General features: G+C 39.5%; 8 protein-coding genes and 1 pseudogene across 9 annotated transcripts; 3 read left to right on the forward strand and 6 right to left on the reverse strand.

Moving 5' to 3' along the window:
* Positions 1 to 9042: 9042 nt before the first annotated feature.
* mcf2l2 (MCF.2 cell line derived transforming sequence-like 2) lies at positions 9043 to 132949 on the reverse strand. Its single transcript, XM_069679499.1, has 35 exons — positions 132655 to 132949; positions 98186 to 98269; positions 94999 to 95113; positions 93500 to 93590; positions 92470 to 92583; positions 90498 to 90614; positions 90226 to 90375; positions 89723 to 89847; positions 89505 to 89619; positions 88835 to 88954; positions 87761 to 87952; positions 87055 to 87246; positions 86772 to 86958; positions 86444 to 86547; positions 83705 to 83793; positions 66270 to 66336; positions 63537 to 63652; positions 60935 to 61004; positions 59643 to 59735; positions 59253 to 59345; positions 56139 to 56261; positions 53600 to 53680; positions 52259 to 52399; positions 49965 to 50057; positions 49397 to 49475; positions 40826 to 40862; positions 40589 to 40686; positions 35190 to 35285; positions 30169 to 30267; positions 26416 to 26487; positions 25870 to 25980; positions 24976 to 25085; positions 22808 to 22923; positions 14707 to 14780; positions 9043 to 12735 (listed from the first exon to the last, which is right to left on the reverse strand). Exons 1-35 carry the CDS (start codon positions 132731 to 132733, stop codon positions 12644 to 12646), a joined length of 3735 nt encoding a protein of 1244 aa, XP_069535600.1. The 5' UTR covers positions 132734 to 132949; the 3' UTR covers positions 9043 to 12643.
* b3gnt5a (UDP-GlcNAc:betaGal beta-1,3-N-acetylglucosaminyltransferase 5a) lies at positions 69827 to 81125 on the forward strand. The gene is made up of 2 exons (XM_069679498.1): positions 69827 to 70104; positions 79244 to 81125. The coding sequence occupies exon 2, from the start codon at positions 79851 to 79853 to the stop codon at positions 81045 to 81047; it is 1197 nt and encodes a 398-aa protein (XP_069535599.1). The 5' UTR covers positions 69827 to 70104; positions 79244 to 79850; the 3' UTR covers positions 81048 to 81125.
* Positions 132950 to 134798: 1849 nt separating the features above from the next.
* rfc4 (replication factor C (activator 1) 4) lies at positions 134799 to 146139 on the forward strand. The gene is made up of 11 exons (XM_069680306.1): positions 134799 to 134885; positions 135806 to 135957; positions 136439 to 136517; positions 139246 to 139325; positions 139487 to 139606; positions 139774 to 139917; positions 139997 to 140117; positions 142646 to 142771; positions 142906 to 142986; positions 143250 to 143363; positions 145668 to 146139. Exons 2-11 carry the CDS (start codon positions 135842 to 135844, stop codon positions 145761 to 145763), a joined length of 1077 nt encoding a protein of 358 aa, XP_069536407.1. The 5' UTR covers positions 134799 to 134885; positions 135806 to 135841; the 3' UTR covers positions 145764 to 146139.
* A 1432-nt stretch (positions 146140 to 147571) lies between these two features.
* b4galt6 (UDP-Gal:betaGlcNAc beta 1,4- galactosyltransferase, polypeptide 6) lies at positions 147572 to 164247 on the forward strand. The gene is made up of 9 exons (XM_069679599.1): positions 147572 to 148340; positions 152415 to 152531; positions 153795 to 153908; positions 155032 to 155156; positions 155270 to 155386; positions 155628 to 155815; positions 156033 to 156155; positions 157084 to 157185; positions 158907 to 164247. Exons 1-9 carry the CDS (start codon positions 148226 to 148228, stop codon positions 159052 to 159054), a joined length of 1149 nt encoding a protein of 382 aa, XP_069535700.1. The 5' UTR covers positions 147572 to 148225; the 3' UTR covers positions 159055 to 164247.
* Positions 164248 to 167142: 2895 nt separating this feature from the next.
* ttr (transthyretin (prealbumin, amyloidosis type I)) lies at positions 167143 to 171796 on the reverse strand. Its single transcript, XM_069680492.1, has 4 exons — positions 171704 to 171796; positions 170128 to 170267; positions 169798 to 169933; positions 167143 to 167250 (listed from the first exon to the last, which is right to left on the reverse strand). Exons 1-4 carry the CDS (start codon positions 171773 to 171775, stop codon positions 167143 to 167145), a joined length of 456 nt encoding a protein of 151 aa, XP_069536593.1. The 5' UTR covers positions 171776 to 171796.
* Positions 171797 to 182113: 10317 nt separating this feature from the next.
* LOC138607235 (uncharacterized) lies at positions 182114 to 200404 on the reverse strand. Its single transcript, XM_069679810.1, has 13 exons — positions 200261 to 200404; positions 198444 to 198599; positions 195063 to 195201; positions 193636 to 193805; positions 193081 to 193215; positions 191751 to 191936; positions 190887 to 191605; positions 190235 to 190377; positions 189513 to 189734; positions 188259 to 188498; positions 187698 to 187831; positions 186763 to 187080; positions 182114 to 186649 (listed from the first exon to the last, which is right to left on the reverse strand). Exons 1-13 carry the CDS (start codon positions 200402 to 200404, stop codon positions 182114 to 182116), a joined length of 7242 nt encoding a protein of 2413 aa, XP_069535911.1.
* Positions 200405 to 215241: 14837 nt separating this feature from the next.
* On the reverse strand, positions 215242 to 235304 carry LOC138607236 (desmoglein-2.1-like; annotated as a pseudogene).
* A 6115-nt stretch (positions 235305 to 241419) lies between these two features.
* Positions 241420 to 257786, reverse strand: LOC138607188 (desmoglein-2.1-like). The gene is made up of 14 exons (XM_069679753.1): positions 257676 to 257786; positions 252178 to 252273; positions 251412 to 251570; positions 251054 to 251195; positions 249812 to 249972; positions 248983 to 249117; positions 248619 to 248804; positions 247365 to 247828; positions 247111 to 247253; positions 246382 to 246603; positions 245954 to 246199; positions 245057 to 245187; positions 244546 to 244854; positions 241420 to 244104 (listed from the first exon to the last, which is right to left on the reverse strand). Exons 1-14 carry the CDS (start codon positions 257718 to 257720, stop codon positions 242920 to 242922), a joined length of 3624 nt encoding a protein of 1207 aa, XP_069535854.1. The 5' UTR covers positions 257721 to 257786; the 3' UTR covers positions 241420 to 242919.
* A 10113-nt stretch (positions 257787 to 267899) lies between these two features.
* Positions 267900 to 284956, reverse strand: LOC138607066 (desmoglein-2.1-like). 2 transcript variants are annotated; one of them, XM_069679612.1, is made up of 14 exons: positions 284870 to 284956; positions 281772 to 281900; positions 279927 to 280082; positions 279585 to 279726; positions 278285 to 278445; positions 277455 to 277589; positions 277110 to 277295; positions 275670 to 276094; positions 275418 to 275560; positions 273429 to 273650; positions 272228 to 272470; positions 271414 to 271541; positions 270945 to 271244; positions 267900 to 270505 (listed from the first exon to the last, which is right to left on the reverse strand). In XM_069679612.1, the coding sequence occupies exons 1-14, from the start codon at positions 284918 to 284920 to the stop codon at positions 269435 to 269437; spliced, it is 3492 nt and encodes a 1163-aa protein (XP_069535713.1). In that variant the 5' UTR covers positions 284921 to 284956; the 3' UTR covers positions 267900 to 269434. The 2 variants fall into 2 exon arrangements, with proteins under 2 accessions (XP_069535713.1, XP_069535714.1); XM_069679613.1 differs by lacking the exons at positions 278285 to 278445; positions 279927 to 280082; positions 281772 to 281900; positions 284870 to 284956 and having other exon boundaries at positions 279585 to 279661.
* Between the last annotated feature and the right edge of the window lie 3402 nt (positions 284957 to 288358).

A 288358-nucleotide genomic window follows, 5' to 3' on the forward strand; every position in this document is an offset into this window, starting at 1 on the left:
TACACACACAAACCCTCCATCCTGTTTCTACACTGGAATTAAACTGTTCTCTTTGGATTTATTTATTATTTGTAGTTTGCAAGGCCTGTCCCTTTAATTATGATTGTGACACTGATATTTGAACTTAGGGTGTCTGCTCACAAAGTGATAGTTATTTAAACAATTTAAAATGAAATAACATAAGGTCACAGATTGTTGTGCTAATAACAGAGTAAGCAGCCCACCATGACTGAATGAATGAAAGTGATTTAAAAATTAAATTAAAATAACATATTACTGTGGTTGTAAGTCAGAATTGCTGCTCAATTTATATCTCTTATGTACTAACAATATACTGAGTTGCTGTCATATTAGGCTTGTTATCTTTTTTTTTTAAAATGTCATTCCATACATGCCTTGTTGTGCATAGAACTGTTGAATGAAACAGATTAGTCAAATAGTCAAATCGTATTTTTATTGTCCAACATATGATACGATAAGCTACGAGAATCCTTTTCATTGGTACAACAGCAAAGGTGAAAACAGCAACAAAAAAACAAGATTATTACATAAGTTAAGAAACTAAAAAAAGAAAACATATTATTGCAAATAAAAAAATGGATGTTGCACATGAGTAAATTGTAAATTCTAGTCTGTGTGCTTATTGTAAAGACTGACAGCAGGAAGAAAGGACCTGAGTATATCTCCCTCACACACTGTGGGTAAAGCAGCCTTTCACTTAAAGAGCTGCCAAGTGCTATGTATGGAACATGATCTCCATAGGGTTTAGCTTGACGATCAGTCTTATTTCTCCAACAGCTTCCACTGGGTTAAGGGAGCATCCTAGGACAGAGCTTTATTACCTGTTGGTTGAGTCTGTTCATGCAGTTCAGTCTGCTTCCCCAGCAGACCAGTGCAAAGAAGATATCTGAGGCCACAGCAGAGTAATAAAGCATCATCAGAAGGCCTCATGTATGTCAGCAAATAAGTCTACACTATAGTCTTTATTTTAAGTGTATTTGTGTTTCAAGTTTGGTTCAGTTTATCTTTCAGTTGAATACCCAGGTATTTGTTAGATTTGACCATCTCAAGTTCCATTCCTTAGATGTTGACTGGTAAAAAGTTGATGTTCTCTGGTGCCCTGCATGAGCCATTAGACACGTTTCCTGGTGGCTGTTGAGTTGTGCGTAAACTGTTGTGTAGTGTAGAGGGTGAAGAGGAGGGGAGCCAGGACAGTTCCCAGTGGAGCCCTGGCGGTTGGTAAGGTAGCAAAATTCATTAAGTGAGGTGGCACCTCACGGCTTTGCTCTCAAACTTGCCCTTCAGTAACATGGGCTGTATGGTTAGAAATCACAAAACGTGATCCTCTTCCCAGCCTATGCAGGTGAGATAGGGATCTATTTAGGGGAAAGATGACTGAGTCATCTACCCGATATCAAGTTGAAAGGCTAACTGAGTCTGGATCTCAACCAGGTAGAAATGAAGAGGTCATCTAGCGCCACCTCTTCCAGCTATTAAGAAGATATAGACGAGCTTACCTCAGCAAAGCAGAAATGAGTCAAGCCTGTGCAGCAGCATTGCTTCAGGCTCTGATTACCTTTTTAAAGTAAAAGTAGCATTAACATAGTTAGCAAGGTCAAAAAGTCCCTTATAGATGCCTTCGTGTGCTACATTATTCTTGTTTTCCCTCATGAAACGCAATACATAGGTTCCTTAGCATACTGAGATCCCATGTTATTGATTCCAGGTGTAATGTGGTCATCATTCCAAAGCAGGAACATGCTGGGCAGCAAACCCTTTTTTAGGACGACATGGCAATGCCACTGAAGCTAGTTCCATGTCTGATGGCTTCTATCAAAGTTTATACAGTCTTTTAAACATTCCATCGCAATCTTGTAATCTGCAGGTTGTTTCAACCACAAACATTAATTTAATTAAGCAATCAAGATGACACAACAACATGCAGGAGTTTGGAGAACGTGCCTCACCTTCCTGTCCTTGTGAAGGCATTGGCTTCAACAATAGAACGACTACAACCTGTCACATTACACACTAAAACACACACAAAAGTACACACACACACTTACACAATGATGCAATCAGACAGACACAAAGTTAAAAGGACAAACACACACACAGTGGCCCTTAGCAGCGTGCGGTCTGGAGGACAGTAAAGACGTTCACTTCCAGCTATTCCTTTGTTTTTCTTCTATGACTTTTTTTGAAATCCTTAGTATGCTTGTCGCATTCCTGGGGCTGTCGGACCGCTCCTCCAGTCATCTTACTGACATGCACACACAATCTTTGTCTGTCTTTCTGTATTCAGCCCTCAGGAGGTTCACTGTGTGGAACAAAGCTTTGTCAAGACCTTATCTTCCTTCTACCCGCCTTTGTCCTCTCTACACTCCCCGAAAGCTTTATATTTCTAGCTCAGTCCTTTGCTCTTTGACGCTCAGTCACCAAAGACACATAAATAGAAATACACACACAGGTAGAGGATGTCTCCACACTTATGAATTATAAGCAGGCCACCATACATATGCAGTATATTATCTTTTAACTGCCAACTGCTTTTTTGTTTTATGTTTTTTTTGCCAAAATATAAAACTTTTTCGTGGAAGTACTTATGTTGTAAATTTTAAGGACAAATATGTTTCATCCCCCACCATCTGATTCAGCGTTGGCAATTAAAATGTAAAAGTGTGGTGAATAATTTGCCCCTGTGTCATTAAATCTAATTGGAGATTCTTCAGATATTAAAGGTTATTGACAAAGAATCAAATGGATGACCTTTCAATGACCCGCCACAGCTGTACAGTGTTTGACTGTGTGTCTTTTTTGGGGGGGGTTAACTCCATTGAGTTATATTTTCAGGCTTAATTCAGGAGTAATCTTACCCCTTGTGGCAAAATCGTTCAGTCTTCACTACGGTGGCCCATAAGAGCATTTTCAATAAATAGGGCTTTCATTAGAGGAAAACCAAATACAAATACAGGAAGGATGCAAAAACTAAAATACATACAAAAGACAGAACAGAAACATGCTGCATATGCATTAACAGCAAACATGCCGTACAGAAACAATGCAAAGACAACTCCAACTTTGGAGTTCTCTCCCATCCTGACCATTTCTAAATCATTCCAGGTGTCAGAGTCCAGTTATGACTTACTGTAAATGTTCTTGCCACTGTAACATTCATCTTATTCCCTTTTGTCAAACTCTGCCATCTTTCTCCACTGACTGCCCCCCTATCCTGGGCCTGACTACGTCAATCTCCCGGCAGTCCTACGCTCCTGTGCTAGTCATAGGAATAAACACCAACACACCCCTGGTCCTCACCGCTAGCTGCATGGCTAACTGAGATTCGTAGCTAACAGAAGCTACTATTTTGTGGTCTGAAATCAATTAATCCACTGCCTTGTCTCTCTCTATCTCCTGTCAATGATAAAGCTGTTCCACTGAGCGCCCTCTACAGGCCTGGAGCACTTTCATTGTTAAAACTGGATTTGCAGCATTTTTCTTTTGCAGCTGTTTATCCAATGGAAATGCTTCGGGCCACAGGCAAGCAGCTGAACAATGCTGGTCACGTCACAACTAATTGTCCCTGCATTCACATAAAACTCTGTTCACTTTAAGTCTAACATGCTCCACTAAAAATACATTCTCTCATACATACATCCAGATGAATTGCTTGTTTTTTTCTCCTTTTTCTCAAACTATGCAGGCATTGCTAAGATATCCTCATATATTTTATGTATGAATTCCTTGCACCAAAGCAGCAGTTTTCTCACAACCCTCTCAAGCATTTATTCATCCATGAAATCTGGACCTTCAAAAGTTATTTCCCAAGGGGCATTTTGTTCACATTTTGTTGACTCATGGGACTCACCAATTTACAATATGCAAAACTCTGCGGAGCTGAGTCTTTTAAAAAATGTCAGCTTCCATGCATGTTTGTGCTTGAAATTCTGGTACATTGTTTCCATATGCAACCTCACATAATAATGAGAGACTTCCTATCAGCAGCACACCTCATATAACTCACTATAAGGCAAGTCCTTTGTGATAATGTGAACTACTTTGGCAGGACTTATGTTTATGCATTCAAACAAATATATAATAATAAAATAATATATATAAATTTGAATTTCATCTAATATTGCAAAATACAGCATTTTTTTCTTGTATTGTTGCTAAATGTACTGAACATTTTGATGTAAAAATATTGGATAGACAGCGTGTTCATCAGTCTGCAGAGGCGGCAACAGACAGTGTTTTGACCTCTGAATATAAAGAGGACAATCAGTGGATCGGTCCATGTTAGCCATTAACTGCAAAATGTAGAAGGTACTTGACCCAGGCACCACATGTCCACACGTCTTAGCTGATGGTTTAATGATTCTGCTACCACTTAAATGGATAAAAAGTTTTGATTTTTGGATCTTTCACTGAAAGTTTCTTCAGTCATTAGGTCATTAAGGTCATTGGCTTTAACACCTGTGTTACAAAAGCTTATATAATCATAATTGTTTCATAATTGTTCCATAATTGTTTCATAATTGTTCCATGGAAGCCAGTTATGAGTGGCCACTTAGTCTCTAAGTCTCTTTTTTACCTGGCTTAAAGCCTGATAAAAAAAATAACTTTCATCATTTCATTTAAATCATAACTTTTATGGAGCAGTTTGTTCTAGTTAAATAAATGAGGATTATCTTATCCACAATTTCATTAATAATATTAAAGAAATCATTAGGGCGACCCCTAGAAGGTCAGCACAAGAATCCACAGATCTCTTTGAACTCTATTTGAAATGTCCCTCAAAATATTTGCCTCAAACAGAGAACCCTCATCCTGGTTTAAATGTTTGTTATAGCCTCTGAAACGCTTTAACTTCTGAGGTCAGGGCTGATTGGTATGGCAGGCACACGTTTTCACACACTTACACAAATACTCAAAGTGTCTTATCAACTTCCGAGTGTTATTGCAGCATTGACTGAATATTCATTATTTTACCCACTCAGACTCTCTTCTTGGCTCCTGGGCAAGACTGGCTCAACAATCTGGCTGCTTAGTATTATTAATAAACTGGTCAAATGTGTGTAAGGTAAAAAAATAAGCTGGCTACCAACTTTCCAACCAACAAACCTCTCCATGAGCCAAGCTGCTAGTATGGCTAAAAAACCTCAATCACGCTAGTTTCCAGGAATGACAGGACCCGAGGTTTCCCAGTAGAACATCGCCCAAAGCATCACACTGCCTCCGCCAGCTTGCCTTCTTCCCATAGTGCATCCTGGTACCGCCTCTTCCCCAGGTAAGCGACGTACACACAGTGGGCTGTCCACATGATATAAAAGAAAACGTGAATCATCAGACCAGACGATCTTCTTCCATTGCTCTGTGGTCCAGTTCTGATGATCATGGCCCACTTTAAGCGCTGTTGGTGGTGGACAGGGGTCAGCATGGGCACCCTGATGGGCCTGCAGCTACGCAGCCCCATACACAACAAACTGCAGTATACTGCGTGTTCTGACACCTTTCTATCAGAACCAGCATTAACTTTTTCAGCAATTTGAGCGACAGCGCTTCTGTTAGATCGGTCCACACAGGACAGCCTTCGCTCACCACGCACATCAATGAGCCTTGGCCGCGCATGACCCTGTTGCGAGTTCACAGTTTTTCCTTCCTTGGACCACTTTTGGTAGGTACTGACCCCTGCAGACTGGGAACAACCCACAAGAGCTGCACTTTTGGAGATGCTCTGACTCAGTTGTCTAGCCATCACAATTGTAACCGTGTCAAAGTCACTCACATCATTATGCTTGCCCATTTTTCCTGCTTCCAACGAATCAACTTTGAGGACAAAATGTTCACTTGCTGCCTAACATATCCCACTCACTGACAGGGGCCATTGTAATGAGATAATCAATGTTATTGACTCGACCTGTCAGAGGTCATAATGTTATGGCTGGTTGGTGTACATGGAAAACTGTTGAAATATGTTGGCAGGAAGTAAACAGTACTTTAAACAGTAAGAAGCAAGTAGAAATTACATATTTACATAGATGTTGAGAGAAATCATGAAACAAAACAGTGAAATGATCCTGATGGCAGTCTAAACTCAGCTCCATGTCAGCGTCTGAAGCCAGACAGACAATCTGAAGCATTTAAGACTTTATAACACATCGTCTCCTCTCTTTAAATTATAGTTTCATCTGGGGGCAGTGGGAGGCAGATGAAAGAGTTAGCACCAGTCACAGACAGAGAGAATACATTATGCTTTAAGTCTAACATTAATAGCTTGCTCTCTTCCCCATGATGAGGGAGCAGAGGCCCCGCTGGAATGGTAATGAAGCAGAGGCGCCACTCCACCATACCTGAGAAGTCATTGATCTCTGACAAAAGAGCAGAAATACACCAGGGCTTTTCGTGATGCCTATATTTCATCACATACAGTATTTCAACATCGGAAAAAGCCTTTTAAACTCTTCACCTTGATATCTATGTCGGCAGCGAGGGCAGTAAAGATCCAGCCTGTCACTTTACCTTTCCCCCTCCTATTTCTTTTCCCAGCTTACATAATTACATTTCATTTTAGTACAGTCTTAAATTATTGTTGAACAAGCTACAATGAAGCTGAAAAGAAGATTCTTTTCAGACAGCGAACAAATTCACCGCCTGCTGGCACAGACTTTAATAACATCTCGTTTGAGCTCCCTTCTGTTCGTGACACAAGTCTGGTTTGGGAAACAGAGAACACGGCAAGGTGTTGGAAAATGATCACATCCTTTCCATTTTTTCACCTCTTTTTTTTCCTCTCTCAGTCTCAGGGCTTGAGGTTTGTGAGAATAGCAGTCTGTGAGGTTCCGTCTTCTGTTCAGCAGATAGCAAAGTGACAATGTTTTCTTCCGCTCTTGCAGGCACGCCATATTCACAGTAACAATACAAGTGAAATGCTTGTGTTTTCATTGTGTTCATGGGTTTACAATGACAACAGATGCACAGAGAAAGTCAAGGAACATGCAACGGAATTGCTGTATATGATTGTACCCTTGAAGACTTGTAACGATTTCCTCTTGAATGTGAAAAAAAAGATGACTTTGACACCTGAATGCCAATGATTGTAGCAGCTTTTTCTCAGCCTTTGGGCTTTTGTGAAGCAATAACAGGATGTGTGTGGGATTGAACAGAGATATTTTCACCACTATAATTTTCAAGCAAGGACACTTGGGCAACGCACAATGCAAATCGTTGTACTCATTGAAGTACCTGCGAGAAACCTGGAAAGCGTCTACAGTGCTGACAATTCTTCCAAAGGAGCTAGAAACCTAACCAGTCAGTTGATGTGGCAAATTATACTAGCTTTGCCAGGTTAGCTGCAATAAGATATGACACTTAATTCAAAAGTAAGCAAAATGAAAGGTAACATTGCACAGGAGAGGAGTTTGACAACAAGCTGGTCAAAGCTGAAGCAGAAGAGTTTGGGTAAAAGTTTGTTTACTGAATGGAATTTATTTTATTTGATAGGCACGATGCAATTTAACATAGTTCCAGTACAGAGCACTAAACCAATGTGTTTATAGCTTTCGTTAGTTTTCAATTTGTCCATAGTTTGGCCTTTACATTTACAATTTAATAAAAAATAAAGCAATCAGTAACATAAAACCACATAGAACTACAGATTTGAAAGTACAGTTAAAAATATATGCCATAATATCACGGCAGGGAGGCTGTGGCTCAGTGGAGTCGGGCGTCTTTCAATTGGAAGGTCGGAGGTTTGATCCCCAGCTCCCTCAGTCTACGTCGAAGTGTCCACTGAACCCCAAATTGCTATGACTGTGATAACTGATTGACAGTTGATGACCTCTGCCATCAGTGTTTGATGTGTGTAAATGGGTGAATGTGACATGTAGTGTAAAAGCAGCTTTGAGTGGTCGTGAAGACTAGAAAAGAGTTATATAAGTGTAGTCCATTTACCATAACAACACACAAATACTATACAATCATACGAAGCAATTTAAAATACAATAAGCTTAAGCTCTTGTTTACTTTGAACCAGCTTGTTTAGATATTTGTTACAACTTGCCTTATTGTATTACTGCTCAAGTTTCTTGTGTCCTAGGATTACATTTCAGCTATTAAATCATTAAAAATGTTTGCTTATTACTTTCATTGTGTCCGTGTTCCCTCAACACTCATACAGATGCAACATTACTGGAGCGATCCATTATCAGTTCAGTGCACAGCTAAAAACAAATGCACAACCTGATTAAGGCAAGCAGGATATGTTCTTTGTCTTCCAAATTGAAGTTAGTGCTATTGTGAAAAAATCCTTTGTAAAAATGAACAAAATTCTTAACACTAACTTTTTATGGTCTAGTACCTAGCTGAATAATGTCTGTATGGGTTAGCAAGCTACCTTGCTAACTAGGTAGGCTAAGCTTACAACTAAGTGTGCCAATAAACTAGAATATTGTTTGCTAACACTGAAGGTTAAAGGTGGTACTAGAGACCTAATTTTGCTTTGATCAGCATAGTACATCCATCCATCTATACCTGTTATCCTGTTCAGGGTCACAGGAGGGCTGGAGCCAATCTCAGCTATCATTGGGCGAGAGGCGGGGTACACCCTGGACTGGTCAATCGCAGGGTACATAGAGACAGACAACCATTCACACTCACATTTACACCTACAGGCAATTTTAGAGTTACCAATTAACCTAACGAGCTTGTCTTTGGACTGTGGGAGGAAGCCGAGGTACCCAGAGGGAATCAGCATGCACAGAGAAAGGCCCACTCTGTCCAAACCAGGATTCCAACAAGGAATCTTCAAGCTGTGAGGGGACAGCGCTAACCACTGCACCACCGCTTACCCCTGGTTTGTATAGTTTATCATTAAATGAACCAGTCCATTGTATTTTTTTCTGGAAAAAATGATGTACCTTATTTTTTCTCTTTTCATATAGGCCATGCAATATATACAGTATGTATGAATAATAAAAAACACACCAGGCGTATTGTTAATACTTTAAAATTCATATTGTAAATGCATATCATCACAATAAACCAATATGTACATTACAATGACAGATTGTATAATATACAGACATGATACATTCTAGAATGTAGTTAAATGGCAATTAAATTGCAGCAGGATGAAGTACAATATAAATATTTCCTTTACAAAGATACAATAATTTTCATTTAACATAGGATAAACAAAATATACAGCATGTTCAGGAGGAGTGAGTTTCTTTACAATAAGACTTCATGTATTTGACCTAAATAGAGTTCAGCCCTCTGATACAGATGGTAACCCAGTTACAGTGTCAAAATATCTCTCTGTCAGTCGATATACGTATGTTTCTGTCCAACTATCTATCAATCTACCACCTATATAATATCCAGCTATGAACCATCCATCCATCAACCCATCAGTCTACTTAGCCATCCAAACATCCATCCATCAACCAACACATACAGTATATCCATGAATCCATCCATTGATCCATTAATTCATCACCCATCTAGTCACCCTTCCATTCATCCATCCATCTTCAATCTATCACCCATCCATCCATCCATTTATCCAACATCCATCATCCATCCAACCACAACCAATCCATTTACCCAGCCATTCAACATCATCCAACATCCATCCAAAACCCACTCATTGACCTAGCTGTCCATCCATCCACGCATCCATCCATCCATCCATCTTAATTGCTTATCAAGGTCAGGGAGCTTAAACTCTGACGTGATCCTGGTTTCTTCTTGCAGCCTTCTGTCTCACTAGTTCTTACGTTCTGTCATGTATTCAGAAAACCTTTCTTCTTTCCAGGGTAAATGTAAATCAAATGAGCTGTCATCTAAACTGTCACGGCAGGAGATGTTTGGGCTTTGTTGGTGCTGTTTCAGATTTCCAGGTTAATACTCCCAATATTTCAATCTATCAGTAGAAATGCAACACAATGCCGACAAAAACTGAGGGAGAATGGTGTACAAGAATACAGCAGTCATACAGAAAATGAATGTTTACAGCGAAAAAAATGCAATATTAGACTAACACTGATGTGTATTTACATTTACCAAGATGTCCTCCTGGCCCTCTCCATGAATACAATCCCCCCACCCCAAAAAAAGGTGAAACCTATACAGCTGATGTGTCAAACAATACAGCTGTTGCTTGCTAAAATTGCATTTCCCTGACAAATCACTTGCGGCAAAATAGCAACATACAGATACTGTATTTGTTAGAAATGTTAGAAACTGTTTCCACATACTTGACCCTACACTGGTGATGTTGAAAAATTGCTAAGAAATATTCATATCTCAGTAACAAAAAAACACTGGTACTAACTTGAGAATAGTAGACTTGAAAAGGCTCCCATGAATCTGATAATGCTGCAGCAAAGCGAAATATGGCTTGGTTTCAGCAAGAATATCTTTCAAGGTTACAATACAATCAATCTGGTCTCTGATCGAGTGTGTGTGGGAACACTGTTAGCCGTGAACTGATGCTATATGGATGTGGAGATAGATCTATTAAGAATGAGCTTACATGCAATAGTGTAAAGTCTGCATATTCTTAAAACCCCATCCTTGCAAACTCATATTTGGGTTTTTATATTCCCAGATAACCTCTAGCTGAATTATTGTATAAGAAGTGTTTACATGCATTCAAATCAGAAAACCATATGCTTGAATTTGTTCTGTCTGTAGATGAGCCCAAGTAGCATAAACACAGAGATAAATCTGTTTCTTGAAACCCGACTGACATGATCACTCCATTCGTCTTAAGAATCATTTGCTTTCTTCTGTCTCCTTTTCATTGTGCATGTATGAGTGGAAAACACATTGTGACTGATTTGTTTCTCAGGTGCTTTTTCTGTTGGAAAGTAATTTAACTGTCATTAGCTGATGAAGAAAATTCTGTTACAGTTAGATTTTCTTAAGTGTTGCATCCCTTGAGTAGCACACTATTTTGCTGCATAAATCTAAACATTTTTGTTATGAACAATGAGTTAAATGACAGCATGGAATGTGAAAAGGGTTCATAGTAACAAAATTCACAGAATCGCAGTTCCAGTTAACTCTCTGGATCAGTTTGGCCTCTTTTAGCTCATTGTGAGCTTAATTTGGTCCTAAGTGTCTCATCTGCCTTGTTTCTGGGCACAACAGGAATCCTCTTTAGGCAAACAAGCTACCTTGCTTTGCACCAGAGGGCACACGAACACAGCTAGCGACTAGCTGGCCTACACAGAAAATATACACTGTTATGTTTCTCAAAACTTCTTATAGACAAAAACACAGAAGAGTTCATATTTGACCAACATTAATCAGGTCGCCAAAACCTCGACTCCAAATGAATTCCAGTGTAAATCTATGTCTGATGATGTGTAAATAAGCTAATGTTTGCTGATATGTTACCCATGTCAGCTCTATTAGTCATTTTCTGCCCTGCAGTGACAAAAACAACAAAAAACACATAAAAAAACAAACAAACTGAGATATCATAAAGCAACCATGCTGTTGTTATGTTTGCTATACTTTGAAAAGTGGATCATTGTAGCAACCATAATTGAAAGAATTGAGACCATGACCCCCCCAAAGCCACTCTGGTTGACCATATAAAGTTTACCTCCCCCAGCATGAAGTTCTTGCGCCACCTATGCCAAAAAAGATATCATCCGCCAAATGTAAGTGTTCATTATAGCGCACGAGAGGATCTCTAAAAAAATGTTTCTGTCCAAAACAGTTGAAACAGGTAAGTCTTTTTTTTTTCTGACAGAGTCAACCATATGTGAGAGAAGTATTTTTTTCTCCTCCAGTGACAGAGAAAAACCTACTGGGTCATAAATTCAAATATGAAAAGGAGATGTCCCTCAACCTCTTAGGGCAATTTATACAGATAATTTGCAAATCTACAGGGAGTGAGAACGGGCACGTTGAGATAATATATCTGATGTAATTACATTATGCGGGTGCTCTAGCAGGAGGAGGAAAGGCAAGCAAGACAACTTCTAGGTTCTTCCGGAGGCTGTATTTTGAACCTGAAAAGTCAGAGCAGCTGAAGCATTGCAGCTGAGGCAGAATCTGGTCTGAGAGAGTTTTGCTTGAGTTCAGCGTAGCAGCAAAACAGGGCACCCTGCCAAGGCTGCCTCACAACCAGCACGTGGAATTTCTCACTTTTCCCTAAAGTTATCCGAGTCAGAAATGATGTGAATTTTCGGGTATCCAGCCCATCCACTTGGGAATTGCATTTTCTACAGTATGTCATCGGAATTCATCCAACTCCCAATATAAAGTTCAGTGTCCACATCCATGCAGATTCAGTTTTCCACAGATAGCTGGTATTTCCTTGGATTAAAAGTCTTATATGGCTTTCCCACTGTGGCTTTCAGGCATGATGAGGTTCCAGATCTTTCCAGAAGCTTCTCTCAGAAGCTTTAGCGAGTCACACACAAAAGTACAGTTGTAACATAATAGCAGGCCATGTTTGTAGTCCAACATTAAGAACCACAAGTAGAAAACTAATAGACGCTGATATTAAAAGTAAATTTTTCGGAAATTACAGTTGAAAAACTACTGTTAGAGTCATCGGCCATGTTTGTGATCCAACAGAAGTGTGTAGTCCGTCAAAACGAACTACAAAAGTCAGCCATCTTTATCTGCTGTCCTGAGACACATCTCCCCATGTGCTGGCTTCATTGTCGTCCGAGTCGGAGAGCGCCGCAGTACACAGATCACTGAAGATATCTGGAAAAACAAGAGAGATTTAATTTAGATTCAACCTTAAATAGAACATAAAAAACTTATTCTATAAATGCAAAACAAGCACGTGGAAATGTGCACTAACTGTGGCATTCCAACACAGTGTTTAAGAAGAGGGATGCACAGCCCAGACTGCAGTGCCAATGAAACATAACAGGCCAAACTATGCAGATTTAAGAGGACTATAAAACAAGGAGACATAATAGTGAGGCGTTCAATTTCTGCAACAATATCAGCCAGTAGAGTGCATAAAGAATTATAGGGAAGGCAGACATGGGCAATCAACACAGACAGGTGAAGAGGGCTTTTTGCAAATGGGCTCCACTTAACCAAAATACTGAAGGTCAACTACTAGAGCGTGGAGTTCTGTCCTCCTCAAGTCAGAAAAATATAAAAAACAGACGGAGATAAGAAGGCAAAAGGAAGGGCAAGTGAGGAGAAGGAAGGGATAGTTGTTTTGAAGAGGGGCGGACAGAGCTCCGTAGCAAAACAAGCAAGGCCACGACAAACACTTCAGGGACCAGCCTTCAAGCCGGCATGAAAGGAAGGAGATGGAGGAGAGATGGATGGAGGACAGAGGGGACATTGAAGTGAGAGAACAGAGAGAGAGAAAGAGCAAAGAGCCCAGGAGCGCCTGTCCTGTGAGAGAAACTATTTTGTGGCACCAAACTATGAACTTATCAACATTGGATATACAATATGTGCTCCTGTTTAATGTGAGCTTCACACTGATATAAAAGGTGTTTGTATATCCAGATCTCAAGAGTTTTACATTGAAAAGAGCAGATGTTTCAATAAGTATTTCCACACTTTGAATTTTAATATTTGAAATTTGCCTTTTAAAATAACACTGTCACTGTTCCTCAACGTAGAACGACACAAGTCTTGTGGGAAATTTAAAGAAAAACTAATCTCTCCATCCTATTCTTTTAGTCGATGGAAAGTAAACTTATTATACCATTTGGTTCTAGTCTTAAGTGGCTAAAATGCATGATGTAAAAGCCAGATGGAAGGTTAAAGGACAATGAAGATGTGTCTTGAAAGAGGTTCAACCAAGGTGGAAGTGTGGTAATGCTGCATTCATGTCATATGGGATTAATGAAATATTCCCATTGTCTTGCAGTTTCATCATTGCACTGTTGGTGATGTGATTACTTGGACATTAACATTACTGACATATAAGAAACAGTTAGTTATAATGATATGATATCTGATATCTCATGAATGTGCCATAAACAGCCAGTGAGGCAGTGAGGTTGGGACAATGAGGGAAGGGGGGTTTGCTCGGTTTTGAATGCCTGTCTTGTGCCTTTTATTTTTTTGATCATTTGTTTCATATGTTATGTCTTTAATCCAGGTGCTAGTTAGTCTAAAATTGTGATTTGTCTTTTATTTCTGATGCTCTGGGTGCCACAAAGAACTGGTCCCACTTTGCTACACCATAAGATACCTAACGTAGACCCTGACACGGCTAAACATACTTCTTAGGACACTTTCTTCATTAAGAAATAAGACACGTACAGTCTTATACACTAAGATAACAAATGACGGCCTCACAATATTGTGTTTTTACTATGTCCATTCCAATCATCTATAATAGTGAGGGAGAGAGAGAAAGAAAAAGAGAGAGAGATCATGATGTGAATGTTGTAGTTTGTACTGCAATCAGTGACTTCATGCTCTGATTGTTCAACTCAAAAAGCAAAAAGCTCTTCCCTCCCCACTCGCTCCATCTTTCCAGCGGACCTGAACGCTGTCCAACAGTCCCTCCCTCACCCAGAGCAGCATCCCGCTCAATCCCACCCAATCCCTGCAGGCCTAACTGCCATGTGAGAGAGTGACGGAGCAGTTGATGAAGGAGGAGGAGGAGGGAGGAGTGGCTTGGTGAGTGAGAGTGTTATAGCGGTGCTGCCAGTGGTTAGTGGGAAATAGCAGAGATGTTACTTAATGAGTGACCTCCTTCAGATGTTGTTTGCAGTATACTGGATGGGACCAGCCCTGTCTCCTCTGTTAAAAGGTTCTTGACTAGCCTAGAGAATGAAACACAATTCAGGGGAGGGTCTTCACTTGCTCACAGGAAGCAGGTAAATACAGGTGTGTGAAGGTTCTCAGTCATCAAAGTCATGGTAATTCAAAGCCTAATCCAAAAGGCAACACGCTTCAAAAGGTAAACACAGAAACACCTTTTGTTTCATGTCCAAAACTTAACTGATATTTAAAAGGAAATTACTTTGTTACAGAAACTGATTAACCTTTTTTGTAACAACACAAATAGAAGTCAAAATGTACCCTTACTTAACTACATAACATCAATAAATGAACAAAAATAATAACTCAAATCAATAATAGAGAATTCTCAGAAATAGCTTATTTGCAAACGTTTCTAACTTGTATGTATTGTATGTATTTATGTACTTATCTATTTTATAAGCTATACATATTTTAGTGCAACAACTATGAGAAAACAGTCAAAAAAAGAGGCTTATATGAGAGTCAAGAACACAACAGTGTATGCTAATGATACAAATTTCACATCAGTACCATATAGTGCTTGCCACCCCATGCAAATGTGTGAAACTTGTGGTAAAAATGTTGCCATTGTGAATAATATTAGATGAAAAATAGCCACAACAATTGCGACAACTAATGCACAGGCTGTGAATAAAAAAAGTTACAATAAGTACCTCAATGTCAACTGCAAAGAAGGTCAATGAACCTCAACTTAAAGCTTCTGTGAGGGACTTTTGTTTTGTGTCGATTTTGGCGCCCCCTCTTTTCTGTTTGCCGATTTTGACCTGTACATACTTAAGTGGTGGTTTTTAACAAAAAATCTCATCCTGCTTTCTTTAACAGTCCTATGTATCACTCACCCACCAGCAGTTTGAGGCATTAAAAAATAACTATATAGAAATAATCAGTCTTGTAGTTGATTGTCTGGTTTGCTTTCGTAGGTCATAGTCTGTTTCATAAGCAGCAAAAAACTCCTCACAGGAGCTTTGTTAGTTTAAAACCAGGCCATTCTTTACTGTTTTATTTTTTGTGGATGGAAGTGATTTTTAATGAATAAGTAACTTAATTATACTGTAAACGTACATTGATGTCAAGGTAATGGACAGCTAACCAGATTCTCTTACTTCTATGTGCTGCAGTGTTCATCACAAGTTCGTTATGTCATACTAAAACATTGTTCACTGTCGACCTGAAGACCTTTCCTTCAGTTTAGCTGAAGACTGGGGGCAGATACGAGGTGAGTCATGGAACATTTGGTTTCCATGGCAAGCAGCCTACTGAATGTCAATATCAATTACATGTTTGAGACTATTTTGGGTTTTCAGTTTTCTAGACGTGTGACTGTGTTTGTTTTTCAGTCTGGCATAATTGCAAGTAACTAAGATGCGCTATCTCAGAATACTTTCACATACACATACATCCACATACATCCATCAATAAAATTTTTTAACTCATGACAGTCAAAGTAATATTGGACAGGTGCACTATTTAAAGAGTAACACCACCTGGTAACACCTGAATTCTGCAAAAAGAACAGAAAAGTTTCTGTTATGGTGGATGGAGAGACGGGGGCAAACTTTGCAGTGGGTGAGCTTTGTCAGGGTGCATTCAGACTTGACAGCCTTGGTCCAGTTCGTTTGGACAGGTGAGAACACGCATTGAAACTCTGGTACAGACCAAACCATCAGACCATGGTTCGGCAAAAATGTAGGGACTCGGTCTGTTTCCAAACGAACCAGGTTCCCGTTCGATTCAGGTGAGAACATAATCTGATTTGAAGAAGGACCTAATATAGGAAGCAAACCAAAACACTGTGCATTGTGGGTTGTTAATGGTTGTTAATCATTAATCTAACTGTGAAACAGTGGCAGTTAAAAGTTAAAAACTCAGATTACAAAACATTTAAGTCTGCGATTGTGCTCTCTCTTTGTTTACTTCAGGGAGTTTTCCCACGTTGAAATTCTGACCAATCAGAAAGCAGTTTCCTCGCACATCCAAACTTTTGGACTCTGGTAAAAGCTGCTAAGTGAACACAAACCAAACACGAGGCAAAATGCAGCACTTTAAGAATTTGCTCTATGATTTCGGATCAAACAAACGGACTTTAAGTGTGAAAGCACCCTTAAGAGTCCGATCAGACAGAATGGGGGCGGCTTTTTTGTCATTGTTTTCAATGAGAGGGACACCTTTTGCGCGCCTCGCGTTTGTCTGCTCTGTGCGCCTCACGTTTTTGAGGAAGCACTCTGAGTGCCTTGAGTTGAAAAAACTTCAACTCAAAGCAGAAAAGCGCCCGACGTTATTGCCGTTTTTTCTGATTGTCCGATTGGATGAATGGCCTTCTGTCAGGTTACAATATAACAGTTGGGTTAATGACAGCTATGATTCGGTGGTTGCCTTAACAACAGTAGAAAAAACGGCACAGCGAGCTGCTCTTTTTTAACCTTAGCCATCAACAAAAAAGGCAGTGCGGTGCGCCTCGTGCTTTACAGCCTCCAAAACGCACTCCGTCTGATTGGGCCCTAATTCTGTAGTGAACTTCAGTTGGGCTTTGGTTCTGCACTATAACGTAAGATATATTGTATTATCCTGCTATCACATTCAAATAGCACAACTTAGATTAAGTTCAACAACAGTGTGTTGGAATGTACAGTTCAATGGCAATTTAATGCTTTTTTTTCTACTGTTCTGTGCAAGTTATAGTGAGGATAAGATAAGGAGGAGACCATGCTTAAACTATATATAATATGGCAACTGATTAATCATCTAATATGCTCCTAATTCTCAGGCTTGTATGATTTTATTTTTCTACTTTGTCCACAGCAACAGCAACTGGCCCAGACTGGAATGGGCTGTGTCCAAATCTGGCTCAACAACTCTATAATTTGCCTCTCCTTCCAGCTGAGCCACCAGCACGCTTCCTCCCTCTGAAAAGTTGACTTTGAGGATGTAGGAAGTTGCTAGAAGACTCATTTATACATCAGAGTAAAGTAATTCCCTCTTTATTCAGCTCATACTGTGTTGACAGGATGTGGTCGGATGTGCTAATGTGTTCTCAGCCGTTATACAAATATACCTCACAGTGCCAACAGCAAGCCCACAGGAGCCGGGACAGGAACAGTGTGTGTGTGTTGTGGGTGTGAAATGAAAGCCTAAATGTGGAAAGGTGCGACAAACTTTTGGGACGGGTGCGTTAGCAGGCATATCACAGCTTGTGATGGAAAAGGAACTGTCTGCGTACACACAAACTTTTCCCAGAAGTCGATTTACACGCACAAGAGGGACAACTAAATCAATGCACACATACACACAAATGCATGAACACACAACCGGCACATGCTAGAGCCTATGTAAGGGTGCAGCAGACAGTAGTTGCACATTAACTTTGATCCAACATAAAAGCTACAAAATAAGGGAGAACTTATGAATTCTTTATGTTCCTCAAGTGGGGAGTAGAGACAAGTGTGAGTGAGACCTTTTAGTAGCAAAAACCCATAGATGAAGACGACAGGAGAGTTTTTTTTTTGCGCTGAAATATGTATGAGCTGATGAAAAATGAGCATGTTCAAAGCAAGTCGAGCTTTTATCTAAGCGAGTATTAGTCACTTCCAAATGCAGAGAGCTTGCATGAGACCAAAACAGTGCTGCAACGGTGGATTCCAGAGGCTGTTTTTCCATGAAGGCGGGCGGCTCTTTTTCTAAAGACAGCCAAAAGAATAGATGGTGGTGGTGGTGGTGCGGTGAATGAAACCGATATTTATTATTCATCTGAAGCCATTGTGTTTTCAGCCCCTTCCCTCGATTTGGCAATAGGCCATTAGTCACACGTTTTGTTGTTGGATCTCCCACCGCTTCATGAGGGTAATGCTACAGTGGATGAAATTTTAATTCCAAACGAGCCACACTGAGCCTTTAATCCTTACAGAGAGCAGGGTAGCATTAGCCTCCATTTCCTTTCTCTGGCTCGGTTGATTGATGTGGACCAAGCTCAAGAACTAGGGAAGTCCAGGATAATGATTACAGATAGCAAATGAAGTGGAAAAAACTCTTTCCCAAAGCACAACAGCACAATATCATCAACACTGACACAATCTAACACAATCACACACACAACAGCTCTGCATCACATTCAGCCTTTCTGAAGCTCTCTGAACCATTTTTTTTGTCACTCTGTCACCGACGATGGATTCAGCTCAATATCTGCGACTGACATTTATGGTGTTGTTGTATTGCACTGCATTATATTGTGAGATCAATTCATCCATTTTCTATATCAGTTTACGCTCTTCAGGGCCGTAGGAGGCGGGAGCTGGCATCTGTCAGGCTGGAGGCATGGTGCACAATAGACAGGTTGGCAGTCTTTTTCAAATACAAGCAGCAGAACTTTTGCCAATTTGCTTTTAACATTGTATTAAAATTATTTTGGTGCTTGACATTTTCAGTTGTTACCATAAATGTCTAGCTGGTTGTTAAAAAGGTTTTGAGGTGTAATACCCAGTCTGACTCAAATGCGAACACATACACCATTAAAAGAAAAAAGATCAGATCAGATCACACCTACATACGGGTGTGTGCTCAGAACTACTTATTTAAAACCTTGATGTTTAGTTAATCTCAATGGAAGATTTTGATTCCCCATAAAGGCATATAAATTTAACGTAACTGCAATAACAAATAAATACCAGCACCTCGTCAACAAGCTTATTAGGGAGTTAGGGACTCAAAATATCTCTCTATCTATCTCTAAATGTAACGCTAAAAGATTCCAAACATAGGCAGTAATGAGATGAATAGAAACCTCTGCACGATGTGCTGTTAACATTATCAACAGTCATGTAATAAATCTTAACACTGATGACACTGTGTCAGAGAGATGTTGGCTTTAGTCTTACACAATTAACCAGTTTGATCTGTGATTTTACCATTCTATTCATGTGTCATTGCAGGTAATTTGTTATTTGAACATGTTGGATGATGCTGTGTGAATTCAAATTTGGGGGTTTCTTATTATTAACTTCCTTTCGCTGCCTTAACATCTGTCGTCAGTGACACTTGCTGTGGCTGTGTGTTCTAAAGTGGATCCTGCAAAAACTGCTTCCTCGTCTTTCTCTGCCTAAAGCTTCACCTGCTCGTTTAACCCACATTTAAATTTGAATCCTTTTGACTGCCGACAAACAGTCAGTTTATAGCATGGTATCATAAACAGTTTATTATCATATGTTCTGTAATTCAGGAAATCAGGTAAAGTCCCCATGGACACACTTTCTAAAGTGCAGTTGCATTAAGGGTCCAATCGAACTTTAGATAGCAGTTATCTTACCGTGGCAAACTGTTTTTAATTAGAAACATAGACCTGGTTGGAGATAAGGTAACAACACTTTGGGGCTGCTTATCTAAGGAAAACCAGAAATCAGAACAGAACATAAAGTTTTATCTAAAAACAATGCAAGCTTTTTAAAAAGTACAACTTTGGTCTGTCATATTCAGACGAGTGATAGGAATTGAGAAAGATTGTGGGATTGTGTGTGTGTGTGTGTTTGATCTTATATGCGTTGAAAATCTAGCCTTTTGCAGAATACTTTCTGCAGAGGATGAACAGTACAGGTTATTTCAGTTCAGGCTGCTTAAAAATCCCAGAGTTTAAGCAGTGGAATAAGCAAACAAAAGTAACACTCTGTGAGTGACACCCTGAGGACAATGACATGTTTGCCCTGAGTTAAGCCTCACATACAAACACCCTCCTCGACTGTAAACATCACCTAATGAAACTGACCATTCAATCGCATTAGATTATAGATTTAGTTCAGCCACGGTTGGGTTTATGTCTTCCCATCCAGAGCAAAGACTAGATTTAGCAGCAAAATCTGTAAGGGTAAAGACATTTCCCCTTGATTTAGCCTTTCTATTTAATTTAACAATAAAGCACTGCTTGTAAAATACTTTCACTTTGTTTTTTACCTAAAGTAGCTGAAAACATCCGTAACAGCACAAGACAGCAGTTAAAAAAGAACCAACTTCCTTCATCAGTAAAACCATAAAAACACAATTACCTCTAAATCACCAGTGCAGGAATAGAGTGAAGAAAAGGGCCATGAAGCTCAACTTTGCTTTGTTCTAGAAATGTTTGTTCATGGTTCAAATACGGGTGCTTCGTCTGTCATCATGTTATCCTAAACACTGGCTGTCGACAGGCATTAGGGAGACTTCTCTGTCAACCTCTGCTTCTATGGATGTGACAAAGATGGGAATAAAAATTCACAAATTCCTCCCACAAACAATCATAATGTGTTAATGTTCACTCAGGTAAAGCACTTTGTCAGAGAGTATCATCATGAAGCCTCTGTGCAGAAAGTCTGACATTGAAAACTTCCGCGTGAATTAGGCATACAACTGTGGATGTAATAATGATGTGTCATTTCTCCACAAAGTAAGGGCAGACATTCAAAGGATTATAAAATCATGTCTCTGTCGGTGACAAAAAGTCTGAATTTCACAATTTCAAGTAAAGCTCCATAGAAAGGTGTTGGCATCAACTCACCGGCAATTGACTGAAGCAATTTAGTAAAATGCAAAATGACGCATGAATAAAAGGACAAATTAATGACACTTTTCAATGCGTGGGTGGAAGGATGATGAATGTATTCTAAATAGCAGAGTGGTAGGAGCACACAGGGCTATTAAGGTCACTATGGCAAGTTTCCATTGAAACACTGACAGCAATACAGCCCTTTGAGCGTTTACACAGCAGAAAATTACTATCACACATCTACATGTGGTTAATAAATGCAAATTAGTCAGTAATTTCTTTGCCAGAGGTCCTGCCTTCTGAGTGTATTTTCGTTTTTTTTGGGGTGTTTGGGGTGTTTTGGACATTTTGGGCTCCAACTTCAAGGCAGTGGATGTGTAGCCCCTAGCATGCTAACTTCATGTAGCATCAAGTACCCCGTCTTTGGGTCCGCCATTTGGAAGTGGACCCAAGGAGGAAGTGTCAATTTTTATGACTTGATAGTTTTGTGCTGATTATGCTTGTAACGCAGAGGTACTGTGTGTAGTTGCGGATTGTTGTAGAGCCCTTACTGCTTTGTATTTGTTGATGTAATTATACTGATCGCTTTTTGAATATTAATTTCCATGCTAAAATCTCAAAGAGGAACTTTCAAGGGGCCTATCCTCATATTTTGAAATAGATAAAATAAAATAATCCACAAAAACTAAAACATTAGTAGAGGTTTATGTAGAGCATTTAGTGCTCTTTTGTTAAAGTAATAATCTTGAAGATTTTCATCTGAATAAATGTCTCTTAAGTCACTATCTATCGCCGAATGAGGTAACACAATGGTGATTGAGCCTATGGCCCACTGATGGAAGCCTTTGCATTTTCAGTATATAGGATGGACTGGGTGTCTGTGGCGACATTTGCGTAAACCATAAGCGGCGTCCGATTAGTGACGCGTTTTCCATCAGCCAGCAGTTGTTTTCTCCGCCAGAGAGGGTAGGCGGAGAAAAGTTGTTGCTATTACTCTAGTTTTTAACATTGAAAAACTGACTATACAGAGACTACAGGCCAGATATAATAATATGAAGTGCTCCTTTTTTGTTGTGAAAATGTGCTTCAACAGTAGAAATGTTCTACAAAGAAGCTGGGAATATAAACTCCTTAGGAGAACTGAAAAAACACACATTTCCAAATGAGGGTGCAAACAGAGGATGTGCACGGCAATTATAGTTTATTGAGGGCAAATTGAGGGGAATCAGATGCTCAACACGAGCGCCCTAAATAAAGTATTATGCAATGTCACATCGTTTTTTGCTTTACTTGTGAGATGCCTGCTCTTTTTGTACGGGGAACAAACTGGTTAGTTATGTTCTCACACCTTTTTTTTTGGGAACAAGATGTGTTTGATTTAGCAGATGGAGACCCACTGAGCCAGAGGCTTCAAATATAGTGCTAAGTCAGGAGGAGCTGAGACCAAAGCAGGGAAACAATGATTGGGCAAGAACAAGCAGACCGACTTCCCACTGTTCTACTGGGGAGCCAGCTGGAACTCACCAGTGTCCATTCTCTGCCTCCTCCACAAACTGGACCAGGTCGCCCGTCTCCAGAGAGAGGTTATGCGCTTCCCTTGACTCATAGGTCAGCTGCACCCGGAATCGGCCGCTGTCACCCTGCAGGAGAAATGAGTCAAACTGCATTCAGCTTCTTATATTTTGGGCCAGATTGGAAGAAATGCTTGAGATTCAATAAACGCTAAGAGTCAGTTCCTCAGTTTGAGCTGACTTTGGGGAGTACAATGACAAATATCCTTTTTATACAGTATGAGATGATGTGAATTAATGAATGAGCAAGCGAGCAAACATCAGATAGTTTTAACTTTTTCTCTCAGTGCTCTGTGTTTAACACAACAGGCAGACCGACATGTCACCTCTTTGATAAAAACCTTGCCCTGTTGTATTTCAGCAAGATTTCGTGCACTACAATTTCATATACAGACAGGGGAATCACAAGCAATATTAAAAACTAACCCATCAACTGCAGCATTGCTCATAGAATATCTAGAAAGTTTTTACACACTCCCTCCACTAAAGTTCACTCGCTTGCTGAATCTTAGAAAGAGGTGTTACCCTGGGACTATTCCTATTTACAGATCTACATAGAAATGGAGAATCTGTAGGCAGGGACGTGGATTTTAGGGATCGCAAGTGTTCTGGTTTCCGTTTGTACAACGCTTGTAGTTGGAGTAATATTATACACATTTTGGCATATGCAGGAAAAACAGCAAAAGCAGGTGGAACGTAATGCACCGTAATGACGTCCCGGCTCCCATAAGCCGTCATCTGACAATGCTTTAACCTTCCTATTAATCTCTGTAAACAGAAATCTGCGTGCTTCAGCTGACAATTTGTTATAGATCAAAAATTCAACTAGATAAATTCACTTGACGTCACGAGAGCTGTTCAGCGTTTATATTTCCCGACTTCCTCGAATGCATCAGATATGATCGATCCGACCTCCGTTCAAAAAAAGAACATTTTAGTTATCTTCTCCTCTTGAGGACAGACCTGACAAAGTCTGCATTTTTACTTTTTACTAATCTGATGTTGAAATTTCGGCAAAGGTAAGACCCGTTAATTAAAGTAAATCACAAGAAGTTTCTTTTTCTGTAAACAATGCAGCACGCGGAAAAGGAAGTCTTGACTGGAAGTCGTTTATCGCATCGTATTTGAGGGGCAGGTCCTCTGAAGGAGCGCTCAATGGAAGAGTGTATTTTTTTGACTGTTGAGTTAAAATAGCAACAAACTGTCTCACAAATCCTATTTTAAGAGATTCCAAAAGATTTGTACCCAACAAGCTGAACTGCTTTTGTAGTTTTGACAAGCATAATGATTTTGGGATGTTTTTTTACAGTTTAGATGAGGTTTTTATTACATCCATAAACAACAGAAAGTTTGGTGTTTGCTAATTTACTTTTTAATTGTCTGCAAGTTGCATCCACAGACAGGATTTACATTTCATTTTCATCACAAATAATTAAATCTGGCATCTATAGAATTATGCAAAAATGATAATTCCTTGAAAGAGTGTGTGTGTGTGCATGTGTGCGCAACCTTCATTCTCAGTGTGTTGCTTGTGTGATAGTGTGTCTCTCTGCTGTACATCACACAGATTATAATGGACGTGGAAAGGCTCCCATACCCAGCAGACCTGTGCAGCTATAATCCTCCCTGTCTTTTGTCTCTCCTCTCTCGTTTCTTAAATGTCAAGTCTTCAGCGCCTGCTGCTAATGAGACACATGTCCAAGGGAAATAATTAAGCAGTGGAGGGGTCCTCTAACGGGGGGATCAGAAGGGGATTTAGTAGAAAAGAGGTGAAAGTGAAGCTTGAGTGGAGAGGAAACGATGGATGAGTGGAGAGCTGTCGAGGGACGGTGAGTGATTGTAGAATGTGATGATTTATGGAGAAGGCTAACGTCTCCCAGCAGGACATGAACAGGTCTGGGCGAGCTACATTTTTCATTTGGGGCAAAGTTTGACAATTTTGAGCGGTAATGAACTCATGTCTTGTTTTAATTCAGAATAAAATGATTTGTACCTTTGGGTTAAGCACAGTTGTATTTTTAAATACATTTTTGAAGGCCTGGTAACACTCCAAGTGATATGTAGGTTAAATGTTCTTACATTTTCTCTCTGAAGTGAGCTGCAATCTTGAGTGTTACCTACATTTTTATTGTTTCCTTCCTCTTCCGAGGAGTTGGAGGACTCCTCTGCACTGGAGGGGATTGTCTCAAAGTCGTCTGTGTCCATGGAAGGGAGACGCCGCTGGGCCCAGCCTGAGGGGAACCAATACACATTATTAAGCACAGAAATGCATTTGTAAACAAGAGGGAGATTAATATTCCTCTTGGCAGATGACAGCAACATTCACTGAAAGCGAAGCAAAGTTACTGTGAAGTTAAGTGTTTTGTCTAACATTATCATGAAAGCATTATGAGACATTTTGCAATAATTAAGCATCTTCAAGTTTCTTACACACTGAAAACATGTTTAAAAATGTCATATACTGCTTACTTAGCCTTTTTTTAAAGCAATGTTTGGTGATTATCCAAATCTACATAGGCGGACATTCCCTCTTTCTTAATCTTGTTTATAGTCTTTTTTTCCAATAGGTGCTGATCCAGCCCATAATCCACACATCATCACAAGTTTCCTTCATATCACACCTCTTCTGATACATGTCAATGATTGTAACACAGTGTATGGAAGACTCTTAGACCAATACAACAATAGGATTCAAGAGCTATTGGCTGGGTTGCTGCTCCTTTTAGAGATAAAGATTAAAGGTCACTGCGTTACATCATATGAATCACTTTGCAACTAACGAAAGACAGAACAATTTCTTTGAGACCAGTCTGAAGGTAGAAAGCATTTCTGCTGCAGGAAGATGAAGTTACACAACAGAGAATCAAGAAAAAAAGTAACAATATAAAATAAAAGACGGACCAGACCCAAAAGAAATGTATCAACACATGAACTGAAATCATATCCACCAACAAAGGAAGGCTGTAAACGTTTACAAAGGGCTGTAGGAGAAGATGAGTCCTCCTCTGCAGTTACCTGGTTGGGAGGTGGATCTAGGGACAGCTGAGGTGACGGCAGCAGCAGTAGCATTGCTGTTAGTTATGCTCTGACGTTTCCTGACTGCAGCCATAGCACCACGCAAAGTATCTGCAGGGAAGCCAAACGCTTTGTACTATCCTTTCTATAACCATCACCACTCAACATCATTGAACACGACCACAATTTTGAAAATAAGTCAACAAAATGATATCTAGTCGAGATAAGTGCAACTCTACTCATGCAGAAATGAACCAGGTGGTCGACGAGCCAAGAAACCCACAAACCCCTCACCGACACAAAACTACAAATCTAGAAACATGTCGTCTTTTCTGTTGGTTCTCATGCATTTTGAATTGTCAAATCACATCACAAATCACAACACAAGTCAACACAGCAGGCAAAAAGTACAGAAGGTGAGCAAGCACATAAAACCAATACACACATACCAAACATCATCCACAAAAAAATAACTAAAGGACATAACAGGCTTAAAGGCCCTGCATGCTCGGAGCCTGCACGTCACATCTTTGCATGTTCATGTACCTTCATAACCAAACGGAGTGGGATCACTCTTTATCTCGTGTCTCTTGCTCTTTATGCTAGCAGAGAGCGGACCTGGCCAGGGGAAATCACATGTAACCACAGGTTTAGTTAGATACCAACATTACACACAACAGTAACCCAAAACCACAACATTTTACAGCCACATTGATACATGAAATCAATCTCTCCTCCTGAGCTTCTATCTGCTGAAATAAAGGCTGTCAGCTTGGAGAATGTTTCTTGTGACTTTATTCAGACCGTTATATGAAAAGAGCCCACATTTTCATCATGTTACTTAGTACACACAGGAAGTGGTGGCTCTGCTGGAGAACAATAATGAAGTGAAAAATGATATCAAGAAAAACAGCATTCTTGATGCTCTTAAAGGCTGCATGAGTGATTTTACAACCTTTGTTTTGCACTTGTATATTTACCCCAGTTGCTTAATGAATCATAAGTGTTGGAGGACTGGGGCTCATCATCAATTCTCAAATCTCAAAGCAGCCAGACTCTCCTTAAGTTTATTATATAATAGAACATGGAAGTCATGCTGCCTGCTTTATATAGTCTGGCAGTGCGAGAACAAAGTGAAAAGTGTCAAGGCGTTGATAATTTCTCACTTGATGTTAATATAGCATTTGCTGGATATTTTTACTGTAAGAAGGTGGCATAAAAGAAAGAATATGTATTTTAGTGAGGAGAACATTTTTTAGGCTTACAAGGTGTGAAAAGACTGTTTTAACTCTTACAAGTATCTTTTAGTTTCAACAGATTTGATTTCCTTGAGTTCAATTGCACAAAAGTTTTGAATTAATTGCTGTCAGAAAAATTGCATAAGAAAAATTTTCATTTTTCTTATGTATATATGATACATAAACTAAAACAAGCAGTGCGGGACGTGTAACGGTTAAGTGACTGGAGGATGTATTCAAATGTTAGGCCATAATGCACAAATGCATGAAGGCTGTTTTTACTTGTTCCCTTTATTTTTTGCAACATTTTTTTATTCCCAGATTTCAGAAGTAGATCTCTAGGACTTGTAATAGTAGTACATCTCATTCTGGCAACAATAATGCCATCAGGCACAATGCAAGAACCCTGAAACGAGAGTAATGGAATTCATCATTAGTATTTTCTTCTGTAGGTCTCCTGTGACATGCCAAAATGACTTCTATGTAAAAGGCCAATTAACCTTGTGGATATAATGTTTTGTAAATGTAAGATGAAGGTCATATGTAGATTAAGAGGACAAATTAAATAACAGGTAATTTTTTTAAAAGCTCAGTTGTGAGTGAGATTACCAAGTTTGAGATTAAGAATCCCCATGCTGCTGCAGCAACTTTCTCTTTTACTCATGGAGTTTAAGATCTGTTCCTGCTATCAGCACACAGGGTGGATACGAATTAAAATCAGAGGCCAAAAAGCTACATCCACTTTCCCAACTCCAGCGAACACTTTACAGCCAATGTGACCTGCAGCACTCTCAGCGCTCGAAAGTTATTGAAACATTCTCGCCTGCATGCAGGACAAAGGAAATACAATAACAACCGAGAACAGACCGAGTGGAAATAGTTGAAGGGAAAACTTCAATAGCGCTCTTCTGGTGTTTTTAATTCCTCCGCTGCCCCTGCCTGGTTTGAAAATGAACTTCTCACCTGTATTCCTGCAGTAAATTGCACTTCTGGTGCCACTTTGAATGTCACCCTACGTTCCAAATGTCAGCTTATCAAAATTCTAATTTCCATACTGTGTCTTAAAAAGAATATGTATGTCTACTCATTTGCAGCCATTTTTTCTCCTTTAACATTGTTTTCATTCTTGGGAAAGGCTTGACTTTCTCTATGCATCTCATACATTTCAAAGAGCAGTAAATGGGGAGAAGGTAATAAGAAAATGCTTATGGGTTTTTTTGCTTCCACTTTTCACACACAAACATGATTTTCTCACTGCAGAATCCATTTGAGTGTATGTTTCGGTCATGACTGACCTGAGAATGTATGCAGCTACAAGTATTTATTGCTTTTAATCTTTTAATGAGAAGTTTGGCTTTAACCCTCCTCATATTAAATATTACATGTATGTTGTATACATCTGTTCCAAGCACACAACCCTCCAAAATATTCTCTTTATACCTTGCTGTACATTTATGGAAATGGTGTCTGACTAATGGCGTCTTTAGTAAGACTTCAAAGACCATATATGCTGTTCAAAGACTTCTTGCATAACCAACTTTTGTGTGAGAGTAATCAACGTTTAATTATTTAAAGAGAAAAGAAGAAAAAAGGTAATTAAAGATTTAAGAATCCTTTAACTTCTAACCCCAGAGTGGGTTGGCCAAACTTTGATTGACAGCTCGACACAAAGTTGTTTCTAGCTTTTACAATTCAAGGGCACACATCAGTTCATCAAAGCGGGTGTCAAAAATAAGGACTAGGCTGAGGTACAGTTTGCTTATAGCAGCACTTTTTTTTAAAAGGGAGGCACGCTCAAAATAACAAATGTGTGTTTTTAAACACCAAACACACCAAGGCTTGTTTGGGGTGTACTGCATTTTGCTGTCTGATTTTGAATGAGTGTCACTGATAGCCAAAGGAGATGACACAGCAGCAGAGATATCATAATTTTAAGTTGAAATCTCAATTGGTGGCACCAATGGCAAGAAACGTTAATTACGGGAGCACACTTCCCAGATATCCAAACAGTGTCACATGTGACGTCCACGGTCGCTTTCCTTTTTTAGACTGTTTCCTTCATCTGAGTGTTGAATTTGTTTCTTTTTCTTTGGATTTTCACTTATTTTTGAAGTTGTATCTGTAGTCATCGATCTTTTCTTTGTTTGTTCAGCCCTAAAGGTTACCGTTTACTCACAATGCTTGCAGATACCGGAAAAACAGCTTTACGCTGCGTTAGCTCCGCCTACCCTCTCTGCTGGGTGATGAAAAACGTGTCACTAACTGAGCACCACTTGAGATTTTTCTCTGAGAAAGTCGCACCAGACACCTAGTCTATAATAATATATAGTGCTAATGCAAAGGCTTTCATCAGTTGGCCATAGGCTCAATCACCATTGTGTTACCTCATTTGGCGATAGATAGTGACTTATCAGACATTTATTGAAATGAAACTCACTTTAAATTAAATAAAATTAGTATTGCCAGATATACAATAAACATTGTATTTGCACATTCATTCAGTGAATTACAAAATTTGATTTCACTCTAAAAATTTAGTCACATCTCTGCTGAGTTTCATGAAACAGGCGCTGTAATCTCTCAGCTTCTCCAAGTGACCCTATTTTTAAACACTAGCTTCAAGTTTCAAATTATTTTGATTAATTGATTTACTTCCTGTAGCTTCACTTAATTGTTGTTTCATACCCTGCACAATAAACACCGGCATGTGGAGCCCAGTGCATTCACCTTGTACCTGTGTAAGTATCGGGAACTATGGGATATGTATTAGCAAACATGATTGTGGGTCTTTTTTAATAGAAGTGTCAAATGTAGCAGGCTTCTCTTTGCATTATAACATCTGGCTAAATGTCTTTATATACCCATCTTTTTTTCAATCCTTTGCCACTGAATAAAACTATATATCAACTAAGGTTTTCCTCCTGTTTATCAGCACAAATCCTTGTACAGTATATGCACATTTATCAGTTTCCTGTAAGAGCTGTGGATTTGGACAGAATGGAGAAAATATAGAAATAGCAAGAGATGGAGGCAGAAGGACTTAGGATGTTATATCAGATACCTTTTGTGCGTCTCGTTGCGAAGGAGGAGGAAGAAGATGAGGCAAGAGAGGAGGTAAGAGAGAAGCGGCGGGGGGGATCTGCCTCCTTAGCAGCAGGCTCTATAGTCGGAGAGAGGCGTCAGGAAGAAGGAAGGGACATGAAGAGAGACCAGGGAGGAAGGAAGAGGCAGAAACAGCAGAACGGAATAAAGGGAGGGAAAGGGAGAAAAAAATTGAGAAGCAGAGCAGGATGGACAAATCTGCAAACTGTTTTAAAAAGAGACGAGTGAAATCCATGAAAAAAGACAACAGCTCAAGCGAATGGAACGAGGAAGCAAGAAATGGGCTGAAACAGTGTAAGATAAACAAAGCAAAAAGACATCTTTGACATGAAAACAAATCAAGCTTTAACTTACAGTACAACTTTAATCTGAGTTTTCAGGGGATGAAGTTTGCCGAAGTCATGAGATGACGACTTATCAATCTCAACTGACAACTCATTATTACTCACTTATTATTTTTTGGTTCAACTGTTTCCAAGTCAAGACTGAACTTCATGCTATTACAAGGAAATGCACTGCTGTACGGTCTGCTATTCAAAGAGTTTATACAGGACTGTGAACTGCTAGATTGTTTCTGCACAAATGTGATATTTGCTGATCTACCACAATGTCTTTCGAGCATTGTAAGCTGGACATTAAAGACTAGAATTACCAGACATGTAAAAGCGCAACAAAAAATTAACGTTAAAAAGAAATTCTATCTTTGTCTGTATTTGGTTAGCAGCATTAACCTTAGTCCAGAGATATGGGGCAGCTGTGGCTCAGGGGTAGAGTTGGTCATCTTTCATTTGGAATGTCAGAGGTTCGATCCCCAGCAGTTGTAAACAACAGACATGGTGACACTTGAGGATACCGACCGTACCTTCCCTCTATCGTTATGGGAAACGTAAGAGCACTTGTGAATAAGATTGAAGAGCTAACATCACTCACAAGGAGCGAGAGTGTGTTTCATGAGGGATCTGCTCTGAGCTTCACGAAAACATGGCTGCATGAAAACATACCGGACTCTATTGTGAGTTTAGCCGGCTTTCAGTTGGTGCATGGGGAGTTGCAGTGAGAGCGTCAACAAGAGGGGAGAAGGAGTCGCTCTCTACGTGAACAACAAGTGCCGCAACCCTGGACACATTACTGTTGAAGAACGTGTGAGCAGCCCGGACATTGTAAGTCTCCGTCCATTTTATTTGCCCAAATAGTTTTCCCAGGCTATCGTCTCTGTTGTGTACATTCTCCCACAGCTGATGCACTGCAGGCTGCGGACATCATCAACTCGGCGGGACGGTGAGCTTACAGACCCTGCACCCTAATGCCATCAGAGCGATCTCCGGGGACTTTAACCACATAACATTGACATCCACCCTGCATACTTTCAAGCAGTTTGTGGACTGTAAGACCAGAGACAGTAAAACACGGGACCTGCTATATGCTAATGTCAAAGAAGCAAACAGCTCCACTGCTCTCCCTCCCCTGGGCAGATCGGATTAAAACCTAGTACACCTTTAGCCCCTTAACAAACCTGCTGTCAGGCGTCATTATAATTTCCTTAGGGATTAATAAAGTTCTATCTTATCTTATCTTATCAGCAAATACCACACTCATCAAGACTTCAGTACAGGACTAACACGGCTGCCTATCATTATATGCTTGAAGTATATAAACTTAAAACAACCTTTTAATAATATAAATGTTAACAGATTAAAACTAGAAAGAATAAAGACGATGACTCCATGCTGAAGAAAATATGTCCTGAAAAATTCTTGCTAAGATTTTACTTTGTGTGTGAAGCTCATTGACGTCAAAAGGATGAGTCACATTCGAGTTTCAAAGTCAGGACAAAGTATTAGGCATCACATAAATAGCTGTCAGACATCACTAATTAAATAAATGTGACTTTTCAGCATCTGACGCAACACGCTGCAACACAACAGCGGAGCAGCTTTCACTTCTCTTAAAGGACCTCTTCCTTTAATTGACATTCACACCCGGTGACTTCCATGTAAATGACTGGGGTTAAACATCTTGTGAACCTGCAGGTTGAGCTCTAGCTCCGTGTCACTGCTGAGTCAGAACGCTGTGTCACTGTGCCCTGGTGTGAAAGTCAGAGTGCTTGCGGGTCACAGACTGAGTGGCCTGCGGTTTCATTCTCTCTTCAGTGATGTAACATGTGGGGCTTATTGAGCTGACAGTGAAGCACAGGAAGCTGCAGAGAGCTCTATTGTTAATGGTGAGTCGACTCTGCAGAAGACCACCTGCCATCGACTCGGCATTGATTTCCATCTCATACAGCAGACAGCACATTCAACACTCTGGACAGTGGTAACAGAGTGTGCATATACGGCATGACTGCAATTGTATGTGGCTATTGTACTGTATGAGCAGCTAACATAAATACATTGATTTTTACAACTGATGAGTTCCTTATTAAAGCTTTGGTTCAGGGTTGGTATTAGGATTCAATTAAACTACCTTAATAAGAAATGTACCGTTCTTTATGGTCTATTATTGACATAGAACAACTTTACCAATAGATGACAGTGTTATGAGTTCAGTCTGCAAAAAAAGGAAACAGCTTTTTAGATGATGAAGACTTTTTTGGCCAATATAAAAGATCAGGCAGGTTTTATGAATCAGCCTAGAAGACCAAATTTCCCATGGTCCAGACTGCTTCTTGCAGAAACTGGAAGCTATTATGAAGTATTTATCGCCTCATTTCCTCTCCATGATACGGCTGAGAGCAGCTTGTCTTGCTTGCAAACGTAGCAGACAGTACTTCGTACTTGTTTTGGTATTACATAGCCAAGGTTATAGTGGGCTAATACCTAAACATGTTTTTTTTTATTACATTATATCTTATATTTTACAACATTATGATTTATTATAGATTTCAACATTTTTGATGCCATTATAAAAACCCACCCCCTCGACTGTAAGTCTATTCATCAATAACTTTGTTTGTATACAGAGCACCTGAAAATCTAACGACACTACATACTCTTTGTTGTTAAGTTTGGTTGAGGGGAAGGGCGCAATGCATGCTGGGTGTTGTAGGAATGTAGAGTGGGCGAAACCACAAGCTGTTTGTACAACTTTCCTCAGAGCTGTGCTGCCAATTTCAAATATTAATGCTTCTACCGATTACAAAGAACACCAGCTTTGACTGACAGTGGCTTTTTCCAGGGGCGAATTGCTCCTTTAAGGTAAGTAATGTTGTCGTATTAAAAGACTCAAACACAGTGGAAACGTGGCTGTTTCACTCAGTCGCAATTACGCTCAGTGAGTTAGTACCATTTGCTGTGAACAACAAAACAAGAAATGTACTAGTATGACTTCCAAGAAAGTAAAGTTGAGTAGAGCTTGTAAAAAAAAAAGGAGAGGATGCAATCATTTCACAAGCACAGACATTAATCTGCTGCTATAAGAGCCTCTACTCTTCTGGGTCAGACTTTCTTACCCGATTTTGGAACCTGGCTGCAGGGATTTACTCCCATTCAGCCTCAAGAGCATTAGCGAGGTTCAACACTTATTTTGGGTGATAAGGCCGGGCTCACAGTCGGTGCTCCAGTTAATCCAAGAGGTGAGGGTGGGAAAAGGTCGGGGCTATAAGCAGGCAAGTTAAGTTCTTGGTACAAAACTTGTAAAAAGTAAGAATATAAACCTTTTATTGGCCATGTTTTTCTGTCTGCCTGCACATTTACACTAAATACATCAGTATATGAGTATCAACCTCCATTTCGTATCTGCAGAAGTTTGGTATTTAAAACCTACAATAAGGGGTAATGCCACTTCACTTGGTCGACGGCTTTTAATGTGAAACAAGAGCAGATCATTGAAACCATTATTCTGCATTTTGCCTTCATCTTTAGACGTAGGGGGAAACAGAGTTAGAATTATAACGCAGATGTTAAAGTTATGCAATATGTGTCTTTTCCCAGAGCACTATAGAGACCATGAAAACATCTCAGATAAACACAGTGTTTAAAAGGGAAGAATTTGATATGTTGTAGTGGTAAAATGAGTTGGAATCTTAAATATAATATATAATATTCACAATACTGAACATCAGTGTAAATGTCTATAAACTTCCTCCCGAAATAGTTGTTGTCTGCAGCAGGTAAACAGAGGCTAACATTTGAAAACGTACCATTATTCCACTCGGATTTTCTTCTGCAGTTTGTTAACTGTAGCTTGATCGGAACATCTTTGCCAGTGTAGTGAACTGACTCCATTACCTGTAACCCCGCCCCTCCCCCACCTCACTTATCAGTCTCATTAGTAGTATGAGTGTCTTGAAAACTCGCTGAAATGCTACAACATGGAAAGCAGAACCTGAAATCAAGGCCTGTCCTCCTCCAAAAATGTTAATGCTCTTCCAAATGTCAAGAGGGCCTGAACATTAGATGGTGACATTTAGCGCAGTGCTGCAACGCAGATTTTTGCCGTGTTGTCGCCACTGACGGTACTTTGGCTTATTTTCCGTCTTTCTGTAGAACTGTCTATCTCTTCCAGTCTCCCTGTATTCAGACGGTGTCTCTTCAACAGTACCCTGTCCTTTTCTTTCCTAAATCACAGTTCCCTTGCTTTAGTGCGGCCAGATGCAGACGATACTGGCATGAAGAGATAAAAGCCGAGAAAGGGGAGTAAAGGGAGATGTGGCCTTTTATTATGCTGAGACATCGCAGGCGCTGGGATGCACAGAGAGATCTGCCCGACAACAACGAGATACACACTGACAAAAAATTATATAACTTTCAAGGAGGGGTAAAAAGGAGAGGGCAGCAGCTGTTTTGTGACTGGAGAGTGAAGATGAAACGAGAGAGGACAGAGACAGGGAAGATGCTGCTGCTGCTCAGGGTGATGGTGATTATGATGACAATTATGATGATGATGGCAGGAATGGATGAAGTGAATACAAAGATGCCAGTGATGATGGTCATGATAAAGGTGGCATAAACGAGCACTTCATTGGTCACATGGTGCCATTACCTGCTGGAAGAGACCTCCTGTTGGAAAGCCCCTGCAACGTGAAGCGTTTCCTAGCGTTAGCAGCCGAGTGGCCTGTTTGGCTGGCTGAAGCATCGACTGAGTGGGAAAGCAAGAGGGAGCAGGAGTTAGTGCAGCAGGCAAAGAAGAAGAAGATGAAGAAGAGTAGGCCTTGAGTGTTGTTTGAAAATGTTCTATATGGGTGCCAAAATTGGTGCAAAAGTTTCAGGACCAATGTCAAAACAATTCTTTTTCAGAAAGTAGCAGTTGATGGCAGGATTGTTTCTCAGAGTGACACGCTGCCTGTCTCCCAGATGGAAGGTTTTAATGCTGGTTTTGGGGATTATGCATTTGCAGTCAGCGTGTTGTGGTTAGTTTGTGGTATTCCACATCATTGTAAGCACATACAAATGTGTGCAAAGTTCATTTTATGTAGCCAACCTCGTAGCCAAAACATACCCAATTTCCCACCATAGTTTGTTACATTGTTTATTCACAAGGTAACAACAGCTCTTTATGTTTGAGGCACAGACTGGATAAAAAGATGGATGGCATGACAGCTCCCTAAAAGTGAAGCCAAAACATTTCGAGCGCCCCCTGCTGACTGGCTGCAGTATAGGTCATAAAGCCCGCCTCCTCCATGTTAACAGATGGGACATGAGTCAAACTATAAAATCAAAATACATGCCAAATACATTTTTCTCAAACATGGTTTCTGTCATTATAATTAGTTATTATCATGAAGATTTACATCCAAGTGTTCATTTCTCTAACAAGTTTATTTTTAATTAGTTATTTGATGCTGTAAAAAGGATGATTGACAGCTCTGATGGCAAGATGGCAGCGCCTATCACAGGAGCTATTTTGGCTTCAATTTCGTACAATGAGAGCAGATAGAGACCCGTCATCCATCTATATATACAGTCATCGGTTTGCGGTTGTAGTAACTTTTGAGCTGTCACTGTCTGGCCAATACTGAAAGTCATCCATTGCAACCTCCTGCTCATCCATGTGAACGTTACTTCATATAAGGTGACTGTGAAATACTCTCTCAGCCTTTCAGTATTTTAAATTGAACATCAGAGTGACCCATCTATTCCTGCTCTTACTATCCATCTAGGTGTCTTTCTGTCTGGGCTGAAGGGCAAAGTGACATCGCAGTGGGGGAACATTCTGCCTAGTTAACAGTTCAAGCAGGTTTGCATGATCAGATAAAGTTTATCTGCCTCATCCTTCTCTCTCTCTCTCTCTCTCTCTCTCTCTCTCTGCCACAAGCATAGACAAGCATTCATGTGTTTAAATTTGTTCAATTAACTTTCATTTTAAAGGGAAGTAAACACAAGCCATGTGGAAAAACATAAGCATATTCTGACACATTCAGACACAATGCTCACAGACAGAACTAGCTTAGTTTGGTCTTGGGCTTGTCTTGATCAACTTATACATTTGAGACTTGCTCTGACAGACTCAATACTTGACTTAAACTTGTCTTCAACTGACTTCAGACTTGCTTTAAAGACTAAAGACATGACTTTGACATGTCTCAGCTTTGACAAGCTTCAGACAGTCTGAATAACTAAAGACTCCACTTTGTCTTTCCAAAATAACTCGAGACTTGAAGTTCTTCAAGGATTCAAATGTCACGTCCACCTTACTCCAGACTCCAAACCCTGACAATCGTGCAACACCAGCTGCATACAAACACCACTGCAACAGCAATGAAAATATCTGGACTATTTTGCTAATGTTAACTTACTTAAACACAGGGATATAAATCATTCTTAGAGCTCGGGAAGTCGCAGCAACATGACGATGCTGTAATGTTTGGCAGCATTTGGCTCCAACATAACACAATAACTCATTTAACACACAAAACCAGACTTGTTTGTTTATCTAGATGTATATCAATGTCTTCCCGGATTCTATTTATGCGTGCAATAGAAGTCTAAAATTACACATGCAACTGGTAATGAAATGTGAAGGGAGGCAAAGGTTCGTTGATTTGACAGCCGCTGCTTCAGTGGCTGTGACACACAGCTCAAGGGGGCAAATGAGGTACTTTATAACCTTTAGCACCTGAGACAGGATCTAATTGCACTGTTTGCTGTAATATATCCAGATGCAGATCACAGTTTAACCTCAGATGTAAATGACTGATGAGTCTAAAATCCTGCTTTTTCACCAGACTGAGGAATTAACGCCTTTTAGACAAACACACAGCGTCACATGCCGGGTGCAACACCCCCTGAATAATCTGACAAATACCGACACATCAAGGATGCACGTGTGTGTGTGAATCATCAGTGGGAAGCAGCTGATCGGCGCTGAGATCTCAGTGAAAAGTGTTTCTGTCTGCTCAGTGTGGTGTGTTTGTGGGGGGGAGTGAGAAAATTCACAGCATACAGCTAAACTCAAACAGCGCTATAATTTTTAACCAATAACACATCATCTTCAGAAGCAAACAGTGTGAGGAGAGAGATAAGATGAAGGCGAAAAGAGTGAGGAGGCAGAATGGAGCACGCTGAGGGGAGAGAAGATGGTTTGATAAGAAGAATAAAGGAGCGGAGAGGAGAAAGAGAGAACACAAGGCAGTCGATGATGTAGAGAGAGAGGACGGAGAGGAAAAAGTGTAAGAAAGGCTGACAGAAAGAGAGAGGAAGAGGCGGAGGAGGAAAAGAGAGACAAAAAAAGAAAAGAAAGTGTGAGTGGATGAGAGGAGACAGGTATGGGTTTGGACAGTTGGTTTCATAATAGCAGCCAGACACCCATTAGAGGGGTGAGACCAAAAACAACAGCCGCTGTCAGCTACCCCTAACCTTTACCTTTGTACTAGCAGTGGGGATTGTGTGTGTGTGTGTGTGTGTGTGTGTGTGTGTGTGTGCGTAGTGTGCAAATCCAATTCTGAGAAAAAGGAGGTGTGGAATGTCAGAAAAATGCACAAAGAAATAAGAGACACAAAGTATGCACAAGGATACTAAGAGCTTCTTTTGAACAAAACTGCCCAAAGAAATGTACACCTTCACTGTTTTTAAAGGGCTTCTGAAATGTTTTAAAGGTTTTCATAATCGGTGGGTCTTACAGAACATATCTGGATCAATTTTGAGAAAGAATGAAGGTACATTAACTCAGAGAAAACCTCCACTCTACGTCGGTTAGATTTGTAGACAAGCTTGAAAGGCTTGCTTGGATGGAAGAGTTTTTTAAGATATAGGACTAAATGTAGATGTGTGCCTGAAAGATTGGCATGTGGCTGCTCAATGACATGACATTACACAGCAACAACGTAGCCCCCAACATGCTTTGCTTTGGTTTAGAACATGTTCCGCTAAACCAGAACTATTAAAGGAACAAAGCAGTTGGCTTAGTTAGATCTCATAACTGTGAGGACTTGGAAATACAACGGGAGCAATGAACAATGTATGGTTTATTTATTAGAGATGGGTCATAAATTTCTAATATTCGAATAGTCTTTAATTAAATCTATATGGAGCCTGGTTGTAATGCGGTACTACCACCAGATGGTGGCTGTAGCTCATCTGATAGCTGTTTTCTAACCACCATTAAAAAACAAAAGAAGAAGAAAGCATTTGTGGCAGGTGCCAGTGAAGTGGGTGTGGCGCTGTAAGATTCAGAATCGGGGGAATATGCAGCCGTCAAAGAGTTCTGTGTGGAAAAAATAAACGAAAATGATCAAGTGCAAACATTGGAAGGTAAAACTAGCATATCATAAGTGTACAACAAGTACTTACAGTATGAAAGGCTGATTCTCACTGTAAGTGAAATGATACATGGCTGTGTATTATATAGGGGAGAATAGTCGAATATCGAATTGTATTTTTGCTTGAAATGCCCCTCCCTATCATTTTAGACTTTGACAATCAATCTTTGAGTCCATACCTTTCAATATATACAACCTTCTACTACATAATAATGTAAAAAAAAAAATCCCCTACAATAATAAAAAACATCAGCTTACATTGAAATTGCGGTAGGATTAAAGTAAAATCTAAATCAGAAATCAAAATCTAAAATCAGTCAGCAGAAGTGACACCTTTAAAACACTAATGGTAATGTTGCCTTTATAAATTCATACATGAAACATATGTGAGACATTAGATTTATTAAAATGTTCTAAAACGACCCGTCGGCACCTATTGATCTGCACCTAAACTGGACCCCATTACATCAGGTGTGCAACAGGTTTGAGTTAGTTGCCACTCGCCATCCAATAAGGCATGAAATCAAAGCTAACCTTATGACTGAGCACAAGCCCCCTGCTGTCTGTAGTGTGCTGTACTCATTAACTTTATCTATAATGGTTGATTAAACTCCTGTTTCATCATGAGCTTTCTTGTTTCTTTGTCAGAATCTAAAGATTATGAGTGTGGAATCAATGAAAACAACACCCATTTACTTCCTGTCTACTTCTTGTAGATAGGAAATACAAGGGTGACTGCCATGTACACTTGGGCTGGTCATGGCTGCTGACTTTTAAGCACCCTAGAATAGCCATGCAGCTTTTGGAGTTAATTTAATTTAATTTCTAGTCTTTGTGACAACATTTTGTATGTGTTTAACTGTGGTTTGTATTCTCCTTGTGTATTGATTTAATGGAAGGAACTTAAAAGGTTGTAAAGAAGGAAGCGAGAGATAGACAGAAAGGGAGTAAGGGAGGAGTGGAAGATGGAAAGAAAGATAGGAGAAAGGAAAAAGGAAGTTACGAGACAAGGTGGTTCCCTTAGAATGAGTGTGGATGATGCCTCCTGTCGCCATGACTTAGTCTTAGATTCACTACATTCACACGCACGCACACACACACACACACACACACGCACACAAACACTTCTGCTTCGGTCAACAAAACCATCCCTGATAGACTGTTGATATTTTCAGTCACTGGAAAATAACACTGAAGACTTCCTCACAAGCGTGAAATCGTAACTGTTATCCTATCCCCAACTGTGGTTGACAAGGACTGTGTGTGTAGGTGTGTGTGTGTGTGTGTGTGCGTGCGCACACGTGTGTGTAGAGGCTGTCCTGCATTCGTGCATGCTGTTGACCTGACTGTGTGTGCAAGAGTTGATAAGTGCCTTTGAGATTGTGTGAGTTTGTGTGTGTCCATGTTTGTGCATAGTACAGCATACAGGCTTGGACGAGATAGTGTGTGTGTGTGTGTGTGTGTGTGTGTGTGTGTGTGAGTGTGAGTGTGAATGTGAGTGTGTATGTGTGTCTGTACACAACAATAGTTGCCTTCATCAACCTATTCACAGATAATTGCACTACTACAAATTATGTCACGTTCTCCATTAGGCAATGGGAAATGTTCTCGATTGCTGGCCAAATTAAGATTTAATGCAGAGTGTTTTTTGTAGTCTGTTCTAAGGTAACAAGTGACCTCTCACCTCTCTTCTGCCTCATATTTGGGCTGGGGTTGGACCTCCTGAAGCCGGACTCTGGACTCGATGAATCAGACTGCCGCAGGGCCATCTTACGCACGTGCCTATTGGAGTAGAGGGGCAGATATAATGAGTGTAAGCCATGTTTCGGCAACAAAGTGCAAGGTTTCAGATCCTCTGCAAGATTTGAATTATGGGATTTGTTCATTTTTAACACTAAAGTGTGTGACATGAGTTTCTCACCTCATGGGGCCTCCGTAGATGTTGATCTGGCTGGCTTCTGTGAACACAAGAGGGAGGTTACATTTTACTGTCCATCCAACGACAACATCCTTTCTTCATAGCCTTTCACAATGATCTATTTGCTTGTTTAACATGATTTACACGAGCATCTACTAATCTGTTGCTTCAATGATTTAGGTCTGGTGAATTTTAAGCCTCTAGAACTACTTGGATACAGTAGTGAACAGCGGTCTCAGGTATCTCAATTGTTTTATTGTAAACTAAAATATACTTAGGGGCTAACACACAGAACAAGATCCTTCCTTTACATTAATGTTCTAATATCTCTCCTACTGCCTTGTGCAGTCATTTTGTTCTTCAGCACCTCGCTCAAGGGCACTTATATTGTGTACTGTCACATGCGGTGTATTCAGTGTAACATGAGGATGTTGAGGTTACTACTGCCTCCTGTTTTTAATCCTCTGAGTAGTTATATAAATGGCTGGTGTTCCTGAATTTTACCGTGCAGGCTATGAAGCATGCAGGACAGGATAGTAGCTAGTTGCTACAACTGTACACGGTGAGTCCTAATTGCATAGGTCAAGACATTAGATCATCGGGGAGAAAAGTCTTTTTGAGTAAGTTAATGTTGAGTAAGAATTTAAAAATGGGGACAGAGGTACCGGGTTTTACAGAGTGATAACTGCAGAGAGCAAACATGCACTGTATTTAGCATCTGAAAAGGGCTGTTAGCTCGGTTAATGTTTCTTAGAGCAATCTTTCTGTTTTTGAATTCACATTTGTGTTAAAATAAACCAATACACAATATGACTATAATATCAGGAGATGACTAAGTATTTTTAATTCGTGTTGGTAAAGCTTCAGAGCAGAACGTTGGGTTTAAAGTTTTTCCAACTTGACTTAACATGTCAATGTTTGGTAGATTTGATTTATCAAAGACTTTAACGTGTTTAACTTTTGATGTTACAAGTGAAAAGAAAAACAGAAATAAACAAGTTTGCAGATTTTACAAAGATTTTACAAACTGCCTGCTGTTGTTAACCCAACTTCACTGTGAGTTAGTGAAAATTTTCAGTGTGTTTCAGGCTGTGTTTGCAGCATCTGACCTCCAGAACAGCCTTAAATGATGACGTCTTTGATTCCAAAAAGCTTGTTGAGTTACTTCCATGCTTAAAATCTTCAAAAATGCTGCATCATTTCTGTAAGCTGGGTTTACTGGGCTGATAAAAATCACCTTCTGGTGCTTTACAACCACAAAGAAACATCACAACCATAAAGTCAGTGGTAATACAGCTTTGGATATCAACCCATATCTGAACAAGAGGCTTCATAAATGCAACGTTAACAAATCTGGCCTGCATCAGAGCCTGCTGTGTGACAAAGAATCTGGAGAAGACCCTAGTAAAATAAGTGCAGACAGTAAGGCGCAGCCTTGGCCAGACGCATTGCTCACATAAGTGAAATACCAAGCTCTGTGAATGATCTGGCTTGTCACCTCCTGTTCCAAGCAACCAATGAACCTGTCGCAGAAGTGCCGACTCAGCATGAAGCCATTCCACATGCTCCGAATATTGTACTCAGCAAAAGGGATATATTTTTTCATCATAGATCCAGTGATGTTTTATTCATACAGGCTGGTCACACTGAGGTGTGCGTAGGCAACAACAGTCTGAGAGGAGAACCTGAGCAGAGAGCAGCAGTGAGGAGCTGAGATGAGTAACAATGCAGTTACAGACACAAGCTGCCATCAAACTAAGTCCATTCTTCTCAACAAGAGTGCATCCTGGCTGGCACCGTGTCAGCTTGTTAATGTGGATATGACAAACGTGCTCGTCATCCAGTTAATTTACATGCAGGGAACCACTTTTTCAGTTTTACACTCCTTTCATACTCTAACTTTCTGCATATATGTATAACATGTTATACTTATACTATATATTTAACACTTAGGGGTCATTATACCTCCAAAGGGGTCGCCAGAGAAATCTCTGGGATCCTGAGATGTTTAACAGGATATATTAGAGAAAACAAGACTAGTACAAAACCTAGTATGTGGCTGACCGCATCAGGTCAATGTGCGCTTTTGTGGGCAGTGTGTTACAAGGACTGTCCTTATGAGGCCAACAGCAACGTGTTTGAAAGCAGGTGCACGCTGCGGACGTAGGTGAGGACAGCGGACGAGCAGCCCCGCGTACTCCCCGAAAACAAAGTATCCAGAGCCATGCAGACAGAGAGTCGCGTTAGTGGAGGTCCAATATGCTCCATGATCCACCATTGCAATGTTGCAACTTTCTCTCTCTCTACGGCTCTGAAAGTAATGTCACTCACTCACTCAGTTAGTCAGTCAGTCAGTCAGTCACATACAGACCCAGTGTAGGGCTGACCCTCGCGGTGAGCCCAAAAAGTATATTTTTGTTGGATTTTTTTTCAGTGAGTATTACTGAATATTTGCCACGTTTGACATTAAATTAAAATAAATCTGAGAAGGAAACAAAAACCTTTTGCTTCCTGTTTACAACTCGTTAACATATCTGTGTAAAGGGACGGCATATTAGACATCATTCAGTTTTTTTTCCCCAAGCCAAAGAAGTTGGGAACTCCTACTAAAAACAACTGTAAGAAGTATTTAATTAGTAGGAGTTGCCAGGGCATTCGTTTGCTTCTACAGCAGAGAAAAGTAGGCCTTTGAAATGACAAATTAGCTGGTCCCTCAACTGAGTAAGGCATGTCCTTCTCTTCTGATCTGCTCCCATTAAAATTTGCTGTTAACGCACATTCAATACTTCCTTCTGGTTTTAACTTGACTTCAAATTATCCCGATAAGTTCAGGATAATGTGCATTTGCGCAGCACTTATTCCATCAGTGTACAAAAAACACCACTCTCATGTTCCTGTCTCTGTCTTTTCATTCACTTATTTTTGCCAGTTGCTTCCATTAAGCGTTTTCCCGAAAACTGTTAAGCTGTTGATGAAACACTTCAACCCAAAGTTTCACAATAAAAGCCTTAAGTGGCTTAAAGGGTGTAATCCTTTTTGTTCCTGATAGGTTTTTAAATTGTGCATTTGTGGAAAATGTTGAATTTTATTAATAGTAACGTAACAGTGATGAAAGCAATCAGAATATTGAGAAATAAAGTGGTGACTGTAGAGAGCAGCAAAGTGGTGTGCAATAATTCTTTACTGTATTTATTTATTGAATCTGGCTGTTAAAATTTAAACTTATCTGAATTTAACCATGTGATCTAATAGAGCAAAGATGTGTTTGTGCCGGCTATGCTCCCAGCTATGATTGAAGAAATTAGAGTGAATCCATACATGTAAGTAATCCCTAGGTCTCCCTTATGCAGCAGACTTAGCACACCGAAAGGTTGACTGAATAAGTAATGCCTCATATTTATTATATGTGTCTTTTTGTTATAATTAATTTAAATAATTCAAATTAAAACTTTATTACAGACTCAAGGTCCAGATAACAGACAAGGCAATATGATAAAGTAGGATGACAATACGAGTTCATGGTTTTAAATTCAAAGTATATAAGTCTTTGTTAGCTTGCTTTCTTGTAGTTTGTCCAGGTGTGCAGTTTATAGAGTGAAGACAACTTCACATTTAATTTCCCTTCTCCCTTTTCTTGCCGTGTCATTCCAATTATTTAGCTTCAAAGACCCACTTTCCTCCAGGAGATCAATAAAAAAATATCTCATCTTGTCTTATTTTCCTGTAGCAATGCAAAAAAGGTGCTTCAGCTCATAAGCAGGTGACACATGCTTCAAAAAAAAAGTATTCCAGGTTAGGCAATCTGATGTTTTTGTATAAAGCCCCAAGTTCTCTGAAAAGAGCTGTGCAGACAGTCAGACACTTTGAATGTGAAGTGTTAGAGGGATCCTGCCATTGTACAAGCTTTTCCGTCTCTATTAGAATACACAACAAAATGCAGACAGATTTTGGATTAAATTCTGTGTTTTCACCAAAAGTTTACTCAAGATGGAGGGTAACTTCTGTATCTACATTATTGGTAACTAGACTGTTCACACATTTCATGGGCAGTAAGACGATATTGCCATATATTGTAACATGATAAAAGACATGTTAAAGGGGTATTTTGGATTCTGTTTTACAAGCGCCACAAAGCAACACAACCTACTTGTTAAACCACCTGAAAAAACACCACAAAGTGCAGTATGACAATTGAATGAAGGCCAAGAGGAATAACATCACTACTCGCCAGCCTTGTGCAGCATCAAGTCAGATATCTATCACAGTGACGCTGTACAGTGTGACACACTCTCCATCCAAACCCCACAATTTAATTTACATTACAGTAATTTCAAGAGTACACTTCCTTCATAACCAGGCGTCCACGGTTGGCTCCCTTCGTAGCGGTTGTAACTCTTGATTTTCCTCGCTGATGGTTGCCTTCATCTGAGCGTTGAATTTGTTTCTTTTTCTTTTGATTTTAACTTATTTTTGAAGTTGTATCTGTAGTCATCGATATTTTCTTTGTTTGTTCAGCCATAGTAGATTACTGTTTACTCGCAACACTTACCGCTTAGCAGCTGCTTAGCTCCGCCTACCCTCACTGGCAGACCAACCACTGCTGGGTGATGGAAAATGTGGAAAACATGGCTATTTCTTATACTCTACAATAATAGATTTTTATACTTTACTGTAATAGATTTTATTTTTATTTTCTTAATTTCTTATACTCTAATAGATTTTATTTAGGTTTACATGTATTTTGTGTAATATTTACAGTATTTCAGTTTTCAGCCACAGTTTGAAAAAAACAATCAATGGAATCAATAAAATTTGCATCAAAGCATTTCTGATTCTGGATCCAATTCTTTGCAAGAAGGCAAATTTGACAACAAATGGCACTGGCATGGCAGCTACGTACAGTAATAGGCTACAATGACAAGCAATGGTGCACTGATTCGCACTGAGTGCTGTATTTTGTATTTTGTTGTCCACTGTGTAATGGTTGATTGGAAGAGCTCATACACTTGTTTGCAAGTTGTGTTGTTTGAAGGCAAAATTTGCTTTTGTTGCATATTTTAAATGTTTTGGCACGGTTAGAGCCTTTCGCAAACAAAATGTGTCATTTCGACCATGAGTGGCACTGTTTTGGCCTGTGTGTTAACTGTTTTGAAAATGTGGAGTTTGAGTTGACTGCTGCATCAAAGCAATCAAGAAAAACTGTCAAATCTTTGCGATTATTGCTTTAAATGTGAAAGTACAATAACATTTTCCCCCCTAAAATTAATAAACAATCGTGATGTCAATATTGAATCACAAAAACTGTGATCTGTGTTCTATTTTTGACCTTGGAAAATGATCGACTAACATGTCATAGTCAAAGAGTTTGCTCTGTGGTCAAGTTCAGTAGAGGACCTTACATTTTTATTCATGATCACACAGCACTTGAACTAAAAAAATAAGATAATGAAGATGATGGGATGTGTTTAAAGGTTCCAGAAAAAGTGACCTTCAGTGGAATTACTTGGCAGAATACCCAACTTGGAATTTTGGTGGAACTTTCTTTCAAGCTGTTTGTTTCTTATGGAGGTTCAACCAAACACATCCTTCTCCTCTCTTCCTCACCACGTTTACTATCACTTAGTCTGTCCTGCACACAGAGCTGAAATGACTGCAGTTCCTATCACTTCTTTTTCTTCACCCTCTTTTCTCCTTATACCCGCCCCTCCCTCCTTCCATGTTCATCCCTTCAGTCTCCCATCATTCCCTCCGTGCTGCCTCTCAGCCTCCATCTCCAGCCTGAAAATCTCTCTCCGTCTGTCTCTTTGTCTCTCTCTACCCGTCATTCCACCACCCACTTCTCCTCTCTCCACATCACTTCCAATCTCCTCCTTCTCCTTTTCCCCAACCAATTTCGTTCTTTCTCCCTCTGTCTTTCCTCTGTGCTCCTCACATTGAGTCAGAGGTGTAAATCACACACACACACACACACACACACACACACACACACACATACACACGTATACACACATATGATTCCTGCACTGGACCTCAGAGCCAACTACAGCCTCTGCTCTCCAGGCCTCATGACAGGGCTGCTGTGTTATTAGTCAGTCTGAGCACACAAACACACACGTGTACACAGGCCAGGTGCACACCCACTCCTACACACACAGGTTGTCAAATGGGCCGAGTGTGTGTCTCACAGGCGGTGGTTTTCCTGTCAGTCAGGACCACAGAGTGGAACTGTGGACAACTGCTTACTGGTAGAGAGATGGGCGAGGGAGGTAGAAACAGACAGGGAGAGAGAGGGGATGGAAGCCAGCGGACACAGAGGGACACAAAGAGAGGTGTGTATGATAGTGAGTACACATGTACCCCTGTGTGTTCATGAACTTTCTTTACACTTATCGGTCGTACCTTTTATTAACAAGTATTTTTATATTCTTTTCAATCATTTATTAATTAGTCAAACTCTAAAATGTGTGAAAACTGTTAAAAACTGTCAGTGACAATTTCCTTGAGCCTTAAAGGCCTTGATGGCGCTAAGGTTGTCTCATAAAGACAACACATTTTAATAGAAAGCCAATGTTACGCACTTGCAGTAAGAAGTTTGATAGAAGTACCGGTAAGCATTTACATAGGAAGCAGGAAGGGACATTAACAACTTATACGTATAAACGTATAAAATATAGGTTGCTGCTTCTTTTGGGTAGACAGTAGCTCAGTCTGTAGGGACTTAGCTTAGGAACCGGAGGGTAGCCTGTTCAAGTCCCAGTATGGACCAAGCTTGGAATTGGGGCTGGTAGCTGTCCTTGAGCAAGGCACAGAATCCTCCACTGCTCGGGGCACATGTCAATGTGCAGCTCCCTCACTTTCCATTAGTGCATGTTCATGGAGTCCTGTGCGTGCATGTGTGTTTTTGGGGCCTATGTGTGTGTAGCATGTTTGTACTAACAGCGTGAGTCTTCTTTTTTTGATACTACCACAATATTTCCAGATTGGTTTAAGTTTGACCATTCATTTGACCCACACTTTAGAAACAGTACTATATTACTTAAGTGCAGTTTTCAATCAATCAACTTAAACCTTAAAAAACTAACCATTTTAGAACCGCAGGGCACCACTTTCAATGGACTTACTTCCAATTTGGCAGAATCTCAACTTGCTGCAGTTAATAAGAAGAGGCACGTAGTATTTTAATCACGTTCTTGGGGAGCTGTTATGTCTGAAGTACCTTTAGAGCTAAATTTATGATCAGGCTTGTTGGAAGATTCATTTTAGGTAGATAAAATCATCCACTGTTTGTTGGAAACCTTTGTAAGAACTGCAATGCTGTGTTGCCTAAATACAGTAGGCTCTGCTATATAAAGAAAACAGCTGGATGCAGCCTGGACGACGTCTGTTTCATTAACATTGTGAGAAAAAACATGTTTAGAAAGTTTAAGACTTTTTGCTTCATTCACTAGAAAAATGATGCCTGTGAATGTAATCTAGACAGCGATTACCTCACCAAAATGTAACTGGGAATACAAATGACCACTTTGAAATTTAACAGGGTTGACTACTACATATGCTTCATATAAACTGACAGTATGCAGTGTGTGTCAGTAGTACTATGTGGTATAATTAGATATCCTTCACTTTTGTTCTGCCATGTGCTCCCTGAGGGTCACTGCTCATACAAGTTACAACCAAACCAGAAATGCTAACTTCCCATGCATGCAGTGCAACAGTGATTTGGAATCCAATGCTTAGAAAGACATTGGACATTGAAAAAGTGAATAAAGTTCTGAAACTCCTTTACTGTGCACTGACATTTACGGTCATTGAATTATTGGAATGACTTTAAGAAACGTATACGTCTTGACTCTTTAAATAAAGTAGTTCTGAAAAGTCTAAAACATTGTGATGATTTCACTTGTTTCTTACAACTACAAATTATGTTTTTGTGTTGCAATTTACATTTTTCTTTCTGTCTGCAGTTCACTGACAGTAGCTATTAGGATAAGGACATTTCCCTGACTTGGCAGTTGGGTGCATGAGAATGACAAGCCTATCTCCAGATTGCAGCAATGGATGACTCCAAGATGTGCTGATAGATAGTGGTGTTGACAAGAAATTCTTCATGATAACAGAAAGAAATTGAGTTGTTGCAGCAGAAGGTTCCAGAATGGGACAACTGAGCAGAAAATCAGAGTGTTTAAATAGGAATTTAAAAAAGTTTGATAAACATGTATGTGCTTTATAATTCCATTGCATTCAGTAGCAAGTTTGCATGAGATGTACTGTAATGGAAAATGGCTGGAGTCAGAATTATGAACATTTCATAAAATATCAGCAGCTAGTTAAATGTCTTATTACCAATACAATGGTGGCCTGTAGGCTACATACCATATCTGTTAATAAGCACGAACATCATGTACACTGCCTAACAGAAGCTAACAGATGAATGGATCCATATAGACACGAGCCCATCCTCTAGATGCAAGTTTTCATGAAAGGCACAAAAATAGGCGGAGGAAGAAGACATTCTCAAGTGCATAGGTGTGTCTGTATAAGTTTGTGTGTGTGTATGCGTACTTGTGTGTGTACCTCTGCACGCCTCCAGCTGGCCTGTAAGAACTTTACGAATCTCTGACACCCACAGATTTTTCACATCCATGGAAGAAGCCTGAGGAAGAAAACACACACATACATACACACTATGAACATCAAGCAACATATATACAACAAAGCCTCTTAACACTAATGCTGTTTTTCTGAGGGAAACTGTTTATTGGGGGAGCTGTGTAGTGCAACACTGCCCCCAAGAGGACCACTGTGGAAAAGATCATTCAAAGCCTACCATGAGGTTTACAAAATAATAATAATAATAATAACAATAATAATAATAATAATATAGAACTAATTATTTTAAACAAATGTATTTTCCCCGACATGATTATAGTATTACATTAGGAATGTATTTACACAAAGTTACAGTAGAAACACGCAATGTTCTTTTTAATGCAAAAGCCTAACCTAAGATAAGATAATTAAGATAAGATAAGATAAAAATGACTACATCTGAGAAAGAGCAAAAAGTTAATTTTCCCTCTGATATACTTTAAGGCAAAGGTATAAAGGAGAATAAAATGGATCTACCTAAGAAAAGACATACCTGGATGATGTAAACCTCCTCTCTGCCGTTGTACCAAACTTCAAACTTCTTGCAGTCGCCTTTGACGTTCTCTGTGATCCCCACAGCACTCATCTGCTCAGATACAGTTTGGAGGAGACACAGTGAGATGCGGCAAAACTGTATTGTGATTTTTTTTCATTTAAAACATCACAAAATTACCCTAAAACTGAGTAACGATCCATCTTTTTCTTATTTTCAAAAATATATGTGCATCCGAAAGATAATACATTTTTGCCTTGCCATAGTGTTCCTATATCCATCCATCCATTCATCCATTATCTATACCGCTTATCCTGTCTAGGGTCGCGGGTGGGCTGGATCTGTCTGCCGCCGTCATTGGGTGAGAGGCGGGGTCCACCCTGGACTGATCGCCAGCCAACCACAGTGCTGACACACAGAGACAGACAACCTTTCACGCTCACATTCACACCTACGGGTTATTTTGAGTCACCAATGAACCTAACGAGCATGTCTTTAGACTGTGGGAGAAAGCTTGAGTACCTGGAGGGAACCCACGCATGCATGGGGAGAACATGCAAACTCCAGACAGAAAGGCCCACATCGTTCGAACTGGCATTCTAACAAACCTTCTAGCTGTGAGGTGTCAGCGCTAACCACTGCACCACCATGCAGCCCCAGTGTTCCGATATGCTCTTCAAAAAAGATTAAAAACACTATCAAATGTTTCTTCATCACCACGAACCCACCACTGTTGTTGTTTTACTCGATCCGATATAAGTTGAACATATGTGGGGTGTTTTCCTGATCTTTGAGATCTCTGAGTGTTTTTTTTCATGTTGAGAGCATAAATTTTTGATTTTGCATTCAGATTTTGTATTACTATAAAAACTTATGCACTCGAATAGCCCCTGTTTGCAGATTTTCTCTTCTTCTGCTCAAAATGTATGCTTGTACTCAGATATATTGTTGCTTAAAATTTCCTGTGCCCAAGCTGCAACCCTTCTCTCACCCAGGCCACTTCTGTGGGTGGAACATTCAGTCAGTGCAATCCTGTGACTTGAGTCCTGGTCTAACAGTGCCCTAACCTCCTCCACTCTCAAACAAAATATATTTCATTTTACTGAGCTGTTCTGGTTCTTCTCGTGGTCATAGGGTTGGAGCTTCATTGCCTGTGAATGACTGGAACACTCCTTCAATCTGGATCATTTGTCACATGCAGGAGTAACATTTAGGGGCAAACAGAATCAGCTAATTATAATGGCAGGTAAGTTTGTGAGAGGGGCTCGGACAGTGATTTAGCAGTTTAATTTCTGCATCATTGTATTACTGTTCCTAATCTACTTTGGGTACTCGGATGTGAATTTCAGCATGAATTAGTTCTTCAGCCTGCTAAATGCAACCCTGGTGCTGTTCAACACATCATAGACAGAAATACAAGTGTGATACAGTGATCTGTTTCGCCGAAGAAAAATGAGATATGACTGACTTCCTTTTATACTTCACTTCCTTTGTAACTCGCTTTCTGTAGACTTGTTTGGAAACGGAACTTGAGAAGCTGTGCAGCATATTTATCAATGACAGCTTCAGTTCCCCGGGGGTTTATGTGCAGGAATGTCTAAAATCCACTGGTGGTGAAGAACAGCATCCATTTACACACCACAAAAAACAGCTTGCAGTTTTAGATCAACTTAAAATGCCTTCTTGTGTTTTAATGCTCTGAAAGTTTACCTTTATAATACTTCAGAATGTGGCATTTCCAATTTTTTTAGGCTGTGGCCACTTAGAGGGAATGAAAAGGCTGAAACACATAATTACTAACAACATTATCACATTTTAAAGTTGGTTGGTCTTACATTTGAGTTGACGTTTGCCTATTTGCACGTCCAGGAGACACAGAGCACCATTAGCATTCCTTTGGAGACCCTTTTAGTCCTTGTCTTTAAAAGCTAGGTATTTGACTTTCTTCCACAGTTAGTCATTAACTTTGTCCGTCTGCTGTTTGGTGCTCGGCAGGTATTTTAAAGTTTGTTCATGAGGGCCTTTTCTCTGAATAGAGCTGCTTGCTGCTACAGCAGGAAACAAAGTGAATAAGAGCCAATAAAAAACAAAACAAGGAGCTCAAGCTCTGAGTGACCCTATGAATTAATTACTACGAGTGAACCTTCACATCCCATATAATCACTTAACATAATTCTACCCATACATTAAATGAGGTGTTTATTACTTTGCCACACACCACAGAGTAACAAACACAAATTAAAAGGACAACTGGAAAACTAACCCACACTTTGCTCACACCATGTGTGTCTGACCTTGAGCGAGTGCTTGAAGCTGTAGGAAGGTGTCTTCTCATGTCCGTCTGTGGTCTCCTCTCGTTTCTTACAAAACAGCAGCATCTTGTCGTACAGGAACAGGTGCCTCTGCATGGGCTTGAACCGGGCCAGGTCCTTTACCTGAAATCAGGTAATTAGACAATTTATCTGTTTGCCTGTCCATCTTTCATTTCACAGATCAACTATGACAATCATAGTGATAAGTGTAATTCTGTCCAATTTAATGTGAAAACTTGTTGTTATAACTGCAAACATCTGAGGCTGTGAGAGATGATCTGTTACATGATTTTCACATTGTTAGCAACTGTGTTTCTCACAAACCCTCTGGCTTCCTGCACTTTGTTTCCCCATCTCGTATCTTTTTCATTTTGGAAGAGGAGAAATGTTTTTCAACAAACTTTCTGCCCTTTCACCATCAGGAACTTCACCAGTTTGTGCAATCTGCAGTCACACCCGAGAACACCTGTCCTTAGCTCTCATCAGCGTTTGTTCAGGTTATTTCTTTAAAAACTTTGTAAAGACTTTGCCAATTCTTTTGTTTGCGTTTTTTCCTCCTTTTACAGCAAACACAGTTACTGTTACAAAATCACACTGGCACTCTTTCTATTGTCAGAAAATATGAAGCTCTATTAGCCCCTCTCTAAACTTACCTGACTTGGATCCATCACAGTAAATACATAGCCTGCACCTTGTTGTTACTATACACAACAAAATGTTGTATTGGAAAAAACATTACTATTTTGTCATACTACTATATGTTTTAATGAACAAATTAACAAAAAATTACCTTGAGTATATGTTTAAGGGATGTCATCACACATGTCACTGTTAAACAGCCAAAAAAGCTATGTTTTGAGTATATCCCCATAAGTATTTATGGACAATATCAAAACATAACTGTACCTGATCAAAGACTGAGATGGTCAAAGACCAAATGAAATCTTTGACGTGCGACAATGTGTCACAATTTTACCATAAAAATTTTAGAATTTAATCTCGTCTTGTCTTGGTTTTCTTAAGTCTTGTATTGTGTAAATTTGTCCTCCTAGAGCGAGAGATACTAATTTGTGTGCGTATAATACGATTTTTTTCCCCAAGGTATCTGATGGGCTCTTTTGAATTAATGGCTATACCTGGAATGGTAGGAAAAACATCAAAATGTTTAAATATGTGCACTTAAAATATATATTATATAAGGTACGCCTAGGGGTTTCCTATTTTAATGATCTTTAAATGCCAAGCATGGCATCCTGGTGTTTGAGAGCGCCTTTCCAGACCTGTGATAATGTAGAGAATATCTCCTGGAGTGTGTTGTCCTACCTTGCTGTGGCCTTTCTTGTGGTCCGTCCACACGTTAAAGGATCCCTGCATCAACAGCTTCCCAAGTTCACTCAGGTTTCCCTGTGAACAGCAACACACAGACAGTCAGATGTTAAGAGCATCAGTCATTACAGTCATAGCAGTTTGTATTTGCAACCTATTTATGTGCATGATCAGGTTATGTTGCTTAAGCACATCAAGTGCAGTTAAGGGGAAATACAAGGAATTATCTAATCCATGTTAGGTAGGGACGGGGGTTGTTATGTTTAGAGGAAGTGGGTGGGCCTAACATTTAAATCCCAAAATGATTTCCAGACAAATCCTTTGTGATTTTATTGATAATGATGAAATGAAATATTGCTGACAACAGCAGGTGGAGGCGAGAGAAGGCTCAGTGCTTCCAATCACAACTGTGCCTCACACAAACAGTTGACATCATGTAAAACTATTTAGTAATGACTTCGAGAGTTGTTGTAACTTATCTCTATGGCGATGAGGCAGTACTAGAGGCAGGGGTGGGGGTGGAATCGGCCAACACATTCAATCCGTGGATATAACATCAATCCGTGCAATAAACATATTTCATACAGTGGCCTGCATGTGTTCTCGAGCACAGGTGCACAGTGGACGGAGAGAATTTACATGAGGCAACCCATGCTTGATCTATTTAAGAATAATGGCTGAAATCCACCATGTAAATAGCAACACACAAGCACACCTTGATTTCAAAAGGGTTGGGAGATGACACTCCATAACACATCTATGAATAATAGATACACAATACAACCCGCTTGAGCCTTATTTACCTCCCAGAATTTGCACCGTTTAACTAGCAAAGGGTAGTCTAACACGCCTTTAATGATAGTGCACTATAATATAAATATATTATATATATTTTGTTATAATCCATCCATCCATTCGTCCATTATCTATACCGCTTGTCCTGTTCAAGGTCGCAGGGAGGCTGGAGCATAACCCAGCTGTCACTGGGTAAGGGGGGCATATATTACAATATAATATAAATTGAAACCGCTTGTTAACCCTAAAACACGAGGAAGAGAAAATCCCAGAAATTTTAATTCACTACAGAAAAAAGACGACATCTTAAGAATGGAAAACTACTTCCTCTACTGCCCCTAACTTCTTGATGATTTACTAACCATGCAGCCTTTAATGGTTTCAACTCGCTAACCTATCAAAGCTAAGAGTGTTTAGTTAATATTTATCTGGAGTTTAAACTGGGTGGACTCTGGAGTCTTTATAAGCAGCTCCATATCTGTCCTGTGATATAGGATCCCTGGTCAGATATCATAGATACGTAAAAAATAAAATAAAAAGAGAACTTTAAAGATATGAGATGTAAAAACAGTCAACCGAAACCTTACATATCAAACTCACATATCTTAAACACACACCAAAATTATTGAAGGTTAAATTGACTGAAACTGAACACACCATCACCAGTCTGTTACACACTTTGATCACAAGTGTGTGGTCAGTGAAACAACTAAAATGGGTCTCCCAGAGATAATGGGTAAGTCATCTGGTTTTGTTTTACTTAAAAGAAAAGATTAAAAAGATTAAATAAGAAATAAATTCCTCGTGTCCAGTGACTCTTCGATCCTCCCTGAAAACACACAAAGGCAGGGCGGAGACAACTACTAATACGTCACCCTACTGTTTGGCTGAGCTGATCGCATGTTTAAAAACACTTACATAGCATGAATCGAGCTATTATATACATATATATAGTCTTGAGAGGCAAGTGAGAAAAAAACACTGTCTGATCTTTTCTTTTAGTATTTATTTTTTCATCTTTGAAAACTGATTGTAAAAAATAGGCATGTTTTTAACATGTTTTAAGTAAAATTTTTCTCACCTAAAGGAAAATATGAATACTTTCAGTCCAAAAATTACCCTTACATTTTCCACCTGCCAAAACTTTTTTTTAAAAATATTATCTTTTTCCGGTTTGCAACTTAAAAAACGAATGAACATTTATTTTACTTGCCTCTCACGGCTCCCTTTCTTAACTCACTCAATCAAGTTTTCTTCAAAATGTTGTCATCTTAATAGCATAATTTCAGCTTGCATTTTATGTGGGTTAACATTTTTTTAAAAAGCCTTCCTTTTACTATTTGACGAGAGTTACCATGGTGGTTTTCTGTGTACTTTACACACGTGTATCATCCTTATTAAAATCCAAACCATGATGAATATAAGTGTGTTTTAACCGTTAGCCCAGCCACTTCCTACACCCTTGTTCTAACACAGCCCCAGAATTAAAACCCAAGTTATCTTAAGAAAGAAATCAAGACAGAAATGTTTAATTTTGGTAAATTCAACATAAAGGTATAAATTGACAGTGTAACAGAAACAACTTACATATAACTTTTAAATAGCATTGAAACAAATTAAGTAAGTTTAGGAAGTCTTAGCAGCTAAAGTCCTTATTTCTCAATTTCTCTGCATTCTTCACTTTATTTTTACAGAGCACACAAAGATGATGAAGCTCATCAACTAAATTTTACACACTGACCTCAAAGCCAGTGATGGCTATCTGGTGCATGGAGTCGTTGACAGACTTGATGATGTCCAGCACCGTGGCTAAAGCCTCCTCCAGCTCTGCTGTCCCCTCGCCCTTACTGCATTTCAGCATCTCCTGAAAGACAAGAAGAAGGCAAGCCGTTATGAAGATTGAAAAGGAAAGACTTATTGGAAGTAAAAGATACAGAACAGAAGGAAAAAAGAGAGAACAAGACTTTTTTGAAGAAGATTTTGAAATAGGACCATAGCTGGCATTAAAGACAGTGAGATCATATCCTCTGTAATATTTTAAGGAATTAATCTTCTTTGAACAAGAGAAGAGAACCCAAGAGAGGAGAGACGGGAGTGTCAGGCAGAGTAAATTATTCACACTGATAGGCTGATTTCAGGTTGAGGATGTCAACCTGATATGACATCCTATTGTCCAGGCAACAGCTCCTTTTGTATTTATTTAGCATTCTTCATGACAAATTAGTGGCTGTAGCGGACGAGCTTTCATACATGGGGAGAGGACCCAGACTTCAAGAATAGGATTTAATGAACACAAAAAGGAAAACCAAAAGGCAGAACAAAAGTCAATACTCCAACAAAAAAAAGTCACAAATAATCAAAATTAAAAGTAAAACAGCAAGTCAAAAAAAACAGGGAGCCACAAGGAAACTTATAGCAGGGTTGAGAAAAGTTACACAAAAGGTTTCACAGGAATAGACGAAAGTTTCACTAAGACAGACAGATGACGAACTGACACTGAGACAGGGGAACACAAAGACTAAATAAACTTGGGAGGTGAGGCTCATCAGACACAGGTGAGACAACCAAGGGGCAGGTGAAAACAGTAAGGGCAAGGCACATGATCAAAGAAGCGGGAAACACACAAAGGCAGGAAGTGGATCAACACAAGAGACAAGGTGACAAAGTAAAACAGGAAATTATATTTGATAATACGGATCAAAAACATAACTCAACTAGAACTAAATCATGACAGAAACACAGAATAAATAAATACAAAACTAAACATGATGACACTTTGTCCTCAGCTTTGTGTCATTGAAGCAGCACATAATGGACCTTATGACCCCAACTCCTACTTCCTTTCATGAAAATGTTATTTCTAATTTTGTTTTAGACTGGGACTATGTAGATGAAGTGGAGTGACATGTCAGAACACCTGGTGAGAAATACAACAACAACAACTGGAAACAGTGACATGGTACATGGTAAACAGTGGGGACATGGTATGACTGATACGTGCCATATGTTCAGGCAAACTCTCTAGGTGTCAGATTGGTTACATGTCGGGTCTTTATCCTCTACACTCCAACATGAGGAGAGTAGCAGTAGTTGTTTATAATTCGTGGCCCCAAAGTGAAATACTGAAACCTCATGAGGCTCAAGCTTTAGGAGCTCCTGTGGGGGATTATGTGGAGCCGGCTGAACTAATGGGCCTGATAATTGCACAAAGTAATACCCTGTTATTAATGTATTGACATATTAGCCAAACATATTTTGGATAATGTTTTAATTAGATCTTAAAACCAAATCAAAAAGCTACTCAACTACAAAAGCAAGCATGTTTAGAGTTCTTACCGCACTTTAACCTACTTATTGCCTGTTTTATGCTCTTTCACTATCACTTACATACCTCCTGTGTACTCACATAGGTAACCAACCTTTTTGTAAATTATCTTGTCTTCTCCAGCTTCTACTCCTGCCCCCCTCTTAAACTCTAAAACCTTCGCTCCCTGGTACCTATTCTCCTCATCTATCCTATCAGCTCTTTCCTCACCTGACTCTCTCTCACTCCTGCCACTTGACTCTGCCACTGAAACTCTCATCTCCACCCTGTCCTCCTCTGGACTCTCTCTCTCTCATCTCACCACTTGGCAAAATCACCCATTTCGACTCTGTGGCTGTCTGACTCGGTGTGTGCTGTGAGAACCACCCTACAGACGGCTTAAAAAAATGGTTGAAACTCAACGATTGGGAACCTTTTTGCTTATCAATATCTTCTCTCCTCTTTCTCCAGCCCCTTATCTGCAGCTAAGCGCTTGTTCTGATACAAAATCCACTATTCCTTCTCCAACCGTAAAAACTCTTTTCTACCCTTTCTATCTCTACACCTCCAGGACATGGTCAACGCAAACATCCACTACCCTCTCCGACTGCCAATCTGCTTCTCCCTCACTGTGAGGAGTGCCCAGCTTCAGTTCTTCCAATACTGAGTGTTTGCTGTACTGGCCAAAGAATGGTGAACTAAGTTCCCCAGTGACATGAAAGCAGCAGGAACTCAACACATATTTTATCACTGACTGTAAAGTTAACTGTTTGGACTGCATTTTGGCCGAATAAAATATAGCACTTCAAAGCAGTCCAGTATATTTGGTGAACATGATGTACTTGCATAATCCTTCCAATATTTTGGGGGTTTTTTTCATCTAAAAAGTAGGCTGCGTCCTATATACCAGTGTAACCAATATACCAGTATAAAATGCAAATAGAGACAGGCATGTTATAGTATTACGGTATTTTACTCAGGCGATGGCACTATCCCGTTGTTAAGTGGTGACGTCACATCTTCACATTAAACTGTTTCCGGGTCCAAGCCACTACAACGTCTCCTATTTACAACATGCTGCAGTGCAGTTTTCCTCACTGTTTTAAGCCAGGGAATCTAACTAAACTAACTAACTTGATTAAATTATTATTAATTATCATAATTCTCATTATCATAATATGCAATATTATATTGTACATTATATTATATTATATTGTACTGTGGTAATATATCATTATATTGTACTGTGCTATATCATGTTATGTTATATTATCAGTTTGTTGCTCATGTTATTAAATTTATTGAATTTCCCCTCTGGAGATCAATAAAGTACTATGTTATGATCGCCATTGCAGCCACCACCGTCACAACAATCAACGCAATGGTAGGCTGCCAGCTCCCGTCAGCTACAGCACCGGTAGCTAGCAGGATTGCAAAATCAAGCCTAAATAAAAGAGGCACCTATGTGTAAGTATTTAAAAATGACTTAAAGGTAACATAACTAACCCAAGGAGAAGTGTGTGTGTGTGTGTGTGTGTGTCAGCTAGTTACCTTGAGCATGAGTTGGTATTTGGTGATCCTCTGGACAGGCTTCAACAGATAGGCGTCCAGAGAAAGTTTGTGGTCAAGTTTCTTCTGGCATTCCTGTTGTCACAAACACAAACACTCTCCATCAGGAAGAGACAAATGTCTGCCCTTCTAATGTCAAAACAAACTTGTCCTTCTAGGTTAAGTAGATGTTGTAGTTATAGATATTAACATCAAACTAGCATTTGACATTGTTTTTCTGAGTTACAGACTAAAGATTATAGTCAAATATTGTGAACTCCATTCCAACAATAGGAAAGGGTAGGTAGGTAATGCAGCTAGAAGTCGTTGTCTCTTGAATGTGTGTGTTTGTGTGTGTGTGTGTGTGTGCGCACCCGTGCGCATGCGTGTTACCTGAAAGAACAGGCTGTCTCCACACTGTCTCCAGAGGACTTCAGAGCGCGGCTTATTCTGACAGTACTTCTCATACACCTGCAGCTCTTCTTTCTGTCAACACAAGGCACGTCTGAGTCAAGAGAGAGCCTTAAGTCATCTCTCAGCTTTTTCTGGTCAATTTCAGCTGTTGCTGGAATATGAGATATTTATCAGCACATCACGGGCTGGCAGATCTCATCTACTCATTCTGTGCCTGGTATTAAAGGAGCCATCTGTCCTGAGACAAATAATACTGACCAGGTTTACTTTAAAATATGTTTTTAAATGACTAATTTCTTGTGCAAATGTGTTGGAGGAAACATAACGTAACAGCTGCCTGGACTGTGTTCACCAACTGTTTTTTCATCAAATACATTGTCCAAGACATTTGTGTTTGGTTATAAAAGCATAACCAAAAAAAGTTACTGTGACTTTGTTTTTGGGTTGCTTGAGCATAACCTCGAAAATATTTAACAGAGTATTAAAAATTCGCTAAAAATGTGAAAATATGTTTTAAACCCACAGTAAACCCACTTTTAGTTCTTAAAGTTGGAATCTCGAAGATCTCAATTTTGTTCTCTTTGGCGGCACCAATGTCAATAAACGATAATTGCGGGAGCACACTTCCCAGCTATCCAAACATATGTGTCGCATGTGTGACGTCCACGGTTGGCTCCGGTTGTAACCAGCTGACGGTCGCTTTCCTTTTTAGACTGTTTGCCTTCATTTGGGCTTCGAATTTGTTTCTTTTTCTTTGGATCTCACTTATTTTTGAAGTTGTATCAGTCATCGATATCATCTATCTTTTCTTTGTTTGTTCAGCCATAGTAGATTACTGTTTACTCGCAAAACTTGCAGAGACAAGAAAAGCAGCCGCTTAGCTCCGCCTACCCTCTCTGGCAGACCAACCACTGCTGGGTGATGGAAAACGTGTCACTAACTGGGCACCGCTTTTGATTTTTTCCGCGAAAGTCGCCATCGATACCCAGTCCATAATACTGCAAATGCAAAGGCTTTCACATCAGTGGACCATAGGCTCAATCACCATAGTGTTACCTCATTCAGCGACAGTGACTTCACAGACATTTATTTGAATGAAAATCTTCGAAAATTATCACTTTAAAATCATAAAAGAAAATTAATAAAATGTAGTTAAAAAAGTGTGAACAAAAGAATCTAAAAACTCATCCGAAATGAAAGGACTTGAAAAAGGTGCATTACTTCATTAAATGTCATTAGTGACTCTTCACCCCTGATTCTAAGTCACTTACCCTTTTCAGAAAACAGGTTCCCACCAGCTCTGGTTTCTCTGCGCAGTTCTCCAGCTCCCTCAGAAACGTCCTGCAAGCAATTTATGAACAAACAGAATAAGAACAGTACACACAGTACATGAAGTACATTTCCTTTGAAGTGCTGAAAGTCCTTGCCTAATGTTTTAAGTGATTTCGATATGAAACCAATGTGTGTAAGCAGTTTTTAGCTTCAATATAATTTATCTCAGTGAAGTTGCTGTAACCATTCATTTGGATTTTATTTGGTCAGTTGGCCTCAAACTCTTCTTCTGTCATAATCAAACAAACTATTAAAAAAGGCTGACAGATAAAGATGCATCTGATGGATAGTGTGGGATCCTGTGTTTTGGAGCCTGACCCAGGGCAGTGAACAAAAGAGAGGCTTTTGTTCCAATCTATCTCATTTAAGTCTCCCAACTATATAAACGGCAATACTAAATGGCTGAAGTATTCCTTTAAAGCCACAACAGTTTCTTGACCCTTTAGTTTATGAAACACATAACCAAAGTGAAAGAAGTGGAAATAATCCCAGACAGTGTAATGATGGCTTCACCTCAGACTTTGTCACTGTACAGAGAGATGAAAGAAAGTGCTAACAAATTGACAGGGAGAGAATACAAAAAAAAAAACTTAGAGGGGTTGAAAGAGAGGCAAGACAAAACAGGAAGCCAAAGAGAGTCAGAAGGAAGTGTAAGAAGAAAGAGAGAGGATGGCGATAAAGGATGCAAGGAAAAGGAGGGAGAAGTCTTTGGTTCAGGCCTTCAGGGAGTCTAATCTGCCTGGAACGCCTGTGAAGTCTGTGAATTGTTATGACGGCTGACACTTGCTTCCAATATCTATCTTTTTGGCACAGACACTTTGGTTTGTATGTGAAGAACATGCACACATACGCAGCCCTGTCTCCAACAAATTATGTTAATGTATAACTAAACAGCATGTTTTTGATGAAATGTTGGTAGTTAATGTGCCTGGAAAATTGTAAAAATGCTGATGCTGACACTTTTCTCTCAAAGTAAAATCAGCAATATTCTTATTTTATGGATTTTTTTAAATAGACAGCTGACTTAATACATTGATGTATTGAAATGTAACCAAAGTCACAATTGTTCCTAACCCTAACCATTGGGATTACAGGTTATGCTAGAAAAATTCTCCTTCAGGATTAGATCATAAACTCTGTGGATCAAAGCTTGGGCTATTATTATTGTTGTGCTATTTTGTTAAAGGAAGTTAGTGAATGCTGTCAGTTTGGCCTATATTTTGTTGGAAGTCTGGGAACTTTCTACTGACGCAAACATCACAGTCTGTCAACCTGGAGGAAAGAGAGGATACTAGCATCCGTGAGATAGACACAGTAAACCAATTGTCTCAGCACCTATCAAGGCCACAGAGCTGAGAGGCCTCACAAAGAGGGCATACAACCTGCACCAACATCTGTAAAGAAGTTTGGGTTAACTAGGGACAACACATCCACCATGAACTTTCGTTCAACTTGGGACAATTTAATTGAGAAAAAGAAAATCTCTCTTCTCTTAATTTTTCTGAGTGGTGGATAAACTCTCCCTGATGAGTATATGATCCTTCCAGCATTCCCCCATGACTACTTAGGTTGTTTATAAGTGACAATAAGGCTGCACAAAGAAAGGAGCACGACCTGATTAAAAGCACTCTGGTTAAAATAACTTATACTGCAGGACCAGGAAGGGTAGTGCCCCCAGTGACTTCTGACATATTTAAAGCCTTATTTAACGTTAAACATAACTTTAGGACATAAACTCTTAAAATCTAACTAAGTGCTTTTTTACGAACGTTATACAGTGTTTATTCATTTTAAACAACCAAAAGTCAGCTGGAATCATTAAAATGTCAGCCTGAATGTAGTTTGTGGCTTAATCATAGAGTTAATGATAATGAGCTCGCTAGCTACATGTGACAAAATATGCTAACAACTTCATTTTCACTGCCAAAATCACCAGTTTCTGGCTAGAAAAGAGACAACCAGTTTCCTTATTTCAACCAACAGAATTTATCCCTGCCTCTGCTCTGGTCAATGTGACTGTTAATTTTTCGCTGCTCCCATCAACCTAATTACCAGCTGCAGCAGACAGTCCTTTTAGTAAAAAATGGTCAACCAAATTTCTTCCTAGCGCCAAACAGCAGGAACACAAAGTTAGCAACTAGCTTGAGAACATAGTAAAAACATATAGCAGCTTAATAGCAAGGTATCATTCTCAGAGGTTTGTGATAACCAAAAACCTAGCTAAAAGAGAATATTGGACTTACATCTATCAAGTTTACAAAAAATCTAATCTACAATGCTAATGTTGCTCTATCAGATGGATGGGTTAACAGTCAGCGGTCGCTTTGCTAACCACAGCAGCTTCAAAAGATATGTCAATGTTTTGTTTAGTTTGTTCTGCTGCCCCCAAGTGGACACAAATAAACTAAAACCAAGTAAGCAGACAGAATTTATGTGTGGTCTTGTTTTTTTCTTTAGTTTAGCATGATAAAGAAAATTGTTGACTCGGCAAACTTGGCAAGACAACAAATAAACAAATAATTGATCTTTCATTTCACTTACCTGTTGTGAAATTCATAAATCTCTGGCAGGTTCCCAAACAGCACATCCCTTTTGTTCTCCAGTGAGGGAGGAATGAGGTGGCTGAGCTCTGAGTTATCCAGCTCTGCAAAATAACCCTGGGGAGGAGGAGGAGGAGGAGGGGAAATGAAAAAAAAGAGAGCAGAGAGCGAAATTAGCCATAAATGAACTGTCAGGACAGAGAAACATCCCAGCTAGTCATTTCAACCTGAGACAATAGGAGATACAAAGATTAACCTCTGCCCACCTGCAGCGTTGAATTCAATCCACAGATCGACAACTTAGAGTGATGTGAAAGAATAATAGACTAAGATACACTTTGTGTGTTAGTGTATATTACTGTGTTTTATGTAATCAATATACTATACAGTCAGAATCAATGTGTTCCTGCGGGAGTATAACGCCTCTTGCTTGTGTAATCCAACAGAAAATTGATTGGACTTATTTAACCCAGTAAATCATACGGAGTTCACACACTGCCCAGCGTCTGAAGGTTGAATTCATGAAAATAAATGAAGTGCTCTTTTTATTGCATGGCAATCAACTCAGATATTGAACACAAGGATGCATCAGTAATCTTAGTGCTATTGAAGACTGGATAAGAAACTATTTGCATTAAGAATTGCTAACAAAATCTAATACCAAGAGTTATATCAGAGTCAGAAATGAAGAAGTAGATTGATTTTTCGTATATGGTCTATTAAAAAAAAAAAGGTGCAATTTATGGAGAAAAATTCAGAGCGTATAAAATAAGTCAAACTAACTATGTATGTCAAATGATCGCTAATAAACATTACAGACTAAACAGGCCCCTCTGGTCAAGGATACTTAGAGATTAGTTGGGTACATATGGCAGTGTTAAACAATATTTGTTGTAATGTATGTAAGTTCACTGTAACAGGGATTTTTTAAAGGAGGATTTTACATCTGGAAGTCGATTTAACAGTCATGGGGAGTACTTCTCTGTAGTACAGATGTATTAGGGTTAGGCTTAGCAGTCAGTCTACGGTACTCATCAGCAGGTCTACTGGCACTACCAGCCATTGACCTCAGCACAATGGGTGCCAGGGCCTTCTTCCATGTAACAGTTTTTTACAGACTTTGTAACAGACTTCAAAACTTTTCTTTTTAAACTAGCTTACTCACTTTAATTCCATCAACTGTATCTTATCAAATTTTAATTAATACTGAGCTATGCTCCGTAGCATATTGCGGTGTTGGGACCAACTCATCTTTGCTCAAGTCCAACAAGTCATTTGGTCCAAGTCTCAAGCATGTCTCGAGTCATTTTTTCTTGAGTAAGTCAAATCAAGTCAAGTCACTTTTTTTCCACCCAAGACACAGCACTCTTACCTGTAGTTACCGGTCTTTATAAAGAAAAAAGACAAGGTATTAGAAGCTCGTCTAATAATGATATTATTGGCCAATTTATATAACCTGTTTAATAAGTATGACAATGAATTGTATCTTTATTCCCTCGGCACAGACACAGCCATGATGATGGTCTGGTCTGAGAGCATACTGAGTAGTAATGAGTACGACTGATGAGGCTTCTCTTTGGGGAAAAAACATCAGGTAGCATTGATGTTGCGTGTTGCCATAGTGAGGAGTTTGACCGACAGTCATTCCTCCAATCATGACAGTCACATACCGGGAGCTTTATGAGTCATCCAATCATGATTCCCAGTTTGCGCTGCATACATACTTGATAGTTCGACAGACACTTGACAACACTGAATTATATCATTTTATATTTAACAGCTAACATTCAAACTTATGAACACACTCCCAAGTCACCCGAGTCATCATGCCTCAAGTCAAGTCAAGTCTCAAGTCATTAACTTGCAAGTCCAAGTTGGGTCTCAAGTCATTTCTTTTTTGTCAAGTCAAGCCACAAGTCATCAAAACAGTGACTCGAGTCAACTCCAAGTCTCAAGTCCACATCTCTGGCTTATTGCATGTATGATTGAACAGATGTTTTATTACTGGTGCTTTGCTGTTTATCATGTTGTTTGTCATATGTTATTGTATGATGTAAGGGGACCGTGGGTCCCATGAAAGATGCCTTTAAATAAAATGTATTAGGCTATATCTTTGTGTTGCTACATAATGCTGCTTCATGGGTTGTGAATCCGATGTTATCTTAGGTAAAACACAAGACAAAACCATGAAACACACAAAACGCTGCATAATGCATGATGTCATAAAGCTTGAGCAGAGGGTTTCCTCTTTTTTAATAATTATTTTACATTTTGAAGACTAATCTCCTTAATTCTTCTTGTAACCCCCAAATACAAGAGGTTTGTCACCGCATTAATGAAACTACAATTCCCATTTTGGATATGTTAAATATATCTATGAGACTGGTAAGTAACTATGTCAGTGTAAATTTAAGGACATAAATAAATAAAGACAGTTGGTTAGAACTTTAGTCTTATTTTTGCTAACATGTTGAGGTCCATCAGGGTAATATGCATAACAAGTTGTTTAGCCAGATAGTCTAAAATATTTTATATGCAGGTAAAAACAAAAGAGGGCAAAATTAAATGTCAGATGGCCAAAATTATGAAAATAATAGTAACTTTGCTTTCACAAGCTGCCCAGCAAAGACAAACTAGGCCCAAACTGTAGGATTGCAGGTCTTTGAGTGTAACCCATGATGCAATATACAGTCAAATGGGCAGGGACATTCTGGAGCCAGTGGATATACTGTACCTCCATGATGCTTTGCAGTTCCTCCACATAGAGCCTCTCTGTTTCAATCAGTTCAGTCATGATGTGTCTGTGGAGAAAGAGGAAACAATGTGGTGATTTCTAGCACAGTACTTATAAGAACTTCTTCCAAAAGGCATTCATTTATTCATCCATCCTCTCACGGGGACTCTTTGCAAAATGACAAACAAACTAATGGATCAGTAACTGGCAATAAATATGTCTGTGAAGTGCTCTTTGGTCACATGAGACCAGCACAACTTAATGACAACAACATGAAAACACAAATAATGGCTTTTCAATCTTTGCACAGCAGTAATGACCCCTCAATGAGAAGAGATTGTTTTGTGGGCGTTTGGATGTGCTGTGAGATCAGACGGCACGACAAAAGAACAACCGGCTCTTTACTGTGGAAAAGAGAAATTATTTTTTTCCTGTCAAATCCATTATAAGCCTTTATGCAACTTGTTCAAATAACTTTTCAAAATATGCAGTGTTAAAAAAATCTGAACTAATCTATGATGTATCAAACTGGCAGAGACAACTAGGAGGGTTTATCAAACAGCTCTCAGACCTTTGGGGTCCATGAAGCTCCATGTTCACTGTTTGGCAATACAATGTATTTGTATCACCAAAGCAAATCTGAAATGATAATGGCCTTGAGAGATACTTCACAATTTTTTCTCTTCCTCGACATTTGGAGACTCAAGAACACAAACTGGATATCTGCAGAGACAGAGAAAACATTATACAACTGTCCTAACTCAGAATCAACTTTTTAGCTTATCCAGACCATTCAACCACATAGTATTGAAGGGATATTTGACCACAACCTTGAATATTTCACAATTAACTGGTTAACTGTTTCCATGTTTTACAGGGGAACTGATGAACCACTTAATATCTCTTATCTGAGGTTGTTGTCCAAAGTCTGTAGGACTCACAGGGACCTGTGGTGATTAACAAAAGATCTCACTGACTCTGAAATCATCAAGTTTGACGATTAATTAAAGCATACACTTTTCTTACAAACTATTTTAAGGCCTTTACTATACCCATAAATCAAAGTCAACTTGGACACAGCAAAGATGCCTAACGGTCTTGATGACGTGGGCACACAAGTTTTGACTTTGTGCATTTTATATGCAATCACAAGCTTGCAGGGAAGTGCTAAAAGGCTGTTTGATGCACACTACAGTTTTATCGGTCAATAAAGCTCAATGCAAATGCATCTTTTCCCCCTATCAAACGTATACAGGAAATGGAAGTAATGTTTGCTGTGTGTATGTTGAACCACTACAGACCACTGCCACGCTATATCGACTGTATCTGCTTCTATCTAACCTTATTACAACTAAGAATGTGCACAAGTACAGGGGTAGTCTTGTGTGCTCATTGCCCATCTGTGTACAAACACAGCATATGTGCTGGTGCTGGTTTGTACAATTTCACACACATGCTCATGCACACAGACACAGACTTATCCTCCACGTAAGCGCTAAATGAGTTTATTGCACATGATGTGTGCATCATCTGATGCAACTCAGAAACACATGCATTCTATATATTGCTGAGCATGAGTCAATGTCAAATGGATGTTCTTTAGCAACAAAAATAGCTCCAAACAAATACTTAGTTAAACAGAATACAAACATTTGACTGCATGAGGTTTTCGTATGACTATAAGTACTGACTCAAAATACAGAGCTTTGCTTCTGAACTTCAGTACTTAAATACCAGGAGCTGCATCAGGACTAAACTACCAACTGCCATGATCTGACATTCACTGTCTGCTGAGATTTATAATCTCCTTCAGATAGTTTACAGCACAACTAGAGAGACTCATGACTCATTTTATAGTATGTATATATATGTTCGCATGAGTCCAAGACTAATATTTCTCAATGTAACATGTGGTACTGATTCAGCATTAAGATGGAGACCTTTTTATGGCTTTGTTTTGTTGACCTTTTGTGATGAACTGTGTCAAGCTCGCTTACTCAGATCAGATCTGAGTCAAATGCTGTGTTCGAAATTGGATACTATATACTACATATACTACATACTGCATTCGGCCAGTTTCCCGTCTGCTGGAATGCTGCTGCTGTCAGCTATTTTAACTGTTGTTGTGATGTTCCAGCGCTTTGCATTGTGGGATACAGTAGGCGAGGTAGACTGGTCCGATAAGATTTTCTCCGAATCAGTACGACGTATTTTTGGCATACTCCACATTTTGCTTTTGTTTTGTTTTAGTACTGCATACTACACACTACGTTTTGGCCAAATCAGTATGTACTGCTAGTAAAGTATGGCATTTCAAACACAGCAATAGACTGTATAAAAAGATGGACGACATGACAGCTCCCTAAAAGTGAAGCCAAAACATTTCGAGCGCCCCCTGCTGACTGGCTGCAGTATTGGTCATAAAGCCTGCCTCCTCCATGTTAACAGATGAGAACATCTATCCATTATCTATACCGCCCCCCCAGCTATCCCAGCTGTCATTGGGCGAAAGGAAAGTACACCCTGGACTGGTCACCAGTCAATCACAGGGCTGACACATAGAGACAGACAACCTTTCGCACTCACACCCACACCTACAGGAAATTTAGTGTCACCAATTAACCTAACAAGCATGTCTTTGGACTGTGGGAGCAAGCCGGGGAACCCACGCATGCACGGGGAGAACTGTGCTCTGCACAGAAAGGCCAACTTTGCCCAAACCGTTGAACCATTGAAGTTTCCATATCTGTGAACACAAAGAAGCTGTTCTGCTGTTAAACACGCCGGTGTGTGTGATCTTTGCCGTTTTTTTGCGTTTAGTGCATGTTTTGGTTAGAGGAAGTGGCTATGGCGGTTGCATCGATCTCTACTACACAACTCTGGCTCCAAATGGCTATTTTGGTTTCAATTCTGTACAATGAGAGCAGATGGAGATGCGTCGTCCATCTATATATTTACAGTCATTGATCTGATGAGCAGAGTCACCCCGGCAAAACAAAATTTATATTGCTGGAAGAAATAGTTTAAACCTTCACATAAGTTTCCTGTCTGAAATGTAAATGTTGAAAGAATAAATCAAAACTTATTTGTCTTACAAATGAAAAGATGAACTTTTGCTTTGTTTGTATTTTCGTAAAAATCTGTCACTCTCATGAGTTAGGGCTCAAGACACAACCGTCTCAAAGATGCCTCAATAAACTTCATATTTTCTCGTTTTGATAATTATTAAAGTTAAATAATAGATTAAGCAGAGTTCCGTTTGGGTGTAGATGATCATAAATTATTTGAGTAGAGTTTACGAGGAAAAAGGGTTTTTGCGTTCACTGAGGTTTCAGTCCCAGTTGCAGACAATGAGCATTTAGCACTAATGTCCTTCCATTATCCTTGTAATGAGTATTGTGGTTTTCTGTTCATTCAGTTCAAACTATTCTTCCTATAAATACTGACACGGCACAAGTTCCTCCCACTTTAAAAGACGCACCCACCCACCCAGACACCCACCCACCTCGCGCACACGGTGTCCCTATGCTCACATATGCTCACACTGACATGCAGAACGTTGAAAGCAGACATTTGAGGCTAAGCTGTTCCTACTGTAGCATAGAAGACAACTGGATATTGCAGGGGAAAAGGAGAGGAAAAAGAGAAAGAAGAGAAGGGGAAAATCTTAGTGGCAGAAAGTGGATATGAAGAAAGAAAAGTAGAAGTCTTTGGAAAGAGTGGGATATAGAAAGTGAGTGAGACTGAAAGCAGGAGTGAGTGAGTTTACAGGAGCAGAGCAGAAGAGAAGGATGTATCTGTACTTTACCTCACACATGGACTCAAAAACAGCCCGGTAAGTCACAGTAACACAGTGTGTGTGTATGTGTGAGTGTTTGTGTGCTGAAGGGTGTCGCTCTAAATTGAGTTTATATTACCTTCCAGTGTTCAAGGCTAAAGGTGTCAGCTTGCAGTAGCAGACTGACAGAGTTAGAGACGTTAGAGTGGGGGGAAAAAAACAAGCTGGATGTGTCAAGGTGATGAAGTCAGACAAGTAAATAGTCCCAGAACTCAAAGCACTTTTTCAGCGGGGAGGCTGCAGAGCCAGATCCAAAGTTTACAGGAGAGTTCCAGGGAAGCAGAGGCAATGAATCAGGCTCAGGCTGAGCAGGATAGGTTAGCAAAGGAACTGAAAGCAAACAGGATGTAAAAACTAACAAACCTTTATGTTTACCTTTGGTGAGCGTATTAGCTCTATTTCGGTTTCTGTGGGACTATTTAGAGAGCAGCTATTAAAATGTGTCCAATTCCTTTAAATGTACACATTGTTCAGTTAGACTTACTCAGACGGACTATGTAATCATGTTTGTTTTCAGGGGCACTCTTGATAGCAATCATTTTAGTATGGAAGAAAAAAAAAAAAAGGTATTAGTTAAATAATGTATATGCCATGTGCAGAGGAAAATTCACAAGTTTGCATATCAGATCAACTTTATCCAGGAAAATAAGAAAAATGGCTTAATATCAGAGATGTATTGACAGGAAACTTTTATGAACTCATCCCGAGCAAAAACTGTCTACCAAACTGCACATAAGCAGATTTCCACACTGCATTAATGTAGGTCAGAGCCAATAGTTAGGTCACACTGATAAAAGGAAAAAGGAAATTTGTGTAAGATAAGGTTTAAAGGAAAAACCAGCTGATGCAGGAATCTAGACATACATACAGTGCATATTTTATAGAAGCATGTACCATTTAACACCCTCTTAAATGGCTGTTTATCTAAAGCCAGAGTTGTGATAGGTTGTGGTGGACAGTGTTAGCACTGTTGCTACAGTAGCTAATGATTGTGTATGGATTGGAACAGGTTTTTTGGGTGTGTCATTAATCTGTAATCTGCAACCAGTTTGGCCTGGGACCACTAAGCCTAAAATAGCTTGTCACCATATATCTGTTGCCTTTTTCCTACCTCAATATAACACATAGACCTATATTATTAGCTATAAATGCATAAAGAAAGCTTAGTTTCCTATTTAATTTAAATTAGTTTGTAAGGCTATAGAACCAGCGAATGTATGTTTGTGTGTGTGGATTTAGTTTTCAGTGAAATCATACAAACCAAGTCAGTGTTTTCATCAAGCCAGTTTGCTCATCATGTCCTGCTTCTGTCACACTTGTCTGTCTCTATTTCTTTGTTTACCTTTTCTTTCAATGTTTGTTTACTTGAGTAGTGCACACACTGGCTGACATTCAGTAAATAACTTTACTGTTAAATAAATACCCAATAGGACACTTCATAACTAATGCACATCACATGTATTCAACTTAACTGTGTCATAAAGTACAGCTGGGTGCTGATGGCATCACTGTGGTAACTTTCAGTCAAGACAGTTAAGGAGCAGCTGTATGGTAGCATCTGGTATTGCTATGGCATTTGATACCAACTGACATGCTTAGGCTACTGCCAACAATGACATGTAACTTCAGGGTGGTACCCGTCATCTGACATCACAGTACTGACTTCATTGATCCTAACAGAAGTTGGTCTCAGAAGAAGTCCCGGTTGGTTCAATGTAATCAGTCTGAGCCTTGATACAACACTTTAAATGTATTGATTACTACAACTTGGGCCTTATTTTTGTAGATTTGGCCCTCGGTTCACCTTTGATTACATTTTACCCACCAGTGTTAATTGCTAAATTTGGAATAATTTATTCAACAAAGTCAGAAGGGTAAAAAAATAAGGTTTAAATGTAAATTATCATTAAAACATCCACCATGGGGTGCTGGTTTAGCTCAGTTGGTAGAGCAGGTGCCATATGTAGGCCGGTGGTGGGCGGCTATGGCTCAGTGGTAGAGTCGGTCGTCTCTCAATCGGAAGTTTGGGGGTTTCGATCCCTGACTGCTACAGTCACAGGTTTCCATTGAATCTGGTTCATTCAGAAAAAGGTGGGACCGTAAAAATCCTTAATGTGAGTATCACAGAGAAGTTACTGGAGTTATTTCAGCCAAAAGACAGTATGTATAAGCTCATATTGAATGAACATGTGCTACCACAACTTAAATAACACAAATACTCCACATTCTTGCAATACTACACCCCAGTGACCTTTAACACTCTAATGTGAAAAACTAAACTATGTCAAACCAAGTATGCTCCAGCTGCATTAAGGGTTAGTAAAGACATGCTTAAATTCAGCTAGGTACACAGCATGTAATCTGTTCTGTCTGCTCCAAGCCACAGTAAAAGGTTGCCTCCATTACACATTTGTTTATAATTAAATCTGCTCTTTTGCGAGTAAAGCAGGGCTAGTAAACAAAGATTACACATGAGACATGTATTAGATTCCCCTACTGCTATGACACTGCTATGAATCCATCCAGTTCTTTTCATATAGTAATCTGAACTGATCTGCATTGTCTGCTGTATTGTAAGAAAAATACAGGTTGGTTGGGTAATTTGGCCTTTTAAAGCTTTAAGAGCAGCTTGGTGTCAGATATCAACGCCTGAGCATCGATGTCTGTCAATATCTGCGCCTCAGATTATCTTCTCACTCTTTAGAATTGCACCTCAGTTCCTGTGAAAGAAGCTCAAATTCTTGGCTGTCCCACTTTTATTATCTTTGGCCCCATGAGTTTATATACTATTGCTATCTTTTACAGCCATCTGGAAGTAAAAGACAGAAACAAGCCACTGGGGAACACAGATGGAATGAACATTGGTTCCCTTCAAGTGAAGACAAGAAAACCAGCTAGTAGTTTGATCATATTCTTCATGAACTGTGAATCTCACTACTAAGCGGCTTCTCTGGTATTCCTGGCAGAGTCATGGGAGGCTGTGACCTTTGCCTACCTGTGGTTGAGCCTGTGTGGACCGTTGTAAGATAACATTACAATCTACTCTGCAGGCAGGCCTGTCCAGACTTCTACAGCCAACTAATAACTACAGCAGAAGTTATTCTATAGCATCAGCGTTCTCAAAATGTAAAGTCATTTAGAAGTTGGTTAAAAAAATGTCTTCAATTAATCAAAATTAATTAAAAACACATAATATTATTAGAGAAACTTAGCTTTGTCCACGAGCAGATAAATTATAATGGATGCAGAAGGAAGTATTAAATAAGTACACACAGGTGAATGTATTTTGAATGGCACCCATGCATGCTTGTTACATGCTTAAAGTGCCATCAGTTTATAAGTTGGGCTACGTCTGTGCTAGCTTCCTACTGAAGGACCTTGATATAGAGGAAAATCACTATAACTTTTTTAAAGGATTCGTACATGTGACTCATAGTTATTTGTTTTAGTGGATGAAAGCCTTTCTAAAAGTTAGTGTTTCTTGTTTATTTCGACTATAAAGCTACAGAAAACTCAAACAGTAGTGTCTTTTTCTCCTTCTCACAATTAATAATATTTTTTGTTGTTTCTTTGGGTAGAAAGATCTTCACCGTACAGTAGGCTGCATTCTTATAGTTATTCTCTGTAAAATTTGATCATATGCACTTTAAGTATCTCCAAATATTTTACCTCATTTTAGGCTATAGGCTATGTGTGTCACTTAAATAGTGATCATCGCCCTCAAAAGCTACAGAGAGGCAAAGCTTACACTTAGAAGTGTGTTATGGTAAATGGTACATGGACTGGATTTATATAGCGCTTTTCTATATAATGCCACCGGGAGCAATTTGGGGTTCAGTGGACACTGAAGGACACTTCAACATGTAGCCTTACGGAGCTAGTGATCGAACCTCCAACCTTCCGATTGAAAGACGACCAACCAAAAGACGACCACTAGGCCACAGCCGCCCGTTGATGGCCTAGAATGTGGTTTAACGTCACACTCGGAAGAAGTTGTTTCAACAATGTTGGAGAGAAACATAGATCTGATTAACACTTGAATCAGTTCTCAAAACAACAACAAAAAAACATGACTAGGTCTTAATAACCCTATCCTTATTCTCAAGTAACAGTAAACAAAAAAGGCCTCCTGTGCCGTAGAAGGTTTTTCCCTTTAAAGACCTTCTAAACTACAAGCCTTTTTTTCTGACATGGCTTCATGTTGCATAGTTCCTTTTGAGTATGTAGAGTAGTCAACTGGTAATATATGAAAATGTTAGGATCACATCTCGGCATGTAAAAAGACAGTGGATACTCTCATGGCATGTTTAGTCACAAGACCTATGGGTGTCAAGGCTCGGCTACATGTTGTCAGAGCTCTCCATTGTTGGCTGACCCCAGTGTTCAGTCAAAATATGCTGCTGTGGAAATATGTGTTCAGCCTATTGTGCGTTAGCATTGCACAGACGTCAGCAGCTTCTCTGCTCAGGGGCTCTGTTCGGGCTTAAGCCCCTCTATTATAGCTCTTTGTGCTGGGTCGGCACTTATATTCACAACGTCCTGCGCAGAGTTCAAGACAGTTAGCCGAAATGGTGGGCACGCTCAATAAACAATAGGGATTTTTGCTGTGAAGGGGCCAGTGTTCCTAGGAACCCCCTTGCGGGTTTTGGTTGCAAAACTGGCAAAACATTTTTTAAATACCTAATTTACACGTAAATACATTTATAGTCACAAATAATGTTGTTTCTACATAAAAAAGGGCATACAAAAGTATGCTAATGCTAGTAGAGGTCCTCCCAGGGTCCCTAGCTTTCTTTAAAAAATGTACAGTAAAATCTTAACAAAATTTACCATCCAGTGACATACTCAATATTAGCCTACTCAATCATGACACTTAAAATGACTGCAATATTATAGAACTAACAAACTAAACTGAAATAATTCATTTTTTCAATTAACCTCTTATGCTGACTTATCTGCAAGTTAGCTGCTACAGCTAGCATTAGCTTCATAGCCAACCATAACAGACGACTCTACAGCCCTGAAATCTGACGGTCATTAATCAAAGCTGTAAAAGGAAAAAGCTGAAAACAGAACAATTTCATGATGGACTTAAAAGTTAAAAGGTGGAGTAAACCATGTCGCGAGACTGCAGCCTAATTTGCAGCATGTCTTCATTCTCTCCTAGAATTTTCCTGTCACTCTTTGTCCTGTTATATCTTATTAATAGAAAAAACTGTTTTTGTTTTTTAAGTCACAACCTCAAACATGATATTTCAACTTCTTTTCTCCAACAAATAAAAGCTAACGGCTAGCTGCCTGTCTAAAACTGAAACAGGCTCACATAAATTGTTGATGCAGTGTAGGACACCACTTTGTTGTGTTCGAGAAGACAGTCTATTCTCCATTGTTTCAAATTTTCATATGTTAAAAAAATGTATTACAACAATCTTGAATTAACAAGAAACCATTGGAGTTTAATTTTTGTGGTATGGCTAATTCAGGGCATTAATTAGTTATAGCTAATAATTTTGCAAGTGAAAGTTGTGGACTAACCTTTGAATGCCCTGACACTGATGTAAGTTATGATGAAACTGTTCATTAAAGCTCCTGTGAGGATCTTTTGGTTTGTGTTGATTTTGGCGCCCCCTGTGGACAAAGTGGAACCTCTTACTGCTTTGCTGATTCTGTCCTGTACATGCTTTAGTGGTTTTTTTTAACAAAAAATCTCATCCTGCTTTCTTTAACAGTCATATGTATCACTCACTTTAATTTTTGCCCTAGAAAATGTAAACAAAGGCAGTGTGCAGATAATCGCTTCGTCCGACACCTACCCCTGCCAGCGGTTTCAGTCATTAAAAATAACTACAGAGAAATAATCAGTCTTGTCGCTGATGGTTTGGTTTGCTTTTGTAGCTCATATAAAGTAATCAGAATTCATTTTAGTCCGTTTCATAACCAGCGAGAAAGTCCTCACAGGAGCTGTAAGTCATCTGAAAATAAGCCCTCGCTATTTCATAGTGGTTATGATACGATAACCGTTAACTTTTCAGCCATATTGAGCCATTAGTTGTTTTGAGATCACAGAAGCAACTTCAGACAAACTAGCATTAGCTTAATAAAATTAATGTTAAAAACACTTTTTCCAACGTGCACTCCTGGATATCTTAAAATGTTAACTCTTCAGTGCTTAAATGTACAAAGAAGATGTTCAGTGTTCACCCAAACAATGGCAGGAAAGGTTAGATGAAAAGGGAAAACATTCTGGATGACATGTCCCACATCAACACAGCACATGCCTAAGCCAAGAGAGCAAACAGGACGCCCTGTACCGTCACTTTGTGAACAGTCACATGCAAGTGACACAGCTGATAAAGCAATTTGCATTGTTCAGCACTGTTCCTGATAAAACAATGATCTGCACTGAGCTTGACCCCTGAACAATGTAGTGCAGGGTTAATTTAGATGAATTTAGCACTTGTTGTTATGACTGAGTTTAACTGAGTTACAGTACAAAGTAAATATTCATATCCATTTTCTTTCCAACTAAATATGAGAAGTGTCTCACTCAGATTCACCCAACCCCAACTTCGGAAGTTATATTTCTAACTGTTGAACTCAGTGTACAGTGGGGAGGTGGACTAGTTGAATTAGTCAAACCACTGAACAAAGAGCACTTTGTTATTCAGTGTGGGTGCCCCTGTTGAAGTTTGGGTGACCAAGTGCATGTTATCAGCAGTAGGGAGGATGAATGAAGTCGGGCAGTTAACGGTTTCCTGATATATGTTTTCTAAAAGCAGATTTGCAGGAAAAGCAACAACAAATCATTAATTATCTTCTGAGCAAACTGGGTCAATCTTCTCTACTTAAAGAGCCTAAATTGACTCATAAAATACGTATCTTGACTGCAGTAGAATTAGACGATATGAACTGTGATCTTATAAGTACTCTTAAAATGAGATAACTTTAAACTGACACTTTTGTGCCAAAGCTATTTTTTATGAGTAATTAGTTATATCATATATGATGATCGTTGGTAGTGACCATGGGATACTGATTTGAGAGATACTGGCATGAGACGCACTACAAGTCCAGATTTACTTCCTAGCTTAAGCTTAAACTAAAACTTATGTACTAAAATCACTTGTTTTTCTATTATTTAAACCGCAACTGCTGTGTATTCATCTGAGAGCTGAAGACTGAACACAGTCTCTGCTAGGCAGGAAATCTAAATCCAAATGCTATTCCTGTGTGCTTCCTCAGACGTGGAATGTGTTACAAATTCGATTTGGTCAGCAGAATCTCTCCACGTCTTCAAAAGTCACTATGTGACCAACTTGTTCTGAGAACTCTGTCACCTCTACTCATTCCTCTCTCTCTCTCTCTCTCCCTCTCTCTCTCTCTCTGTAGTAATTTGCTATGCACTAATGTATTGCTTCAACACTGTGGGCCAAATCCTCCTGAGCTATGTTTCCTGCATTATATGTTGAGTAAAAAAGTTTTGATATCGACACATACTGGAGAAACATATATGCCAATACCCATATCAGTGACAGGCCAACATTAGCCAATAATGTTGGCCTACCAACACATCACTACTCTGCAAGGTAGCTCTCTGCCAGTTTCTACTAATTATTGGGAGACAGGAAGAATACTTTACACTGCCCTTAAAGAATACTATAGATATGTTCAGAGGATACTTGTGATATCATAGTATATCAATATATTGATACACTACTCCACACTTTAACCCCCATAGAAATGTAGAAGGGAATATCAATGGGAAATCTTGGGTTCACCAGATAGCTAAAAAGCCTATCTGTGATATTTGACTTGCAAATGGAGATACAAAACAAGAAAGAGCACAAATAAAGCTTCAAGTGACATTTAACTCAAGCCAAAAAGCCTAAATACACAGCTTCCACATGCCACAGGGAAAAGGGAAGGACAAGAAAATGGTTACCTGTGCGCAAATGTGACGTGGTGACGCAAGCACCATCCTCAGCTAATACAAACGACCCGCAGTTACGGTTAGTTAAACGGCGACTACTTCCAGTTATCATGTCCAGCTCGCCAACGGTTACACTTTTAAAGTCTTCTGCTCCATAAATCAGGTTTCTACATACCTTCGGTGAGTTGAACATTACGTGAAGTTTCTGTTTTTTCAAGCAGGGTGCGTTGTCTCCATGCGCTGATCCTGCTGTGAGTTGCCATCAACTAACTGATTGATGTAGCCGCCGGGTAGACTAAAGTAGCTGGTTTAAACAGGCGGTGGGCTGCTTTTTGTTATCTTTCGTTAAGTTAAAACAAAAAGTTTTTAGCAGTGTGCTGTGCGCTTAGCCAACATGCGGAGTGACCTGTTTGCAGATTTATTTTGCTTTTTCTGACTCACTGTTACACGGTGTCACAGAGGAGGGGGAGGATCAATGCAACCTAACTCACCTGTTTATCCTCACATATACTTTCTGCCATGCATTAATGTAGTACGTAATTTTATATTTATAGCCTTGTGATGGTCATACTTTACGCAGTAACACTGTGAGCATTCGTGTTAAATACGCCAACAAAGATCATGCACGAACCCCCACCACTATTTTCTTCTGCATCTGATAAGATTCAAGCATCTCTTTTGTGGTGGTGTTTATATTGTGAGGATTTGCATAACAACAGTCATTCGCAACAAAAGAAAAACCTGTAATGAATAACGACCCCCACTGCTAATTACTGATTTAAATTGTCCAAACAACAGTCAAAAAATGTATAATTAATAAAAAGAGTAAAAGACAAACACTAAATCTTGGAATTTTAGATGGAATTGTAACAAGCAAATATATGTCATTTATTCTTAATAAATGACAAACAATTTAAACTAATCAAGCTAAAATGCAGACCTATTCATTTGCTGTGTGTTTGCACTTATATGTATGTATGTATGTATGTATATATATATATATATATATATATACACATAAGTGTGTGTGTGTGTGTGTGTGTGTGTATGTATGTATATTTATACACATACACATATACATACACATAAATAGACAGGAAACCAAAAAAAAAACTTTGGGCTAATTAATTACTGTTTCAATGTGTTGCCCGGTATAATGCAGAATCTTGTCTATATAACTCTAATCTTGTGTCTCCTTTTTCTCAGGTGCCATGTGTTCCTGTGACATGCTGACCTCACAATAACCAAGAGAAGGAGAAATACAGGAAGTGAAGGAAAGGAGCAAAACTAACCAGGAGTTCTCAGGATAGAAGACCAAAGCGCATGTTGAATATTTTGATCTGAAGGAAGGACACTGAGCTTTTTGGCAGTCTGATCGCTATGAAGGAGTGGAGCTTTTGCTTTACACAGCGGAGGAAGATCAGTAACGGTGCACCCAGACTGCTGAAGAGCCTGACAAAAGCCTACTGGACTTGACAACATCAAAAAGAAAAACCAGTTTGGAGGACAGGAGGGGGAGAGGAAAGAGGATACGTGTGAGACGAGGCGGACAACAGCAGGTAAAGCAGAGGAGATATTAAGGAAGATGATTGGATGGATGAAAGGAGCGCTACAGGCAGACATGAGAGTCAAACGAGGTGTCAAACTTGAGAGTAAAAGGAGGCAGAGATAAAATTAAAAAACTTTACAATCAGAAAATAGGAGACTGATAAGACAGACTAGACACAGATCCAGGAAAGTAGAATTCTATGCAGATCCGGGGGGATACATGCCATCAGTATTGAGAGAGAATCAGAAATAAGCATTAGTCGCAATGTTCATGAACTTCCGCCGTATCCACAAGTGCCAGTGTGTGCAGCTGCTGACCACAGGCCTGGTCCTGTGTGTGGTGATGGTGTGCTGGGAGGAGCTGGACCACCACGTAGTCAGCCACATGAAGTCCTACACCTACCGCTACCTGGTCAACAGCTACGACTTTCTCAATTCCTCCTTTGCCATCACTACCAACGATCAACAAAGAAAGAATGGTCCTAACAGCCTTAATGGGTTAGTGAACTACCCATACGTCATCAACCACCCGGATAAATGTGGCGGTGTTGGTGGAGACGGGAGAAGCTTGCATGATGTGCTCCTGCTTCTGTTTGTGAAATCCTCACCAGAGAACTTTGAGCGGCGCCAGGCCATCAGGGACACATGGGGGAATGAGAGCTTTGTCTGGTCAGAACTGGGGGAAAGCGTGAGGATGGTGTTCGCCTTGGGTGTGCACCCGGATGTTGGGCGGAGATCCAGGGTGCAGAGTGCGCTGCTTGAGGAGGACAAGACCTATGGAGACCTGATCCAGCAGAACTTTTTGGACACCTTCCACAATCTGACTACTAAACTGATTATGCAGTTCCACTGGGGCCACAACTACTGCTCTCGGGCACACTTCTTCATGTCTGCAGACGACGACATTTTTGTCCACATGCCTAATTTGGTGAAGTACCTGCGGGAAGTCCTGAGTAGCCAATCAGGGGCTAAGGACTTGTGGGTGGGGCATGTACACAGAGGAGCCCCTCCCATTCGCCGTAAAGAAAGCAAGTACCACGTTCCATATGATCTGTACCCCTGGCCATCCTACCCAGACTACACAGCAGGAGCCGGGTACGTGGTTTCAGGGGATGTAGCCACTAAAATCTACCATGCAACTCTGGCGCTGAACTCCTCCATGTACATCGACGACGTCTTCATGGGGATTTGTGCTAAAGCCATGGGGGTCTCTCCTCAGGAGCACGTGTACTTTTCAGGGGAGGGCAAGGCTCCGTATCACCCTTGCATCTATGATCACATGATCACATCGCACGGACACGCCACAGATGTGCGCTCACTTTGGCAGGCAGCGACAGACCCTGCAGTTCACAGCCACTCCAGAGGATTTATAGGTAAATTGTATTGCACAGCTGTGAAGGTGATGCTGCTGTGTCGGCCTTATTACCAGAACACGTACTCCTGTATGGCTGCTTTTACATAAGTGGTTTCATGACACAGGGAGGAATTAGAAGTTAATGTACCACACAAAAACTGTATTTGCTATTTTGTAATAAAGATCAGAGCTCTTCTGGTAAGCAAACAGACCCACTGTTCTTGAGTCATGGCGTGGACGCTTTCTGGGATGGAATTTGCAAGAATCCTCGCTGTATTCCAATTAAAAGCAGAAAACATAATTCTATTCATCGAAATCATTTTTAGATCACAATATCAGTGAGAAAACTCATTTTGTAAAACCTTTTGTAAAGCTCTGCTCTGACTGACTCACATTTAGCTGACAAAGTGCCACAGACGTTTCCTATTGAAACACCAGTCATGCAGTTGGTGAAAACTACATCCTGTCAGACTTTGAGTTAAATGATGCCAGATGAATGAATTTCCCCACCAAGGTACAGACAGAACCAAACATAGAAAACGTTTGGAAAAAGTAGCAGTGTATTTTCAGTCTCTACCAACTCCTGACCTAAAATATATGCCTCTCAATCATCATCTAATCATCAGAATTGAAGAATGTGAGATTTTCTTCTCTCCTTCCATTCTGTTTCTGCTCCTCTGCCACACTCTGCCCCCTTTTTTCCTGACTCTCATCTTTTCTTTCTCACCACTGCAGTTCTGCTGTATCCTGTTACTCCGTGGTTTTTATAAAAAAAGCTCTGAGACGGGCTGAATCACCAGTAGCATGCAGGGCTTTTGGCATCATGGCCTTATATGGAACCTTTTTTTACAGCTCAGAGAGCTCTTTATTGGAGCCGCACATGGGAAACATACTTTACTGAAACTAGGAATCGGCTATGTTTTCAACAAGTGATCATAAGTGTGTATGTGAGTGGTAGTGCTGTCAATTGACTATTTTCCACAGCTTTTCACATGTGAACAGGTCAATCAGTTCTCATACCCAAAAACTATATAGGACATTTGTTTTCCAAAACAATTCATATGACTAATCCATAAAATGCTCAGTCAGCAGTTTCTCTGATTAGCACTACTACAGCTGAATAACAACTGATGCCAAAATGTGCAGAGGAAAGCATTATAGTTGAAAACAAAGCATTTTCTGTTAGATTTAAAGCTACCAGACATTTATTCACCTCACAAATAGAAGTCTGTGTTAGAAAATATTACTTAAAGAATCTGTTGTCAGTATGAATGAGTGTAAACATCTATGTTAGTATGTCTGTGAAGGTTCTCAGTCATCCAGGGCATTTGGTTGAAGTTCTTGAAGATGTTTCACCTCTCATCCTAAAGGCTTCTTCAGTTCTTCTTCATGAACTGAAGAAGCCTTTCGGATGAGAGGTGAAGCGTCTTTAAGAACTTTAACCAAGTCCAGTTGCCTTTTGGATAAAGCTTAGAATCTATGTTAGTAAAACCTTTGAAACCCCTTTCACTGGACTATCGCTGCAATCAGATGGATATAACACAATAGGCCAACCTAAATGTCAGGTGTAATGCATATTCGAGTAGGAGGCCACTGAGGAAGGTTAAGTCTTGTGAAAAGTATCAGGCTGCTGTTTTTTGTCTTGTGTTGTGGTGCTGAATGAAGAGCAGTAGCTATAACATGTTTTAAAGGATGTCACCTAATGATAATTTTCTGCTCAAACCTTGTAGTGCAATGAAAAGAGAATGTGTAAAAATATCATGGCATATATTAAGCGTGTGAGTTCACTGCCCAGTGAAGTGTCCCCTGAAGAGAAAAAATATTGCGGAAGACAAAAACAACTGATAAAGCTAAAACACTGATGAGACTGTACTGTAATGTGACTCAAGACATAAAACAAGCATAAATAAATGCTTGTTTGCATCAAGTTTTCTGCACTGAAATCCACAATTTAAGTTTGACCTGTAGTCTTTTTAATTGCGTCTTCTTGTTGTGCCCTCTTATTTTGCAGTGTTTTGACTGCACTAAAGTCTCAGTGTAACCCAAACAGAGATGCAGTTCATGTATTATTTTGTCACCACACATCACAAGCGCAAAGTGGAAAGATACACTGAATTTTACTTCATAGTGTCATGGACATCTTGTGTCCAGTAGTTGAAATTAAATCAACTTCTATAGATTCTAGATTTTGCAAAAAGGGAGAAGGATGAGATCAAATTGTAGGATTATTTTATGAGGTAGTAGAGGTAGCTTTTTTAATTTGAAAAACATTAAATATCATGGCACATATCCAAGCACATTAATAAATAAATACATGTCTGGAGTCATGTTGTTTAAAAACAAGGTAGCTGTTTCTATCTAGGAATGTTCTAAAGCACTGACTGCCCACACACAATGCAGTATAACGCGTATAAATTCCACACAGGAGTTCTAAATCACAGCGTGCACTGTCACCTGGATGTTAACAGTTACACCATCTGTGTCTGAAATGTGCTCTTGACATGTGCATGTCCACACTGTGCATGTGGTGTCTGCTATGTATCACTGTACTGCACCACACTCCCTTCAAACCATGCACAAAAAGATGGTCTATGTACGGTACACAACGGGTACCAATGTACCAATGTTTTTGCTCTCTGGAACTGAGTGAATTTAGCATGCTGTGCAATATGACCTTACATGTTTTCTGACATTGAAAATGGCATAACTGAGGACTCTTTCAGTTTGGTAATGTTACAGTGGAGCTGGGCGTGAACATTCCTTACCTGCGTCTGTTGGACAGACTCTCCTCTGTCTCATTGGTAACAACAACATGGGTGGAGCCTCCTTGGCTTTCCTCGTGCATGACCTCAATCTGTAACAAACAAACACACACACACATATACATATAACTTCAATTTTTATGGCAGGGGATTTTTATATTACGCCTAAAATCTATTCATCAATACTACTCTAATATCAGCAAACTAAATATCAATTTCTCAAGTTTTGTCTAAATTGAGCTGTTTGATGGTGCATTCAGGAAATCAAAATCAACATGTGTTTACCAGGTGGTCAACCATATCGTCGATAGTTAAGTGGAAGAACATTAAAGCAGCTGCAGAGTGAATACATTACAAGCTGCTTTTTATTCTTATGTACACATCACAGCATTTCAAATGCCTCGTTTGCATGATTTTTGGTCCACTTTGACACTTTGCACAAGATAAGATTAACTATTTTCTCGCCCAATGCTTGTTCAAGTTCCTATTTGCCGACATCGTTCAGGTTGAGCCATCACCATACAAACATGGATGATTCGCATGAGTGGACAGGTGGAGTTGCTCAGAGAGAACAGGGAGATAAAGGGCTTATTTCAGTATCATTATCACATGTGCCATCGTAAAGAGGGCAGTTCTACACATCGCTATACATTTCTAAGAGTGTGTTCTACATCTTAGATAGACAGGTGCATTTAACATTTTCTTAAATCTGGCTAGTTAGGGACTCAAACAACCTCTGCAAACAGATTGTAGTTTGTCTGTAATGCTTATTGGATTTTTTGTCCAATAGAAGTCCTGCCTCAACTTCAAATATACTCGGGTTATTTTTTCGACCTTTATTTAACGCATTACTGACAGCCTGATTCGTTTTTGGTCAATGTATTGTGACACAAACTCCAGGTACTCGAAGCCTTTCATGTGTATCTTAACAGCAGTCCTTGAGGAGGGGACTGTCAGGGCGGGGAAAAAATGTCATTACTCAAAAAATAAGCCTATTTACTTTTTTTTTCACATGTTCAAGGGGACAGATACAACTGACAAGGAGGAAACTTTTGATTTTGGCACCGACTTCACTCAGCTCTGTCCTCATCAATTATGGAGGAAGGTTTATGGTCTAACACACCAACACTATCGCTACACCGACAGACTGTGTTTGTCAGCAGCACAAAATAACCCCGGGGCGTGCATCCAAATTATGCACACTGTAAACCAATTAATGAGATCAGAGCAAAATCGCAGTGTAGCAGCAAACAGCAGCAGGGTGGCATACTGATTAGCAAGACCCCGCTTCAGCTGGAGGGACTTTGTTTAAATCACAATCTACCCTGCTGACAAAACAGCGAACCCCCACCTGCCTCTGAGCTGCTGTTGTGGTGACCTTTGACCTTCTTGAGAGAAGGCTGGGATCTGAAGATAGATAGTGTTGTTCTGAGGGAGACTGCAGAAATGTATGATAAAATCACTTGTCACTTTGCTCATTAACTTCACTGTGAGCTGCAGAGTGATGCTAAGATGGACAATGATATGACCAGCAGATTGTTGCGGCTTTGGCAAAAACTGTGTTGTCTTGGTCTGTCAAGGCAAAGAATGAGCCCAGGCTTGTATGATAAAGCACACTGGGAAATTCAGCACTAGTGTTTACAGCTCACTCAGCCAATATTAAGACACCAGCAGGAATCCTCATTCTTTTCAGTGAAATCAAACTATTCACAATTTCGTGTTTTATTCTAAAAGTATTTCAAGCTTTATTTCAAAGGACAGCTGGGACTCAGTGGTAGAGTTGGCCATCTTTCAATCAAAAGGTTGGCGGTCCCCGGCTGCTGCAGTCAATATGTCAAAGTGGCCTTGGGCACGACACTGAACCCCAAATAGCTCCCGTAGGCATAGCATTGGTGTATGTCAGCATGTGAATAGTTCGAATCTGATTGGAGATTGGCACTGTATGAACGTGTGAGTGAAAGGGTGAATGTGACATGCTGCATAAAAGTGCTTTGAGTTGACTAGAAAAGCACTATATAAGTGCAGTCCATTTACCATATTTGGAAATACACTCATTTGCTTTTCTGCCATGACAATGATGAGAAAATCAAAACTGATATCACATCTTTATAGTTAAAATGATAAGTAGTAATAGCTAGCTTAGCTAAGCATATAACTGGAAACAGGGAGAACCAGCCTGGCTCATTATACTGGTAACTTAATGACCATACCAACACTTCTGAAGTTCACTTATTAAAACATTATATCTTAGTTGTTTACTATGTACACAAACTCTCTGGCTATATTTTGAATATCCACAGACTACTCGCTGCCCTGTGTGTAACAACCCACTGCAGATTCTAATGGTCTCTACTTATCTTAATACATTTGTTTTCTCTTTATACTGGTTCCCTTGCTTGTAGAGGGCCTCTCAAGTGTCATTAGGGGGGTAATGTCACACACAAAAATCTGTGTGTGCATAACAGAGATTACCTTCATAAAGATTAACTTCATAAAATGTTCAAACAATCATTTTTTCATATAGGGCTGGGTCTAGGTTTTATATACTCTTATAATACAAAGCAGATGCTTTGGTACGATATAATGAGTATTAAAAAAGGAGAATCATTAAGTACCATTAGCCTATATTTGCCCTATTTGAACCCAGCTGGCATGATGTCAAGTTGCACATTTTGAGCTAATTTAATTATAAAACGGTCTCTATGTTGCAGTGAGATTTCAAAGTGGAAGTGGAGCGGGTACCTTGATGCCTCCCTTTGCTTTGCGTATGTTCTTCTTCTTGTTGGGATCAGCTTCCACTGGCTGCTTGCCACTGTTGGAGTTATCAGAGGCTCTGCGGGCCAGAGCTGTAATGAATTGAGCAGATGCATGATAAATAACTTTTATAATTATTTTCTTCAGAGGTTCTGATCCATTACATGCATGCATTATCCAGTCACATTCACATCATGGCAATGTTATGCCATGATAGTGAGAGTTCAAACAATTTGAACTTGTTATGCAAGGGTCATTATTTTGCTACACAACTGAGTCATTTATAATATACAATATATAACCACATGTAACTCACGCTGCTGGCTCCCTGTATTCCTGGGCGGGTTCTTCAGTGAGGGCCGTTTAGGAGACGACTCAGGCCGCGGGGCGACGGGCTGGACAGGCCTTGTCTGTTTAGCTGACAGCCTCTTCAGACTGACGTGCCGCTTCTCAAACATCTCCTGCACATCCTCCAGGCGCTTCAGGGCTTTCAGGACGCTGGCCTGAAAGCAGAGAGATGTCTCTGTAAACACTCGTGCTCATCATTTATGATGCAGTGCATCCAGTCCACCTGCGAAAGATATGTTTCTGTGCCGTACCTTGATATCCTCGGACAGGATGACCTCATACTGGTTGTGGAGGTTCCTCAGTTCAGTCAGCTGGTTCTTCTCTGCAGACTCCAGAAAGCTTTCGATGTCAGTCAGGGCTGACTCCGCCCCTTCCTGTGACTGACACTTATCCACAGCCTGGGAGGCCAGCAGATAGATACCAGACTCACACCACTGGTTCACCTGTTGAAAAATGAATTTAAATAGATTAAGCTGGGCAGGATATCTATGCAGCTATAAACTGTCCCTTAATATGTGGTGTTGTGCTGTGAAGGTCAAGTGTTTAGATTCCACTTGGGAAAAATATGTCCTTCAGTGACACTCTGTAGCATATCCACATAATGTGAATAACAAATTGTCTATTGTGCAAAAAAAAAAATAATAATTTTGTAGAAATTACCTCATAGACACGACAAACAGGATTTCTGGATAATTAAGTCATCTGAAGTCATTCAGTTATGTCTAACTGTCATTTGATTTATGGAGTCATGTTTCTCACAACATAGCAAATATACTAAGTCCAATATTCACTTTCCTTTAGCTCTGGTTTGGTTTACACATGCACATAGTAGATACCAATGATGCTTAAAAGTCATAATGTTCCCAAAAAAAGCCCAAAATTCAATGCCTGTTGCCTTTCAGGAATAAAAATGTTGATTTGACACAATTTTTCAAACCGGTCATATAATATCCACACCTTATCAATGCCCGTGTGTATCTGCAGGGATTTAGACAACACATCCGTCTTCTTCTTGGCCTCGTTGCTGAAGTCGTCACAGACCCGCCGGAGCTCCACACATTTGGGTCGAATAGAGTCCACAGCGTAGTGGTTGCTCTGGATCAGCTGGTCACCATGCAACGCGTGAAGCTGGGCCTTTTCTAGTGACGGCTGAAGGAAAAGCACAATTCACACTCAGAATATATCAACATATCTGAAGCATTTCACATACAGCAACATGTGTTTATGTGTTGTTGTGAAGACACATAGGGATATTTCACTTCATCTGATTGTGTAGCATTAAGGCAACTTTAAGAGCTTCACTGCTCAGTGTTTAAATCTGTTTTATTCACCGCATGAAAGATCTCACATGTTAACCATACCAGGAGAATGGTATTAGGAAACGAGCGCAGTCTTGATTGCTTTTGAACAACAAAAGGATAAAGAACTCATTGGAAAGCATACAGATAGATTTGGTTAAGAATTGTTCGCTACTATCTGGAACGAGAAAATTGAAAATTTGAAAAATGTTGTCAACTGGCCTAACTAAGCTAAGGACAAAGAGGAAGCTCACTACCAAAGGCACCTGTACGCTTGCTTATAGCACTTATTTAGAGATGAAAAATCTGTTCTAACATAGAAAAAATATTAATTAATTTGGGATTACAGTTTGTTATTAATCCCTTTAGACAGAGTTGCAACTACTGTTTTTAAATCTAGTAATTAAGTTGCAAATATATATATATATATATTTTTAGATAAATACATTTTGGTCCACTGGGAGTTTTTCCTGGGACAAAAAAATGCAAAAAGAAATAGGGCAACCTAACTGTAGTCTTTTAAATTATCTAAAAGGCATTAATGAAATATGTATTAATCATTAAATAGAAGTAATTAGTTCAGCTTCTAAAGCCTTTAAATAATGTGCATTCGAAAGCGGTGCTGGCATAATAACTTCAAAAGCAGATGATGTGACGTTTTGTGTGTGTCTGTGTGTCTGTGTGTGTGTGTGTGTGTGTGTGTGTGCGTGTGTTTATTTGTGTGTTGACTGACCTTAGCCTTCTCCTCCAGCGTTTTCAGTTCCTTTAGCTGGAGTTCAACTCTGGTCACACAATCCCCAGTGTCTGATAGGCTGGTGAGGCTGTCGATCAAACTGTCCAGAGACACTTTGACCTGCAGAATCAGAGAGGTAACAGAGACTGAGAAAAGATAAAGTAGATCATTGTTACCCACTTATCCACACTTTAATCTTACTCATTTTCTCATATCAGACTCAACTTCACTTCTGAATATTTTAGGTCTGAAGTCAAACAATGTCACCAATGATTATTTCAAATTATGTAATTGGGGCAAAACTGTTATTTAAGTTTGGGTCAGTGTGACCTCTTTACACAAACACTGGTTTAATCAGAGAAAAGTAATGTTAAAACAGTTTCACTCTTATTTTTATGCTAATTCTGAGAGGAGAAATTATATAGGTTTTGGGTCATAAATGTTAAAGACACAGACTCCTTAAGATATAATTATTTTTAGAACAAGAAGTATATGGCAGAAGGTGAAGCTGTCTGTTGTATTTAAAACATCCAAACTGTTTATTAGGTATGTTTCTCAAAGTGTGATTTCACAGCTGAAGTCCTCTTGAGAGTTGTCTGAAGAGGGGACACAGGCCAGGTCCAAAGGTTTCAGCCAGCAGACAGACAGACAGACAGATCTACAGACATACCTCTCTGAAGTCCTGTTCAAAGTGGCGTAGCTGCAGGCACTGCTCCAGTTTCAGATGGTGTTTACACCAGAACTGTTCAAAGGCATTCTCTGTCTCATCCAGCTGGGCCAGGAGCCTGAAACACACAACAGGAACTCAGTTACACACACGAGACCTCCTATGGGACTAAACAGACATAATATAGATACATTATATAATATATAAGAGAGCTTTGTTACCTTTCCACTGTGGTTTGGTTTTCCATCTCGTCTGGGTTGAGTTTGTGATTCTCCGACTTGGCCGCCTGCTCCTTGATACAACCTAACAAGGTGGTGCCCTGCTTCAGAGCTAGCCTCAGTTCATCCTTGTTTAGAAACAAAGAAGCACAGGAATTATGTTAATATCAGCAGTAAAGCACCTGACCATAGTGTTTTTGTTAGTGTGTGTACAGTCACATTAACACCCATTGTTGGAGAATGCATACATGTGTAACTCTCAATATTTCTCCAGCACTCTGATTTTTTTTTGTATTTGGACAAATAACAAGGAAACACTTGTTGACACTTTATTCATAAACTGGGTAACATTGCACCTGCTAACCAGTGCAACTTTAAAAAAGTTTAGCTGCTGGACCTCCACAGTTCCAAATCTGTTTCAAACCAACCTGTATGAAAACCTTTGTTGTCATGCATGCATGTACTGTCCATACAAGCGTGTGGGCATGTTAAATGTGCTAAATCACCTTGAGGTTGTTGTGTTTGTCGGTATGCGCTGTGAGCAGGTCTTTGGTGCACTGAACATCATTGGGCAGCTCCGTCTCTGCCAGGTCTGTCCCAAACTTCTGTAACATCTGGGCTGTGGTTTTCACCGTCATAGCAAAGTTCTCTATGGCCTATGGAAAAAGATCCACAAGGGTCAATTGTATGTCCATGACAAGATTCTTATTTTTCAGTAACATTTTGGAAATTGCTTGATGCTAGTATTGAGTTAAAGTTGTGCAGTCTGTTAACTCACAGTGCGGTGGTGTATCCACTGACTGTGACAATACTCCAGGTTTCCTCCGAGCTCCCGGGTCAGCTGACCTTTCTCCACGTAGCCGTGCAGGTCCGACAAAGAGTTCAGCATCACAATCTGCAAATAGATACAAAACATTTGAACATAACACACATTAAATAACAGTGAGACAATGAATTCAGAGTAAATCAAACTTAAATTTAGAGAAACATCTTATCAGTGTCTCTTTTAAGATGATGTCAAGGTATTTCAGCTTGGACAACAAATATATAAAAGAAAGTATCTTATACAAATATTTGTATAGCCCAGGGAAGGTCTAACACAGGGCACTAATTAGTTGCACTGTGGGAAATGTAGGATCCAGTGTTTTTGGAGTCTCACCGTGAACTAGGGACTAAATGTTGGGATACTTAGGCCCATTAATTTTACATTCTTGTTTGTTGTGAGCCCCCTAACTTTAAAGAAGTGAAATCCTATGTACAAGAGAGACAACACAACACAACACAACAAACATAACGTTTTATATCCTACATTAAGAAAATTCTGTAGCAGTTCTATATCCTGAATTAGAAATAAAATTCCACAAAGACAGCCCTCTTTAAACATGGTTCTTTTACTTTCTTTATGTTTCTTGTTACTGCATACATCTGCGGTGTGAAGACTTGTGCAGGAAGAGATGGTATTGTGGGCTGAAAAGGATCTTGCTATTATTAAAGAAACATAATTTATCATCTTTGAAGTCCTTTATTCCTTTCTTAAAGTACTGATTGTATGCTGTGTGTTCATGTGCACTTGTGCAGACATTGGTATCCGTGACTGAGGTCATCTTGTGCATGCAGTACTGAGCAGAAACCACATATAGATTCTCAGCTTGGTGGTAACTGCTGAAGAAAGGTTTACAGGATGTGAAATAACTATGTGAACAGAATGCAATGTTTATTTTTGTAGCATTAGCCACTGAAACAAAATAACTATCTGCACTTAGCTGTCACCACAATGTAGCACCATATAGTATATAGTGAAATAAGTGTTTAGTAGAGTTCAGAATTGCTGTTTACTCTTTTGCATGTCAAATTATGGTTATTCTTGCATTTTATTCAGTTAGATTTGACTATTTTACATGCAAAAATAATTGCTCAGAATCTGGGATACCAAATTATGTTGCTAATGACATGTCTAACTGTAAAGTAAAGATGAAGAGCTCCTGGTGATGCTTGGAACAGGCTTGTTGATGAGAACATAAGTCACCAGCAGTTGCCTCCTGTCTTATGTTGGTGCAGGACTGGCAGAGACGGACTGTCTTGAGGGTGTTCTTAACTTACGTGTTTTCTTAACTTACGAAGCTGGAATTCATCCAATTTTAACATTTTTTTAATTCATCATAAAAATCATTATTATCACTAGGTTGCTTGAATAACAAAGTTTTTGAAACTTTGTGGGAACATTTTAGCCAAGATTGCATAATGTGTCATGTCAGACGGATTTGCTTCTGCATACTGAGGATTAAGCTTCCAGGTACTGAAGTATTGCTTTTCATTGTATTGATTGAAACGTAACTGATACAGTAGAGTTTGGAGTTGTAAACATTGTAAATAATCTGATATGTACGTGCTGGTATAACTGATGGTACAGAGAATCGCCCGTGCGAACAGGTTGACCATTAAGGTCATATGCTGAGTAAATTGTGCTAAGTTAGTCATAGAAAACAAACAAAAAAAGACCTGCAGCAGCCACATTTATTAATGACATCAAAACATTAATTTGCATCTTTACTGTACTGAACATAAGTTTTCAGCCATGTGACGGTTGTGTGTTATTATCTCAATGCTTCATGGGGAGGGTCACCACTTTGATTAGTCGATGTATTTTTCATGCATCATTTATTTATCATGCATTCAGTTAATATTCCCACTTTGTATCTACTTCAGCACTGTTTGCTCTATGGTTTGTATTGAAGCATGCTTACCGGTACCTTCATTTTAAAGTCATCCTTGTGCAGTTTGATCCCAATGTCTGCGATGGCCCTCTGAAAGAACCTGGACGGCCTCAGCACCAACACCAGCTGCAGGTTTCCTGGAAACGCCCCCTAGATAACACAACAACGTGTGAACTATCAATACATCTCAAAGCCACCCCATTCATTCACCCATTCTTTCATTTAATGCATTTAACTAGGCTACACCAGACAAGTGGCAATGTGACATATTGATTGTATATGTAAATACACTAAGTATGTACTCTCTGGTTGCTAGTTTATTTCCTTTTATTGGTTGCTGTTTTTGTTCCCTTCGAATGTTTTCTTGTTGCTACTGAAATAACATCAAGTTAATCCTCTTCAGATCTCACAGAGTTACTTACATTTGATTATCTGAAACTTCAACTGAATCCTTCACAACTAACAGATAATGTAAACCTGTTATAAGTGGTCATAAGTAGTTTTGTAGTAAAGCTAAGTGACCAAAATGTTTGGATAACACTGATTTAGAGCATTCTTTTTTCATAGACTGCCCTCTAGGGGACAAAGTTGCATGTTACAACTCTGAGCTTTGGAACAGAGTTCTTCAAAGGGTAAAGCCTTGTTAGCATTTTTAGCTCCTAGCATTAGTTTTAAATAGGCTTTTGATTTAAGCTCATAGAAAAGTACATTTCAAAACATTACATTATTATGCTGCAGGTTGTCTTAATACTGCAAATCTTCATTCATAAGCCAGATAGGATCCATTGTGTAGCAGTATGTGTGATGTTCAAATACTGTACAAATGTTACCCACTTGCACAATACTCAACATTTATGGTGCAAAGGCAGGATTACTGTGGTTGCAGTAAAGACAGAATAATCGCTTTTCAGTCACAAAGAACAAAGAACAAAAATAATACAGGAACATGGCACTACTGTCCTGAGAAGAAAATAATGCCTTTACTTTAAATTAACATATGTACAGTACATATGTTTGTATCAGTATTTGTATGTGATGGGAATATTTGGTGTCAGTGAGAACTCACAGCGATCCTGGACAGAGAGGCCTTCACTGAGCTCCATTTGTCCTTCCGCCTGTCGATGATGATGATGAAGCCGATACTGGCAGCATCCAGGCTGGAGACAGGAGGAAGAGAACACATGTAAACTGCTGCTTTGAACATCTGTTTGAGTCTGTGTAGCCGAGCCAATCCTAATTCCTTAAACTGGAGATTTACTGCTCCTCAACACGAAGACAGCTGAAGAGCATAACAATTTTTTTTTACATTTTAAAGAAAACAGCGATAGGTATAAACCACTACTGGTTGGTAAATTCCAGAAACACCAAACCATAAGGCCTACTGTGTATCTGGTGACACTGAAGCAGTGATGCATTAGATAAGTTGAGCCCTACACCTAAAACACAGACTTACTTATAGAAGAGAACTGCATGTTTTATTGTCCTGTTTGCTAAATGTTAAAAATGACACTGTAACAGAGCCACATGAAAATTGATGCATAAAGTTAAATGTATGCTGCAATGTAAAATATGCTGACTCCATGTTGCTTGCATTATTTGACTGATAGTAAACTATATGCTTTATAAAGCAACGTATCTGAAAATAAAGGGAGGTTAGGGATTTATCTTTGCTAACAGTAGGTATAATAATGCATTTCATCATTTTTAGTATTGAATCTTTTCATCTTTTGGAGAGCAAGATCATATACTTAAAAACAAATTGCTAATATATAAAGTTGCTACGGGTACAATTTACCATATAAGAGGATACATAATTAATTGTGTCTTTATTCTCATCACTTTAGGTTAGCCGATCTGCTCAAGGCTAACAGTGAGGCAACCGGTTTGTATTAAATGAACAATTTGTCTGGGAATAAGTGAAACTGAAACACAAAATCCTTTCAGAGAATTCCTTCCTAGAATTCCTGGGGTCATCCATCCATCCGTTATCTAAACCGCTTATCCTGTTTAGGGTCACGTGGGGGTTGAAGCCAATTCCAGCAGTCATTAGGTGAAAGGCTGACACATAGACAACTTTTCAACTATGGGCAATTTGATTAGAGTCACCAATGAACCTAACAAGCATGTCTTTGGACTGTGGGAGGAAGCCATAGTAGCCACGAATGCACAGGGAGAACATACAAACTCCGCACATAAAGGCCCACTTCATCCAAACCGTGATTCAAACTAGGAATCTTCTAGCTGTGGGGCAACAGTGCTAACCACTGGCGTTTTGAAATATTTTAATATAGAAAAACTCACTTTTCACAGAGAGTAAAAAAATAGGCCCTTCTTAGGGTTTCAGTTATTCTTTTTTGCCCAGGGCAATTTAGCAGGTTAATCTGGCCCCATCAGCATGAGAAATGCCATGTTCATCAGTCTGAGCAAATCACATGAAAACCTGTTTAATGTGTTTCTGTTATGTTAGCATGTCTGAGGGGTTAAATTGAGCTCATGCACAAATTCTGAACCGCGAGCAGAGTGAGGCCTTCTGTTGGCCAATGTGTGTGTGTGTGGGGGGGGTACCTGGGGATGCTGGTCAGGTAGGTAACAACATTGAGGAAGTCTTCCTCTGGCACTTCGCTGAAGCCTGAATACTCTGGGAAGGTGATGATGGGGGCGCCATCTTTGCCTCGCCCTCCTGCAACACAGAGCACAACACATTCACCATTAAAATATATCCTCATAGCATAAACCCGCCCTCAAGTCTAACATTTACTGTCTGGTTGAATCACACAGACACGTAGTCCATACAAATCTTGGAGAATTCTTTCCCATTACACACTTCTGCTACTACTAAAAAAGGTCACAAGATGGCGACCTTGAGCTGAAAATTCCTCTGGCACCTCAGCCAAAACATTATGACATAATGTGTAATTCTAGAAATTATCAACTGATGTGAAGTGCAGAAGTGTCGAGAACTTATCCTTTTTTCCTCTGATTCAAACACAAACGTTTCACGCGTTTAATTCTCTCCTCTGCCACCTACAGTCTCAACAGCCATCTTCCTTTTACACTCATCTAATTAACTTGCTGAAGATGGAGAGTATATATGTGGTGCGCTGCAGAAGGAATGGAACATGAGTGTGTGTCAGTTGGTCTTACATACATGTCATGAGTTGGAAAGGCTTGGTAGGACTGTTATTAGTTGCATATTTGTTGTCTGTCCTTTTGACCTATTCTGGGCAAGGTGACTAAAATATATCACAGAATCTATGACACCATGTACCACCACGTAGTATATGAGAACATACTTTTATTTTGATCAGGTTAATATGAAGAGTCTTGTATTCTGATTCATAATTTTGCAGAAAAAAACCCATACAACAAAATACCCAACAAAATGAGTATACAAACAGACATCAGAGTACCTACAGCTGCAACAATCAATCCTTTTATTAGAATATTGCATGAACAGACTGTGTGTAGGGAGAAACGAGTCAAGCCAAAGAAGGGGTAATATTCAAATATTCATGAGGTGGCCAAGTCACACACCTCTAAATTAAAGCCAATGTTGTCTGTATCTGTCAATATCCATTTGTTTGCCAACACAGAAACCTTATCAAATTGCAGGGATGAGCAAACACATGCAAATCTTGTGCTTTCACTTTATTGCACTGCCCCCATGTGGCCAAAATCCATTTACGTAGGTTTAAGAAATATCTGCCACTTCAGACTTGTGTCTAATTTCTGACGAAGGCATCCCCTATTCCTCTAACTGTGTTTCATAAATATTTTTAATATGCTTAAAGTACTATCAGTAGTGACATTAAACTGACTGTCCATTTTTTTTGGGCAGCCTGCACTTATGAAGGTGATAAAAACCAATATAAAATCTTGTATCATTGGATGTGAAGCTCGAGAGGTTTTTCAGGAGCTTAAGCCGTCTGCAGATGTTTAAAGTTCAAAAACAACAAAAAGTCTAAGAACAGAGACATGACATTACTCAGCACTCAGAAGGAAAATTCACTTTACCCCTGTAATTGAAAAATGGTTTCAGTTCACATGTGGCTAAGTTGTTAAGAAAAACACCAAACTATTCCTTACTCACAAAAGACACACACGTGTGTTAAAGCCATCACCCAGCCAGTGTTAAACTTATGTAACTCTGGAGGCCAGTAATGCTGACAGAGGGGTTTTTGGAAACAGTTGTTATTTTGGCTGTTGTGAGAGTGCTGAGAGGAGGAATAAGAAGTATCCCTGGAGACCCACACAGGCTGCTGTGCCACCGCTAACACATCTGGAAAGTCTAAAGGGCACGAAGTTTGACTGCTGGGTTGGTAGAACGTGTCTGATCATTTTAGAATAAAATGATGTGACTTTTCAGCAGGATTGCAGCAAATAGCAAAAGTTCCCAAAGCACAAAATACATCAATGATCAAATAGGAGTTGAACTTATCAAAAACTTTACATTGGGGCTTAACATCAGATCAAAAAAACATGGCAGTGAGAGCAGCTGTGGTCCTTGTGGTGGACAGATACTTTACAAAGTACTCCATAGCCCAGTCATGCTGACATAAATTATCCATTTATGTGCTTTCAATGCAATTCCAACAGTTTTAGGGTTTTATCCTTTCATTCTTTCAACTTAAACTATAAATGCAAGGGAGATAGAATAGGACATTCAAAAATGATTGGTGAAATGTAGAATTGTGTTGATGATACAGCACAACTGAAACAAACCACTGGCTTAGTCACTGCTGTATAGACTGTATCAGGGGGATTCAATGTGCAACTTTCACTTCCATGAAGCAGTAAGGGAGAAGTTGAAATGGAAGTTGAAATGAAAGTGGAAGCATCACTACTTAAAAAAAAGACATTACATCTATAAATACTATTTGATATGATACCATGTTCTGTGAAAATCATGTTATAAAATAAAAAAACAACTAATTAACAAATCCCATGAGGTTTTACATGCTACAGCAAGCTCCAAAATGTTACACTTGAAATTGTGGAGGTTGACATGACTTAATTTAGCCAATTTGGATGTTTCTCAATAAAATACAAAAATAAAAGTGTGAATATTCATAAATAATCAAAGGGTTATGTGAAATCTGAGCCTGACTGCTCACTGTTAACCTTGTGAATCTGCAGCAGCAACACAATTGTTAACTGAAGGTCAACTTTGTAGCTATTTCCATTCCTTTTATGCTCAAAAGTTGGAGTTAATTTAAAAGCTCCTGGAAAACTATTACAAGAGCCTTTAATTTAAATTCTTTTTTGGACGAACAAACCACATCTGTTTTAGGCCCATTTGAACACAGTCGATGTACAGTAGGAAAGAATGGGAACAGAAACATCACAGATGTCCAGGATTTAGTCATTTTACGCTATCTGAACCAATTAGAGGATTTTTAATGATCCTCAAAGATAGATCTTTTATTGTAAAATAGGTTGTTTTATTCTGTATTAACTTTTTTTTAGGATATATGTATAGCCATAATTTAAAATATGCTTTAATAAAGCTTGATTTTCATTTGAACCTGGACACTCGAAATGGTGAAGACTGTGAAAGGTTATTGAATATACAATTTTTTAACCTTTTCTGCAAATCTGCATTGGGACAAAAATCATGGTGCCATGGCTGCTACCATTTCCCACACACACTGTACAAACAACCTGGTTTTTGCTGGTTGTAGTAAGGTTTGAATTATTGAAAATCGGCTGAAAACCCTGATGTGAAAGGTAGGACAGGGGTGTTGTTACATACCTGAGAGCAAGGCAAACTGGCGATGAAGCTGCTCGATGATGTCCACAGCCAGCAGGGGCCTGATCTCCTGCTGCATTATCTCATCTGTAAGGAGAGACACACACTGATCAGATAAAGACAGATACACTGTGTAACATTCATGAAATCAGGACAGTCAATAAAGGCACAGTCACAGAGTGAGAGTTACTCTTCCCCTGCTGAAACTTCAGATCTAAAATAAAACAATAGGATTGGATAGCCTGTATGTTGAACACATACTTTTAACTCAAACATCAAACAAACAACTGAAATCATAAGATTAGTTATTTAACCCTTCTGATAAGTCAGAGACAAAATTATGCAAGAAATACACATGGGAACAAAAATCTGTCTTACTTCATCTCTCAAAAACTCTACACCACCAGATCCAGCTCTTGTTCATTACATCTCATTATTTCAGATCCTTTAAAACTAAAACGTCTGTACTGTGAAATAGCCACTCTTAGAGCCTCCAGGAAGTGGCCCTAAATAGTTTATATTCGTCCTGTTGACTGCGTGAAAGGGTCAGAGGGTCACGAAGGGAGGTAGGTGTGAATTAATTTTACTCTGATTCCAGACCTCCTAAACACTGTCAGCATCTCAGATTTGTCATTAATCATTGAATGATTCTTCATGACAATGACTGATGCAATCAGAGTTTTTATAGGGAATAAAATGACGTCATCGGCCTGTGTTCAAGCCAGAAAAACACCAACAAAAATGCTCACAAACGCAAAACATATTGATGTAAGTCGTCTCAAAACAGAGACGACTGTCGTGCAGAAAAATGCTACTTCACCTTCCATGTGAAGCAAAAATATATGCCGGTCATTTACCCCACCCTTCTGTACACAGTGTTTTGTATTAGTTGATTTCACCCCTGTGTGCAAAATTCACATTTTATTGAAATAGGTGTTATTAAAATGTCTTTAGCACATGAACTTTGACCTTGATGAGTCATTTTCCTTTCAGTTATTTGGGTTTATATGGGCTTTAAAAGCTTTCAAATCATTATGTGATAACAGTGGTTAGCTCACAGCAAGAACATTCCTGGCTTGAATCCTGTTTTAGACATAGGGGGCCTTTCTGTGTCGAGCTAGCATGTTCTCCCCGTGTCTGTGTGGGTTCTGTCTGGGTGCTCCGGCGTTTCCAAAGACATGTTAATTGGTAACTCTTTAATTGCCTGTAGGTGTGAGTGTGAGTGTGAGCGTGAACGGTTGTCTGTCTCTGTGCGTCAGCCCTGTGATTGACTGGTGACCTGTCCATGGTGTACCCCGCCTCTTGCCCAATGACAGCTGGGATACGCTTCTTTGAATTTTGACACTTCACTTTCGGAGCTTATTTGTATAAGCAAAATAAAACAAAATTTTTTAATTCAGTCTCCTAACAGCCGAGGTGATGGTCTAAATTTGAGCTCTATTTATGACGGGTAACCGTGGGTAACTCCCAAGTAAACAATTTATTCTTGTACATTTGGAAATGTATGAGCTTTAGAGTCACATGATTTCACAGCTGTTTCCTTCCCTATTAAAAGAATATGCTTTGGTCATATTTTCTCATCACATGTAGTGCTATGGATTAAGTTCTCCTGCAGCCTGAAGCTTTAAACACACTGCACAGTGAACAAACCTCTCTCTGTGCCTGAGAATAAAGACATGCATTAACACTGACTGTACTTTATGAATCTAGAACATGCTTGGCTGGGTTGTGTGCTGGTGGGGGGAGGGGACAGACAGGAGGAGAAGGAGAGCACAATGGCTGGTAGTGAGTCTGGCCTTTAATGAAGGAAATATCAATGTATCTCTGTTCTTGGTATCTGAGTCTGCTGACATACCAGGGATGTTAAAAATACAGCTTTATTACAGTACGTAACTTTGCTGATTCTTTTACTGCATATCACACACACTAATACGTAATCCACCCAAAACTTGAAACTTGAGCCTGACTGCTCATGGTTAACCTTATGAAACTGTTTGATTCCTCAGTCGAAGGATTTAATTTGAACGGGACAAAAGGACCTTCACTTTTTTATTTTTTCTGGAACAAACTTAATAAAATCAATGACGACCAGGAAAGCAGGGGAACACAGCTCAAAAATATCCTGGATTTAGCGATTTAAGTGTCTTTTTTACTGTAGCAGCCAGGGGGGCCAATAAGTGTTATGTTAATCATCTCCCAAGACATATCTGTTTTTGTAAAAAAGCATACTTCATTCTGTGTTACCTGTTTTTTCTTCTTTTATTTGGCATATATGTAAAGCCTTGGTTAAAGGTATAATCTCGAAGATTTTCATGTAAATAAATGTCTGTCGTCAGATGAGGTAACACAATGGTGATTGAGCGTATGGCCCACTGATGAAAGCCTTTGCATCTGCAGTATGTAGTATTATTATGGACTGGCTGTCTGTGGCGACATTCGCGGAAAAAATCACAAGCAGGGCCCAGTTAGTGACGCATTTTCCATCACCCAGCAGTGGTTGGTCTGCCAGAGAGGGTAGGCCGAGCTAAGCGACTGCTTTTCCAGTCTCTGCAAGTGTTGGGAGTAAACAGTAATCTACTGTGGCTGAACAAACAAAGAAAAGATAGACGACTACAGATACAAGTAAAATCCAAAGAAAAAGAAACAAATTCGATGCTCAGATGAAGGCAAACAGTCTAAAAAGGAAAGCGACCATCAGCGAGGAAAATCAAGAGTTACAACCGGAGCAAAGGGATCCAGCTGTAGACAGTTAAATTGGGAAGTGTCCTTCTGTAATTATCGTTTAACTCCAAAGGAGCCACCAAAGAGAACGCAATAGAAATCTTCGAGATTAGACCTTTAAGCTTTACAGCAAAATACATTATAATACAGCATGTTTTTCATTTGAACTGACACTCTATATGGTGAAGACTAGTGAAAGGTTATTGAGTACACCAAGATAAAAATTATGCATTTCCCATACAGAGTGTACATACAATTATTAATTATATTATCAGATCCATCTGCCAGTGTAAATAGTTGTTTTTGCAGATTGCAGTAAGGTGTTGGATATCTGACTGCTTCTTTTTGACTTAGTCATCTGTCAGAGGAAGAGGCCTTGTGGCAAATGTGTAAATGGGTTCAGAGGGGTTTTAAAAAAGACACAAAGAAATATTTATCCCAAAAATCTGGTCTGATTTTGTTAATATCTCTTAAAGGTGCATTTTCTGTTACTACCCAAATATTATATTCATAATGTACACATTGTTTACATGCTTAGCCTCAATATTCCTTTTTCCAATATTGGGCCATTCATGATATGGCTCCAATAATGAAAGCAAGACTAAAACTGCAGAATATAATAAACCAGCGGTAGACTACAAATTCATATTAGTTGAAGCAAACTGAAGGAAAACACACAATATGTACAAAATAGGAATGGAGCTGAGGATCTGTTTAATGTTATGTAGCTGTCCAAGAGACAGCAGCATTATGCAACAGAAGCCCGGCACTTAAGCAGAGAGGATGTTCTGTATTGTTGGAACATCAAAGAAAAAGGTGTGGTGCAGACAGACGTGATGTTCGACCACTTCAATGCCTACCAGAAATAATCTGTTTTTAGAAACTGAGGGAGGATTGCAGAGACAGAGGGTCAGAACGGGAAGCACTCATATAAGCAGATGTCAGGTTGTGTTACATAAACAAAATGTGGAACCAGCGGGATATTTATTTTAGAGTCCATAAATAGGGAAGTAATAAGTCATGGTTTCGGTAGATGTTTTTGACAACTACAATTAGCTACATGCTAATTAGCTGTCATTTGTTGGGCAGCTACCCACATTCACTCTAACCATTGTCATGGTCCCCAGGGTAAAGCTGCAGACACTGAATATCCTGGCCTCTTAAAGGCCGGGACATTCCTCAGTCTGACAAAGGGAGTTCCCACCTAGCTGACAGTATGAGAACGCTCAAAGATTAATGACTGCTAAATATATTGATGGCATACACCAGAAAAACGTCTCCATTTCCATATGTGCCTGTATAACCAGGTTATACCCTTTACAATTATGATCCCTAATGGTTTAATTATGAAGGATAATCACGCATAGACCAGCAACACTCTCTCTACTACTCTGAGGGGAAGCAGTTTTGATAATTGACAGTTTGAATTGCGCCTGCTAACTGTACAAAGTAACATAGGCTGCAATCATACCACAGGCTGTCATACTCGATTCCGATTTGGGGCTCATATTCAATTTTTTTGGGGTCACTATTCAGATCTATTTTAGAATGTGACCCAGGTAAGATATCAATGTGAACAGAAAAAGATTTTGAAAAGACACGCATGCGCAAGTAAGCGACATCTCCATCAGAGACGGGCAAAATGGATAAGAGCACATTTTGGTCGGGCCTTCACTTCTAGATGCAGTATGAATGCAGCCATAAACGCATCGCAAAAGACAAAACAAACATGATGTCAACATTTCAACATTAAGTCCCAACAAGTCCTGCCAAGGGAATCAGGTCTCATGTTATTGGTTTGTTACTGACATTACTAGTTTAAATGCACAGCCTGTCAATGAGATTCCATGCAAAACAGGCTACAACATCATCCAATCTAATACACAGTTTTTTTAAGACTTATTTATATGGTGTAGCTCAGGGATTCCCAAAGTGGGGTGCGTGCCCAAGCTACCTTACGTAGGGGGTGGGGTGCACGTGAGGAAAAATGTAATGGTGGTGTAATGGTGTATTTATTTCACCAAGTGGGATTTCTCACTTGAAAATCCTCAGATGGATCCACTTTTTGTCCATGTGATCTGATTCTGAGCCGATGCATGTGTCGATCTTTACTTGGTGGATCGTGTGTAACTTTATTGCAGTTTGATTCAAATGAGGCTACTGATGTTCTAATTTCCGTAACCGCTATGTTATGTTTGGTAATTGTAATTTAAACTTGATTCAATTTTTCCTTAATGCAGCTGAAAATATGACAGCATTTTCCCCTCTTCTCTCATGATAGGCCCAGATCTTCCTGTGTGTTTCTCCTCGCCCTCACTCATCTTCACTCTTTAAAAGTAAGGACTTGTGCGTACGTTTTTTACAGTGTAGTTTCAGTTTCTAATGTAAAAGCACAATGTGTGATCTGTTGAATATTTTGAATATCTTGATCATTTGTGCAGAATTAAACTTCAACCCTTTAATGCACCTATAAATAGGCTATGTTGCATTTTTTTTTTTTAAGTGTTGGGGGTTGAGGGTTCATCAACCTGGTCGGGATGTAGAAGGGGCGCGTTGCATAAAAAGTTTGGCAACCGTTGGCTCAAGCATTCCTCCCCATCATCCTAGCTTTGATTCTGAGGCCTAAATGAATAAGCAGCTGACCCACTGAAACACCAGTTACCCAGCAGGTGGATCTTGGAAAGCAGCTCAAAGAATCTGGTGACAACCGAATGAGCTGCAACAGACGCAGCTTATACTTTGCCATGTTGTCAGGCGTCTAAACTCAATGTTCCTATGGCAGCACACAGATGGTGCCAGCAGTACCTCCTCCCCAGTCTGCACACACACACATACAGCATACACACCTAAGTCGTCACCTTCACCCATCTGCTCTAAATATAAAAGGATTTAACAGCATGCTCTCACACGCTGTCACTGCTGCTGGTGTTCACCAACAGACTGAGCTCAATATTCAAGAATAAACCTAATCAGAAACGCAGCGTGATTTATGGTGAAGACTAAAATGATCCTCGGAATAGATATGATATCATTTATTATGAAAATATTTTATTATAGTAATTTAGCCTTATAATAAAGTGTGGTTATTATATTATTTACATAACGCATCAATAAAAGCACATGTATAAGCTTTTACTTTTATAGCATTTCAGTATCACTTCAAATGAAGCTATATGTTTTATAATTAATCCCAAAAATATTGTCTATTTTATATTCTCGTGTTCTCTAATGGGCAGAATCACAGCCAACCAATGCATACTAATTTAACACTATAGCTGCATTTTCATTCTGGCTTCATCTTATACATGCCAATGACTGCTTTAACTATCCCAGAGGCATAGTGTTTATAGGTTTGAACTTATTTTCAGCTAGACTTAATATTTCAGTTGGCAACTATTTTCAACCACTCTTTAATGTAGTTGGTTGAGACCAAAATAGAGCAAAAAAGAGGAGTGACTGTTACATTCATTGGGGGACAAGAAACACTATTCCAAATTTGTAAGATAATAACACATCCATGTGTTTTCAGGAGAATGTCATCTGTATAGTTTGTTTGGGCAAGCAGCTTATAATGCCAATATTTACATTTATTTTAAGGTGTTCAACTCTTATGTCTGTAGTAATTATGACAGGACCGTTTTATATGGCCTTATATGGAGGAGGTAGTGCTGTATGGAAGTCGGAACCAAAATTCAACACTGATTTATTAAAAGTTACAAGTGTAACTTACTTATGCTATTTCAACACAGTCAACAATGGAAGTCTTCATGTTTTGACTTTCAGAAAACAGAAATGAGAAATTATTCTCCCTTTATTCGTGAATGTTTGTGCCTTCACTCACGGGGAACTCCATTTCTTTCTTTCTCTTCCCTCTAGTCTCTCTGCTTTTGACTCTTGACTTTTATGTGCACAGAGACATAAAGCATAGAGAAAATGAGCCCTGGAGCCTGTCATTTGCAGTACCGCTGTGTTTGCTGTAACGCTAGCATGGGGCCTCGGCTTCTACACTGTTGTCTTGGCGACTGCACAGCGAGTTTATTACCAGAATTGCAGAACTAACCATGTTTAATGAAAAGCAGTGAAGAGCACAAAAGTAGTGAACAACCCTTTCACTACGTACTTATACTCCCCCAAACACACACATTCCAGACACAGATCCCGGAGGCTGACCACCAGAAATGCTACTTTAGTTTATATAACAAAAAAACAATAAATAAAAAAAAAAGAACTCCAAGTTCCAGCTCCATCACTTTTAACCCTTTTTGTGCTGGACAAAGACCTTTAAAACATGCTTTAAATTGGAAGGAACACATACAGTTAAGTGTCCAGTAGTTACCTTGGACATAGCCTCAACATAATGGGAAGACTCACCAACCATTTCAAAGTCAACGGAAATACTTTCTAACTAAATCATCTCACCGTGAGACAGCAGTGGAAAAGACTGGTGAAATGGAAAAAAAAAGATGACACCAGGCAGACAGAAAAGCAACAGATGTGTGTGTGTGTGTGTGTTCCTACCCAACAGTCTGTTGTGGTTTACAAACACAGGGCAAGAGTGTGTGTTTATATAAAATACTGCACATGGCCACTTGACAACCAGCTAAACACAACTTTGTAACTGGTTTCATGGAGATTGATGTGTGTCAATGCAAGTTTTCCAGTGTGTGTGTGTGTGTGTGTGTGCATGTTTGTGTGTGTAAACATTACCTATAACATGTCTGACACTCTTCATCTTAATACCTTCCTGGCTCGAACCTATTCACAGGCGTAAATATGAATCCCTCCAGCAGAAACAGTAATCCCAGTAAATGTCAGTAATCTCATGATATCCAAAAGCAGTGAAGACAACCCAACTCAGCAACGCAGCAACCCCGCTCTGTCAACAACAGCTGCTTCTTTATCACCATCATAATCCTCATCATCAACTCAGGCTGTTTCAGCCGTCTAGACCAACACGTCCCAAAGCTTTCGCTCTCTTTTCTCCTGTTTCACACTCACAACCAAGCACCCACGCAGCATGAGCAGAGGCCTGAACCGTGTGAATGCGTCTGTGGTCAGTTTTTCCAGCTCCAGCTGTAGTGAAACAGCCCTGCTCTCAGGAGAAAACAGCCAATCAGGAGTCAGAGAGGGAGGGCAGACAGACGCATGAAAGAAAGACTATAAGGAAAAAGGGAGGAGAGAGAGATAAATATACAGGATGGGGCTGGGTTGCAGTGTGTGTATGTGTGAGTGAGTGAGTGAGTAAGTGTTATTGCATATCCATGGATCCAGTCCACGATGTTATGCTCTGTTTGCTGTTGTTTCTATGGGTCTGAAGTGTTTTTATGAAGTCCATGTCAGACTGCTAAATGTGAACAGCCTGTGGAAGAAGCCTTTATAGGCCAGATGATGGACTGAAGAACATCTCCATCAGGTTTTCTTTAAGAGTAACTTAGAATATAGACTATATCTACTTCTGTAAGATAACATTAAAGTAACAATCTCACATATTGCAGTTCTCTTTGACACTACCTAATGGTGATAAACAGTAATTGTAGGAGTACACTTCCTACATAACCAGACATCCACGGTTGGCTTCCTTCGTAATGGTTGTAACTCCTCACTGACTGTTGGCTTCATCTGAGCATCGAATTTGTTTCTTTTTCTTTGGATTTTCACTTATTTTTGAAGTTGTATCTGTAGTCATCGATCTTTTCTTTGTTTGTTCAACCATAGAAGATTGCTTTTTAGTCACAACACTTGCAAAAACTGGAAAAGCAGCCGCTTAGCTCCGCCTACCCTCTCTGGCAGATAAACCACTGCTGGGTGATGGCAAACGCATCACTAACTGGGGGCCGCTTGTGATTTTTTCCGCAAATTTCGCCGCAGACACCCAGTCCATAATAATACTATGTACTGAAAATGCAAAGGCTTTCATCATTGAGCCATGAGCTCAATCACCATTGTGTTACCTCATTTGAGTGACTTAGCAGACATTTATTTTCATGAAAATCTTTAAGATTTTTACTTTAAAATTGCAGTTTGAATAGTTCTGAACCACCCATTGTGTGCCAGTGTGGGCGGAGAGTCTGTTTAAAAAGCCCAATACAATACAAATGCTCCATGCAAACACCAAATTAACAGGCCAAAACAACTGAAACTTTAATCAGTTGCAGAGGATATAATACTTTAAACCTAGTCATCAAACCATAGAAAAAGAAACAAATCTTAATTTGTATTTAACTGCAACTACTGTCACTGCTTTCAATTTTCCCCAATAAGGAAGATGCTTCACGTTGTGCTAGTGATCATGGGCCATTCCTCGATAGTATAGATGAGACAGAACAAGAAATTCTGTCACTATGACTTCCAGAAAGAGGTCAATGTCAAGCTTCTGGATTTAAATGTCTGAAAATTGCTGATCAATATATTTCAAGACAGAGACAGAGGAACACTTGGGGTAGGTCTCAGTGCTTCAGACTGAGATGATAATACTGTCTATGTTGGTTAAGAGCATAAGAAGTGCGCCCTCTTGTCTTAATTTTTTTCAAATATTGGACAGCACTGCCCCCTCTGTTGCTACACATCTACAACATTAGTCTTTAAAATGTGGATCACTGCCTTGCAGGTTCCTCCCTTCAGATCTGACATTGATTGAAGTAAAGAGTGTTTCAGAACCAGGTCATACAAGTGAGAAACAAACTGCTGATTGACAAAGCAGCTGTTCTTCTCACTCTCCTTTATGGAGTACAGACTTGGATCACAAACACTCAACACATCTGAGCTCTGGGGTTCTACCAGCAGATATATCCCCATAAAACAGTATTTGTTGAAAAAAACTTAATGCACAAACATCAGTGTGCATAAGGACATACATCAACTGCCTTGTCCCCACAAGCATAAAATACCAGCTCATTAGGAAAGGCCATGTTGTAAGAGTGCCAGACCCACGCCTTCACAAACAGACCTACAATTACAGGCATACCAATGAGCACCAAGAGGTCTTTGCAGGAGCTTCACATCAAGAGGAGCATTTCTGACTGGCTTAAAAAAAAAGAGATTCTCTGAAATGAAAGGAAACCATCACAGAAAGATCCATTTAAATGCACTAGTTGTACTAGCAAACTTGAGCATAGATTCCAAGTTATAGTGTCAAGACTTTTTTCCATCAGCTGCCACTTAAAAGTAAAAGGAAATACTTTGCGAACTAAATCACCTAACCAGCTCTCTGTAATGGAAAAGACTGGTGGAATGGAAAAGAAAGAAGAGATTGTGCAGCAAGAAGGCCAGTCCAAGTCAACAGCCAGCAGCACCCTGCATCCATGCCCACACTTCAATAAAGTTTACAATTTTAGGATTGACCTCCTCAACCATGCCAAGACCCAGAAACAGGACTGGGAGTGGAGTATCGTCATCCTAGGGTGGAGGAACATCATATTCCACCCCAAGTGATCACTTTTAACTTAGATTATCGCGGAAACGCAACATTTGTATGCATCTACTCTCATGCAAAACATCTATAACCAATACAATTCCCAGTTGGGGTTGGTTCCCTGTTAAACTATAATCCCAATATCCATCATGTGTGGGTATGTGTGTGAGTGTACATAAGCTTATTGTTCCCAAAAATGATGAAGGAAACACATGTGACTTCCGACTCCCTGCTCTGTTCCTTCCAACGTTCCACTGTTCTTATAGCAATTGAATGAACAGTTCACATTGATGGAATTATATGTAAACACAAATGGACACGTGCACACACCCACGAACACAAACATAAAGAGCTGCGGGACACAAACCATAACATGGAAATACATGGACTGTAGATATTGACACACATACAGGCACAGACATATTGTTTTCTGTACAATGGCTATCAAGCTGTCAGATTTGTTTTTGGAATGACTTCCCATAAGAGCATAAACAATACTGTATTCCCAGGGAGGTAAATATGTACATGTTCATTTTTTCTTTCTGCTATATGCAAGTTTTCAAAAACAAGAAATGTGACAAAGAGAGTAAAAAGCATGACTTATGGTCACAAAGTCAGATAACATTCTTGCCGTTCCAGTTGCTGGTCTAAGATGATCTTTCAAGCTAGACAACAAACAGGATGTGGATAAACTGTATTGTGTGATGAACCTTCAAATATTTGATAGAAAACGTCTTATTTTTTATTTCAACTAGTGAATAATCGAAGCAAAAACAAATGTGATTAAGTATATTTTTGGTCACGACAGAATCAGTAGTTTCAGAAAGGGCCCTTAAAATTACACATGTATCTTTACGTTCATGTGACAAAGCCCTGTAGTGGCTGACATAATCATAAAGGGAGCAGAAGAGGAGATCATGTGACATTGTTATAGTCTGGGCAAGGTCTACATATAGAGGAGGTCAGGTTGGAGGGATGGGTCAATAAGACATCAGCATCAGAGACCACTGTTCCCCCTTACCAACTGAGTCAGTGTTGTTTTAGTAATAGGAAAACAACCATAACCAATGACCACGATCATTCCCTTAACCATACAGTAATTATCATAAATGTCAATGTAACAATGTAACATACCATACCATAACCAACCTTAACCCAAACATTGTCACTTGTTAAAACATATATTTGAGATGTACAGTGTTTCAGAGAACAGTCCCCTCTAAAACATGTGCATGACACATCAGAGTATTGGGCAGGTAGGAAAGGGTGTAGATATGCCTCGAAGGTGGGTCCAGTTTTTAAAGTTTTTAAAGTGTTTTAAAGGATATCACTGTGTCAGTTGGCTACAGACTGTGGTGTCTGTCTACCTTGCTGGTTCTAGCAGTAGACCTCCCACACACTGACAATAGAGTCTGTGTTAAAGAGCTTACATAACAGAGGAGATTACACCGGGCACTGAGACACTGAGTCTCTATCTGATAAATGAACCAGTAGTAAACCACCAGGCTGATCATCAGTCTGGGGTATATGTAACATTGGCATTGTGAACCAAGTAGACATCTGTGCTGCTACAACTGTGGTTATATCTACACTTTAAATAGACTACCTTAATGTAAGCAGCAGTGTTTTATTCCATCACAATAAACTGCATGGATTTGCCTCCAGGCAACAGATAGACAAACTATCTTCTCTGACCTCAAACTGCCCCTCTAGAGACACGTATATTATATCATCAGACTTGTCTGAGTTCAATAAAATGAGGGGCTGAAGTAGGTCCGGGCTTCTGTTTAGGGCTGGAGCACTTCTGTATTGGACACGGTGTGACCAATCAGTAAGATATATATAGATACATTTATGAAGAGAATATGTATGGTTGGTTGTTTTGAGACTTACCTGTGCCCATATATACTGTGGAACTGTCTTTTTGTTTGTTGCCTCAGGACATTATTGACCACTTCTGGTCAGGCAATATCCTGTTAACGGATTGAGATGTGCCTCTTGGATGTATACAAAAACATAAACTTACTATATAAAGATATTTACAGGAAATGAACACAAGAAAATTTCATGGGCAGAAGGAATATGATTGAGCAGTAAGGGTCATTCCCTCTGACAGCAAGGACAGTGAGATGACTCGGGAAGCATGGATCCCCGAATTAGGTTAGAGACATTTGAGAGTTCATGGGTGGGTCAGCAGAGTAATGCGTGTGCGTGTTTGTTTTTTTGCATGTGTGTTGGTGGATGAAGAAGGGTACATGACACAATTCTGAGATTTCAAACAGAATAGGAAATGAGAGAGTGCTTTGTGAAAAATGGAAAAAAAAACTTGTTCACTCAACAGCCCACACAACAAACAATTAGAGACATTGTAACACGCATTTGCATATATACAGAATGTACCCGCCACACACACACAAACACAACCAAACACATGAGCGCACACACACATACATTCAGTTGGATGTTAGTTTATGAAATGTGAGAAACTTTTATACATGAGGTGTAATTAGTGTTGATTGGTTAAATGCTTGTATAGCTTGTATTCTTCATTGTGTTTATCATAAGATACAATAGGAAACCTTGATTTTCAGTAACCCTCATTGTCCACATTGTATCCCTGAAGCAGCCCTCTGTCTGCTGTTCACATGTGACCAGTGCAACCTGAGCTTGCAGAACCTGAACATCTCATGACCGGCCACAGCAGGGAACAACGGGAACCAGGCCGCAGTGACTGCACACGCTCAAGATGCCAAAGACAAAAGCATGCCAGAGCTTTCTTCAACTACTAAAACCGTTTTGAAACTCTTTCTCACAGATGGGATTTGATGATTCCCAAGGATTTGTTTATTTGGTCCTCTTTGTAAAACGAGAAATTAATACAAGTTAAAATATGTTGAAATATAAAATATATGAACCCATTCGTCTTACATAAATGTGCCACTGTTGCGTCAAATCCTCAAACAAACCTTTTTTGCACTGCTGTCCAAAGGAGGACAAATGCGTGACCTACTTTACATTAAAGTATGAACCTGTGCTGCTCTCTTTGATGGACTCAGGCCAGGAATCACCATAGAGCTTTCTCTCTCTATCTCTCTTCCTCTTTATTTCTCATCCCTCTCTCTAGCTGAGCCGCAGCCTTTGTCCAGTGGCAGTACATTTCAAATACTCTGTGTCTGACTGAGGTTTGAGGCTGATATTTATAAAGTCTTTATGTCCGTGTGATTGAATTGTGCTCTGGGTAAGTCAAAGTGACCAAACAGAAGCTTTTTGGGACTTTTATAAGACACGATTAAGGAAAATGTAACTTATTTCTTACTGTCCTTTTTGACCTGAATGTCAGAGTTTTAAATATGTAAATAAAAAGTAAATGCCCTTCACTCACAAACCCACACACACACACACACACGCACAGGCACATACATTGTGTGGAGCTTGTATTGTTTTCAGGTTGTTGCTCCTCAAGGTTCAGAGGAAGGGGGTTTCCTATTGGTTCTCAGGAAGAAGGCGTCAGCGCAAGAAGACAATCAGAGGATGTCTAATGACAGGATCTGCTGATAACAGGCCTCTTTCACACACACATGCGTGCGCACACACACACACACACACACACACAAACACACACACACACATGCACACTATTCCGATGAATATCATTATCAACTGATGAAACATACACTGACGATGTCTTACCGCCAAACACAAGGGTTGACTCAATGCACACGCACATATAATACACACTATACTCGTCGTTATACTTGCGTGTTGTAAGAATGAGTGCACTTTTGTGTGGTAATATGCATGTAGCTGTCTTTGTTGCTGTCAACATAAATCTGAGCATGCTTGGTCTTGACGTGGATGGTCACAGGAGCTGACAGAAAAACACACAGCAGGGTGTCGGGGGATTTTCCTGTTTGTCAGTACACATGTTGAGTGATGAGAACACAGACACCTAAAACATACCTGTAAATCACTGGGCCCAGCAACCTGGGCTGAAGCTTTAGCACCTAAAACAGATGTCTGGAATTGTTCTATGTATGTCACTGTCGCATTACATACTTCAAGGACACAGAGCGACAAAACATCTCAGCGTCTCAGATCAGCCAAAAAAACATCATGTTACAAAAGTTAACCTTGTTGTCATGCTGGTATTCTACAACCACTGACTCTTCATTAATGCCGCTTTTCACAGCTAGCTATTTTTTTTTATATTAGTATCACTCTAAATTATCCATTTGAGATGTCTGATACATAGGCCACAGGAATCTTCTTCACCTCCGATTTTTGGATGAAACAGAATGCAGTAGACCAGACAAACTACCAAGATACGTAAGGTAAGATATCAAAGCAGTTTACTGTACTCCACTCAGAGCAATACAGTGAAACATGAAACTGCATCTCAGAAGTCTCTGGACATGAATATGCATTCAGCAGACCCAAGTATTAGCCTATTGATTCTTGTATGAACGGGAAATAAGTGACTTTTAGTTTTAATTTTAACTTTCCCAACTATCATGAGTTGTTTTATAACCAAAAACATTCAGACAGGAGATAAAACCTTTAAACTATCTCTATCAGTATACACTAAAACATCACAAACTGTGCACTGCTTGAGATTTTGCATGGGAGAGTTGACTTGACAGCCAGAGTCATTTACATGGTCTTACAGCAAAGACATTCATCATTGGGCCGCAGGCTAAATCACTGCTGTGTTAAGTCACTTGGAGATGTGAATTAAGTAACATCTTCAACACTAAAAATCTTTGAGCTTATCACCTTCAGGAAAGTCATCCAGTGCAACACTGTAGTTAAATGATGTGTTTTTATTTGTTTTTGGACATGAGTGAATCTCTAAGACGCAGCTGAATGAGATTAATCAGGCTTTGTACAGACAGACAACACTTGTTTGTATGTGTTTTTGCAAAATGTCTTGACAATTAAAAAACGTTGAACATAATCAGAATGAACTTTTTTCTGATCTATCTTGCAAAAAGATATTTCACTGACGAGTACTGATTAGGCCTGACTTACTAAATATCATCAGATTGTGATGATTATTGCTTATGTTACTGTTTTTCTAAGACCATGTGTCATATCTGCTCATTATCTTGTTAGAAAAATGACTTTGGCTTTGATCTGATTGTTAGACAGAATATTGAATAACCAGCTGGAAAATGATTAGAAACAGACCTGATGTCCAGCCTTTCCTGAGCGGAAAGTTTTGATTGTTAACAGGAGACCTGGGAGGTGTTCCCCATTCTGTCTGACATGAAAGACTTTTGTTCCATGTAGATCAGGGTTATCTTGATGTTTCTCTTGATGTCCTCTCTCTGCCCACTGACACTATTGTGAGTCAATATTCTTCAAGTACTGCTTGCAACTGAGGTGTCAGCTTCACCTTAATAAACTCAGCTTCACCTTAATAAAATCAACAGGGAGTTAAAAAAAGAAAAACCTCCTGTAATCCTTTGAGGCTTGGACCTTTTATCCATGCTGGCAGACTGGATCTTTCTTCTTTGGCTGATTCTGTGACCTGCGGGTCAAGAACTAGATCACAGTCTGGAAACACTGGGACATTATAATATCAGGCACAATACCCTGGCATGAACTGAACAAAAACAAAACAAAAGCAAAAAAACAAAAAACAAATACAAATCCATGACTTCAGCAACACAGTACCTCGCGTGGCAATTTAGAAACAAACTGGGCATAGCTAGATCAGATCATCCAACTGGTGTTAAGGGCCACCCTGAGAACTTGAACCCGGGGCCAGCAGAAACAAGTTGTAAACACAACACTGACATACAGTATATCTACAGAGTTGATATTTCAATTATAAATCAATGTTGCAAACTTGTCAGCAAAAGTTGCTAACTTACACATACAACTGTTCTGGAACAACATTATCGTTCATTTGAAGTTGTATTTCTGGCTACCCGGCAGCAATGAGTCCAACATTCATTCTTGTTAAGCTCTATTGTTGGTCACTACCAACTACTAAGGGAGGTTGGTAGAGAGGTTCACTGAAAACAACTCCCTGCTAAAGACGAAAATTAATGCTACCAGTGAGAAATAATCAAAAAAGCTAAATTCCAAACTGGACTGAACCATCTCTGAACACAAAGAGGAAGTTGCTCACAGCAATTGAGCAAATCCATCTGCTGAATAAAGTATGAAATGTGGTTTAAAGGTTCCAATAAAAAGTGGGCCTTGAATTATGATTATTTTTGTCGAATCGTGAAGGTTGTGTTGTTTGTTGTTCTCTATCTCCTGCAGTTCTTGTACTCTGCACTTCTATTCTGTTCTGATGTGGGTCCCTTGTGTGCCCTGGTAAAAAATGGGCCAACATTTTACCATTTTTAAAAGACAATCATACATTATTTATGTGTGTTTACTACACCTCTAGGCACACAAAGGAATCGTAGAACATTCACTGTTGTGCAAATGGAATTAAATTATACAGAAAATATTGCTGATGCACTGCAGGCTTTAAATACATCATTAGAAAGTATTGTGTTTATGCTGAATTTACAGATTTCATACATTTGTAACAATGGAGCCAGCCTGAACAGCTGTTTGTCATTGTATTGCATATCTAATTAAAAGTAATCAAATCAATCAATCAATCAATCAATCAATCAAATTTTATTTGTATAGTGCCAAATCATAACCAGAGTTATCTCGAGGCACTTTACAAAAAGAGCAAGTCTAGACCGACTCTTTGTTATGTTATTTAAAGAGAGGCCCAACATGAATCATCATGAGTAGCACTTATTCGCAATATTCGGCACAAGCAATGAGTGCTTGTTGAGTTTACAACTTTGACGAGCCAATCAGAATCTCCTGTAATGACAACAGACTAATCAGAGCAAAAAAAACTGCTCAGGGCCAAAAACAATGATGACTTCTGGATGCTCGTGTGGCTGCAGGATTTTGTTTATGCTTTGCTGCCATTGTTACTGGTTACTGAATTCATTGAACAGAGCATCACTTCCAGACAAAGGAACTGCATATTGAAGTTTTTTCCAACTTTATTTCAGTTGTTATGGTTGAAATTTTTCTCCTAATTTTAACTGACGAAAAGTAATCTAATACTGAAGTCACATATCCCCTATCTAATCAGACACAGGGGCCCAATTACAATACACTACCACAACCTGTGAATCATGTCAGAGCTTTCTTTTGACCAATAACACAAATGTGACCCTTTTTTTCAAGGCAGGTCTGATAAGTTTCCGGGCAAAATTTGTAGTTTCTAGTTGTGCAATGACATCTGAATTGTAACAGCACCTTTTTGGATCTTAAACAAAACCACAATGAGTACATCTTGGATATATATTTGTCTGCCGACCAATCAAGATGCCATTTCCATCACTTCAGTTTCTAACAGAATGGCTGTATAACTGTGGCAGTGACATGGCCTATATTTGTGTATTGAACATATTTAAAAGAATATACTATCCTGTGAACAAAACACTCGCATTTAAGACTTACATGATCGGTGAGATTCACCACTAAACAATGGCAGAGGATGTTGATCACTCAGATGTAATAAAACTCCCACCAGCTGTTGCCGAGATAGAGATATCATGATTACAAAAATGGAAAGGAGCGTGGAGTCACAGGGACCTTGACCTTTGACCTTTTGCAACCAAAATCTGATTAGTTCATCCTTGAGTCTAAGTGGATGCTTTTGTCCAATTTGAAGATTTTCCTTGGTGGTGATTCTGAGATCTCACAATCGCAGACTACAATGGGACAGCTAGACGAACAACCAGAAAACATTACGTTACATCAACATCTACATCCATCCATATCTATACCGCTTATTCTTTCATTGGGCAAGAGGCAGGGTACACCATGCACTGATCGCCAGTCAATCACAGGGCTGACACATAGAGACAGACCTTTCATACTCACATTCACACCAATAGAGTCACTTAATGAGCATGTGTTTGAACTGTGGGAGGAAGCCAGAGTACCCATGCACGGGGAGAACATGCAAACTCCACACAGTCTGAACCGGGATTCAAACTAGGAACCTTCTCGCTGTGAGGCGACAGCGCTAACCACTGCACCACTGTGCAGCCTATAGGAACTACAACACAACACAAATGGGCATGTTAAAGGGAAGATGGAATGAAGGATGGGGTGATGGGAAGACATACTTCTTAGTGTGGCTGACTCAGTCTCCTGACACACCCCCATGAAGTGGTAGTAAGACTCCATCTCAGCCGTGGAGATCCGTACGGTGGAATAGGCTTGTCCATATTTACCACAGTGTGGACAGCGAGACAGGGGCGTCTGGCGTCGCTGTCTGCAGAGAGTCTCCATCTCATTACTCCACCTAAGCTCACCTGCCACTAGCGTGTGTGTGCTCCTATCTACTGTATCTCCCCATTAGCCTGCACACTGGCTCTGCAGCAGAGACAATGGAAAAATCCATGATTCCTCGATGCTGCTGCTGTCTGCTACACACACACACACACCCTCTCACAAGCACAGTTTCTTTCTCCTACAGCAATGCAGCTCTTTTTGCATGCGTCCCTGACCAGCAAGATGCCTCTAACATCTCTGCATCTCTCCGTCTGTCTCCCCGTCATAATCACGGTGTTAGAAAGTAAAGCCTATTACAGGTTATTTGCATAAGCCCGCCTCCTCAGCTGTGAGGGAGTGACTCCACACTCAGGTGGTTCATTTCACCTCTGTATGCTCTATTCCATTGCAGAGGTGTTATTTTAGGCAGCACTGCATCAACGTTACAGTAATGCAGTCGTGACTGACACACACACTCGAGCCTTTGCAGCTTTTTCTGAATGCTCACAGCAAGCAACAGACATGACAGCAAGTTAGTAAGACTCATGGAACATGAAACCACATTCCATTTTCATTTTGATATTAAAATGTGGTATTATACATGTTTATTCAAAGTCTGCAGGTTCAGACAGGAATAGGTTTTCTCTGAGGAAAACTCTAGAGGATTCCTGAGCTGTCAGTGTGTCATGACGGAGAAAGCCCTGTGTTAAAGGGGATTAGATTAATGTATGCGATTGGCCGTGGTTGTCACACTCCAACATCTACCATGATAATGAATTCTTTCTAATCCAACCTTGTATCTAAGTAAATGGATTGTACTTATATATAACTTTTCTAGTCTTCCGACCACTCAAAGCTGCTTTTACACTACCTGTCACATTCACCCATTCACACACTCATTCACACACTGATGGTAATGACCTAAATGCCAATCTCCAATCAGGATCTATGCCCATGCCACCGGGAGCAATTTGGGGTTCATTGTCTTGCCCAAGGACAATTCGACATGTTACTGTAGCAGTCAGAGATCAAACCCCCAACCTTCCAACTGAGAGACGACCGGCTCTACCACTGAGCCACAGCCGCACTTCTAACCTAAGCGGTGTGTCAATCACATCTACACTGATCTGTGCTGTATCACTAAATCAGAACACTAGTTAGCCACTGTCCTAAGATATGAACAAGAGAAGGTTTAATCTCATATGTATTCCATGGCTGACTGGGATCATATTGGTAACATGTAGCCTGTATCTTAGTTCTCTGTGGTGCAGAATAAGAATAAGTTACCTTTACTCATTACGGTAAAAATAATGACTAACATTCACAATTTAAAGCTCCTGTGAGGAGTTTTTTGCTGGTTATAAAACAGACGGAAATTAATTCTGATAACTCTATATGAGCTACAAAAGCAAACCAGACCATCAGCGACAAGATTGATTATTTCTATGTAGTTATTTTTAATGTCTTAAAACTGCTGGTGGAGGGTAGGTGTTAGACGAAGCTATTGATTGCACGCTGCCTTTGTTTACATTTTCCAGGTCAAAAAGTTAAAGTGAGTGATACATATGACTGTTAAAGAAAGCAGGATGATATTTTTTGTTAAAAAACACCACTTAAGCATGTACAGGACAAAATCAGCCAAGAGATAAGACGTACGGCTTTGTCCACAGGGGCCACTAAAATCGACACAAAGCAAAAGTTCCTCACAGGAGCTTTAATAATAATTATTTGTTGGATGGTAAACATTAATTAATTTCAGCAATGCTGATACGTTGGATAAATTGGGTATTGGTTTGTTGTATGATGTTGCATTACTCCTGCGTCTTTCTTATTGTTACATTGGACCATGTAGTCCTACATGATTCTGTTTCTTTCTCCTTATGTTTAATAATCTAAACTACAGTAAAAACAATAGGTTCCTGTTGGTTCTGAAATATAATTTTCTTGAAGTAAGACTTTACATAAGAGCAGACACTGCAATGTCAGCCACAGACCAAAACAAGCATTTAATTTAAATTGCATAAAAGAGTGACCGAATAACTCCAATTGTGATTGTGATGAAAAATTTTTTTTTTTGTTTCCAATGAAATATTTTTAGTTGTAAAGGTTATAATTTATATGTATTACTATCCCAGCAAGAATTTTTTTGTTCTAAGAACGTTCTGAGAATGTTACGTGCGATGTTCTGGTTTTGGTTCTGATGTTTTGAGTGGGACTTTTTTTATTTGGTTTCCAGAATGTTCCTTTTAATAGTAGGAGAACGTTCTCTGAAAACATTTTCAGAAAGTTGCAGTGAGAATGTTCAAATCACATTTCAGGAACGTTTTATAAATCACTTTCTGATCAGTTCAGGCCATACTAACGTCCTGAGAAGAAACATCCAATCAAAATGTTGTAGTAAGCATGTTCTACCTTTGTTTTTATGTAACTGTAATTGAGCAAATGTTTTATAAAAGGCGTTCTGACATCCCAGGCCTCAATATCATCCTGAAAATATCTTCAGAATGTTGCAGTTAAAATGTTTTGTCTTAGTTTAAGTTTTAACGCTAAGCACTAAGAACTTTATGTGAAATGATTAACAGCCTTAAAACATTTTTTGAATATTAGATTAAAACGTTTTCTTTCAAACGTAGTTAGAACTTTTAGGTAATGTTAGCCAATGTCATGTGAACGTTTCCTGCCAGCTGAGATATAACTATATTTCTGATGCTTCTCTTTACAAATCAGGTTTTTGAAAAACCATGTGGTGTTCAGAGCACCCAAAACAGACTGGTTAATACAAAAGTTCTGTTGTCAGCTTAAAAAGCTTATGAGAAATTAAAGCTAGTTTTTTGTAAATATTTCCTTTGCACATCACAAAGAGTACAGCTCAAGTTTTGCCAAACTGACGACCAAATGCATTTGTACTTTGTACTGTAGGGCATTAAGTCAAGAATGGTTACAAATATAGGTGGACCAAAAAATACAAAACCAAATGACAGAGCTGTTACACTTGTACACAAAGCGCAGCAAAGAGGTAAAAACAGTAACAACTTTCATGTCCAGTGAAGTCATGTTTATGTATCACATATTGCTACAAACACTCAGCAGCTCAGACTAAGTCCCAAATATAACCTCTGCACCATCACCTTATCTATCAACCTTTCAACACTGCTGTAGTGAATATTCAGTGCATTCTTCCTACATCGTACACTCATCACTACGGGAAGAAACGAGCACCAGACACGCGAGGGGCCCCTCAGTTTAACAGAACTTAAAACTGAAACTTGTCAACAAGTACTCCACATAAAATAGTCCCAACTTTGGACTGCAGGTCCATTTTACTCTGGCTACAAACAACACACTCTCACATGTAGCTGTTTGTTAGGTTAGTTTAGGCTTCCAATACCCCTCGCTAACAGTGTCAGAGTGGTACCAAAGCAACAGACAGGAGTTCAGATTTGTTCCAGGTGTAGACTCTGGATATTATGTTACCACACACACACACACACACACACACACACACCTGTTAAGATGCAAAAACAGTCATATTTGGCTTACACATTACTGATCCCATGCCGCTGCTGATTTGTTACAATCCACACAGACAGGAGGGTCCGAGCGGCTTGGCTATACCAGCGTCCAGTCCGATGTCCACCACAACATAACACACACATATACACCGATCCAGTGAGACTACAGTCCAGTTCTCAAGACTGTCTGGTCTCCCTTTACCCTGCAGGACGAGCCCTCCTCTTTTTTGTTGAAGAGAGCGAGAGAGAGAGAGAGAGAGAGAGAGAGAGAGAGAGAGGCCGAGTGCGAGACAAGGGAATGTGACTGTGTGTGTGTGTGTGTGTGTGTGTGTGGGTGGGTGGGTGGGTGGGTGGGTGTGTTTTTTTCTTCAGAACAGGGGTCTGAGCCTCTCCTGGCAGCCTTGTGACCGGCTGAGCTGCAGAGTTTTTTTTACCACACGTTACACAAATATCCTCAACAATACAAACCATCATGCAGCTGGGACTTCCCTTCCCCTCTGCATCCTCCACTGTTTGCTCCCACCTTTCCTTCCCCCTCTTGCTCCTCCTGTGTTCCCCTATTTTTAAGGCTGTTCTGTGTTGTTACATTCTCTTATGAGACAGAGAAATAAAGAAAAGTGTGCGACGGTTGCTGTGATTTTTCCTTAGAACATCAACTCCACTGTTTCCTTCCTTTATCGAGTCACCCATGTGCCCTTTCCCCTTATTATCATTTCTTACTCTTTCCCTTTCAGTTTCTTTTTTTTTCGTTCGTCTTTTTATACTTTGTCAGCACTGCACATGTAATGGAAGCAGCACAACAGTAGCAGCTCCTGTCAGTGTCTACACCGGATGTGTTCAGCCACAGTACTGCTTTGCGCTAGAAGTGTTTTGGCAATTCTCAGAGCCAGACACACATTCACTGTGGCTACATGCAAAAGTTAGAAAATAGACCTGGAGTGACAAAAAAAAATGCTTTGGCTTGCAGTCAGAAAAAAAAAGTTTCCACTTGGTTGATTTGGTTAGCACTGTCGCCTCACAGCTAGAAGGTTCCTGGGGGCTTTTCTATACTCCGGCTTCCTCCAACAGCCCATAGACATGCTCGTTGGGTTAATTGGTGACTCTAAATTGCCCAAGATGTGAGTGTAAGCGTGAAAGGTTGTCTGTCTCTTTGTGTTGGCCCTGTGATTGATTGGCGATCAGTCCAGGTTGTACCCAGCCTTTCACCCAATGACAGCTGGGATAGGCTCCAGCCCCCCATGACCCTGAACAGGATAAGCAGTATAGATAATGGATGGATGGATGGATGGACGAGGTTAAAGTTTACAATGAAAACGATGTCAAACAAATGCAATGGAAAGAGACTGAATTATGATTTATGTGAAGCGTTGGATTACATTAAAAGCTTAGCGTTCTCTCTCAGAGACATCTGTGTAAAATGATGGAATGATCCAATCATAAAACAAAAATATACGCCATTTTTCAATCATGTTTTCCACATGGTTTAAGCATGGATACATGGAAAGATGTCTCCCCATTTACCCGGTGTTCTTCGCCTGGTTTTGTGCACATCATTCATGCCAATTAAAGTTGTTCGGACATACACTTTGCTGTTATGTGGGTGCGACCCACAGGTGACTACAGGTGGTTTGAATGATCAGATCTTCAATAAATCCTGTCCTGGGAGCTCTTTCATCCACATGTCACAATAATTAGGTCAACACTGGCCAAACACATCTGGAGCTCAATCATAAAGCTCAGCTCTGGGTAACCACACAGCTGGATTCTGGCAGACGTTCTACATCATTTCTTCCTCTTACATCCTTCCTAGTTATTTTCCGTCATGTTTATGAGGAGGTGTTTACAATAAGTTCCAGTTGGGCCTTTTTTATAATGAGGTTTTTCATTGTGGTCTCAGTCCCAGCTTTTTTCCCTAGTCCTCTCATCCACCACTATTGTCACCCTCTCAGCTATTCTACGACCTGCAAAAGTTTTCCCTCTCTTCCTCAGATGTCCCTGCCTCCTCCTTCCACCTCTCTCCTCAAGCAAACATGCGTCACAGGCCTGCTTGAAAATAGAACTTTTTCCTCAATAAATCAGCTGTCCAGGGCTTTGTTGTTTAAGTGTCATGTGTATATTTGTGTGAAGCCAAACTGTAAAGGAAGCAGCAGAACAAAGATTCACACACACGTTGGTAATCAGGTGTCCCCCTGATCTTCTCACCAGGCAGTGTCTACAGTTAATCCTCTTAGTGTATCTATTTACAGGCAGTTGTAAAGGGATATTTTTAGCCATGCTACTGTAACTACTAAACAAAGCCAGTCTATACAGAAGCCAACTGGCTACTCACATGATAAATATCCACAGCAAAAAATATAGACGAAACTCAAAGATTTGGTTTTGGCTGATCAATCAATATGAGTCTAGACACAGCTATTATTGAATCAATGTGTATTTTGGTTTCTTGTCGCTGCACTGACAATTGATTTTCTCACATTGCATCTCATATTTGCAGGCTGCATTGACAGCAGGTAAATGTGAAGCTGATATTGTTGGCTTGTCGTTCAAGAACAGCAACAGAGTCACAAGTAGTAGAGAAAGGGGAGTAAAAGGTAAATGGACTGCACTTATATAGCACCTTTATAGACTTTCTATTCTAGTAGTCTTTAGACCACTCAAAGCGCTTTTACACTATATTCATACACACATTTATACACTAATAAATCATTGTCATTGACACACATACACACACTGCCAGGCTATCCCCCCAGGAGCAATTCTGGGTTCAGGGTCTTGTCCTTGGGCGCTTCAACATGTAGACTGCAGGAGCTGAGGATCGAACCAGCAACCTTCCGTTTGAAGGGGCGACTGACCTCTGAACCACAGACATGGAAGACATGAACGAAATTTTTATCCAATAGTATAATGATTATGTTTAATAGCCTTCTCATGAAAAAATGGTTGATTAAATGATTGAAAGATTAAAAGTAGTACCACAGATTAATCAGCGATCTAGAGAGGTTTTAACAGACAAAAAACATCCTCTTGAAATACAATATTTGAAGTGTTCAATTCAGTTTTTCCTTATTTACAAAAAAGAAAAATACATATATAGAAACTTGCACACACAGGATCTATACACATGTATTAATCTTAAGGTGGAATGTCAGAGCGGTGACCCTGCCACACAGACGTTCCAAGAAGTAGGGGTTAAGTAGGGGCCTTTCTCAAGGGCACCTCAGCAGTCCCCAAGAGGTGGAACCTCCAGCACCTGGACCATCACGGACCAGCAGTCCAAAGTCTGTCCCAAATGTTTCCAAAGCCATATCCCAACAGACTAAACTATTACAAACCCCATGTTTGTGCTGGAACAAAGCCAATATTTAATACATGTGTTCTTTGTATACTTATTGATAAAATGTGTTTCATCTAGAATATATCATTGCATATCCAGATACAGAGCCTTGACATGCTCTGTCTCTTTATCTATCAACAACTGTCCTAACTGTGTACTTTAATAATCAGCTGCAGGGAGGAGGCTTCATTACATCATGGATTACATCATTTCAGGCCCTGGCTACCTCACTGGGAGTGACCTTCTCCTACTGGAACCAGTCAAACACTACAGGCTTGAAATGGCAAACAAGGCCGAACATTTAAAGTCACAGTCCTTTGAGGATCAACACAATGAGCACATGAACGAGTAATGACTCACTGAAAACGTCTGCCACCAGTAGGTGCTGTTACTACCTTCAGCACTTTGAATAATTGATGAGCAGCGTGTTCCCACCGGTCCCACAGCTAAAGGGAACAGCTGTTGTCTTCTGCTCTCTGTTTAGCCACAGTTATTCTTTTTAACATGCTGTTTTATGATATCTCCACCCAAAAACACTTTACACAAAGTCTTCTCATGCTGGTCCACAGCAGCACTGACAACTCAGAGAGTGGGTAGTAGTTATAAATGTCTAACACTCAGGACTTTGAAAGACTTGTTTTTTCTATTAGTTAATTACAGAGGCCATTTTTTGATAAAGAGTTTTTGATCTCGATAAAGAGTTAGTTTGGCTGTTTCCACCTTAGTGCTTTACTGTGTTATCATACACACCTGCAATAATGTAGTATATGTGATTGCCCAGCAGGCAATAGGAAGCAAGTTGTATACAACAAACATCATTCAACTTTCGTGGAATTTACATTGTGGTCTATGCTTGATATACAACACCTATTGATGTGTAAAATGGGGTTGCCATGGTAGACTGCATGACAAACAGGAAGTGGAAAACATCAAGTACATGAGACGTACTTGATGTGGTCTACACATGACCTAGGCAACATACTGTATAATATGTGTGTGTTTTCTAGCCCCTGTAGTGGACACAAGACGTGCTATTTAAGACCTATGTGCAGTATCTGACAGCAAAATGTATAGCTGCTTCAACCGGCCTACAATAACAAGAGGAGGCTGCTACTCCCCCTGAAACTTCTGGGGGAGCGAGGGCCATCCAGTGCAGCTTGTAGTTATATTTTCTATTGTTCAGCTGTGCTGTCATGAGCAGAACTGGTCAGCTGGCTCCAGTCCAGCTGACAGAAATAAAGACAAATGCTTTCCAAAGGATATGGTTTCCCACCCCTCTACACCACAACAACCCCCGTATAAGAGGCAGGAAGAGGAAGCAGAGAGAATGCAACTCTGACGTCATGACAACAAAGGTTGGGGGCTGGTACGGGGGGTCTCCGGGTAATACCACCAACACTGAGCAGCTATTAGACCTAAACCTCTTAACCTCTATATGTTGTTTTCTTCCCATGACCAGGCCGGTGTTATATAGGGCAATTTGAGATCTTTCATCCAAACATCAACCAAATAAAATATTGCCAATTATATTTAGAAATGTATGTTATACGGAATTGTGTTTGCTTAATCCAGCAGATATAAATGCTCAGTGACAAATCCTGCTTTTGCAGGAAGAAAGGCAGGAGAACTATTTTTTATTAGACAACTTCCTGAAGAAAAACATCAGTAATGCCCAAAATGTCCTTCACCATGATGTAACCAGTGGATCAGGAAGTGTGCAGGAGTCATAAAAAGGAAAACCATCTGTCCCAGCTGTGACCTCTGACCTTGCCTTTTTTTCACCTCTGTGTATGCAGCGACACAACTTCTTCACCTTTCTTTGTTCCAGGTCACAACGTCTTCACTTCTGTGTGACCAAGACGGAACATGTATTCAACTGTTTTGCTCTTCAGTATCACATGTTTCCTTCCATGGACAAGAAAAACTGGGCATCCAGCCTTCGCTACTGTTTTGTCACATCTGGAGCTATTTCAGTGACAGGATGTACTTTGCAAAGGCCTGGGCACTTGACTTTGGACTTGTCACATACTCAGAAGTTTCTCTTTAGGGGAAGATGTTTATCTTCTTAAATGACAAGATCAATGTAAATACCTAAAACTGTTAGGACATTGAAACTGGTCTTGGACCAACTTTGAGCCATATTTTTTGTTGGCATCACGACAAGCACAAGCAGCAATCCAGCATTCTTGGTATTTTCCATCATTTGAAACAGGCTTTTCCCATCTGTGTAGTACTTGGTGCCCAGTGCAGAAGGGACAGCTCACAGGTGGGTAAAGAGGAAAGTGTAAGTGAGAAGTTTCCAAAAGTATTTCTGAAACAAGTGTTTCCAGACGTACGCTGTGTGAAAACAGCGTAATAGGACAGATTTCTAATGGTTTAATAAAGGCTTCTATTGGCCATGTACTCACAAAGCTTGTTCATCTTAAAGAACAAGCAAAACTGATAATAATTCACAAAAAGTAATGTGCTCAACAACTTCAGCTCTTCACTCATTGTACCTTTTCTGTGAGGTCGTGAGTTTTGAAAGACCTCAATATGTCATCTCATCCTGCCAACAATCTGTCAGAAAGACAAGGGCCGACACTGCAGCTCTGTGCTGTCAACAACAGCTTCAACACATCTGTGCAGAATATGTTGAAGCCTTTGATGCTGACATATTGTAGCGATTACTCAGACATGTTAATGTTTTATCCAGTCTTCCCACCCTCTAAGCCCCTCTCTCTGTATATTTATGACAGATGTTGAAAAAAATTCTTCCTTGTAACCAAAGATACCTGCAGGTTATTCCTTGGCAAAGTGCTTTACTTTGATGGTGAACTATGTAAAAAATTCTCAAAATACCAACAACCCAGTTATTTACGGCTGTCATGCTAATCCTCTTAGCTCCATTACCAAGTGGTGACTGAAGTACTCCAACGCTGCCATTCTTTGTATTTGTACATTATTTAATTCTTTCCAACAGTCTGTGAACAGCGACGGCAAAAGTGAGAAAGAATTTGAGTTACTCCAAGAGCGATGAGGTATCTATTTGCGGGTATGTCAGATTAATAACTCTCCTCAAGCAAGACGGTTTCAGCTTGGAATCCAGGTTCAAGTTTGCATGTTCTCCCTGCGTCTGCGTGCCTTCCTCCCACAATCTAAATAACCTGCTTGTTAGATTAATTGATAACTCTAAAACCCAGAGGTGTGAATGTGAGCATGAACGCTTGTTTGTATGTGTCAGCCCTGTGATTGACTGGTGACCTGTCCAGGGTGTACCCCACCCAAAGACAGCTGGCATAAGCCCCAGCCCTCTGCGACCCTGAACAAGATAAGCAGTACTGATAATGGATCGATGGACGATGATGGTTTAATAAGCAGTGGTGCAGTGGTTAGCACTGTTGTCCCAGCAAGGTTTCTGGTTCAAATCCAGGTTTGGTCGGCAGGTGAATACAATGGCTGAAGGAAATTGTGGAGCAGGAATAAAAATTAGAACCATGTTGGCAACACTGTTCTCCAGCAAAAAACTCAGCTGCTTTAGGAGTATCAAAAAAACTCACATTTTTATGACAGAAAAGAGCATGGCCCATAAAGGGAATTTCTCACTGCAGAAATTGTATTAGCAGTCTGACTCAGCCTCCCAGAAATTAGGTAACAGTCTCCTTCAAGCTTGTGCAAGTCTCCAAGAATCCAGCATTACATGTAATGTTATCCATATTTATACTTTCAGAGTCTAAGGAGGAATTTCCCTGCAGGCTCAAAGAGATATTGTCCCCCCTTTCTACCCTCTCTTGTTGCCTGGAGCAACAAAACACAGCAACATTCAGCATCATCCCTCCCTACAGCCTGACCTTTTTCACTGGAAACTCTGAAGGTCGCATACGAGGACCCTGTAACACACCCTCCTTTGATACAGCACCAGTTTAGGAGGAGCTTGCAGACGGAGCACGGCTGGAGGAGGGAAGGGGGTTCAGTTGAAAGGAACTTTAAATTGAACAAGAATCTGATTGTCTTTCTGAGCAGCGAGCTCTTATCTGCAGGCCTCAGCACTAATCATCCTGACAAGCAGGGCTCAGTGGGACAAGGGGGAGCCATTTTAGATCGAGCATCCATAAAGCGGCATGTGTGATCATGAATTATGCATGAGGAGAAGGCAGACGTTACGGTAAATTACACATCCTGGTGCTGCTGTGATGTCATCAGCCACCAATACAGGATTTTGCTGTGAGTCAAGTTGTCACGTGCTCTATTGGCAATGACAAAGAGGGGGCGTTTCGAAGAGGTGTGAATATGTGGAGGTGTGTATGGGGAAGGGCACATAGACACATAGATTTCCTGTAAAACACATATATCACAGGAAACCACAGGTCCTCAACAGATTTTACAGCAATATCCAGAAATATCCAGAAAACCATCAACCAGGACAAGGTATAGTGTCACTGCACAAACGCACGTTTAAATATACACGAAAAACACATGAACATTTCACACTATATTTGCATTTTCTTTATTTATTATTTCCATTTCATGCCTGCCACCATAATGAGAAATATATGCATTGTGTTTAACACATTAGAAAAAACTGCAAAAATGTTTATCATGCAAGTTTAGTTTAAAGCCCATGAAAAATGTAATATATTTTGGATGATGTAGGCGATTTTCAGAAATGTGACGAGGACATCTCATTTGTCCTCACATGTCCCGTGCATGGTGCACTGCTTGGGACACTCGATTCTTTCAACTCACATTGTTAATTCTTTTCTATTACAGTTAAATACATGGGCTTTCATCATTAAGCCATACAGGCTCAGTCTCTCAAACTCAACCAGTGGTGTACTCATCTCCCCCCTGATGCCCCCATATATGGAAAAAAAACGCTGTGAAAGTGCCCTCATGGATGCCTCTGTTGTAGATAAACTTTCATAAAGTGTCCTCTGAGTGCCGTTCCAGTGGATACATGATACATGTTGGAAAATTATTTAGCCTCCGCACACTCCTACGTGTGAGACAATGTGCCCTCATGGTATGCCTCTATAATGGAAAATGCCCACGTTGTTGTTGCGCATCACAACTTTCTGTGCGCTGGTGCCCCATGACACCCTTTCTGTTTTTTTGCCCCTGCCCCTCAAACAGCCTGACTACGCCACTGGATTTGTCAGACATTTCTTAAATGAGATTATACTTTAAAGAAATAGAAGTCATGGGATGGTCAAAAAGACTTTTAATAAATATTCCAAAAAATTGCTACGAGGCTTAACAGACAGTACTGTGAAATGACTGTTTGTGATTGAAGTTATGTAATCATGTCCTGGCCTACGAATGCTAACCATCAAATAGCTCTGCGTCCATTCTTAATCCATTGACATGGATATTACTGCGTAACACTATATTTCATTTGATCAAGCTCCGTGGCTGCTCAGCACAAACATAGAGTTAATATCCAGCAGCTAATAAAACATCTCTGTCAAACCTCACTTATGTGCAGACAGCTTTTCTGTCTTCTTCCACATAAGCACAGTATAGGTCCAACCCAGCTGAGCAGCAGTCTTATCATAATGTAAGTAAACACAAAGAGGGCTGTCTGATGTGATATTCCTGGTTGTCTGAGCAATCTCTTATTCTAACAGCACTGACCTGAGCACACAGCAGGCCAGTCATAAACTCCCACACACCACTTTAGAGTTTCCTGTAAGCACCTACCTCTACAGAAATAAGGATACTAACAGCACTTTTAAAAAAGATATTACATGGGGTACGCACTGAGCAGGGTACATTCACTACATATTAGAGTAGTAATAGTATTGTCCCGGTATTTATTTTATATTCTTAGACTTTCAGCGTTCCTGGCTACAAAAAAGTCTGTCTTATAGCACCTCTAACAGTCAAGTTAACATGTTATATCTCTCTTTTAGAACCTGTACATAGTCAAAAACGGAAAATAAACATTTATTATAGTTTAAGGAAGAGTTGTGGAACTAATTGTAAGAGCGAACTGAAACTCACAAGAACTGATCATCAGCTAAAAGCAGCGGTTATAACGGAGCATCAGATGACTATTTGATGTGACAGTCATGTGACATTGAGTACATTCCCTAATCAGTCGCGGAGGTCAACCAAGATTAACTATGTCCCGTCATTACAGCCTTTTGCTCCAGCTGCCCTTTCTTACATGACACTAATGAAAGGCCGACATGACGTTCAGACAACATGCTGTTTGTTGACTGTCTTCTAAAGGACTGGACAAAAGAATTAGAGAGAAAAGAATGAGCGTGCATAGCTTCAAAATCAATAAGGGGAGGAGAAACGCCATTATCCAGGTATACATTTACAGTTTATGGTCACCAAATGTAATGATATAATCACTGCCTGAAGCTCTGCGGTAGTCTTACAAACAGCAGTCTGGCTCAAACAGGAACGAGGTAGCTCCCTGCTGGTGAATAAAGCAGGGGAGCTCACTGTGTCGTTAGAAAGGAAAGAAATATAGAAACTGGAGTAAATACAGAGACAGCAGATATTCTCCTATAATCCTGCAGCAGTGAAAGACTTACTGAACTTCACTCTTTACTGCAAATAAGCTCCTAATACACTTCTGGTTACATCTAAAACTTAGCCCATGTTTTTACTTTAGAAATTATATTCATATTGAGCATATAGGAAACCTCCTGTATACACCACTCATTATGCAGGGTTCTGATTGTCTGTGTTGGTTCAGACATGCCACTAACAATCTTTGACTCCTTCATTTCCTGCCTGACTCTTCAATTCCTCAAAACTAACCAGTGAACTATTTGTTTTGTCAATATTATAAAAATATTTTAAAAAAGGGTTTTCTGATCTTGTTTAACCAACAGATCTTAAGTGGGGAAAGAGAGAAAAAGTCACGTTAAGGACTATTTTATCTATTTTTTTTAGGTTCAGTTGCAACAACTTCTTGACATTGACTAGGTCCATTAAGGGGAAGTTCTGCTGCCACTACATGGGGACACAAGTTTGTCAACTGCTGTTTTCAAGGTCAAAAATGAACTCAACTTTTAACTAGAAATGGATGAGAGAGAAAAAAGGTCATTTGAACAATTCAATGACAAATGGTCAAACTCCGTCTACTGATAGATATCTACTGAAGTCCTTAACGGACATGCATCCATACATTTTATTTACTCCATTTTCCTGTGATGACAAGTTATTTCTGGTCATTTTCTCGAGATCTCGACTTATTTTTCTTGTTAACTTGGGAAAACTAAGCTGGTTTTCCCATTATAATGGATTCATTTTGTCCATTGACTTGCGATAACAAAGCTTGTTTTCTCGTGACAACAGGATAATATTCCAGCGATCTAAAAAACAAAACAACAGGTCGGTCACTGCGATTACAGTACAGGACATGCCATGCTGCCATTAATGAGGTAAGTTAAGCCTGTTTGTATGTTTGTTTTGTGCTTTTACCACTTTGGGGATTCGAGATATGATCATCTGACGTTACGGTGGTGCCGCGTCGTTATCGTGTGATAACATAATAAATAAGTCGAGATCTCGAGAAATCTACCAGAAATTACTCGTTATCATGGGACAACGGAGTCAATAAAATGTATGGATGCATGTCTGCTGAGGGCTATATATGATGTGATGAAACATTTTTTTCCAGACTCAAAGGCTTCTAACTGTCCCATGCACAAGTCATCTATGTTTTAAAATGCAGTCTTATACACTCATATAGAATATGTGAAATAAAAGCGTAAGAGGAAATAAATTCAAGGACCAACTAAATGTGACCCTTAAATATTGTAGTTTGGGTCTGTTGTTTTTGTGTTACTCCCATCTGGGGGTCAACGATATACAGTGCAGTTAGTTTGAGCTTCATGTAAATGTATTTCCCTAAGAAGTACTACGGTATAATATGAAAATAAGAGAGAGGGGCTTTGCTAGTGTAATATAAGGGAAAAATACCCGAATCCCCACACAGAAAAAAAAAGATCCTCTTTAAGTAACACCTTTAGGCAGCATCCAATGCTGCAAACACTGTATGCATCCCATGTGAGCCCGGCTACCAATACATCAGTGTAGCTCTGTTTCTATAGTAACACTGTGCACAGGCCCTCCTCCGCCCCCCTACCCCTCACTGCTCTATGCTTCGATGCAGGAAGTGCAGTGATGGAGGATGCCGTGCCATAGTCTCCAGCGTGGCACATTAACCTACTTCCTCACTTGCAGGAGAAATAACCCGGACGCAGAATCAGAGAGAGAGAGAAGAGAGACGGAGGAAGAGAGAAGGTGAATGGAGGAGAGGACAGGGAAGAGAAAAAAGGGAAAGGGAGATGACGGGAAAGCAGAAAGAAAGGGAAGACAGGATGGAGAGGGATAGATGGGAGGGAAGGAGGGAGATGTAGAGGGGATAGAGAAGAGGGGGAAAATGAGGAAGAGAGAGAAGTGACATTGGAAAGAAAAAAGCAAAGGAGAGAGAAAGAGAAAGTAAAAGAGGTGACTAGTAAGATTGTAAATGTATTACATATTGATCCAGAAAATCATGTAAATTAAAAAAATAGTGCTAATAGGATTGCTTGTCATTCACCAGCAAATGATTACACCTAATTATACTAATAACTACTGAAGGCCTTATTCATTCAAAAGGTATCATATGTACTGGCTGTTTATGTTTTCAGTTGCATCTTTGTAAATTATTCAAAATAAAACAGAAAATCTAATCTTGGTCCCAGCAAATATTGATACATATGATGTATCAAACACCAACACCAGCAAATCTCATTAACAATTCATGTATACTACAAAATAGAGAATTAAACACAGTGAAAATAAACCAATAAATATATCTTTGAATTTGCTGATACCAGCAGAAAACCAGCACCGGTGGAGCTCAATGACTCCCCTCTCGTATCCTGACGACATAGTTTCTCCTCTGCCCATGTGCAGAGCATCCCTCTGCATCCCTCATCACGCAGCGGTCCTGATGAGAGGATGGAGATCCCCTGCCTCTCTTTCATCTGCTATGCATTCTACACATTTCCAGCCAATTCAGGGATTTCCAGAAAAAAACAGCTTATCTTCCTCCATGGGGATACTCCAAGAGAAGAGAGCTCTCCTAAGCGAAGATACTCCAGAAAAAAAAAAGCTCTTCTGGTTCCAACTATCTAAAAATGTAAAAACGTAAAGAAGAAACAGGAGGAAAGGACGGATTGTGAGGACTTACCGACATGAGTGATGACACACTGCACCCTCTGTAGCAGCTCCTGGACCGACATCTCGTCTTCTCTCAGCCAGCACAGCATCTCACGGTGTGGGTCGCATCCACTCTCCTCCGCGTCTCTCTCTACCCGCTCTCTCTCTCCGCTGCCACGCCTCCTCTCGTCACCCTTCCTTTCCCGACAATCTATCTTGCTTTTGCTCCCTAATCTAATTGTCTTCTTTTGTCTACTTGCTGTTCTTTCTTCTAGGTCTTTATTCTTTGATTTTTTTTCTTATATTGAGCCTCTTCTGTCCTTCATCACAGCTCCTCCAAATCCAAACAATCAGGAAGCCTTCTGATGACAGTGATGATGCCACTCCCAGCCAGTCAGCAAAATAGTAAACCTGGGGATAAAATAGTCATCCAGGCACAGGTGAAGTGACAAAGCTATTTAGGGAATAAACAGCCAGTAGCTCAGTCAGCCAGTCAGATAATAAAAAGGCAGTTAGCCCGTGTTTGGTGAACAAATAATGCGTTCATTTGTCAGCCAGTCAGCCAGACAATAAACTCCAGAACCAGTCAATCAGTCTGTAAACAAAAGAGACAATTACTTGTCAGCCGGTCAGTCGGCAAACTAGATAGAGAAAAAAATAGCCAAAAGACTGAGCCATGTGTAAGCAAGAGAAAAAACAGCTAGTCAAGTATTTAGGCTGAACAAATTAGTCAACAAAAACAGTGACAGAGACAGTTATTCAGCCCTTTTTATGATGCTGGGAAAAAGATCCAAACAGCAAAAAGAAGCCTTCGACTCCACGATAAAATAATCCTCACAGCAAAAAAAAATTTAAAGAAGAAAAAAGAAGGTATGGGAAGAAATTATGCTCCTCAGGAAGTGGGGTAAAAAACTGAAATATATCCTATTCAGTCAACTCCACTGGTAGGGACACTCCTCTGGCTCTGTGTAGGAAAGCACTGCTGCTGCTTTGATGATGCTCTGTTTGCTCTAATAAAGAAGCTGAGTCACAATGAGAGAAAACGAATCACAGGGCTGCTATACCTGCCTGCGGGGCGGAGGGAGACACAGAAACAGAAGGGAGGGTGGAGGGATGGGGTGGGGTGGGGGTTAATAGGTCCATGAGAGAAATCCTGGTGCCTGGAGCTGGGCTGTAAATGGATTGGAGTTAATGACTAATCCTCAAATTGAAATATTGCCTGAGATCTAACACATTTCAGGTAGGGGAAATAACACTGAAAATCTTTTTGAAATGAACATTGTTTTTTATAGTCACTTAAAAGACAATATCCTTGCTATAGAGCGGATTTCACCATCCTTTCCGCATGAGGGCTCACTGAAACAAAACAAATCAATAGCCTCCTCTCATCATTTGTCATTCATGCTTTGGCTGCCTGGGTTCATTCAGAGCGATCAGACACCACTCTTCTGATCCCGCTCCACGTTTTGATTCGAGCAAACAATGCCAGGCAGGGGCATTAGCATCTCTCCATGAGCCAATGGCTCCTGGGACTGTGGAGATTTCCTGGGAGACGACCATTAGCTGGAGACATCTGCACTCAGCCTCACCCTGCCTCTCACTTATTTTCACTCTGCCAGCCAATTACAGGCCCTACTGAAGGCTTTCACACCACAGAGACAGCAGCTGGCAGACAAAGCAAGGCATAATCCTGGAAAATGTGTGATGTATCCAGCATGTTGATTAATTAAATAAAGCACTATTGTGTTCATATGTGCAACATTATTGACTAGGCTTTTGTGAATTTTCTTTTTGTAAATATCACATTTATAAATACCTGGCAAACATGCAGTTTTTAATTTCTTTAGCTTTACCAGTTTGGATAACAAGAAAAGACTTCCATAAGAAAGCAAAGTATTACGAGATGAGCATGTACAGCATTATGGAGGGAGGAGAGGAGAGGTGATGAGGAAACAAGAGATGGGAGGAGGGGAGACAGAAAAGAAATGGATGGGGGAAGTGTGCGCATAGAAAGGAAGGGCGGAACCAAAATCAGCATCCGCAGCATCTGATTGGAAGACACGTTTGACGTCGGCGGAAGTTAATTCCTCGGCCATGGCGGGAAGACATTGCTGGAGTTTTGCATGTCAACAACCGCTCTCTACCTTATGCTGAGAGTCAGACAACCAGTTACCAGAAGGAATTAGTTTTTGGCACGCATTAACTTCGACTGTGGAAACTGAACTGGGACAGAGTTTGTCTTAACAGTGGTTTATATATAAAGTAAGTGCAACACGTTTGTCTGCTGAGTCTAAAGCTAACAATTAGCTAATAGTACACAGACCAGCGCTGGCTAACTGTGCTAGCTAATCGTTAGTGTGTGCGAATGTATGTAACGCTGTGTGTAATTTATTCCATTGCAACTATAACGTCTTGTAACATCGGGAAACGGCACATACTATATTTAATTTCAGCAGGTGACGTGAGGCTGCAAAACTTAACTCCGTTACATCTTCTCTTAGGTATATACTACTAACGTTAGTATCTTTTTAAAAAGCTGATGATTGGTGTCAAATGCGATCTGTTGTTAGCTTAGACTTGTTGGATGCCACTTTTGCAATCTGACTACATCAAGCTTAACTTACGTACAACGTTGAGCTTATCATGCAGTGTTTGGCTCCATACAAGTTCCCACATGCAAGTGAGATTTTATGGTGGGGAAACTGTGAAATTATCTAGTTATGAAATAGTTTGGCACTTAGGCATGCTGGGAATCGTATGAGCATTGTACGCTTTGCAGTTTTGTTTTGTCTTTTATAAAGTTTGTAATGTCATTCATCATGTTTTACTATACTCTCAGCTCCTTGTTGTTTAGTTGAATAATTTGGACAAATAAACGATGAGTTTAGTTGGGGCAATGTTGTTTACCATTAGTACCGATTATACAGGAGTTTTTCCTTTTGAATAACAATCAAATATTACTATTTTTTTCATCTTGTTCTATTTAAGTCTTTTACTTATTTTTATATTAGTTCTGTGGTATTTGTTCTGCACCAAAACAAATTCCTTGTACGTGTAAACCTACTTGGCAATTAACCTGATTCTGATTACAGAGGAAGCATATGATAACATTCTCATATTTTAGGTAATTTCAATCTAATGTGTGTGTATGTGTCTCTTTCTGCATCTGTTTGTTTATCTAGGTGTTTCTGCTGCTTTAACCAAAAACAGGAGGAGCCATGCAAGCCTTTTTGAAAGGAGCAACTGTTCAGTCTACCAGACCTCAGAAAGACAAGGCAGCAGCAGGACCCAGTACAGAAAAGAAAGCCAAGGCACTTCCTTGGGTAGAAAAATAGTAAGTGTTTCTATTGCCTGTATCCTGATCAATACATAATGTTTTATTAGTCTTTGAGGAATACAGTAAAGTTAGTGAATTTGTTTTTGTACTAAGGTCATAGTTAGTGGTGAATGTGAAATGGACTATATTCATTCGGAAATGTTTTTCTTATGTTCTTCCCCCCTCATGTTTGTAAATAGAAGAGGGGAAAACACCTCTATATCACATTGTCCAGTACAAGGCCAGTTTTAATTAAGGCCTCTTTATTAAACATATAATTATTTTTCTTAAATGACAAAATTGAAATGACTACTCAAATAATGTGGCCACTCATTGTATACTGTGTAATTGCAGATGATGATAAATTGGCTGTGTTTAATTTGTAGGCCTGTATGCCAAATAAATAAGATAAGAGATAAGATAAGTTAGTACTTTATTGATCCCCAAAAGGGAAATTCTGTTGGGATAATAACTTGGGCTGTGTTTTTGCAAACCTCAGCAGGCCAAAGTGTGTTGATGAGGTGGCCTTTCAGGAGGAGGTGGTAGCAGTGCTGAAGAAATCTCTGGAAGGAGCAGATGTAAGTATCAGCCTGTGATAATTTTTTACATCTTGTTACTTTATAGCCAACTCTGCATCTCAAAAATGACATTCATATTTTTCACTGAAACTTTTGTTTACCCAAACATTTATTAAAGGTGCTCCAATCATAATAACAAGGTAATTTATTAAACAGATTTGTAACATGTACTTTATGGACACTAAATAATTTACATGCAGTTAATATATCTTTTATTATATCAGACACATAGGTCCATATCAAAACACAATACATACAATAAAGACAGAGACGACAACGACAGAGGGATAAAAACAGGAATAAAATCACTACAGTTCATTTAAGTTCCCAATCAGCATAAAAAAAGGATAGTAAATGGACAACAAAGGATGAAATAAATGAGCCACTGTTAATATTATATGTAACACCTGTATTTTTTCTACAATGACAATTGTACCATAACCACAATTTTGTGGTAATGGTAATACTAACAAGTCTGATTCCTATTTAATTTCCTCTTGATCTCAATGATAACCCTTTGGAGGTTCTATTTTATGAATATAAATATTTTATGTGAACAAATATCACAAAGACCAAGACCTAATAATGTGTAGTGTTACTGCGTCTTAACACTCCCTTTTCTATTGCTCTCAAACTATTGGTTCAAACTGATGACAAAAATCTAATAAATGTCTCATAAATACGTAGTTACATTTTTAGAGAAGTCTCAATAGTTTTCTCTAACTACATATTGTCTGGCTGTGGACAGCAATTGATGTCTATTGCACAGAGGAATTAAATAAATAAAGCTTTTTTAAACACACGCACTGACACATATAAAATCTCAAATATAGTTAACTCCTTAATAACATTTAGACTTCAGTGTCTTGTGCAAGACACTTCTTACCTATAGATTCAACATGATAAACACTAATATTTGTTTGTTTCATGCATTTGGAAATCAGGTAATCAGTAAATAACACAAATGTAATCAGTACTCAGAAAAGAATGTTGTTTCTCAGACATCAATGATTTGCAGGTGATGAAAGAACCTCCGTTGACACTGACTTCTTTGCATAAGAATAGGTTTATTACAAAGTATCAGCATCGATTAGGCTTCTAGAATACCTGGGAGAACACCCTCGGCCAAATTAGTGTCTCCCCCAATCACAGTTCAACATGGACTTACAGGTGCATCTCAAAAAATTTGAATTTTGTGGAAAAGTTAATTCATTTCAGTAATTCAATTCAAAAAGTAAAACTAGTTTATTATATAGATTCATTACACATAAAGTGAGATATTTCAAGCCTTTATTTCTTTTGATATTGATGATTATGGCTTAGAGCTTATGAAAACCCAAAATTCAGTATCTCAGAAAATTAGAATATTGTGAAAAAGTTCAGTTTTGTAGACTCATGGTGTCACACTCTAATCAGCTAATTAACTCAAAACACCTGCAAAGGTTTCCTGAGCCTTTAAAAACTCTCTGTCTGGTTCAGTAGGCTACACAATCATGGGGAAGACTGCTGACTTGACAGTTGTCCAGAAGACAGTCATTGACACTCTCCACAAGGAGGGTAAGCCACAAAAGGTCATTGCTAAAGAAGCTGGCTGTTCACAGTGTGCTGTATCCAAGCATATTCATAGAAATTTAAGTGTAAGGGAAAAAATGTGGTAGGAAAAGGTGATGACAGGGATGACCGCAGCCTTGATAGGATTGTCAACCAAAGCAGATTCAAGAATGTTGGGGAGCTTCACAAGGAGTGGACTGAAGCTGGAGTCAGTGCATCAAGAGCCACCACACACAGACGTATTCAGGACATGGGCTACAACTGTCGAATTCCTTGTGTCAAGCCACTCCTGAACCAGGGACAACGTCAGAAGCGTCTTACCTGGGCTAAGGAGAAAAAGAACTTGACTGTTGCCTAGTGGTCCAAAGTCCTCTTTTCAGATGAAAGTAAGTTTTGTATTTCATTTGGAAATCAAGGTCCCAGAGTCTGGAGAACGAGTGGAGAGGCACAGAATCCAAGTTGCTTAAAGTCCAGTGTGAAGTTTCCACAGTCAGTGATGATTTGGGGAGCCATGTCATCTGCCGGTGTTGGTCCACTGTGTTTTATCAAGACCACAGACAATGCAGCCGTCTACCAGGAAATTTTAGAGCACTTGATGCTTCCTTCAGCTTTATGGAGATGTTGATTTCATTTTCCAGCAGGACTTGGTACCTGCCCACATTGCCAAAAGTACCAGTACCTGGTTTAGTGACCATGGTATTACTGTGCTTGATTGGCCAGCAAACTCCCCTGACCTGAACCCCATAGAGAATCTATTGGGTATTGTCAAGGGGAAGATGAGAGACACCAGACCCAACAATGTAGACGAAATGAAGGCCTCTATTAAAGCAACCTGGGCTTCCATAACACCTCAGCAGTGCCACAGACTGACAGACATTAATTCACGCAAAAGGAGCCTCGACCAAGTATATTAAAAATCCTTTTTTTAATTGGTTCTAATTTTCTGAGATAATGAATTTTGTGTTTTCATTAGCTCTAAGCGATAATCATCAATATTAAAAGAAATAAAGGCTTGAAATATTTCACTTTGTGTGTAATTAATCTATATAATATGAGTTTCACATTTTGAATTGAGTGCATGTTTCAAGCTCATACATCAATGGCAACCTGTATATGTTGTCCTGTAAAGCTCATTAGGCAAAGTCTCACTAGTTTTTTTATGTTCCTTTTCCTTTAGCTCCCAAATTTGCTCTTTTATGGACCTCCTGGAACAGGAAAGACCTCCACCATCTTAGCTGCAGCCAGAGAACTTTATGGGTAAGTGGTGTTGTGGGATAAAAAGCCGAGATTTCACCTCTTAGATTTCTCAGAAACGTATGTCATATGTATTTATTGTTTAATCTTGTTATTTATCTCTTTCACTGTTCACGGATTTCCGTCTCATGTTCTTTCCATCGTCTTCTCTGTCTCTTCTGCAGTCCCGAGCTATACAGGCAGAGGGTGCTGGAGCTCAACGCCTCTGATGAGCGAGGCATCCAGGTCGTCAGAGAGAAGGTCAAGACCTTTGCTCAGCTCACTGTGGCTGGCACTCGCTCAGAGTGAGTCAGCATTCCTTGCATCACATGTATGCTAAATATGGGGACATTTTCCAATCAACCGTCTGATCTTAAACCCTTACATTTTTGTAAAGCCTTTCCTGTTTGGGTGAATAGTATATCTAGTAGTATGGCTAACTTTCAGTCACTGTGTTATTCTGTATTTTTAGTGGGAAGCTGTGTCCCCCTTTTAAGATCATAATCCTTGATGAGGCTGACTCCATGACTGCACCGGCTCAGGCTGCTCTCAGGCGGACCATGGAGAAGGAGTCACGAACCACCCGCTTCTGCCTCATCTGTAACTACATTAGCAGGTAAGATAACTTACCACAGTCATTAACACACAAACACACTCTGTATATGACAGATAATTACCCTTGTGTGTGTCTTTAGGATTATTGAGCCCCTGACCTCCAGATGTTCCAAGTTTCGTTTCAAACCTTTGGCCAATCAGATCCAAGAAGAGCGCCTGTTGCAGATCTGTCAGAAAGAGAACCTCAAGTACACCAAAGAGGTAAAACAATGCTGCAATGCGGGCTATAAAAACTTGCCGTATGCTAATACACTGTTGAAAAAGAAGTGCAGCTATTAACAATCATAAAGTTTCTGAACTCTGTAAGAGGGGGTTGATATCCTAAACAGAACTGAAAAACAAATAATGGACAAATTAATGAAACTTTAAGTTAGCAGTTCCACATAGACATTTTCACATGCTCTTAGATCTCTACAAACTGGTAGCAGGCACTACTGAACCTATGATCATTTCTAAGAGTGTTTCAGGTTATGATGCTTCCAACAAACATTTAAAAGAAACTACTTTCTCAGATGGTATTGGTACAGCATTGGGTCCACACCAGAGATTTATGCTTTTGCTTTCACATTAACCTATATGACTTGAACCAAACAGGCCAACAAATCAGAGTTTAGTGAATTCAGCTTTGAAAGCCCCAAGAATACGGAGTTTTGAGAATTTTTGAGGCAGTAACATCAGATGATTGGTGTAATTATCTCAAGCCAGAGGGCTTAAATCCTGTTTTGGTACATTTTTGAAATTTGGAATTGATGCATGTCTGTAAAATACTGAAATAAGTTATTAAACTATGTGGAGCTTGTTATGCATACAAATAATTTTTTACAGCTCAACCAGGACAAAACTGAAGTCTTGGTTATTGGCACTGAGGCCCAGAGAGGCAAACTCGGTGAGAAACTACAAGCACTGGCACTAAACCCCTGTCAGCAAGTAAAAAACCTAGGAGTTATCTTTGACTCTGACTTTAGCTTTAAGCCTCACATTAGAAACATAACTAAGAATGCATTTTATCATCTAAGAACATTGCCAGAGTACAACCGTTTCTCTCTCAGGCCAATACAGAGATATTAATGCACGCTTTTATTACCTGCAGGATTGACTACTGTAATGCTCTGCTGTCTGGTCTCCCTAAAAAGAATATAGCCCAATAACAACTACTGCAAAACTCAGCTGCACGTGTGTTGACTAGGACCAGAGAGAGAGCACACATTACACCAATTTTAAAGTCTCTGCACTGGCTACCTGTTTGCTTCAGAACTGATTTTAAGGTCCCTTTATTGGTTTATAAAGCTCTTAATGGTCTTAGCCCTGTCTATTTATCAGATTTGCTTTTAACCTATGAACCCTCTAGAACCCTCAAGTCTTCTGGTAGTGGTCTTTTAATTCTTCCTAAAGTCAGAACAAAAACCCACGGTGAGGCATCCTTTTATTACTATGGACCACGCCTCTGGAACAGCCTTCCTGAGCACCTGAGGGCAGCAGAGAATGTTGATATGTGTTTGTTTGTATGTTTAAAAGCAAACTCAAGACCTACTCTTTTAGTCGGGCTTTTAATTGAGCTCTATTTAATTATTTATTTAACTTGTCTATTCATTGTATTTTACCTTTTATTTATATTCATTTATTTATTTTTAATCTGTCTTTTAATTGAGCTTTCTTTCTTTTTCTATTTATTTATGTATTTTAGTCAGTTTTTCTTCTTGTTATATGTTTATTTTTATTTTATTTTATTTTTTATTGTATTTATTGTCTATTTTCAATCCTGCCTCTGGTGTTTCCTCACTGTAATTTAATGTGAATTATGATAGCGCTTCCTCAGTTCCTGTTTTCATTATTATCCTGATGCACAAGGGGGGAAGGGGGGGGGTTGCCTTCGGGGCCTTCCACTACCCCTACCCCAAATCCTGACCCTGCTGGGGGACATGGGTTTCTGTTGGGAGGGCTTTCTGGCGGGGGGCCCTGGGGGCAAACTCCTCCCACTAGCTATTACAATTTTAATGTTTTTCCATATTGTTGTATTATGTGAAGCACTTTGTGTTACTTTTTTTTTTAATGAAAAGTGCTATACAAATAAAGTCTGATTGATTGATTGATTGATGCATACAAAGGCCAGCAGGGGGAGTCTGATGTTACTAATATGTTGTGTTGAGTCAGACTCAAGACAACTCAAAGATGTAGTTCCTAGAATAGAAAGGCTTTCACCAAGTAATGAGTTTTACAGCTTACGCCAAATATATGGTGTAAGACATTCTTCATGGGGTGTCTGTGGCTTAGTGGTAGAGTCGGTTGTCTTTTCAATCGTAAGGTTGGAGGTTCGATCCCCAGCTCCCTCACTCTACATGTCTAAGTGTCCTTGGGCAAGACACTGAACCCCAAATTGCTCCCGGTGGCATAGCCAACATGTGTGAATGTGATTACTGATTGACAGTTAGGCACTTTACGTAGCAGCCTCTGCCATCAGTGTATGAATGTGTGTAAATGGGTGAATGTGACATGTTGTGTAAAAGCAGCTTTGAGTGGTCGCAAAAACTAGAAAAGCACTTTAAGTACAGTCCATTTACCATGTCTAAAGGTTTATATACAGCACACACTTCCAAATACCTGCATCCCGAAGAATCTCTTTAGGCAGTGGGTCTGGCAGAGATCTGCAACTGCTTTCTTTGCCTTTCAATAGAGCCGTGATGTGTGACTGCTGTGTTCATGTGATGTAATGACTTTTTCTGTTCATCTAGAGTATAGCAGCGTTGGTGAAGGTGTCTGAGGGAGACCTGCGGAAAGCCATCACCTTCCTCCAGAGTGCTGCGCGCCTCAATGTGGACAAGGAGATCACGGAGCGCTGCGTCATTGAAATAGCTGGGGTGAGAGCTTCTTCTTTGTGTCAAATAAGAGACTGGATGAACTTATTTATTGACCTTAGTTGAAATGTCCTACACACCTGAAACATTGCCTTACTACATTCCAGTCATTTCACTCTCGCTGTGCTCTCTAATAGGTCGTTCCTCCTAAGATGATTGACAACTTGTTCCAGGTCTGCTTCAAAGGCACGTTCGAGAAACTAGAGGTCGCAGTCAGGGTAGGTGTTCCGACATGTCCGACTTTTGTTTGTGTTGCATGAATTTTTTTTTAATGTTAGTTCTAAATAAAATATTTCAGTCTGAGAGCTTCTTGCCAAAGATAATAATTGATCACAAAAAATAAAGACAACCTTTTAATAATAGACAAAAAGCTGTTTTCATTTGTGATATATCCCTGATGTTTATACGCAGTGATTGTGTGTAGGGATGGCTTTCACCTCATTCCCTGTATGTCTCACATGCTTACTGTCTCCTCTGTCAGAACATGGTGGATGAAGGCTATGCAGCCACGCAGATCCTGAGTCAGCTTCATGATTCTATAATAGAGGAAGACCTGAGCGACAAGCAAAAGTCAGCCATTACAGAAAAGATGGCGGTAAGTGAATCTTGTGTTCAAATTCTAGCAATGGGCAAAGAAGCGACAGAAACTTTTATCTTGGTGAGGAGGCAAAGTTGATAGTTAGATTTATTTGATCATGTTTATCATGCTGGTAATTTTAGTACTTAATCTATAGATGTTGATAAGGGAAATTGGCTCAGCTTTCATGTGCTGTTGACGAACACGTCTTTATTTTCTGATCCAACAATGAGTGAGCAATACTGCCCACTGCGTCCCATCAATTACATCCACAGCACTTGGGAAGCTCGCTGTACCCATGAATGCTCTTTAGTGAGCCTGCAGGGTGTGGACATTCACTGGATAGCGCAGTAATTGTTTGTGTGATCACCCTGCTGATTGACGGTTGTGACAGACCCAAGTCATCACTGCTGCACTGTTGCATTTTTCCAGTTGCCAAATATCTTAATGTTGTGATCACTTTCATTTGCAGCTATATGCGTTGTTGCGTTGGTGGGAGATGTGAGTGCATCTCTAATGAGATCTACCACAAACATGATCCCTGCACGATTCAATCTGTAGCGTTTAATTAGCTCTCTGTCATTCAGTGTTAGGAGAACATTTCTCCTATCTCTCCGCCTTTCCGCCATTTTCTCCTCTGATTGAGAAACTCTTAAGCCTCTTAAAAGTCCTCCTCACTACTCCTAACAGTTTCTCACCTTAAGAGCTCTCTTAAGGGCTCTTAAGATGCTGTGTAAATAACTGTTATCTTTACAAAGATCTAGTCTTAACTTTAAGGGGAACTTTTTAGAAAATGTCATGATTCGAAGAATTTTCTTAGAATTTCATCACTAGGAGCAACTCTTTGTACTTGGAAACTTTAGGAATACAGCCCCTGGAGCCTTGGTTACTTTTTGGATTGGAAAAGCGAATTTTTGAGAATGCAGTGATGACAAACATGGATAATTACACTTTTAACCCTTGTGCCCTCCTCAAATTTACTACCCTTTGGACACCTTTGTGGCAAAAATGTACACGCACAAAAAAACTGCTATAAAATCATCATACATCAATATTTTTTTCTGATTTTTTTTTTTACATAAATCACTTAAACAACTCCAGACCTGCTCAAAACTACCAAACATGCAATCATTTTCAGAATTTTAACCCTTTAAATGCCAGTTTAATTATTTGAATTATTTCATTATTTATTACAAAAAAACACAAAAATGAATTATTTTCCATATAATAAATAGCAGGGAGATGGGGCTTTGGTGGTGATTAGAGTCTTGGATATGTCAAAGATTAGCAACAAAATTGATTTTTATAATTACAATTTATTTTATAAAAGTGACAGTAAGACTTAGAACCAGCTATAAATGACGAGCGGCAGCTGTGATGGTCTGTACACTGATTTTTTGCAAAGAAGGAAGATAGAATTTGAGTTACTTATCGTTTAATGCCCTGTTTACATTGCTTCTTACAACAGCACCGTTACAAAGGTCCACCGCTCAGCTGCAGAACGACTTCTACCTATCATTCCACCTCCTTGCATTTTGAATTAAAGATGAGGCATAACAGAAGCCAAACAGTTTAGCCTTGAACTGGCAGTGTAAAAGGGGCTTATGTATTGTGCTATCCTAGATGTTTGCTCAGAGTCACTCGCATCAGTTTACCCAAATATTTTCTTTTGGATATCGAAACAAAATGTTCACACGGTGGAAACTGGCTGACATAGAACAGTTTGCAGCACTAGCAGGATGCGATGGACAAATTAAAATAGAGTTCAATAAAGAGTACAACAGAGAAGGCTTTGGAATTTGAGGGGTGAGCCCTAATACAGACTTGTAGGATCAGCTCAGGAAAGCTCTAGTGCCAATTTGTGTATTGAAAATATGAAATGAATATGTTTCCCTTTTTCCAGTGAGTTATTTATTTTACACCTTATAATAGTATTAACTCAAAAACTTCAAAACAGTTCACCTTGCTTTTCCTTTCTCCAAGAGTTATTTATTACTTCATATATGGTGAAAGGTATTCTTTATGAAAATTTAACAACCATATAAAGCAATGCAACACTCTGGCCTAAAAGAATGGGTGCCATGTAGTGGTAGCTAGCAGATGTCTGAGACACAGCAGCTGTGTTGAGGCTCCAGCTTTACTTTAAGCTTTCCTTGAACAAATCAACAGAACACAGTATAAAGATTTGATGCACAGTTTCTGGCTAACAAGTATCCAAAATGGTGACTTTTTATACTGTGATATATGCCATGTAGAAGGCTCTTTAGATTGATACCTGTTATTAAACCTAAGTGTTTGCTTTGTCTTCCCTCTCTGGTTCAGGTTGTAGGTAAGTGCCTGTCAGATGGTGCAGACGAGTACCTGCAGATGCTGAGTCTGTGTTCAGTCATCATGCAGCAGGCTTCCCAGAACAACTAAAACTCAACAAAGCAGCCTCTCCCCTCCTTGGAGAATACCAACCCTGCTTCCAGCAGGACCAACAGCCTCACTGAGACAGCAGCACTTCAGTCAGACTCAGCTGAGTTGTTCACAGTTGCAGTTTGAGACATTCACTGGTAGATTCAAGATGACAATGGTGTTTACTCAGAGACAAGGTGTTTCTCTCTGTATTTGTTGTATCTCTCTACTCTAGAAGGAGCACTTAAGTGCTATGTGAACATTATGTCAAAATCTCTGCTACTGTTTAATCACCCTTTAGATGTCTCTCTATTCCTTTTCATTCATGGAACTACTAACTAACAGATCTTTGAACACTTTTTGTATTTTGGAAAGTAATAAAAACATTTTTTCAGTGTTTGTTTCCTTGAAGTCATGGCTCATTATAAAAACATACACTAAATTCAGAGCAATAGTTACTTCAGATATGCAATATACTGTTTGACATCAGGCTTTTGTGGTCCTATCTCAAGATGTAAGCAACTATTAGTGTCAGTACTGTTGACATAATGTTCACCTTTCTTAATCTGTTGCCTGAATCTATAACTTTTATTTTCAATTTAACTGCTACTTATAACATTAAAGTCAATTCATTTAAGATTCTTGTAATAAATCCACCATTAGCCATTAATTGCTTCTTTACATGGCAACAGACAATAAGCGTCCCACATTGTTATACTTCATATAGACAAACCGCTATTCCAGACCTTTTGCTAATTCTGGGACTGAGAGCCCTTAATTATCCTGATACATTTGATCCTTTCCTGTCTTTTGTTCACCACATAAAGGAAATCAGCATGACTGCCTTTGTTCACCTACGCTTTCTGGCCTTTCTGGCCATGGCTGATACAGATGCCCTAATTTATGCCTTTGTTTCAACCAGACATGATTATTTCAAGGCGTTGCTGTTCCATGTGGCTCTCCTTTGCACCCTACAGTCTTTAATTCATTCAGAATGCTGCAGGCAGGTACAGTTATAATTAACTTTTATTAATTTGCTACCCACTTCAGCTTAAACATTAAAGTGCTTTTGAGGATTTACAAAATTATAAATGAGTAGGTCCCATCATGCCTGTCTTTTCTTCAACTGTATTCCATCCTGTGCTGTGTGTTCTCTTGTTACAGGGCTCTGGTCAGTCCCCAGAACTACAGGCAGAAAGAACAGGATTTGTCAGTTGCTGCTTGTTAACACAACGTTCACAAGTTGCCCTGATCTCAACGATTGAGAGAAAGGAGCTAGAGATTGAATGGAGAGAGGGAGCGACTTTACCAGAAGAAAGCAGTGATTACTATATACTTTTACTTCTGATAGATTTTACGGTGGTTGAGTTATAAAGTCCAGATAAATACAATAGCTGCGCACAACTCTGCGTGAAGGTGTCTGATGTGTGAATGCATAAGCAGCTTCATCCTGCCGCTCTGCCCTGCCCTGCCCGCGGTCAAACAGACACAAAGACCTGCATGCTGTCGGCTGGTTGCAACTCACCTCTGGCAAAGGTTGACGGCCAGAAAAAATAAAAGGGTTATTTTCCTTTTCTTTATTTTATGTTGTTAATGTTTTAATTCGGTTGAATTTGCAATGTACCATTTCAGCTAAAATTTTTTTACATCAAATGTACATTTTATATTTTGAACTTCATTGTTTTAAATGTAATTTTTGTTGTCTTTTCATATGTATATTTAATCAAGAGCGCCAAATAAAAAAAGGCGATATATGAAGACACGCCACCGCGCACAGGGGTTTCCATGACGACGCGGGGAGGGGTGATGTTACACCCACCGGAAACGGTCTCTGCAGTGCCAGCAGAAAATGAAAAAGAGGGAGACTTCATATCTTTTTTATTGAGTTTAATTGTTATATCTCATCCTGCACTTATGTGTGCTGCATGCCAAAATCGTGCCGAACCAGCGTGGAGACACTCGGTGGCATGACTGGACCCCTGTGTGAGCGGTTTGATGAAGTAGTGCACCGACTGTTTTGGAAACATCGCACCGGCCGAGAGTAGACTGTGTGGGAGAAGGCAGAGCGGTCCTGCCCCCTTCAATGACCAACCTTCAGTGCTAGCGATAAAAGCCTCGCTGGCGACGCCGCAACCATGGAAGACTACCACGAGTATCCCTAACTAGATATGCTACCAAGCTCTTGGCCTGCAGTATAACAGTTTCAATATGCCCGACCGGTGGTGCTCCATGAGGCTCTCAGTTGCCTGATATTAACGTTACAGGCCTGCTTTTTCCATCTGGAAATTTCTTGGCAGGGGAAAGCAGGCCAGCTAGCACCGCTAGCATTAGCCTTCTCCGCACTGCATCTCTGGGCTTTGACGGTGCAGGTTTTTCCATGACCACACCATTGACAATATTGTCTGTTAATTCGAGGACATTTTAACTCCAAGAAGTATTTTATGGGATTCATATCGGCGAAAGAGACGCGGGCCTAAGCCAAAATGGTGAACTGGAGGCGGCTGCTGCGAATGTCCAACCGATCGTTTCTGGCCTTCATATTCTTCTTCTCCATGTCCACCACTTGCCTCTACTTCATTTATGTGGCCCCTGGAATAGGTTGGTTAACAGAGATTTTCTCTTAACGCCTCATACGGCAACAGTTAATGTGATTATGTCTGGATTATCGCCTGCAGCTCGATAAGCTCCAGCTGCTGTCACAGTCCATGCTAATGCTAAAACAGTTAGCTAACTAGCCCACAGCTGAAAGATCCGCCCCAGGCATGATGACCAGTTAGCACTCGCTATATTGATATATTAACTAGATATTGTCCGTTTGTTGTGGATATGTGGGTTATCTGCGCATTAGCGGTCATTTCAAAACTGACTTGTGAATGGATGAACTGTGGGTATCACTGCTAATGTTAATTTCAGGGATTCCTAACATCAACACAGGCAGGTTGAGCCAGTCCATGACTGGGGTTTAGACTTCTGCTTGTACTGATGATTGGGCAAAATGAACTAGTATCCATACACAATAATTGTTTCCAGTTTATTTTGATATCAGGTTAAAATAAGAGTTGTGTTATGTTGGTGGAATATTCTTAAACAATATTATGTGAAAGTATAATTTACATAATATACCTATGTACGTAAACTCGAATGTAATATGTGCATTATTATAGTAGACGCTGTCATATTCCTAAATTATAGTACAAAACAGCCAAGTTTTTTCGTTTCCCGATTGGCCATTCGTTTCCTCAAAATAGTGAGACAAACAGTCCTCAATTTTGATGCTCTAATCTCGAATGGTACTTGCTTGGAATGGTGAGCTTGACAGGTGTCAGTTTGCTTATTGTTGTGTACATTGACTTTGTAAATGTGAAGTTTCACTGGCTGTGTGCCGACAGGAATTATATGGTCTTAGCCCAGGCTTTTACTGGCAGTCAGTGCTAGTCATGCTTGGGAGGAATGACAGTTCTGGGAAGAATGAAGAATTATTATAGCCCGAGGTCTGGCAGAATGATTGCAGATGTAAAAGTGATAAGGTTGAGAAGACAAGATGGCTTTGGTTCTTTATAAATACTGTATTACATGCTGTGGGAATGCAGTATTGTGTTTTTTATGTGTTTTATTGTGCAAAACTTGTAAGGTGATATGAGTACATCAGCCACACTTTGTGTGGAACCTGTTTCTCATTTGGATGCCTCTGAAAAAGAATGTGTTTCTGAAACTGTTCTGGAAAACTGATGCTTGCTCCCCTTTCTTGCTCCCCAAACACCATACAAAAACTATGTGTTGTTTTTTTTTATACCAACATTGCACATTGTATTGGAATTCAGGCAGTTCAAGCCTCTAGCAAGTTTGTGAAGGAGACATGTGCATATCATACAGTTAAGAGGATAAAGTTTTTCCAATTCTTTTCCCTAAGTTGTGTGTGAAAAACATCAGATGGTGTAAATATGTCTGTGGCTGCTGGGCTTCTCTCTTAATGCTACCTTGTAATGGCTCTAACTGTACAATGGTACCCAACTGCTCAAAATATTTTGTAGACTACTGTATGTTGCTGACTTATTTGCTGAATTCAACATTAAGCTAAGGAATTAATTGAGGCTTTGGGTTAGTCATTTCATGCATTGCATGTTCTTTCTTCACTGTGACAAATTTGACTTTTCAAGCAAGTGCGTAGTTGGAACTGGAGTACACATTGATAAGTGTGTATGTATGGAGCAGATAAAGAGAGGAATATTCATCTTTAAATAGCACCTGGTCCTTTTCTATGGTCCTGTGCTGAGCATAATGCATCCGTTTCAGGGATTGTAGTTACATATTTACTGTAATTTTTCTAGCTAATTGAAGGTATTACGTCAGGCAGATGAAGTAACATCATCCGCTGTCCAGCCTTTGCAGTGTCTTCACTCACCCTGTCACTTGCTCAACAACTAAGGCTTGGCCTGGCTGCTTTGTGATAAGACTCTTACCATCCCTTAACACTGCCTACTCTACGCACACTGAAGCTGGTGTACTGTCTAATACAGTGGTTTTCAACTGGTCTAGCCTCAGGACCCACCACCTCCTCCCTAATGACTAATCACAACCCAAATTTCTGAAAAATTTCAACCCCTTCAATTTATTTAATGAAAGATAGTGCAGCTATAGTGTAGTATTAACAGTGCAGTACTATAAACTGTATAATAGTCAAGCAAAATGACCAGCAGTGCATAAGAGGAAAATATTTCCTCAACAAATCATTCAATTAACAGCCTTTTTTCAACAGCATTAACTCAAAGTGTATAATAAATCCAACTACTGTAGGACTCATCAAGTTTCAAGAATGGAAATGTAACTGTAGCTGGAATTACCCTATTATCCCATATCAGTGGATACATGGAGTGTGATTAAACTAGACTGCTGCTGCATGCACGTCATAGGAAACCCAGGTCCTTCAAAATAGTGTCATTGTTTTTGGATACCAAGCCCAGTGGTCTTGCCTCTGCGAACTGTGAAAAGATAGAATAGGAGTGGACTGAGAGAACAGCCTTGGAGGATGTCATTGTTGCGTATGATGGTGGATGAGGTGTGATGACCCCCCCAGCTATACTTACTGTGATCTGTTAGTAAGGAAGTTATTTATTCTCAGGCAGAAAAATGTTTTCAGACTTAAAGTCTGCAGCTTGTGGATCAGTGTATTTAATTTGATGTAGCTGAATGCCAAACTGCTGTTGACAAACAGCATTCTGATGTTGTTGTCATATGGGTCTGTTTGTAGAGCAACTGCATACCTGAGCAGCATGTATGTGTTGGGGAACCTCTTGCTTTTCATGTCAGGGCCTATATAAACAGCCACACAGACACCTGCAGCGCCCCATTGCCTAAAGAATAGGTGCATCACCTATTTTTCCACATGATGCATGAGGTATCCAGTAAAATTGGTCTGTGGAAATGTTCTGTGGGTAGTGTCGTGACATAAAAACCAGCTCTGTTACACCTTTCAGAGCAGTTTCAATGTCTATATGTTACAATTATATATGTAGAATGTCACATACATGAAAAACATTTATTTGTTTTACCTCAACACTTTCTGTGTACGTTTAAGATTTCAGTCTTAACTTAATAAAAATGAAATGTAATTAAAATGAAACATTTCATTTTTAATGACAAGCATCAAATGCATTTTAATTTTCTGCTTTACTGCTAACTGACGTTTTGGAATATTCTTTAGATTTCATTTACAAAATCTCCTTTGCTTTCGCACCTGACAAATAAAATCACCTTTAATGTAGTCATGTTTTTTTGTTGTCTTTGTTGGTAAATACCATATCTGCCTGCTGCCTTCCTTTTTAATCATGGACAATCTAACTTCTAACAAATCTTTTCCTCTTTGTTTCAGTATAAGTACAGCTCTCTAATGTTATGCCATTGACAGATTTATTGATATTTTCTGTTTGTAACATTGGTTACAAATGCTGTTGAGTAATGCTGTTGATCTGTGTAGCAAACAGCTTCACATGAGAAGGTGGAATTCGTTGAGGGGAAAGAAGTGATGTTTAGTTCAGAGAGATTGGTAAACCTTACTTTGAACACTCACATGAACAAACCCCATAAAAAGCTATTTGAGATAAGAATTAATGAGAAGATGTAATTTTGTAGATTCATTATCTCCATCCCCCGCAACCGTAAAAGGATAAGTGGTTTAGATAATGGATGAATAATGGTGGTTACCGGACTATTAAAATGTCAAACTTGAGTTATTGCAGTTATTATTTTACTAAATACACTTGCACTGGCTAAAACAAACCAGAAAACAGATTATGTGGTTGCAAATAAACCATGTTATGTATCTGGCAAGACTGTTCCACATTGAACTCATTTACATTTTACACTTACAGCGCATGCCACCTCTAAACAGAACCATCAGTTGATTATTCAGTTTATTAGTGTTGTTGCAGCTGTTTTCAGAATTCAAGTCTGTTGTTGCTACTGTATGAATGATGATGATGAATGATTTAAACATTCACTGTTTCTGTTGATTGTGGCTGCAGCTAGGGAATCAAATTTGCGTTTTCTCTAAAATGGCATCTTTGACGTGTTAAGTTGTATCTTACAAGCTGCAGCTGTCGCTACATGATGTATGTGCAAGGTGCATATGTAAATTAAATTAAAGTTGTTTTTTTTCCCCTGTCTTTCTGCCAGCCAACACGTACTTCTTCATGGTGCAGGCTCAGGGCATCATGTTGAGGGACAATGTGAGGACCATTGGCCAAATGATCCGATTATACACCAATAAGAACAATACCCTCAACGGGACGGGTGAGTGATAACCACACATTATTTTGTTATATGGTGGCCCGCATTGCCTACATTTACACGCATCACAGGGTAAGAGCCATTACTCAGATCCAAAATTAGCAAGTTGCTTCCATTATTTTTTACATTTATCTGAGGAAAGCTTCTGTTTCTACTTTCATTCAAAGTTTGCAGCAATGAAAGCCCCATTTACTGTGGTTATAATAGTATGTTTTATTTATGAAACCTTCTTTAAGATACCCAGGTTAGTTATGGAAGAAAAGATGGTGTGATAATCAGCAGCTGCAGAAGTGGAGTGTGTTAGTGGTGGAGATGAGTACCAGATTAATCAGTATGCTGAAGTTTATTGAAGAGCAAATGACCACCCTGTTTTAGCTTGAACACTTTCACAGTTAAATAATGGATTTAACACTTGACAACAAAGACAAAACTGTTTAACTCTTAACTTAGCTCAGCTTATAGGGGCATAGCAGAACACATGAGAGTGATAGAATATAGGATGTGAATTGCTGGAAGATGGAGATAAAGGAAAGCTATGTAAACGATAAGATCACAAAAAGTATAGATTCTTAGTATTTCTACTAGTGGATATCTTTATTCTGCTAACATTGAATTACTTTGACCTCCTTAGTGTCCTGCAACTCCTGTCCTGCACAGTAACCAGAAATGATAGCCATAGGAATATGTAAAGCAGCATAGTAAGTAGAGCCAAGTAGCATCAAATGGAAACATTCAAGTTACTTAGCACTTTAGTAATCTGTACTTCAACCCTGGCTTTGAGTAGATGTACTTTACACAACCGTTTTATGTTTATGCTCATACTACGTGTTTTTATACAATATTAAACATCTGTGTGAAGTATAGCAGGCTAATTTGGAGGTGAAGTGATTGTTTTGTGGTAGAGTATCAAGGCTTTAGCACCAGTGTTCAGTCAAACATTTATATTTAAACTCAGGAAAAATAAAGAGTACATTGAAATGTGTATATGATCACTAACAAGTAGACATGCTGCATTTCAACAATACCACATTTATGATATGTAATGATAAAATAGCCCATATAATTTTCAATATAAAAGGTCCCTGTTTTAATGCATACAACTTGTGTATTCATAATGAATAGTAATAAACAAAGTGATACGTTTTCTGAGTATCACAAAAAGATCCTGTTAGCAGTATGTCTTGCAGGTACTGCATCATTGGATGTAAGTGATGTGGTTCAGAGTATTCTGCTGTTATGTCGGATGTTCGATGTTTTTTTCTGCAGACTATCCTGATGGCAGTAACTCCAGTGAGTACCTGGTCCAGCCAACCACATACCTTCCTGAGAACTTCACTTACGCCCAGAACCTCCCCTGTCCAGAGCGATTACCTTCTATGAGTGAGTAGACTGGTACCACACAACATTTTACTCCCACATGCATTTGAAAGTCAGAGTGTGAATGTGAAAAATGATTCAGGCGCACTGGTACGAGTTACTCTAACTGATGTCTGTCATGGATTCTTACTTTTTGGCAAAAAGCAGTGTACAAAATTACTGCTATTCAACTAGGAAAAACTTAAGTCGGGGTAGCCAAAATAGTTTTTTAATTTTAATTTTATATCAGCAGTCTTTGACACCAAATAAATGAATTAAGTTATATCTTGTTTAATTTTTAAGATGGTGACTACAGCCCATGAATGTCCATAAGGGCTGCAACTTAACACTGGGTTTTCCCTCATCAGCCTGCTCAGCCTTGATTAAAAAAAACAAAAACAGTTAAATGAAGTTTAGAAAGTTGGAGAAAGTTTTATAGATTGAGATTAAAAGAGCAGACTTTATGCTGATATTCAATCAGAATGAGGACTTGATACTCAATTCAGGATGGATAAAATGTTTGCAAACCTCAACCCAAATTTGGAAAGCTTAAAAAGGATAAGACTCTGCGTCTTACATTCCTGTGCCTTGTTAGGTCCCAAGTACATCTGCTTGTGCGTATGTTTGATGTTTCACAAGACGTGCGAAACATATTTTCTCCCATATGTTTTTACCTTGGCCAATGTTAACGTTTTAACATCTGAAAAAATGTCTCCATCAAACAAAAAACATCTAGGTTTATCTGAGAAGTTAAAGTTTGTCAGTGGAAAATAGCGTTGCTAACTATTAATACTGCTGTGGTAGTTTGTTTAGTCAAATCAAGCTAATAACCTAATTTGATTTGTGCTGTCCTATGGATAAGTTGATAGAGGCAAGTAATGCTACAAGCTCCCTGATGGTAATCAAATCCATTGTCTATCATTACTTTCCATACACCAGGTACACTACTGCTAATGGGCTTTCCCACAGTACCCACAGCAGGTCCTGCAAGAGAATTCTCTCCAGGTGGAGAGTTAAGCCACAAACGCAAAAACTGTGTTTTTCATGTAACAGCCCTGTTTCCTGTGCAGTGATTTTGTTTTTGTTGTTATTTTGTGATGCTGGTGTATCAGTGGAATAACTTCTCCCTTAAATAAACTCTCCACAGAGGGCCTTATGGATGTGAACATGACAGAGATCCCTATGGAAGAGAAAGAGCTGAAGTTCTCAAAGCTTTTTGACATTGAGTACGGAGGCCATTGGAAACCAAAGGACTGCAGACCTCGCTGGAAGGTGGGTTTATACATTTCAAGGCTTTAATTCCTATATACAGATGAATTAAAAAAGTAAGCTAATATTCTGAGAAATCTAATTTATCTAATATAATTTTTTTGTTTGTGCTGTAGGTGGCCATCTTGATTCCATTTAGAAACCGCCATGAACATCTCCCCATCCTCTTCCAACACCTCATCCCCATGCTGCAGAGACAGCGCCTGCAGTTTGCCTTCTACGTCATAGAACAGGTACAGTGCTTTGTTGTATGTGTGTGTGGTGAAGTGTTTTGGTCATTCTATAAGTCCAACATTTAGCTGAAGGAAAGTGTTCTGAACACAGGCTATGTGAATTTTCAAGACAGTTGTAAAACCATGTTGGGTAGTGAAGGCAGTCCCTGGTGTTGAACAAGACTGTATATACAATGACTTATTTACTTCTGTTAAGCTGCACTAGGATATTGACTGTGTGTGTGTGCTTGCACATATTTAGAGCGGAAGCCAGCCCTTCAACAGAGCCATGCTTTTTAACGTGGGGTTCCTGGAGGCAATGAAAGACTTGGACTGGGACTGCTTGATCTTCCATGATGTTGACCACATCCCTGAGAACGACCGAAACTACTATGGCTGTGGTCAGATGCCACGCCACTTTGCTGCCAAGCTGGACAAATACATGTACATGTAAGTGTGTTATCAAAATGTCATCAACTTTCTGCAAGCAAGATTAAGATGTAGATGTAATATGTGTAGTACATATTATTGTTATGTCTCTTAGCCCTTCTTTGGCAATGACAAATAGACTTAAGGGTTGAAAGGAATTCGGCACATATTTGGATATGCAGTAAATTATCCAGATCATGAAGCTCTATGTTTAACTGATGTTTGTTTTTGATTGCAGTCTTCCATACAGCGAGTTCTTTGGTGGTGTGAGTGGACTCACTGTTGAGCAGTTCCGCAAGATTAATGGCTTTCCCAATGCATTCTGGGGCTGGGGAGGAGAGGATGATGACTTGTGGAACAGGTTAGTAAAATAAAGGGCAATGCCCAGACATGTATTCAGATCTTTTCACATATGAACTCAATTGGTTGTTTTTGTTGGGTAGGACTTGAAGCATGAAGTAACGACAGAAAATGTCGACCAAAAGGAGGGCCTTAACTAAGACCATAGGTTAAACTGTCCAACATAAGTCTGATGACATTAGAATAGTGTAATGCTAAATCTGTAGAGAACTGTTGCCAACATTAAACATATGTACACTATAGTTTGAGACAACAATATATTGTGGGGGCCAGTTTATAACAAGGACCCATAACATATTACACTTCTAGCTGAATGTAAAACAGCAACACACCTCGACACATGCTGTCTGTGGTGTCCGTGGTAACCTGCTGAACGCATCTGCAAAAGGTTTTTACTGGGCAGACATTGACATTATTATTATGCAAAAATATCACGACATGATTAAGTCATATTGACTAATTACACCCCATATTAAGTGTTGACTGTTGTAAGTAAGTTGAGAGATTCTTTATTATGCAACTAACATCAAGCCAGAGGTCAATGATAGGGTTCAAATAAGTCTGTTCTCACTGAGGAACCTGGTTTATGCACATGATCTATTCAGATGAATAAGCACAAACAATATCATATCAACATGATCATATTTGTGCGTGGCGGAAAATGATCAGGACTTCATCAGTATTATGGTCGAGAATAGTTTAAACCGAGTGCTATCTACCTACAACATTGTGTGAACAAATATTATTCAGAATTACTTGATATTCATAAGATATTCATCACGTTCCTATCAGGATAATGTTTGTAAACTGTTTACAGCTTTCACAGCTCCAGTTAAGCTGGATTACATGGAACAATCAGGGTTGAGGTTGGCTTTAAGCTCATTTTTGTTTAATGCAGTAAATTGTAAAGCCATCTGGTTTCTCCTCAGGGTTCATTATGCTGGTCTGAATGTGACAAGACCAGAGGGAGAGATCGGCAAGTACAAGTCAATTCCTCACCACCACAGAGGAGAGGTGCAGTTCCTCGGGAGGTAAGACGGCTGTCTCAGATTTTTTTTTCTCTATGATCTGACCAGGGAAACCGCTCGGTCCTTCTTTTCATTGTATTATGCATAAGCATGTTGGCTATTTATTCATGCTCCTGATTTCACAAACACTGACAGTTGCTGCAAGTAACCCACAAAGAAGAAATGCAAAGACAGTGAAGAGGTTGACCACCAGGAAATACATCTCACATGTCAATGACACATAATCACATAATGCTTTTTAGTGAGAAACACGGATTCTAGAGCTAATTTTTGTTTCTGTTTTGTTTTTATACCAGATAAGTCTATAGGAAGCCTTTTGATTTTTAAACTCTCTACTTTAATGTTCTTACCAACATTTTAGTCACATTCAGTGACAGAAGAAATATCCCTTTTGTGTTTTTCTAAGACACTTGAAGAATATGTCATCCCAGTGTTGTGCATATGGGTAGTGGTTACTGAATGTATCCTTCTAACAAGTCAGTGAGCCTCACTGTTGCACTGACTGACATGTTTCTTCACTACCATTAACTCTTACATTGTAGCTTATTTTGACTACGATATACACCACCTACTGACTAGAGCACCAAATGTGTATTAATCCGCCACTGAAAATAGTTCCTCACAGATATTACTATACTACTACACTATTTCTTCCTGTTTGAGGAACATTAGGTCAGGGATGCAAACTTGTAACCCTTTGGTGAAATCTTGTTTGGAATATAGGTCCTGATGTGTGATGCTTGTAGATGTAATGAGTTTTTTTTTGTTTTAATTAAGGGGGTATAAAAGGTTCATTTGCATGTTAATGTTTAATATTTCCATGGAGCTTGACCTTACTAGCATACATGTTTTAATCCTGACTGTCATTGGGACTACTTGTTTTCCGTTACGAACATTTATTTTATTTTTCTCACAATTTCAACATCAGTTGAGCTGCTGAGGAAAAGTGTGAACATACTGTAAAGTTAGCTCCTCGTGGTTCCACCTGTTTTTATCCCAAGATAATATTTAGTTATATAAATGAGTGTAATTTTAATTTTGGTTATATGTTATGGAACAAGATAAATTCTTGAGGCAAGGATTTAGACATTTAGCTAAAATGGACCTGTGCATCTTTAGATGTACTCAATAAATTGTTACGGTAGCCTAGTTATGCTGCTGAGAGAAGCTATGAAGAAGCTAAATTCAAAAAGCTTGACAGTTTTTCTTTAAGTTTTTGTCAATGTGAGATTAATTTAGTCGTCAGATCTAATCGGTCTTTTTAATTTACCAAAACAGTGGCAAAAGGAAAAAATACATATCTCCATGTCATGCTAAAATCTACAGGAAATCCATATTATCAGGCTGATTTTTTTTTTAAAAAGTTCTGCCCTGGAAGGCATGCCCCTGGACCTGGATTTGCATCATTGTAATCTTTTTTGCCGTTTGCATCCCTGGCTGATTATAAACTACAGTGTCCACTTGTTTTAGTTATTGACTGAGCCTTTTTAGGATTGAAACTATGTATCTGTAAGCTGTTGTCAAAGATTTACTTAGAAACCAATAGGCTTGGGGCTGGCAGTCACAGCTGTAGTTGTAATCTATGGCGGGCACTTAATGAAACCCTAAGGTTGTGTTTCACTGCAGATTGTTAAATCTCTAGAATAAAATGCACATGGAGTCCTGTGGGAGAGGTGGAATAGATAAATACTGATATTAGCACTTTGTGACTGTGTGTTTTATAGGTATAAACTGCTGAGGTATTCCAAAGAGCGGCAACACTTGGACGGCCTCAACAACCTCCACTACAGCCCCCAGATTTCCCTCAGCAGCCTCTACAAAAACATCACAGTGGACCTGTACCCCGAGCTCGCTCCTATCGCAGACTACTGAACTGCCCCCACCGACCCCCACCCAACCCCTGGTCCACACCCCCAGCTCACCCAGCTCCCCTCCGGCCTGGCCTCCTAGGGCCCCGTTCAGCCACTCAGAGGCAGAGCGGCGGTGTAGCGGAGGAGAGGAGGGGGGCACAGGCCCGGAGGGGTGAATAGGCGCACCATGTAATGCTGCCAAGAAATCTTAGTGAGGAAAAAAAAGAAAAAGAAACCGAAAAAAGAGGAAAAAATGAAGAGGCAGTGGCAAGCCTCTCAAAGTGAACTGTCGATTGTGTGTGTCAGTGAATCTGTGCGTGTGTGTGCGTGCGTGTGTGTGTGTGTGTGCGTGTGCGTGTGCGTGTGTGTATGTAGGATGGGTGAGTTGCTGCATGTTTTTTTGTCCGTGCCGGCTTAACTACTACAAGTTGACATGAGTCTTGGTTTAGGTTGGGGGGAGCAGCAGCATCTCAGCTCTGATGTTTACTGCAAAGCCTTAATGTGGCAGAACCACAGCTCCCTGTGCTCGGCTCCGCACTGCTTCACTTCTGATGTATCACCGTCACCTTACAAGCCAACAGACAAGATCTTGTCTCACTTTCTACTATCATTTGTTTTATACATATCATTTTGTTAGGCCACAGTATTCCTTTAAAAGGAGGGATCTGAGTGAGGTCGTCATTGATGTTTGTGATATCTTTTTTTATTTTGATATGTGATATTTATTTTCTCTGAGTCAGGATGTTTTAAGAAGCAGTCCTGTCTGTGTCACTCAAGTGTTTGCTGTTTGTTTTGCTGCACTGCTGCTGAATACGCATGAACATGTATGTAAATATCGGCCTCTTAAAGCTCGAACACAGAACACAAACATGTAAATATGGGCCTTTAAAGCTCGGGCATATTACAGTGATATTCCAGTGGGTTTGAATTTTATTTTGGCAGCTACCTTCGTTCTGAGGATTTAATAAGAGTGAGTGTTTTCTTCCTAACAGGAAGATCTTCTAACATATAGGATGTTTGGCTTTAAAAAAAGAAAACAAGTATCCAAATCTCAAGATTTGACATTATCCTTTGCATGCCTTAATTTATTTTGTTTACCAGATTTTGTTCTTTTCAAACATAAATTATTTCTTCATTTGGAGATGTGTATATTTTTAATTTAGCCTTTTGTTTGTTTTCCTTTTGAGGTGCACTGTGTGAAAATAGTAGAGCTGCTCCTCAGAAGGAGGGGTCGAGACTGAGTCTCTCCTCTGTAACTTTGTACAGGGAGCAGGGTCGGCCATTACAGCAAGAGTATATCCACACAACATGCTTTAGTGCAGGTTTATGGTCTCATGTGAGTATATTTTTTTTTGTCTCAGATGTGTTTTTATTTTTTATGATTTTTATTCAAATGATTTAGTGCTGGACCATGTGATAAAAGCTCTTCATTGTACTGTACCGTGTGCTGAAGCACGGGGATTGGGCTGGATGCTGTGTGTGTCTGGACTGTGGTGTAATTATTATTTTCTATGCTAGTGAGGCAGCCAGAAGGGCCATGATGAGAGAACTTCAGTGTCAGCGTCTCACAGCTGAAGCCCCTGTTGTTCTTGAATGGCACACGCTGTGAAAAGTTTAATTTCTTAAAGCTTTGAGCACTATAAAGATGGAGAGAAACATGACGGCAGATTATTTTTGACCAGATGTTCACTGTTAGGATTCTCCTCTATATCTCTAGTTTGAATTTGACCATGAATTGTATGTTTGAAAGTTTTTTTTATTCGACAAATGTACTGAGATGTTAAATCAGAACTCTGGCCATTTTTGACCCACACCTTATTTACTGTCCTATCAGACTATTTAATCTCATGAGTTGCTTTGTGCTGAGTCTCTCTGAGGCCCTGATAAGTTAAGCGATTTTGGTCTTGGGTCGTTAGTCCAAACTTTGGACCTACATGACCTTGTAGAGACACATCCACAATGTGCAAATTTAGATCTTTGGTGAACAAAGACATGTCACCCACGTGTCAAACTAATCAGGGCAAGACATGAAACGCATTCAACTATCCTACAGATTCACACAAGCTGTATACGCATGCTATCACACGTATCATTTTTTTTAATGTAGTTCAAATGTTCAAAAGCCAACTTGGTCCATTTATTAGTTGTTTATTATGTCATTACAATATTAATTTTTTTTTGATCATATCACACGATGTTCATAAGCAGACGGACTATTTCATGTTGTCATGAAATTGCTGATGGAAATATGGAGGATAGACTCCTGGGCCAGGTCCGTCTGCTGATGAAGATCATGTGAAATGACTGAAAACTTCTGAAAAGTTACTAAAAGCTCCAAGATGATTTTGATAAGAAATTAACATTTAAACCTAAAAATGTGCTGCATTTTAAAGCAGATGGATAATAATCATTGATGTGTCTCTGCTTGCATATCTGCATTTTTATTTAGGTCTGAAACCATTAGTCAATTATAATACATTGACAAAATCTGCAACAATTTAGCTATTTTTGTTAGCAAAATATCAAACATTTGCTCCACCTTGGCCAAGGTGAGTACATGTTTTTATAAAAACAGCAGTTAAAGTTGTTGAACTGTTGGTTTAACCAAATTAGCAATTCGAAGGCACATTCGACTTGAAATTGTCATTTTAAAGGCCAAACAGGTAGTCAGTCTATGGAGGAAGCATCTTATTAGATTAGAATTTGAAAAATATAACCTTAAATTGCAGTTGTTTTCTACTCACACTCCAGCGCTGCAATTGACCAAGCATTCTAACGTGCCTCAACATTGATATGATAAAGTCATACTAATGGATACCTAGACCATATTAGACCCATCTCGTATGTCATATAATGAACTTGTTAGATGGCTGCTATCACACAGTTTGCATGGACTGCAGGCCTGCTTTTCTTGGTGTGTCTCTGCAAAAAGCAAGTCTTATTTCCAAGTGATTAAATCATTGTGCGATAAGACTTATTTTCATCCATAGCCTCAAAACCAAAAGTGTTAATTTTTCACCAGTTTTCACAAAGGTGCTTCAGTGGCATTACAATCGTGTGCTGTTCATATGAAAAGTGGCTCACACTTTGTCAGCCTCACATGAAATCAGTTGATGAGATTTTGTGAACAATTGATGTTCAGGAAAGACAGGAAAATACGTTTGTGGAAAGAAATGGCCAGAGTGATCTTTTATTCATTTATTTTCTATAGTTTTTAAGCATTACATGGAAGTCAGTACATCCGGCGTTCCTCCACAGATACACTGCAAGGACTCACCTCCACACAAAAAAACCTTGTTGCAGCAATCGTTGCAGTGGCCTGTATATGTTTACAAAGTTCTTTTTTTTTTTTCTCTCCCAATAGAGCAGACATGACTGAACCTCACACTACAGTCCAATCTGGCTTGTGTTCAGCCACAAAGCTTTATCACTTAACAGCACGTGGCTCAGATTACTGAGGAAAGCATATCCCAGTCAGCCTGATGTTGTGCTGAAGTCCGCCTCTTTTAGCTATGCTCTTTCTTTTCAGGGGAACTGGGGACTTGGAACAGTATTGGTTTAGCTGATGATTCTCTTGTGCTATGCCTTTTCTAGCGAAGTACCACAATTTTGCATAAGAGAAGAAGTCATCCCTGTTTGTAGGTTACTGACTGTGTAGCAGGAAGACTGAGTGTTGTGGAGAAGTGGATCTTGTAGCCTGGCTGCTCACTCATAACACCGTTAAATTCACGACTCTTAAGCTTGATAGGGTGTATACAGTGCCATGTAGTCGCAAACTCCCCCACCACTAGACATACCCCTCTTGTTCTGTTGCCACAATATTTAATTGAGCAGTAATGCCTTAATTATTAATTACTGCTTGTAGTGAAATATCAAATATCTGAGAAGCAGTATTCATATTTTGTTTGTAAACATATTCAAAGCTTATGTTGCCATGAGGGACAACACTGAATTGTCCAGTGGCTCTCAATCTCACATACACTCCCCACCCCCATGACTCTCTGATGAGCATGAACTGCATGTTACCTCTCACCTTTACACGTGTTACTGCTGTGCAAAAGAAGTTAAACTGTGTCCAAACTGTGACAGTTTTAAGACTCAAAAAGACTCCGACAACAGTGATGGTGAACTTGTGACCAAGACAGGCTTCCTCCTATTTTATTCACTTCTGTTTGGGTTGACCTGAATAATGCTCTTAGATGAAAATGCTATTACTGTTAACAATTTTAGGCACACCTTACCCATTGTAATGTTTATCTTACAGCCCAAATTTAGACATGGCTTTTACCTGTATTTACAGTGTACTTTGAAAGCTGAAAAAAAAATCTGATTTTATTCAAATGCTTATCCAATCAAATTGTCATCACAGAAATACTGAAACCTACAGTTGCCATAATGCAAATTATTGTTTATTTTAGATCCTCTGTGCCTGGTAAATGGTAAATAACAGATTGATATGCAAACTGTTGTTTGTGGGTACTCTTCCAGCACAAGATGACATAAATGTGGTGACTTTAGGATGACGTCATCACAGCTATTTGCTCCTTCAGAGCAATGGAAGAGGGGCTTAGTACACACACTATTATGTATAAATCTTTCTTTTTAATAACTGGCGCAGTCGTAGATGAAGCAGATCAGTCAAGTCAAAGTATGAAATATCAAAAACTGACTATCAAACGGAGGTGTTTTCAAACATTGTGCTTATTTTCTTTCTGTTTATAATTCAGAGAACAGCATTAAAAAATGAATTCTAATGAATAAATGCAAGAAGAGTGTTCCTGCAGGTTTAGGTATAGAGGAGATGATATGACAGTAAGCATGTACCGCTTTAGATCAGGCCATGTTCCATTATTCTCATGGATCTGCTTTATATCTAGTTTGCATGGCCAAAGCCAAAACTCTGGTCCAGATGCCAAGTATTAAAGTAGGAAATAACCTGTCTTGGATAATTTTTTGTAATTGTTTGAATCTGTCCTTGCCTCTGACAAATATGGGGTGTCGGGTCCGTGGGTCCCAGTATTAGCTGAGGTTGACTGCACCCAGCCCTTCTTATCTGAAATCTAAAAGTATCTAAGACCGTACATATGAAGTGTCACCATTAGACAACTGTATTCCATTTTGCAGTATTTGTTTGTGCCTTGAGTTATTTTTTTTACATTTTTTTTTCTCTTTACATTCAAACTGAAGAGATTAAAAATGTTTTTGTTTTCCTGAACTGTCCATGTGTTATCCTCTTCATAGTAATCACATCAAGTCAGACTGAGTGTGAAATGTGTTCATAAATCCAAAGGATCTGAAGAAACATTTAGCTCAGTGTTTATCGCTGCCTTGACATCATGTGTAATAAGCCACTGGGACTGCCTGTGGGTCATGTTCAACACAAGCTTCATCTCAAAGGTTCATTAAAGATTCATTTGCTTTGTAATTAATACAAACCAAACCTCACCTCTCGTCCTTGTAAAAGAATGCACACAAGCACATACAGTGTTTTTCTGATCCACAATTCCAGCACAAGTTGCTAAAGCATTTAGGCTTAACAAAGAGCTGCACTCTAAAACCCATTCAATCTGCATGCCCTAACCCACAAATACATATGTGGAAAAAAAATGTCATTTACATCCAGTTTTCAGATGCATGATGACCAGAGCAGGTACACAGAGGTTTTTGCTTCTGTGAACAGCTCTGCAGGCAGCTTGCCACTGAGAGGAGTTACAGACCGGCACTATGTTGTAATGTGTTCATGTTGGTTATATGACACATTCATCATATATATCTGGCCTCCTATGTATTTTATTATTTTGCTTTACACAGGTTATGTGGATATTTGTAACAACACTATGATCTTTGTTTTTCAAGTTCAAAAGGCACCTGTGACATAGAAGAAAATGTTTTCTTTCACTCTAAAAAAGGTTGATAATTCTAACTTGGCCTGCCAAGTATATGGTGGTTGGTAGAGAACAATGTGCATCCAAAGATATGTTTGAAGTAATCGAGACAGTGTTAGTTTTATTATTTATCTACATGAGAGAGTTCAAAGTACATTTACTGCCTGCGAAAAGTCCTGCGTAATACAAACCTGGGTCCATTTATGTAAGAACCACATTAAACAACATCTATTGTATAAGCTCCCTGCGCAGGGTCAATCGATATTTTTCTGAGCTCTGCACCATGTGGCCTCCATCTATTTATAGGGATTGCTGATCACATAATGATGAGAGCAGACCTGATAAATCATCTGATATTACTTTATGGATATATTGGTATTGCTATTGTATATTAGTGTATGACAGCCAACAAGTAACAAGAGCTTGAAAGATGATATTAAGCCAGCATTAGTGAAAAATCCTTAAATTTTACAAATTTGTCCACAAGAGGGTGCTCAACATTACGTTTTAAACTGCAAAATGTCTCATTCAGTATATATTTTACCCACCAAAAAGAAAAAATTTAGGGAACCGTATTAAAAAAAACGTGTGTGATAAATGTTTGATTATATGTTTTTATCAAGTTTTTGTAACACCCCAATATCAATAGTGGTATCAGGCTAGCGTGGCCCTAGATATGAATAGAATCATCTCCATAAAAACATCTGCTGATGAAGATCATGAGATGTGACTAAAAGCCCCCAAAAAAGTTGACTAAGTTAACTTCATGCTGAAAGTTTTGCTTTAGGTCAAATTGCTATTTCCGGGGCCAGCAGAAAAGAATTGTCTGCCTGGTTGTTCTGAACAACAAATACGACAACACTGGCTGTATTGTTTGGTGGTTGAAGGAAAGTTAAGGCATTTTGACTGAAACAAGACAAATGTCTTTTCTTAGTAGCTGCGTCTGGTCACCTGATCCGTGCATCCCATCATTTCCATATCAGTTCATGTTAAAAAGCAAAGCAGTTCCACACTGAGCCAACCTGTGAGCATGTTAATGTAGCACCCACTCTGCACATGCTCAGTTCCCTCAGTTCTGTCTCGTCCTGCCTCTCACTGCTCCAGAAGCATGTGCTCGAGGCCTTCCCCCTTCAGACATCACTGAACGTTTTTACATGGTGAAGTAAGCTCTATTGTCAGACAGTCATTAGAAAGAGACAGTTTAAAAACAGTTTGAGTCTGGTGTTGAACCGTTGATTTGTAAAGTTCTTTTTTTCTTTTCTTCTTTGTCAACAGGAGACAAATAAACACTTCATTGCCATATTCTGGAAAACAAACCTGATTTTTGTCTCATTTATTTTCTTGTGCTAAAAGTTGAATTACAATTTTAATAGTTTACAGTTTTAATAATGAGGTGTGAGGTGTGAACCTGTTACGTAGTATAGATCATATATTATCATAACATACACAAGAAAACAGCAAAACATTACATTTGTTGTGTGAGAGAAATTTGGAAGAATTAGTGAATATATTAGGAAATGGGGTGGTGAATAGTTATGCAAGTCACTGTATAAAATTACAAAAGCTCTACGATGTAAACGGACTGTACGTTTATAGCACTTTTCTAGTCTTGCGACCACTCAAGGCTGCTTTTACACTACATGTCACATTCACACACTGATGGCAGAGGCTACTATGCAAAGTGCCCTACTGTCAATCAGTTTTCACATTCACACACTGTTGGCTAAGAAAGTGGGAGCATTTTGGGGTTCAATATCTTGCCCATGGACACTTCGACATGGAGACTGAGGGAGCTGGGGATTGAACCACAGCCGCCTGCCGAGTATGGACAATTAAATTTTTTTCAAAAGGCTAAGTAATTTCCTTAAATAGCTGGTCATTGTATCAAATGTTACTAAAACGGGAAGAAATAGTGATTTTGTTTGGGAATATCTTTTCAGTGGCGGACTAATGCTTATTTGGTTCTCTGATGATCATTTGGGTGAGAACAATGTATGTGGGAGAATAAAAACTAATATTTCACCCAGAGAAAAAGTGTGACACATCGATGTGTTTTATTTAGTTTTTGGATAATAAAGGTGCTTTTTGGCATATAGGATTAACATACAGAGTATAAGGTCCAGAATGCACACACATTATTTTTTAGTGGAATGTATTGGTTGTTGGCTGGATCAGCTCTTCAGCTGCCCAAATAACCTCTGTAATGATTCACAATGGGATGCGTATCACTGGTGTACATTGGTGACCACTGCTGTGGTGGTGAAAGATGATGGACTGAGCAGCAAGGCCAAGGTATAGTGACGATGGCCCTCAGCATGGGCCTCAAACACCACCTGCACACACACAAACACACATACACAACAATGAGTCAGAGTTAAATCTGTTTTGCCTCACGGCCCCTGAAGCAACATGGCTGATATAAATTTAGGTTTACATATAGTTCAGACCTGAAAAAAAGATTTGAATGAAAGCAGTTTTATTCGAAATATTATACGTTAAAAGCTAACTAAACCGGACATAGGTAACGTGATTCAATAAGAGAAACTAATACAAAAGAGAAAAAAAGTTATTAGACAATGATAACAGATGACTTTTGGTCACTTTGTTCTGAGCAGTGTTCCTTCACTGGGGAAAACAGCAGTATAGCAAACAGCTGCTTAAACACTTGCGTAAATCCTGCTGATTTCCTGACATCTGTACTGTCTGAATGTCAGTCTTCAAGATAAGATCAAATAACAGAGGATAAGCCTCCCACAAAGATACATGTCAGGGCAAGTGTACTCCTTCAGAACTGTTGACCTATCTCACTTTCTTTCTGTTAGTCTTTCTCTTTTAGCATGTCCCTGTTGTCCTGTCTGTTTTTGTCTTTTAACCTCTTAGTTTTGGTCTAAAGCCACCAAAAAACAGCAGAAGACCATGGTGGTGGATGAAGTCACCAGGCTGGAGCAGGAACACGTCCACATAAAGGCAGTGTCGCATGGCCATCAAGAAGCCTGTATCGAATGGGATGCTACTGTGAATAAGCGCATCAGCTGGGCAGACATTTGAAGAACGCCACAAGCAAAACTCAGCTTCCTGTTAAGGGCGTCCTACGACCCCCTCCCATGCCCCCTGAATGTCACCCAGTGGTTTGGAAGTGAAATTGGCTGCCCACTGTGTGGCAACATCAAGGCAACTCTCCAGCACTCTTAGGACAGAAGGTGGTGCTGACACAGAGGACCCTTCAGGTGGCGTCATGACCAAGTTCTGGACAAGCTGGCCGAGGTCTTGGAGAGATGTCAGGTAGCAGCAAAGTGGTTAGGGTTAGCAAAGTGTACCCTATCAACATTTGTCAAGCCGGGCAATGTGCTCCAAGTCCCACAAAAGAGGAACACCATACCCAGACCTGGCAAAGAATGGCAGATGTTGGTGGACCTCAGAAAGCAGCTGGTCGACCTTTGGCCAGGTATCGTCATGTGGTCTGCTGTGGAAAAAAGGATCCTTATTGTCGAGCTTACCATCTCCTGGAAAGAGGACATAGCAGCTGCCCATGAAAGAAAACATCTTAAATACTCCGAGCTGGCAGCAGAGTGCCAAGGTTTACACCATGGATGTTGAATGCTGGGGCTTTGTCAGCAGTGCAGTTGTCCAACTTCCTCTTGGTGCTAGCATGACGGGCTCAAACCTCCATAAAGTGGTGAAGGAGTTAGGAGAAGAGGAAGAGAAAGCCAGCTACAGGCTTTGGCTCTGGATAAAGGATATCAGTTGGGGGCAACACCCCTGTTAAGGCAGCTGCAGGGGGATGGCAGGGAGACGTCCTTAATACGTCACTGTTCCCCCTTGGGAGATGTACTGGTATAAGGGGCGAAACATCAGTGAACAAAGGTTTTCTGCAGCTGACTCAATGGCACCAATGGAGTTGTGACAGGTTGAAATGCTAAAGCAGGAAACAACACCTCACCTACTACTACTATCATCTCTGTTGGTATTTCTCTCTTAGCCTGTCTTCATTAGTCGTTCTTTTTTGCCTGTCTCTACCAGCCTATCTCTGTTGTTCTTTCTCATTATGGCATGTCTCTGTTGTTGTAAAGCTGTTCCAATATCTTTGCTGGTCTACTCCTACTGTTTCATCTCTTTTGGTGTGTCTCTGTTAGCTTATCTCTGTTCTTCTTTCTCTTTTTGGCCTGTCTCTGTTGGTATACACTATTTGTTGTACTATCTCTGTTTGTCTTTCTTTGTTGGCTCATCTCTTTCAGGCTTTTTTTTCAGCCTATCTTTATTGGTCTTTCTCTGTTGGTGTGTCTCATTTTGTCTGTATCTGTTGGTCTTTCTCTTTACTTCCTGTCACTATTGTTCTATCTCTTGAGGTCTCTCACTGTTGGCCTGTTTATGTGGGTCTTCACCATCTGGCCTCCCTCTAATGCTCTATCTCTGTTTGTCTTTCCATTTTTGGCCTGTCTCTAACTGTTGACCCATCTTTAATGGTCCCTTTCTGTTAGTCCTTCTCTTTTTGGCCTGCCTCTGTTGGTCCATGTCTGTCTGTATTTTTCACTTTTTTCTGCCTCTCTTTCTCTATCATTGTTGGTATTTCTCAGTTAGCCCGCGTCTACGGGTCTTTCTCTGTCTTGCGTTTCTCTGTTGGTATGTGTTGTAATGTTGTTCCTATATTTCTTGCCAGCCTCAGTTCGGGCCATTCTACCTTTTTTATTAATACAGTATTTCTATTCCCTTAACTGTGGTGAACACTGACATTACTACAGAAGTCAGGAGCTCAAGCTGAGTCTCAGATCAAAAGTACAGTAAACATACTGTAATTGAACGGAATCTAATATATTTTAATATGGAAACAGATTCTCCATATTTTTGTGACTCGGAGATCGGATGACTAGTTTATTGCTCACCTCAGCTACTTCATGGAACGGCACGCTTCCCTCATTCTTCCAGTAATTCTTTGTATCAAACTCAACACGATACACTCCTGCGGAGAACTGCTGCTCTGTGATCAGATTGTGGATCTCTCCAGTGGCATCAGTCACTCTGGAGCAGAGAAAAGGGAAATATGTCTGATGTACACTACCAGTCAAAAGTTTGGACACATTTTCTCATACAAGTGAATGGGAAAGTGTGTCCAAACTTTTGACTGGTAGTGTATGTTTCGTACATATTAAATACATAATCAGAAGAGCCATAGTGTATAACATACTTAACCTTCTATTTTATACTATACATACCCATTAGCGATTTGGGTCCATCCTCCATCAGCAGTTTTCTGAGACACCTTGAGTGCCACTGATGCGGCTGGAGTCCCTTTCACTGCATCCAGGATTTTTACTGTCAGAGGACAATTGATGTCCGAGCCGCCATGTTTCTCCTGCAGCACAAGCCGGGACTACCAGTCAGTCTCTTTAGCTCATTGTTACACTCACATCTATCCTCTCACCTCTGTCAATCAATCTATCAAATTTTATTTGTATAGCGCCAAATCATAACCAAAGTTTTCTCAAGACACTTTACAAAAAGAGGAGGTCTTCTTTATATTATTTAGAGAGAGACCCAACATGAATCCACCATGAGCAGTACTTTAACATGTTATTAAAAGTGCATTAAATTGTCTTTCAACAAATGGCAAACAGAGAAGTTAATGGCTTACAAGAGAATTGCCCTCACACTTATTTTAAATTCCAGTAGTCATGCTGAATGCCATCTCTAGTGAGATTGGGGATGTGTTCTACCACAACAAAGCATGAACACATTTTACCAATGTACTCACTTCAACATTCCTCCTATGGTAAATCATTGATTCAATAATGGCAATTTCAATTTCAAGCCAAAGCATGCACCTTCCTAGTGTGCCTTTTAATTCAGTTTAATTTATTTAGCTTTGTGCACTAAGCTATGTTCACTCATGAGTTCAGTGGGCAAAATGTGTGCTGCGGCTAATACTACAGAGCTGTTATCTCTTGTGTTTACAGCACATTGGAAGATTAGCAGAGCAGTATGTACATTAGGAGAGTGAACATCACAGGCAGGTCACTGAACTAATTCCTCATCCATAAATCCATTTCCTCTAATGGCTTGTGCTGCATTACATAAGAGTTTAGCATTTACTCAGTTAAGTGGGTAACTGTTTGCTGGTGTTGTTAAAATTGAGTTTAAAAATGGAAGATTCTGTTGGCTGCATGCTACTCATTTTTAAGCCAAGGTAAGTTCAAGTACATCATATTATTTACCTGAACATTTAAATTTAGAAAAATTGGTAGCAGAAGACCACTGGGAAATATTAAACTAATACAATTTAAATGGTTATATTCCTTAGTTTACCATGTGCTAAGATGGTCAAACTCCGTCTTATTCAAGGATCTGGAGAGTGTGTTATGCTAACTTTATAGTAACCCTCCAACTTCAAAGAGAATCATCGTAATTTAAAATGTGTCCGAAAATATGAGACGATGATTAATGGAGCTCACCCATCATTTTACATAAATGACACTTGCATATACCGGGGGGAAATAGTTAAATGATAAATCAATTTTTCTTGAACCTCACTTTTCACCTGTAAATCCACAGACATGCGTCATCAGCTTGTTCATTTAATTCTGTTAACAAAATAAGGTTGACTTTTCAAACAAATTTCACAATCTGTAGCTACAGACAGACATACCATAAGAACAAAATGTTTTATGAACATTGTGTACATCTAAAAAAATAACTTTTGTAATCACATGAATAATGTGGGGTTTTTTGGGGGGGTTTTTAAACTCAAAATTATTCTGAGATATCCTTATACAAAGACACACAGACACTGACCGTGGGTGTTGGGGCAGTGTTGCAGAGCAGCACAGCAGAGGCTAGAAGTAGATAGTGCAGTAGTTGAGGCATGGTCTCCTGAGGGATAGACAGACTGACAGAAGTCACTGGTGTTCACACATGATCTCTACAGTCTCAGGCCTCTTATAACAGCAACTGTCCTCCCCCTCATGTCATCAGTCCCTCCCTTCCTCACCCAGTCTGCTGCCAGCTACATGAACCACGTAAATACCTGGACAATGAGTAACTCAGACTAAATCAGCTTTGGGGCAACAAAAAAGGGAAACATTTGCTATTTGGAGCATCACTTCCTTTTACTGAATAGTAAACTATTACATTTTTTGACTATGACAATGAACGTAGTGCATACTTAATAACAGTGTTCAAAGGAGTATTCAGATAAACCACTTTAGTAAAAGTCCTGCATTCTAACTCTACCTTGAGTAAAAATACAGCTGCACTTACTGTCAGCAGCAAAAATATTGGTTTCTTATAGAATTATAAGATGGTTAATACTGATGCATTAATGTGTGAACAGAGTTTAACAGTAGTAGCCTCTGGAAGTGGAGTTACCTTTGTTTCTACAACTTTATTTACCGTGGCTTCAGTGGTTCCCAACCAGAGGGGTCATGCCACTGACAGAGGTTACCACAACTATGTGAGAAGTTTAGAGGGGAAGTACCTCTTTGGTAGGCACCTAAATATTGATAAAACTGAGCACTGTTTTTATATAAGTCCACATGACAATATGATTTGTAATGATGTGTATATGTGTATTTTATATTCATAGTGCATGCAGTTTAATGTGAAATTTTAATCTTACAAGTAATAAGTAGCTGTAGCCATAAATACATGTAGTGTTGAAGACGTATAGTACTTTGAAAGCCAGTACCTTTCCTCCTCTGCTGTATACTGTTGTATAGTTTGGAATTAGGACACAGCTTTGGCTTTCAATGATATGTACTTCAATAAATCCACCAGAAGGTGGTGTAACAACCTTAGGTACTGAATGCACTGACTCCAATATTAACTACATCACATTAACTCATGAAGTCTGACCTACATCCCATGGTGCAACGAGACTTCACAGGCAAATATTTAAAGAGTATGCACCAGGTTAAAGCCTGCACTGTGGTTACTCCGCATGCAGCACTTGAATGAATCACCGTCTTACTGACGTCAATTTCTAACCAGAACCGGACAATTTTGCCTCAGAGGATGGAGATGGCCATGCGATATAATAGCATTCAACAAGCATTTAAATTTGACTGATTTCAGTGTAAGGTACACTTGGCTTTACATTGCAGCGGTTGCTGTATGCTATATGAAATATCAATTAAGATGCAAGTGTTAAAAAAATACAGATATTTGAAATACACAAAGTTCCTAATTTACACAATGTCACAAAATATAAAGAATGGTAAGGATCATAAGTTGGTCTACAGTTGCTTCTTAATTAGTCGCTTGCATACTGATATGCATGAGATATCATGCCATAGTGAATGTTTTTCTATTAAAACTACGCTGCACAGCATAGTAAAAACTCTTTGTTAAATCTTTAGGCAGAAATCTTAAGGCAGAAAATTACAATTGGTTGTATTAATTTTGTTAGAAGAATTGCAACGTCTCTTTTTAATCTTGCGGACCATCATTGTCATCATATCTCTGCTTTGTGCAGGCAATGACATGCATAACGCATAGCTATTTGTGGCTTCATGAATAAATGTAGACCATAAATGCCAGATTAAATGGCAATAACATCCAAACATTGATAGGCATGCCTCCACAGGCCACAGAGATGGGTTCCAAGAGCGTTCCATGTGAAACTGAAGCATAAAAACTTGCCGCAGTTGCTGTTGCATTGTGGACATGATAAATAAATGGAATTAACCTTGTGAAGAAAAATGTCAACACATAGGTTTCTAAGCAATTGACAGCTTGTTGAATTTGCATCACGCTGTGCAATGCTAACATTAAGAAATCTAAGCTAGTTAGCTATTTGGCTAACATGGGGGCAGCTGGGTGCATGTGAGATAACTCCTAATCATATTTCCTTATGGGAAAAAATTGACAGAATTTTACTTAACATAATGTATAGGGTAATATTAACACACCTTTTGAGTTTAAAATGTTTCCTCAAAGTTTAAATGATTGAGATTTTGCTGAGATCAAGAAATTAAATAAAGGCCCATAGTGCCACATTTAAATGCTGTAATCGTCTTACACACTCATTTAACAAACAAATTGGATGATGGCAGTTTGAAGCTAAAACGCTAAGTCATATCGCTGCTCAAACTGTAATCTGCAATTCACCTTATTCAATTGGCGGCCCATTTTCCTCTGATGTCACGCTCAAGGTGAGAAGATGCTGTTACAATGTCAAACTAATAACTAATAACTGTGTTTTCTTGATTACTGAGCTACTGAAAAGACATTGGATAATAAAAATCTTGAGGAGTAAAACAACAAATTTTATAACACTTTAGATACGGTTAAACAGCTAATGTTAGCATTCAACCAATTACTAGCAAACATTACGTTAGCTTGGAGTTGATGCCTTTACTACTGTAGCATGTAACACCACCAAACGATAATACACTGCTCAAGAAAATTAAGGGAACACTTAATCGTCACATTATAACACCAAGTCAGTTAAACTTCAGGGATATCAATCTGTCCATTTAGGAAGCACAAGTGATTGTGAATCAATTTCACCTGCTATGGTGCAAATTAAAGAGACAACAGGTGCAATGGAGAGGCAAAAGCAAGACAACCCCCAAAAAGGGAATGGTTTTGCATGTGGTGGCCACAGACAGTTGCTCTCTCCTGATACTTCCTGACTGATTCTTCTTTAGTTTTGTGTTATGCTAGTGTCCTTGTCACTACTGGTAGCATGAGGCGGTACCTGCAGCCCAATTAGGTTGCAAAGGTAGTCCAGCTCCTCCAGGATGGCACATCCATACGTGCGGTCGCAAGAAGGTTTGCTGTTTCTCCCAGCACAGTCTCAAGAGCATGGAGGAGGTACCAGGAGACTGGTTGTTACACAAGGAGAGCTGGACAGGACCGGAGAAGGGCATCAACCCAGCAGCAGGACCGATATTTGCTACTTTGTGTGAGGAGGAACAGGAGGAGCACTGCCAGAGCCCTACAAAATGACCTCCAGGAGGCTACCGGGATGACATCCTCCAGGCAATTGTTAGACCTTATGGTGGTGAAGTGGGCCCTGGGTTCTTCCTGGTGCAGGACAATGCCCGGCCTCACGTGGCCAGAGTGTGTAGGCAGTTCCTGAATGACGAAGGCATTGATGCTATTGACTGGCCCTCTCATTCCCCTGACCTAAATCCAATTGAGCACCTATGGGACATTATGTTGGTGCATCAGACGCCGCCAAGTACCGCCACAGACTGTCCAGGAGGTCACTGATGCCCTGATCAAGGTCTGGGAGGAGATTCCCCAGGACACCATCCGCCAACTCATCAGGAGCATGCCCAGACGTTGTCGGGAGTGCATACGGGCACGGGGGTGCCATACACGCTACTGAGTCACATCATGAGTTGCCATGATGACATTTACGCAAGTTGGATCAGCCTGTGATCTAAATTTTTTACTCTGATTTTGGGTGTGATTTTGAATCCAACCCTCAATGGGCTGATGATTTTGGTTTCCATTGACCGTTGTTACATCATTTTGTTCTCAACATATTATACAATGTACATCATTAAAGATTTTCAACTTGAATTATACGTTCATCAAGATCTGATGTTTGATTTAAGTGTTTAATTTTTTTGAGCAGTGATAACCATTCATTCACTTCCTAGCTAACTCTGACATTGTCTAGTAACTAGGGGCTAAATGCTAACATTAGCTGTTGTCTGAACATAGCTAAAATATGTTCTTGTTTTACCATAAAATACCGGCCAATGTTGGCTCCAGTTTTTTCCAATAGTTTTTTCAATTGCTGACCAACCAGAAATAGTGACATGAAAATGATTTGTCAGATACCCTAAATTTATAAAATTTACAACCTTTACACAGCAGTAGCAGAGGAAAATGGCTGCTGTGTGATTATTTGAAACAAATTTCTTGATAATTGAAAGTGTGTCTATCTAAAGTCTTAAGCTGCTGTTCTACAGATTTGACAGGTGTTATCCTCACACTGCAGCAGGCACCTTAGTTTAGAGTTAACTGCCCATTGATGTTTTTATAGTTGCTGTTTACATGTGGAAATTCTTGTGTTCTAACATTCTTGGTATCCATGCCAATTGGTTTTTAATGCACCTGTACTAAAGCAAATACTGGTGTTGGCGTGACGCTGCAGTGTAAGCAAACACGTATCACTGCCCGTAGGGCAAAACAGATCAGATTCCTCAGTGACATGAGAACAAGACAGCTCAGATATTCTCAACATTCAATCCAGTAAACAGGAAGTCAAAGATGCAATCATACTGCTACTCGGACTAGAACAATGATTTATTAATTATTTAAATTTTTCCAGTACCTGAATTCAAACTTTCACAAATGCATTATTTCACACTTATTTCTACATTATCAGCAAATGGGCATTAACTACGTATCTGAACTTTTGGATTGTTGTCATTATTATAAATAGAGAGTTTCTCCAATAGTCTTTGCTGATGATTTTTGCTATTGTTCAGCATTTAGGTTACAGGTTGTGGCTGTCTGTTTGCTGTTGTGTTTCTTCTAAACTTTTCGTCAAGACAAGATATAATCAGCACTGTCAGTGTTTAAGCTCTGAATGTCATCTCTTTGTGACTGCTGCAATACCCGATTAACAAGCTTACATACAGAACCAGTTCGAAGTGTAGAAGAGTTAGCATCCAATCACTTTTGTCTACATTCTTAAAGATACAGTAAGTAAACACTAACTTGAACAATTAAAAAATAGTATGCACACAACAACTTGTAGTTGTAGTCCACATAGACAGCATTTCAACTGCAGTGCTCCTGTGAAGTGACTGCTGGGCAGGCTTGCTCTTTACGTTCAGTTTCCGTTTGATAATGGACATAAAAAAATCTAATGTGTCATTTCATTCCAATGCAAATTGTATTTATTTTTAGTCAGGACATAAATCTGAAATTTTTAGAGGTGCTATATGTAACTTTCAGAAAATCCTCATTGTGTCTAGTGACACGGCCGGCCGTTGAGGGAACTGCAGTCAACCTTCCTGTACACACTCGCGCAGACAATCGCACGCATGAACAAGCACCCGGGGTTTTTGCCGAAGACACATGAAACTGAGCATCTCGGAACTTAACTTTGAACTGATGAGACGTGGTTATTGACTGGCATCATGCTGTCCAAAATCAACACTGTTTGTCATAGTACTTAAGTTAATATCATGTTAGCTGGCAAAGTTATTTGTCAAGCTAGACTGACAACACTGAAATACACACTCGGATAGTATTTTAGTTGTCATAACGTAAGCGAGCATGCTAACATAGCATAACACCAGCGCTAACATAACTACACTGCATGATCCATGCAGTGTAGTTATGTTAGCGCTAGTTGGCTTACTTTAGCATTGTGCTTCGTAACCAAACGGCAAATTACTCAATTACCAGCCAGATCAGCCCCGGGAGCCTTAGTTGATCCACTCGACAGTGTTTTGCTACGTTGCCTAACTGGCACATGACAAGCTAACGTTTGCTTGTTTGCTTTGTTGCCAGCTTACAGCTGGCTGGCAAAACATAGCCTATAGGCAGATAATGCATCAATATTGGCTAATAGGAAACAGTCGGTAGTTATACACATTTGCTTCATTCTGCTACAAAATTTACAGTTGGCCAAAATCAACACCATTTGTCATGTTAGATGGCAACGTTTTTTGTCAAACTAGATAACTGACTTACACACTCAGATAGTATTTTGGTAGTCATAATGTTAGTGAGCATGCTAAGGTTAACCAATAGCTCCAACATATATACACTGCATGACTCCGGCATTGTGCTTTGTAACCAAACGGCAAATTACGCCGGCGAACCAGCAAATCATCACAAGCATTAGCTAACATTAGCCAGGCAGGGCAGGGTGACTGAGAGAGCTGGGATGATGAGCATGACTCTGGCATTGTGCTTCGTAACCAAGCGGCAAATGCCAGCGAATCAGCAAATCATCACAAGCATCAGCTAACATTAGCCAGGCAGGGCAGGGCGGCTTGAAAGAGCTGGGATGAAGCATTTGTGTTGTGAGAGAACAAATGCTGCACCCAGTGAGAGAAAAAACGCTGTGGGTTTTGTTTCTATGACAACAAGTTGTGGGTCTGTTTTGATCCCCAAAATCAGTCGAAGGTCTCCATGGTTCGCATGCCCTGCCGATTCCTGTTTGGCCAGATGGGCTTCACTAGATAAAACTTTTTTTGTTTTTTGTTCTTGTGTGTACTTTGCGTTGGTGTTGTTGTGGGTGCCAGTCGTTTGTTGGCATTAACCGCCTCCATTCACAGCTTGCGTTGTCTCGTGTTGCACACTGTTGACTGTAATGGAGGAGAATGAGCTTTCGGCAGAGGTACTCGCGAGCGCGCTCATAGGTCACATCCTCTTGTTTTGCGGAAAAACTGTCCCAAGTGCTTTACTTAAAAAAAGTTAGGGGCAATGGAGGAAGTTGGGGAAGGTCTCAATTTATCAGTTCCTCTACTATCCCTTCACACATTGGCAATAAAAAAAGATATTTAATTGATGAATACATGTATGTCTTACATATAGCCCCTTTAACATGCACACCAAAAGGAAAAGTGCACATGCACTGCTTAGTCATGTAGTGTTGACCTGGCCTAAGGTCACGTAGATATGCAGCAAACTCAGTCAGAATCAAACTGTTCCATGGATGTTATTAATCACTAGGACACTTCAAATTTAAATCAAATCAAATTTTATTTGTATAGCGCCAAATTGTAACCAGAGTTATCTCGAGACACTTTACAAAAAGAGCAGGTCTAGACCGACTCTTTGTTATGTTATTTAAAGAGAGGTCCAACATGAATCACCATGAGTATAGCACTTAGCAATATTCGACACATTGGCAAGGAAAAACTTCCTTTCAACAGGCAGAAACCTTGAGCAGAACCAGACTCATGTTGAACAGCCATCTGCCTCGACTGGATGGGCCGAAAATGGGATAGAAGGAGATGCAGGATAGAGACAGGCAAAGAAAGAAACAACTAGCGCGAGAAGCAGAGTAATGATAAAGGCTGAGGTAATCGTAATTGTACAGTTGAAGTCAACAGGTCTACTATTAGCATTAGCAGCAACAATAATGATACTATGGGGAAGGCTGATGTTAGTAGTTGTTGCAGTTGAGCAGGTCCACAGCAGCGGGTGGTCTGCAGCAACGATCTCCAGGAACCTACAGGACAAGGGAGCACGAGAACTCCCGGGAAGATATATGGTTAGTAATGTTAATGGGACCAGAAGATACAGAGTTAATGAGCTGCATTAATATGACAGAGAGAGAGAGAGAGAGAGCGAGAGAGAGAGAGAGTGGGAAGGAGACAGAGAGAGAGAGAGTGGGAGAGAGACAGAGAGAAACAGAGAGAGAGAGAGAGGAGCTTGGTGTGTCAGATCCCCCCGGCAGTCTAAACCTATAGCAGCATAACTATGGGCTAGTCCAAGCCTGAGCCAGCCCTAACTATAAGCTTTATCAAGGAAAGTTTTAAGTCTACTCTTAAAAGAAGAGAGGTTGTCTGCCTCCCGGACCTTGACTGGTAGGTTGTTCCAGAGGAGGGGGGCCTGGTAATTGAAGGCTCTACCTCCAACACTACTCTTAGAGACTTTAGGTACCACAAGCAGGCCTGCATCCTGGGAGTGCAATGTTCTAGAGGGGTAATATGGCGCTATGAGCTCTTGAAGATATGATGGTGCCTGACCATTAAGAGCTTTGTAAGTAAGAAGAAGGATTTTAAATTCTATTCTAGATTTTACAGGAAGCCAGTGCAGAGAGGCTAATACAGGAGAGATGTGATCTCTCTTCCTAGTTCTTGTCAGCACACGTGCTGCAGCATTTTGTACAAGCTGAAGAGTTTTTATTGACTTATTAGGGCAGCCTGGTAGTAACGAGTTACGATAATCCAACCTGGAAGTAAGGAATGTATGGACTAGTTTTTCTGCATTGTTTTGAGACAAGATGTGTCATATTTTTGCTTTGTTGCGAAGATGAAAGAAGGCTGTCCTTGATTTTTATTTTATGTGGGAGATGAAGGACATATCCTGATCAAATAGAACTCCCAGATTCCTAACAGTAGTGCCGAATGCCAGGCTGATGCCATCTAGGGCAGTTATATCATTAGAGAAAGAATCTCCAAGGTGTTTTGGGCCGAGCACAATAACTTCAGTTTTGTCTGAATTAAGTAGCAGAAAGTTTCTAGTCATCCAGATCTTTATGTCCTTAAGGCATTCTTCTAGTTTAGATAGCTGATTGGTTTCATCTGGCTTCATTGATAAGTATAATTGAGTATCATCTGCATAAGAATGAAAATTAATGGAGTGTTTCCTCATGATATTACCAAGAGGAAGCATATAAAAGGTAAATGCACTTGCATATGCTTTTTGAAGTGTTGTCAGTGCTTTCAGACTTTGTCAGGATGGTAGTCACTGGTGAGGAAACTGTGAAGTTATCTCTTTTGAGGTCTAGCAACCAGTGGGGAGTTTACAAATTGTTTGTATTTTATTTGACTTATCATACAAAAAAGTTATAGGATATCTATACAAATCTAAATCCTTTTAATAAACCAAATTAGAATTACAGCGTAGAAAGAAAGAATTCAAAACTAAGAAAACAAACTATAACTTTATTGACATGTAAAAAACAAAGATCAAACTAACTGTACACAACACATGTTATACTGTATTTCATTTCAACTTCTACTATTTAGCATTCCCAAATTATGTATAATTCAGAATAGTTCCTCAACTTTATCCTTCAACCAGTTAAACATGTTCTCTCCTGCACTAAGTTATATTTATGTTTCAGTTGAAAGCAAGTAAGAAGAGATATGCATTAGACACTAACTTATATATAGTTATGGTAAAATGAACCGCACATTATGGAATATATTGAAGGAAAAATGTGAAAGTAATTTCAAACAAAAAAATGGACCCATCACCATTTAAAACATTGTATTGTCACTCACTTGCTATTTATACATGGATGTAACTAACTTTGTAAAAGGAAATCAAAAATTGATCTACAAACCTCTTTACATACCCATCTAACAAAACCAATGAACAGGCGAAACAGTACCCCTGCACCTAGTGTAACAAACACATTTTTTTTTGGTTTTCATAACTCAACTATTCCCTGACCCAGTCCCAGGTAGTGTACAAGTACCTCAGCCATTTTAACACAGAGTACAACTATTAGCTAATAGTGCTGGACCACACCACTAACCACACCTGTACTGCAAGCTGACCTAACTTTGTATGCTTAGTCAGTGGTTGAGTCTTGGTGATTGGTGCTGCAGCAATCAGATTTGTGCCAGCAGCATAGGTGGGCAGGACAGCCTGCTTGGAGAGACTACTTTTCTCATACGTAGGTACACACAAGCACACAATACTCAAAAAGCTCTAAGCACACAGGATGAGAGTCGGCTGCTGCCTTAACATGGCCTTTCTTGGTCTGGTATGACAAGTAGCTTGTGGTTGCTATTGTTAGCAAAATGAACAGAAATATAACTGTCATCACAGATTCAATTCCCTTAATTTAGGTCTCTTGTGTACTTGTGCTACTGTAGCTGTACAGTTTATTGTGTTTCAGCATTAACCTTTGTCTACCGAGTAAAGCCAAAAGTTTCATAATCTCATGTTTTTGTAAAAATATACCCACCATCACTGACAAACCCAAGTCAAATTACATCCTGCTGTTGGAAATGTGGCTCTTTAGAAAGTGCTTTCCAAACAGCAGTGAGAACATTTTGAATGCTGAACACATCTTTCTTCGGAATTTCACCACTCTTGTCCTTCTGGTATGCTAGTGACAAGGTAGCAAAAAACCTGCTGGGTCTGTCTGACATAAAAGTGATGGGTGCAGTCAACTAGTCTTCACACATGCCTTGATTTACTTTCTGCTTGTGTGTCCTGCACTGTCTCAACTATGCAATACAAAGCAAACATCTGTTTGGAAGCCTGGAGGGGCCAATTACCATAATGCTCAGCTGATTCAACACATCCAGCACTTCATTTTTTGTGACCACTTTTCTTAATTAAGGTCAAAACTAAGCCTTACTGATTGAGTACACAACATTTGCATCGCAAGACAGCCTTTCTAGCCTTTTTTTAAGTATAATGAAACCCCCTAACCTTTTCATATGATATTGGATTCAACCTAGGCATACCACTTCCTCTACACTCTACACTATGGGAAAACTTTATTTTTGTAACCAAAGTTTAAACTGAGAGCAATCACTGTTGCTTACACTTTCCTGAGGGGCTTTTTGGACTTCGAAGACTCTTGCTTGATTCCTTTTTGCTCTTCCTGGATTTGTTCCGAGGAGTTTGGCTAATGACTTCCTGAGGCTGTACGGGACCTACTTGACCACCAGCTGCCTCAGCCACATGCGTGACATCAGGAGCTTTGGACACAACCTCGATCAAACCAGTTTCCTCTGCAGTGTTCAGGCCTACCCCTGCTGCTTCTCCAGTCATCTGCACACTCTCATTCTCAACAAGGTCAACAGCTACAGCAACCTCACCTGTTGCAATTAAACTTGCAGCTCCTGTTTCTGCCGAGTCTAACTTTGTTTCCAACACTGAAGATGTGGTTGTGTCCATTACATTACTCTCTAAATATGTTGTCAACACCTGACCAGATGCATCATTGAATGCCTCTCCAACATCTAGGTCTAAAGTGACTTCTTCTTTCACTTTTTCCAAAGTGAGATCTTCACCCTCACTCTGTTCTGTTTGATTTATGTCTGTTTTCAGATTATCAGAATGGGTTGTTTCACCTTCAGCTACCTGTCCAGATGACAATATGCTACGACCAATCCCTTTGTCTTCCATGGACATAGAAACCTGTCCTGTGGCCACCTTAAAGGATTTTAATTCCTCTGGAGATGTGACATCCTCCAAATTAGCATCAATTGCTAAATCTTGACCAACAGAATCTTGTCTCTCAGGATCATCTATGGTTTTGTCTTTTATTTGAGGAGAGTCTACCCCATGCATCACTTGAGGTGTAGTAATATCACAAGGCATTTCTTGAGATTCAAACACCCTTGATGTTGCTGCCACTTGATTCACCTCTACATGTTGAAGTACTAAATGAGGATCTTCATCAGATAAACATTCAGTCTTTAAAGGCTGAGACTCGTCTTCCAACATCTGGAAAGACTTGTTGACTTCTTCATCTAAATGAGAACTTATGCTTGATGTGTCTTCGTTTGCACTTTCAATATCTTGGTCATCTGGGACACTAGTACTTGAAATGCCAATTTCTTGCTGCAGGGATGGGGCCGCTTGCGCTTCTATTTCTCCACCACTAACACTTTCATTTGAGATGAGCTTATAACTCACTTCTGAAAGTGTGTGGGATGCATCTTCTATTTTTCTTTCTTCATCTTCATCTGAGATGCTCGTCATTTGAGGCACAGGAGACACTTCTACCTCCAGATTATCCTCCTTTTTTTCTTCATCTGTTATGTTGTGTTCTGAGATAAGCTGGTTCTCCTCTTGGGAAATAACACTTCCTGCATCTTCCTTTCCAATCTCTATATCTTGGCTAAGATGAGGCTGTACAGGTGATGCCACCTCCTGCACAATATGCTCCTCTTCCTCCCCTAAATTAATATCGCTATCTGTGACAAGCTGATCATCCAGTGTTATTATATGCCCAGCTACTCTTTCAGTATCTTCCTCCTGGTCGTCTGTGCTGCTAACATTTTGCTGCTCAGGTAAAGCCACTGCTTCCACAGTCTCATCCTCTTTTTCTAGAACATTTGTATTATCAGAGTTTAAGGTTTCATCTCCTTGAGAACCCGTGTGGGATACATCTTCTTTTGTATTCTCTTGATCTTGGTCATCTGAGAAAGTGGTATCTTGCTGTACCATTGACACTATTTCCTCTACAGCATCCTCAGCTTTCTCCGCATCAGTAATGTTATCATCTGAAATAAACTTATCTTCCATTTGAGAACTTGTGCTTAATACGTCTTGCCTTTCAATATCTTCTTCTTGGTCATCTGTGGTACTTAAACTCTGCTGGGACACTTCTTCCTCCTTCTCTCTCTCTCCCTCACTTGTGCCATCTGCATAGACTTGATCCTTGTCTACTTCTGATCCTGCTGTTATATCTGGTTGAGTATCATCCTCTTCTTGGCCAGAGCGACTGTCTTCTGCTGTGTGTAGATGTTGCTCAAATTTTGAGATGGCTGGCTCATCAGAGCCTTCTAATTGTGCTTGAAGACTTAATTCTTCGGATGTTAATATCAAATTTGGATCACCCAGATCTTCATCCTCTAGGTCAGTTAAAGGTGTGCTAACAGTCTCCAATTGTGTTTTTCCCTCAGCCTCAACAATGTCTTTATTTTCATTGTCTCCATCTATCTTATCCTCTCTACTATGATCCACCTCTGGTTCAGGCATTTCTTCTTGATCACTGATTGACCTCTCATTGGACTCATTCACTGTGTCTTTTTGAATGTCAGCTTGAGGGCTTGCTGACAATTCACCACCAACTTTGTTGAGTCCCACAACAGAATCTGACAGTTGCTCCTGCTCAGCCTTATCATTTTCATGTGCATCACCGGAGACAGTAGACATTTCCTCAATATTCTCTTCTGTTTGATTACTAGCAGAAGTGGCTAGAACCTGATTAGTTTCTAAGTCTGGAACTTCCCTAGGTTGACTGGAATCTTCTTCTGGCCCCCCTTCACTTTGATCCTCTTTCAATTCATTTGATTGAGTTTCTGACTCAACTTCAGAACTGGTACCATGACCATCAACTATGCTCAGCTGAAGAGCCTCTTCTTCTTGTTCTAGTGGTTTTTCTTCATCTACAATGTTGCTCTCATTTAAAGCCTCAGTGGCTGTCTCTTCTTGAGGAAATGTTGATCTATCTTCATTCTCTTGCATGACATCTGATCCCAGGAGAAAAGCCTCTGTGGACATTTTAGTGACTATCGAAATATCTTCAGAGGCAACAGGATTTTCCTGCTGTTCTGATTGCAGAACTTCAGCTTCTACCTCTGAATTCTCTTGTTGGTCATTTGATTCTGTTACCTGACTTGTCTTATCATAGAATATGTTTTTAGGAGCTTCACTGATTGAATTCACTTCACCAGGCACAATTATGTCCATTCTATCCCCTTCTTTCTCTACCACTGCATCAGACTGCTCAACAGATTCCTGCAGCACATCTTGCACTTGTAATGATTTCAAAACATCATCCTCAAGATTCAGAATCGAAGATTTTTCTGATGTTTGTGTTGGAGACTCTTGGTTAGCCTTATTGTCTGCAGATGCACTTTGGACATCTTCAGTGGGATCCTCCTCATCTAATGTTGTGTCTTGCTCTAAGTTTACGGTGATCCCATGTTGAGATTGAGTTTCCTCATCTTTATCATCACATATGTTCTGCACTGAAACACTATCATCCTTAGACAAATTCTCCATCATAACCTTATCCATTGAAGGCCAATGAGTTTTAGGGGTTTCAGCAGTTATTATGGTATTTACAACATGATTTATTTTGTCTTCCTGTGGTGAAAATATCCCACATGGTTCCAGAACAAGATTTGCATCTGCTGTTTGCCCCGATGGAGGAATCCCTTGAAACTGATTCATACCGTCCTGCCTAATCCCTACTGGATATATCCCCAATGGCCCAGTTCTGCCCTGTCTGATCTCTGGGTTCACTGCCAACCCATGTTCTGTTCCTATTCTTGGTTGCCCACCACCAACTCCCAAAACAGTAACTGGCCCCAACCCCATGTGCCCTGGCTGCCCAATCCATGGTTGCCCCTGATTTATATTCATTGCAACTACACTTCCATTTCTAGCAACGGTGTGTCCTGGCAGAATGCCAATCACACTCCCTTGGGCTGCCGGGCCTAACACCCCCTGAGGGGGAGCAGCCTCTTTTACCAGGATAGCACCTCTGGGCAAATTACCCTGAGGTGAGCCTGGGTCCACACCCCCTGCCTCTCTTGTAATACTCTGATCCTTAACTAATATATAATTACCATCGGGTTGTGGCCCAATTATTTTCCAGCCATCCCCAGGAACTGGGCTCTGAGACACACCTGGGCCAACAGGTACCAGCAGGGTGGGACTGACAGGGCTTGCGGGGCTGCCAGGTGATTTGGGGCTCTCAATGCCTTGGATTACAAATCCAGAAGAAGGACTCTGGGGCCCACCAAGTACATAAAGGCCAGAAAAATTGGCTCCATGAGCCCCATCTGCCAACAGAACAGTGTTCTGACGTTGTGGTTGAACAACATAGTGCATGGGCTGTATTACAGGGGTGGTAGTGTAGTAAACTGGCTGCTGCTGCAGTAATACTGTCTGAGCTTGACGGGGTAAAGTAGCGGAATGACTGATGTTGGAGGTATGATTGATGTTAGTAACCTTAGAGTGAGGAAGGGTATTGCTTACAGTACTTGCAGATGATTTAGAGATGTTAGTAGTTGACATGACTTTCTCTGTTTTTATATCAACATGCTTTGTCTCAATTTTTGGCTTAACAACTGGTTCAACCAAATTAACTGTGGTCTTGACAGTGGATGTTACTTTGCTTTTCAGGTATGGTTTGGGTGTTGGTGTAGGAGGGGAACAGATCTCAGCCAGAGTCTTGAACTTTGGCCCAAGGTCATTCAGGAACTGCAGGTTGTTTTCAGACTCCAGGAGGCTGCAGCAGCCCACAGAGCCAGCAGAGGAGCCCTGGCCCTCGAAATTATACTTCAACAGACTATCCTTCACTGGTACAGCACACTCCGCTTTCTGTTAAGGGCAAACAAATAGCAAAAAATCGTTGTCAATAAACATCTGAGCATCTGTTGTATGTTGTAAAGCTGTTACAAGAAAATGAGCTGCCTGTAAAGCAAACAATATACCTGTGAGTAGTACTCATTGAGAAAAGCATTTGGTAGGGCTATTTCCTCATACAGAGATGTAGTGCATTGTACACCAAGTTGTTGTCTACTGTAAGCAGCACTACCATAGCCATGGTTGAACGATTCCCTTGAAAACCTGTAGGCGTTGTCAACCTCCATCAAACTTTGGCTGGTTTCCTGAAACTTCTGCAGAGATTCATGATAGTTTGCATTTGCCTGATAAACTTCTGTGTTTTTTGTGCTGAAGTTTGATGGTGCTGCCATTGCAACTTTCTTTTGGGTGCCCAGCAGAATAGGGACACTTTGGAGTGGCACTTCCTGAAAAAAAGAAGGAAGGACATTCCAATTATCAACACATATGATGTAATAATTGACTTAGCAATGTATAGGTAAGGTAAAGGTCACATTGGGCTTAATAGTTAATAATTCAACCATTAAATCATAACAAACAGCAGTATTTTTCATTTGTAGCTTTAGATTTGAAAGTTGAGATGTCATACTGAACATTTTAAAAAGAGTTACACATTTCCTTTTCTTTATTAACTGCTCTTCTGGTGACTATAACTACTTTATAAGTGAATAGAAAACATTGAAAAATGAATCCTTATTAAGGACCTCAATGCAAGCAGAAGTTTTCATACTGTAAATGCTTATTCCCAACTATAGGTACATTTAGTTTTCAAACTTTAACCTAATTTCTTGTAGTAATACTTGAAAGATAAATGACTTTCGGGTGTTAGAATTAGGTTAAAGGGTTAAACCCTCATGTTTGTTCCTCTATGGACCCAATTTAAATTATCTGTGAGAGGAGTAGCCCATATGATATCAGAGTGATACACTATTCTGTGTCAAACCTTGCACATCTGTTTTTAAAAAAATTTACAATTATATTTGTGTATTGTGTCTGTTTATTGGTTAAACCAAAAAAAAACAACCTTGTCCTCGCCGTTGCCTTCAGTGTGGTAGGATATGAGGTGTTCTTTGGCGTCAAATGGCAGATCACTAAATTGGTCAGGAAAGATAGTGTCTGCTCCTCCACATTGGCAGAACAGCAGGAGAAGAGGGATGACTGCAGAGAGAAGTAAATCGTTCAGGTTAATGTAAAGAGAATAAGTAACCATTAAAGGTATGTTAACCTATTGTAAAGATTATCTGAATTAAAGAGTTGAAAAGACCAAAAGATAAGTAATATTAGCAATATTTACATTTGTACAACTATGAGGAGAATTAGTCCTACCTTTGAGAATCTTTTAATGATAAATGTATGTTGAGTCAGATGGGCATCAGAGACGAAATGACTTAATGCTTTACAGATTGTCAAAGATTTTAAGTGGAACTTGGCAATATAATTCAGACTTGTACAATGTTGCCGCAGCTATTCTGTCTCTTTTTATATTTATACTCAAACAACAGTAAAATATTTGATTGAAGCTTGACATGTGTCAACATAATGTGGAAAATAAGTGTACTTGTATTTTTTTTTAAGCTCAACTCACACAGCAGTAAGCACATTGCCATTAGTAGCAGGCCAATGGCTGGGGCAGATAGCTCAGATGAAGTATCTGTTAGTCGTTCTGCTTTTGGAGTGCAATGCTTTGTTTCCCCACAGATACAAACTTCCACAGTAAAGACCTCAGGGTCGGGGCAGGACAGACCCTTAGCGTCCACCACCTCCACCTGTAGCTCATATTTTCCTGGCCACAGCGCCTCACGTGAGTGAAGAGCGGCAGATGTTTCTAGAAACACAAAAGAATAGAGAAATTTAAAACTCACACTGTACTCGTAATTGCGTAGTGCGTCGTAAAATGTGTGGTCCTCATTTACAACTTTATTTTGAAGTAGTTTTGATTGATTTAAACAAAACAATTATGAAAATAGTGTCAAATTTTAGTGCCACAGAACTTTGAAAAATTGTATACTTCACTACTGACTTTATATACTTTGACTCAGATTTAAAGTTTAAATCTCTGCTTTAAAGATACAATCGCAAAGATTAAAATTGTTGTGCTCTTGAGCGCCTCTCACTGGCTATAATTGGAAATTAAGAGATTGCTCTACCCAATTTAACCAGACGTCTACGGCTGGCTCCTGTTGTCATGGATCTAACTCTTGATTTCCTCGCTTTCATTTGTAGACTGTTTGCCTTCATCTGAGCGTCAAATTAGTTTCTTTTTCTTTGGATTTTTACTTATTTTTGAAGTTGTATCTGTAGTTATCGCTCATTTCTTTGATTGTTCAGCCATAGTAGATTACTGTTTCCTCGCAATGCTTACAAAAACCAGACGTGCAGCCACTTAGCTCCGCCTACACTGTCTGACAGACCAACCACTGATGGGTGATGGAAAACGCGTCACTAACTTATAATTTTTTCCACGAATGTCGCCACAGACACCCAGTCCATAAAAATACAATATATTGCAAATTATTCACCATTGTGTTAAATCCTTTGGTGATAGATAGTGACTTAACAGACATTTATTTAAATGAAAAAGTTTGAGATTGTTACTTTAAAGACCATAATTTGTTAATTTGCTTGTAACTTCATCATCATCATAAGTTACTTACTTGAGGTTTTTTTATTAACACTTTAGTGAATAATTTTCGATATAGGCTTGTTATATATTAGTCAGGTACACTTTGTCAAGCTCTTACTAGAAAAAGAATAAAATACAGTCAGCAATGCAAGACGAAAGATAATAGTTTGTCTGTTTTTGTCTTAAATGCCTTACCACCTAGCACATTCTACTCACCATTGATGACCTCTATGTCCCAGGTGCCTTGTGTCCCCTCAGGTATGATTCTGAATATGAATGGGTCAGCATTGGGGGCGACATCCTCATCAAAGCCAGTTACATAAACTGTTTTTCCATCAGAGCACAGATTGCTGTGACTGGTGGTCAGGGTGGGACAGTGGTCGTTGGAGTCAGTGACTTCGATGGCTATTGTTCCTGTGGCTGTCTTCGATGGCATGTCTGAGGATTACAACAGATTAGTAAATTAAGCAGCACACAGACATTAATATCTGACAGCCAAAAACATTTTTTTGACAACATTGCTTTTACACATATTGTAATAATACAAACTTTGGACAGTGTTTGTCTTAAAATGTAATGTTTTTCCTCCTCATAGATTGTATAAAGGTCTGTTAAAACTGGCGATGTCTGAACATTAGTTTGCCTATGGGCTTCTTCTGAACATATACATGACACACCTTGAGTCACAATGTGGTTTAGCAGGTTCAGTCAAAGATCAATGTGCTTCATTTCATAAATTGGCTCTGGCAAGTATGTTTATGAATTGCTCATCTGACTCACATCTGACTCATGAACATAAAGATGATTAATCATGTTCAGAGAAGAAAAGTGACACAATAATTAAAAAATCCTTCAGCAGACTATTTATCAAGAGGAAAGAAATTAAGCCTCATTGTTGACATTTAACTTTCAGAACAATAAAGTACACATTCTATTACCTTTGGTTATGGCCAGAATCTTGGCGATGTATGTACCATTCACCAAGAACGATGACTCTCGATCTGGTACTTTGTTGAGTTTAATCTCAGCTGTTTCTTTGTCGATGGTAAACCAGTTATCTGGATCATAGGCTTTGGCATAACTGTAGCACAACAAACATGTAAGAAAAGACAAGAAATCATCAAGAAACATTTACTCGTTATAGTAATAGTTGATCATTTGGATAAACAGCTTGCCTGGCTCTTTCAATAGTTCAAAACTACACCTACCTATCTTCTCTAAAGTTGATCAGCATGATGTAGCAGTTTCCTGAGTTTATGCTAAGCTAATCACTTCCTGGCTCAAGCTACATACTTTGCATACACACAGAAGAGGGATATTCATCTTTTCTAACCCAAGGCAAAAAGAAAATAATTGTGTTTTTAAAATGACTGAAACTCATTATTTTAATGTTTAACATAAAATTTGGTTCAGAAATGTTTGTCCCTGTAACCTTAGTGATCTCCTGATGCTCCATATAGCGCCACTATACTCTAGATAGTTTAGGTTTTGAGTACATGGGTCTTGAGAGCTATTGTATCATCATCTTTATGTGATAACATTGTAATTTGCTTAAGTAATGTTTAGTAATGTTAAAGTAGGTTGACCAACTTGACATCTTCTGCAGGTTTTCCTGTGTCTGGATCGACAGCAGCAAACACTGTGATGACACCATCCTCCGGTGCTTCCTCTGGATCTTCTGACACAGGAACTGTCTTGGTGTCAGGTACGAATGCTGGACCCTCTGGGACGTTATTCACTGCTATCTTAATGGGATAGCTTTTTGCAGGTGCTTGTGGCTTTTTCTTTTTCCTTGGTCGTGGATTGGCACCTGGGTTAAGTCCAACGCCCACTCCAGGCCCAACACCAGGCCCGACACCAGGCCCGACACCAGGCCCGACACCAGGCTTAACACCAGGTTTAACTCCAAGATCAGGCTTAAGTCCTGCATCCACCCCTACATCTGCCCCTGCATCAACCCCTGCATCAACCCCTACATCCACCCCTAAATCCACCCCTAAATCCACCCCTACATCCAACCCCCCTTCCACACTAGCATCCAACCCCACATCCGTTCCAACATCAACCCCTGCACCCACACCAACTCCAACACCAACTCCAACACCAACACCAGCTCCAGCTCCAGCTCCAGCTCCGGCTCCGGCCCCGGCCCCGGCCCCAGCCCCTGCTCCAGCCCCAGCCCCAGGTCCTTCGCCCTCTCCAACCACAACATCCACATCCATCAGTACAGCGCCGCCTTTCACAAAAGGAGCTACATTCTTAATTTCAAGGCCAAGCTCAAGATTCTGGACTTCTTCAAAATCCACTGGCTGTTTGGTCCATGATGGAAGGCAAATATGGTTGAGAAAGAACAACATAAAAGGAAGAATTGTTAGGGTCTTACTCAACAAAAGAAACGGTAAGAATAATGAATAAAAGAATTGTATTGAAATGTACATCAGAAAACTCTAATACCTTAATCAGCTTCAGGATACCCTCATTGGTTTTGTTGTCTGTCTCGATAGAGAAGAGATTATCCTCATTTCCTTTGGCAATTTTAAAGACAGTCAGCCAGTTGTCTGTGTGGTTAAGGTCTCGGTCCAGAGCTTTAATTTTCATCACAATTACATCAGCAACATTTTCATCCACTGAGCCATCGTACTGCAAACAGAGTTCAAAAGATTCAAAACATATGGCCTGTAGTGAAAAGCGTTTATGTAGTAAATATGTAGACATATCTGCCACTCTTCTACACTTTTCTGTGTTCACAACTTGTGAATGTTGGAAATAGATTACATCAGTCTGACTAAGATAACTCACAGTACCCCCTGAAAGATGTCCAACCTGTGATTGTGTAACCTAAGTCACATAACATCTCAGCTCACCTTAAGTTAATACACCCCATTCCAACAAGACTGCTTAAAGCAAGTCTTATCCTTAATTAACACTTCTTCACTAGATATAAACAATCTTTCCCTATCAACAAGCAATGCACCACAGTCCTTTAGATAAGCTGTAAACCTCGCAAAAGCACCGAGACAGCACTAGCGACAGTTACAAAAGTTCTCCTACTTGCTTCGGACAGAGGACTTCTCTCTACAGAAGTCCTTTTGGATCTTAGAACTGCATTTGACACAATTGCGCATCACATGCTGTTACAGAGCACCTAATTAGCATTACTGGAACTGCATTAAGCTGGTTCAATTCCCATTCATCACCTTGATTTGATTTTGTACAGGTTAAGCTGGATCTGCTCAAGGTTTCTGCCTGGTAATAGGAAGTTGTTGTTTTTTACAGCAGTTGCAAAGTGTTGCTTATTGGTGGATAAATGTTGGGTGTCAGTGAACGGCTTGCTCTTTATGTAAAGTTTCATTTGTTGTGATTTGGTGCTAAAAATTGTAAAAATTTGTACTAAAGATCAAGGATTAACTCACAATAGTTTGACTGAAGAACTGAAGACTAACTGACATTTTCTTGCCCCAACTTGTGGATATTACCAAGTATCTATTTATCTATCTATCCATCAAGTTCGTATTATATATTTTCATCGAGGTGCCTCAGACTGTCACTGTTTCTTCTTGCCCTTGCTTTCCAGCCTTCTGTACCTGCCCTGCTGTACTTTTCCCCGCCCCATTCTGCCTGTGGCTTGAGATTTACTGTTCTTGCCATCAGTACACTTAACTCTGGCCAGGTCTAGACATAGGTCGGTCAGTCAATACTCGAAAATTGATTAAAGTACATAATATTATACAGTATGAAATGGAAAATAGTAAACATCTGTGTGTCAATGTGTGTGTGTCCCCACCTCAGTTTTTTCCAGAGTGGGGATGTTGTCATTGATATCCAGGACCTTGATCTCCACAGTGCCTGTCCCTGATAGTCCACCTGGGGCCCCTCCCATGTCGGTCCCCTTTATAACTATTTTGTAGGAGTCAATATCCTGCCGGAGGAAAAACAACAGATCAAATCGTGTTGATGAAAACATAATAAGCTTAGATGTCAATCAAGTTCACACAAGTTCGCAGTGTTGTCTTTATAGGATGAGAAAGTGGCTAAGGGCAAAATTATCTGCTGTAAAATTTTGTTCCACCTTTAATTTTGTTCCAGTTAAAGTTTTCTCATTACGCCACAGTTCAAACTAAGCAAAAAGGTTTATATGTTGACAAGTGAAAGTCATCCACAGGAGACCATAAATCAAGGAAATGGGTTGACTTCATATTTTTATAGGTAGGGGATTGGGTGTTGTTCAAATGTTAGAACCAAAGATATATAACATTGTTTGAATGGGCATAATTCAATTAAATGCTGTTATCAGTCATCAGATTACCTGTAAGATAGATCAGTCACACAGCAGCCTCACCTCTCTGTCCAGCGTGGGCTCTTTGACGAACAGTTTCCCTGAATATCTGTCTATGAAGAACATTTGACCCATGCCCTTTGGCTCCTGACTGACGATGCTGTAGGAGATATTTGAGTTGATCGTCCCGGGTTGGTCATTGTCGTTTGCTGTGATCTGCGTCACAAAGGTCCCTGAGGTGAATCACAAAAGAAAAGAGAGAATCTCAGTGGAATCCATCCAATGAGTGTTGAGAAGACCTGTTCATACATGCAGAATATTAAGACAGCAACAATCGCAATTTATATGACTATATAATCATGGTCTGCTTTAAATCTATTTTAAATCTCTAAATATTTTAACTTGTTATGAAACGGTCCTAATTTTATACCATTGCCTGAATTTGACCTACAAAATCAAACCAGACGATCAGCCAGAGGACGCCTATATCTATAAATTACTTTTAGGCCTGTCAATGCTGACACTGGTTTACATTCCAACAAAGTGATTCACAGCATGCAGACCCTGACCGATAACTCCATTTGCCCCGGCAACCTTTTTACAGCAAGTAATACTTCAGCCAGTAAAATAAAGCTGGAGGAGGATTTTCTATAGCGAATACTATGTGAGCATGTACAGGGCTGGATCAGCAAAGAGATAAGGTGTACCACTTTTCCACAGGGGCTGCCAAAATCAATCATTAACAAATAATAATAATAATTATCTTTTAACAAACTTGAAATCAGATGCCATAGCTGTTAAAGTATGTCTTAGTTGTGGTTTGCAAAGACCAAAGCTGGCCTCTCCACACCCAGCTCAATAAGTGAGAGGAAGAGCAGCGGCGGTAAGATTAAGTGAAGGAAGCTGTGTTTGAGAGATATTAAATTTTAATGTTCCGATTTTTTTGACGATAATTTAATTTAAAAGCAGAAATAAACATGCTCGCACCTTGGCCCAACACTGCGGGAAGGTGCCGCTTTTGTGTGAATCCAGTCAAAGCGCACGCTTCATCCTGCCTGCTGTGCCCTCTCTGCTTTGTGTGTGTGTGTGTGTGTGTGTGTGTGTGTTTGTGTATGTGTGGCTCAGCCCTGCCTTCAGTCAATCAGAACTATAGACTTGCAAATTAAGCTGGCTGGGGGGCACACAACACTGCCAAATGTTGACACCCAGAACAGTTGGCAACAGAGCAAACTAATAAGATAATTAATGCAGATACATGCACAACCACACACAACTACACACTCTGTGGCTAACACTCACAATCTTAAATAATCTTTTACATCAGGACTGTATGGCTGTGGAATCTGATTTCATTTAAAGTGCCCTCATGAATAAACGACAAAACCAATCAATCAGAGAAGCAAAAAACAACAACGCAGAAACACAAAAGCATTGGAAGCATCAGTTACAGAGATAGGCTGATGGAGAAAATCCTTGTTAAAAAGTCTTACCTTTTTTGCTTGACTCATAGATGTTGCCAGTATGAAACTCAAAAGACGGAGCGTTGTCATTAACGTCCAGCACATTGACAGTCAGGGGGATGTCTGCTTCTGCTGTCTGTCCATTTTTGTATTTAGCGACCCCTTTTAGCTGCATTTATAACATAAGGAGATGAGGCAGGGTTAGATCTTGGTCTGTTAACATGTTAAGGACTAATACAGAAAGCAAGTCACTCTTTATTTTATGTTTTTATAGTCTAAACAACCTCTAATTTCAATGTCGCCATATTAGATTTACTTAAGCAATATCACATAAGAGGGAGTGACTTGCACTTCTGTGATTCCCTTGTAGCAGTGCTGATATTCAGTACAACAACACAACCCCGAGTGTGATATAGCTTTATACAACAGTTATAAAGCAGCAAATAGTAGCAAAAAGTGATAATCAAGGTTTTATTTTTATTTTTTTGCTGCACCAACTCCAAAACTTCTAAAACTTAAGTAAAACTGGACTTTTGTTGCCAAGCAACCCAAACATTCTCCTGCACTCAGTGTGTACATGTTACCACAGATCACAGATTTTTCTGTATATTTTAATTTATCATCAACCAGTGAAATAAGAATCTGCTGTGTGATTCAGATGTACCAGTTTGAGTAATGTACACATACGGTCTGCTGCAATTTAAATTAACAGTATTCAGAACACCAGGCTGAGGCGGAGTGACACAGAGTAAAAAGTAACAGTGATGTTGTTCTTTATATTAGCACTAATGGAATGCCTCGTATGTGGCTGACCGCCGATGACAACGTGTTTGAAAGCATTTCTCTAGGGCTCTGAAAGTACCAACACTCTTCACTCACTCACTCACTCACTCACTCAGTCACAGGGCTGACCCTGGTGGTCAAAAATATTCAGCCTTATTCTAGGGTCTTTGTCAAGGCCTACTACTTATATTTCTTCTAGGTTTCAGATAAGTCTGGTGACATTCATTTATTTAGAAATTTAGTAAATTGAAGTTTATGACAACCGTGCAAAATGTCCCATATGTTGCTGAGTCCACAAGACGTGGCTGAGGTCTGAAGAAGAAATTCAGGTTAAAACTTGAGTTCACAGGTCAAAGGTCAAGAAAAAATATTCAAGCTAAACTTTAAAAGATGGCTTGTATCTGTCTCATCTGATCATGCCAGTTGCACCCCCCTAACTCACCCCCTTCAGGCAGCTGCTACTTACTTGCTAGTACCTGGCACACATTGCTGCTGCTGTTACCTTATATCCTTGTAATAGAACCTATTGTCCATTACTCCAGGTCTGAAACTTGGGCTATTAATAATTTGGTAATTTAATTTGTGAAAACAAAACTGCTTACCAAAACTCAATAAGTCCAGATAGGTTAAAAAACAATATCAAACAGTGTAAATGTACAAAACACGTACAGCATGAGTTTAAATCATTAGATGTCACTAGATGCCCCTCCCATAAGACTGAAACTACACACTGAAGCTATTGCAGCTCTCTCATCAACAAAGTATGTTCTCCAAATAAAGTTTCCCAAACAACAGCCTCTCTGAAAATGTATCTATTTTTTTTAACCATGTAAACATTAAATCAACTGAACACTGCCCTTGAAACACAGAAAGGTGAGTCAACGACAGGTAGTCAAACTGGAAAGTGTGGTGAAAGTAAGTCAGAAACATCCAGTGTGAAACATTCATAAATCTGTTGTTAAAAAGAAGACTGGAGGGGGGGAAACTCTGTACACACGTATAGTGGAATGGAATTGGAGTTAAAGTGTGGCGCAAGTGTGTGCGTGCACCTGTGTCAGTGGGTATTTGTAGGTGTGATTCAGGGATGACTCTGCTCAGTCATAATGTCTTGATATCATTGTCAATTATTTTAAAATCATAGCTTTGACGGTTGTAAACAAAACAAATGTATGATAAGACATTTAGCTTTGACATTTAAAGCAAAAGGTTAGACCGATTTGGTAGATAAGACTGAGCTGTCACGATTGTTTGCTGTGTTTTTATTTCTCTCTGTCCCTCTCCTCAGACACATTTCCACTTTCCCAGAACCCTTCAGCATTCTTGTTTACCCATTCACCAGATGCCCTGATTCTATTCTCTGTCATTCCAAACCCTGCCACTCCCATCTGCAATCACTTGTGGCTAGATATGCCAGCTTTGTCGTAGGTACTGTGATGTGCTAAAGTTATAAATGTATCAAGTCAAGTCTGAGAGTCCGGTAGACTGCATGGCTATCAGCCTCTGATATACGGGCCTACAAAATACTACCAGAATAAGAATATTTGCTGGCCTAAACTAAATTGTTTTACACATTTATAGTAACTGAAAAACCCTGCAAAATTACATCCGGATTTACAGTTTTTCTTGATTGCTTTGATGCAGCAGACAACTCAAACTCCACATTTTCAAAACAGTTAACACACCGAAACAGTGGCACTCATGGTCGAAATGACACATTTTGTTTGCAAAAGACTCTAACCGTACCAAAACATTTAAAATATGCAACAAAAGCAAATTTTGCCTTCAAACACAACTTGCAAACAAGTGTATGAGCTCTTCCAATCAACCATTACACAGTGGACAACAAAATACAAAATACAGCACTCAGTGCGTATCAGTGCACCATTGCTTGTCATTGTAGCCTATTACTGTACGTAGCTGTCATGCCAGTGCCATTTGTTGTCAAATTTGCCTTCTTGCAAAGAATTGGATCCAGAATCAGAAATGCTTTGATGCAAATTTTATTGATTCCATTGATTGTTTTTTTCAAACTGTGGCTGAAAACTGAAATACTGTAAATATTACACAAAATACATGTAAACCTAAATAAAATCTATTAGAGTAAAGTATAAAAATCTATTACTGTAGAGTATAAGAAATAGCCACTATTGATACTCATCTGCCTTAGACCTCTTCCATCCATATTGGCAAAGAACAACACAGACGCTGCTCCTTTGAAGGCCTGCAGACTGATTGCTAATTGAAGATTTGTGTGAAGGAGTGTCAAACAGGTGCTTCAGTGATTTCATACTGATGTAGGTAGTTTCTAATAGTTAGGAACAGATGGTTTCTGTTTGGTTACCATAGCTAAAACAATGGAGTTTGGACTGCATGGATGACATCTGTGTTAACTGTTCTGCAAAAGGGTGGGGACAACGTGTCAATCCAATGAGAAAGGGTTAACACATTTGCAAGAGGTGTCTTGTGCTCTGCTGAGACAGTGATGATGAAAACCGAGTGGATCCCAGTTTCTTTAGGCAGGTCAAAGCAATCAAGAAAAACTGTAAATAAAGCTTTGAGACAGAAGGAACCTCACATGTTAAAACTTAACCCATTTATTAAAAAGAAGTGATTTCAAAAGAGACTTACATTGTAGGATGGTTGTTTCTCTCGGTCCAAAATACCCGTGATGCGTACATGCCCGGTCTGATGGTCCACCACAAAGAGGTTGTAGGGTGGCTTGTCTGCCCCTGGTCCAGAGAGATAATACTCCACCTTTTCGGTGATGTCTTTATCAGAGCGGATCTGACAACAGAACACAGACAGAGAGCTCAAGGCAAAGTAAAGAGTCTTATGATAATAGTTATTTTAGTGTTTCAGCCAGGTCCCTTTCATAGGAACACTGAATATCTTTCACACATAACTTAGATGTTTTAATATGTTATGACTATGTTAAGTGGCATCACAAGAACCTCTTCAGACTAACTAAATCAGAGTACTACCACATTCAGAGACTTTAATTATTATGACAGCTGTAGCTCAGGGGTACAGTCGGTTGCCTATGAATCGGAAGGTTGGTGGTTCAATACCCTGTTCCCTCAGTCTACATGTCAAAGTGTCCTTGGGCAAGACACTGAACCCCAAATTACTCAGGTGGCATAGCAAACAGTGTGTGAATGTGATGGCTGATTGACAGTTGGGTACTTTACATAGCAGCCTCTGCCATCAGTGTGTGAATGGGTGTGTAAAAGCAGCTTTGAGTGATTGCAAGACCAAAAAAGCACTTTATGAGTGCACTCCATTTACAATTTATTCATATATATATATATATATATATATATATATATATATACACTGTATGTCAATTTTTAATTAGGCTTTTGGTAAATTTGACTATAATTTTCTGTATAGGCCAAACAGCTTGTCAACCTGCAATAGCCTATAAATGTAAATATGTTGGTTAAGTAGGGAACTTGGGTCACAGTTCTTCTGAAACACAAGTCTCACATGTCTTTGTTTCTTGGGAATAGGCCTCACTGACCACTTTGCAAAAATAATTTTACAAAGAAAATAATAAAGAAACATTATAACTAGTGTTGTGTATAGAAACACACATGTATGATTCTTGTTTTTCTCGAAATACCAAACAGTAATTAAGCCCAGGACAAGTCGTAAAATCAATCCAATTAAGACACAGAGTAACCAACAAGCCACTACTAACACACCGTGACAAACAATATAAACTTCATGAACTTCTTTTGCTGAATTTACAAAAGGTTGCAAATGATTAAGACTTTACAACTCACAAACTCAGATTACTATAAACTAATGGAATGTTTGAATAAACTTATGTTAACAAAATAAAAAAATAAGAAAATATTTTTTTTCTTATGGATGTTTAATTTTGAAGTATTCTGTTACTACCTTCTTATTCTAATAATTAACGGCTACTAGTATATTTTGACACTTTTTTGGCCCTTCTTCTGTTAAGCAAACAAATTTTTGTTGCACACATTTGAAAATTTTACAATGCTTAAGACAGGTACTTGAATGTTAATAAGTTGTTGAAGTGCTAAAAAAAAAAAGCCCCTGAATGTACTTCGTTTGTTCTGCTCCAGCTTATCCCAGCGAGTGAAATTTTCTTTAGCTTGAATGTTACAAAGTCTAAAGTACTATTGTTCTCTATAGGTTAAGCAACACTTCTCTTGTACTATATATCATCCTACAGCCCAGGGCTGCATCCCCTATAGTTTCACACTGAAGTCTTTGACTGAAGTATTTATTTCCAACATGCTGATGCAGGTTTTTCACTGCAGAGCCAACACTGTGACAGAAACTAGTTCTTTGATCAACTTTATTGAGAACTCAAAAGCTCTTACATCCAGGCACTCTGCCAGTTTTTCAAACTCACTATTACACCACCATAATTGTGGGAAAAATATTTTAATAAGCAAAAGCTAAATTACCTTGGCAATGGACTCCTTCTTGGTGTAGTCCTTGTTCTCCATCAGATTGGTAGGAGGACTGAGCCACTCTCTCTTCCTCCTCCTCAGACTCCTTTTCCTTCTTGCTTCAGCACTTAGGATCTGAAACCACCAGCAGATGAACATTGAAGTTGCTTTAATGGAGAATGTATTTGAGCTGTACAGTGTGCAGCATTACGTATCCTTATGTGTACTTTAGAGACCAAAAGCTAGTCTTGCCTCTGGAAGACATTTTACAAAAAATTTTGGGGAAACTTGTAAGTTGCTAAAATACAGCTATTTGTGAAATTATGAAATTAGAAAAGCATGAAAAATGATACTGATCGAGGTGTGTGAATGTTAACGCAACGTTCTCAAAGGAGAGAGTGAGAGTGAGCTTCTGGTGACGAAGAGCTCAGGAGGAGGGGCCCAGTTTGAATGTGTTGACAAAATGCAAGAAAAAATCCTACTTATTATACCTTAAAGTAGACTTATCATGATTGCTAAAAGATGGCTGACTCTTGTGATCTTGTTAGAGTGTGTGTGTGTGTGTGTGTGTGTGTGTGTGTGTGTGTGTGTGTGTGTGTGTGTGTGTGTGTGTGTGTGCGTGTGTGTGTGTGTGTGCTCTTTGAAGAGCAGAGTCTGAGGTGTGGTCTTGCTCTTGATCGTGAACTGGAGGCACACATGCACTCACCAAGGATCATGTTTGACATTCAGCACCTGTGATGATAAAAAAAAACATTCCCGTGCCAGCATGTGGTAATCTGGCAAAGTGTTTGGCACACACACTTAAATGGTTATCATGTTTGAAGGTTTAGCTGCTGTTGTGGAAGCTGCTACAGCTGTCATGTTTAACACCTGAAGTGAATGATTTGAAAGCAGTACAATTGTGTAATCAGTGGAAAATGGCCAGGCACAATGTGCGCAACCTGGCAGTAAATGTTAAAACAATGAACAATTTATGGGTGTGGTGATCTGCATGTGAATGTAGCTGGTAGTTTGGACTTCCATCTGGTTTTAGTTTTACCAGTGACAACAAGTGGTAATTAAAACCAGAGACCCCGGACAGGAGAGACAGCCAGAGTTTTCTAAATAAACAGCAATACAATGCAAGAGGATATGCTTCTATATGAAACTGAACTTAACTGGGAGGTAAGTCAGAAGTCAGTAGGAAATAAGCATGACACGGATGGGACAAATCATAGTTTACAATGCAAACAAACTAGCTACTAAAGTACTAAAGCTAACATCCTCAAGGCTGTTATTCCCAAAGTGTGGGCCACCCCCCCAGTGGGCTGTGCGAGTACTGCAGGTGGGCCGACAGAGGTCAATAACAATAAGTTTTTATTAATTTACTATTTGCTCTTTTTATTTTGCTTTTTGTGTAATTGGATGGATCATTTATTTGCACAACTTCGCCACAGACTCACTTTCTGTTGTGTTGTTGTAAAATAAAAATGTGTTGTGAAGGGCCCCAGAGTATTTTTAGACTTAAAATGGGCCCCACCTTTCTTAAGCTTGGGAATGGCTGCTCGAATGCTTGAGAGGAAACACTCTTGAGATTGCACGGTGTGATTAAATTTGCTAACATGTTGAATCTGAGAAACATCAGTTAGGAAACCTGTTTTCATGTACAAACTTTGTTTCTAATTGATTAGGCTGAAGAACTTTTAAAAAAACATTTCAGCACAATCTCTAATTTTCAATAAAACAATACAATAACAATAAAAGAAAAGAAAACAAATTTTGGGTCATATGTGAGGAAGGAAGGTACAACTAAAATATATAGACAGTCAAGGAAAAAACAGGTGTACGCTAAAATATCACATAAGATTAGGGTAAAGGATACTAAAAGATGATTTACATAAAAGCCTATTTAAAAAAGTGTGTTTTTAGAAGAGGTTTAATGGTGATTTTGCCTGCTTGGTTTCCTGTTCCACAGTACAGGCCCCCTCACAGAGAAGGCACAGTCACCTACTGTGTTGAGCATGGACGGTACAACTAATAAAAGGGCCAGACTTGAGGATCTCAGGCTGCTAGTCAGCATCATACTTCTTAAACTCATTGGTAGCCAGTGCAGGTGCGCTAAAATATGAATGTCATATGTCTTTTGTTTAGTGCCAGTTAAAATGTAATTCTTGCGGCATTTTGGATTATGTTTGATGATTTTTTGAGGCAGGTAAAGAGAGTTGAACATCTACAGCTTAAAGACATTAAAATGCTTAAATTAATTGTGTCCTTCAACATTACTGTAACATTTCAAACATACATTAGTAAATACAGGCCATACAGAAATGTCTGTAATGATTTCAGATACTAACTTTATGGTGATAATGCAAATATATGGTAATGCAACCATTACCGGCCTGCTATGTAAGACGAAGAGTTAATACCTTACATAGCTGAACAGGAGACTTGATTAAGCCTCAATGACAGACAACAGAACACAAAACATTCCAAGTTGGGAAATGATCTCCACAAACAACAAAGGCAATGTTCTTAGTAATTATCCAGAGCCTATGATGTTGAGATGTTGTAACATAACTGTGAATTCCATTCATTAAAGCTCAGTGTTTTATATAATCGTGTTGGTGTGTGACTCTCTGCGTGTGCTGCTGAGACGAACACCTGAATAATCTGGACCTGTTTTGAATCATTTCACATATGGTTGATACTATTTCTCAACGACACAGTGCGATCTACATCACACTCCAACTGCACAAATACTAAACTGTCTACTGGGAATGCATCTGTTTTTATATGGACTTTTATATAGACTGTACTTGTTAGTTAAAGTCTCATGTAGATAAAAATGTTTTTACAAGATAGACCTGGCCAGAAGTACACAATGTACTGTTCAGTTAGTAAAAAGGACATTTTATACGCTCAAAAGCCTTTTAGAATCAACCAAAGTTGAGTACATTCTGTGAAACACATTTTTCACATTTTCAAACTATTTATCCTCAAATCACTTAACAAAATATTAATATATAACTTTTTTAGTATCCTATGAACCAAAATGACTGTCCTCCAATAAATATATTGTATTCAGGCACAAAAAATTGCTTTACTCTTTTCTGCGTTGTTAAAATCTTCAATTTGTTTACTCCCAGTACACACAAACTGGAGGCTGTTTAAGCAGGTTTTAGGTCAAAAGAATAGGCCACATTTCTGAGCTTTTACTGAAGCTAACACAGCATTTTTTGTCCAGGCATGTCTGACAAAAAGCACCTGCATTTCAAAGTGGTGTATTTAGGCAGACACACTCTAAATCAAACTGACATGAAGTGGTGGAGCAGCTTTAAGTTCATACATGACTGCTGCATGCGCTAGTTGCAGCACATAAAGAAGGTAATACAGCTCAAATGCACAAACTGTCCAGTGTCCATATGCAATGTATGCATATGTTCTATAGTATCTTATGTAACCTGTCTGAGTAACAGAGGGCTGTAACTGAAGATGTGCTTTGCAGTGCATGATTTACAACCCTGCATCTGTCTTTGAAAAACAAATGAACTTGAGCAATTCTGCACCATAAACATGTTTTGTAATGATCAGTAATTACATTTGATAAAATGTAATCTAGCCCTCTTGAAGAATAAAAAAGTGTAAGTGTAGCTTCAGGCTGAATACTCACCAAGGCCAACATAAGCAGAAGCAACAGGCCCACATGAGCGAGGGAGAGCCGAGCCATGACTGCAGGGAAGCCGCAGCAAACGGCGTCCTGTCCTGTGTTTGTGTGCAAAACCCTGCTGAACACTTGAGTCAAGTGGTCCAAACAGAAAAACTCATGAGCCTTAAGGAATTTCTGTTAAAGGCACACCTATACACGCTTCACCTCCCTTCTATCACACGTACAGTGCAACCACACCTGTATGTGCAGACCCCTCCTCCACCATCCACCCCCAACCCCTCTCCACCCCTCCCTCTCTTCATGTATGCTCTTATAACTTCAGCTGTCACATGCAGAATGTTTCTTAAAGGTGTGTCCACTTGCTGCAGTGCAGTTTGAAAGGTAATAGTAAGGCCTCAGGGTTGAACACTTGATCAAGCTGACAGGGACAGACAGGCAGAGCATGCACTCTAAAAACAACTAAATCCTTCAGAAGATTCCGGTTTTTCATCTTTTTTAATGTTGAAATAATTTGAACAATAGTCTGTACAGAACACCACAGTGCAGGAATACGTTTTGATAACTTAAAGCTCTAATCCAGTGTATTGTTCCTGTTTCTCTCCTATCTGACTAAGGGGCAAAGATGAAGTCTCATACAGATGTGCCTCAACCACTGATAACGCTGTATGTCAATGAGAAAAGCACACAAAAAAGTCAAGTTAAAATTAAAACAGACAGAAGTTCTATTTTCCTCATTTCAAAATCACTTTAAATGGAACCTGCACATGTATCCAGTAAGTCTCTGAATACAAGCTAATATGTAGGTATTTGTATTTAGAACATGTTCTCCTTCAGAGTCTATATTATATTTTATTATAATATATCCAATAGTATTGTATTATATCTTGTGTATCATATTATAACTATAAATATGAATGTTACTATTATTATTACTTAACATGTATCTGTTTCTAGTGCCTTTTCTTTGTAGTACTTCATCTATCATCTATCTAAAGTTTATTTCATTAGGGTCTGAGCACCGACGGGTGCAATATTCTTTCTTTCTTTAACATGCTCAATAATCCAAGACCTTTGCACGTGCATCAGGTCTGGCGAAACATTTGATATTATATATATTTCAGAATGGCTCTATAAAGTAAAACAAAAGGGGGGAGGGGTTCTCATAGAGGTCACTTTCACCTAGTTTAAATGAGGATTACTGCCTTGACACTTTTCATTCATACTTAACTACTTAACTACTTCTGACTGTTACTGAATTAATGTCTATCAATAACTTAATAAAATAACTTCTGGAACTCTGATTTTATAGAGATTTTCACATGTACTTAAAAATCTAAGAGAAGGGCAGAGTTCACTTGATTTAAATTCATATTTAGATTTTGCATGAAAGACAATGAAATGGATCTTAAAGTTTCTGTGAGTTCTTTTTAGCTGGTTATGAAGCAGACTGAAATAAATTCTGATGCCTCCATGTGAGCTCAAAAGATGATCAGCAGGAAGAACAACTATTTCCATAGAGTAATGTTTAATGTATGCAACGACTGCCATGAGGTCTGTGTCAGGCGAGGTGATTAACTTCACGCTGCAAAAACCTAGCCTATATTTACATGTTCCACAGAAATGATTCACTTGGAGTGATACGTTTGATTATCAAAACAAAGCAGGATGGCAGTTTTTCCTAGATCAACACAAAATGACAAAAAAAGTTCCTCAAAGTAACTTTAAGTTTGCTTTGTTCATCCAAAGAGAATCTATAAGGAGCTTTAAAGAAAAAGGCTTTATAATGAGTTTTAACCTGAACAAACAGCATTCGATTGAAAATGTGCTGGTTCAGGTATTGTTGTGTTTTTAATTTCATTACACTTAATGGTAGATAATTAAGTTTCATAGGTTGGAAATGGCTCAAACACGCCATTTACTGTTTTAAGTCAGCCCTGAACCTTGCCAGCTGATGGTGACGTAGACACGACCATTTGGGACAAAATTACATCATTTAATGTATAAAAAAAAAGAATCTTATCGCCTGTCAATCAGAAGTTCCCGTCTTTGTGAGGGAGTCTGGGAAACCGTGCTCATTTTCAAATATATCCTGATTGAGACACATAATTTACTGGAGTTTACATTGTTTTTGGCGCATTGTACTTTAGTCTTCTAGCTAACTTTGCGTTTCCACTCAACTGCGCCCATTCTCTCTTCAGCATCAGAATCAGAAATAATTGACAAAAAACATGCTGTACATGCGGTCGGCGTATGCGCACTTGCGTTGCCTCGACTCCGAAAGCTCCGGCTTCAGGCATTAGTGGGGCTGGAGCCAACGGCTCGAACTGATAGGGCTTGGGACCACCACGATCCTCCACCACACTAAAGTGCTCTTCAAGGGACTCTGGAGGGGAGAAGTCCTCCACCTCAAAAGAATTGGCAAGGGGAGGGGACGTCACTGAGCTTCCAGCACCCACCCCCCTCTCAGACCCTTGCCCACTTTGAGCATTTTTCAAAATTGTGCAGTGGGTGGAGTTATGGTCAGACCTGTGGGTGCAGTTACACTTTAATAAATGAACTACCTTTTTCTCTGTCCCATCAGTGATAAAGCTGTTACACTGAGTACCCCCCTACAGGCCTGGAGCACTTCAGTTGTGATAACAGGATTTGCAGCATTTTTCTTTTGCATGTGTTTTCTGGGTTTGTGTGTTTTTCACTTTACAACGGTTATGTATTTAAACGTTTGATGTTAAAGAATTTGTGTCAGCCTTCTGCAGCATGTTTTCACATACAAAGAGTAGATTTTCAAACACAAAGCTTTTTTCCTTATGAAAAGGTACAATAAATAAAATAAATAGCATTATAAATGTAAATTACGTCCCATTAATGTCACATAAACATGAATAAAAATGGTGATCCATATTTACATATCATGTATAGATACCTTTAAAATGAACAGACAAAGGAGATTGCAGCTGCAGTTTACCATGGGTACAGCACCCAAAGTCAGGAACAAACTTAATGTTTTGATATTTCTTTGCCTTGATTTTTTATAGTGCATGATCAGAATGAATGCAGTTTTAAAAGCACATACTTCTGTATGATTTATTTCCCAGCACATTTTCATTATTAATACAATTTGACAGATTTATGAGATGAGCTTGGCATGAACTACTGGTTAGACCTGTCGTTTTGAGGACCGGTTAAACATCACGACCAGGTGAGCTAAGTTTAAGAGACAAGTCAACACCAAAGCTCAGATCCTTACAAGAACTGACAAGTCATCATACAAACCATGGACCACTCAGTGCTCACCATTTACCAAATATTAATTTTTTTAAATTCACTAGCATTATACAAGGACAGTTCTTTTTTTCTTTGTTTTTTTATTTTGATGTGATCAGGTGTAGGCGGGCTGTGTGGATACGCCTCCTTTCTCCATATGCTGTTGGTGTGGTCTATGTTGACTGACAGTCAGTTCAAACATTTGGCACAGAGGATATAGGATGTTTTGTTTTAAAAACAGTTCCCCTGAAACGTCATCTGTCATAAAGATGTATTCGGCATTTACTACAAGTTATAAGTCTCAGGGAAACTCCAAAATCAGAACATTAATCAAAGATTAGAAGAGGTATTTGTCATGTCTTCAATTTCACACTGGTTTACACTAAACATGTTTAAGGCAAAGATGCATTCCTGACCAGTACAGTGCAATGATTTTATGCTTTATTGTGTTATGTATTTAACTTAATTCTACCCTTTATGGATGCTACATAGCAAAATTTCAGGAGCAGGACCCCACCTCATCCGGGCCTCTTCCGGCATTCCCATAAATTCAAACCTACCCCTCTCCTCCCTCCTCCTCTTTCGCGCATACATTTTGCAGCCCTACCTCCCTCCCACGCCTGCCTGTTCCTTTCTGTCCTCCTATTCATATACAATAGTTTACAATCAGTGCTCACAGTTTACAATCCGCGCCCACAGTTTACAATCCGTGCCCAAACTTTACAATCCGTGCCCACACTTTACAATCCGTACCTTCAGTTTACAATCCTTGCCCACAGTTTACAATCTGTGCGTACAGTTTACAATCCATGCCCACAGTTTACAATCCGTGCCCACAGTTTACAAAACTGTGCTCTCAGAAGAATAAATGGGCTTGTGATTGAACAAGCAAATAATTATTGGTCAATACTCTTTGAAACTGCTTTTTTTGTTTCTCACAGATGTATTTGTTTAGGATGCTGAAACAGTTGGGAAATATATTTTTATTAAATGAAGGACATAGTGTTAGCTTGTTATACTGACATTCACATGGTGGTTGTGCAATAGCAGAGGCAATACTGCTCTATTAGTTTTTTACAGTTGTTTACACACTAAAATGAAAATTTTCGCACAATTAACAGATCTTTACACTCAAGAAGCAAAACACCTGTCCAGAGTTGCACAACAATAAGCACAGACTCAGCTTCACACTTTTTGCAAAACATTACACACAGTGATTTACAAAACTCTACACGCATTTTCACACCTTAGACACAGATAAGGATTGTGAGGTTACTTCCTTCTCATTACAAAGCCCCGGCTTGCCAATGACCACACACACCAGGGTTGGAAGCACACATGTGCTTAATTGAAAATACAGCACTCAGGTAGGTGCTATAAAAGGCAGCAGGTGAGTTCACCTGTCTTCAACAAAAATGGAAAGGGGTTAGAAGAAGAAGAGTGAGAATGAGAGGGGGAGCTCAGAGAGGAGAAGAAGGACGTAGAGGAAGAGGCCTAGGTAGAGGAAGAGGTAGAGAGGGACCTGAAGAAGTGATAGAACCTGAATAAAGAAGAGGAGGACCAAATTTAACTCAAGAAATCCGTGCAACACTTATTGACCACGTTATCAACCATGGACTGACACTGAGGGAAGCTGGACTAAGAGTTCAGCCAAATCTCAGCAGAAATACTGTAGCGACAGTAATTCGAACATTTCATCGAGAAAACAGGTAAACTAACTGCGCAGTACATTGAAACTGCAGCTTACTATACTTGTCATCACTTCTGATATCCTGTCCTGTGACATGTGTTTTTTGTCCACATAGGATTGAGGGTCGAGGACACCAAGGTTGAAGGGGCCCCATGTTCACTTGGGCACAAGAGACAGCCATTGTAAACATGGTTTTGGCCAACAATTGTATCAGGCTGAGAGAAATCCAAGCCAATGTCATCGATGATCACAATATTTTCAATAACATCTATCAAGTCTCTCTGTCAACATTAGGTCGAATCCTCAAAAAAAATCAAGTACACATGAAGCAACTGTATCGAGTACCATTTGACAGAAATTCAGAGAGAGTGAAACATCTGCGTAATGAGTATGTGGAGGTATGTATTGTTCACCTTACTATGGTGTGGTATTGTTCACGGCACACAACCTTTTTGCATGAAAAATTACTGTGCAATAGATATTGAACAGTGTCCTATTGTCTTTTACTGTGTTTCAGAGAGTCTTGCAAATGGATGCTGAAGAAATCCAACATGAATTTATATATGTTGATGAGGCTGGATTTAACCTTGCAAAAACTACAAGAAAAAGGAGAAATGTAATTGGACACAGGGCAATTACCAATGTGCCAGGGCAGCGAGGGGGTAACATCACTTTTTGCGCTGCTAAGTGTATGTACTTCATGCAGTAATTTTTATTTGTCTACAGATTTTTATTTGTCTACACTTACACAGTAGTAAGAAAAACTACTATTTTGTTCTGATTTTCACTGTTGTTTGATATGTTACTGTAACTGAGTATGGTAAGAAATAATTTTTTTCAGTCTGCAGCATCAGTGTTGTGCAGTGCTTGGTAAGTTTATAGTATTTGTGTACTTTCTCTGTATACCTCAAAGTAATCATGAAGAATGTTGTGGGTTTGTCAATATCTTTTTGTCATCTATATGACCTGAGGATCGTTGCTGCAGACCACCTGCTGCTGTGGACCTGCTCGACTGCAACAACTACTAACATCAGCCTTCTCCATAGTATCATTATTGTTGCTGCTAATGCTAATAGTAGACCTGTTGACTTCAACTGTTACAATTACGATTACCTCAGCCTTTATCATTACTCTGCTTCTCTCGCTAATTTATTTATTTATTTATTTATTTAGCCAATCTTCACCCTAGTCTACCACTATTATTGGCATTGTAACCATAAGTATGTGTCTGTTGTTGTTTATGTACCAAGGACATATGTTGTTGTGGTAACAAGAACATATGTTGTTGTTGCTCTCTTTGCCTGTCTCTATCCTGCATCTCCTTCTATCCCATTTTCGGCCCATCCAGTCGAGGCAGATGGCTGTTCAACATGAGTCTGGTTCTGCTCGAGGTTTCTGCCTGTTAAAAGGAAGTTTTTCCTTGCCAATGTGCCGAATTGCTCAGTGCTACTCATGGTGGATTCATGTTGGGCCTCTCTTTAAATAACATAACAAAGAGTCGGTCTAGACCTGCTCTTTCTGTAAAGTGTCTCGAGATAACCCTGGTTATGATTTGGCGCTATACAAATAAAATTTGATTGAATTTGATTGATCTAAATTATCCCTTACATTACAGTTTTTCTTGATTGCTTTGACCTGCTTAAAGAAACTGGGATCCACTCGGTTTTCATCATCACTGTCTCAGCAGAGCACAAGACACCTCTTGCAAATGTGTTAACCCTTTCTCATTGGATTGACACGTTGTCCCCACCCTTTTGCAGAACAGTTAACATGGATGTCATTCAAGCAGTCCAAACTCCATTGTTTTAGCTATGGTAACCAAACAGAAACCATCTGTTCCTAACTATTAGAAACTACCTACATCAGTATGAAATCACTGAAGCACCTGTTTGACACTCCTTCACACAAATCTTCAATTAGCAATCAGTCTGCAGGCCTTACAAGGTGCAGCGTCTGTGTTGTTCTTTGCCAACATGGATGGAAGAGGTCTAAGACAGAAGAGACTGAGTATCAATAGTGGCTATTTCTTATACTCTACAGTAATAGATTTTTATACTTTACTCTGATAGATTTTATTTAGGTTTACATGTATTTTGTGTAATACTTACAGTATTTCAGTTTTCAGCCACAGTTTGAAAAAAACAATCAATGGAATCAATAAAATTTGCATCAAAGCATTTCTGATTCTGGATCCAATTCTTTGCAAGAAGGCAAATTTGACAACAAATGGCACTGGCATGACAGCTACGTACAGTAATAGGCGACAATGCCAAGCAATGGTGCACTGATTTGCACTGAGTGCTGTATTTTGTATTTTGTTGTCCACTGTGTAATGGTTGATTGGAAGAGCTCGTACACTTGTTTGCAAGTTGTTGTTTGAAGGCAAAATTTGCTTTTGTTGCATATTTTAATTGTTTTGGCACGGTTAGAGCCTTTTGCAAACAAAATGTGTCATTTCGACCATGAGTGCCACTGTTTCGGTGTGTTAACTGTTTTGAAAATGTGGAGTTTGAGTTGTCTGCTGCATCAAAGCAATCAAGAAAAACTGTAAAATGTCTGGCAAAAAAGTCTATCACATGCTATTTCCTAAAATAGGGGTTTTTACAAATGTGTTTTGTATTGATCACAGTAGCGTGTAACTGACTGCAATTGTGTCTGATCATTTGAAGACTGCGTTAGTGAGATGAAAACAAAACAGTATTTTTATAAATGTGTATGTTTTTAAAATATGTGTATATGTTTTGACTGAAGTGTGTCATTTTGCAAACAATCTAGGAGTTATGCAAATTGAGTGTGGTGTTTGGATAATTGTGTGAATATTTTGAAAAAAGGAGCCCTGTTTTCAAAATTACGTGTAAACAATTGAAAAAAACTGTAAAGTGATCTAATAGTCATTCCATTCAATACATTGTTAGCAACTGTCCTCATTTCAGCGGCCTAATACTGTAATATGATATGAGGTAAATATAATTGTAGTGTAATCGCCAACCCAAACTGTGATTTCCTTTGATTAATATTTGAAGTCATGACATGACACACATTCTCATACAGCACACACCTTGTTAGTGTGTTTTCTGGTTTTAGTTAAAGTTAATGTTCTACATGGCTTCTGTTATATTTGAAGAAATAATTCGTTTGGTGAGTTTGTACACTTTATTTTGTCCAACTTGTTTGTTGTAGTTGTGCTCAATTTAATTAAAGGACTCTACTGCCGTCTCCTCCTTTCTTCTCCTACAGTATAAGATAAGATAAGATAGACTTTTATTGTCCCAGTGGGAAATTTGTCTTGGACTTCACAGTGCTCTGAAACAATAAAAAGAAAATACATTCATATGTCAATCATTTGCTAGTTTGTTTGTTTTTTTGTTTTTTTTACTTCAAATTAAGTTATAAAAAGTATAAAAAATTCTTTCCACACCAGGCGTCATTGAACCTCACTAGTTGGTCCCTCTCAGATAAATTCTACTTGTATGTATTATACTTTTTGACAGCAGAAGTTCAAAAATAAGTATGCTATAAATACATCGTTTTCTAAGCTAAACTCCAAGAGATTCTTCTTTTAAACAATGACAATGCCTTTTTTGTAATGGCATCCTTTGCACTCCTCATCATTGCACTATTGTCTCTTGTAGCATGTACACATTAATTTAGTGTTTTATATTTAATGTCTAAAGTAGGTTTGTAGTTTTTAGTTTAATATTTAATGTTTAATGCTTGTACATAGAGTACAAAGAGTACGAAGTTAAACCAGTCTAATTCCTTGTATGTGTACATACCTGGCCAATAAAGCTGATTCTGATTAGAGCCCAACCGATATTGGATTTTTGGGGCTGATGCCGATTCTGATATTAGGGAGTAAAAAAATTCCGATATCAATATATAGGCCGATATATGCACATATGTACAAAATGTATCTGAAATTAGAATATTAAAATTCCAAATCTGAAAAGTTATTGTCACATTTGCATGACATACAAAATTCAAATAAAATTGTGTTGCTGTATCAACTTATATAGCACTAAAATAAAATATCAAATTAAATAGAAGTGAGTATAACACAAAAACACACAAAAGTTGGAACAAAAATGATTTTCTTGTTTTTCCCACCTTCACACAGTGCTGCTGAAGATAAGTCACTGAACACAGACCAGCTCATTTGACAGACTGATATAGTAATAAAAGGCTTAATGAGCAGGATTTTCTATATTAAATATTCCCTCTGAATCAACATCATAATCCTGGAGAAGTGTGAGATGGTGTCTGTATATGGAGAGTACTTCGTCTGTGTTTCTATTCTTATTATTCTGCTCTGTTTGGGGCATTTTGGACGATCTATGGACTGTCCGCAGGTCGGGACTCAATCAAAATGTAGCATCACGGTGAAATGGCTGTCTCTATGCTCTCTTCCTGTAACACCATAACATCGTTACTTTAACATCTTTATAAGACGTGAAAGGGACTTCCCAAAACGTCTTCATTTGCCGTTCTGTGAATGAGAACAGCCCGCCTTTGTGTGTGTCTCACTGCTGTAAGGAGCTGTAAGGAGCTGCAGGTGTGACGGAGGGCGGAGTAGACAGACGCACACACCTGGCAGCAGCACAACAACAACAAAATCCTGTATCTTCCTGCGGGTTTCTACGGAGGTGTAGACGTGTAAGCTTGTTGTTTAGAGTATGACCGCTGTGAAACTAGCAGACAATAAAGCTTAGAGTTATTGTGCCTTCGTCACTATCGAACTTAAAACTAACTGAGGGCCGGACTGTACACACGGGATGTCGTCTGCGCAGTTTAGACGCGCAGAGGGTAGAAACAGCGGTGCTCTGAAAACAAGCTTTCTTTGGCTGATTACTTTGATTTTAACATGAGTTTGTTGTTCACAATGTTATGTTCTGTTTGGGAAAGATAATGCTTCCCTTCGCTGTGGGTGCTGCTCTGCTCAGCTGTGACGCGCACTCTGGCAGCGATAGGGACGTTTTTGCTATTTATGTTCCAAAATGCAAAAAAATATTTTGTTAGTGTTTTTAATGTGTCTGTTTAGAACATATGTTCTGCATATGTTGGTATTTGTCATTTTTGTGCTGGTTTATAGTTTAACCATGAGTGAGGAGGCTGTTTCATTTCTTGACTTCAGCTGTATATTGATATATGATTGGGTCCACTAGCCATTTCGGTATGAAAGCACTTTAGGCAATGACTGAACGAAAACCTGTGCTTCTACTGTATATATCAAACTGTCTCCTGTGAAAAAGGTCTGCACTCTGCATAGAAAAACTTTGTAATAGAAATTAACACTTACGAGTGGGAAGAGTGTTTCTCTTATAACATGTCAAAATTAGCATTTCAAAAACAAGACAGGGACTTCTTATTTTTACCAAATATTATTTATTGGCACTGTTGTTGTAAACGTCTGAAAAACAAAGCAGCTGTACACAATCATATTAAGTTGAAAGTGAGATTAGAAGTCTGTAGGTTTAAAACAAACCCTCATAACTGTTTAAAATGAGTTTTCAAGTACTATTGAGACAGCTTATGAAGATGGGCTGCTGACTGAACGATGTCAGAAACACTGCAAAGAAGAAAGAGTTTGTATAAGAAGGAGGACAAGTAATGAGTAAACCCTCACCAACACTGATAGGGATTATTTACACAACAGCTCCATATGCCAACACCTTTTGCAAAATGTACAGAATGAGCTTTGGAAATAACTGCACTATTATTAATAAATCTTATTCTTTAAAAACTGAAACCCAACAACTTTTCTCTTTATATCCAAAACTACATTTTATGTTTGACTAATAAAACAGCTTCCAACAACCTCATTCATACTTTCGTACTCTGTGAGTTATTTTTGGTATTTCCCTCCACCAGACAACACGCTCTGAAATAACTGTAAATAATGAGGCTTTAAACAGCAAAATGTTTCTGTTGTGTTCATGTTCATTACAATGAAATGCATTCATTAATGCTAACCAACACCAGAATTCAAACATTTCTGTCAGTTATATGACGGAGAAAAAAGAGAAATTAGCTTCATCATGCTGTCGTCTCATGTTGGGATCCATTACTCTGCGTTGTACTGCCATCTAGTGTTAGACAAATAAATTGACACTTATACATACTCCTATTCTGTCACACTACAAACAAAAATGTCCAAAATGTGAAGAAAGGTTTACACAGTAAACTCCTGAACCAAGGCTGACTGGCAATTTTATTATTAAACCATGAGCACAGTTTCTAACTACTTCTGCTTCTTGTTCAGTAATTACTTGTTATTTGTTGTTAAGGTACACTAACAGAGTACACAGTACATTAACAACCTTTGTGATTTTTAGATCATGTACTATAATTCATGTTGTATTTTTTTTTTTTTTACTTTGATTTTGAATGTAATAAATTCTAATTCATGAAACCTTCAGATACTGTTGACCTAGTTCTTCCCTTTCCTCCTCTCTTCTTGTGTGTAAGGGGCGTCTGTGCGAACACTAGCTGCTCCTCTTCAGACCCTGCTGCTCCAACACTCATGTTTCCTTCTATCAGCGTTCCCATAATTAAGTGCTCTGCCCCAGCTCCACCCTCTGACCTGATCCTTTGACCACCCATCCTGACACTAATCATCTCTCCTGGGCCATCAAACCCCGGCCATATCCCAACCTCTTGCACTGTGTTGCCTCTTATTCTAAGTCCCACCAGTGTTTTTCCCATGAAGTATATGCTCAGAGTGTCCATAATTTCCATTTAGTAGAATCATGCCCTGCAGGTTGGGGCCAGGAGCTTCAGCCAGCAGCATAGGGCTCTGATGCTGTGGTTGGACTACGTAGTGCATCGGCTGTAGCACGGGCCTGGTGGTATAGTAGACAGGCTGCTCCTGTAGTAAAAGCATAGGGCCAGAAGAGGGCACAATGGCTCTGGTAACAGGACTGACATGAGGCGGCTGAAGCATGCCATTGGAGTTGCGTAAAGACTGCTTACGCATGCTGGAGGCTGCTTCATCGAAGCCCATGACACTGGTGGATGTTTTTCCTTGCATGAGGCTGGTGCGTGCTCCATTAAAGCCCATGGCACTGCAGGATGAATGACTTATGCCGACATTTTGATGACGCTCCGGTTTAGTCTTCACTGACTCAGCAATATGGTCAACTTCTTCCACATCTGGGATAACAATTCTTTTTTGAGGTGTCTGAGGTCTAGGAGGAGAACAGATCTCAGCCAATTTCTTGAACTTTGGCCCGAGGTCATCAAGGAACTGCAGGTCATCGTCTGACTCCAACAGGCTGCAGCAGCCCACTGAGCCAGCAGAGGAGCCAAAGCCCTCAAAACCATGCTCCAGCAGACAATCCCACGCTGCCTGCGATGCTGCTGCACAGGTCGCCTTCTGCAAAGCAATCAACACAAACAAAATGAAATGCATTTACTGTCCTAACCTATAATTATCTGCACTGAAGTGCTAAACATCAAAACATAATTACTTGTATTTTATTTGGAAAATTACCAGCTGGCATTCTACTGTGAAAGCTGCATGGCTGCTCTGCCTGTGACATAGATTGAAACAAACATGTGATCTTTCCCATGATGTTAAAAAAATTATCAGTAACCGTGCTGACATGCCTTACTGAATAATAAACATGGCTAAAAATAACCCTGTGAAGTATTTAGCAGTAAGCCCGTAAATAAAAAGCTGTTTATATGTGATATAAAACAAATAAATGGCAAGTTCCTGAAAAAAATTGCAACCAAATCCAAGTTCTGGTTGTGAAAACTGTTTGTTTCATCCTATGTCTCAGCTTAACCACCGGATGCCCCAAACAATTCCCTCTTGATTTAGCTCAACCTTATAAACTTAATTCCTTCTTCAGGCGAAATATGAGGCAAGTAAGTTTGTACTCACGAATGCATATAAACAATTTATTTACACACATAAAAAGCAATGTAAAAATACTCATACTATCATGTAAAAAATATGTTTAAATAGAGAAAGGTTCATAGCAGTATACACTCTGTAACTAAGTAACAACCTGGGCAGACTCCAAGGGTTTGAGTGAAGCAGATGCACCCACAACCTCATCCATAACACAGGAGCACCCCAGGGCTGTGTTTTGAGCCCCCTGATGTACTCCCCTTACACACACAAGCATGCAGCTACTTTTGACTCCCACACTCTCATCAATTTTGCTGATAATACAACTTAATTTGGCATAATTCCAGATGACAACGAGGAGGCCTACCTGAAGGAAGCAAAGGACCTACCTGCTGGTGACAGGACAAGACAACAACCAACACAAGCCAAAATATCTTTTCTTTCAGACTTTTCAAAGACGGGTGTTGTAGTATGGACCATATCTTCTAACCTTAAGTCAGTGTATGATTTAACACAGCGTATGTAAGCTTAACATACACACACATTGGTCTGTTCAGTCCTGCCGTTTCCCCCGTTTACACAGACCTTTTTTTTGCCTCTTTTAGGCATCTGTTGCTACCTCTGGGACTTCACCCCACCATCCTTCCTTACCTTCTACACAGAAAGGCAAAGCATAACTGAGGTGTGACAGTTGAACAGCCTGTGTATAACAGGCTACTGAGATTGGAAACATAGCATAATTTAAAATAAGTCAGTCTGGGTAGGAAACACAAGCAGGTTATCCAAACTTATTTGTCATATTAATACCTAAATACCTCCTCTGACAGTTCCTCTGACACCTCTGATCAAACTTTCCATTTGTCCAGTTTTTTTTTGTGTCGATCTAGTTTTATTAACAATCAACATTATAGTCAGTAATGTGGCTATGGTCAGTTTTTTTAAAGTAGTATGTTACAATAAGTTTATATTTGGTGCTCTATCGAATATTACATTAGTTTAAGTATTGGGTAGATGGTAGCTGAGTCTGTAGGGTTGTGGCTTGGGAACCAGAGAGTTGCTGGTTCAAGTCCCTGCACAGAGTTGGGGCTGGTAGCTGGAGAGGTGCCAGTTCCTTTCCTGGGCACTGTCGAGGTGTCCTTGAGCAAGGCACCGACATCTCTCCATTAGTGCATGTCCATATGGTCCTGCTTATGCATATGTGTATTTCGGGTCTTTGTGTGTGTAGCATGTTTGTACTAACAGAGTGAAAAAATGTAATTTCCCAGGGGGAATTAATAAAGTAACACAAGCAGGTTATCCAAACTTATTTGTCATATTAATACCTTAACTGTCTTTCAGTCCCTCACCTGTGAGTAGTAATCATGCAGGAACACATCAGAGAGGGCAATGCCATCCATCTCTTCATGCTGTAACAGTTGATCCTCCCTTGAGTAGACCTCTCTGTGGCTCTCTCTGGATTCTCTCCAGCTCATCAGGGATTCTCCAAAGCTGCTATGCTGGATCTGGCTGTTGGCTTCATACCTGGATTTGTATGTGTTGGCATTGCTCATGTTGAGAGTTGTTGTGTTTGCTTTGGGGATTGAGGCTACTTTGCTGACTTGTACAGCAGTTATGGCGGCAGATGTTGTCTTGACTGGAGAGCTGAGCAGAGGCACATCCTGAAAGAAACAAGGAGAGCAATCTAAAATAAATATTTAACCCTGTGGGGGGGGGGTCGGCTGTGGCTCAGTGGTAGAGTAGAGTCGTCTTTCAATCGCAAGGTCGGAGGTTCGATCCCCAGCTCCCTCAGGCTGCATGTTGAAGTGTCCTTGAGCAAGACAGTGAACCCCAAATTGCTCCTGGTGGCATAGCCAATGGGTATGAATGTGATAACTGATTGACAGTTGGGCACTTTACATAGCAGCCTCTGCCATCAGTGTATGCATGTGCGTGTGAATGGGTGAATGTGATATGTTGTGTAAAATCAGCTTTGAGTGCTCGCAAAGACTAGAAATGCGCTATATAAGCCATTTACCATTTACAAATGATCAAATGTGTGAAACATATTAAGTCTAAAACAGATCCTTGAGATAGACGATCCGATTATGTTAAACAGGACATTTTGAGTAGTGTAAGAAGCATGAGCAGGTGCTCTTTTTTTTTTTTTTACATAATTAATATCAGACAACTTGCATTTTTCCTTCAGGAAAATATATAGCACAACCTATGTCATGAACAAATATAAAATAAGGTAGGAGTAATAGGAGTGGTAGGAGTAGTCTTTCTTGTCATCATCAATGACTTAACTGCACTTTTTATCCAAAAACCTGCAATGAACATTTACTCTTCTGTTTTTATAGTCTTCTTTATCTTTGTTATATAATATTAGTAGTACTTTTAGTACTATGTAATATGTATTAGTACAGTTTCCTAACATAGGAAGACATAGCAGATAAAGTATTTCCTTTAGCATACGTTGCTAGTCATTAGCTTAAAGCTAAGAACATTTAGGCAGATCAAAGCTATTTTGACTTTTTCTTTGAGCTTAAAGGTATAATAAGTAGGAAAATAAAATAGACTTTTGCAAACATAATATAATATAAATTAACACTTAAGGGCCTCTATACATGTGTGTTGGTAAGTGTGTGCAGACCCTTGTAAAACCCTTCCCTCTGCATCTATTTTGTTGTTTTGCTTTGTAGGGGACTTTTTCAGGAGGGGTGCGGTCGTGGTTCCCTGATCCAATCACAGCATATAGGCAAGTGTGGGACTGGTTCAAATTAGCAACTGGGCTCCAAAAAATCCTACTTATTATACCTTTAAATCGCAAACAATGAGTTACTCATATCTTTAGAGCCAGGCATTATCCAAAATCAACCTAGTATTTTATTTTGAAGGTGCAGCTCTATACATATGCTGTGTAAATAGCTTAGCTGTGTAAATGATATGTTAAGAGAGGTTTGACAGAATATTTTGCATAGGCCTTATGCTAGCTTTTAATTAAATAATTGTACAGACACTGATGAGTCAAGCATTATTGATATGACCTCCCCTCTAATCAAAGAGGATGGAAAACACATGGTGATGAAAAGAAATAAGTGAAGAATAGTGAAGGCAAAAAGCAGTTGTGTGCTTGCTTAATTTATTGTTCATCAAAACAAAAAACTGCATCCTTAAAATCTGATATTGTGCGTCACTATTTATGTCAGGAGAACTGTTGATTCTCCTCTGACAGTTCCTCTGACACTTTCCTAACAGAGAAAGACACAGCTGATGAAGTCTTTCCCTTAGCATACGGTGCTATACAGTCTTTGGGTGCTAGTCATTAGCTTACACTATACACAACACAATGTATGTTTTACCTTGTCCTCTCCTCGGCCCTCTGTATGATAAACAATCAAGTGTTCTCTTGTGTCAAAAGGAAGTTCGGAGAATCTTCCTGACACTCCTCCACATGAGCAGGTCATCAGTAAGAGACCTACAACTGTAAAAACACAACAACAACTGAGGAAAGGACAGTTAAAGGAACAAAAATTATAGTTAGTCTTATTATGGTCTTTCAAAACCTGATTAAAAATAAAAAAACTTTTTTGCATTGACAAGATTTCCTTTTTGGTTATTTGGTGAGCTGATGCTTTAAATCCAATATCTATAACAATCATTTTACATTCATAATGTTTTTTTAATCAGGTTTTTTATTTAATAGACAAGATGCAATTTCTAAAATGATAAATACTATAATTGGTCACTATTGCAGTATGAATCCAGTGTTAATCCAGAGAAATCCTGGTCATTGATAGGATATACTTTGTGTTAGCGTAACCTTTTAAATCCTCATTCTAATTAAACCACAGTCCTAGATTATATCAATGTATTTTAGGCATCATTACTGACACAACTCATACTCACTAAGCAGTGTCAGCAGTCCCAGGATCAGCATCCCCAATCCTAGCCCTCCAAATGTAGAAGAGGACTCCTTGAGGAAAGCAGTTCTACCATTTAAACTTGCAGCTCGGCAGGTCTCTCCTTTCTCACAGTAACACACATGTATGTCCAGGTACTGGGGTTCTGGGCAGGCCAGGCCCTGCTTGTCCTGGATTGTGAAGGCAACCCGGTAGTGACCAGGCCACAGCGGTTTCAAAGCCCCGAGGGCTGCACTGGAATCTACAACCATGAAAGACACATTTCCAGTGAAGTAAATCTAGTTTAGGTTTTCAAGTTCTTTTTTTTTACTGTTGATGTATGCTTGTTCATTGTTTGTCCAGTGTAAAAGCAGATTAAAGTTGCCAACATAGTTTGCCAAACACTTAAGGACCAGTGTTCAATAGCTTCACTGAGGAGTTAAACAAACATCTCCCCATTTTAACAGACATAACATATGTAACTAACAAGCATAGAAAATGTATCTAGACAGAAATACAAACAGACAGTTATTTACATCTATACAGACATACAAATATCATTAAGGGGCTAGCTACAATAGGAAACAATCTCTGACTGTATAATTCACCCTCATCAGACCAGCTTTCTCGAAGGCAGACACTGAACTAGCAACATACATAGACCTCTTAATTTGATTAGAGGTTGAATGTGTTAAAGCTTTTGAGAACATTACAATGTTCATACAAACTGGCAATTTAAAAAATGTACTGTACCATTCAAAGGTTCAACCCTCCACTCCCCCTGGCTCTTCTCTTCCATGAGGCTGAAGCTGAAAGGAGCTGAGTTTGGGTCTCCATCCTCATCCATCGCTGTGACATTAACGACTTCAGTGTCTGAGCAGATGTACTCCACACTGTTGGTGAGTGAGGGGCAGTTATCGTTTACATCTCCCACCTGCAATGCTATCGTTCCTGTGACCATCTTAGGAGGCGAGTCTGTAAAAAATATGTTTACATCAGTACAACTAGTCGGTGTTGATCCACAGGGTGATCAGCATTAGTAACATACCTTTCGCACAACCTGGTAATTTAATCGAGCTTTAAAATATTCAAGCACAGAACGTCTAGACTTCCGACCACAGCACTACAACACTTACAAGGAAGGGTAAATGGCTGATGCCAAGATTTTAAATTCCTCTCAAGACAAAAGGACAACTTTTTTTAAAAATCACTTCTCTAAATTTAAGGCTACACCTGCCACCAGAGCTCACCTTCAGTTATACCCAGGATTTTAGCGTAGTAAGTTCCATTAACCAGGAATGGGGACTCTCTGTCCGGGGCCTTTAGAAGTCGAATCTCTGCTGTCTCTGGGTCGATCATCAGCCAGTTTTCAGGATCATGGCCTTTGGCATATCTGTGAGAAAAGCATGTAGCAAAATAACTTTTTAGATACCAAAAATCAAAGTGGTGATAAATTAATATCCATCTACTGTTTATAAACTAGGTTTATCAATACTAACCCCGCTGCTGCAAAATGTCAAAGTCAGTACATGGACTTGATCAATAATCACATTCTGTTCAATCTGTTTGCTCTTGCAATACTTTCTGACTCCACTTTGTATTTGACTCTGTGCTCCAATGGTTCCTACTGAAGACCTAAATCAGCTCTAAAATAAATATATATTTTAATAGTTAGTCACACTTGGGGTATGAGATGTCTTGTACTGTCTGTCAGTGGATTACTGAATATTTTTATTGATTGCTATTAAATATGGTACAGACATCCCGAATGGCCATGTAATATAGTCGAATGACTTTGGTGATCCTTTGACTTTTCCTCTAGCTTCATCAATAGATTCATGTTCTTGGTTTGGATTGAAAACTTTGTATGGACTACAATGTAATTTGGTACACCTTTGAAAACTGTTGATTCTCCTCTGACAGTCATCAGATCAAACTTTCCGTTTGTCCAGTACCATGTTTTTTGTGTCGATCTAGTTTTATTAACAATCAACATTATAGTCAGTAATGTGGCTATGGTCAGTTTTTTTTTAAAGTAGTATGTTACAATAACTTTATATTTGGTGCTCTATTGAATATTACATTAGTTTTAGTATTGGGTAGATGGTAGCTCAGTCTGTAGGGTCTTGGCTTGGGAACCGGAGAGTGGCCGGTTCAAGTCCCTGCACAGAGTTGGGGCTGGTAGCTGGAGAGGTGCCAGTTCCTTTACTGGGCACTGTCGAGGTGTCCTTGAGCAAGGCACCGACATCTCTCCATTAGTGCATGTCCAAATGGTCCTGCTTGTGCATTTGTGTATTTCGGGTCTTTGTGTGTGTAGCATGTTTGTACTAACAGAGGGAAAAATGTAATTTCCCAGGGGGAATTAATAAAGTAGGAAATGTACTTGTCTTTTATATCCATATTAGAATATGACATATTTCATGAATGTGCATTTTGGAGTTTCAGGCCAAATGTAAAGTGTGTCTTTTTTCCCACCTAACATTATCTGCAGGCTTTCCGGTGTCGGTGTCAGTGGCTGCAAAGACGCCGATCACCTCCATTACTGGATTGTCCTCTGGGTTCTCAGAAACAGAGACGGGCTTCACGAGAGGTTTAAAGGCGACTCCCTCAGGCTCGTTCAGCACTGCGATGTTCACTGGGTAAACTTTGCCTTTTCTTGGCCTCTTCTTCTTCTTCCTCTTTTTCACCTTCTTAGCTGGGCCACCAGCTCCAGAGCCCACACCCACTCCTGTCCCCGCTCCTGCCCCAGCTGCATCAACACCTGCTCCTGCTGCAACTCCAACATCTGCACCTCCTCCACCATCACCAGCTCCATCTCCTCCTCCATCCCCACCTCCACCTCCTCCTCCATCCCCACCTCCACCTCCACCTCCACCTCCACCTCCTCCTCCATCCCCACCTCCACCTCCTCCTCCATTCCCACCTCCATCTCCATCTCCTTCTCCATCCCCACCTCCATCTCCTTCTCCATCCCCATCTCCATCTCCATCCCCACCTCCATCTCCTCCTCCATGTCCTCCTCCTCCTCCTGCTCCTTCACCCGCGCCATCACCGCCTCCATCCCCCATAGCCGGGGCGGCATTAGAGACCACCACTCCCAGCTTGATGTCTGGATTATTTTCAAAATCAACAGGCTGGAAGGACAGAAAAACTTACATCAGCTTTACTCTCATGTGTCACTGGAAAACATGACCTTCTAAAAATAAGAACTAATTGTCTAATAAACAACGTATTGTAGCCCAAAAAGACTGAATTGTCATTAACATAGGCCAATATATTTTTTTACATATTTAATCATTAGGCATTGAAAGACTTGAAATACAAGACTACTTGTGGTGAAAAATATATAATGTAGTGTTGTAGCCAATAAGCAGTATGTGAACATATACTAACACGTTTATTTTTTAAATGTAAACATATCATTTTGGATGTGTTTAAAGTAATACTAAGATTTTCATTTAAAAAAATGTCTGTTAATCACTATCTATCGCCAAATGAGGTAACACAATGGTGATTGAGCCTATGGCCCACTGATGAAAGCCTTTTCATTTGCATACGGACTGGGTGTCGGTGGCGACATTTGCGGAAAAATCACAACGTAACCCAGTTAGTGACACGTTTTCCATCACCCAGCAGTGGTTTGTCTGCCAGAGAGGGTAGGCGGAGCTAAGCGGCAGCGTCTCTGCAAGTGTTGCGAGTAAACAGTAATCTACTATGGCTGAACAAACAAAGAAAAGATCGATGACTACAGATACAAAGATGACTACAAAGAAAACAAATTCGATGCTCAGATGAAGGCAAACATTTTAAAAAGGAAAGCAACCCTCAGCGAGGAAAACTAGAGCCAACCATGGACGTCACACATGCAACACTGTCTGGATATGTGGGAAGTGTGCTCCTGCAAATACTGTTTAACGCCATAGGTGCCGCCAAAGAGAACGAAACAGAGATCTTCAAGATTACCACTTTAAATGATATAAAACTTGGTAGAAAATGTGTTATTCTAAAGAAGAAAATCATATGAGGACACATTCACTAGCTTATAGAAAAATAGAAAAAAATAGAATCACATCAGATTTTTGTTGATATGTAAAAATGGAATGTTTCAATGAAAAGACAAGGAATCAACACATTCTCTGATAATGCTATTAGCTTATTTCTTTTTAGCAAAACCTGCCAACAACAATTAGCATTAGGATTAAAGATGATAATTGAAGAATAAAGCATTATTTAGTGATGGTCTTGACTTTAAAATATAGAAATAGTTACATAAATAAATAAAATGTCATGTTTGTTAGGTTGCTTAAGTAAGTCCTGAGTTAAGTTTAAATATATCATTAAGTAGCTAAATAAAATGAAAATGGCCTATTAAAAATGTATTTTCCTCAGTGTGAAAGGGAAATAAAACAATGTTTACGTGTTGATGAGCTGCTTGTAAACATTATGTAAATAGCAATAGCTGCGTGTAACTTAAGTCAGAAATACACCAGCTGCATAGACAGATCTACCTTTTCCAGCATCAGCACTCCTTCGTTGGTTTTGGGATCAGTCATGATGCTGAACGTTCCATCTTCATTCCCAGTGACGATATCAAAAACAGCCAGCCAGTTGTCAGTTTTCTCCTCGTCAGCATCCAGAACTTTAAACCTCATGACTTCCACTTTAGCCGTGTTCTCCACAATGTTACCTGAATACTGCAGCAAAGCAACACAGGCATGGTAATCGCTCTTCACGTTATGGTTCAGAGACATTGCTGAAACTCTCATGTCTATCTGTTAGATATTAAGTAATATCCAGCAGCCAGTTAGCTTAGCGTAGCATAAAGACTGGGATTGGACCAATAGCTAGCATGACACTGCAGCTCTTGGTCATTATTTAAAATCTTGTTCAACCAAATTTGTTCTAGTCATTAACACTGTGTATTTTTCTTTGGGCACTTGGTGTTGATACCTCGTCTTTTTCCAGCATTGGTTTGTGATCATTGATGTCCACTACTATGATATCAATAGTGCCAGTGCTTGTAAGGCCTCCAGGAGCTCCGCCCAAATCACTTCCTCTGACAGTTAATGTGTAGAAGCTTTGCGTCTGGGAACAACAGAGAGCCAAAAGCAAGTTTATTATCCAATGATTAACCCAATAATTCTAGAAAACCATTATAAAATGTGTTAATGCACATTAAAGGTATATTAAACTCTCTTGTATCAGTTTTAAGGCACAGTTATCTATCTGACCTCTCTGTCCAAGGTGTCTTCTTTGACATAGATGTTGCCGTTGTTTTTGTCTATGTAGAAGTATTCTGTGCCATTATAGGGCTCCTGCTTCATGATGGTGTAGGCAATCTTTGAATTGTTGGCTTTATCTGCATCAATAGCTATAATCCTGCCAACTAGAGTACCTGGACGAAAAGCAGAGGGAACAGCATTGAGCATTTTCACCATAACATTAGAAGTAAGTGTGTGTTTGTGTTTGTGTGTGTGGGGTGGGGGTGGAGATTAAACAGCTTAATTGAGAGTCAACTTGGACTTGGAATTTTTCCACACAATTTAAAATGCTTAACTTCCTGTTTTCCATCATTAATATGAAAATGTTTTAGGTGCCTTCTTAGTCTCTGGAAAAGAGTTTTTGAGCCATTTGTATTGCTGCATGTGTTTATAAAGAATGTGTATGTGCACAGGCCCGAAAATACTTGTCGTGTACACAATGTTGTTCTTTACTTTGAACAAAAACACACAAAAAAAAGAATAATTCTGGCATACAAGACCTAAGCAGTGTTTTATTTCATGCATCCATTTTCTTCTATCACAAGAATTATAGATTATAAACAAGTTGTGAGCCTGTAAACTTATAACATGTAGAGTACAAGTAAACATTTTAGCAAGTAAAGTAAGGCTGATTTCAGCGAGCTCCAAAGAGACAACAGATCCTTTAAGGATACAGCGATGCTGATTTAGGTCAGATTAAGCGTCACTTATTAGACCAGTATGCTGAACTTGATCTGCAACATCATTAAATTCAAAGTCGTTTGGCTCCCTGACTGCTGGTTCAGATAAGTATGTAAAGCTTTTTCCTCATGCCAGAAACAAAAGCAGTCTAAGGCGAGCCGTTGGCTCGTAAATACTGCAAAGTTAATCACAACCCACATTTGGTTGTCGGCCCAAAAAACGTCATTATTCTGCTTATCTAATAATTTTAAAGGTACAGAGGCTCCGCGGCAAAGTTTGTTCTGAAGGAAAGTGTCTAGATTAGATTAACCTCTGAGAATCATAAAATATCAACAGCAGATTTCATGACAATCTGATCACACATCAGCATCACCCTGGTTAGGTGTCCTGATGACGTACTGTGTCAGGTATTTTTAGTGTTAGAGGCTGAAGCCAACATGTTTTCTTGTTTTACCTGCAGGACTGGACTCATTGACTGTAGCCGGAGGCCCAGGAACGAAAACAGGTGGATTATCGTTCTCGTCCTCCACATCAAACCTCAGGTCTATGCCTTCAGCCACTGTGCCGTTATGAAATCTGGCGATTCCAGTCAGCTGTTCAACAGAAATAAAAACATGCATATTAACATGTCTTCAGGTTGATTTTTACTATATCCACATGGCTCCATGTTCATGCACAGCAGTGGTTTAGGCGTGTGTTTGATGAAAGTGTACTGTGCATCAGCGAAGGTAAACTCTTTCACTCTTAGATGTTTTAGAGATGTCAGACCAGTACTCATGGGGAACAGTAGCTTTAGGTACAGTACACCACATTTAGCTTAAGACTGTAAGCTGTTATGGTGGAAGAATTATTTCCTTTGTGTATCATGATTACTATTATAATTCATCTTTTATAATTCATCAAAAGATTTGTTAACTCAGGTCAAGTTAAAGACCTTCACCAGTATTGTCAATATTGGGCTTTTAAGACATATTAGGAACCTGACTGGGAACCTACACTAACACTGTAGTGTCAGACAAACGTGCGCAACATGTAAGCGTCAAGGCAGCATCTATTTTGCACTGGCTGCGACTACAGAATATGTACATTTCCTCAACATCTCGGTACCAATCCTATTAACTCATTCACATTTGACTTACATCCTAGATAAATACAGAATTTATGCACAATTAAGAAAAAAGTCTTGCGAAGGTTGCGAAGTTGTCTTCTTCTACTGTTTACGGCAGACTGCACACTTTTTGGTGTCACTGTCGCTTCATTTATGGCCAGGAATCGCAGCTACCATTGGCTAACTTTGAGACTCATCTTTGCTGTAGTCGCAGCCGGTGCAGATTGCAAAATAGATGCTGCCGTGACGCTTACATGTCACGCAAGTTTTTCTGATGCTACAGTGTTGATGTAGATTCCCAGTAAGTTTCACTTTCAAATTTAAGGGATAGTTGAGTTTTTTTTAAGTAGGGTTTCCTTTTAGTGGGTACTTAAAAACATAGTGCTGAAGTAAAGGTGGTCTAACATTAAGGTGAAACGGTGAAAATATTAAAAAATATAGTATACACTAAGATGCACTTAAACTAGGATTTTTTATATTTATTTAACCTGGTTAAAAAACTGTTTCTCTTTTTCTAGTGTCCAGCAGTACAAAGCTCAGCTTCCATGTCGATACTTTAGCCGGCCTTTCCAAACAGGCGCCACGCTGTTGTCTACTATCATGGTACACTGTTACACTGAATTGCCAAGTACCTAGTACAAAACCCAAACTATCCCTTTAATGTGTCATGGCTGGCTGTTAGTTTTATCTAAGATTAGCAACACATTGTCAGCCGTTTGACAACGAAGCCATGGTGAAGGGTTCATGTTATCTGTTAAATTGCATTTGTAACGTTCTCTCGTGGAAACTTTCAGCAAAAAATTCTTGTGTGGGATAGCAATGCAGTTTGTGTGTCCTCACAATGTAAGTCTCCCTCTGCTCTCGGTCCAGCTTTCCTCGGACGAAGACCTGTCCAGTCTTCTCGTTCACAACAAACAGGTTCACTGGTTCTTTATTGGCTCCATGACCCATCAGAGCATAGTACAGTGTCTGCTCTGCATCAAAGTCTGACCTGATCTGAGAACAAACACAACAGTGAAGCTATTTCAAGGATCTATTATACATTCAGTTTTGTCTGTCACACATCTTTAGTTCACGATTTCAACCGCTATGACTCTTTGAGACTTAAACACTACATGTTGTGCTCAAAGTTACTAAAAACACGTTGAAGCTCATGTCTTGAAATACATAAAAAAACATCTATGATTTGTGCCTATGTTAGTTGAGGGATTCCAACTTTCACCTAATCCACCTCCACAAAGTTGACTGTGACAACAACTTAGCCAGAGACTTGTGCTTTTCCTACGATGCGTCACAATAGCACAAGTAAGAAAATCAAGCTTTTAAAGACATGTTGACAGGCAGGAGAAGCGGCCACATCTTAGAGTGCCCTATCAAAACCCATGGCACCCAGAGAAATTGAAAGTGCTCTGCTTTTTCGTTATTATTTTTCCCGCTATCTGCTTTGCTCAAGGTCTGATTCACGAAGCAAATTGTTCTCATGTTATTCAAGCGCAAACACGGCAGTAAAGTTTCGCAGATCCGTGCAATTTGCCGTTTTTTTTGTTGTCTAACTGTGAAGAGGAGCTGTCTGCACCTCCACTCTCTGCTGTGCGGTGCTGCGCGCACACTGACGGAGCTCAACTCCATTCACAGATCGATGATAAGCAGGGATAGGAGGGGGCAGCTCTTTTAACTCGACAGGTGTTTACTAGTTTCTCTCTCGGTAACGCAGCTCCATTTTTTTAAACGAGTGCGTCCATATAATAATACCCATCATGCATAACAGCTCCAGACCTCCTCCACACATGTGGACAAAGTGTGCCTGCGTGACTGGTTTGTCTCCCATTAATAATAATAATGACAAAATATTACTAACAGGCTGTATTTACAGACAAATGCGTTTTTTCATCACACAAAAGGGGGAATTGTTGTCATGATCAGTGGAAACATGACAGCCCTTATAATAGGTGCGCCACAGTTACCACCAGCTCTCTGCAGACGGTAATATTTTCAATCTAACTGCGCGGTGCTGTGAGCGCTGGCGTTTGTGAATGAGGTGCTTTTTGCCACGAGTGTTTGCATAATGACTGATTGAAATATGCACAAACAGCACAGGAGCACAGAGACACTGTTTGCTCTGCAGCGCACTTTGAGTACTTGGAGAATGTCATTTGCACAGATTTTGTGGGTGCAAAAGCCGCGCCATCCTTTACTGAATTAAGCTTCAAACATTTTAAAGAAAAAATCCTTTACAATTCATACACACAGCAGCTACAGTCAGTCACACACAACACTCGTCAACAACCACACCCTGTACACATATAATTTTTCCTCACGAAATAAAGGGCATGCAGTGTCTGAATGTTGAAATCAAGGAAAGCAGGTAAGGTTACTTAGTGCTGGAGGGGAGCTCAATGTAAGTGCTTGATGGTTACAGATCCAAATAAGGAAAAATTGGCTGCAATGAACGTACACGTTAAAGTTTATTGCACCCTGTCAAGCCTGGTCATGAGCACTACAGCATAGCATGACAAATTGAATTACCTCTAACAATCCATAAGTTTGTTTGTTGATCTGTTTTCGACTTTCCTCTGTCTCCAGGCTCCTTTTGTGTTTTTATGACTGGCTGAAAACATGTACCTAAAGCAATATGGAATGGATGATTTATACAGCAATCATACGGTGTTTTATATCGTCACCTCTCCTTCAAGACCCATCATGCAGGTTACGTCTCTCTTCTCTCTTGCTTCACTAAAAAACAGGATACATGTCCGTTCTTATGTTGACAACATGTTCTGTAGGTCTTCATTATACCCCGAGCATTTGGGGTGGAAACCTGTCTCATGCTTCATCTTTCTTTTTTGCCTGTTGAGAAGAGCCACATAATGTGAGAACACCGATGTGGGAAAACGTCTTACCCTTGCAACCTGGACATCATCAGGGTAGTCTATGTTCTCTTTAAGCAATTGTGTTGGGACAAGCCAGTCCCTCCTGTGGCGTCTGAGCTTTAGGCCGCTGGCTGCAACGCCTCCCAAACAAACCGACAGCTGCAGAGAGAAGAAGACAATCAGCTCACATCACTGTGGTACAGTAGCCATTGTTACTCTGAAAATCTGCATCTGTTTTAAGGTCAATTGTTTCACATAACAAAATTTATTAGAACAAAACTGAAAGGCCGATGCTCTTTCAGCAGCTTATACAATTTTTTTTTAAATTTTTTTTTTTTACATGCCCTGAAGAAGAAAGTGAGCTGAAACATGTAGGTGCTCCTTTTATTTCAGGCTTTAATAAAGGCCTTTGTATTTTGTGTATTTTTCATGACTTCTTGATCACAATGAATCAAGTATAACCCCTCTACTTTTTATCTCATACACTGTTTCTGTGTTGGCCTCAGTGTTGATATGCGCAGGACAACTTTAGTTGAATATATACTTCAGCTGTGGATAACATGATGCTAACTTGACACAGCTGGTGTGGAGCAGATGTTGGTGGTCTTTGGTTACTGGTAAAGGTAGGGTCGTGGTGTCATCAAATTATAAGTGTTGATGCTCTGGGGAGCAGGAATTGTTAAATGCAAACTGCAAACTTGAAGCCATTAGTCCAGTAGATGTCTTGTTTTGAAACTCATATCATCACCAAAACTGCATATTTATGTATTTATTTAATGTTTATCTGTATAAGAACAAGTGTGAAGTATGTAAACTCAAGGCATAGGCGATATAGGCGGTCACCTAGGGCGCCACGTTCTGGGGGCGCTGGCTTAAAGCCCCAGGTACAACGTTAAATAAAAGTTACAACCTTACAAAAAGAGGAGAGGAGAGATGCGTTCAGATCCAGGTGCAAAATCTCCAACTCAATCTTGTAATAGAGAAGGGGGTAAGAAGTTGGCCTCTGTAGTACCTTCTTTATCATGTTAATTGATTGACTTATGATTCGATGTAGAGTCCTCCAGAACCCCTTACTGGCCCCCCAATGTTTTCATATCCTAACACATTGTAACCCTAGTCTTTATAAATAAATCTCATAATCAGGTCTCTTCCAAAAAATATATATATATATATATATATATATATATATATACATATACATATATATATATAAATATATACTTTATATATAAAGATATTGTGTGGCAGAAAATCTGATATACCATTTACGGTGTGGGGCGCTAAATCCTAAACCCGGCTAGGTCACCAAAATGGCCAGAGCCGGCCCTGACTGATGCCATAAATGCACTGCAGCATTTATAGCCTGAGCTAATTTGCAAAGCACAACCCCACTGGGGCCTTTAAAAATACATACAGATCAACAACAAATACACATGGGACAGTACAAACTTTACTATAACACAGAACATTACTAAATACAAACTCATACAATAAAACAGCGTAAAACAGAGCCCTCTTGAGCCCTCTTCAAAACCTGCTTCAGTTTGAGTTTAAAATGATCCCATTCAGGATCCAGTGTGAGTTCTGTAGGCGAAGTGTTCCACATATTGATCCCCTGAACAGAAAAAGCTGTTTGTCCAAGAGATGATTTAGAATAGGGCACCTAACAATCCCCCTTACATGCTCCACATGTTACAGACCCTGATACTGTAAGTGGAACCATAAGGTCACTAAGCACCTGAGGATCCTGATGATTTAAGCATTCATGGAACGTTTAATATACCATTGCTGTGACTGACTACAGTCTCTACTGGGGGAGTAAGAATTATTATCCACCATACATTTGGTATAGAGAGTTTTAAGTTCAGATTGGTTGGCATGTGTGCATTACTTTTCTGTAACATATAAGAGACTCTTCTGATGCACTTGTAGGTAATGAGAGCAACTGTAGCACACAAACTTTCACTGCCTTATGTTTAAGCTGCAGAGGTTTTAGTCTGGGAACAGTGCAGCTTAGGTCTCATTTATACCTCCAGTTCTCCTACAGCTGCACTTCAGTCCTGCAGCCTCACTGCACATACAGTTTTCAAAAGACCTCCTAAGTTTTCCTAAGTTCATTTAGTCCAGATTGTCTCAGAGACGACATGTGATCTGGGTGTTGTGAGCCATTTCAACCTTTGGCGCCAATATTTATTTTACTTTAAACTAGAGGTTATCCACCAATGATGTGTGTAGATCATTCATTCTATTTGAATATGTCTAAGGTTTTTCCTACACCTGCTTACCTCCAGGCCACAATGGAAGCTGTAGCGACATGTCCATGATAGACTGTTCTTCAGGAAACACACTCCCAGACATTGAGCTTGCCTCCCATGCTTAATACATGCAATAACATTAAAGGCATTTGGCATTTCACAATTATGTTCTGTGCTACCCTTCAATCCTTTGGGGGATTTCTAATTAACTTGTCTAAATATATTAGATATGTGTATATAGTGAGATTCTTTTTTTCAAAGCCCAACATCTATATTCTACTAAACAATTTTAATGTTCCTGCTCATGTTCATATGGTTATAATATTATCGCATTGTTAAAGACAAATTTCCATTGCTCTGTGAGGAACATTAAAGTTTTTATGTTCAGCGACATCAGACTTGCCGGAGCCAAGCAGTAACTGAGATAAATTATGGTGAGCTGGCCTGAGGCAATCTGAGAGGAAAACATGTGGGCTGCCACAAAACCAAACAGAGCAGTGAGGTTAAAAAAGATTTTGTATAATTTGTTAATACATTTCATTTAACAAGCTCCATATCCACTATTTACTGGAATATTTACATACCCTAAGTGCTATACTTGCTCTTTTGATTACAAAATATATTTTTTAATATTTATGTGTAATTTTTATTTTTATTTTTCTCTACATACAATGAATCCAAAAACCCAAAACATCTCTCATCATGATTAATGAGACACTTAAATTACATGCACCTTCTTCACCAGCACATGCATGCTATATAGAGCTGCTTCCTTCTGTGGACATGCACATGCAGAGCTTCTTTTTCCTCCGAGCCTATGCAGTGCTTGAAGTTACAGACCATATGGATGACATTATGTAACTGAACTTCAGTTACTTACAGCTCACAATAGAAAAGGCTAACAAAGCCTTTCAATCATGGGAAATGATATTAACACAGGGCGCAGAAACATGCAATAAAAATAACTGTTGATTCTTTTTGGAAAAAAGCGTTCATTCCATGTGTTTGAAATCCGTCTCGATTTATATGTGGGAAACGCAACATGAGTCATGTCACAGACATCTCAAAAAGGAAACACATAACATAATAAACAAGAAATGCAAGTTTAATTATAAAGATCAAGTTGGCCAACCCTCTCTCTACACTATAGGTCGTCAAAAGTAGACTCTTTCTCATGCCCTCAGTGTCTCACAGATGCACCCTGCCCCTCTCAGCCAGAATGCAGAAACAATTGCCGTTTAGTTAGCACCAAAAAGCACCAAAATCACTTGGTTAGAAATATGAAAAGGTCTTGGTCTTTGAAAAGTAGAATTTTGTTTTCACGCAGGACACAAACCCAGGTCTGGGTTCACGTTCTGTGTCGGACCTGTCCATGGCCCCCTCCAAATGCAGACTCTCTTGCTCTTTATATCACCTCACATGACTTCCCATGTGTTTGTTTTGGGTGCCTTATATTGGATGGGTTTAGATCAAAGTTATTTGACAGCTTGGTGCATCTTAAACAAATGCTTGAAGTTACCTTTGAGATGCCTTTGGGTGTGACAGTCGTTATTTTAGTGCCTGTCAATGACATCTGTCTGACGCTGGCACAGCCCTTATTTTAGGAATGCTTTATCTCCTTTGACATTATTGTTTAACCAGTCAGGGGAGATAATGGTCCAACAGGCTTAGGCAAAATCAGGACCAGAACTATTATCTTTATTTTGTTTAATATTGCACAGTAATTGCTGAATCAGTATACTTGATTATAATAGAGTGACAGATTTTTACAATGACAATATAACACATCAAATCATACAACAAGTCACATAAGTCTACTCAAAGCGGTTTGAGAACATTTAAGGTCCACTGACTTGTTTGGGCTTTCGAAAACATTTTCATGAGATGAGATTTGGTTGCTAACCTTCTTAATTTTAAGTTCATGTTGATTCAATAAGAGAAAAGCACAACCAATCATCCCACCATATACAGTTTGTGAAGAGGAGTGGAGCAGACAGACTGAGGCAGACAACTGCATGTGCTGGAGGAAGTCATACATTTCTTTGATGCTAAAATACTAAAAGGACAACTTCCCACCTCTTAAAAGTTTGACATTCTGGAATTAGTTACAGAAATTGGATTAATGTAAAAAAAAAAAAAATCATGAAATGTGCTTCTCACTAGAAAACAGAGGTGGGACATTAAGGTGGGCTGAGAACATCATGTACAGGCAGGCCCTATAGAGAGCTGACATTTGTGCAAATTAGAGCTTAACATTGCAGAAGTGTGTGATCTAACCGAGTATGTGGATTCTGAGCGAATGCATTTAAATCTGTGAAATCTTCGCAATGGATCTTGTTAGCTGTGTCAATTTTTTTGCATACAAATCCACATCTCTCATCACTTATCAATACATCAAGTCTTTTTCACCTCATTTGTTTCCAGTTCAAGCCTTTTACATTAATTTCTGTAACATTCTCCCATTTTACATGGACTATACAGATAGTTGGACAGGTGAACTTACCATAAGCAGGTGACTCAGTAGACTGGTGGCAGACAAACCCTCCATGCCTTAGGTAGAAGCTGAAAGCTCTCAGTAAATAGTGGTAAATGTTCTTTCACACAGATTGAAGCACAGATTTGTCTCCCGACAGTCCCCCTCACATCATCCTCTCCTTCTCTCTTGCTGCTCTGTCTCTCTGCTCCTCCCTACTCTCCTGTTACCTGTCAACCCTCTCTTTCTCCTCCCTCCTCCTGCCACACCCACTTCTCTCCCATCACTGAGGTCACTGGCAAAAGCCTAAATGCACTTTGGAGAATATAAATTTCTCTTTTTACCTTGTTACTATGGCATTCATTAATGTTATAATTGAAAACCAGTTTAAGGCATGCTATTGTTTGTGTTCTACAATGAATTCATACACCAAACGAAATCAATAGATTTAGTACATAGGACTAGTTTTTAATTAGCTTTTTGGCAAATTTTGGGCAACAGAATAAACTAACCTCAATATTGACCCATAATCACCTCAAAAAGTTAGATCAGGTCCAATATTTAGTGTGCTGTAAACATTTTAGTCCCCAAACACTTGCTAAATGGGGCGGCGGTGGCTCAGTAGGAAGGTCAGAGGTTCGATCCCCAGCTCCCTCAGTCTACATGTCGAAGTGTCCTTGGGCAAGACACTGAACCCCAAATAGCTCATGGTGGCATAGCCAATGGGTAAGAATGTGATATCTGATTGACACTTCACGTAGCAGCCTCTGCCTTCAGTGTATGAATGTGTATGTGAATGGGTGAATGTGATGTAGTGTAAAAGCAGCTTTGTGGGTCTAAGACTAGAAAAGCCCTATATAAGTACAGTCCATTTACCATTTTAACATTTAAATGCTAGACCATCATGGCAAGGGTGACACCACCTGAGGACTTGCACCTCAGGAAGTACTGGACAAAACAAGCCACAGATTTATAACTGATGAGACATTTAAGAGAATTTTATTGGAATTGGTAAAGAACAAAACACTAAATGAGATGGGAGTGGCGCTTTGGTGAAGGAAAGGATGATTAGATTCTTTATTATAACAATATCTAAATAGGCCTGATACAAAAATGTTAAAAAGTGCGGAGGCCACTAGTGGAGAGATAGCGTACACTGAGGAGAGTGCAGCCTTAGGTGAAACACAGCAAACTATGGTGCAGTCTTTGTGTCCAAGTGCTTTTAACTCACATGCAATAGGTGGATGGACCTCCCACAGATGGCTAGCCTTCCTACAAAGTGACTCAGCTTCTGAAAGAAAAAGAACTAATTCAAAAAGAATTAAATGAGCAAACAGAAGAAACACAAACAACCCAGCTGGTTAAAAGGCAAAGTAACTCCATATACTATCCATATAAATAACTACCACGCAGAATGATAAAAAACTATTACTCAAATAAATCAGCAAAGGAAAATAAAGAGTTACTCAAACCCATCCAATATACTAGTGCAAAAAACAAAAAACAGTATTACAAAAGGGGGAAAAAAAGAGGTGCTGGTTTAGCTCAGTTGGTAAAGCTGGCGCCCCATGTATAGATGCTACAGTCCTCGACTCTTGCTCTGCTGATCATTTGGAGCATGTCATCCCCCACTCTCTACTCCCCACATTTCCTGTCTCTCTTCAACTGTCCCATGTAAAAAAAAGTCCGCTGAGCTTCTGTAACAAGTACATTTCCCCTGTGGGGATCAACAAAAGCGTATCTTATCTTAAAACTGAGTTAAATGGGGGCAAAAACAGCAGCAGTGTTACTGTAGGTCAGCCTAAAATTACACACAAAAATTAACAAGGCTCATATTGCTGCATCTTAACATTACAAAATGCTGAGCCACCCTCCTCACCACCATGCAGCTTCACAACTGTTCCACTGAATGGCCAGGGTGAGGTATGTGTCACATGGTAAAAGCTAAAAGCAAAGATCTCACTAAACACATGTTTTAAAAGACAAGTTACAGTTTAAATGGCAGTTTCATATACCAACAACAACGCCAACACTAGAACCACATGCCAGGCAGGAGCAAAATGACTTTAAAAGGCCTCAGGTGCTTTTATAACCTGACCTGATTAGGGGGTTGGTGGAGGAGGAGTCAGGTAAGGGGCTGCGTTCAAAAACTGCACTCAGCATAAAAGAATGTTTCTTACCACACTGTGTTCACCACAGGTAGGGGGAATTAAAGTTGTCCTGCTGGAAATGAGCCTGATGAGAGTGCTGGATCATAAAAATAAAGCAATCTTCAGTAACATTAGGTTAAACAAAAGGTAAAAGAAGGTACCATTATACCTCAAGCCAAACTGTGACCAGAGCGGTGAAGAAGAAAGCAAGTTCCAACCATTCAAGTCGTTTTTGTGTCAGCTAGCTCAAAAAAAAGTGTCACTAAAGTTAACCCAGGTTGTATCCTTCAGGCCCCCATTCACCTGTGCATACTTTTACACAATGGAGTGATCACATGCTTCCTCCGTCAGTCAAGCTGTCATAATGAACAGCAATGAGGCAAAAGGTAACACGGTTGCTGCAAATAAGGTAAGAGAGGAGAATTGGAAGAAAATATTTTGTGTACATTATGTACATGTACGTCCCCTGGAGCAGGTGATGTGTGTGTGTCGTATCAACTGCCTTTAAAAAAAACCCAGATACCTTTGTCACCTTAAAAAATTCCGCTTTGGGCTCAACATACCACGCTAATCTATACATCTTGTTTTGTAGTACACCTGCAGGCTTGCCTTTTATAAGTTTGATATTATGTTAGTCACTGCTTAGAGTCCTGGAATATCATGGAGTTTCTTCCAGATGTGTCCCAGACAAGTAAGAATGCGGCCATGTGATATATTCACCAGGGATTAATGCTACAGGCAGCTGGTCGAAGCTCAGTTTTACATCCAGACAGACAAAGAAACCTATACAATGTGACAGAAGCAGGTAATTGACAGACATTACTGAGACACAGTAAATCAGAAAAGGGTGTGCATTCTGCATTCTGCTCCGTTTCCGGGTTGAATAACTTGTTTCCCCAGGGAGGTGTGGAAGGGGTTGAAACGGTGTTAAGAGTCATCAAGGTATGACTTGTTTCTTTTTTGTCATGTGAGTCTGTATTTATCAGCAGTGAGGTGTATATAAACCCAGCCAAATTTTAAAGGGACAAGTATGATCTGGTTAAATTCTCGAATGCCCTTTGAGATCTTACGGGTTCTGTGGAAGCAACCTCTGGCCGTGAAGTTGTCCTTACATTCCTGGTCATAGAGAGCTTGTCAGGCATGAACCCTTAATTAACTTCAGTTAACTTTTTTAATGTGGTGTTTAGGTTCAGTTATTTCTTGTTGTTGCTCTTCCAACTCAATTTAATGTATTGAGGTTATTTGGCAAAGCAAATTAGAAATCTTTAGTATCTGTACAACTTAATCTGTGACACAGATGTTCAAACACAGACCCTGTGTTGTTTTTCAGACTGACTCAACTGTAGCTATAAGCAGTGGAAGTCCCAATGCCTGGGATGACATTTGGAGTAATAATCTCTAAATATTTCAGATAAATACATTTCAATTATGTCACTACCTTTTGCTGAATAAGTTAACATAATAGTGGTTGCATTTGCAGTAATATTTAGTATTACAAGCTAAGGGTGGTCTCAATATTCCCATAAAGAGCCACCAGGCAACCATCATCCATGCAGTAGTTTGTGAGTAAATGGATACTATGGCTGATCAAACAAAGAAAAGATTGATGAGTCTAAGTAATGAAGCTTCAAAAACAAGCGCAAAATGAAAATGGTTCAATTATGCGGCACCTTTCTAGTCTTCCACCCTTACAAAACACTTTCTATTACATGGCACATTAAACCATTCACACTGATGGTGGAGGCAGCCATGCAAGGTGCCAATCTGTAAATTGGGATCTTATCAAAGCCAAATACACATGACGTGTGAATTGCTTTGCCTTCTGGAGCACTTTGGGGGTTAGCATCCAGCATGTTGACTGGAGGAGCTGTGGATCAAACACCTGAATTTATGGTTACTAGACAACCTGCCACACCTGATGTATATTACATTAATTAATCAATTAATTACTTCAGTAATTAATTACTTCAGTTATTAATTAATGGCATCATTAACATTCAAATCAAAATAAATATTGTATCTTTTTATATGTAAAGACAATTTAATCGCTAAATCTGAACATTCATCTTTGTATGGACGCTTGTATCCCTCTACCTGGTCTTCAGTACATCCTCCCAGACCAGCCGAACAGAAAACATCCTTCTTCCACTTTCATCCTCCCACTCAATATCCATTGATTTGTCTTAAACATCATGCATCCTGAACTTTGATTTAACATTTAAATGCATATTGTCGTGGCTAAGCCTTGCCGGTGAATCATAAAGTGTACAACGTTCCAAGTATGGGGATTATACCTGCAGAGGCTTGCTCATTTCTTCATCAACAGAAACATCCACTTTTTTTGAGAAGATTCACAGGCTGTTCAGTAACCACTCTGCAGACTTGTCTTCTAAGTCAGCATTTAAATGAAGAAGTTCTTTTGGAATCTGGCAGGGAGCCAGTCCGAGTATGTGGAGATAATAAGCAAATCTTTTTAAAATGTATTGCACTGTTAGAATGAATATTCTGCCTTATGCGCCCTTTCCTGATGATCTTACTGTCAAACCTTGGAATAACTTTACATCTAACATAGCCAAATATACTGGCAAAAAGTTATTAACCAGGTGGTAGACTGGTCGAGCAGCGAGCCTGATTATCCGCTCTTCAGCATTCCACTGTAGAAACACTGACCATGAAATGTTTCAAAGGTAATGCCAACAAAATTACATTTTCAGTATATAATGAAGAAATAATGGTAGTTAATGTACCAGGCATGTCACAATGTTTTTGTCAGTGTTATTTTAAAATGTGTCACATTCTATCCCTAACTCAACTGGTGTGTTTTATTTTGTAGAAACGAACCACAGGCTGGAGTGTTGATACAAACCATAGACCCTGTTGGCAAAGTCCTACACTATGTAACCCCCCCATCCATCCCAACCACCCTCCACCGAGAATGTGAATATAAATTAGGTGGGTATTACATTTTCACCACAACATAACAGTTTAGCAGCAGTTAAGCAGTTTAGTAGTACACATCATCATTTCTGCTGGATAGGGTTATGACCCCTGGGCCATAAAACAGGCCTGCAAAACTCAAAAAGACCCTTGTGAAGTTTAGGACAATTGACAAATACTTTTGCTGCTTATGAAACAGACTGACATTAATCCTGATGCCTCTATATGACCTACAAAAGCAAACCGGACCATCAGCGACAAGACTGATTATTTCCATATAGATATTTTTAATGCCCGAAACTGCTGGCGGGGGTTAAGTGTCAGACTATTAACTGCACGCTGCCTTTGTTTACATTTTCCAGGGCAAAAATTAAAAGTGAGTGATACATATGACTGTGAAAGAAAGCAGGATGAGATTTTTTGTTAAAAAACACCACATAAGCATGTACAGGACAAAATCAGCAAAGAGAAAAGAGGTACGGCTTTGTCCTCAGGGGCTACTAAAATCCTCACAAACCAAAAGTTCCTCACAGGAGCTTTAAATCAATTTACATAAGTCTCTGTCCTTTCCCCAAATCAAGTTAATTTCCCTACGGTTTCTATCTTGTTTCTGTAGTGCAACCTGCAATTGAAACTACATGATATTTTGTTTGCTGAGGTGAACTGAGCCAGTTACACACTTCTGAAGACAAAACTTTCTGTTTCACCTCCTTACTGAAACTAGAGGCACACTACTAACATTAACTGGCCAATGAGGGCAAATTTATTGAAACAGTTACATTTTCTGTATTAGATACCTCCTGTCAATGCTGCAACACTGATTACAGTAATATTTGATAAGTAATTTGGAAGCTGTTCATGAAAGTAGCATAACAAAGACAGATAACATAGTAGGAAATGGAGAGATAAAAAGAGATCAAACATATTCTCACGCACTCTTGTGCATCGAGGGTGTGTTCTTGCTGTCAATCATTAGAATGCTTTGATATATCACAGACTCAATTACTGCTCAAAAGTAAACAAAAGGCTTGACAGATACAGATATATAATATATAACCCCACCAGACAAAGGCAGACATAAAATGCATGCTGAAGCATTCGGTACAAAAGTTTATTAAGGTTAGCAAGCGTGACAAAAATCCTTTACATTAGACTTCCCTGAGACAGACAGTATAACATCACATCAATCCACCACACGAACATCCATCTGCATAGTAAAAAGTAAACTCCTATTTTAACCCTGTTAAACCATAAACATTTCCATAGATGAGGCAATGAATTCCAAATCAATGTGAACAAAGCATGATTTTCCATTTTTGATTGGTATGAAACACACTTGTGACACCATGACATGACCTAAAAAAAATATCTTTCAACATGAAACATTTACTCTAGTTTCTTATAAATTCTATATACATACAGACTCTGTTAAAGGTCAAACACATTTAAATCAGCCTTTATCACAAGAAACCAAAGTGCAACTAAACAAAGAGGGATGCATAGGCTTCAGTGCTGGATTGTTTGTTTTTTAATAGTTTTTGTTAAGAGCAACCTCGATCCCTTCCTCCTTTTTAATCCTATTGCTTAAAAGTGCTTTGTCAGTACCACGATCATAGCTAATAGCCCTAGCTTGCCATAGCAACAAGAAAAACACTCAGTTATACACGGTGTACTGTACAGCCCTCGTAAACAAGAGTTGCTCCAAAGGGTTCAACCAAAATCAAAACATTCAATTAATATCAAAATTTTGACATCAAAAACTCCAATGAAAGAAATGCTGAATCCAGTTGAACTGCAGTGGTTTGACCAGCTTTTTGTTGTTTATCATCTGTTCTTTGGACTATGTTAAACTGCAATAAATCACACCACCACTTTTGGTACAGTTTGGTGCACAAGACAAACAGTCACAGACTGTCGAATGGTGGAGTGATCTAAAGAAACAAGACTACACAAAATGTTAAGTCATTATATTTCAACACGTTCAATTAACATCCGAGTTGGGAATTATGATATTAGCAAATAAAAGGACCTGCCTATAAAAAGCACAATATACAGGTGAATCATTCATGTGAAATGGGTCTCTTATTATTGAAGTGCATTTCTACATTTGAAACTACATGACATTAGAATTGCTGAGCTGGCCTTAACAAGCTTAACATTTGTCAAATCGCTACTTTCTTGAACTGGTCCTGGTCCTATTTGAAATATTGCCATTCTCTTGATTAAATCAACTCTTAAATATGCTGCTAACAAATTATAAAAATACTGGATCATGTTAAAAAAAATTGACAGAAAAAATACTTAAGTTGTTAAGTTGAGGCATCTATGTGCTTTAGCCATAGTCTCAACTGCAATTTTATTTCAGAAAACTATGAATATAACTGCATTTTAACAATCAGTGTCATTTAAGGTAGTGAACTAACATAGAGATTGTTTGGGTGCTTATAAAAGTGTCAGGTGGAAGCTGTAGTATAAACATGCAGGTACATGTAGCTTCATTCCAAACTGCTGGGGCACACCCTCCACCATTAAAGTAACATGCACAAGCAGAGTGTCTCTGGTAAAAATACTTGAAGGATTGTCTAGCCAGGAGTTTAACTGCATCACAATTCAGTGAATTTCTCCTTCACCACCATTTTGCTGTAGCTGGGGGTTGTCTTCACTGTTGTTGTAGATGATCCCACCAAGTTGCTTTTAGAGCCAGCAGATGTGCTGCCCTTGCTATTGAGGACTCCTTGAGAGCCAGAGAAGTCACTCATCTTGAATAGACCTCCTGCCTCCTGGACCAGCTGCCCGCCACTGCCTGTTGGCCCTCCAACCACCAGGACTCGCTGAGACCCTGAAAGACCTCCTGGCTGTAGAGTGCCACCATGTACGAGGCTTGTTTGGCTCCCATTCAGCACTTTCATTGATGCTGCAGGGACTGTGCCCTGCAGGACTCTCTGAGATCCCGAGAGCCCTCCTGCCAGTAAAGTGCCTCCCTGTATGAGGTTGCTCTGGCTCCCCTTCAACACTTTCATTGACCCCGCAGGGACTTTGCCCTCTACGACCATCATGGTCTGGGATCCAGAGGGGATGCCAGTATGAATCAGGTTGGCACCGCCCCCTTGGACCCCACTCCCTCCTACCAGCACCATGCCGGGGCCCTGGGCTTGTGCAGTGGACATCATGGTCTGCCCCTGGATAACCATGCCTTGGGCAGGAACAGTCTGGGTACCATTCACCAGGACCATGCCCTGCAGATTGGTGGCTGGTGCCCCAGCAAGGAGCACAGTGTTCTGAACCTGTGGCTGGACTACGTAGTGCATTGGCTGCATCACAGGGGTGGTGGTGTAGTAGACAGGCTGCTGCTGCTGCTGCTGTAGCAGGAGCATCTGGCCTTGATTTGCCATCCTTTCCCTCACTGTGGTCATCCCTTCCTTCACGGTGGTCGTCCCTTCTCTCATAGTGTTTTCCTTCACTGTCTCCCTGACCACAGTGTGCTCTGTTTTGGGGATGGTCGGCTGCAGCTTGGGTAGAGGGGGCAGCGGTTGGGTAGTAACAAAACTTGATACTGAACTCTGCGGGGGAGTGAACACTTGTTTCACCTCAGTTGGGATCTTCTTGCCTCCACACACCTCAGCCAGGGTCTTGAACTTTGGCCCAAGGTCATCGAGGAACTGCAGGTCATTGTCAGACTCCAGAAGGCTGCAACAACCCACTGAGCCAGCAACGGAGCCCTTGCCCTCATAATCATGGACCAAAAGACCGTCCTCCACTGCAAGGTTCTCGTTTCCACTGGCCAGCCTCTGTTAAAAGACAAAAAATTTACGAAGGTTACATTTTTTGTTGACCAAGCACATTTTGTTTCCATTTGACTTTTTAAAATGTTTGAATTCTCAAATTTAAATTTAAAAAAAAATTATGTCATTATTGGTCTTTGGAATTACTAGAGGCATAAACATTTTCCAATGACATCAAAAACTAGTGCCTGTCCTAGTAGAATCAAACAATGGTAGGGCCCGAGATCATAGCATAAAGAGCTAATTAAGATAAGCTCAAGTGTTGAGGCAAAACTTTGCCTTTACTGACAGGACAGGTATTGAATGTGCATCTTTTTGTTGAACTGGAGAGCCAAAGGATTTCAAGCTTTTCCAGCCATACCTCCTTTAATCAGATTGATTTGTTTTCTGTCAAAACAATCAAAATAACAGGCAATAAAGAGTACAGACGTTAAAATGATTTCTTACCTGAGTGTAGTACTGTCCCAATATGTGGTCTGGCAGAGCCATGCCGTCATAAAGTCCTCCCCCTGCTGCTGATCCTCTGCCCTGTAACTCAGAGTAGTAGCCACTGCCAAGCCGCTCGTTCATCATCCCCCATGTTGTCCCTTCTTTTAGATATCCGTCTTGATAGCCGGCCCCATTCATCCCATCCATGGAGGCAACAGACTGCTGGAAACCCATACTTGCATTGGGCGCCATTGCAAAAGTTTTGCCCATATCCATTTTGATCATGTCTCCATCCACTTGAGGGGGTATGTCCAGTAGTGGCAGCTTCTATCATAGGTGGCGATACAAATATTAGAATAGAGTCAGTTACTTTGCGACTTTGCAGTTCTTCTTGCAAAATTACTTCACCAGGCTTTCAAGTAGACATAATCTCAATACACGGATACTTTGCCCCAGAGAAGTCAAAGTAACACAACTGTCCTTCACTGTGAAGGTCATGTGTTTAAATGATAAATACATGGAAACTTACTGTGTTCTCTCCCTGGCCCTCAGTGCGGTAGTGGATGAGGTTTGATTTGGTGTCAAAAGGCATTTCAGCAAAAGCCCCTGGCATACCAGCAGCCCCCCCACAATTGCAGAAGAGCAGCAACAGAGGAATGACTGTTAAAAAAAAAAACCCATCAAAATGTAGTTATTTGGGATTGGTATTTATCTTGTAATAGGCAACCATGTACAGTAACTATTTATAGGAAAACCTAGGTGTTATATCCAGTCTGGCGTTTGTTGCATGTTGTTACATGACTAATATTTTTGAACTTGTCTGACAGTCTGAGCACCTGAGTGTGTTTTCACATTTGGCTACTGCCACCTGCTGGCAAGACAACAATCACATCTAAAAGTAAAAAGATCTTTAAGACTATTCCAGCTATGAGCAAAAATTGGTGCTGAATCATGGTGCCCCCCTACCCTTTAAAAGGAGAGTGACAAGTGAGGCAGAGAGTGAGGTCAGATCATTTCTTTTCTATCTTCAATGCCTTTATGACATACATATGCCAATATACATATTCACTGATTATGACTGAGATTTGGTCTTGGTTTTGTAGCATTTGACCTTGCCTTATCTTTGGCCCTGTTAGAATTAGATGCATCTTCACATGCGTGGAGTAGCTATATACATCCAAGACCACTTCCAAATGTGGTCTGAGCAATCAAATCTGTGCATCCTCCACCCATTAACACTAATACTTAGAACTGACTACTTGTAATCAGATCACCTAAAGTGTTTGTTAATAACAGGTGTAAACGGGGTCTAAATGGCATGTAAACTCAACTAAGCCGTTCTCCAGATTGTCTTTTGCACAGAAAAGGTATTAAATGTTTGATAAGTTTACCAGCAGAATGAGCATCGAATCCACATTATACTTACGTAGTAACATAAGCAGGCCCAGGAAAAGCAGTCCGATGCCTGCAGGTCCCAACTGTGATCCTTTGGTGCTCTCACGACCATTGGCCCCTTGTTTTCCACACACCACTCCATCCTCACAGGTACACACTTTGATCTCCACCTTCTGGGGTTCTGGACAGGCCTCTCCCTGCTCATCCCTCACCTCAAATGCCACCTTATAGATACCAGGCCACACTGACTCCTGAGCCCTCAGGATAGCTGCAGTGTCTGCCGGCAACAATGAGATAAGTTTGTGAAATCATAAATAGTCTTCTGAATTACAGGCTTCAGCTTAAATTTGGCTTTTTAATTTTCTAGTCTAAAAACAAGGTTTTAAATATATAAATGTAAGTATACATTTATTTATTCATCAATTTGCAATTTATCTACTGTAACAAAATTCTTCTCACCATTAAGATGCTCCACCTGCCATTTACCCTCAGTGTCTTCTGGGATGATTTTAAAGTCAAAAGGTGGTCCATTAGGATATAAATCCTCATCTTTAGCGTTGACAATAACAGAATCAGCCGTGGTACACATCGTCTGGAAGTCACTGGTCAGGGTGGGGCAGTGGTCATTAAAATCTTCAACCTGGATGGCAACTGTGCCAGTGGCTGTTTTACCGGGCTCGTCTGTGTTTGAAAAACAGACAAACGATCAGTTGTCTGGAACTGTTTGGAAGGGGAAGCACATTTTCTCCTTTCTTTAACTATGTAAATGTAACTGCTGGACTGTTTGTGTGTGTGTTAATGGTAGCTTGCAAGCAGGTTACCGGATATGCTTTAATTATGCAGCTTAGATCAGAAGTCATACAGCATTAACAATGGCACCAACTCTGTATTTTTACCTGCCCTTTACCTTTTTTTGCCTAGAGCTTATTTGGATTTCCTAACACCCCATCCCCCCCCCCCCCCCACCAGGTCAAATTGGAATAGAATACACTAAACACATGTGAAGTTCTTACCCTTGGATGAAATAAAATAAAATAACGCTTGAAGACTTATTGTAACCAGTAGAAGCTATTAGCGTAGTTTACAGTATCATGCTAAATGTGGTGTACCTATAGCAACTGTTCCCTATGAGTACTAGTCTGACATCCCTAAAACATCTAAATAAAGACATATAGTGGAAGAGTGTACCTTCACTGATGCACAGTACTTTAGCCATGTATGTCCCATTGATCAAGTATGGAGATTCTCTGTCAGGCATCTTGTTCAGTTTGATCTCAGCTGTCTCTGGATCAATGGTGAGCCAGTTGTCAGGATCAAAGCCCTTGGCATACCTACAGCAGAAGTAGGATGTGTTAGTTAGTATCCTCAGTTAAGCAAAATAAGCTGACAATTTGGTTTTAACTGCAGAGGCTTCCATGTGTTTGTGTTTGTGCTACACTCACCTGACATTTTCAGCTGGTTTCCGAGTGTCTCCATCTATTGCAGGGTAGCGGGCAATAACATCATTAATTTTGAATGAGCTGCCTCCCTCTGGGATTGGAATAGATTTGACTTTGGGGTCGAAGGATGCACCCTCTGGCTTGTTCTTCACGTTGATTTTGACTGGATAGGTTTTAAATGTAGTGCCACTTGTCCCTGATCCTCCAGACCCACCTCCTGAACCAGTACCACCTCCTCCGCCCCCTGTTCCGCCCCCTGTTCCGCCCCCTGTTCCTCCTCCTCCTCCTCCTCCTCCTCCTCCTGTTCCACCTCCACCTCCGCTCCCCGTTCCTCCTCCTCCTCCTACTCCTCCTCCGCCTCCAAAACCTACACCAAATCCACTAGACCCAGATCCACTATATGGTGGAGCTTTGTTTCTTACAGATATTCCAAGATCAAGGTCCTTTACATCTTCATAATCTACAGCCTGTGAAAGTGCACACACAAACACAACAGAAAATGCTTAGTATTGTTTGTAGAATAACAGATATTAACAGTTATCAATACAGGCTCAGTAAATAAAGAGTAAAATGAGGTCCTATATAACGGGAGTGAGAGTTTTGTACATTCACTGCAGGAAGTCAAGCACATTCTTGGGCATTGGGCGCCACCATTTTTATATCTTATGGGGCAGACCCATAACACTCATATCTAATCCAAAGGACTACATATGTAACCTGGTCTAGAAGTGCCTCAGGATCCTCCAAAGAGTCTGGAAGGACATATGGGCAACCTTACTACTTATAGCCCCACTGCCACTGTGACTGGGACACAGATGCAAAAAATGTCTCATGGATTGTCTACATTTAAACGCAACATTTATTCTTATGTGCGATGGGATGATGGCAGTTAGTTGTTTCAAATCATAATTTTTTGGGGCAATTTATCTTGAATAAATTACAAAGTTATACAGCTTAATTCACCCTCCAGCTCCTTTAGAGGCAAAATGAAGCCTCCAACGGCAGGCTTGAGTTTGCTCTGACCCCCATGATTTCACATGTGTTTTATGGCTCCTTTAAAGGGAAATGCATCCTACTTTAAACAAGTTTGTTTCAAAGTAACTATTACCTTTTTTAACTATAAGTTATTTGTACACCTACTTCTCTCATGTATGCATTATCACTGCATTTATTACAATCATGCCATAAAAGACTACACAAATATTCCTTCTCAATTAAAATTGCAGAAACATTAATACATTGCTAATTCTCCAGTACCTTGTCCAGCATAAGGATACCCTCATTGGTTTTGGGGTCTGTTTTAATGCTGAAGTACCCAGCTTGATTGCCTTTCACAATCTCATAAACAGCCTCCCAGTTTTCTGTGTCCTCCAGATCCAGGTCATCTGCTTTAAATCTCATCACCTCCACACCTTCTATGTTTTCTTCAATGTTGCCCTCATACTGCAAGTAAAGAACATAAAGAGTTAAAAGTAGCAGGGTTCATATCTGCAGATCTATACATTTGAAGCACTTCTTTGACATGAATGAATTATCAGTGACCTGTGCATGTCAACATTTTCATATGTTCTTACAAATGAAAGTCTTCTTATCAAAGAAAAAGTGTTTGAAAGAAAATTACCTGCTGTTTTTGCAAAGTGGGAGGGTTGTCATTCACATCTCGGACATTGATGGTAACAGTGCTGATGGCACTGTTTCCTCCTGCTCTGCCGTCCAAGTCCTGAGCTTTCACTGTCAAAGTGTACTTATCTGCTGTCTGAAACACAAAAACAGTCGTATATTACTTAGACAGACCAGTTTGAATTTCCAAGCAGTGAACTATAAAAAGTTAGCTCCATGGTTGCTCTTTGGTGAATCTCTAAAACATCCTGTATATTCATGAAAAACAACAGAGCAAAGTTTTTTTTACAGTTTAATTGAGTGTTTCATAATCCTCTGATAACCACAAATCAATTAAGAACAGGACCACCAGGCAGTGCACAAAGCCTTTGTCAAGAAACAAGCAAGCTGTAATTTTCCTTCAATGCTGCACACCCCTTAAATTGTAGGTGTCAATTAAACAAGACTATTTTAAAATTGTTATGTTGCCAGATACAACCTGGATCCTGTACACTGGAAAATGTTCCTTATTGAGTTAAAAAAGTATACTGCAATTCTTTACCAATAGATGGCAGAGAAGAGAACCAAATCATGAACGGCTGCAGGGTTAAAGTTGGGGAACATTAATGACATTTTCCTGGCAAGCCTTTATCAATAATGGAGCAATCTGGTTTGGTCTTCTGAGAACAATATCTGACTCATTAGATGACAAATGCTCAACTTTGTTCACCAGCTATCTCTATCTTTGTTACATAAGAAGTTTTTACAGGTGTGATTGAATTCAAAATTTCAAAAGTTTCTTGGAATCGGCAATCGCTCTTGTTGGGGTCTTGCTGTACTCCATACTGTACCTCTCTGTCCAGGCCATATTTTTTCACACGGATGGATCCATCATTGGTAATGTAGAACATGTCCTTTTGCGGACTCTGATCTAAAATGCTGTAGACGATCTTCGAGTTAATGTTCCCTGGTTCATCAGCATCAGTTGCAGTTATTTTCATAACTGGAGTGTCTGTAAATAACAGAATTAAAGGAAATAGTTATCAAACTTCAATACACACTGCAATGTTTTGTTGTAAAACATGTTATCCATGTTTACTTGCTAGGAGTGTCTTTGACTTCCTTAGTTCACTCACTGATGAAATGAAGAATTAAGACAAGGTTGTGCTTGAGTTCAATCATATATTATTCAGAATCATTGGCTCATTAACAGCTGTGTAGTTAGAAATAGGGTACAGCGTAGACTGGCCCATAGAGGAAGAGGATGTTGCTCCCCCATACATTTTTGGGAGGCAAGAGGGAGATCAGATCAAAAAGAGAGCAATTGGCCAAAAGTAAAGACTGTGTAATGTTGTGTTTGGGGGCAGAGAAGACCCGAATCCTCACTGAACTCTTATAATGATTAAAGGTATTTCATTTTTGTCATCCTCATCTGTTAGAAACATGTAAAATGATGCTCCAACATAGGACATCCTTACTAACCAATCAACAGTCAGAATACAATATTGACATCCATATGCAGATATCTGTATCTGCAAATATATATATATACACAGTATATACATGGGTATACAATATACGCTTACAGTATAAACTTACAGTTAATCACAGTAATTAATTGTAAAGAGGTTTTATGCTTGGCCATTCAATGATATTATGTGATGCATTTAGAGCAAAGGGCCAACAGTGAAATAATGTTGAGGAACTTGTGAAACATAATTGGCCCCAGTTGGTTTGTCCTTTGCATGCATATGAAGACGTACTGTACATGCTAACAAGTGATGCAATATAAATTCTTAAACAATTGCTACAATGATTTCCACTGATGGACAGTTTGTAAAATGTGTCAAGAAACTCAGCAATGAGCCAACACATGCAGAGGGAAGACTACTAGCTAACAAATATGGATGTACACAATGCAAGAATTAAAAGACTTTTAAAAAATATGCTTCACATTAAATGTGACAAATATGAGAAACTTGCAAATACAAATCACAAGGTTTTGTCCGATAAAATTAATTATTTATTGATGCCATGAACAGTGAACATGATAGATATTTGTGTGAAATGTACACAAAAGCAGTAACACTAACCTACAGGACTGAGCTCATTCACCTCCCCTGCACTGATGTCACCAAACACTGGGGGATTGTCGTTCTCATCTACAACCTTGAATTGTATGGCAACGTTTTCCTCTGCTAGCTTGCCATTGGTGTACTTAGCAACACCTGACAGCTGAAACAGAAACATAAAATGTTGATCTCTTCATCATCTTTCTTAGCAGGTGCATTGAAAAACATAAAACAAACTTTGAACACAAATGTGTACAACAATGTCAGCCAAATGCTATAATATCAGATATTAAAAGCTTCAATAACTGAATCTTATCAAGGGAAAAGTGACATCAAGGTCAAGGAGGGCAGGAGAATTGAACAGAATTGTATCACTTACGTTGTAGGTGTTGATCAACTCCCTGTCAAGCATTTGGGTGAGTTTAATATTTCCGGTTTTAGAATCCACTACAAACACATGGAAGGGGTACTGGTTTGCACCAGCACCTTCTAGAGAGTATATAATATTCCCTTCCCCATTATCGAAATCTGAAAAGATCTGGAATGCAGAAAAGTAGAGTTGTTAGAGCTAAACACAATCGAAGTCATACTCACCTATTTAAGTTAAAGTTTAATTCTAATCAATATTCATCTATTTGCTGTGACTGTGATTTTACTGTATTTCTACTTGTGCTACTCTTTGAAGGCCTCCATGCTGCACCCACATGCTTGTCTGTGGTGAGTGGCCTCTTAAGGACCTCTTCATATTTTATCTTCAAACTTAAGTTTGTGTTTTAATTTTTGTGGATTTGATTTGTGATTTGAATGTAATATATCCTAGCAGAACTTACTTCTACTGCTGAGAGTGGACATACTGTGGGTAAAGATGGATGGTACACTGACCATTTTCTAAGTCTGCGATGACAGTAGTTAAAATAAAGGCATTTTTGCCACATAGGTTGTGTGAGAGGAATTTCTACCAGTTAAAATCAAGAAATGTCCTTGTTACTATGATATTGAAGCACATTGAATGATTACACTGGGGCACTTAGACACTACTAGAGTGCTTCTTCCGCCACATATCCCCTCTTTGTGCTGAAAGAAAACGTTGCACTTCTGTTTTTTTTATGGTTAAAAATGGCTGAAGACGAAAACAAGTTACTCACCTTGGCAACATATTCCTTTTGTGAGTAGTCTTTATTTTCATGCAGTGGTTTCCTTGGGGGAATCCAGACAGACTGCACCACAACAACAGCCTGGAGCTGTAAACATGTAAAGACAGGTGAATATCATTTGAGGTACATATATAATAAATCAAAAATGTGTTAAATCTTCTTTAATCAGTCTTTCTACAAAAGTTGGCCATACCCATAAAGGAGTGTGTGAAGCCCTGTTAACTAAAGAATCATAGCACAGCAGCTCAGTTTCATGGCAGGGCGGCCCTGAATTTCAATGTGGAGTAAGCTGGAAAATCTCAGTTAGAAAATCAACCTTCTCAAATAGTGTGTCATAACTGCAGCTCTAAGTCTTCAGTCAATTGAACCTACTATGGACTCTGTAAACAAAGCCTGTGTTAAATGGACTTACACTACAGCACGTCATGTCTAGTCAATCTAATGTATATTAATATTAGTGAATTAAACGACAGCATGGCATTGGCAAACATGAGTTCTGCATGCTCATTACAGTTGTTATCAACTTTTTTACTGTTTTTATCAATTCTTTATTTATTGACTCTTGTTCTGTATAAAATAGAAACATTTTTGCAGCCTAGATTAGTCAAAAGTATTTCAACAATACATTGAATGCAACACTTGTTGTAAACAGGCAAGAGAGGAATACTTGTGATAACTTGTAGAGCTGGGGTCCGTTTCACAAAGCAGGTTTATTGAAAACTCTGAGTCTGTTAACCCTGAAATGAGGGAAACTCTGAGTTTTCCGTTTCACAAAGGGAGGTAACTCAAACCAGAGAAAGAGGGGTAACTCTAGCCTGTTTCACAGAGAGAGGTAACTTAAGCTCTCGGTCAGTTACTGTAGTAACAGACTCTATGAACCTAACCTGGTCGTGAGCAGGTTTTCTTCAGGAAACTCAGAGTTTCGCTCTGTCTCCTCCCTCTAGAATATAAAACCCTCATTCGACTTCCTCATTCATTCAGCCCGTCTCACGCGTGTGTTTGAGCGGTTACCGAATTAAAAGAAGAAAAGTTGCGTCTCTGTGCTGCTCTGACCGCTTTGCAAAAGTCTTTTATATTTATGATAAAAAAAATCAAAAGACAAATCTGTGTCAAAGTCATCATTTTTAGATTTTCCACCACCACTGCCGAGAGCGCTCAAATAAGACGCCGTTAGTTATTGGATTTTTTTTTTTTTTTAAACTAACACATTCAGTTTAATCAACATGAATTATAATGTATGTGAAGTCAGCATCATGTTAGGGATAAAGCTGATGCACATTAAAACAGCCACTGAATGATATTTAATCTGTTTAATATTTAAAATATGATTGAGGTGCTTCCATTTACGTTTTTCTCCCGCTGGATTGCTCCTAAATTAATATAAATTTTAGCTTCCGGTCGTGATTAAGTATTAAATAAATAGACCAGTTCAAACTTGCAAATTTACTCGAGCAGCAGTTTCTTCCCACGCCGCTTCTCTCTCTTTTGCAGCTGCAGCCGTGTTACTTTATTTTTCTAAAAACATGCTCGTATTCGTTGAACGTCCGCATGAGGATTTCGAGCTCCGCTGGTGTGACGTAGGAGGACCTCTTTTTGTGTACCGTTGCCATGGTGAATCGTGGTGTCGGGGCTCCATTAATGCTGGCTTTTTACAGTCAGCGTGCACGCACTTAACTCCGGGTGAACCTACTCAGAGTTGATTGAACTAACTCTGATCAGCTGTTCTGGAACCGAAAACTCAGAGTTTCCTATCTCAGAGTAGATCAACTCAGAGTCCAGGGTTAGGCTCAGAGTTTGTTGAACCTTCTTTGTGAAACGGACCCCTGTAAAACTCAAAACTTGATACTGATTATTGATACTCAAGAATGGCATTTATGTCTGCCACAGTGCCATGATGAAGATATGCAGAAATCACTTTAGTTTTTTACCAAATTAAAGTGAAATCATTTTAATTATTGAATATGATTTGTGATACCAATAAACATTATCTACAATACAAGCTGTCTGGTCATGATGATAATGTATTACTGCCATCTAGTGGTTTATTTTGGAGGATAAAATCTTAGCTGATGAAATGGTATAGGCAGTGGTGAAGTGCTACGCTAAGTTTCTTTACTCAAGTATGGTGTTTTAATACTCTTTGATACCTGTAGATAACTTGAGTACTTCCATGTATGCTACTTTGTACTTCTGCTTAACTTCTACTTTTGTCTGACAGTTTTAAATACTAGGTAGTTTTTCCATCTTAAAACATATCATAGCACACCATATAATGCAGTACTATACCATATAATGCAGTACTATACTACTAATCACTTGAGTGGTATAAGTATTGATAGATGAGTCCACATTGATAAACTACAACATTACAACTGTCTTACAGGTATTATCAATTACAATTACATTTTTGTTCATACTTGAATATTAAATATTTGTTTATATGATTTTTATTATTAAAATAACATTTTGTATTTAGGATTTTACTTATATTTAGATTGTAATTGTCCTAATTTTACTTAGGCTAATTAAAGGCTCTGAATACTTCGACATTTCATGGCACTTACTTCAGTGAAAGGTTATTGGTATCGTGACCTTTTAAACAGATTTTTACAGAATCAGAATAAAAACTGAGGGAGCTGGACCAAGTTGAAGACCTTCTTGAGTTAATTGTAATGACACCTACAAGATTTGATGGGGTTCGATAGGTGACCATCATAAAAGAGCACATCAGAGGCCTTTTTGTGTAACAAGAAGTGACCAGCACAAGGATAGAAAAATAATGATACTGCAAAAGTGAGAAGCAGGATAAATAGCAGGTTTCGCTCTTTCTTGCTACACATGAGCCTCTCAGTTGACCTGTGAGAGAGAAACTCTGCTTACAAGTCTTATTCACTCAGTTATTATCACAAAGCAAGTTGTGAAAGACACAGCAAAGCTTGATCGACAGACAATGAGAGCCTTTGAGATGTCATGTAAGACCGGTGATTACAGGGGCAATGAGCACACAGGAAAAAATGCCGTGGCTGTAAAAAACACTGCAGAGGTCCAGAGAGAAACTCAACTATGATTACGTGGATCAAAGGCGTCAATCAAACACTGCTTTCGAAACACTTCAAGGCGGTAAACCTTTCTCATGGATTTGTGACTGAATGTGTAATAACTGAATGGGCCCGTCTCAAGAAAGCAATATGGAGTAGCTACACGAATCTTTAGTGGAGAAACCTGTGGCCTCAGATCTCTCAAGTTTGGTTTGACCTCTTCCAAACATGTTTTATGTAATCAGGATTATTGAGGTGTAGCCAGTTTTGCAGATTTAAAATTCGGACAACTTCGTCTCTTCTTAAATGTGTAAATACAGACAGTAGAGTTAACTTCAAAACAGACACCATTGAAAACCTCATGTATCTCTGTAGCACAGGAAGAAGAAGCTGTTCCAACAACAGCTGAAACTTGATGACACAGTCTTTCTCTGACACAGTGAACCACATGAGGATAATATCGTTTTGAACACATGGTTTATAAAAGGACCAAAGTAAAGATACTTTTGGAAACCCTACAAGCTCCCGAGGGCTGTCTATCTACAGCAACTAACTCATTGAGTTTCTGTGTTGTATGCACATATCCAGTCCACTTTTATATACCTCCATAACTGCATATACATCCCGTCCCCACACCAGTCCACAAATGTTAACTTACAGCCAAAAGCCTTTCTTCCAACAGATGTTGTGTTTGAAAAGAAATATTCAATTGTTTAATTCATGTTTTTGTTTAAGAATGTCTCAGCTTATTAAAAGTGGCATTAAATAACAGTTCCATGGAGCGGTGGTATCCTGCAATGGATTACATTGTATTTGAATGGTTATTAAAAGTGACTGAGTATGACCTCGGCCCGTCTTGAGATATTTTGTAACTGCGACTAAAGTTACCTTGTGCTAAATTAAAGAACCACATCATCCTTATGAACAATATTAATAATATAAATAATAATAATAATAATGATAATAATAGTTACTTTATTTATATAGCATCTTCAAAAACAAGGGACCACAAAGTGCCTTGACGAACAAGCAATTCACAAAACTCAGTAGGCAACAAAAGAACCCAAACAACACGGCCAGTAAGAAAAGACGCAGGAACAGTCATATTAAGTAAGACCAAGGGACAAATGATGTAAAGAGGGATTAGATGTAAAACTGTTACATAATGACCTTCGTGTGGGAACTAACAAAACGGTAACACTTAGAAATGTATAACTGGGTGCACCCTAATTATGTGCTGGTGCACCTACAGGAAAAAAAATTGGGCGTAGCCGTGTCACAAAAGTCAAACGTAAGTCTCGAGCCCTGACCTGTGTGACAGCTGACATTAGAAAAAGGATTGGATCAGCTCTAGCTCATGCAGCCCACACTGATGCATTGTAAAGTCGCTTGAGATCTCACAGCTGTCAGAAACTCCCTTTAGCTCTATATTACAGATAGGACTTTGACATGGATGTTGTTTTAGTTAGGTCTGTTCAATAAAAAGACAGCATTAGTTATGATACTGTGAGAGCCTGTGTGAAAAAGGATCCACCTCTCTGGTACTGTGTAGCTGTTTTATGTCGTTAGGAGAGGCCGACACACCCTACCACTCCTAGGAGATTTAACTAATCCATACAGAGTAAATGCATGGGCTTGTCAGGATAATTGAAAAGGTATGATGAGACAAAGAGAAGGGAGTGGTTTCACATCTTTTAGGGAACTAAGTCTGACTAACCCTGAACATCACATGTATGAAAAATAGCTGAGCACAAAAAACGACACTGACCACAGGAATAAGCTGTCTTCACTTTTTTAATCTAGCCCAGTTGTTCAGTAAAATCATAGGAAATTTTCATTAAACTCCAATTATTTTTACTTAAACATTCATTACAAGGCGATAAGCTTCGACTATTTATGTATGTAATAAGTTACTCCTGCTATGTAGACAAACTAAAAAAACATTCGAAAGTTATTGGGTGAGAAATGATATCCCTGTCTAACTGCGCTACACAGTGTTGCTATGGCAACCAGATATTTGTTTTATCAAGATACCTGAACGAGATAATTAGCCTGTAAAGGGGGTTAGCAAATCACACCCTTTATCAACGTTTAACCGGGACAGTATGATATGGACAGCTTTTAAATGTCTGACATCACTACCTTATTTAAAAGCTGGGTTTTTACAATAGAGTTAATGTAAACGTCATAAATTCTGGGCAAGTAATTTGTTGGAAAAAACCTACCTATAGGAGAGCTAGAAGGCGAACAGTACGAAACAGCTGTACCAAAGTTAATTTGAATTAAGTTACTTTTTCTATACAGAAGTTAACAGAACTAAAAAGCAAATTGAAGTTTGTATTTTTCGAGTTCACACACTCAAACGAATTTCAGGAACAAAACAATTTCCTAAAAGAATTTTACCCAGAGACAGACGCGTTTAAAAGCGACAAGAAGTACTTTTGTACCTACCACAAACAGTAGCGACACCAACACAGGCGAAGAGACCCGAAACATGACTGGAAAAAAACGTCCCAGTATCCGTATTAAGTGAACCGGTAGAGTCCCAATGATGCCAACTAGGTTTCCTTACGGACTGAGCTGATGGAGGCGGGGCGGGAGTTTATGAAGGAGAGTAGAGCCCCACCAGCCACATACACACCCTTCAGGACCGGAACACAGCAGTACAGGTGTGTCAGTGGGGAAGATCAGGGATGGTCCAGCTATTGTAATTTAACCCTTTCAGAACCAACTCATTCAAAAATAAGTTATGGTGGATTTCTACTCTGAACCATTAAAAAAACAGAAATAACAATAAATTATTTATTGTTTGTTTGTTTTTTTCTATCCATTCCAGTAGACGTTTAATAAAAGGAACTTACTGTAGAAGTGAGAGACTGATAATCCTATTGACGCCCCAATTGATCTTAATAAAACTGACAAGTACCTTGATCACTATATTGGTATTAATCTTCCAGCCCCTAGTTCTGGAGTGGTTGGCTGATTTGAACAGGTAAGAAAAGTGGAATCTGAATTTAGATCTATGGAAAAGATAGGAGTCAATACTATAGGGTTGGATGTTTTGGTCAACAACACACATTTGATAAGCAGGATGCTTCATTAATTTGTAAAATGTTAATAAAAACAGAAGAGTAGTACATTATTCTACATTTTGTAAGCATGGTTTAGGTCCACTTGTCTCCTTTAGGGAAGGGTCTCTGCAAACCAATACAAAGTTGTTCTGGGTGATCACCTTTATCTAGAAACATGTCTATCCTGATGGGAGTGATTACGCCAGGATAAAAAGGCTCTGATTCAATGGGCATAAGTGGTATCATCCACTTTGGCCATCGCACTTACCAGATCAACCCAATAAAAAAACCTGTGGAAGAGTTTTGGAGGGACATGCTCCAGCACGATCATCAAACACAAAATGAGGGAATATCTTCCAGATGTTTTGTTCCATACCTTCAGTAGAGTTTCGAGACTTTTAGAATCAATGCCGAGGTACATTGAAGCTGTTGTGGTGGTCTATGGTGGCCCACAACTAACTTACCCCTTTTGGTTGTTTTTTCCTGTAATATGCCGCCGGTCTTTATGATCATGCCTATGCTGAATTACTTTTTCACTCTTTCTAAGTTAACAACAGGTGCTTATCTTGGGGGAAACCTTTGATAATGTGGAGGGCTACTTGTCAAGCTCCCATTTTAACTGTCACCACAAAAGATATGCATTCATTGCATAACATTTTTGGCATTGCATACAGTTTCAGCTTCAAAATTCCTTATAACCACATTTTTTTCCCTACTCTGTTACGATATAATTCATTTCACAACATGTGGTTTAAATATGATGCAGAACAGCTGTGAAGCTGCAGAACAGCTGTAAAGCTACAGTGAGGAACTTAATCTTTGTGTCGATCTTGGTGACCTTTTGGACAAAGTGGTACCTCTTTTCTCTTTGCTGATCCTATCCTGTAAGAAGTATTCTGTAAAGACAAAAATCCTCTTCTGTTAACTGTGAAATGTGTAGCTCACGGGCAGCTGTGGCTCAGTGGTAGAGTTGGTCATCTCTCAATCAGAAGGTTGAGGGTTCGATCCCTGACTGCAACAGTCGCATATCGAAGTGTCCTTGGGCAAGAGCTGCTTCTGGTGGCATAGCCATGAAAGGGCATAGATCTGATTGGCACTTAGGCATTTGCAATCAGTGTGTGAATGGGTGAAGGTGACAAGTCATTAGTGGCATTAGAAATAATCTATTGTATTACTGATAGCCTGGTTTACTGAAGTCATGTATAGGCATCTGTATTAATTTCACTCTATTTCATGACTAGAAAAAACTCAATGTCGATGTTTTCAGTGTTTGATATGATAAAAAGGCCTCTTGGTGAGCATATTGAATGGATAGATTGATGTGAATGAAAAAAGGGAAGGAGGCAAACAGACAGTAAATCACCACATTTCTCTTAAAAAATATTGCCACTTCATGAATTTGTGTTTTTGTGAAGTTCCCAACAAAACTCCCTTCAAACAGTTGAGGTTTCATCTTTAAAAACACATCAGGTTTCTGTTCCTTTTCACACAAGATAAAATGCCACTTCTTTCATTTCTTTGTAATCCTCATCATTGTGATAATGATCATGGTGGATTTAATGTTACATGCAGTAACTAGAAATCAGGATATGGAAGTGCTGATGTTCTATGAACAGAGGCTGAGGTATTGTGTGTTTCTTTTTACAACAAACTGTAGGTTTCTGATGTGAATTGTTGTGTTACTATGATCATGTGTTTTGATTAAGACGAATGACCAAAGCAGGTCAGTGAGATGACACAGTGCCACTGGGAAATAAGAGGGAAACAATGTATACTGAAAACTCGACAATAGCTGACAGAGAACAAACAGGCAGGGTGTGGTGAAACCAGCAGGTGTGACGGTGAGTCATGGCTAAGAGTGAGAGGAGCTGTTTGTGCTAATAAGTGAATGTGGGTAGCATTCAGCAGTTTGGTATGCATCCTCAAATTTCATGTACTAATATAACCAGGGTGGTGCAGGGATCAAAGTACCGGAAAAAGATTAAAAATTCTTCATTAGAAAATAAGACCAAGACCTGTAAAGAATTATGACATCACACGGCACATTTATACAGGATTCATTGTTTCTTGTTTGTGTTTCACCATAAAAGTCTGAGGTCCAGAGGGTCAAGCATTCAGGCAGAAGCAACATCAGACAACATGCATGACTGAATGAAATTGCGGTTTGCTTGTCTGTAAAATCACAAAGGATGATAAACAGATGTTGATGCTATACAATCAACTCATTGTATTCAAGGGTGTAGAATTGGGATATGTCCCTACCATTATCCAAAAATAACTGAATTGTCCCTACCAATAATTTTGTCCAAAATTCACTTGTCGCACTGACAACCAGCAGAGGAGCCGTTTATATGAGACAGCCACCACTCTGTCTGTCACATAAACAAGGACTAAAGTCTACAGTTCATCCACTTCATTAAACTGAAAATGATACAGCTGAAAAACATGACTCATAATCAAATGACCAGTTTTTGTGTCGCATCTGCGCTGCCCATATGTATGCATTCTTTCTCTCTCTCTCTCTTTATCTAGCAGTGTACACACAACACAGTTTATCCAAAGTGATCTACAGCACACACGGAAGTACACAAACAAGGAAGAAAATAAAACAAAACAGAAGTATCTGAGTGATAATAATAATAATAATAATAATAGACCAGTAGTAGGGGCTCATGGTCACACCTATTGACCTATTGATACAAAGATTTATCCCCAAATGTTTTTTAAAATATCAAATTCCTTTGTAGCACTCTAAGAGGAATCCTGCCCTGAGTGTATAATCACACATGTTAAGAAAAAATATTGAGCTCAGTGGTTGAAAAACACTAAAACTTGCTGCTCCATCTCTCATGCTTGGTTAAAAAAAGAGGATTTGAATAATTGAGCCCCGATGACTACGAGGGTGGAGTTATTCTGTTCAGTGTGTACTCAGCATTAAAACCGGTTCCACAGGAAACAGGCTACTGCCGACCAGAAGCACCAGAACATTCACACACGTATACACACATAAAAGACAAAGACAGATTATACATGTACTGTAATAAAAAGTCACAACTCATCTCCCCTGAGGGACATTGTGAGCAGAAACACACCCTAAGAATCATGCTAATGTCATTTGATCATGTGGTTTCTTATTTTAATTTCTTACTTTCCCACAAGATAATTAAAGTGCGTCACATCTCACCACAATAATAAAAAATATCTTGGTTATCAATGGGAATTTTGGTGTTAGGTGGTAGGGTTGCTTTACTGAACCTTTTGTTTTTTTGTTTTTTGCTGGTTATGAAACAGACCAAAATTATTTCTGACGACTCTATATGACCAGCAAAGGCAAACTAGACCATCAGTGACAAGATTATTTCTATACAGTTATTTTTAATGCCTGAAACTACTGCCGGGGGATAGGTGTCAGACGAAGCGATTAACTGCCTTTGTTTACATTTTCCAGGGCAAAAATTTTAATTGAGTGATACATATGACTGTTAAAGAAAGCAGGATGAGATTTTTTGTTAAAAAAACACCACTTAAGCATGAACAGGACAAAATCAGCAAAGAGATAAGAGGTATGGCCTTGTCCACAGGGGGCGCCAAAATCAACACAAACAGAAAGTTCCTCACAGGAGCTTAAAGTACAATTCTGGACATGAGTACTCTAAATTAAGAGCCCCTTACACAAGACTTACACATTTGATCACATTCACTCCTGGAAGGTGTTGATTACAAGCTTTAGCCAATTTTGCCCGTAAACGACACTCCTGAAAATGTCTGGACATTTTTCCAAGAAGCTGATTGAATGTATTCAAATGTCTGAAGCACTAAATCAGAACATTAAAAAGACTTTACCCTGCCTGCCCCCTTGTCAAAGTCTGTGTGATGTCATAGTGAGCCAATGTGTTAAGGCAGCAGGTGATTGTCCTTCATTATGTCCCAGGACATCTGTGAATGTGACCTCAGCTATCTCATCTCAATGGGTTTTCAGTAAATAGTAAATAGACTGTACTAATATAGTGCTTCAGACAACTCAAGGCGCTTTTACACTACATGTCACATTTACCCTTTCACACATGCATTCACATACTGATGGCAGAGGCTGCTATGCAAAGTGTGATCTCTAATCAGTATCAAACTATCCTTTCGGACACATTCATGCATCGATGGTTATGCGCTCAGGAGCAAATTGGGGTTCAGTGTAGAGATAGACCGATATGTTTTTTTCAGGGCCGATACCGATTATTAGTAGTCAAGGAGGCCGTTAACCGATATTTGGAGCCGATATTCATTTGCAGTAAAAGTGAAAATATTGGCGTAAAAATTTTGACTAATACAAACTCCAACACTTAACTTTGTTTTATTAAACAAACAGGGGCAGGGAGTTCCCAGGGTCGGCAACATCTCTTATAAAGTTAACTGAAAATTTAAATAAATAAATAAATAACTTCCTGAAGTTTTATTAAGTAAATAAAACAAAGTTAAATAAAATTAGCAAAGAAATGAACTTTTTCTCCTCTCCGCCGTGTGTGTGAGCACTTTGCACTCTTATCAGCCGTCGGATAAAAAAAATTTTTTTAAAATGGCCAATGCCGATATGCGTCAAAATGCCGAATATCGGCCCGGCCGATAATCGGTCGATCCCTAGTTCAGTGTACTTTGGCATGTAGATTGCAGTAATCAACATGTAGACACTTGTATCAATAACGTGTCCTCTTGTGAACTCAGGGTGTATGTTAATATCAGGTGTAAACAGGGCCTGAGAGAAATTTTAAAAAGTCAACAATTGCAGGGTATGTGTTTTTTGCTGTCTGGACTTTCAAAAAGCTGGATATTCAAAATTACAGATTGGGGTTGTAGTCTGTACGAGCCTGACAACACCAGTTATAATCTGTGAATAGAACTTAGATAATAAATTGTCTGCGCATAGTTTTTCTACATAATGACCACAGGTGGAAGTAATGAATTACAAGTACTCATGTTACTGTAGTTGAGTTGCTTTTTCGTGTAGTTGTACTTTACTTTAAGTATTTTTCAAAATCAGTAATTTTACTTTAACTCAAGTATGTTTTGAATTAAGTAAAGTAATTTGCAACATTTGTACATCCATCCGTTACTGAATAAAATATGTATCTACAGATATTGTGAGCTAGAAAGAAAAACTGACTTGGACCAGACACCAATCACATGCAACGCATCAAAAACGGGCCAGTCAGACTAAAGTGTCATGCATTGCGTCAAAACAGCAGTGCTGGTTGATTTTCACTGAGTCTGAAGTGAAAAAGAAGGGCTGCAACTACCCAGGCCCGGTGATCATTACCAACACACAGAGCTTATTTGCACTCCACACAAAATGTTTAATATAATCTGATAAAAACGCTGGCTTATTCAAAGTATGTTGCAAGAGGGAGATTGGCAGTGGTCGACCGCAAGGAAGTGAAAGAAGACAGGGAGCAATGTTGGCAAAAACAAAGCAGTAAATCAGAGAAATAAAATGTTATTTTTTGATAGTTTCATTGCAGCACATAAACACTCCTACTCCTCCTTACAACCCTGTGCAACAGTTGTGAGAATGCTGCCAGTACATGCTTCATCCTGCCCATCTCTGGTAACTGAGCCCCACCCTCTGTCATACTGACAGGCCTGCATACTTTTGACTGAAGTTCATACACCACCCAGCCCCTTCCAGGAATATTCAGAAATAAGGAAAGTCTAAACACATTGGCAACTTTGGCTCAGCGGTAGAAAGGGTGGTACTGCAATCAGAAATATTCAAAGTATCTGCACAGCATTTCAAGCTCTGACAGTATTTAGCTTCAATTTGTCTGTGTCCATTCGACCCATATGACTTGTCATAGTACAGCAAGTTTCATGCTGTAGTTATGTAAGATGGTAAGACAACATAGAATATAGAAACTAATAAGATTCTGCTTATGAGTTTCATTAAACAAGTTTAATAGGACAATTAATTGCATTTGAAAACATTATGAATACATTAATCAAAACCATATTAGTTACCTAAGGCCAGCCACAGCAACAGTCCTGTCTTGTGCTAATTGGAGTCCTGCACTTTGGGTTTTAGCATCTGTTGAGTAGGACTGTGATGCATTCCCGTCATCCACCAAAGCTACAAGTCAGTTTTCAGGTTATTAGTCATCCATTATACTTCCAAGCTTCGTCTAGCAGACAGACAGACACACACATCCACACACAGCACAGGATTGGGCAACACATTACAAGCTTCATAAGTGTTGATTGAGACAGGTGCAAGGAGAGCCGGACTGGAGAAGCAGCAATTGGGGAGCACAGATGTAGAGAAAGGTTTTCCTCACACAAGTAGCTGCCTGCTCCAGAGGAGTGTGTACAACAGTTCTCACCTATGCATTGGTGGAAGTCATTCTAGACACTTGCTTACGTTGACTGCTGCATTTTTCTGTGTTTCTACATTGTATTGTATGTTTTATGCTTTGGTATGTGTTTTTATGCTTGCTGCAGTACAAAATAAATAAATTGACTTCACTTGAGATTGCATCACACTAGCGGTGAACTACTGTATGTCAATTACTGTTGTCTTTGGCATATCAAATACATGGGAGACAACAGTATGGGACAGTCAATGTACCAGCCAGTAGACCTCCATAAATTGGCCCCAGCCATGGCTCTTCTCCCTCCTGAGAAGAGCCATCAGTGCTTCAACAGAGCGCCTGGACAGGTGGTAGTCAAATCGCATGTCTTTTGATGGCTCCAAAAAGATCTGTACAAGGAGGACATGGGTGTTGGGTTGGCACATAAAGTCAAAAAAAATTAATGGAAATATAACAAAGTTTAAACATAATGTGCAGCGTTTTTCCCTATCATGTTTTCAGTTTCAGACCAAGTGATGCATTAATGTAGTGTAAGGCAAAATAATACAGCAAAAAATTAGAAAAAGCATATCAGTATCATTTTACCATTCGTGAATACAATGCCATGTTTTTTATGTTTATCTGTGACGTCAACTTCATAGAAGCTGCATATATGTATACCTACTCAGCTTGGTAGATGTCTCAATGGGCTTTCATTCAGTGCAGTAGAATTGGGCCCTTGCTTAGGTGATGGAAAAATCTTGGATCAACTATGTTGTCACATTACACATCCATAGCCTGTATCAGCCATAACAAACTGTTGTTTGGTGCTTGTTTAGCTATTATGTGCACTGGTATATGATCAGATTATAATCAACATGTTTAGCATAAAACTGCCTTTCAAGAACAAGGGATCTGAGACATTTTAAAACAGTAACAGATGACTTTAAAATGGAATGTACAGTGGTTGTTTTGTAGGCCTAACATATTATAGATCAGTTTATCAAATATGATTATACAATTAACCATACAATCTAAATGGATTCATGTAGAATAATAATATTGAACAGGGAGGTGAGCATGGACAACTAGCCTGTTTCAATTTTGGTACTGATCCCTTTTTTATTTCAATACCATTTTTAATCAAACTTTAATTGTTAAGCAGGTTAGAGCAGTTTAAAGTGCCTAACAGATGACTGATAAGCCGATTATAAGACAGAACAAGTGAGGACTATAATAACATTAATGGTAATAAAACTTAAAATAAAAGGATACAACTGAACAATTTACAACGCTATAAGAAATAAGTGAATAAAATAACAAATTCAATATCTATCTAATGCCAGGCTGCAAGGGATTTAAGTGTCCTTTCAAAGAATTTGCAGTTGCTCTCACACCCTATCGCAGACTGTTCCAGCAGCTCAGAGCAGAAAAGCTACACGCTGCCTCACCAAAAGGTGAACTCCGGAGCCAGAGGTCTTATTGCTTTATACTCTGTAGTACCTTTATAATTAAGTAATTATATTCCCTCCGGGTAGTTCATGTTTATAAGCCAGCACGAAAAACAACGCGGTAACAATGCAGCAGTAGATAGATGCGTTTTTTGTAGTCCATCATTGGAACATTGTAGTTTTAACATGGCTGACCTGCATCACAAAAAGCATCTGCATAAATGCATAGCCAACTGTAAGGGCAGTTGGATTCTCTCAGCACTACGGTTGTCTTTACCTTCGATGGAAAACATCATGAGGTCATGGAAAAGTTGTTAAGAAAAGATATAGGAGGCAATTTTTTTTTTAACTTTTCGACCGCTCTGGCATCTCTACCGCATTGAAGACGAGCTGAAATGGTGTGATTAGTTGATGGGGTGCAGGTGTTCAGGTTCAGCACCTGTCGGCAGTCAGGGGAAGGCAACCAGGAGGCAACGCCCAGCAAACAGAGAGACAGACTGAGAACAAACATGAAATACTAGGGAGGCAAAACAGGAAACACGAAGGACAGGGAGAGGCATCATCTCACTTTTGCAGCAGGCAATTGTCATTAATATTTTTAAAGATGTAACAATATTATATTGAATGCATTACATTAACAGTCTGAGTACAAAAACACAGAAGAGCACACATAATTGAATGGCTATATTGATTTATGCATGAAAAGAAAAGTACAAATCAACGTAATGTTTTGTTAATACAGACAACTAGGCTGGAATAATACTCTGCTTTCTTTTTCATATTTGCCTTTATATGTGTGGAACCTGACCAGAACATTTACTTTGACTGTGAAACTAAGTTAATGCAGGACTACCATCTACCCAGGCCTCAGTGGAAGCTTTAATGGCCCTAATCCCACCCACATTACTATCTTGATGACTGTGTACTGGTTTGCACGTGGCAAGTTCTTTAAGATGTACATGGGGGTAACTAGGGTCCCAAAGAACAGCGGCATGTTCAGGAATGATCTGTACCCTCTTCAAGGATACTATATAGTGGGTGATGGTGGCTACCCCTGCATTAGCCATCCAATAGCTATCTTTACATCTTATGGTGAACCACTGAAAGGGAGGGTTGCCAAAGCACAATCAATAATATGGCATGTTGACGGCCCTGGAGGTGGACCATGACTCTGCCCCTGCAAGGGACATCCTTGATCCTTCAGAGTTCTCCTTATCTCCTCCAGTTGCATTTAAGAAATTGGATGATCCTCCATCATAGCAGAGGGGGAACGATTTCCGGGTCAGCTAGAAGAGAGGATGCAAAGCTGTTCATATCATGGTTATGAAAAGCACCCTGCGATTAAACTGAGGCAACTTTCAGGGCTGCTCATGTGTGCAGTGTGTCCCTAGCATTAGATCTCTGTAATGCCGACAAACCAGCACCTGAAGTTCAAAAAGCCAACATAAACACCTTCCACAACACAGATAACCTGCATATTGCAGCTGTCGCCATGCCTGAGATGGAGTCTCCCTACCAGAAAGAGAGGTAGAGAGAGACACAGGAGGTATGTGTATGGTGCAGCTCCTCCAGCTCATGACTCTCAACAAGGACAAATCCTTTGCAACACAAACACCCAAAATGGGACAGGGGCACCAAGAGGCCAGGTGGAGGAAGTATAAGAAAACATACTAATTTGGAACATCTGCATTCATGATATACAGAACAGACAGTGATCAGTTCTGTGTTCTCTGTTTAAATTATATTTTTTAATGAGTAATGCACTTCGATAAGAAGAGGATTCATGGTATCCAATGTTGACAAATTATAAATTCAATTCCGTTCAAGTCAATTTAAAACCTTTATTGTAATGATAGTTTCTCACGTAGAATTTTGCCAAAGCACAAGTACAAAATAATCACATTGTTTAACAATACACAAAACAGTAACATTAAAATACAACAATGAAAACAAAATGGAAAAAAAGACCACTTCCATCCATATGTATGTGTATATGTAGCTTTCTTTCTGTATGTGTGTGTGTGTGTGTGTGTGTGTGTCTATGTGTGAATACTTGTGTGCTCTGTCTGTAAGTCGTCATTTTGTTCTTCCAATCCATGAAGCTCTTTCCACCCATCCATCAAGAAACACAAATTTCGCAAATACAGTTGATTTGAAGAAATTAAATATGGGAACTATTTTGTCAGTGTCAGCGTTTTAAAGTTACAATCATCCAAGACCAAAGCTCTTGCATCCCATGGCTGCCAAAGAACATGCTTCACTGTCCTGTCCGAAGTATATATCTGTCATTCCTGCACATCTTTAATATATGTCCAATTGAACATTACGGGAATCCAATGTCTGTCAACTTCACTGAATTAAACTGATACTTGAAAAATATGTTTTTTTGGTGTTAGGTACTTTTCCCACAATTTTCTATTTTCTTCAATAATCAGTGCATGACCTTTACCAACAATTAAAATGTAATGAGGGGAGAAGTAACTGTATTATCATGGTAGCAAGTTGAACCAAATATACATTTTATCAAAAAAGTCCTAAACTGAATAAATCTCCATATTCTGTTTAATTTGATCATCTTACACAAATCATCTCTACAATGTAGTGCAATTCAAAGCATATGCATATGCATATGTCCCATTTATATTTCTGGGTTCCACCAAAGGAGAAACAAGAGATCCAGGAAGTCCAATAGTCCCATGTAATAGTGAATACAAATATCCCTTTATGTGATGGTGCCAATCAATATGTTTTTAAATGTCTTTTATTTGTATACAACAACAAACAGACTGCATGCAACTGTAACATATGAAACAAGACTATAGAACAAGACACAACATAAAATATTACATGGAGATGCACTGATGTTATACTTGACATTATTCTGTGTGTACATTCTTTGTCACTGCAGAGACAGGTGAAAAACAGGAGGCAAAGAGGTATAAAAAGAATAAAAAACAATAAGGATGTAAGACATTTCAAAATGGGAGGAGAGGGGGGTGCTGGAGAGAGCCTTGGTGCAGTGCTTCATGCCCAAATCAAGTACCAAGCAGTGGAGAGGTAGGGCAGGGTAAAGTCACCTGATAGTTCAGCTGGGATAGTATCAGTTAGCTTACCATTGATATTCTTCCATTTATTTGTCCACATTGATTGATTCCTTTTCCCCTTACCTGGTTAGAAATTTAAAATGTTTCAATGTAAAGTCTGTGATGTCAAATTTAAATACAAGAGTATGGGGAACCTGCCCTGCCTCTCCATTGTTAGCAATTTAGCAATCCTACAAGCATCCCACCACCAGCTGGACCCGGCCAGAGAAACAGTCTTAATGGCATCCCAGAAAAGATCTGACAATGTCTCAATTAGTGAATTTCACTTGTCTCCTTCACCACCACCTTACGGTAAGTGGGGGTTGTGCTAACAGTGGTGGTTGTTGAGCTGCTCTGAGAGCCAGAGACGCTATTTTTTTGGGACAGACCTCCTGCCTCCTGGAGCAGCTGCCCTCCACTTGTTGGCCCTCCCACCACCATGACACTCTGAGATCCTGAGATTCCTGCTGACTGTAGAGTGCCTCCCTGAATCAGGCTGACCTGGCTGCCCTTTAGCCTTTTCATTGACCCCGCAGGGACCTTGCCCTCCACGACCATCATGGTCTGGGATCCAGAGGGGATGCCAGTGTGGATCAGGTTAGCACCGCCCCCCTGGACCCCACTCCCCCCTACCAGCACCATGCCGGGACCCTGGGCTTGTGCAGTGGACATCATGGTCTGCCCCTGGATAACCATGCCTTGGGCAGGAACGGTCTGCGTACCATTAACCAGGACCATGCCCTGCAGGTTGGTGGCTGGTGCCCCAGCAAGGAGCACAGTGTTCTGAACCTGTGGCTGGACTACGTAGTGCATCGGCTGCATCACAGGGGTGGTGGTGTAGTAGACAGGCTGCTGCGGCTGCTGCTGCTGTAGCAGGAGCATCTGGCCTTGATTTGCCATCCCCTCCCTCATTGTGGTCATCCCCTCCCTCATTGTGGTCATCCCTTCCTTCACTGTGGTCATCCCTTCTCTCATAGTGTTGGAGTGTTCCTTCACTGTCTCCCTGACCACAGTGTGCTCTGTTTTGGGGATGGTCGGCTGCAGCTTGGGCAGAGGGGGCAGCGCTTGGGTAGTCACAAAACTTGATACTGAACTCTGATTGTTGATGGCGGTACTAGGCAGAGGAGTGGACACTTTTTTCACCTCAGTTGGGATCTTCTTACCCCCGCACACCTCAGCCAGAGTCTTAAACTTTGGCCCAAGGTCATTGAGAAACTGCAGGTCGTTGTCAGACTCCAGGTTGCTGCAGCAGCCCACAGAGCCAGCAACAGAGCCTTGGCCCTCATAATCATAAACCAAAAGGCCATCCTTAACTCCAAGGTTCTCACTTCCACTGTCCAGCTTCTGTTGAAAGCGAAAAAGAAAATTCACTCTTTGATTATTCAATTTCCAATTAAGGCCCATTGCTGGTCAGTAGGAACAGCAGAGGCATGTGTATTTTAAAATAAATCACAAACTAATGCCTTAATTTGAGTGAAAAAACATCTACAAAACATTTTGGCGAGTATAAAAGTGGTGTTCTGTCCATTAACTCACACTGAGTAAGTTAGCTTAAGGGGCATTCAAAATAGTGTCTTAAGAGTAAAGACTTTTACAATACAGGTTTGTGTACTGTTTTTGTAAAAAAAAAATTGCTGTTGAGTTTATTCGTCTGTACCACTTCTTTTTAGTCTGATTTGTTGTCGAAACATTTAAAATCCATAAAAAATCTTGGTGGACAGTGTCAAACGCTTGCTCTGGGAAACAGTGAGTAAAGAGTATCAATATTGAAATGAGTCCTCACCTGAGAGTAGTACTGCGCAAGGAAGTGGTCTGGCAGGGCCATGCCATCATAAAGTCCTCCACCTCCTCCTAATTCTCTGCTCCCCATCTCAGAGTAGAAGCCACTGCCACTCTGCTCGTTCATCAACCCCCATGCCCCTTCTGTTAGATATGCATCTTGATAGGCGGCCCCATTCATCCCACCCATGGAGGCAACAGACTGCTGGAAACCCAGTTCTGTCATTGGCGCCATTGTTGAAGTGATGTTACCCATGCCCACGCCTCCATCTATTTGTGTTGGCATAGTTATTAGCGGCACCTCCTATCATAGGCCAGATATTCAAATGTTAGAACAAAGTCAACAGTTATTCTGCTACCTAGCAGTCCAAAAATGGTGAGATTTTTAAGAAGACACAATCTGAATAGCGAGCTACCAGGATGTCGTCAAAAATGACGCTTATATGTTAAAAAGGTAAATGTGCTCTTCTTACCGTGTTCTCTCCCTGGCCCTCAGTCCGGTAGTTAACGAGGTGTGACTTTGTGTCAAAAGGCATTTCAGTAAAACCCCCTGAAATACCCGCAGCCCCACAATGGCAGAAGAGCAGCAACAGAGGAATAACTGTAAAAACAACAACAAAGATTAAGTTTAATTTTAGGATTCCCAAAGTGTGATGCAGGGTCTTCAAATGTATTGTGTACAGATTTACTGTAACTGACACAATACATTGTGGTTCTTCTCTTTTAACAGGCAAAAGTACTGTAGCTCTTTATAAGCAACAGTAGGTGTTTCAAATATTCTGTTATAAGACTGGGGCTGTTGAAAATGTGATTGGACTATTTTCACTGCGAAATTTCTGAGTATGTACTGAAAAGGACATTTAACAAAAGTAGTATCCATTTTATACATACACACATTTTTTTTTTACTCTGTACATGGCACGACTAACTATTTCTGACATTGTGTAAAGTCTGTAATAGTCTTCATTAGGTAACATCCTATGTATTAACAACATTTATTTATTGTAAGGTACTGGTGCCCATCATATGAGCTAGGTTTTGGTCGTGGTGTAAGGTACTAGTGCCCATTATATGAGCTAGGTTTTGGTCGTGGTGTAAGGTATTGGTGCCCATTATATGAGCTAGGTTTTGGTGGTGGTTTTTAATCATGTGCTCTGGCCTTATCATTGGCTTAAATTGGACTCAAACCCCATTTAACCTCTCTTAGAATTTATTTAAACACAGAGTAAGTACTTTAGCATTTGATCAGACAAATCTTAAGCGAAATGAGTATCACATTATACTTACGTAGTAAGAGCAACAGGCCCAAGAATAGCAATCCGATGCCTGCAGGTCCCAACTTTGCTCCTTTGCCGACCTTACCATGAGCCCCTCGTGGTCCGCACACCACTCCGTCCTCACAGGTACACACTTGGACGTTCACTTTCTGTGGCTCTGAACAGGCCTCTCCCTGTGCGTCCTTCACCTCAAATGCCACCTTAAACATACCAGGCCACACTGGCTCCTGAGCCCTCAGGATAGCTGCAGTGTCTGCAGGCAACAAGACAAACATATGAAAAGTGTCGATGGATGTAACTTAATTGAGCCATTAATCCTACAGAAGAAGGGTTTAAGCACTTTTGTACAAGAATCTAGCAGATGGATCAGACTTTTTGCTGGACGCATTCACAGATATGAAGCTTTATCATGTGGCTGATAACACACTTGTACACTATCTTGAACTACGAACTACCAAGGGAAAACTGCAAAGCTAAATGGTTCTGGTAATTTGAAAATTATTTAGCAGGGGGACCTCAGAAAAGAAATGGAATGTGATTAATGTTTATCTAAATAAGATACTGAAATACACCCTATCAAACACCATCAACAATTCACACAATTAAATTGTTTACCGGTAATTTGTGTAAAAAAAAAAAAAAAGTAAAACTGAAATAGAAACACTGTATATGCACTGTGGGCAGACCACTTTGGATACCCAAATATCAAACATATCGAGGTGAGCTTTTTCTGTTATTACTTTGGGTCTGAGAAGTCGTCTCTGAAGTAAAGTAGAAGAAAACTAAAGCTCCATAACTGAAAGTGTTGTGCAATGGTGGAAACGGCATTGTAGAACAAGTCACTGGATCAATCCAATAATGAAATTGTGAAAAATTCCAATCACTTGATATATCCACTGGAATTTGCCTCAATAATATTGAATATATAAAATATTTGCCATTTGTTCCTGTATCCTGCAAACAATCTGTAAACAATTTGTGTAAACACAAATGTGTGCCATGATCCAAGCTTTCAAAAACTGACAAGCAAAAAAAAGGTCAAGTAACTAATGTGTCGAAGGTGATTTTCTTCACTTCTGCATCAAAAAGTTGTAAAAACAGAAACAAATCAGAGGAAGACACACATTAATGTAAATAAAGATAGATTTTAAACTCTACATTTTTATATCTACCAAAACCATTTTTTACAGAATTGGAAGAATTCTGCTCACCATTAAGACGCTCGACCTTCCATTTGCCCTCAGTGTCTCCTGGGATGATATTAAAGCTAAAAGGGGCTCCGTTTGGAAATGCATCCTCATCTTTAGCATTGACAATAATGGAATCAGCCGTGGTACACATCGTCTGGAAGTCACTAGTCAGGATGGGACAGTGGTCATTGAAATCTTCCACCTGGATGGCTACGGTGCCCGTGGCAGTTTTTAGGGGCATGTCTGAAATAAGAATGAACAAAAGATCAGTCAGCATTTCCTTTATTTACATTCACATTCTTCTTAAACAAGTCAGACACGATCTGCTCCATCTGCTGGAAGACGTTCACAGCTACTTGACTTTTCACTAGTATATATTATATTGAAGCAGAAGCATATTTTCTCCTTTGTTCATTTGTTTGAATTTAACTGCTCGGCTTCTAATGCAGTCTATGTATATTTCCAACAGCCAGCCAACAGATTTTACAGTTGCCAGTTGCTTGTAACCTTATGTTAAAGCTCGAATCTCAAATCGGTTCTGTCTTTTGGTTTTCCTCTTGTCCCTGAACATTAAAGCTGCAGTAGGTAACATCATTAAAACTAACTTTTTGTCATATTTGCTCAAACTGACTCTTTAAACATGCAATAGTGCATGAGAGAGATAATCTGTAAAACAAATCATGTTGCTCTGGCTCCTCCTACTGCTCCTAATGGCATTTGCAAGAATCCAACGCTCCCGAAACATAACAACCAATTAGAGCTGAGCAGTCGCTCAGGCTGCTGTCAATCACACGCTGCACAGCATCACTACACCACGCATGCTCACACGGTCAAGCTCAATGTCTTTAGTGTGTGCAGCGTCAGCCGTTTGTGTCCACAAAGGCTGAAAACAACCACCGGGAATGAAAAAACTGCCCATCCCTCCATTGCTAACTACAGCTTACACTTCAAAGACCTTTAAACTGAAGAAGAGAAATGAGGAAAAGCTAGCTAAAAAGAAAGAGTTGGGCTGAGACAGAAATGAGAAATGAGAAAACATTGGAGCGGCATGTCTGAGGTGGAGAGAGCTATGGGACCTGAAAAATTAAAAAGTGATGCTCAGTTAGACCATTCTGCTTGACAGGTTATTATCCCAGCTTCATTTCTGCTTTATTTGTGGCACATTGCTAAGATGTCTGCGGTTACTGTGACGTGGTGTTACGTTGGTGTTGCAGTCGGGCTAACGTTAGCTTGTTCCCAATGCGGCTGCTTTTTAGCGTTGTTTCATGGAGGTGTGGCTAAAAATATCTTTGTGAAGTGTCCAGGCAGTGTTAGCGTTTTGGACTTTCTCCTGATAATTATGTGTGCCTGTGCTCTCACACTAAATGTTCTCAACTTCAGTGTGTTACTGCTTAGTTGGCACTGTTTTTTCCACAGTTTCTGTTTGCAAACTAAGTGCTGGTGTTGGTCATGTGATATAATGGCTGCGGTTGTTGTCATTTCACGTTTTTACCGGTGTGTCCACCATATTGTATATCTGGCTCCTTCAGTGGCAGTGGTTGTTAGCCTGCATGCTCATTATAGCCAGAGGAGGGCTTTGGAGGCAGGACTGAGCAAGAGAGAGGGGTGGGACCTGGAGCTTGTAATCTTTCAAATTTTGAAGCAAAGTCCGATCTCTTCTCAATCTTACCTACTCCAGCTTTAATGATGTGAAGTCATACAGCCTTTAAATTGACTATTATTCATCCCCCCCCCCAGAGAATGTTCTGCACAGGATGAATCCTAAGCTTTCTTTTATTTTTCAGCTGGGTACTCTTAGAGAGTCATTTTTCGTCTGACCCAAAGAAAAAAAAAATTCTGGCAGGCTACAAGTGAATCTGTCGGGGGTTCATGGGGTAAACACTGAAGTCTGTGTGAGCTGCCAGCACTGTGTGTGCTTAATGTGTTGTACCTTTCCATAGCATCCATTTAATAAAAGTAATAGTCAACAAGTAAAACATCTAAATAAAGACATATAGTAGAAGAGTGTACCTTCACTGATGCACAGTACTTTAGCCATGTATGTCCCATTGATCAGGTATGGAGATTCTCTGTCAGGCATCTTGTTCAGTTTGATCTCAGCTGTCTCTGGATCAATGGTGAGCCAGTTGTCAGGATCAAAGCCCTTGGCATACCTACAGCAGAAGTAGGATGTTAGTTATTATCCTCAGTTCAAAAAAATAAGCTGACATTGTGGTTTTACCTGCAGAGGCTTCCATGTGTTTGTGTTTGTGCTACACTCACTTGACATTTTCTGCTGGTTTCCGAGTGTCTCCATCTATTGCAGGGTAGCGGGCAATAACATCATTAATCTTGATTGAGCTGCCTCCCTCTGAGATTGGAATAGATTTGACTTTGGGGTCAAAACCTGGCCCCTCAGGCTGGTTCTTCACATTGATTTTGAGTGGATAGGTTTTAATTTTGGTGCTACTTGTCCCTGATGATCCTCCAGATCCACCTCCTGAACCAGTACCAGTTCCCCCACCAGTACCAGCTCCACCACCAGTACCAGCTCCACCACCTGAGCCGCCTGAACCACTTGTACCACCTGCACCTCCGCCTCCAAAGCCAAAATCAGCAATAGTTGCCTGGGATCCATCATATTGTGGAGCTTTGTTTCTCACAGCTATTCCGAGGTCAAGGTGCTTCATAGCCTCATAATCCACAGCCTGTGACATAGCACACACAAATAGGATACAACTATTTATTGACTGTTTTACCGTTTAAGCTCACAGAATCCAGTAATAGGACTAAACTACTACTAGTTTACTACTAATAATCTACTTAATGGGCCCTTTTTCAGGTGTGGGAAATGCAGCTTGCTGGGCTTCCTTATCAACCTTTATTTAGTTCAACTGATTTAAGTGTAGCCTTTTCCTCATATGCCTGGTCCTCTGTTGGTTTGATTTGCCATAGATGCAAAGGCAAACCCATTCAGCCTTTCTATCTTTCTTTTTTTTTTTAATTTTCCTTTCCCTGTTGTGTAATTGTCCCATTGAGCAACTACGATGTTCTGTGCTTCAGGGCTTTTTTCTTTTTGTTATGAACATGCATTTCTACTCTCATGCCACTTAGCTGGAGAATCTGGTTTTATTTGCTTATAATAAAGTACCTTTACTCAATGAGTTGTAGATTCTGGTCTTGTTCAATCAGTTTGCTAGTTGGGTCTCCCTCTGTACCTCTTCTGGCTTGTAACATAATAGGTGTACATTGGCCAATGTGACATGTTTCACTGAATTGCAACAAAATTATTTTTCTGAAATCAAAACATGATTTTTGGAATGATAGGGAACCTTGAACGATTCATTGTCACTTGGCTCTCCACTTTTCTATTAGCAGTGAAAGGAAGTGTGAGGGTGTGTGGCATGCATGTAGTGTGCAGCAGGTAATATTGCACCCAGTGCTGTCTGAGACTATTAGAAAATCAATCTGAGCCTCATTTCTCATTCACTATGTGTCCATATGTTAAAGATTTGTTATTTTTTCAGAGTTCTTGATATTTCTATCCAGTCATGTCTTCTACTGCTCCTTTCATGATGGGGGAGTTACTTTTTAAATTATATGTGGATAAAGCATGATCACTAGATTTAACACATTGATCCCACAAAAGACCAAAACATACAGTATTTATCGTCTCAATTAAAACTTTAGAAAAACACTACCGTGTTGCTCCTTCAGCCTTACCTTGTCCAGCATCAGGACACCCTCGTTGGTTTTGGGGTCTGTTGTTATGCTGAAGTACTTGGCCTCGTTGCCTTTCACAATGTCAAATACAGCCTCCCAGTTTTCAGTGTCCTCAAGATCCAGGTCCTTTGTTTTTAATCTCATCACCTCCACACCTTTTGTGTTTTCTTCAATGCTGCCTTCATACTGCGAATAAAGCACATAATGTTGAGACATATTTGTTTTCAGAATTTCTTTGACTTAAATGTGTTATCTGTTACAACTCAGAACAAAAAACTTTATGGAAACCATTTTTGCTAACACCAATATACAGTATAATGTAGAAGCATGTGAGGAGGAGGCTACCTGCTCAAATTCCAGAGTGGGAAGGTTGTCATTCACATCTAGGACATTAATGGTAACAGTGCCGGTTCCAACCCGTCCACCCGCTTTGCCGTCTAAGTCTTGACCTTTCACCGTCAGAGTGTACTTATCTTTTACCTGAATAAAGAAAACCACTGTAAACAGCTGCATGGGTACACTTGGAATAGACAGAGCAACTGCAAATTACAGGAATAGCACTTACAGTCCTCTAACAAATGTCTGGCCTGTCCAAAGTCACTTTAATAGGGTACCCCAAACTAGATTTTAATGAATCTTAACATAAAACATAATTAAGAAGGTAACAAAATGAAGCACCATGTATTCAATGTACGGCACAGCAAAATAATGAGCTCAAATTACAGCAATCCAGCTTCATACACTTGCTGGTCTTTGATGTTCATCCATTAGGGACACTGTACCTTATGAAGGATCATTTGGAATCACTTCAGTTTGTAGCCAAAATCAAAGGAAAACTAACTTTATTCATCTAATGTCTATGTGTGGAAAACACTGAACCGACAGTTATTTATGTCATTACGGCATTCATTTAAGCCTAGCAACATCAAAAATAGAGACTTGAATTAATGAAACTTAAGACGTTTTGATCCAAAATCAATACTTTTAATGCCTAATTTTAGGAATAATAATGTAAGACTTTTTTAATACTTTAAAGACCTGGCAGATACCCTGTTTAACACACACACACCAAAATTTTATCCCATATAAAGGTTCTTATGCAAAGCAACAAAGTTGCACACAGTTTGATTTGATTATGCTGAATACAGAGAACACACTGGTGGTAAAGTCCATACCTCTCTGTCTAGGGTAGCCCTTTTGACACATATGGTCCCATCTTTGGTGATATAGAACATGTCGTCAGGTGGATTCTGACTAAGGATGCTGTAGGCGATCTTAGAGTGATCAGTGTCTTTTTCATCAATATCAGTGGCATTTACCTTCATCACCGCTTTCCCTGTTAATAACAACATCAAATTAAACATTGATTTAATGTAATAGTTAATGTAGGTACATCCTTTTTTACCATTTGCTTTGGTGAAATTTTGTCCTGGCTGATGTTTTGGTCAGAAGAACCAGATATACTGAGCTCTGAAAACAGTTTCAAATGAATGCTGATGATAACTTCTCCAAGTGTTGAAACCCTGAGTAATGTCACACTGTTTACCAGAGCCGCCTGCTAATAATTTCAAGTAGATTATATAGGTATTTACATACTTAGTTAGAACTATTATAAAAAATATGCAAGTATGTATGAGTGCAGACAGATAAAGAATGAAAACTACACCTAGAATGTATATTTTAGTTAGAGGAAATGTTTGCAAATGTTCAGAGCAACCTTAAGTTATGCAGTGTTGGAAATAGCCCAGATTACAGGCACGAGATTACCCAATTTAAAGGTTTTTATTAAAGTTACATTTATGGTGTTAATACTAGATCAGCACTGGATACTTTCCAGCTCCTCAGAACTGCAGAAAAAATATTGCACACAAAAAGACTGATCGTGACCTCAAGCAGCTTAGTTGAAAGAGGAAACAATACAGCCTTTATCATTACTCTGCTTCTCGCACTGATTTATTTTTTGCTAATCTTGACACTAGTGTAACACTATTGTTGGCATTGTAACCATAAGTATGTATTACCTGTTGTTGTTGATGTAACAAGGACATATTTTTTTGTTGTAACAAGAACATGTGTTGTTGTTGCTCTCTTTGCCTGTCTCTATCCTGCATCTCCTTCTATCCCATTTTCGGCCCCTTCAGTCGAGGCAGATGGCTGTTCAACATGAGTCTGGTTCTGCTCGAGGTTTCTGCATGTTAAAAGGAAGTTTTTCTTTGCCAATGTGCCGAATATTGCTAAGTGCTACTCATGGTGATTCATGTTGGGCCTCTCTTTAAATAACATACCAAAGAGTCGGTCAAGACCTGCTCTTTTTGTAAAGTGTCTCGAGATAACTGTGATTGTAAGTTATGATTTGGCGCTATACAAATAAAATGTGATTGATTGAATGAATACAGTACCTCCCATATACAAAGACACAATGTTTTTTGTATTTATAATGAAGATGTGTAGGATTATTTTGACATCACAACTTACCTGCATGACTGAGCTCCATCACCTCCCCTTCCTGGATCATTGAAAACTTTGGAGCGTTGTCGTTCTCATCTAGAACCTTGACTTTTATGCCAATTCTCTTCTCTGCTTCCATGCCATTTTTGGTTTTAGCAATACCGAGCAGCTGAAACAGAAAACTCCAATGTCTTTTAAATTTGTTTTAGCAGGTACATTTACAAACATAAGTAGCTGTTTTTATTAATTTGTACCAAATGCCTGCCAACTATCTCAATGTTCTTATTAATAGCAGTACTTACTTTATATTATCAAGGGACAAGTGACATCAAAGTCAAAAATGGATCCATTGAAAAAGGTATCACTTACATTGTAGGTGTCGATGTACTCCCTGTCAAGAATTTGGGTCACACGAATTTTTCCAGTTTTCGAATCAACAACAAACACATGGTAGGGATACATGCTGGCCCCGACTCCTTCTAGAGAGTAGCTAATCTCATCCTGGTCTTTATAATCTGATCGAATCTGAAACACACGAAAGAACCAGAAAAATATATATATATAAAAAACTGAAAACAGAAAACAGAATATTTAAAAGCATAACAAAAACAATGGCATGTGGGCCTACATTAAACATGTCGCACCACAGTCTTTTACAGAAGGGACATAATAAGAGGTAAGCCTCTCAATGTGTCTCTGCAAAGCTGGTGTTTTTGAGCAGACATTTCTCAAACAGATAAAACAAATAAGAGTAGCTTGAGGGAAGACTGTCCACTAATCACTCCCAGTGTCAGACCTGTCAAGTTAAATATTATTAATAATATTATTTCGGCATTTCCTGTTTTATTTTGTTAACCCTTGTCTCTCATCTTTTTCAGTTCCTGTCAAGCTGTCTCCCTCACCGTTGATCACCGGGTCCCTCCCTAATGTGTTGCACCTGTGTCTTGTTTCGTTCACGCCTTTTCCTTCTTAAGCCCTGGTGTTCCCTCACTTCCCTGCCAGATTATCGTTTGCCTTAGCATTTGATACATCCAGCTCTCTTAAGTAGTTATTCTAGACCTTTGTGTTTGACCGGTTTTCCTTACCTCGTTCCTGTTTTTGCCTTACGGACCTCTGTACCTTTGCCTTCGCTCCTTGACCTTTTGTGTATCAGACCCATTTTGAAATAAAGACCACGATTTTTGGAACTTCCACCTGTTTCCGCTATTGAATCCTTCCTCTATCCCTGACACCCAGGAGGCATCCATATGGGAAAGATAAAAAATAATAAAATAAACAGGTTGTAATAAAATTCCTACAGACATTCCTGAGATATCACGTCCACAGGAATGGAGAAGAAAAGGCCAGGAAAGGTGTTTTTTGGCAGAACCATCCACCCGCACTCATCAGCTCCTTCCCTAAGGTCCAACATACTTCACCTGCTGTCTGTTCCCCACACACCTTAAGACTTGTGGTGATTGTGCCTTTAAGGCCATAGCACCAAACCTCTGGGACTCCATGCCCATATACATTCTACTGACTCTGCTGAGTCTATAAAAAAACTGTTAAAAACATTTGTACAGACACAGGCTAACTAGGTTTCACCCAGTCCACTTATGGTGAATTTTCAGTGTATTTTATTGTGCTGCTTATTGTACCTCGTTATTGCATTGTCTATCTGGCATTGTTTTTATTATGTGGCTCACGGAGCTACCTTATTGTTTATGCTTTTATTTCTGTATACTGTATTAGGTTTGTGTGAAGCCCTTTGTGACTTATGTCTGTGAAAAGTGCTATAAAATGTACTTAAAAGTGTTTTTGTGGACATTGTGAGGTAACAATGTTCTGACCTTTGACCTTTTGACAAGAAAATGTTAATAGCTATCCTATTTTATATAAGTGAAAATTTTCTGTCAAATGGCCAAAAGCATGAACTAAAGGCATCAGTGAACTTGATCTTGATCTATCCTCAGATATCGTGTTCACAGGAATTGGATGAACACACAGATGGTAAAAGCAAAAACATAATGCTTTAAGCCACACCTGCTGGCGTAAAAGCATAAAAATGAATCACACTGCCTGTAATATTTTCATGCTTCCAAATGACTTCTCAACCAAGGTTACAGTCCACATGAAACTTTTTGCTACTTTTTGTAGCCTAGAGGAAAAGTTTTGATACTATTGAGTGTTGAGTTAATGGGTAGAATTAAAGTGAAGTACAGATCAGTGACTCACCTTAGCAATATAGTCATAGCCTGTGTAGTTAAAGTTTTCCACCAGTGGCCTTGGAGGGAGAATCCATTCTCTTTTCTTTCTCACCAGACGTCGTCCAGAGCGGCCATTCACCACAGAAACAGTCTGGAGCTGTAATACAAGAGATACTTCACAATGAACCATAATGTGACAGACTAATCTGTGGACAAGTCAGAGAGATTGCATTAAAGGTTGGCATGTCAATAAACCCCAGCATAAGATACAACTGTACTACAAACAAAAAGTTGTTTGGAATAGTGCATCATGTGAGAAAGCTTTAAAATATCTCCAATGTTCTTCTTTGCATATTTTTCACAAAACCTTTCAAAATACAGTTTAATAGAGTAAAAAATATTTTAATCCAGATGGTTTCAACAGTCTGTGTAGCGGAAATTTATCTGAGGACCTTTATTATATCTTAGTTTTATAATTGATCATTGAACCATTTGTAAATCTTTCATTAATTTTGCTGCCTATACTATCTAATATTTGAGACTTGCTGTAACAAAATGACTCAGAGAACTAGAGAAAGATGAGTCAGAGTTCCAGGTAAAAGCACAAGACCTGTAAGGTACTTTATCTAGTGGAGGAATCTCCTGAGTCTTGTAATACACATTTCGTAAGCATGTAATTATTATCATAATTATTATAAGTACTACTACTGCTTTTAGGAGTACACTATCACATGATTATTATCAAATAATTAATCAGCATTGCTGTTTATTATGTGTCCCTCTCATTAATATTTATTTTGTATTTGTGCAAATTATGCTTTATATCTATCTATTATATCTATTTTTTAAACAGATATTGATCAGAATCATATGGCAACGAAAGCAATAGTCAAAGAAGCAATAAAAAACGTTGTCACAACAGCAGCAGTGACATGCCAAACACATAACCATCTCTCAGTTGGACAAAGAGCTGATGTGTGCCTTGTTTAAGTCCTATTAAATGTTGCATTAAAAATAACTTTGATACACAAAATGTCTGTGCTTGGACTAAAATATGTACATGTGATAGCTGCCTGAAAAACTCAGGAGAAAAGGCTCTATGAACTGGTTACCTGCAGTTGCAATAAAACAGGAAATACTCTCAACTCACAAAGATGTTTTGTGCAGTTTAACATTGGTGGAGAAATGCTAAAATTTACAAGAGCCATGAATCTCCATAGACTCAAAATAAATTAAATCAGAGGTCTGACCTTTGGAACCCATTAAGGGTAAACAAAGTAAATAAAGAGGTTATATAGGTTATAGGTTATATAGAGGTTATATATTATATTACATCATATTATAACAATATTAAGTACAAAGCTAGTGTTTATATATGTTGATAGTGAGCCCACAAATTTGGAGGGAACATGCTTCAGACTCTCTGTGTGTTTAGAAGTGGCACAAGACGCAACAAAAACCATGGGTCAAACACCATGACACAGACCTATATGTTTTTTTACTTAATTACATGTTTGCATATTTTGTCACTGAGCAGCTGAAACAGAAAAGTTTAGAAAGATAGCAGGCTTTTCTAAAGCTCAGATAAAGAACTCTGTGCTGGGCACAAACACACTGGAACCTCAGATGAACATTAATGGATTACTGAGAAAAAAAACAACAATGAAGGTTGTATCTTGGCCCAAGTTTGGTACACGTATATGTTTCGAGAGAGAAAATGAGCAAGCTGGTCAAGTCGAGTCAAACAGATGGCACTGTGTGAGAATAACTGAAGCATCAACCTGTCATCAGCCGAAATGTTTTGTGAGGGAAAATGCCAATATTTATTTTTACAGTCTTTATTGACCAACAATATTATCAGCGTCCCTAATGGAGATGAATAATTATACAACGGTTAGTTCCGACCAAGTAATCTGATTGGAAAAGAGGCATTCCATGAGTGATGATACATCACTGGGACTTTTCAGTCTGTGTATTACTCTGCCTCAGCCGGGTGTTCTGAATACTGTTAATTACCATTACAGCAGACTGTGTGTCTATTAATCAAGCTGGTACCTCTGAATCACACAGCTGACTCAAAGCCTAGATTAAACCTAAAATAAATCTTTCAGTAAAAAATAGCCTGTGGCCTTGTGCCTACAACGGAATCACAGCAGTGATAATATCCAGTACACCACTTTCTCTCATGTGGTATTGCTTAAATAGCATACACCTGATAATTGATATCTTTATCCTGACCAAAGGTGAGGCCTGCTGTTTTTTTTTTCTTTTTTACAAATATTAGCAGTATGTAAAAAAGAAACCAGGTTATTGGATTACAAACTGAGTGGGCAGTGCATCACATTGAGCCTTATTATATGGAGGTCATATTGTATAGTTTTTTCACTGCAAACAGTGGTACTGCAGCTCTTTGAGCTCATGTTGTTAACATTTTTCCAATTCCTCTAAAATGCCACGAGTATCTTACCTGTCGGACACTTATTTTAACATGTAACTATAAAGCTCAAATTATTGGGGGGGTTTTTGTACTTTGAACAAATATTGTGTTTATATGATAAAGACAACCTTCTAAGGGCATCAACCTGTTAGATATCTGTTTGTAGTCTTAGAGGCCACCACACCTTACCATTCCTGACAGATTTATATTAGCCTCATATTTTCAGTCATTGCAAGGGAAAGATGTATTCTAGAAAAAGAGAAGGGAGTTGATACACATTTTTGGATATGTAGAAAATATTTTGCTCCACTAACTGATCTTTGCTATTCACAGTGGTGCTTGTTGCTGATAGCCTACTTTTTTCTTTAAGGTAATCTTATATTATTTACTCTGTGTTGTCATGGCAGCCAGGTATTTGCCAGCATAACATGAACAAGATAATGAGCCTGTGGCGTGTGGAGGAAAACACACACCAAATGTCCTAATCATAAAGCTCTATTTTAATCATAAGCTGTCTGGACTGGCAATCTGGCCTATTTAAACGTTTGCTATTTTCTTCTGAAAACGCCAGAATGGTTGTTAAAATATACGCTAACTTTAGCTTCTTTCTTGGGGTATCTTACAGCCCAGGTTTAGATGGAAAAATACTGCAGTTAACGATTGCAGACTGAATAATCTACTTTACTCACCACAAACAGCAACGTGAGCACCATAAACACGGGCGAAGACACTCGAATCATTTTTGAAGAAAAGTTTCGGTATCCGTATGAACTGAACCGACAGGGCTCCTGAGAAACTGTGAGCTCGGCTGATGGAGCGACAGTAGTCTTTAGAAAGAGGAGGAGCGCTCCACCACACACGCACGCGCACACACCGCTCCGGTAAAGGACACAGCGATGTGTCTGCGGGGTGCGAGACAGGCAACTAGCTTAAACCTGCAGTTCTTTCGACCTCAAAGTTAAGTATGACCCCAATAATAACTTAAGAATATAAAGTCTGACTATCCTTGTGTCTGAGGACTGCAGGTGAAACGTATTAGAATTGTGATAATATGAGATATGGATTTGTTTGTTGTATTACCAATAAAAATGGGATGAGGCAGACGCGAGACTGAAGGTAGAATTTGTAATGGCTGGTGTCCTGGTGAGGCAAAAAGTTTGCTGACTATGTTACCTGAGTCAGGTAACACAGTAACTAATCCAAACCTAATACCACAATGAGCCTATAATAGTGTCTGCCAGTCATCACCTTCCCAGTAGGCTGCAGACTGGTCCACAAGGAGGCCTTTACAACAGACAACAAACATAAGATGACCATCTGTGTAGATTTGAAAGTCAGCCTATGATTATCAGCCACTTAGGCTTAGATTTAAGCGCGGTTAGTGTGGGAGTTTAGGTGCAGTATATATCTCCTAAAAGTCCCTTCCCCTGCAATCTGCCATTGGCCAAAGTGATATGTTTTTACCACCAGAATCCTACAAAAGTTGCAGAGAGTTACTGATATTTATTTACGAACACACCCAGCCCAGCCACTCCACCCAGCGCTGCAAAATTCAGTGTAGACCACAAAAATCCGAAACCGGCAGAATCTGGTGTACATTTTCATTGTATCTTATCATTGATAATAACAATAATGATAATAACAATAGCTTAATTATCACCAGCTAAGAGGGAATGTGCCAATTCTGAGGGTGTAGAGCAGGGGCTCTACGACACCTTGGGGTCAGTCTGTGCATGTTAAACGCTTACAAACCAGAAATAACAACTATAACAACTTTGACTGATAATAGCAATGGTAACTACTAATAGTTACAATAACAACAATAAAACTAAAGTCAGTAATAATAATGATAAAAATGATAGCAGGAGACATACCATAAGAAAGCCTGAGTTCTGCGAGCCCAAAGTTTTAGAGGGGTAATAGGGATAGCAGATTTATTTATTTAAGTTATGATGCTCCCTGACAATTTAAAGTTTTTTTCAGTGAAAATAAGGATTTTCAATTGTTTATGTCTTACAAGTAGCTAATGCAGGTAAGCAGAGAAAAATATGATCCTTTTCCTAGTTGTTAGAGAATTGTTAGGGTCGCCTGATGATAAGGAATTGCAATAATCCATGCTAGAAGTTACAGGATTTGAGACTTAATCAGCTTGATTTCTGTAATGTCACATGAAAAGGTGGCTACAAAAAGAAAAGAATGTCACAGAATGGGTTTTATATTGAAGTTAGTGCAGAAATCCTGCTCAAAGATAACTCACAGCTTCCTTATTTTGGCATAGCCTATGTCATAAGAGGCACGGCAGCTAGCCAAACTAAAACCCAGCCAACTTAACTATCGACCTGCCAAAGCTCTTGTAGGCTCGGTCATTGATTTTGTTGGAAAAAATTCAATCAGTGGACAGGTGAGAGATACCACCTCTAAATATTGTCTCTGATAAATTCTTGAATTGAATTGGGTCGGCATCCACAGGCATGAAATAGATGTTTTCACAGTGGAATGTCTTGTTGGTCTGGTTGTGCAGTGAAGCTCTCAGAGCCCGTCATTACTGACAAGAAGCGCACTGATTTGACCTGTCAAAGGCTTTACCAACACAAGGACGGGGCTGGTTTCAAGTCAGTGGAAAACTTTGGAACTCACAGCCCTTCTCTGGAATTATTAACTTAATTATTAACTGTAACATCTGAGATTAAATCCACCAGTGTTTATAATCCTGTTGTGCTGATATCAATTTAGTATTCCCTAAACAGATTATTCTGCAACAACCATAGTAAATGTGCTGTACAGACATGTTGCTGCAGTGTACCATCCCCATTTTCAAAAGATAACATGTTTAATTTTTCCTTCAAATTCCCCTGTCAAAAATATGATGGTACATCTGTGAAGAAATGTAATGTACTTATAATCATAACTATTTTAGGACAACCACTTCTGTCTTCATTCTAATAAAATAATATCAACACACAACTAGTCTTGGTCATACAATAGAACTGGCTAAGGTGTTGATATATCTCAATTACACGTGACTTACAGCAAGTGGAATGCTGACTGCATTAATAAGACTGCTGGTCACATGACAACAGGTAGTCATAGGTGGTAAATGACTCTCTCACAACTCTTGTCCCTGTTCAATTATGGTCTCTGGTCTGATCTATTTAAATCAAATGCAGTTATTTTGAATGTTATAAATAGTTATCTTAACTCAAAGTCCACTTAGCAGCTTGTTTGCTAAACTTTCAACTGTGTCAGCAGATAGAGTTCAAGGGAAATCCTCCCATCATCATGTGGCTGCTAGCAACTTAAACAGTGTTTTTGGAGCTAAATGTGTCAGAGCTTTGGTTGTTAAGTGAGTGAAGTTGGAATGTGCTTTATCATGAATTTTCTGATTTGCATCTTTTTCAATCTGGAGAGACCATCAGAACAAAATGCTTATAGGGAGTTACATAGGGAATATAGGGATTCTACAATGTTCTACAAGCTGGAAGTTTAAGATGTGGATTATTAACAATTTTATCATGTAAGGGGAATTGGGAGGGAAAGAAATTCTGAGGAACTGTATCATAATTCTTTGATACCTTGGGCTTTGGTAATAAAACAAAGAGTAAACAGACTGGTGTGTGGGAGTGCTGTTCTATAGTGCACATTAACAGGTATGCTGTGGGTGTTTTTTCAGTGGAACCCAGGTGTGTCTCTGAGTCATGCAGCCAGAAAGTGAATGTGTTTGTGATGTCACTGTCTGTCTTTTGATTGTTGGAACTATTGACAAGTTTCTACATGCAAATGACCTGAGGCTGCTGTATAAGCAGATTATGAATGACATTATAGTTAAACATAAAACTAAGACTTAAAAATCCCATATTGGCTTACAACTCTACTACCGTGTTTACACAAGTAATTAAATGTAGTTAATATGAACTATACAAAGGGCGTATTAAAGTAAAGTGTGATCCAAAAACCATTACAATAGTTTATTTTTATATAGAAACTTTTATCCTTTGTGGAAGTGTAAAGCTTCTGATAACAGCACATATAAGGCTTTGGAATGGGATTAATGAGGAACTTAGTGTGTATCTTTAGAATGTTTTCTGATGTGGTTAAACTAAAACTATGCCTTTAACAGGATCTCGGCATATTATTATCGTTTAGTTATAGCTATTAGTTATCATAAACAATGATAGTAT

This window comes from Semicossyphus pulcher, unplaced genomic scaffold, assembly GCF_022749685.1.
Source record: "Semicossyphus pulcher isolate SPU_LCO1_2020_fin unplaced genomic scaffold, fSemPul1.0.p SCAF_4, whole genome shotgun sequence".
NCBI lineage: Eukaryota > Metazoa > Chordata > Actinopteri > Labriformes > Labridae > Semicossyphus > Semicossyphus pulcher.

What these genes read in the sequence shown, in the direction of transcription:
- b3gnt5a (XM_069679498.1), top strand. Translation starts at nt 79,851, where the DNA reads ATGTTCATGAACTTCCGCCGTATCCACAAGTGCCAGTGTGTGCAGCTG.
- mcf2l2 (XM_069679499.1), bottom strand. Translation starts at nt 132,733, where the DNA reads ATGCTGTGCTGGCTGAGAGAAGACGAGATGTCGGTCCAGGAGCTGCTA. An exon ending in AATACCAACTCATGCTCAAG is followed by an intron (nt 56,262 to 59,252) that starts GTAACTAGCTGA and finishes CTTGTCTTTCAG; the next exon opens with GAGATGCTGAAATGCAGTAA. An exon ending in ACAAGAAAGGCCACAGCAAG is followed by an intron (nt 52,400 to 53,599) that starts GTAGGACAACAC and finishes ACCTGATTTCAG; the next exon opens with GTAAAGGACCTGGCCCGGTT.
- rfc4 (XM_069680306.1), top strand. Translation starts at nt 135,842, where the DNA reads ATGCAAGCCTTTTTGAAAGGAGCAACTGTTCAGTCTACCAGACCTCAG. An exon ending in AATCTCTGGAAGGAGCAGAT is followed by an intron (nt 136,518 to 139,245) that starts GTAAGTATCAGC and finishes CTTTTCCTTTAG; the next exon opens with CTCCCAAATTTGCTCTTTTA. An exon ending in AACTAGAGGTCGCAGTCAGG is followed by an intron (nt 142,987 to 143,249) that starts GTAGGTGTTCCG and finishes CTCCTCTGTCAG; the next exon opens with AACATGGTGGATGAAGGCTA.
- b4galt6 (XM_069679599.1), top strand. Translation starts at nt 148,226, where the DNA reads ATGGTGAACTGGAGGCGGCTGCTGCGAATGTCCAACCGATCGTTTCTG. An exon ending in TTATGTGGCCCCTGGAATAG is followed by an intron (nt 148,341 to 152,414) that starts GTTGGTTAACAG and finishes TCTTTCTGCCAG; the next exon opens with CCAACACGTACTTCTTCATG. An exon ending in GATGATGACTTGTGGAACAG is followed by an intron (nt 156,156 to 157,083) that starts GTTAGTAAAATA and finishes GTTTCTCCTCAG; the next exon opens with GGTTCATTATGCTGGTCTGA.
- ttr (XM_069680492.1), bottom strand. Translation starts at nt 171,775, where the DNA reads ATGCCTCAACTACTGCACTATCTACTTCTAGCCTCTGCTGTGCTGCTC. An exon ending in TGGACCCAAATCGCTAATGG is followed by an intron (nt 169,934 to 170,127) that starts GTATGTATAGTA and finishes TCTCTGCTCCAG; the next exon opens with AGTGACTGATGCCACTGGAG. An exon ending in CGTTCCATGAAGTAGCTGAG is followed by an intron (nt 167,251 to 169,797) that starts GTGAGCAATAAA and finishes GTGTGTGTGCAG; the next exon opens with GTGGTGTTTGAGGCCCATGC.
- LOC138607235 (XM_069679810.1), bottom strand. Translation starts at nt 200,404, where the DNA reads ATGTTCATCTGCTGGTGGTTTCAGATCCTAAGTGCTGAAGCAAGAAGG. An exon ending in AGCCCACGCTGGACAGAGAG is followed by an intron (nt 193,216 to 193,635) that starts GTGAGGCTGCTG and finishes TTCCTCCGGCAG; the next exon opens with GATATTGACTCCTACAAAAT. An exon ending in GTATCCTGAAGCTGATTAAG is followed by an intron (nt 191,606 to 191,750) that starts GTATTAGAGTTT and finishes TGGACCAAACAG; the next exon opens with CCAGTGGATTTTGAAGAAGT.
- LOC138607188 (XM_069679753.1), bottom strand. Translation starts at nt 257,720, where the DNA reads ATGTTTCGGGTCTCTTCGCCTGTGTTGGTGTCGCTACTGTTTGTG. An exon ending in AAAAGGAATATGTTGCCAAG is followed by an intron (nt 251,571 to 252,177) that starts GTGAGTAACTTG and finishes TCTGCATTCCAG; the next exon opens with ATCTTTTCAGATTTCGATAA. An exon ending in AGTTGATCAACACCTACAAC is followed by an intron (nt 251,196 to 251,411) that starts GTAAGTGATACA and finishes TTTCTGTTTCAG; the next exon opens with CTGTCAGGTGTTGCTAAGTA.
- LOC138607066 (XM_069679612.1), bottom strand. Translation starts at nt 284,920, where the DNA reads ATGATTCGAGTGTCTTCGCCCGTGTTTATGGTGCTCACGTTGCTGTTT. An exon ending in TGCTCACGTTGCTGTTTGTG is followed by an intron (nt 281,901 to 284,869) that starts GTGAGTAAAGTA and finishes CTTGTATTACAG; the next exon opens with CTCCAGACTGTTTCTGTGGT. An exon ending in GATGGAGCTCAGTCATGCAG is followed by an intron (nt 278,446 to 279,584) that starts GTAAGTTGTGAT and finishes TGTTATTAACAG; the next exon opens with GGAAAGCGGTGATGAAGGTA.